Below are 281781 nucleotides of genomic sequence, written 5' to 3'. Positions count from 1 at the left end.
GCATGGGTTAACTTTTATACAGCACTACTCATCAAATACATTGTTGTCTAGCGATATTTAATATAAAGATCACTGCTTTAAAAATGGATAAATCCCAAATTGAGTCTACTAAGAATATTATTGTGGATATAGCATCCCTGGCATGCCTGGTACTTTACAGACAATAGGAATTACAGGTGCTTGCTCCAAAGATTTATTCCTTTATGTGCCATGTTGTCCCCTCTGTGCGAGCAACCCACATAGAGGGCAAGAAACTCTACAATTGGCATTCATAAGCATCTTTCAAATTCCTCAGCAGGGAAGAGGTTGGTAATGGTGCATTGCCCCCTAGTTGTGGAAAGAACAGGGGGAATCCGCCTCTAAAACCAGTGGATACCTTGGCACTATTGTCATCGGTAATGGGAGATTTGCTTGGGTAAGGAGTGCAGGATCTATCTCAAAAGCACAAAGTACTTATCTCTATGTGCACTGCTACAGTATTTGTCTAGTTTAACTCTTTGCAAAATTAGGCTCTGATCCTGCAGTTGATAGCATGTGTTTTGGAGACCCTTTGACTTCAGTGGGGCTCTGCAAACTATCACCATGTTGCACATGCTTTCAGGAGGGTCTTCCCATGTGGAGCCAGTCACAGAATTGGTGCCTCAAGGACAGAGCAGGCAGACCTACAAATCCAGGCCTACAAATAAAATTTCTAAAATTATTCATCTGCCCCATTTCCATCACAGGGCAAAATTAGATGATCAAACTGGTGAATAAGAAAGTAGAGGTGGTTGAAAGATTGTTGGTAGAACAGTTTTCCATTGAAAAACGCAGGTTTTTTTTAAATTAAAATGTTTCACAAGCATTTGCTGATTTCAGTGGTATTTTTTGATGGGAAATAGTTGGAACATCTCATTTTGATAGTATCAAAATGTTTTGTTTCAACTTTTATACTGTAGTAAAATATTAATTTAAATATACTATATAGTATATTTAATATGTAAAATATATACTATAATTGAAGATAATATAGATGTTGAAATGGAATGACACCAGTGAAAAGAAACATTGCTACACTATCAAAATAACACATTTTGATTGTCTCAAATCATTTTGTTTGTTTTCAGGAAACTTTGAAATTTTGGCTTTTCATTCTGATTCAGAATGAATTTTTTTGTGAAATGTTGAACTTTCTCATCAAATTTAAATTCCAGTTCCCCATTAGCTCTAAACGCCCCACCTATATTTTATGTAATTTTTATTAATTATAACAAGAATGACTTCATGGTATTCTCATTCATAACAATAAGATTGACTTCAAAGAACCCCTATTGTGGTATAACAGAAGTTGGGATTTACAATGGAAACTGAAGATAAGTAGTATTGAAATTTCTAAGCTAATAAATAACTATTTACAATGATATATAAACTATATTTAAAGACAAATAGAACAGACTGCAAAATCAGCTTGAATCATCTATGAATTTTATGTTGGACCTGCTGTTAAGATTTGCAGGCTATAAACTTCCATTTCTAGTGAGTTAGGGTCAGCTTCTCAAATGGCAGCATCTACATTTAGGGGCCGATTTGCAGGGTGCTGAGCACCCTGCAGCCTCCATTGTGTCCCTCATCTCAGCAGCCAGCGTGCTGCGCTCTTCTGAAAATGTGGCCCTAAATGTATCTTGTAACGATATCATTCTTGCATAAATATAGCTATGTGCTATGTTGTGTTTTATAGGAACCATGGTGATAACTTAGAGGAGGCAATTACACATGCAAGTATCACAACATAGGAACAGTTGCTATGTTTTCAGTCATACAGCAGCTGCTTGCACGGGAATAATCTAATCTGGGTTTTATAGAAACTAATCTTTTGAAATGAGTGCTTTGAAGAATCGCCAAGACTTTTTTTTGGGGGGGGGGGGCGCGGGAAGTCCTTCTGACCAATACATTCATTCCAAATCTATGTAAAAGCATTTAGTGTATGAGTGTTACCACAATAAAAAAATGCATTTATTTTACTTCTATGCATCTTCTAACTGAAAACATAACTATCATGTCTGTAAATCAAATTTTTTTGGTTGGGAAAGACATAGGAAGCCATTATGGAAATTGCCAGCACCACCTATTGGTAAGAATAGGTAACTGCAATTAATAAAGGTAATAATTGGAGATATACCAATCTCCTAGAACTGGAAGGGACCTCGAAAAGTTATTGAGTCCAGCCCCCTGCCTTCACTAGCAGGACCAATTTTTGCCCCAGATCCCTAAGTGGCCTCCTCAAGGATTGAACTCACAACCCTGGGTTTAGCAGGCCAGTGCTCAAACCACTGAGCTATCCCTCCCCCTATCAATTTTGCTAATTTGAATAATGTGAAAGTTGGTATGTAAGAAAAATTAACTAAATTTATACACTCAACTGTTTATATTTGAAACAGTCAATTCTGCAAGTGATCAACAAAAGCTATTTATATGATAGAGATGGGCTTTAAAATGCAAGCAAAATGTTACTGGAAACTTTGAGGGGTGGGGCATATGCTAATATGATTGCTCAAGAACTGTTTATTGTACATAGTATTAAGAGGAGGTCTCACTATTGTAGGAACAGTAACATCTTTCTGAAAATATAGGTAGTGTATCCACTGGTTCTCTACTACCACAATGGTTATTTCCTTTGAAAAACATTTTGAACATGATTTCCCTTTCACAAATCCACTCAGGACCTCTCATACCAGTTGTGGCTTTTTTTATTTGCTTATTAAGCCATCCCAATAATTAAATCTCCCCCTTCTTATAGTTCAGCCCAGACTCTGCAATGTGACCTGTGTAGGCAGACTCCCTTGTACATACAAAATCCCACTGAATCACTGGGCCTCTGTGCAGGGGTCTGACCAGCTAGATCAGATTGCAAGAATATGGCACTGGATATCTGATTTATAGGCCTATTTCTTTCAACCTTATTTTCATACCTTTCCTTTATAAAAAGTGGGACTGTTTTCCAACCGCTCTTTTCCCCAGTATTTCCACACTATGAAAGGACCCTGTGAAAATAACTTTCAACATTTCTACAATGTTATCCCTAATAGCATACACCACACATGGATTTAACCCATTATGACTTACTGCTTTTTCTATCCTCTTTCTGGACAAATAAAGGTGTCCCACTGTTACTCTCTGCTCACTCTCCTCAGTTTTTCTGTTCCTTAATAACCACGAACACATCCTCTGTCTCCAGGGATGTTTTAAATGAAATCCTCTTTATCAAATACCCATGCGACTAAACTAATTATTCCTTCATTTTCTTTTTGATAACCGGATATTTATTACTGATCACGAGACCCACTAGATCTCCCCAATTGTTCTTCTTCATACTTCTATTATATTTTAATAAACTGTGTGAGAATATCTTGCTTTTATATTGGCCTTTATTAGACTGAGTGCTGCTTAAATGTGTTTAACCATTAAATTAGTTACCATAACATGCAAAACATTGGAAAACACGTTTTGCAGGTAAGAGAAATGTAATCGATCTTCAATAGATAGTGAATCTGTATGCTGGCACTATATGCAAATATGAGAGATTTGGCATCAGTCTGAATTTATTCTTCTTTTTACATATTGTTTATTTTATACGGGGGAGCACAGGATATGGCACTGTCCAAACACTGAAGAAGGATGATCTCCTGACGTGAGGAGCTCACTATCTAAGGACAGATGTCAGGAGAAGGGGAATAACAATCAGGGGCAGCTCCAGACCCCAGCATGCCAAGCGCGTGCTTGGGGCGGCATGCCGCAGGGGGCGCTCTGCCGGTTGCCGGGAAGGCGGCAGATGGCTCCGGTGGACCTCCCACAGGTGTGGGACCAGTGACCGGCAGAGCGCCTCCCGTGGCATGCCGCCCTGCTTGGGGCGGCAAAATGCCTAGAGCCGCCCCTGATAACAATAGCCAATGTCTAGGTTTAACATAGAGTGAATTCACGCTGACACAAGACCTAACACTTTTGTCTGGAGCTGTGGATCTTGTGGCTCTGCAGGTTGTGCATTAAATAAGGTCTTCTCAGGGCCAGCCAACAATTGGAGAGAAGTGAGGAAGCTGGACTGGTGCAGAGACTCTCCAGGATCCAAAGGACACCTTTGTTCCCTCCACCCTATCCCAGCTGGGCCAAGTGCTCTGCTCCCATAGCTGTGGACCTGGGTCAAGATCTATTTGACTGCTTTGTACCTTTTTATTGTTAGGCATGTATCTGCTTTCATACAATTTATTATGATGGTAGCTGCTAGGCTGCTTTTAGTGTATTGCTCATATAAGTTGGGTTCTGTAGAGCACTGATGTAGATAAATTATCACATTAAGTTCACCCAGAACAACCTTTATATAACTATGGAAAGCAAATAATATATCATAGATAACATCTTAGACTATCACTGCTTTTTTCTTGGCAACATGTACATATGTAATGATATATCATGCTGTGTGCACCATTTAAACACTCAATGTTTGCCACTTTATAGTGGCTAATCAGTACTGAGTACAGAATGATATGATAGGATTACTGCAAGTATCTGAGATACTCTATGTTGAGTTTTTAATGGATTTCCCCTATAGGATAGGTATGTAGAAGCTGATCCGAAAGCTTCTGAATAAATTAGTGCTTTGCTTTAGTGTTCTGAGGATAGTATCATTCCTGGAAACTTTTTTGTAGAGTGTGTTATAGAGAGAGCATCAACTTGAAATGTAGTATTTTTTTTTTAATTAAGTAGTTTCCAATGTCAAACCTACCCCTGAATCGTCATGTCAATTTATTACATGTTTTTTTCTCTTTGTTGCTGTGTGAAAGAACCACAAAACCAAGAAAGGGAAACTGAGTGACTACAGGGGAAACAGTGAAAGAGACTATACATAAAGTGTGGCCAGATACAAAGTAAGCAAGCTGAAAAAGTGGAACAATATTTTTCTCTATTCTATCAATTATAGTAATTGCAAATGTTACTTGGAACGATAGAAGATTTTTAAGCTGATGATGTCCCTTTATTCTGCAACATGCTCTAGATCACCTGAAATAATGGCAGGAACCATAACGCTGTCTCCCTCCCTCCCTTGTGGTTTGATTTGGATATATGCTTATAACTTTCTGAGTTAAGGACAGTTTGGGTCATGAACATCTGCTATTCACTGTCCAAAAATTCACTCAAACACCTAGAGCAAGACGTTTTATTTTCTCATTGCGTTCTAAGGCTATGCATGAATACAGATACCCAATGCAAGTGGCACAGAGATGGGCTCTGGAATTCTGTTTCAGAATTCAAATGTTGCATGGGGTCTTTGGTGCAAAGATCTTCATTGTGCTACAAGTGGATGTGGGTGACGATGTGATATAGGGTGTGCCTACTCTTTGAGCTGGAAGATGTAATTTCCAGCCTGAGGAAACATACTCATACTAGCCCTGATCGAGCGATGCACTAAAATTAGAGTGTAGTGGTGGCAATGTGAGCAGTCGGAGGGGCTAGCTACCCTGAATATGATCCCATCTGAGATACTAGGTATGTTCTGGGGCCACCATCTCAGTACTTGCGTCACCGTGGCTACACTCTAGCATGTTAACTCCATCCATATGTCTTCTTAAGCTGGAAATTATACTCCAGAAGTACCCTAACTGACAGCCCCTGCTGGTCAGTAGTGGGTACACGTGATATGCAGGGACTGTGGACTGCCTGTCTGATGTGGGGGAGAGACCACTGCATTATCATAAGTGGTGGTTTAATGGTGGATCTGTGCTGGATAAAAAGGGCCTTGGCCACTCACATGGTGGATCTATGGAACCCCCAAAAGGGCAGCCAGTATTGAGTGACAAGGGCTGATCCTATTACCCTGCCCCTGTGCACCACTACCAAATTACAAGTCTTTTGGACTCTGGCACACAGAATGTTCTGGATCTAAAAGGTGCAGTAACCACACACAATCACCACTGTGTGCAAAGCTCCATGCACAATGCTGGTGCAGGGAGGAACTTAACTGGGAGATGCTGTGGTGGTGAAGGACCCTCACTAGGTAGAAGAGTATATATTTGTTTGGTGTCTCTGAGGCTTCAGGGGACTAATGTCTGCTTCTACTGGGTCCTTGGAGAGCTGTTGTGAACAGGGAAGGGTGTTTTTAGGGACAGGGTGAAAGGGATGGCCTACAAGTTGTTGGGGGCAGAGGAAGGAAGCATTGTGACTGAACTAGCTGTAGGAACTTGAGCAGAGCTGTGCTACTTTTCTGCCCAGTGTACTCTCTCACTGACTCATCACATCTGTGAGCTTTGACCATAGCCTTGATGTCGTGAATGGAAATTAGCGTTTTCCACACCGCAGTATTGGTGTGCAACCGGCATCACACTCCTCCATTTTACTCTATCCTTATTCCTTTAATTGTTTACACCACTTCTCAACTCCAAATGCATGTGCTCCAGCTATTCAATAGCAACAAAACACTGTCATGGCATCGCTTGAGCAGGACTGTGTATTTGTTAACCAAGGTAAAACCCCAGTTTCACAAGGAAAACTGCTTTTCATGTCCCTAAAGCTTTCGCCATCCCCATTGCTCGAACAACATAAGGGAGAAAGGAGATAAAGGATTTCTAAGGGGACCCCCAACATTTCTGGTTTTGGTTTTGCAACAAGAATGTCACTGAGCATAGATCAGCTCCATATCTTTTGAGTTTATGGACATGTAGTGCTCTCTATGGGCCAAAGCCTGAGGGGTTTATTCAATTTTACTCAGTCCTTATGCTCAGGCAAATTTCCACAGGTTTCAACAGAGGTTTGATTTAATATAAGGACCGAGCCAGAACCTTGGAGCATAAGAACGGCCATACTGGGTTAGACCAATGGTCCATCTAGCCCAGCATCATGTCTTCCAAAAGCAGCCAATGCCAGGTGCTTCAGAGGGAATGATCCATCCCCTCTTGTCCACTCCCAGCTTCTTGCTATCAGAGGCCTGCACATCCTAGCTATTAGCCATTGATGGACTTATCCTCCATGAATTTATCTAATTATTTTTTGAGCCTCATTATAGTCTTGGCCTTCATAACATCCCCTGGCAACAAGTTACTGGGTTCGCTATTTACTGTAGCCACTCAAAAATCCAGTCATCTGCCCATTCCCTGTCCATGTTTCCCATCCCCAGTGGTTCTCACTCCCAGTCTCCCACCCTGGGCTTCTCCTCCAGTGTGCGTCCTCTCCTCCTTGTTGCAATCTCTTTACTCCGCAACTCCCAGTTCTCACCCTGTGCCATGGATCCTTGCCAGCTCTGTCTGATGACCTCCATCTTCTTCTTCAATCCAAAATCATTCCCAGGACCAATCTCCTTGCTCTGCTAGTCCCTGACTCCACATCAGATCTCTCTTCTCCCCACCAGTGTCTCCTCCCTGTTTCCCTCTCCAGATCCAGTCTTTTTACCCAGATTATCCCAGTCTCCATTCTCCTGCCAGTGTCTAGTTCCAATCTCTGCCCACAGACTTTGTCCCAATCTACTCCCCCAGCCCTCCCCACAACACACTAGATCTGTCTCTTGTCTCTGCATTTGAATTAAATGGCTTCCTCCTGCATGCTGCCTGGGTGCCAGCAGGAGTAATTAAGAGCAAAGGCGAGAGACAGCCTTCTTGCTCTCAGTTCTAGTGGCCAGACACACCCTGGCCAGGAGCAGCTGGGATCAGAAATTGCAGGAGTGATGTTGCACTCTATATGGTTTTATAAATATATGCTAATGAGTGAATATAATGTAACTGGAATATGCTTCATGCAAAAGGTCTCTTGTAAGATATCATTACAAAGCTTATAATCTACTGAGTGTGGTCATCCTATTTGTATAAATGTAACACTCTTGTACCTGAAACTAGAAATATGAAATATAACTCTGAGGGCCTATTGTAATTATGCAAAGTGTGGGCCATTAATGGTGGTTTGGAATCTTGATGGCTTCCATCAACCAGGACAATTGCCTGGTAATAAAGGAGCCTGGATGGCTCCGTTTGCAGACAGCCTTCCTGTGAGTCAGGCTGGGAGGAATGAAGGCTTGAAGTCTTGCAGTGACATGTGATCATGTCACCTGAACTGGAATCCATCTTTAACCTGGTGTCTTTCCATTGAGAAGGAGGGGGTGGGAACCCAGAGAGGGACAAAAGATTCCCGCCTTGTGCAAAAGATATATAAAGGGGTGGAACAAAACAAAGGGAGGAGAGAAGCCATAATGAAGAATCCCCCAGCTACCACTGAGCAGGAACAAGAGCTGTACCAGGGGAAAGAATTGTGCCCAGGCCTGGAAGGTGTCCAGTCTGAGGAAAAAAACTTACTGAAGCATCTCTGAGGGTGAGATTATCTGTATTCAGTTTGATTAGACATAGATTTGCGTGTTTTATTTTATTTTGCTTGGTGACTTACTTTGTTCTGTCTGTTACTACTTGGAACCACTTAAATCCTACTTTCTGTATTTAATAAAATCACTTTTTACTTCTTAATTAGCCCAGAGTATGTGTTAATACCTGGGTGGGCAAACAGCTGTGCATATCTCTCTATCGGTGTTATAGAGAACAATTTATGAGTTTACCCTGCATAAGCTTTATACTAGGTAAAACAGATTTATTTGGGTTTAGACCCCATGAGGAGTTGGGCATTTGAGTGTTAAAGACAAGAACACCTCTGTTAGCTGCTTTCAGGTGAGCCTACAGCTGTTAGGGGACGTGATTCAGACCTGGGTCTGGGTTTGCAGCAGGCTAGTGAGTCTGACTCAAACCAGGCAGGGCACTGAAGTCCTAAGCTGGCAGGGCAGGAAGGTAGGGGCAGAGGTAGTCTTGGCACATCAGTTGGCAGCTCCCAAGGGGGGTTCTGTGATTCAACCCATCACAGCAGGGAAAGTCTGTTTTTGCTCCTGTAGCCCTGGGTTGAATGGTGCACACGTGATCACACTGTGGGGATGACTGTCCTGTCATATGTAGGAGCTGTGAAGTCATGGAATGTGCTCAGTTGGGATGGTGCATGCACAATCTGGTCAGTGTGAGAGCTGTGAGGGGGTGGAAAATGCTCAGCAAGGATAGAATCTTTGGAGATTTTAGCTATTAACTCTCGCAAGTCTCTACAGAGTGTATATGAACTGTGATTTTTTTATTCAAGTGCTTATAACTTGGCCAACTTTGTGCAGATTTATAGAGAGACAGCAAAAGACACATCCCTGGCATGTAGCTCCCCCTCCCCTCCACCAAATTTCAAGCCCCTGCTGTAAAGTATGGGAGAGTGCTAGAGCTTTCCAAAGAAAAGGTCACCAGAATTTTTTAACATTGCAAACCAACATATTTTTTCCTAGCCTTGTTCTAAGGAATGGCTGAAGGTTTCCAAAAGAATTCAGTTTGAGGCAGACACCCTACATAGGACACTTTAGCCCAAACAGTTAAAGTTTGGCAAAGTTTTATAAGCAACTGAAAACAGGGTCTTATAATGAGAAGTGTCAGCCAACCTTAATAGGTGTTGCTACTAGCCCTGCCTATAATGCACACATACACATTATCTCTCTCTGTGTGTCTATATAATGTACATACAGTAACATGGTATGTAGGTTTGTGCCTGTAGATAGTGTATTCCTCTAGTATTGTTTGTGCTTATATCTGTGCAAACACCTTCGCTACCACATTCTTGCTTCTACATCACACTACTTGATGTTTGCCACTATGCAAACTCTGCAGTTCACACCTGCTTAGACAATTTGCATTAATATGAAGTTTAGGATGGGGCCGTAGGTGGGATATATGAAGAAAGACCTATTCAGATTTTTTCTCTCTTAGCAGGTTTCCTCTCTGTTAAATTCTGCCATCTGGCACCCTGGTTAATGGAGCTTTGGCATTGTACCATGTGCATGAATTGTTGTAAACTGCAAAGTTTGTCCTCTAACTTCTTCTTTTTAATTTAATTATACAAATACCTAACTCCCAGGAGACACTGTGTCTACTACTTACCTAGTAAACAATTGTTTTTCCCAACCTGTATTTGGGGTGGAGAGAGAGATTCTAATCTGCTCAGGCTGCAACTCTGTGACAAGGCAGCTCAGTAACATAAAGGAAATATTTTGGTAGCTCACAGAAAAATGTCATGCCTTCCTGTGTTCCCATCACACCAAAAGGGTAAATCCGTGAAAGATAGTGCTATGTGAATAGATTATTTATTTATTTTGTCTCTGCTATGCACTAGCAAAATAGAATCTGCTGGTAATTGCCCATACATATGGTTATGGTGGGAGCCAACAGCAGCATGGCAGAGAGCTGTGGGGGTGGAGAGGTGCAAATATTTATTGATTCAAAGGGTTTGGCCCAGAGTTTCCAATGGGTCCTCAATCTCTGCATGGTCAACAAGTAACATCCTTGCCCTTTACACACTGCTGCCAGCCCCAGCTTCCAAATGGAAAACAAGGCACACCACTGGATACCTTAAAAAGCATAATGCTCTTCAAACAGTGCTTCTCTTACACGAATGTTCCTACCAACTGAGCTGATGTATAACTTGTATAACTATATCACCACTGAACTGAGCCCATGGGGATTGCCCCCGCTTCCTCAAGTCTGCATTTAGCCCAGGGATATGCCTTAATCACTATGGGCCAGATTCTCAAAAGAGCTCAGGACCAGATTTTCAAGCACAGTTGGGACCATGTCCTCATTAGGCACCTAATTAAGGGTGAGATTTTAAAAAGAGCTCAGGTGGAGCTCCCACAGGTGGAGTTCTTCTGCAAAGCTGGCTGTCCTTTTTGGTATCTAAATGGGAGCAGAACTCTTGTGAAAATCTGACCCCATGATGCACATAGTTTATCACCAATGCTTCATGCCTCTAATAAGTCTGAAAAGCCAAGGAGGCATTAGAAGCAGTTCATTCAATTTTGGTTTGTATATCTAGAGACGTTGGACCACGCATAGTTACTCTCTATGCAATTCTGGTAAAGCCACACCTACAATTTGGATTAAATTGTGGGGATAACATGACCATAAAAGTACTGACAAATTGTAGGGAGCTCAGACAGGAGCAACAAAAGCAATCGTGGGGAGTGGTCAAAAGGATTGAATCATATGGTAAAATTAACATAGCTAACTTTCCTACTTCTGGCTTTGCTAAGAGATGATTGATGGGGTGTTTGAAATATTTGAAGGGTATAAACACTAAAGAGAGAGAAATTAATTAAGATTGTGCAAGAGGAAATAACAAGAGTAACGGGGTGAAATTAAGAGAGGAAAATTTAAGATGTTAGGAAAAAGTCATTAGTGTAATATAATAGGCTGTTGAATGAGCACCCATGGAAAGTGGAGGAAGCCCTCTTTTGTAGTCATTTAGATTGGACAAAATGCTAGAAGGTGTATGGTAGGAAATTCTTGTATTAGCAAGAGGCTGGACTGGATGTCCTAATAACTCTATTCAATGTCTATAGCAGTGGTTCCCAGACTTGTTCCGCTGCTTGTGCAGGGAAAGCCCCTGGTGGGCCGGGCCGGTTTGTTTACCTGCCACGTCTGCAGATTTGGCAGATCGCAGCTCCCACTGGCCTTGGTTCACTGCTTCAGGCCAATGGGAGCTGCTGGAAGTGGTGCGGGCCGAGGGACATACTGGCCGCCACTTCCAGCAGCTCCCATTGGCCTGGAGCAGTGAAACGTGGCCACTGGGAGCCGTGATCGGCCAAAGCTGTGGATGCGGCAGGTACACAAACCGGCCCACCAGGGGTTTTCCCTGCACAAGCGGTGGAACAAGTTTGGGAACCCCTGGTCTATGGTTATGCAGGCAAAAGTGCCTAAGTGACCTAAGCACAAGTCCCACTGAAAGTCAATGAGACTTGTAGTCCTGCATTAAAAGGAACAAAACCAGAAATTGATAAGGCTGGAAAAGACAAGGTGACCCATTTAAGTCTCTCTCTTCTGTGGAGTTAGCAATCATACTTCACAATGCTTTTTGGTGTTTTGTACTTGTCCAACTCCTTTTTATAACTATTTACAATAATTTTTTCCTATTGCTGCCCTTTGTCTTTAATTCTATATACTCAGTACTCTCTGTCTGAAGAAATTCTGCCTAAATTCCTTCAGGGTCTGACCCTTCTTTAACTTTAGTTTATGCTCCTTTGTTCTTGTATTTGACATTATCTCAAATAGTCTTGTAGAATCTCACTTCTATTCCCTTCAGAATTTTGTATTTCTCAATGAGATTTCCTCCCTTAAAAAGTGTTTCTATTTTGGCAGCTGTTTTTGTAGAGTTAACTTTTCTAAGTCCCTAAATCATTCTGGGAGCTTTCTCCTATATTGCTTCTAAGAAAAGGATATTCTTTTACAATAGAGTAAGTATAAGTAAGTACAGAATTCCATGTTGCTTTCCTTAGATCTACTAACTTCTCTCCATATGTTTACTACCACTATTCAGCAAAGGGTTTTCCACATCTGCAAATGTTTTTAAAGATCTAGTCACACCCAAGTTCCCTCTCAGAAACCTATATCTTGAATAGTATTTTGTAGTATCTCACATTTGAAGATATATTCCCTCTTTCCATCTCATGTCCCTGAAATAAAGCATGTTGTTTTAAGCATTGGCTTTAATTAAATCAAAATGATCTTAACACAAAAAATCTTAATCACCTTGCAAGTGAAAATGTGAAATGGTCTTTTGTAAATATATTTTACGGTGTGTTCCTTTTTTGGCAAGAATTATATTTGAGATTCTATATTAGATTAGTGTTCCAAAATTATCTGGCTATATATAATGTATTACAAATTATGTCAAATTCAGACTTTTATCATAAACAGTGCTAAGTAGATGTATTGTGGAATTCAAACAATTTTATTGCTCTAGATCAGTGGTTCCCAAACTTGTTCTGCCGCTTGTGCAGGGAAAGCCCCTGGTGGGCCTGGCTGGTTTGTTTACCTGCCGCGTCCACAGGTTCGGCCAATCGCGGCTCCTAGTGGCTGCGGTTCACTGCTCCAGGCCAATGGGAGCTGCTGGAAGGGGCGGCCAGTACGTCCCTCTGCTCGCACCGCTTCCAGCAGCTCCCATTGACCTGAATCAGTGCTATCATGGTTTATCATCTGTGTTTTGCAAGTTTCACACTCATCTTTACAAGGATTTATCTCAAAAGAACTCTCAGGTCTGGCTTCTCTTTCACTTGTGTTCATTCTACCGCACACAGAGAGACAAAATGGAGTCTCCAAGCCAGACCTTTCTAGACTAGCTGATATTTAACTGCTGACTGTCCAATATTTGCTCTTGTCATGTGACATCCCCCCTCCCCCAAAAGCAAAGCCACAACATGCCACAAAATGTCAAATTTATAGCTATTTTACTTCAGAAGGAACTGGGGGGGGGAATTCAAAATCTGTGTTTTTGGGGTTGGCTTTTAGGCATTTCAGTAACTTAAAAGATGCTACATTTATGTACAAATCAATTAAAAACCGTGGATTCATTCCATCTTTACTTCTTCGCTTTGCATCTGCAGCAGAATAAAAGGAAGAAGCTCAGGAGTGGATTCAACATGAGCAAAAATGGATCAAAGCCGAGTTGGTAAGACTAATCGAACAATTGCCAAAGAGGCATTTACAGATATTTTGTAAAAGAGAGAGAGCCTGTTAAAATAAAAAATAAACTGTTAGAACCAAGAGACATTTTCTACAAATTAGTGCTATTTTCCACAATGTTTCTTAAAGGCAAAATCCTTACAATCTCTAGCAAAATCATTTTGTCGTTTTCTAGTAACATTGATTATAGCTTATTTAACTCCATAGTATATCTGTCTTATACACAGACAAGATCCAACGTGGAAATTAGTAGAGCTGTTGTGTTTTTTTTTAAAAGGCAAACAAAGCTCTCTGGTCTCCAGATAAGAGTTTATATAGCCAGACTCTATACCACAGAAAACAATTCTTCCCAAATATGAGTCTCTTTATGGAGATCAGTGTCGTGACTGCAGCATTTTCTACTTTTCTCATCTCACATCAGAAATTCAGCACCTAAACTCAAGTGCATATAAAGCTTCCAGTACCAATAGGGAATTATGATAGATATGAGAGAGAGCCCTTGTGTTTTGCTGTTTAAAAACCATCCAATACATTCATATTGCCTTCTGAACTGATCACTTTTAATCATTGTGAACACACATTACCAGCTTTAAGATTCACTTTCCCTCTGACATGGGGGCAAAGAAGGATACCTTTTTGCTCAAATACCACTTGAACTATTATTATATAAACACCAAACCGATAGGGCCAAATTCAGCCCTGGTCTAAGGAGCTGAAATTATACTATGCAGAAATGGCCTACAAATTGAGCCTTTTTAGGAAGGCATTAGTTACCAAAGTGCTGCAATTCCTTTCCCCCCTTTTGTCTGTCTGGCCCTTTTTTTAAAAATACTTTTAGTGAAACTCAAATGCAAATAATATTGTTGTTACGAGGCTCCATCTAAGTGTCATCTCTGCTCAGAGCCGGGGTGCAACAATCAATTCGAAAGTGCTCATCAGAGCAGGGAATCGTGTTTTCATACATATCTATACATCTCCTGGCATAATGGGGCCCTGATCTTGATTTGGATCTCTGGGTGTTACCATATTAGAAATAGTCAATAATGACAAAGACCATTTTTAAGTTCTAGCTGCTCTTTTTGGCTTGTGCCTTTGGAAGAGTTTTCCTGGCCTACAGATTCTGTGGCAGGAGCTGACTTTTTGTTTTAGACTTTCGGTTTCTCTGGTATTTTTTTTACAGCTCCATAGATGTGGTTGGCACTTTACAGAAAAATGAAAAAAAGTCACTGCCCGGAGGAGTTTATAATCAAAATTAGACAGAACACAGCAAGAGGTGACAGTAAACAAAGGTTAGAGGGAGGGAAGGGCTGAGGGTAAATTATGATCCTGTAGGGACAATTTAGTATCATCACAAGTTACTGAAAGACCTGGACCTGGGCTTACTATGAACTGTGTTCTCCTTCTCTCACCTAAAGCTCACATTCACGGTTTTGAAAAATAATGCTAATGTTAACCACTCTGAAAACATTTATCAGTTAGCAGTTGCTAGAGGTCTAAAGTTACATGTCAGTCCACTAATCACAGCACACTGCATCAGCCAAGCAGCCGTGGGATACTAAACACAAGGCAGCAGTGTTACATCAAACATACTGTTACCACATTGGTTCCATGTATAGTTTCAGCAGGAACTCTCATTTTAGGACTCAATGCCAAATCTTCCAGTTGACATGCTGTACATAATATTTGCCTCCTTGTCACTCTAGATTAAAACCCCATACTGAACAAAACAAGAACAGTGCAGTATGGTAAAAATGTGTTACTGTTTATTCTGCACAGAAACTACATTACTGTCTAAAAGCCATACAGATTATTTTTTTCCCTCTCCCTTGTAACCTCTGTGCACTAATTGTTATGAAAATGCACCCAGTAGTCCTTCATGGGCAGAATCCCAATTGCCAACCATAATTAATAGTGTTACAGTCTTCAAGGCCATAATGCTCATCAGTTATTAATTAGCAATTCATTTTGCAGAATAAATAATACTTATGATTGATGATGGAACTTGTAATTGGGCACTAGTAGTGTCCCTCAAGGGAATGGCTTTTCTGCAAGTATTAACTATGACACAGGAACGGTTAAGAAACCCAAGATCCTTTAAGAAAAATCTATTTTAAACAACTGTGACACAGCCAAGGTATTTCCATTCAGTATGGGACAAGTGGAGCTTAAACATCAGAGACTTGCCTATGGCAACCAAATGCTAATCGTTCTTGGCTATTCTGGTTATATTTTGCTTTGCCTTAAGTGCTGACTCCATTTTATAGCGAAAAGTCCTATACATTTATACCTTCAGACATTGCATTGTTCTTATGAGCTTTCATCTGCATTCTTCACAGATTCCACAGATATAAATAATAGAGAAATATTCTCTGAGACACAATAACTAATTTAAAAGAAATTACTCAGATTAAAACTATTTCAGATAAATAGATTGTGACAAATTGATCTCTCTCTCTCTCTCTCTCTCTCTCTCTCTCTTTTTCCCTCCATATTTACCATTAGTATTACATTTTGGCACAGACAAAATTGAGTGTATCTGCACACTCAGAATGGAAAGAGAGAAGCTGGTAAATAAAGCAAATAAACTGCTGGCTTTAACTGGGCAATCAACAAAGAAGACAAGTATAGCAGGTCAGCTGCTGACCAGATGCTGCCTTCAATTAATATTCCAACCCTAAAAGACATTTATCGCTCACTTTAGAAGGCAGAGCAGCTGAGTCATAAAAGTGACCCACAAAAGATTTTTTTTAAAGCAATTATAGTGGCTAAATTGCTTGAAATAAATTAACCCTGAAAATAAGCATGGTTTGTACAGCCTATGTAAAACAAATTTCTGTTCTCCATAAATTGCACGGACTATGTGGGAGCTTGTGTTTGACAAGAGTTTGCAATATGCTTCATTACCACATTCTTCCTTTGAAAAGGGTTAATAAACTATAAGATATCATTGCCAGCTAAATAGGTCCTGCACCCTTTTAGGGAAGTAAGAAGCTGCAAAAGAGCAAGTTAAAAAGAAACCAAGAGACTGTGTTGTAATGCTAACAGGCAATTAACAAACTCATGGGTGTTAATTATCTTCATACTGTATCATGTTCAATTAGCTCAGTCTCTGCAACAAAGGCAACCATGAACAATTGCTTTGATAGGCATACAGTACTTCATTTGTAGTTAATCGGTTTAAGCCTTGCAGTTGCTAGGCTACACCAGTCTCCAGAGGTAAAAAACTGCACAGATGCGCTATGTTTAAATGACTACAGAGAACTGTTTAAACTCAAACCATGTATAACTCTTTATTGATTTTTCACAGAAGATCTCAGCTCTGATGATAAGGTTTTGATATATTTTCCTGCTACTGCCAGTTCCTTGGAGTATTGCAGGAAAAAAAAATCTGTCAATATGCTTCTATTATGATCTCTTGATCTGTGGCTATAAAAACCTTTAGCTGCAGCCCTTATTATAATATAATGGAAGAAGCAATATTTGATTTTTTTCCCTCACTCTGTAATGCATGAAGATTTTTTTTTCCCATTGCCTCTGGAACCAAATTACAGAGTGTTCCTTCTGTATTTCTGCTTTAAAATAATACAGAAGAATTTCTAGCGCTAATTAATTTGATTGACTCTCAGCAGGAAGGGATCAGCTGTAGCATCATGAACTTTAACAATAACTACCAACTGATGGGCAGTTCACATCAATACGGCCATCACTAGCCTCTCTCACCTGTCACCAGGCGGGGAGTGAGCAATACCCACCCCCTGCAGATGCACTGCTTAGCACTTTCTGCCCGATTAACAATTTATAATGGTGATCAAGAAACCGTCAGTGGCAAATCAAGACAACTGTCTGGCTGCCTGTTTAATTGGCCTTGTTTGCTTTTTGATAAATGGCTCATGACTGCTATAGGCCCCCGTATTTTGACTTTTAATAGGCCACTGTGATTAGACTACCAACAGATACCAGGTCAAAACTGAGGGAAGGTGCAAAAAATGTTAATTAATATCAATAATAGGCAATTATTAGTTAGACAGACGGACCTACTAGCTGCGTGCTTTAATGACTCAGAGCTAACTTGAAGAGAAACGCTGCCAAATTAGCATAACTGTGTACGCAGACAGCATGGCAGATCCTAGCAAACATCTGTTATGTTAGTAATTCAAATAGAATTCCTGGTTTTCGAGGGATATTTGCAAAATCAGCAATTCATCTTGGTCATTTAAAGGCACTTACAATACCCTAGTGCCTGGTGCCCTTGAAATTAGGCTTCATATCAATTCAAGAGTTAAACTGCAAGTTTTAATATGGGCACTGCAGGTGAGGTGTTTAATAACTTGTGGAACTTTCATATTAGAAGAAATCACATTAGTAAGAGTTTTGAAAGAAAGTCATAATGAAATTATTGTACTTAGGGTGGTAACATGTGGATCAAACATATTATCCTAGAGAGAAACTGTTCTTTTTTTGTTCTTCGAACCGAGAGGACATTGATGTACTCACACATATATTACTGCAACTGTATTGTAGGTTGCCACATGCCAAAATGTGTGCGTTTGCCTGTTTGTATGTAGGAGGAAAACAAAGAAGGAGTTTCCTTAGTCCACTGATGGGTGTACATGTGTATGATTTGTTTTCTGGATGTTTAGAATGTTTTATTTAGTTGAAAATATACAATAAAGTGAAACTGTCCTGGAAAAGATCTGTGAAAACAGAACACAAGACAAAATGGATGCAGCATGTGTATGTACATTTGTTTTCATGCTTTTTACATAAAGCTTTAAGATCCCTAATTACATTGCTTTTCCACATTAAAAAGTTCTGACAAGTCGAATCCTTTGGTAGAGGTAAGATCAGGATGGTTAGAGTGCACTGTGTTGTAAATAGTTTATATCGTGTCAGCTAAAATGTTTTGAATTTTCTTTTTAAAACTAAGGCCTGTTAGTGTCATGTGGGTATATCGGTGTGGCATGTTATAACATGAGAAAAATGTGTCACATTTTTTTCTGCACAACAAATAAAATGATTTGATCCTTTTTTTGGTAGATTAGATACAGGGTTAGTAAGAGACAAATTCTGACTTTGAATTGCTCCTTTATTGTAAGTATTTCTAAGGCAACTGTCAGAGCACTCATTCAGTACCTGGGCCATGGGTATCAATGTGACATGAATGGGAACTTTAACGTGACTGAGGGTACATCAGCCTATTGTCATGAGGCGGCCTGGCTCCTAGCCGCCCCAGAGAGGGACGAGCCGCTCTGGATGCCAAAGTGGGCGGAGCCACTGGAGCCTGCGCCTGCCCCCCAGAGGTCAAGGCACAGGACAGGAAGTATAAAAGCCCAACCCCAGGGCGCAGAAGCTGCCTGGCTGCCAGAGAGGCTGGATGCTGGTGCCCTAACTCCTGCTGGGGAGACTCTTGCCACCTGTGACTGCCCCAAGGACTGGACCATACCCGTTGAGGCCAGACGCCGACCAGACGCCGGAGAAGCCAGTAAGCCTACTGGTGAGAAGTGACCCAGAGGAGCTGCCCAGCTTACTGCTCGCTGAATACCCTGAGGAGCCCATGGTCCTTGATGCCGCAGAAGACGCCAACCAGATGCAGGTACTGCTAGAGGGGGTGGTCGGAAGTAGCCCGGGGGCAGCTGACTTTAGTCTGGCTGTGGCACACTCAGAACTGATGTCCGTGTGTTGCAGCCAGGATCCCCACTGACGCAGCAGCAAGTCGCCTGCTGCTGTCAGGGCCTCAGGCGGGGACGCAGTGGAGTGGGCGGGCCTGCGACCCCCTGTCACCCCACTCACGGGTGGCCGTCTTCCCCTCACCCCGACGCTCAGGACCAGGAGCCTGGGTTTTGTTCTTGAACTGTTTGTTTGCTGCCTCACCCTGACCGAGGACCTGGGCTTGTTACTGAACTCTGTGCTCAGCCCCTGTCTGAGGGCCTGAGCTCCCGACCGGGCACTTGCAGCCTGCCCTTATCCAGGGCCAGACCAGTCACTGAACTATTAGCTCAGCCCCTGCCTGAGGGCCTGAGCCCTTGACTGTTTCCTGCCCCACCAGGCTAATTCCTAGACTCACCGGACTTGTGTAGGGAGGCGGCCTTGTTCCCAGCCGCCCCAGAGTGGGGCGACCCCAACAGCACACGCCTACACCTATGCAGACAGATGTAGAGCTTTATTGTGAAGCCCCAAAGTAGCATCTGTGAATCTGCTGGTCCATGGAAGTACTGCAGGTCTCTCTGACTGTGTATGTAGAGGCTGCTCCTGATTCAGATGGGGAAGATGTCCCTTGTTTAAGGCCACATAATGATATGTTTTATCTGTGACCTCTTATCCTTTCCCAGGTGTAGAGTCATTGGGCATCACCCATCCCAGTTTTACACAGCGTAACTCAATCAAATTCACTAAAGTTACTTTTCATTTACACTAATATAAGCAAGGTCACAACCAGGTCTATAAACTCTATGTAGCTTGATCAAGCCGCTTGGGCTCTTGGAATCTATATGCGATGCATATTCTGTCTAATATAGTCTAATGTATATTGAAACTGCTTGGGACAGAGACTATACCTTCAAAGTCTGTGCAGTGCTTACTTTTGGCATTCCCCAACTAGTTATTATATTTGACTGACAGGGATGTATTTGAAAGATATGGGGCCAAGCAGGCTCTCCTAGTCTAGCAGCACCCTTCTGAATATGAGATAAATGATTATGTGGCCTGAAGAATATCATCTCACACTTCTGCCTACTGAGAAAGAAAATATGTTCCTGGCAGGAGTCCAGACTTGCAGAGATCAGGCTTCTCATGACTGAAGACTGAAGGTGGGGGAGTCTCTCTTCACACAGATCATTGGTGAGTGGAGGAAAACAAAGTTCTGCCCAACCCAGGTATGTTTTACTATCAAAGTAGTTTTTGCTAGAAGCTGCTTCTCACCATCTGAGAGGGGGAAAGAGGGGAAGAGAGAGTGTTTGAGGGTCTGGGAAGGGTTAAGCCAGTCCTATGTCTGCAGTATCTCCTATGAGCTGTGTATCCCCAGTGTGGGCTGTAGGGACAGATAAAATATAAGCAGTGGAATATGGGTGGCAGGAGTATTTACATGATTTATCCTTTCACCCATCCCCATTGTTCCATAGCTCCACTCACAGGTTGCCCTGGAATCTGAAGCCTGGTCTACACTAGGCATTTAAATCGGTTTTAGGAGCGTAAAACCGATTTAACGCCACAACCGTCCACACTAGGAGGCACCTTATATCGATTTTAATGGCTCTTTAAACCGGTTTCTGTACTCCTCCCTAACGAGAGGAGTAGCGCTAGTATCGGTATTACCATATCGGATTAGGATTAGTGTGGCCGCTGATCGACGGTATTGGCCTCCGGGCGGTATCCCACAGTGCACCACTGACCGCTCTGGACAGCAATCTGAACTCGGATGCAGTGGCCAGGTAGACAGGAAAAGCCCCGCGAACTTTTGAATATTTCCTGTTTGCCCAGCATGGAGCTCCGATCAGCACGTGTGGCGATGCAGTTAAAAATCAAAATAAAGAAAGAGCTCCCGCATGGACCATGCGGACGTGATCGGTGTAAGGGCAGGCAAATCTGTTCTATCAGCGCTCCGTTACAGAAGACGAAATTCAAAATCATTTTTTTAAAATCTCCAGACAGAGCTCCAAATGCTTCTAGGGTCAAACACCGTGTCCGCGGTGGGTCAGGGCATAGCTCGGCAATTTTTGCCCCATCAGGCACTGGGATCTCAACCCGGAAGTTCCAAGGGGCGGGGGAGGCTGCAGGAACTATGGGATAGCTACGGAATAGCTACCCACAGTGCAACGCTCCAGAAATCGACACTAGCCTCGAACCGTGGACGCACACCACCGATTTAATGTGTTTAGTGTGGCCGCGCGCACTCGATTTTATAAAATCTGTTTTACAAAACCGGTTTATGCAAATTCGGAATAGTCCCGTAGTGTAGACGTACCCTGACCTTTCAGAGTTTCCACAGTTCAAAAGGCCATCAATGCATTGTACTATGCTCCTAATTTCTAACACAAGTGCAATAATTTAGCAAACAAGTGTTTCATGGGCACGCGCCCCTTGCCAAAAACTATGCTGAATAACAGACATTACAAAATGTACTTAACATGACTAGTGTACTATAATAGTAGCAGCAAAGGAGAGAGAAAACTTTGTCCAATACCTCTATTAGTTATGACTGGTTCTTTAATAATCCACTATTTATTATTATTTGATTTATTTGAATTACAGTAGTACATAAAGCCCCCAATGGAGATCAGGGTCTCATTGTACAGAGCACTATAGACAGATACAGTGATAATCCTTGTCCTGAAGAATTTACTATCTAAACAGACAAGACAGACAAAGGAGTTATTGTTTGTTACAAAAATGGGAAACCGAGGAAGAGCTAGATTAGGTCACACAGGAAGTCTTTGGCAGAGCAGGGTACTAAATCTAGATCTTCTGAGTCTGAATCTAGTGCCTTAACCACAACACTTTCCTCTCTTAAAAATAACTGATTTTCTACAGAATAAAATTTTTAAAGTCATACTTCAGTGACCAATAACCTAATGTAAATATATTTAATGGATATTTACTCTTATTTTATGGATAGACTCTTCTCCCAGTACTGTTGTAATACAATTATTTTCCGTTAAGTCAGAACTTCCATCTTTCATTTATATTCCGTTTGAGAACAAGAATGTCTGAAACTGGGATAGATCTTCAGTTTTAGACTGATGAACATGAACAATGTAAATTATAGGAAAACTTGTTGAATATTCCAGGCTGTAGTATCTATAGATTATACCTTAAGAAAAACTAAGCAAGATGTTTTACTGGTAGAACTGTTGACCTATTCATATTGAGCCCAAAGGGGAGTGGAGTACTTTCAGCTTCCATAGCCAGCATCTCTCAGGAGGTGCTTCTCATTTTAAAGTATCATGCCTAGGATTAGCTAAAATTTGATGAGCCAGAATTTTAAACTCAGTGGCGATACCTGAAACAGAATCTCTCATTTTCAGGCTTTACTGATGATGGAGCTAAGAGAGAGCCTCACAAGCCGAGGTCTTTCTGTTGAGCTCAATAAATATTGAGTAAAGAGTCAAAGATGCAGGGTCTACTTTACAGCACTTACATTCATCACGTTTCCACATTTGTGTTTCCTTTCAGATGTGACTGTCAGTTAGATGAATTATGACAAGTGTTGCCATTTAAATGCAAACTTTGCTGAATTTATTCAAGTTTGGCTGTTTGGTGCAATGCTCAGAGTAAAGAAGGAACTATTTGCATGGGATAAATGTTTTTCATTGCACTTGCATTATGACGTTTGCTTCAGTGGAATTCCTTTCTTTTTTAAAACAAGAAGGTAGATGATTGTCTATTTAAATTCAAGCTATAAACCTACTTTCTTCTTTAGATAAAGTTAGTGAATGTCTATCTGCTGAGAGGAGGAAAAATACTTTTTTCTAGTCTTACAGTTTCAAAAGTTCTATTTATGTAAACAAAACTTGTCTGATAAATTCATGTATTTTAAACAAGGTACTTTGTAAGTCTATAAGAGCTTCTATTTCCAGCTCAGTTGTTTGTTATTGGATGTTGTGGGAACTCTCTAAGCATTCTTGATATCTAGAGATTTAAACATGGTCTGGAGGAGAAAAAAAACAACCAACACAAAAACAAAAAAAGCTTCCTGTAGCTTAGGTGCCCTGACTGACCTTTCCAATTTCTCATTTATTTTGCATACATTATTTCACTAACCTCATAAGAGAACTTAGTGGTAGAAGTCTAAAATCTACTCAGGAAAGAAGGCATTTGTTCTGGAAAACAAACCGTGAAGCGGCATGTACCACTGTAGAATGGTCACATTCTAACAGAGACACTCCAGATTTATGTCAGAGTAACTGAGGGCAGAATTTGACCTAGTGTTCTACTCAAATTCCCTTGAAATTCTCAAAATATTCATTTAACTCCTGTTCCTTACCACAGTAGGACTGTATTTGTGCAGAGTCACCTTTATTCTTCCAGAATCAGTTGCCTAGCTAAATCAGGGCCGCCCAGAGGATTCCGGGGGCCCGGGGTCTTCGGCGGCGGGGGGCCCTTCCGTTCCGGGACCCGCCGCCAAAGTGCCCCGAAGACCCGCGGCGGGAGCCCCCCCGCCGCCGAATTACCGCCGAAGCGGGACCCGCCGCCAAAGCGCAGCCCGGTCTTCGGCGGTAATTCGGTGGCGGGGGGGGGTCCCCGCCACGGGTCCTCGGGGCACTTTGGCGGCGGGTCCCGGAACAGAAGGGGCCCCCCGCCGCCGAAGACCCCGGGCTGTGCTTCGGCGGCGGCGGTGGGTCCCGCTTCCCCCCCCCGCCTCAGCCTCAGCCTCTTACCCGAGCGCGTCTCCGGCGGGGCCTGAGCTCCATCCCGCTCAGAGCCGCGTGGGGAGGGGGCGGGGCTGGGAGCTCCACGCCGAGCGGAGGCAGCTGCCCCGCCCCCTCCCCACGCCGCTCTGAGCGGGGAGGGGCTCAGGCCCCGTTGGAGCTCCCAGTCCCGCCCCCTCACCACGCGGCTCTGAGGGGGCGGGGCTCAGGGGCTCAGCCGGAGACTCGGCGCTTGATGCGCCGAGGCTCCAGGAGAGGGGCGGAGGCGGGAGCTTCCGCTCTTCTCTTGGGGGCCCCTGCAGAGCCCGGGGCCCGGGGCAAATTGCCCCCTTTGCCCCCCCCTCTGGGCGGCCCTGAGCTAAATTGTTCAAATCTCTGTTCCAAGGTTGTCTTGTTTTTCTTCCAGATCAACTCTGGCAAAATGCCTTTGATACACCCTTTAATGGGAAATGCTTGAACAGAACTCTTCACCACATATGACCATAAGAAATTATTTTCAAATAGCAAATGGTCTAGAGCAGATACTTCAGGACCTTAAGTATCACTAAGGAAGATTTTTACCCTCATACAACCTTGAATAGCTTTATGCATTTATTTTGCCTATCAGCTCTGCAAAATTGGGTAGATATAGTAGGTAGGTAAGGTTTTGACTTTCCTCTGAAGTATAAAATATTAGCTACTGCAAGAGTCATGACAGTATATGAATCATAGAAATACTTTTTGGAGTTATTTGGGGTCATCATAAAATCTGTTCTAGGTGGGTCTACATTCAGAAAGATCAATGCAGTTAATACAAGCTAGAAAAAAAGTACACAATCCTAATTTAGTTTCAAATAGGTGGTTGAGGGATGTAGAAATGAGTAATTTAGGATCATGTAAAGCTTGTCTCAGGGAGAGATGTTTGCAAAAGGATGGCTCTGGGTACATCAGGCTTGTAAGAAGCCCATTTTGTATGATTCTGGAGTGTTTACGAAAAATTAGTTCTTATATAAAAATAACCAAAGGAGAAATTGGTGGGGGTGGGGGGGACATATGCCCTACCATATTTTTTAGATCCATTATATTCTTACTGTAGGAACTGGTCCAAAAATGCAAGAAAATCTTTGCTGTAGGTTATGGACTCCCATATCCCTTTCTTAAGCCTTTACACCATTATATCATTGATTGTTGGGTAAAGTTGGTGTTGGAAAAGTCTGTTCAGTTTGGTGGGACTGGGTCATGCAAAGCCTGTAGTGGATGGCTTGGGAAGGAAGGAAGGAAATCTTTATTGTGTGGCTTCCCCTCAATGAAAGTTTGTTTTGGTGGCTTCATTTATTGAAGAAACAATTTAAGAATGAAATGGCCATTCTGAGAAGCTTTTTGTTACGTATAAAGTAGGTTCCAAATCCAGCAGCTTCAGCTCACAGAAGGTCTACGCTTCAGATTGTTCTACATCTTATAAAGCCTATTCTGCATGGTTCCGAAGTAGGAAGGCCTGTTCTAGGTCCAGTAGACTTCCCCGTGCATGTGTTAGGTTTGCAAATGCCAAGTGCTTAAGCACTAGGTGTGAAACAATTAAACTTCTTAGAACCATAAGTTTGAATTCCAGCAACACCCACCTAAGTCCTTCATCCTTCCAAAGTAGACAGTCTTCCATGCCTTTACTATGTGAGCATTTTTTGAATGACACTTTAGTAGATGAGGTCCGAGCTGCTCCATGTGGACATTGTATATCACGTCAAGGATAAGATGATAAATAATAGTGTTTGTGTGAGTGCATTTATGTATGTATGTAACCAATATTTATAATTAAAATACATTTTAAATCAATAAAAATAATGCATTATTTAAACCGTCACATGGTGTTTTTCATAAGGTAGGGTGTGGTGTTGACCAAAAACGTCCCAACCTACGCTGTTCTGCTCTTTTCTGTTCTATTATGCTGTGGACTAGTTGGCTGCTATCTTATTCTCCAGACATAGCTGACTTTCATTCGTGCTGTATGTGCACAGAATCATAGAATATCAGGGTTGGAAGGGACCTCAGGAGGTCATCTAGTCCAACCCCCTGCTCAAAGCAGGACCAATTCCCAACTAAATCATCCCAGCCAGGGCTTTGTCAAGCCTGACCTTAAAAACCTCTAAGGAAGGAGATTCCACCACCTCCCTAGGTAACCCATTCCAGTGCTTCACCACTCTCTGAGTGAAAAAGTTTTTCCTAATATCCAACCTAAACCTCCCCCACTGCAACTTGAGACTATTACTCCTTGTTCCGTCATCGGGTACCACTGAGAACAGTCTAGATCCATCCTCTTTGGAACCCCCTTTCAGGTAGTTGAAAGCAGCTATCAAATCCCCCCTCATCCTTCTCTTCTGCAGACTAAAACCATAAGACTAGTCCAGTAATTGAATCTTAGCAGGTTGAAGTTAATTGTATTCTAGGCAGACACAATGGTTCACCTACACAAATTCAATTGCATGAAATAATAGGTGGTCTTTTAAGGTAATCTTTTGTCATAAATTATGTTAACCCTGTAGGAACTGGTCCAATAATAATAGGAGATATACCAGGCTCCTAGAACTAGAAGGGACCTTGAAAGGTCATTGAGTCCAGCCCGCTGCCTTCACTAGCAGGACCAAGTACTGACTTTTGCCCCCGATCCCTAAGTGGCCCCCTCAAGGATTGAAGTCACAACCCTGGGTTTAGCAGGCCAATGCTCAAACCATTGAGCTATCTCTCCCCTTGCTAAATCCCACCAAAACTTGCTGTATTATTGTATCATTATATTCTGTATACAGAAAGCAGGTCCTAGATCTTTCATGGTCGCAGAGTCTGTTGTGGGGATAATTCTAGCATTAGTGAAGTCATGGAAAGCTGATTCTAGGTAACTTCATACAGTGTTAGAGGTTGTGAAAAATATTCTTGTAAACATGGATATTGGTTTAGTTAGGTTTTTAATATGTCCCTAAAGTAACAAACCAAGAAAACAGTTCTAAGAAATGACAAATGAGATTATAAAAAGGTTAAAAAAAAAAGCATATCAGTGCAGAAATCCTCGGAAGTGTTTATAAAAGCTATATCTAGGCATATTAATAGATTCACTTTATCCAGCAGTTGATTTAATTGTCTGTTTAATGGCAGAGATATAGCTAGTAGAGCCATGCAGACTTTTAACTCCAGTACACACAGTTGTTCATGCATACTCCCTCCTATTTGCACATTTCACTGCTCCATATTAGATTTTAGTAACCAAGTAAGAGTTTTGAAAATTGTATAGTGAGTAAACTGTATTTAAAGATTTTGTATAATTTATATAGGCATATTGGAAGTTTGTTTACCATCTGCCAGCAAAACTTATATAAAAGATAGCCTTACTCAGGGTGTACAATGTATAAGAGTTCTCTGAAACAGCTTTTGTGTTGTAACATGTTTGAGAAACACTTTTGTTGTGTTCAAGATAGATGCTTGATTTGGTATCTCATTCTAAATCAGACATGCATACTGGTGGTGTGGGGGAAAAAACATTTTGTACATAATATAACCTAGCCTACTGGATATCTTTTGTGGCAATATATTTTAAGACAACTGAATTGTGTACATATGAAAGTTGGAGGGACTTTTTATGTTGCTTCTCAGGAAAGAGGACAACAAAAAGTAAAATATTTTCCATGTTAAATTTGTACTGTTAGGAATGAAATTGTATATGAAGAGTTGCTTTGGAAAAATACATGCTACTAATGAGACTTTATAACCTACTTCACACCACTGGAATCCCTATAAAAAATTGCAGCACCTTGATCCTATAGGTGACCCCAAACTTTGAGGAAGTAAAGAGCTGGATTTGAACTTTGCATATGGCTCCTTTCTTTGAACTGAACCAAAACTGTGTGCACACTCCCAGTCTTCAAGACATTTTGGATCTGGTTCCAGGCTTGGTGGTTTGTACATATCTCTATTTGAATGCAATTCCATATTCCAGATACTACTTAGTGTTACCTTTGATGTCAAAGCAAGCATAATACAATGGCAACACAATGGAGTTAGAACTAATAGAATACGCCAAGTCATTTAGAACCCAGTCTTGTAGCTCAGATGGTAGATGCAGGAACTGCTGCACTTGGGGGACAGGGAGGAAAATGGAGCCCAGGCTGGATCAATTCCCCCTCCCCCCCACCAACATTCCCTGTACCCTATCCAGAGCTGTGCCAAGTAGCCCCCTCCCACTTTGGGGGCATTAAAACCCAGGTGGTGCCTTTCCTCCCCTCCCAGTCCCTCCTCCCTCACAAACATGTGGCCTTTGGGGGAAAAAAAACACAGAGAGGAACCAGCCAGAGCATTCAGAGAGCTTTCTACAGTTTTGTCAGGACTTTTATCTGACTTGTGCTGATTGGCTGCTTGCTCTATTTCTGTTCCCTCCTTCCCCTTCCTCACAGCCTACACGTCAGCTCAACTCTGCATATGCTCTGTCCCACTCACCCCCTTCCCTTCAGTATCCCCTCTGCCTTCACTCTTCTTCCCATTTTGCTTATCTCCCCCATCCAAACGTGGAACTGACCTTGCCATCACATTGTTCACTCTGATGGTGTGTGCTTCTCCTTCCCCCAGTCTGTCTCTGTCTTGTCTAGGTAGATTGTCAGATCTCTGGGGCAGGGACTGCCTACTACTCTGTTTGTACAGGGCCCTTGGGCACTACCATCATATAATAAATAATAATCACAAGCAGGCAAAAATGTCAGTGAAGTCAAGGGGGAGGGGTTGGTATTTCAGGCATGGTGCCTCCAGCTGTTAGACACTGAATAAGCCTAAGCATGGCCCCTGTGACAGAAAATAGCTCATGGATGTGGATCTGCTGCTTCTTGTTGTTCATTATTTGTATTGCCCTAGCACTTGGGAGCCCTAGTCATGGACCAGGCACTGTACAAACACAGAACAAAAAGATGCTCTTTTCCCCATGGAGCTTACCATCTATGTTTAAGAGGAGACAATAAATGGCAGGACTAGAGATGGGCTGAACCAAAACCCCAGATCCAACGCACCTGAATTTTGGAAATTTGAATTCAGAACAGATATGCTCGCCTCTCTGCTAACTCTAGAATGGGCTCAACCAGGATGCGCCCAGCTCCAGCTCCACCTCCTTAAATTTGGAGAAGCTTGGATATGGAATCCTAAAATTAAAGCCTACATTAATGGACAACTTTCAAAGCAGATTAGATTTTAAGTTAAATTGAACAAAGACAGTACATCAAGTAATGGCAATAATTTAAAATGTACAACGAAGCCAGCAAATGGCGGTTGAGACTTGCAGATAATACAGTTTAGTCTAGGGGAAGTGGCTGTTTTGCTTACATTTGAGTAATCTATGCTTTTTTTTATTGCTATAAAGTAAAATTACCAAATATAGAAGTATTAAAAGGAGAATGCTCTGTGTTTCAAAGTTAGGGTGTAGTCTCACCTCGTTGTACTGGAATTTATGCTCATAAATTGATAAGAACACACCCCTTCAACTGCTGTTCGCAGAAGAAGCACAGACTAAAATGGAATAATGGGCAAGGAGAGATCGAAAGATAAAATGTTAAGTGGGAAAGAAGAACTACTGAACTAAATTGAACCATATGAAGGTAAATGACTTACTAGAGGATTTCTTCCCCCAGGAAACAAACACAACCACAGTATGTTTCACATCTGCAGGATGCTACCACCATCTTTATTTAAGGGACATGGATAATTGAAACAAAGCTGAAAGATACAACATTGACGTGCAGAGGAGTGATCCACTGCAGGATGAAATGTCCTAAATATAACACTTTTTGAAACATGTCATCTTCTTCATGAGCCAAACATTCATGCAAAGTTATCATCTATGTAAAACAGCGGTGAAGATACTTTCTAGAAGACTTACTGGTTAGGTATAAGTGCTTTATCCTACATCTTGTAGGAATTACCTTCCCACATCAGACTAGTGGTCTTTCTAGACCACTAACTATCTAGACCACTAGCATTGAGTCTCTGATCGTTGTGAGTCCCAGATATTTCAGAGGAAAGTGCAAGAAACTCATTGTCTGGGTACACGGCAAGAAGGACTGGAGACACTTGTTATGTATTGTAATCAGGACACAACTTTATTATATAGATGTCTGGGACTACCTGGCAGATAAAGTGTACAGTGCAGACAAATCCATACTTATTCAAATCAATTCTCTGGGGCTTCCACCAGCCTCCCTTTGTTTCCATCCAGGTCCCCCAGCCGACCCATGGCTTGGACCTTATCATCCATCACCCTGGTAAGAAGGTTAAGGTGGACTATGAGAACAGGGCAGGGTAGAGGGGTTTGGCTCCCTGCCGTAACAATCAGAGGAGTCCCCAACCCCCTCCCTCATTCTGTTCCTTTATCCAGTACCTCCTTTTAAGTCCTTTACCAGCTCTTTATCTGGTCACTGGCTGCCTTCCCTATGGAGTACCTGCACTGGACATTCGCCCAACCTTACAAAATAAGTTGTGACATATGGTCTACCACCTTTTCTTCTCACCAGAGAAGGTTCATCCTCACACCTGCTGTGGAGAAGGCGAAAAAACCTCACTCCACCGAAGCCAATTCTGGTGGTACGGGAAAAATTCCTTCCCAGCCCCCCTTTAAAAGGAGCGACTAGCGTAATGCCCACAGCAGGCCCTAACCCAGCCTGCCATTCACCTCCATGAGGGGAGGGAGGGTGGTTGCTGGCTTCCTCGCTGTGTGGAACAAGGAGACTTGCCCCACCCAGGTTTCATACCTTTATGCCCTTCAGACCTCACATTCCTGGGAGAGGAGGGGGGAGTCTGCTGCAAAGCTGACCACCGACCACCTCCTTCTCCTGCCCCCCACTCCCCCAAAGCAGAGCTGTCCTTCCTGGGTAAGCCCCAGACAAACTCTGCCCCACCTTAGTTGTGGTGCAGTTAGTATAGGTCAGCTATAGAGTAATCAATCTACAGGCAAAGTTTCTTCCTAATCCCCATCAGTAAGGGGTTAGTTTATAACCTAAAGTAAATTGGTTTATTCTCTTCTAAATTTTTTTTTTAAAAATCCTGTCCAGTGGCACGCTGACTGCTCTTATTATTCATATTGTGTAATCTGTGTTTTGAATATTGTTAAGCTCCTGACCTCAGTGATTTCTAGTGGCAACGAGTTCCATATATTTGTTATGAACTGTGGGAAAAAATTCCTTTAATCAGTTTAAATTTTTTTGCATTTTCATGTAATTGAATGCCTCCTTGTTCATGTATTATGAGAACAGTATAAATAGTAGTTTCTGTTTACCTTCCAGTTCCAGTGTTTTCATCTCACGTGGTACAAAGATAGCATGCACCAGAACATTGCGGCTAAATGCACTTGGCATACTTTTCATACACATCATAGATTTCCTTCCTGATTGCTTATTAACTCACATTTGTTGCCACTGTTTTGTTGCTTTTCTTGATCCATTTGTGATGGTCATTCTGAAAGTTAGTATGAAGATGAATATTTATGCAGGGTAGCCACTCTCAGGAATACAACTTTTCCAACTTAGTTTGAAAACATGTGCAACTTCACTGAGTTAAGAGCCAATAGGCATGGCTTGCCAATCTTAATGATGGCCAAAGTATTGCAGTGTTTAGAAAACGTTGTCACTTATAAGTCAGATAACAAAGATGGAAATTCCCTATTCTGCTATTTCCTTCTTCAACTTCTACATAAAGATGATGTTGATTTTCCAGAGTATGAATTGAGAAAGACTGACACTTGATGGTAACTGTGGAGTACATATTATAACTGAAGTGTGAGTAGCACCCAGAACAACCAGAAAGGATGCATTATGCAAATGAACTAAATCAGGTTCTGAGATGAGCAGAATTACCTCTGATATCACAGTCCCACTTTGCAACTCTAGTTTTTATAGTTTCACTCAGGCTGCTCTATACACCAGACTCAGAAGCAGTGGACAAATCTGGAGGTGGAGTAGCAATTTTAGTCCCATCTGGAGTCAAAACCAGGAGGTACTCACTCAAAACAAAATCCTTCAAGTATGTCCACATAATCTGAGACACCAGAGACCAGGCTAATTTGAATGTACTGCTAATCTATAGACCCCCATACACCTTGGTTTCCCTGAGGGGCTGATTGAGACACTGTCTGACATGGTGATGAAGTTCACAAAGTTCATTGTTTGGGAAGACTTCCGTGTCCAGGCACTGAAAACGGGTCTAACAGAAAAGCACAAAACTACCTTTAAATTTCTCCCGTTCAGTCTCTGGATGCACAGATGAAACAACAGGCCATACCTTGAGCCTTTATCTTTGGATGATATGTGGGCATAAGGAGTACAAAGACCTCCTCACTGGTTTGATGACTTTCTCCTTTCGGTGGAAATCACAACTCTCCTTGTCACGTGGCAAGAACTGTGGCTGACTTCCCCCAAAAAGCTCATATAAGCAGCCAAATCCCAAAACTTCCTTAAAGAAACCTCTCCCTAATCAGGAGGCCAGAGTGTAGAATCATTAGTGAAGCTCTGATCATGGAGATAGGTGTGGTCAGTGGAGTGCAAGGGGAGTGTTTTGGTGCTGGGTGTCTGGCTTCAAAATGCTCTGTCACCTGGCTGTCCACATGCATCTCCATGGTTCTTGGATTAACTGTGACAGAAACAGCATAAGGAAAAAAGATTCCGAGATGGTCAAACATTTAGATTACACAGAGAGACTCTGGCACAAGGAATTATTGAAAAACCTGTGCCACTTCGGTACAGGATGGAAATAGATTCTACCACTCCTTTACCGTAGACATAGAAAAGTCACACACTGCAGATCTCTTCCAGACTGTGAACTGAACTGAAGCTGTCTCCACTCAACTCTAGAAACCAGCACTTCAAGCTGCAAAGAACTCTCGCCTTATTTCACAAAGATGCCCTCTTGGGACAGAAACAGCAACCTGAAGAGAGAGCTAAGCACACAATACCCTCCCTCCAAGAATTTGACGCATTGACACCCAAATACTAGTTTTGGAAGCATTAATGGCAGTCAGAGTTAGCACCTGCTACTATAATCCCTGCCATTTCTGGCTAGTAAAAGAGTTAAAAATATTTGGGATCCCCAACAGAGAAGTAAACCACCTTTTTGGAAGAGGGAAAAATACCCCAATTCCAAAGCTTGCAACAAGGTTTAGTATTACACCCATACTAAAGAAGCCACCACTCAGTGTCTAACCCCAATTTTCTAAGCAAGCTGATTCAGAAGTAACCAATAAGAAATCATCAGCACCTCCTATCAATGGCCAGCATTCTGGACCCTCGTCAGGTGGCAGGCCAATGCGCAGGACACAGATAGCACTTGTTGAATGGATGGACAACTTCTTGTCCATGGACATGGGATATACATCGATACTCATCCAGCTGGTTCCCTCTGCAGTGTTGGCTGAGTGGTTGATCACCAAATACTTCTGTCTCACCTCCAAGAAGCTGCAGGGATTAACAGAAATTACTTGAAGTAGTGCAGGTGTTTTTCCTCTCAGATCAAATTTACAGGCTCATCAGTGAGTAACGACTTCACCACTTCTCAGAAGTTAGGTCAAGAATGTGGAACTCTTTACCACAAGAAGATAGAATGGCTATTGATTTAATCACTTTTAGAGCTAAATGCCATCATTTTATTTATTTATTTTAAAACCCTACAGTCAAAACAAACCAAGTAAGTCCTCCCAATTCATGGAGGAAAGGGAGAGTGAGTTAGTGAGAGAATCTTTTAAGATGCTCAGATACTACAGTGACAGAAGCAGAATAAAAACCTACCTAAGAGGTTGCTCATTCCCTGAGAGAGAGAGGGAAGAACCTCTCTTTTGCACTGAAGAGATGTTAGTTGGACTATGAGGTGTAATTATTATGCCATTGCTATTCAAAGCCAAGCAGGATACAGGGTGCTCCAGGTATGTAAAAGCATGACTAGCGACTATCTGGGAAAATATCTGTGTTTAGTGAGTTGTCAGGCTGAGTACATAAGAAATCCATATCCCCCCAAAAAGTAAGTCGTCTTTTCAGTTTATTGATACACCCCCTTGAATACACACTGTGCCCCATGGAGCAATTACCACCCACTGATAATACTGTGTGGAGGAGAACAGGGATAATTTAAAATGGGGCTGCTTTACTTTCTTCACTTCTTGTCCATCTCCTTGCATTTCTTTTGCAGGGGAGCATACTGAGAAGGAATCTTGGTCCTGACCATGTGTAGATAGTACAAAATGATAATTAAATAAATCACCTGGTGCGCATGAAGCTTGCATTGAAGAGCATGAAAATATTACAAAGCTGCATTTTGGCCCTGTAATACTGCAGGGAAAAAACCCTTGTTTACACCTAGGCTGTAACTTCCTATCACCTGGAATTCCAGCAAAGTATGTGTGGTAAATTTTCAGACATTTTTCTGATGACTTGGCTCATCAATTTATGTTAAACAGAGTGTCTTCCTGTTCCCAAACATATGGACATTTAAGCATTGTCTCACCTTCCAAAACCAGTCCGAGACGGTAAAACTCTATTTGAAGTGAACATGGGTGATTCACGTTTCTTTATTCTCACTGAAATGGGGTTACCATTTACTGTGCACCCCCTCAGAGTCAGAAGTGCCTCTGCCCTGCCCTACCTTTGCTCCCCCAATTTGGGACTCGCAAGGAACAACCCAGAGTGTTTCTCAGGATCACTAGCAGCCACTGCCTGGGGCTGACTTAGTAACTGAAAGCAGTTCAAAATTGTCCTTAATGCTCCATATGTAAAATCCATCATAGCAACACAATAGTTCATACTCCCCTCCAGCTCTTCTGCCATGTACAGAGCTCTTATTCTGCCCTAGACTGCTATTCAAGGAGCCACCAATCCCATTCTTCCCTGCAGAAGCTCAGTCTTCTGGCTTTGTCTTTCTGTCCTGAGGGAAAAGGCAGCATACGTACTGTGCTCCTTTGGAGCGCTTCCACCCCGAATTGGTTGTGAGAGAGGGGAACTCTAACCAACCCTACACTACTGAGCTCCTGGTCCTGGACCCTTCAGACCAGGATACTGTACCTTTCCCACCCCACTACTATTTCCTGGGATCACTTCCTGCTACAAGGCTGTTTCCAAGGCCTTTCTTTATTCCATTGTCCTTGGAACAGGGTCTTCTGGCCTCCCTTAGTCTTAAAGGGCCAGTATACCCCATTATACTCCCAAATGCAGCCAAATTTTTGGGGGAAGAATATGCAAGTTCTTATTTTTAGATATCAGGACTTTCAGACTGGAATGATACCATAAATGAGGGTTTTACCCTTTCCCTCCAAAAATCCACTAAATCCTCTCTTGACTAGAAACTACAAAGGTAAACTATTAACTAAATTTTAAGATATCTCATAACATCATAATTAATGCATCTAGACACAAATGATGTCCCAAATTACTGCCCTTTACTTTCAGTAATCAGCCTGTAGCTATGTTTCCACAAGCATTGTGCATAACATTAAAAATTACCACACAGTTAACTAATGTTCTGTTTAGCATTTTCTCAAAGAATAATTGACATGCATACACAATCAATGCTGTCCATACTAACTTAAACTTAGCTGCTTCAGCTCTCATTAATTCAACAATTGCATGAAAATGCTATATTCTTATGGTGAAAAATTTAATAAATGAAATATAATTCCATATTGAATCCTGTTGTAAGATTATGTAAAATAAACTAGGATTTGTGTGTGTGTTTGTTTATTTTTAAAATATGGTCCCAAAAGAGCCGAATATACTACAAAATCCTCAATGAACCTCATAGGATTTCTCTTTTAATCTGACTGTTTAACAGCAGTTTGTTGTGAAATTTGAATTATACTTTGATTTTAATGGTTAATCTGTTTAAAAAACTACCCAAGCTTAATTGTGACATACGAAAGCCCTTATTTAGGGTACATTCCTAATTTGATTGCTGTCTGCCCTGCTGTGTAAATAGTCTCTTGGGTAAGGATTTTTAAGAGTATGTGTTCTCCTTTACATTTCACTGTATAACAATTCCTCTTTACACAGTCCTGCCATCCTCTAAGCAAGCCAAGAGCAGACAATAGATACATACTAATGGAGCTGTGTATTTACCATCTGTAAGAGCAGCTGCTCTCCTGCATCTGTACAATATGTTGGAACTGAGAGCTTCACTAATCTGCATAATCAGGAGAAGGCTTATCCCACTCTAGCTAATAATCACAAGCAATCGATGCACTTCATTCCCTCTCTGTGGAACACAACAAAGTTTCAATATGTTTACCATATCCTCCAGATATACAGAGGTCAAGCAAAAGAGTGGACTGTTCGTTCTGCCTCAAGCTAAAAGTCACATTCCATATCCTCTAAGCTATTTCATAATACCACCAAAACCAGAGTTTTGTATTCTTTTTGTATGTAACTTAAACATAAAATAAGAAGTCCCAGGAAATAGATTAAATAGTGAATTTTTACAGTCAAGGATACTTTTGGGCTGTCTAAAAGGTTGAGTGTTTCATCACTGTAAAAAGTGTCCCCCCCCCGGAGTACAAATGTTAAAGTAAAATTTTAGTTGTTATTTTAAAATCAATTATAATGCAAATAGAAAGGTGATTCTGATTAATTTCTTGTAGTGTTAATTCATTACAGAAAAACACTTGTGGAACATTGAACAGATGTCCCATTTCTAGCTATCATGCATATATGTGGGGAATTTAATATACATAGCCATTTTTAAACTGGAGGTTTTTGTCAACAAGCATGATTCCTTTATAGGCAGAACTAACTCTAACAATATATTACACTGAGAAGCAGCAGAATGAGATAGAAAAATTGGCAGACGGTAGAGTGATGAGCAGCATTTATTTTCATTTCATTTATGATACCAGAATGATATGTATATCTGATTTCTACCAATATCTTGCAGGAAGCAATACTGGCAGTACCAAAAACAACAAGGACAATTATATATAACCCTTCCCCCCCCCCCCGTACATTTGAAGGCATAAAAAAATCTGTATTCTTTCTTCAAAAATAAAAGAAAAATAACACCCACTTAAAATAAAAGCTATTCACATAGATGCATAGATTTTAAGGCCAGAACAGACCTTTATGATCATCTAGTCTGACTTCCTGTGTAACACAGGCCATATATTCTTAGAGCAGATCTTTTAGAACAACATCCAATCTTGACTGAAAACTGGTCAGTGATGAAGAATCTACCACGACCTTTGATAAATTCCTCCAATGGTTAATTACTCTCATTGTAAAAAAATTGTGCCTTATTTGTAGTCTGAATTTGTCTAGCTTCAACTTCCGGCCATTGGGTCATCTTATATCTTTGTCTGCTACACTGAAGAGCCCATTATTAAATATGTTCCCTATGTACGTACCTATAAACTGTAATCAAGTCACCCCTTAACTTTCTCTTTTTAAGCTGAATAGGTTGAGCTCTTTGGGTCTATCACAGTAAGTAGGCTTGGAAGGATTAGATTTTGTTGGTAAATGTTGGTAGACATCAATTCTAACCCATACACAAACCAAGACAAATATTTCATTGATAATAATCAAAATGTACAGATAGGCAAAGTAAGAAAAATGCTGCTTGAGAACATTTTGAGACAAAATTCAGTGATGTAGACTATCGAATTAGGCTTGTTACAAATGAACTAGCAAATGAATAGTAAAAGCAGGTATGATTTCTTGATTTAAGGATATTTACTTTGTATACTTTGACATGATGTTGACCATGTGCATTTCAACAGTTGATAAAGCTTTCACTTTTTGACTCTCAATGTCTATATTAAATAATTGTCTGACTTGCCCCACCCATAATTTTCCGCAACTGTGAAAATATATGTTGATAAAAATCTAAAAAAATGCTTAAAACAAACATCAGTATTATCCATCAAAATTATAAAAAAAAATACAGTACTATACTGTACCAATAGTATAAATACAGTACCAAACTATAAAGTATGTTTTGTAATCCTTTAATTGTTCTTAGGGCTCTTCTCTGAACCTTCTCCAATTTATCAACATCCTTCTTGAATGGTGGGCACCAGGACTGTACACAATATTCCAGCAGCAGTCGCACCAGTGCCAAATATACAAGTGAAATAACTTCTTTACTACTTGAAGATACCCCTGTTTATGCATCCAAGAATTGCATTAGCCCTTTAGGCCACAGCATCACACTGACAGCTCATGTTCAGCTGATTATCTGCGTGACCCCCATTTTTTTTTCCAGAGTCACTGCTTCCCAGGATAGAAACCCTCATTGTGTAAGTAGGGCCTTCATTTTTTTGTTCCTATAGGTATACATTTACATATAGCCATACTAAAACACATACTGTTTGCTTGCATCCAGCTTACCAAGCAATCCAAATTGAGCTGTATCGGTGATCTGTTCTCTTCATTATTTACCACCTCCCTGATTTTTGTGTCATCAACAAACTTTATCACTGATGATTTTATGTTTTCTTCCAGGTGATAGATAAAGATGTTAAATAACATAGGGTCAAGAACGGATCCCTTCAGGATCCCACTAGCAACACACCAGCCTGACAATGATTCACTGTTTATAATTATGTTTTAAAACCCATTCATTTTAAACTTTTTAATCTGTTTAATGTGAGCCATGTTAATTTTATATCTTTTTTTTAGCTTTTAATCAAAATATCATGTAGTACCAAGTCAAATTCCTTACAGTAATTAAAGGAAATAGTGTTGCTGTAATATACTTAATCAACAAAACTTGTTGTCCTTAACTTTGTGAGTCATAGATTTCTCCTTGTCTCTCTGATTCCCTTATAAATTTTCTACTATTCCTATCTTCTGATTTATAATTCATTACTATCAACTTTGCCTTTCATCCATTTGTTATAAATTTTTATTTATTTTTTTATAGCAGTCTTCACTTCTTCTCTAAACCAGCTTGGGTTTTTTTAACCAATATGGCCTTCCTCGATTTGAGGGATTGTGGCTTTGGGACATCTAGTAAAGTGTTCTTAAGCAATTCCCAATTACCATTCACACTTTTCTAACTAAATTCTTCCTCAGAGCTGGTTTGGCTCATAATTGTTTTCAGCTTTGTGAAATTAGTCCTTTTAAAGGACAAAGTGTGTGTGTGTATATGTGTGTGTATATGTATGTGTATGGGTCTGGACTTTATTCTGGTTACACATTATAAATGTGATCAAGTCATGATCACTTGTTCCTAACTTACCATTAATTTTTAGTTCTGTTATCAGTTCCATTTTATCAGTCAAGACGAGGTCTAGTATAGAATTCCCCCATGATGGATGCAACACATTGAGCAAGGAAACTGTCATCTCTAATATTTAGAAATTCCAAGAATGTTTTAGTGCTGGCAGCATGAGACCTCCAACACAGGTCATTCAAATTGAAGTCCCCCAAGATCAAACAGCTTTTCCCCACCTACACATTGTAGGTAGATACACAAGGAGCTGGACATCCTGTTCCTGAGTGTGATTTGGTGGTCTGTAGCAGAGAACAACTAACCTAATCCTTTACTGTTAGAACATTGATCCATAAACATTTAAGATAATTTTCTTCCAAGTTATCAGTGACTTGGATACAAGTAATGCCATTTTTGACATAAAGTATCACTCCCCCTGCACTTTTGCCTTCTTGATCCTTCCTAAATAGCTTATAACCATTGAGTTGATTCCTTCTGAATCAGTTGCAGTTATACATGTTTTCTAATATTAATGAGAATTTAGTCTAGACTACATATAATGGAAATACTATTTTAAAGCAAAATTGAATCAGATTATATTTATAATGTTGAACTATATATGCAGTCACTATAAACATAGTTAATATGTATCTCATTTCTAATGACAACACTATTTTCATAATGCAGCGCTAATCAATGAAATGCAGGGAAATGGGTCATCATTAATGCATGAAAACGGGGATCAAGTACTGTAGAAAGAATTGTTTCCAAAAGTATCTTGCTCAGCAATAGTTCCTACTTTTAATCATTTTGCCAACTTAAAACCTCATCTTCTAATGTGGGATGAAAGAAACTTTATTAAGAGGAATTCCTTGCTGCTAAAATCAATATTTTGGAACAGCTACAGCAGCGCAAGGAGTACGATCCTGACAACTCTGGGAAATTACATGTCAGTGTTTCAGAAAAGTCTTATGCTGTGTCAAGGAAAACCAAAATAGCTCACTTGTTCCCACCCATCTTGCCGACCTGCCCCCCACTGCAATGCAATTAAATAGAGAGCAGTGCACCAGATGAGATTACTGGACCATTTCCACTTTGCCGTCTTTAAAACTGTATGCTTTTGCATGTCAAAAACTACACATTCTATTTAAAATAATTACTAGAGAGCTGTTGGAACTGAAACACCTCAAAGGAGAGTACTCCTGGAGTATCCTAAAAAACACAGGGAAATGTCCAGCACCTATAGAAATTGACCTCCAGTTTCTGCATGGATTCTCATCAAACATGATCTCTCATTATAGAAAACTTCCACAGGAGAAAGAAGAGAGGAAATCCATACATATAAGGAACAGAGCCAAAAAGAGTGATGACACTTACCCGTCCTCCTTCCATCCTAGTATTCATTACACTCACATTGTTGCATCTTGTCTTAAATTAGATCAGTGATTCTCAACCTTTTCCATACTGGGACCCTTGCAGTCCCACTCCCTTTCTGGCCAGGATCTAGCACGTTTGCTCCCATTTAGCAAAATGGGAAGGACAGGTTGGTCGTGACACGTTGAAACCTGTTCGTGACCGCTAGGAGGTTACAGGTCCTGGGCCGAGTTGGCGCTCGGCAACAGGGAGTGTGTTTGTACAGTGTCTGGAACAATGGGATCAAGGCCTGTGGGTGCTACTGATGAGAAGAAAAACCTGCTTCTGAACTGTGCAGTGAACTTTCTCTCACATGCTTTCAGGTTTTCAGCTTAGTCTAAACAAAATGAGTGGCACACGTTTTGTTCCGCAAATGAGGTAACTGGATATAATTAACAGGGCTCCTCTATTCGTAACAGTACAAGGCATGGCCAAGTAATGAGAAAGAGGGTAGGGCATGCTTAAAGAAGGTACTAGAAACAAGGTAGGGCATATTTAAAACAGTACTAAGCGGGTTGGTTAAAGAAATGCCTGAATGTAAACACATCTATCTTCCTATGTCAAAAAAAATTCTGTGCAAAGCCCACATCTGAGGACCCTCACACAAAGGCCTCTTTGGAGTGGCATTCTGCCACAGCAAACCTCCTAGGAAGGTGATACTCCAGGTGAACTACTTGTTCTTGCATCCTCCCAGCTGGCCTGATGTCCAACTTGGGCCCTCCACTCACAACGCAGTTCTTTCAAGCACCGTGCATCAAATTTATTTCTGGAGTGATGAGGCCAGTAGAATTACATCAGGATGAATGTCCAGAAGAACTGGAAGATTCCTCTACTCCCAATAGTGTTTTTGTTTGGAAAAACTACAAGCTACTAACCCACCACACTGAGAGTCATGTGAAAGCTGGGACAATGCAATTAATTCACCTGGTCTGAGAAAAGCATAGGAAAGTTGTTTTCATGCATCCATTTGTTCTTTCATTACATGTTGCATTTTTCCCAGCATGGCACTTGTTTCAGATAGTGAATAAGTGGCAGAAGACAGCTCCATGAGCTCATTGCTGACTTTCCAAGTAACTAGTTCACATTAGTTTAGGGTGTTTAGTATTTGGCAAGTGATTTCAATGGGTCATGGTGAGACTAATCTCTCCCTTTGGGTTCAGCCCTCCTCCTTGGCGTCTGTGGGTCTCAGTTGTGAGAGCACCTGTCCATTATGTGAGCTTGTCTCTTTATGAGCTTGTCTCTTTATGAGCTCCTGTAACTGAGCCATGATGGCCTTTTTATCAGACCCAGGTGCTTGTTGCTCAATTAACTACCCTGGATGGGCTCCTTAAATTAGCTGGTCACAGTTAGCTTGAACCCAGATTCCCCTAAAAGGGGCCAGCATGGTGACATGGTTCAATCAATGTAGAAAGCAGGGTATGTATGGTTACCGACGATTTTGTCATCAGCGCCCCTGCAGCTGGCACTGAACAGAGACCCAGCAGTCACTGCATCCCCTCCTGGCCAAACCTGAGACAGCAGCTTGGGGCAGACCTACGGCCAGGAGCTTGCCTCCTGCACAGGAAATAATGAGCTGGAGTGCGTGCATCCCTGCCTAGTGGGGGAGCCTCTGCTGGAGCCCCAGTGCTGTAGATTGAAGGGGAAGCCCTGGTACTTCCCTAAGCCCCAGGTCTCAGGCAGGGCAGCAGCAGGGATGGGGGTGGGTGTTGCCACCCAGATGCCAAGACTTTCCATGAGAAGCAAGTGTTGGGAACTAGGGCCTGCAGCAGAGCCAGTCCCTGGGCCACTTAACGAGATCAGCTGGCCTGTAGTAGGCTGCCTGATTGGCCACACAGCCTGACTGGTGAAAAGAGGCAGCAGACCAGCTCTTAAGCCCAGCAGCAGCTGTAGTTGAGTGGCTGCTCAAAGCATTCACCCACAGCTGTGAGAGCTCCTATGCCTGCTTGTTCCCAGTTCCTGCCCCAGACCCAGCTCTGCCCCTGCCTTGTCCCACTCCAAGTAACCTAGTGCTGACCCTTGGCTCCGATCCCTGACTCCAGCTCTGGTTCTTGGGTCTGGCCTTTGGCTCTGGCTCTGATCCTAGGCTCCTATTCCTGGCTATTCCTCCTATACCCGCCCCTGTGTTCTCTGGGCTGCACCTGCCCTGGCACTGAGAGCATGGGCTCAGCATGTCCCAGTGCTTCCTTCCCTCCCTGCAGCCACCCAAACCTGCCAAGGGCCGGCTTTGCTCTCTGTGAGCCATATGCCAAGCTGGGCTGTACCCGCGAGGCATCCCACACACCACCAGTTTCTCTGCTTCATGACTGGGGTTCCTTCCTTAGCAAAATTCTGGTTGCACCCCTGCTTGGGAGTAAGCTACACTACAAACTGCTGCTGAAACCCCACAGTAGATTGACTGCAGAGTTAACAACAAACAAAAATCAAACCACCATTTAACATTTTATGTTGTAGCGGCAGAGTTAGCAAACTGAACAATTGTCCAGGTGGTTTAATAACATGTAGACTAAAAATTTCAAAAGTGCTTAAGTGACGTAGGGGCCTCAGTTCCATTTGACTTTCACTTGGGAAAGTCACTTGGATAGTTTTGAAAATTCGTCTGATCACTGGTCCACATATCTCTGCTGTGAGCATGGCATAGAATAATGGGACGGGAAGGGACCTCGAGTCCCCTGAACTCATGGCAGGACTAAGTCTTATCTAGACCATTCCTGACAGGTGTTTGTCTAACCTGCTCCTAAAAATCTCCAATGATGGAGATTCCACAACTTCCCAAGGCAATTTATTCCAGTGCTTTCTCCTAATGTCCAACCTAAACCTCTCTTGCTGCAATTTAAGCCCATTGCTTCTTGTCCTAACCTTGGAGGTTAAGAAGAACAATTCTTCTCCCTTCTCATTGTAACAACCTTTTATGTACTTGAAAACTGTTATCATGGCCCCTCTCACTCTTTTCTTTTCCAAACTAAACAAACCCAGTTTTTAAAATCTTCCTTCATAGGTCATGTTTTGTAGACCTTTAATCATTTTTGTCGCTCTTCTCTGGTCTTTCTCCAATTTGTCCACATCTTTCCTGAAACATGACACCCACAACTGGACACAATACTCTAGTTGAGGCCTAATCAGCGAGGAGTGAGCAGAAGAATTACTTCTTGTGTCTTGCTTACAACACTCCTGCTAATACATCCCAGAATGATGTTCACTTTTTTTGCAACAGTGTTACACTGTTGACTCATATTTAGCTTGTGGTCCACTATGACCCCCAGATCTTTTTCCGCAGTATTCTTCCTAGGCAGTCATTTCCCATTTTGTATGTGTGCAACTGATCGTTCCTTCCTAAGTGGAGTACTTCATATTTGTCCTTATTGAATTTCATCCTATTGACTTCAGACCATTTCTCCAGATCATTTTGAATTATAATTCTATCCTCCAAAGCACTTGCAACCCCTTCCAGCTTGCTTTACTTCATGCATTGCTCTTCACTGCACCGTTTCATAAAGTTGCCAGATAATCATTGCTTAGGAAAATGTGTGAGGAGGATCATGATAAAGGGATAGGACATTTGCCATTTTTTCTTATGACTAGTAAATTACAAGGCCCAAATCACCATATGATCTAGACACTAACGTAGGAAATAAAGGGCATTTAAATAAAAGTCCAGAATGAAACTTCAGAGGAGAAACTACTTGACAGTCGTTTCCCCACTTGCTGGGATGGCCAGAGGCAGGAGGCCTGGCACTAAGCTGTGGAAGAGACACCTCTGAGGACAGAACTCAAGACCAGCAGAGTAAGTGTTGTCTTGTTGTTTTCAATTTTGATTTGCTGTATTAGGAAAATGAAAAAGGAATAAAAGCCTGGACAGAAGGACCTGGAGACTGGACAGAAGGGCCTCTGAGATGGTTTGGTGTTAATGTAATGGGAGAGTTCTGAGGAGGGGAGAAATTGTTAGCAGGGAACCACAGAGGCACACGGGGGTGTAGGGGAGGCAGCTGACCCTACTATATGAATTTCACAACTTGGTTCCATCAAGGATGGAAGTGGAAACTGACGGGATACCATTGCAAGAGGGATAGAGGACATTGTCCACTTATTCTCAGAACTGCAACCATTGAGTCAGGCCCTACTCCTATAACTTTTGCAAAGGCAACAGAAGTAGCAGAGAGATACAGTTTGCCAGCCAGCAGCAGTGGCAGGGGTCTCAATGCCAACAAAAGGAGCAGTTTCTGCAGTAACTAGAGACTTTTACAGGACTAATACAGGGCAGGGGAGGTCTGGCCTGGGCAAAATGGGGGCCCTGAGGATGACATTGATGCTTTTTGTCTGCGTCTTTGAGCAGGTCTCCCATGCTGTGGGTCAGGAAGACTCCACTTGGGCAGCCAGAGCGGTGCCACTTTTCACTGGCGAGGCTCAAGCTGCTTATGGAGCTTTGAGTGACTTGCAGGCAAACTCAGAGTCGTACCCCAAATTGAAAGCAGCCATTTTAGACAGATTAGGACTGATGCCAGAAGCATACCAGCATAAATTCTGCATCGAGCCATTTCCGCAGGGTGCATGATCCCATGTAGCAGCCCAGAGGTTGTGGAATCTGGCTGAACGGGGTCTGAGTCCAGAGATGAAAACTCTGGGGAAAGTCATGGACTTCATTGTTCTAGAACAATTCTTGTAAGTCCTGCCTGTGGGAGCTCAATCCCAGTTAGAGTGGTTTTGGCTGGGGAAGGCAGAGGCCTGCTTGGAAGCAGAGGGAGCTGAGCCGTTGGAGCAATGGGCCAGATCAGGGCCACCCAATTTGGGGGGAAGGCCAGTAGCAGGGACACCCCAACCAGGAGAAGCCTACAGAGGGAAGAAGTTAAGACTAGCCCAGGACATGGGTCCTCAGAAAAATGATCAACAGCTTAACTATCCTGGCCAATTGGTAAAAACACACTACTCCAGTAGTGTGTTTTTGTTGTGGGAAAGCAGAACGCATTCAGAGGAACCACCTGTCATGGAATGTGACTTTGCAGAGTATTATTTCAGCCACATGGATAGCCTGGGGTCATCTTCTAAGAATCTATCCCCTTTGAGGAGGCAGAAGAGCCCCTACAAGGTATGTTTCTCATGTGATGCTGACAGATCATGTGCCAGCTCATGCCAAGGCCCTTAGGCCTCACTGGACACTGACAAATGCATATCTGGAAACCAGTCTGGCTCACCTTTGTGGCAGTATTGTTAAAATAGGTATTAGATTTATACACATGTTTAGCATTTAGACTTTGTGAAATGCTTGTAAGTTGCTGCATGCATTAATCTCAGTTATATCTTCTGTACTCCATGTTATAAGGTTATATTGCGTGTTTGCATTGTAAACCTCTGTAACTGTGTAAGTCATCAAACAGGAAAGGAGCATTAATTAATGTAAAATGCTGACTTCTTACAGAAAGTATTAGGTCCTGCTCACCAAGAAGGCCCATTAAAACCAAATGAGCCATTTTGGAACATCAGAGGACAAAAGACTTTGTTGATTACTCCTCCCTACACCCACAAAGAGGAGATGTGTAGGTGGACTCGTCCCATCAGCTTGAATTCTGGGGGAAGGGAATAAAAATCCCTGACAAGAAAGAACTGGTTCTCTGTGCTGCTTGGACTTTGGGATGGCTAAGCATAAGCATAAGCAAAGGATACCCAGTGCTTGGCCTGGGTTAGCCCTAAAGGACTTATGGAGCTTGCTTATTATAGAAGCTTTTACCACCTTCTGGAACCTAACACTGTAACTCATTTGTGTGTGTACGTTTACCTGCTTTAACTTTGTAAATAAGTCTAATTTCTTTTTCTTAGTTAATAAATCTTTAGATAATTTATAGGATTCACTACAAGTGTTGTCTTTGGTGTCGGACCTAGAGTGCAATTGATCTGCAGTAAGTGGCCAGTCCTTTGAGACTGAGAGTAACCTGAATATTCTACTCTGAGTGTCTCAACTTCTTTCCCTGGGTGATCTGTCCCACTTCCCTGTGGCTCCAGTCTTCAAAAGAGCAAAAACTCCACTTATGACCTTCCATCCCAATGTCAAGCTGTCTGGCTCATGAGCCTGGGTACCAACTTCAGGACAGGCTGTTACAAACCAGGGCACAAACCCCAAATGGGTTGTGAGTTCTATACTTAGATTTCACCAACCATGTATCAAGTGTGAACTCTAGCACTATAACAGCCTTAACATGGAGTCACAGACAGTCCCCTTGGGCACTCCAGTCTATCTTACCACCCAGGCAAGACTGCCTTTGTGATATATTGTCCCTTACACCAAAAATCACAGAGTAGAAGTTTTAGTGTTAGGTCCCAGACAGAGAGGAGTTCTGGGAAGCAAGTGCCGGACCAGAGACAGTGGAACCCAAACTGTGCTCCAGGGGTTGCTGTTGGGACCCAGACAAAGTCCTATGGGGAGGTTGTGGGCACCTAAAAGGTAGGTCCTGAGGAAACACGGGAAGTGTGGATAGCTCAAGCTCCTTCTCAGGGAACATGGGAGCAGTTAGTTGAGGAACATCAGGCAAGCCTACAGGAAAGGAGCTGGAGTCTCTGAAAGCCCCATTCTTGCATTCATATGGCCAGTGACACTGGTAAATTGTGTATAGGTGGGTGGGAAGTATCTCCTCAAGTAGAACTTGCCCTGGGGTGGGTGATGTTTTAGGGGAGGAGTGTAAGGAGGGCTTACTTGTAAGGGCTGGAAGGCCTAGGGCTAGCCAGCCCTGATTATGAAAGAGCCACAGCTGGTTCCACTATGAGAGCAGCAGGAAGCTGCTAGTCAGGGGGGTCGTGAGAGTTGCTGAGGCTGCCAGAGGCAGGAGGCCTGGCAGTAAGCTGTGGACCAGCAGAGTAACCGTTCTGTTGTTGTCAGTTTTGGTTTGTTGTATTAGGGAAATGAGAGAGTCTCCAGAAGGACTTGGAGGCTGTTTGTTTGGTGAGTATGTAATGGGAGAGTCCTGAAGAGGGGAGGAATTGTTAGGAAGGCACTGCAGAGGCAGCCCTCGCCATGAGGGGACCCTGCTACACCCATCTAGGAAAGGGCGTGGAGTGGCACTATATTTCACATTTAGAGAAGCTGGGAAACTTATACCGACCTAACTACTGGACATAATGAAATATTTGTAAATGGCAGGAGGAGCGGGGGAAGTCTGGTTATCTTGATGCCTGCTGGAGAGGGATAATTTGTAAGTATATTCCTAGTAATGGAACTCTAATTATTCCCTCATCTAGGCTGAAATCCTGACCCCACTAACATCAGTGAGAATTCTGCCAATGTTTTGAATGGGGCTGGGATTTCACATCGAGAGAATAATATTTTTAACGATCATCACCCAAATGTTTCATAATGAGAGTATTTTATAGGTCTGGACTTAAGAAATCTATGCAAAATTAGAGCAACCTCACTGCATTCAAATATAACTTAATTGACTGAGAGACTTTAAAGATATTATATCTGATGCTTTTAAAGGAATATAGTGAACTTCATCACCAAACACAAATTAGGGAACAGGGCGGTAAACAAGTCAGACTAGTTAATTTAAAGCCAGGGAGTACTCGCATGTCACTTCTGTCTGCTGAAAGGCTGTAGGAAGCACAATTTTATTTATAAGATCTTTAGGAAGCAGGCATCTGGTCTCCATATTTGTTTGCAAAGCATCTAGCATGTTTGGTACATTGAAATAAATAATACCATCCATGAATGAAATGAATGATTGACTGATTTTTGTGTACTTGGATATCCTCAGGGGACAACTCAAATCTTTGAGGCCTTTCTCCAAATCATGCAATCTTCTTGACCTCTTTCCTCTGACAAGTTAGCATTCTCTCCATTTTAGCAAAGGTTTGTCACTTTAGTGCACTGCCACAGAATTGTAGTCTAACATAATGAGATGGACTATATCACTTCATGTTCAGCAACATGAAAGGGGCTGTGGCTGCTGCTTTAGCTAGTTTCATTGGGTATAATCCTTCAAATATATACCTCCTGAAAAACAATGTGTCTGTGCCCTGCCACTCTGAGAAAACGAGTGGGTGCTATTGTACGGAAACAAAGGCCAACTGTATCCTTCCCTCCCTCCTCCACACTTAGACAAACTAAGCAGATCTTGTTGAACAGGAGCCAAACAGTAAATGATTACCAAGTGCTATATGTGGAGCCATTGGCTGTGACAATAACTGTGTCTCTCTAAATTTATTTCTAGACATGGAGGAGGACAAAGAATCTGGTTGTGTCTTAGACTGAGGAGTCAGTCACTGAGTCAGAGAGAAGGGGGCAATAATTTTGACTGAAACTCCTAATATTCACAGTGTTTCTTCTAAGGAGGAAGAGGGCCTAGGATGGCACAAAACATACCAGTAAGGAAAGCAAAAGGGTGTATACTTCAGGCCAGAGAGTTTCAACCTACATTATTTTCAGGTTTCAGACAATGTCTGTCTCACTGAGCATCCATTAGTGCACCAGGTGCAACAGCAGAGAATCAGCAGAAAGGTAAAGTGGGCTGTGGTGTTATGGGTTTTTTTTGTTTGTTTTTTTTTTGTTTGGTTTTTGTTTGTTTTTACATTGATAGTGCAGCAATCCCCAGCAGATAGTTTCAGTATCTACTGCACATTGGTCAATTGATGAAAGCAGGATGGACACCTGGGGATGTCACTGCTTAAATGACATTTAGAAAGGAAACACCAGCACCAATGGGACAAGTCCACAAAAACAAAGAGCCTGTGTGGCTCTAGTGAAGAAGAGTAATAGGCATATTTGACACTATTTTTAAATCCTCCTGGATTATCTGAGTCCCCCCCCAAGTTTCTGTACTTTGTAGAACTTCTCAGAATGAAAACATTGTGATCTCTGTGTTTGTGTGTGTGTGTGTGTGTAAATCAAAACTCTAGTTCCCTTGCAACACAAATAGCTATTTGATGACAAGCAACACTATGTTACATGGTATTACAGCACGGGTTCTCAAACTGGGGATCGGGACCCCTCAAGGGGTTATTACATGTCAGCCTCCACCCCAAAGCTCACTTTGCCTCCAGCATTTATAATGGTGTTAAATATATTAAAAAGTGTTTTAATTTATAAGGGGGGGGTCGCACTCAGAGGCTTGCTATGTGAAAGGGGTCACCAGTAAAAAGTTTGAGAACCACTGTATTACAGCAAACTAAAGTATCTACACAGAGCACTGCAAACTCTCCAATATGAATTAATAATGTAATTTAACATGTTCCCTAGAAAACTATTTTCACAAGTACTGACTCACTCTCAAACCCCAGCAGGAATGGGTGAGGAAACACTCCAAAGCCATTCCTGTTCTTCAGATCCAGGGAGTTGGAATGTGCAACTGGTCCTCCTCTTCAAAACTTCTCGTTTTTGTCGCCCATAGATCTATAATATCTTCTCTCACCAACACACACTTTCTCACTATTAATAAATTGAAGAGTGAAACACTCAAAAGTTAGGGAATACCAGAATTAAGGTTGCCTATGCCAGTGTAATCTTAATTTGGCACCTTTGTGTGTTTACATTATGATACAGTCTTTAATTACATGGTCACACATTATTTTTTCCACAGGGACCTCTACCCCAGTCAGTGCATAGGATGGATAGTGTTCACTTACTGAGAAGCTATTCAATATTTTGTTTTCTCTTCATTGTTTAATGTATGGATCTAAGCCTGATGTACTGCATGCTATTCCAAAAAAAAAAAAAGTGTGGAGGGGGCTCCAGAACTTTTTGACAGGAGCAAAACAATGTATTATTTTGCTAGCTTCGTTCTCACAAAATATCAGCTAAACAGTTCAAGTTTGTCAAGATTATAAGCAGCTGAAAACATGGTCTTATAATGAGACCTGTCAGGCAACCTTAATAATAGGTGGTTCCCACCTCTGGGAACCTCCCCTGGCTGCAGGAAGCTCTGCACCACCCCTCCCCCTGTTTCTTGTCCCCATTGCTTCCCAGCCACAGTGGGAGCGGTCACTGGATGGGGAGCTGCCTTCCCTCCCCCCATCTGCCCAACCTCCATGCATCTGGACTCAAAGAAAGGGTGCTAAAAGTTCATCCAGGCTGTGATTTTCCCCTAAGTCTGGCCCTTCCTCCAGATGTACCATAGGACCCATGAGACCGCACTAGGGTGCAGAATCTAAAGGAGCCTCAACAAATAAAATAATTTGAATAAAAAGAAAGAAAGAAAGAACTAAGCTCCTAACTAAGAACAACTACAAGTAGCTATATCACTACTGATTGAAGAAGTGGATCTAGGCTGGATCCAGACAGGTTCCAGTCTGTCTGCAACCATAGTTAGAAAGAACTGAGGCAGCCAAAACACCACACCCCCTTTTATAGGGCAGGAGGGGGGCATGTGAGATTACTCCAACAAAACTGCTGTGAAGTGTTCCACTGTCAGAGTTGCATCACTGACACTTCAAGCATGGGAATCTGTAGGGATGCTCAAAGAACAATAGCAGGAGAAATTGATTTTATCATCTCTGGCTAGCCAAGAAGCTGCATCAATTCCTATCAGAGGGCAATCGGGCAACTATGATGCAGGCCTTTCTCAGCTGGTTGAAGTATAGTGACTTACTCTATCTGAGGTTGATGGAAGGGGCCTGGCTGTGCTACACTTGCATGAATACATTGCTAAAGTGCACCCCATGAACCTCATAGGCTCCTTATTTGATTCCAGATACAGTTCAAGGCCCTGGCATGACTAAACTGATTGTGGCCAGGGCATCGCATAGACTGCCTCTGCAAACACATCCCATCAAGAAAGCTATATTCATCAGGGACAATGGAACTGTCAAGACCCAGGATGAAGCTGTCAGAATATGGAGGCCGAGAGCCCTTTGCAGAGGTCCCTAGACTATAGAGTATTCTGCCTTGAAGAAATCATGCTGAGGCCAAGTCTCACAGTATTCAGAGCTGGCTTTCTCATTGTGATGAGACAGAAGAGAATCATCACTTCTCACAAGAGGAGAAAAACTGCACGTATAACCACACAGTTTTCACTTTTTCTAACTCACGACTCCCCTGCACTGCACTGTATCTTCTCTCTCTCTCTCCAGCTTCCTCTTCATTATAGCGGCCTGCCACTCTTATGGTAGATCCAGCCCACATGTGGCTCCTTCTTAATCAGGGCTGGCTAGCCATAGGCCCTTCACCCCTTAAGGGCAAGCCACTCTGTTACAATGAGCTTTGTGATTCATAGGTTTTTTTAAGGCCAGAAGGGACCATTAGATCACCTAGCATTGGCCTGTATAACACAGGCCATAGAATTTCACTCAGTTACCCCCTACTGAGCCCAATGATTAAGTTTTACTAAAGCACATCTTCCAGAAAGGCCTCAAGTCTTGGTTTGAAGACATCAAGAGATGGGGAATCCACTACTTCCTTGTTCCAGTGGTTAATCACCGTCACCATTAAAAATTGGTGCCTTGTTTCTAATTTGAATTTGTCTGGCCCCAGCTTCTAGTCTTTGCCTAGTTCTTAATAGAAATGGGTACAATAAACATATATAGTTGCATATATAGTCTTTATTTTAACACATTTCAAAACATAGCTCTGTAATTTGTAGTAATTTAGCCCATTTAGAAGCCAATAGTTCTTTAAAAAAATTGGCACATACATTTTGGGGGGCTGTGAGCTGGCATTATTTTGAGGTCTTTGGGCAAAATCCTGGCCCTGTTGAAGTCAAAGGAAGTTTTGCATTGACTTCTACGGGGCCAAAATTTTACCTCTGGCTTTTGTTTATAGGCAGTGCTGATCTGTCTTTTGTGGGCTATTTGTGATTCTTTTTTTCTGACTGCTATCTTTGACTCTCAAATTCCTCTTTTGGGGCTGGATTTGTGAAGGTATTATATTTTGTGTTGCATTTAATAAAGAGTTTATCATTAGCACTGCAGCTTAAATGGAGAGGAAATGCCTGTGACAGTAGGGTCAGACACTGGTAAATCTGATGGCCTGGCATGAGGACATCACTGAAGAAAGACTTGGAGTGATTTTAATAGAGAAGGTGATTGCTGAAGGATGGATGCATAGATGGCTCAAACCTCAGCATGCTTTTGGTATGGATTTTTTCCCTTGAGTTCAGTGTAGATTAGGATCAATAGCTAGAGACGTTCTACATTAAATGGAGTGTTCTCCTTTTGCAGTTCTTTGCTTTCAAGACTGGCTAAAATTATGGTATATATTCTACATGACACAAGGTTCTTTGACTTACTCCACCTCTTATCCAATCCAACAGGTCTATTCCATGCTGTATAAAGAGAATAGCCCTTCACGGTTGATGTATTTCATTTAATTTAACACTGCACATTTTTTCTTTTAGTCACCTTCTCCTGAGAGTGATTTCTTTGTTGTTGCAGTATTTGCTTTGTATGTACTTTATTTCCATTTAATATATTGCCATTGTTTTTCTGAAAGGTATGATTGAAATCATGAAAATTAATCTAAAACCTTATTGGTGTGGCACTTTATATGCATTTTACTCAGAAAAATATGTAATAGTTTGTAAGGCTGAAAGAGCTCAGGGTTTGAAGACAGGAAGTTCTGAGTTTTAATCCTGACTCTGCCACTAATTCATTGTGGATATTTCCACACTGCACATTAAGCCCAGGTTTGAACCCAAGCACCCCTTACATCCATATATCAGTCTGACTCAGCTCAGCAGTCACTTAGGACCTTGGACCCAGGACCTGCTGGAGGAGAGGGGGTCAGAGCCCAACTCTCACTGTGGCTTAAGTCCTAGCCCTGTCATTTTGCAGTGTGAACGCAGTTCAAGCCACAGACCCAAGTTAGAAGGTCTGCATAGTGCAATATGGATGCATTAGCACAGCTCTGAGACCCAGGTCCAGCAATTGTAAATCCAGGTTTACAATCCAGTTGGAAGCTCCAGCACAGGCTTGGAAACACCACAACCACACCCACAGACCCAGGCTTAGTGTGCAGTGTAGACATCTGCCTGGTCTACACGACAAACGTATCAGTACAACTACGTCACTCAGGGGTGTGGAAAATCTCCCGTTGACATAGCTACTACCTCTGGAGGAGGTGGAGTACCTATGCCGATGGGAGATGCTCTCCCGTTGGTGTAGGTACATCTTCACTAAGTGCTATTGGGGCCCAGCTGTGCTGCTGCAGCGCTGTAAGTCATACCCCGTGTGACCTGGGGAAGTTCATTTTGCCATTCTGTCTCAGTTTTCCCCATCTGTCAGATAACGCTGACCCTACCCGGATTACTTAATATATGTATGGTGCTTTTAACATATACAGTGCTATAATACGCCAAGTGTAAGTAGCAGTTTGTACTCATAAAACACATGCTTCTGTTATCATGGCAACCTTTGTCCTTTTATGCAAATGGCAGATTACCTTTAAGCACCCAACTATAGATCAGTGGTGGGCAACCTGCAGCCTGCAATCAGATTACGCATGTGGGAAGCGGCGCCTGCAGGCAAAGGGGCTGCAGGGACTTGCTGGCTGCCGCTTCCCACAGCTCTCATTGGCCGGGAACAGAGAACCACAGCCACTGGGAGCAGCAGGGAGTGGTGCCTGCAGACAGTCAATGTCAGCAAAATGTCCCGCAGCCCACAATCAGATTACCCTGATGGACCGCAGGTTGCCCAGCACTGCTATGGATCATACTGGTAAAAGACAAGGCACTGGTCTAATAAGTAAAATACAAGCGTTCATTAAAAAAAGCTAAATTTGTTTGGAAGTAGATTTAATTCCTATAATAATTATTCACATTTTACTTAGATGTTTATATTGTTTTTCAATAAAAATAAGTTATGGCAACTGCTGTAACTGACTATACGCATGCTACCCCTGAAATACAGTACAAAGCATCTTTTGAAAGAGATACAGGGCTCAGTGTTCAAACCTGGACGTCTTTAACAAAACATCCGGATCCACAATGGACAGTCAATAGTGCTGAGTTGTGCTCCATGATAGTATGACAGTGGAGTTCTGAGGTGGGCCAGAGAAGGGGCAGTGCATTTGCAGGGTTAGAAACCTCAGAGACTTTTATAGATCCTGGGCAATAGCAGTGGCTGAACAACAGCTCCAGATGTGCTCCACGGATGGACAAGAAGGATTTCTTTCCCTAGCCTTAGCAGACATCTCCTGTACACAGCCCCTTGGCTTGGGCTTTGCTTAAGAAGAAAGGATTTGATCTTTCAATATTCTTTTTTTTAAAAAGTAATAGTGCAAACAAGTGCAACTGCATCCCCATTAAGTGTGCCATCATCAGTTTTAGGCATAATGCGCTGGCGAATCTCTTTGAGTATTTAACCCAGTCTAACTGGAAAAGAGTAGCTTTAAAATATAGCAATTTCCATTAAGCTTAAAAGTTATTTAATTTTTTGTTTACTGTGTAGTATGGGGGCTTGTTTCTGTTTGGAAAATATGCAACAGGTGAACATATTTTTAGCTTCACGACAAGCAGTGTGTGCTTATCCTCAGGAGTCCTTGGCTTGAGTGTAAGGTATTGGATTGGTGCCAGCAGGAGCTGTACTTAATAGACAAGGTAGAATTCTTGGTTTAAGAAATGTAAAACCAGCACAGAAAATGACCGATCTCTTTACCTTTAACATAGAAAAAAGCACTTTCTCCCTAAATCTGCAAAAGTGGGGAAAGCTTTAAAGCATTAAATGATGCAAATCTAACAGATAGATTTAGATTAGATTTGGAACTGTGTTACCTCCACTGCCTATAAACATAATGGGCCAAATTCTGCTCTCGTTCACATTGCAACAACCCCCCTGAAATAAATGAGGTTTCCATTCTGGTATAACTGGGAGCAGTATTGTCAGAGTTGCCTCAGTTTAATTTAGAGCAGATTTAATAAACCTATTAAAATACTTTGTTCTCTTTGTCCCCCTGTATGCTGATAAAAGGTGTTGTCATACAGCAGGTTATTATACTGAGGTGAACTGTAATTAGCTCATATCAAAAAGAGAGACTTTGATCATGAGCTCTATAATTAGTGAATTACATTCTCTCTGGGAGTATCTATCAGAAAGTAGTTAGCAGCCACGAGCCACCAGTATCCTTGGTGGTAGTTTCTGTCAGTACACTGTTCGTGACTCTAGGAAGTGCTTACACTTTTAAACCAATAGGAATTTAGTGAACAATTTCCCATTGCCACTACAGCAGTGAGGCCAGAATCCATAAACTTTTCTGTCACGCAGGAACAAAGTGACGACTTGAACAGAGAGGCTGGGACTAGGAATGGGGTATTGAGAGAGGCTCATTAATAGTCCTGTTGAGCTGTTGTGGTCATAGTTTACCTTCACAGGATTAAGAAAATGGGTGGTCTTTGTGCTTCTTTATTATTGGAGGGTTTTAATTTTGCATAGCATATATTTATGAATAAAAAATAGTATAGCTTTTAGCCTTTAAAAGCTATGCTGAAAGTATTTCATTGTGCTTTTCAAAGTAGCTATAAAACATAGGAAGGGCTTAGGGGGAGAAGACTCTGCTCCCACAGTAAATCAAAAGTGAACAGACAAAGGTCAAAATACCAAAAGCCACAAGAACATTAACACTTAGGATATAAAGATTTCCTAAGAAACTAATGCTTGTTCTTGCTTTAGATAAAGCAGACACCTTATCTTTGTGAGTTTACAAAATGGAGCCAAACTATACAAGTAACCACTTTAACTAAACCAAGGCCTGGATCTTTTAGCAGTCTGCAGTCATTAAAGCTCTCAGAAAGTCTCCCAGGAGCCAATATGCTTGCTTAAGTATATGCTGTAAAAGGTCCCTGAGATTTACAAGGAACTGCTCCATGCTAAACTAGGCACCATCTGATAAACAAGCAATTTTAGCTGCAGGCTAAATGATGCTCTTTGAGGCTTTGATTTACAATGGTGCAGATGATATATTCGTAGTTCTAGGATAAGTTGTGTTGTGGACCTGCTGTGATTACTCATCCATGAACCAAAGTTAGGGGCTCAGATCTTCAACTAGGAGGTCAGAAAATTGCCAGTGGAGCAAGAAATGTTTGATAAGGCTTATTTAGATGCAAAACATATAAAAAGCTTAAATTAAGCAAACAGTTGTGAATACGTGCACTTTCTAGGGACCAAGGTATTTGTCAGCTTGATTTTAGATGTATTTTAAGTCCAAAATATATGAAAATAACTCCCAAATTGACTCTGTTGGGTAATTTTAGTTTCATTAGATTATATTTTGAAAAGCTGCATATACTTAGTTTATTATTATTGACATCTAAAAATAGGAAATACTCGCTTGGAACTTATGGAACGCTTTAATACTGTTCCCAAAAATCTAACAATCAGCTTGGAAGTAAATAAAGCAAACTATATCACATATGTTTAAGAGTCTTAGACCAGAAACTCTGAAAGCTGTGGAAAAAAATGTGAAAACAGAATCCAGCTCTTTGGGATTGCTTTGCTTTCATAATTCTTTCAGGCAGGTAAAGACATGTGGGTCCCATCCTGCAAACAGCGAAGTACATCCAGCAAAGTGGTGAGTGCTCTTAAACTGTTCCTAAAGTCCAGGATTTTTTAGATATGCTAGCGACTTCCTTATCAGGAGCACATGATTAATGGATTAGAGAATACGTGATTAAAACTTGCCACTACAAATCCTTAGATTTATCCAAAAATACTATCACACAGATTATGCCTTGTCTATTTGACCAGCAAAAATCTATAGCACTCCCTTTCTGCTTTTCAAATACAGCCCTTGTTGCTTTATTTCACTTCTGAAATGCAAACCAGTCAACTAAGCTGACTTACTCATCACTAGAGCTGTTTGGGAAATGTACTTTATTTTCCATGACAAATGGAGACAAAAACAGTTCATATTCACCTAGTTTTTTCACAGAATTTTTCAGAAACACTGAAAACTTGATGTTTTTCAGTTTTCAAAATATGATTTTTATTTTTATGGTTGTTGAAAGAATTTATGGGGTTTCAACAAGGACCCAAACACTTTCTGCATAAATTGAAGTTTTCATACCAAAATTTCAGTTGTGTTGGAGAACTTTTTGACCAGTTTTACTTGCCCTTTTTGGGCGATTTAGCTTATTAAGGACTCAATTTTGTGAAGTGCTTCATGTCCTTAACTCCCATGGGTTTCTTTGAGGATGCGTGGGTGAAACTGAGTTCAGATTTTAGTTTATGAATCCAGCACATCTGCTTTCATGGGAGGCAGTGTGATCTAGAGCAGGGGTCTCAAACTCAAATGACCACGAGGGCCACATGAGGACTAGTACATTGGCCTGAGGGCCACATTACTGACACACAACCCTGCTGCCCTTGGCCCCGCCCCCACCCCCACCCCACCCCTTCCATGAAGCCCCGCCCCTGCCCCCATTCCAACCCCTTCCCCGAGATCCCCACCCCAACTCCACCCCCTCCCTGCCCCGAAGGGGTGCAGGAGAGGTGCAGGAAGGGTGCGGCAGGGGGTCAGGGCAGTGGGTTGGGTGCAGGAGGGGTGCAGAGTGCAGCAGGGGGCTCAGGGCAGGAGGTCAGGGTGCAGGGTACGGCAGGGGGTCGGGGTGCAGCAGGGGGCTCAGGGCAGTGGGTTGGGGTGCAGGAAGGGTGTGGCAGGGGGTTTGACTGCAGAAGGGGTTTGGGGGGGCAGGCTCCGGCCCAACACGCACCGGGGGCAGGCCAGGCTCCCTGCCTGCCAGCCCTGTCCCCGTGCCGCTCCAGGAAGTGGACGGAACCTGGGGGACGAGAGGCACAGGGGTGTGTGTTGACATTGCTTCAGGCACCGCCCCTGCATCTCCCATTGGCCGGGAATGGGGAGCCGTAGCCAATGGGAGCTGCTGGGGGTGGTGCCTGAAGCAATGTCAACACACACCCCTGTGCCTCTCGTCCCCCAGGTTCTATCTGCTTCCCAGAGCGGCAAAGGGGCAGGGCAGGCAGGGAGGGAGCCTGCCCTGCCCCTGGTGCGCGTGGGGCTGGAGCTGCTCTAGGTAAATGCTGGGAGGAGCTCGTGAGCCGTATAAAATAACCTGGCAGGCCACATGTGGGCCGCGTGTTTGAGACCCCTGATCTAGAGGAACAAGCATATGACTGAAGGAAGGAAGTCCTGAGTTCTAATTCAAGCTCTTACAAAGACTTGCAATGTGACCTTGAGCAAGTCATTTAACCATCTGTAAAATGGCAGTAAGAAATACTTAACTCCCTGGAGTGTTGAAAATATAAATGAATGACATTTTAAGTGAGCAGACAATGGGGCAAATCTTCAGTTGGTATAAATTGACTTCAATGGAACTATGTTAATTTACACCAGCTTGGGATCTGGCCCATAGTTTGTAAAATGCTGTGGTGTAGCAGTCATGCTGATAGCAAATTGCTGTAGTTAAGGTTGGAAAACACTAACATTAACCTCCTTTTCATATCTTTGTGTAACTCATATCCCACAGGATCAAATTAATATAATTACACTTTCCTTGGAATGCTGCTAACTCCTAGCACCTGAAAACTAACTGATCTGCATAAATGTCAGGTTCTGGACAGGCCAGCCACACTTAGAGGAAGCAATATATTGGGGCAGAGTTTATCTTATACATATTAAATTGCAATGCAGATATATACAATTAAGTCCTTTCACCACACTCTTTAATGGAAGTTAAAGAAGTTTAATGGAAGTTCATATTCTATGAAGCTCACTATTAATGTTCTAACAGCTACAGTATAATGATTTTTAATAGAATCAAACCAGGCATTGTGTATTGGCACCAATTCTGAGGCACTTCTAGTGTCAAGGTCCCCAGGGGCCTATTCTTCTCTTGATGCACTTGTATAATTCCCAGTAATGTGAAGGAGATTTACAAATGCTCTGCAAGAGGAGGGTATATATACATGCTGGCTATGGTAACAGGCTTTAATTAGCAATGTGTTGCATCAGTTAAAAGGAACTTGCTCTTTGAAAAACCTTTGAACTTGCCCTTTGAAAAAGTGCATAAGAGCAACATAGACACCTAGGAGGGTTATTCACTTGGGGCTCTTGTTTCTGTCTCAAACCATGACATGAAATAATATAATTTGTTTAAATGACAAAGGTGTCAGGCCTGAATGTCTCAAAAGTTGATAAGATATACAATATATTTATATTTTTGGGGGAACTTTTTGAATGGTGTTTTTGCTAAAAGTCCTGATTTTGGCAGTTGGGGTCTGTATAAAGTGTCTGTCCAAGTACTATTTTTAACAGTACATCTCATTTGCATGTCCTTATAACAAAAATCTATTTATTAGAGCTCAGTGTGGAGAACCTTCTAAAAGTGAGTATTTTTCACATGCTGCTAACTCAGAAATACTTTTTCTTTTTTTAAGGTACCCCATTAGTTTCAAACTGGTAAATTATTTCTGTTTGCTACATACAACTTTGTGGAGCCAATGTAACTTTTTACGGAAATTGTTTATGCAACACAGTGAGATTCTGTGCTGGGACAAGTTTGCTAAAGGATAGTTACTCAGGCTTGACCTTCCGCTTTAGACAGGAGAAAATTTTCAAAAATCTTAAATGCATGTGCTCCAACTCTGAGAGAGAATGCCAAGAAGAGTGGGGCTCGGACCTTTGTTAAGGAGCTGGCTGCCCAAATGGGATTTTCAAAAGTGCTTAGAGGCCCCCTACACTCAGCTGGGTACTTCATGACTTTGTCACAGTGCCATAACGAGGGTGAGGTGAGCGAGGCACTTGCCTCGGGCGCACAAAGCCGAGGGGCGCAGAAAGCGGCAGAGAAAAAAAAAAGCCGCTGACATGGAAACAGCAGGGGAGGAGGTGCACGCAGCACTCTCCCCCCGGCACCCACCATGGGGGAGGCAAGGGAGATTCCTGGACCTGAAAGGGGCCCTAGGAGCACATGCAGTGTCAGTGGTGGAGGTGAGTGTGCTGCTGGGGGGGCGGGGGGGAGGAGGGCTCCTCCCCCAGAGCTTGCTGCTGCCAGCAGGGAAAGGGCTGGGGGAAGTCCTCCTCTCTGGCCCCTGTCCCAGAGCAGCCTAACTGCACCCCAAACTCATCCCCGGCCCTGCCCCACCCCAGAGCCCACACCCCCAGTCAGAGCTCTTACCCCCCTACCACACCCTCAACCCTCTGCCCGAGCCCCTCCAGCACCCCAAACACCCTATCCCCAGTCCCAGCCAGAGCCCTCATCCCCCCACACCCTGACCCTCTGCCCGAGCCCCTCCAGCACCCCAAACACCCTATCCCCAGTCCCAGCCAGAGCCCTCATCCCCCCACACCCTGACCCTCTGCCCGAGCCCCTCCAGCACCCCAAACACCACTGCTAACCATCGTCATCCAACCACCACTTCCGCTGCAACTCTGCTCTCCTGCTCGTGTCTCGATAGCAAATTTCTTCATGTTGTCTGTCACGGGCTCCCGGGAACATGTGTTCTTCCTTGGGAAATGTGCGGGGTGCTAACCATCATCCTTCACCGCTTCCGCTGCAACTCTGCTCTCCTGGTGCCATGAATCCACCTCACAGGTCCTCTTGTCGTTCGGCATCCGCCGTCATCTACTGCTTCTGCTGCAACTCTGCTCTCCTGCAGACACCATACCATGGCAAGCATGGAGCCCACTCAGCACACCGCTGCTGTTGTGAGCATTGTAAACACCTTGTGCAGTATGTGCAGGCGAGGAGGCGACGACAGTGCGATCACAATAGTGATGAGGACATGGACACAGACTTCTCTCAAAGCATGGACCTCATGGTGGTAATGGGCAGGTTCATGCCATGGAACGCCGATTCTGGGCCCGGTAAACAAGCACAGACTGATGGAACCGCATAATGTTCCAGGTCTGGGATGATTCCCAGTGGCTGCAAAACTTTCGCATGCGTAAGGGCACTTTCATGGAACTTTGTGACTTGCTTTCCCCTGCCCTGAAGTGCAAGAATACCAAGATGAGAGCAGCCCTCACAGTTAAGTAGTGAGTGGCGATAACCCTCTGGAAGCTTGCAACGCCAGACAGCTACCAGTCAGTCGGGAATCAATTTGGAGTGGGTAAATTTACTGTGGGGGCTGCTGTGATCCAAGTAGCCAATGCAATCACTGAGCTGCTGCTATCGAGGGTAGTGACTCTGGGAAATGTGCAGGTCATAGTCGATGGGTTTGCTGCAATGAGATTCCCTAACTGAGGGATATGCGTTCCGTCTATCGCCCCACCAATCTTGGGACCGGACCACCTTGGCAGCCAGTACGTAAACTGAAAGGGTACTTTTCAATGGTGCTGCAAGCACTGGTGGATCACAAGGGATGTTTCACTGACATCAACGTGGGATGGTTGGGAAAGGTACATGATGCTTGCACCTTCAGGAACTCTGGTCTGTTTCAAAAGCTGCAGGAAGGGACTTACTTCCCAGACCAGAAAATAACTGTTGGGGATGTTGAAATGCCTATAGTTATCCTTGGGGACCCAGCCTACCTTTTAACGCCATGGATCATGAAGCCATACACAGGCACCTTGGACAGGGGTAAAGAGCTGTTCAACTATAGGCTGAGCAAGTGCAGAATAGTGGTAGAATTTACATTTGGACGTTTAAAAGTGCGCTGGCGCAGTTCACTGACTCAGGTAGACCTCAGTGAAACCAATATTCCAATTGTTATTGCTGCTTGCTGTGTGCTCCACAATATCTGTGAGAGTAAGGGGGAGACGTTTATGGTGGAGTGGGAGGTTGAGGCAAATTGCCTGGCCACTGATTACACGCAGCCAGACACCAGGGCGATTAGAAGAACACAGCAGAGCGCACTGCGCATCAGAGAAGCTTTGAAAACAAGTTTCATGACTGGCCAGGCTACGGTGTGACAGTTCTGTTTGTTCCTCCTTGATGAAAACCCGCCCCCTTGTTTCACTCTACTTCCCTGTAAGCCAACCACCCTCTCGCCTTCAATCACTGCTTGCAAAGGCAATAAAGTCATTATTGTTTCAAATTCATGCATTCTTTATTAATTCATCACACAAATAGGGGGATAACTGCCAAGGTAGCCCGGAGGGGTCGGGGAGGAGGGAAGCACCGGGCAGGGTGGTGGATGAGGGGAGGAGAGAAGGACAAAGCCACACTGCACTTCTAAATGTATTGAATGCCAGCCTTCTGTTGCTTGGGTAGTCCTCTGGGGAGAAGTGGTTGGGTGCCTGGAGCCGTGCTCCCCTCCCCCTGCGTTCTTGGGAGTCTGGGTGAAGAGTCTATGGAACTTGGGGAGGAGGGTGGGCGGTTACACAGGGGCAGCAGCGGAGGTCTGTGCTCCTGCTGCCTTTCCTGCAGCTCCACCAGATGCCAGAGCATATCAGTTTGATCCCCCAGTAGCCTCACCATTGCATCCTGCCTCCACTCATCACGCTGCCACCATCTCTCTTCTTGTTCCCGCCACCTCTCATCTTGTTCGTCCTTCCTGTCCTGGTGTTCATTTTCTGCTTTCCTGGATTCTGACATTGTTTGCCTTCATGCATTCTGCTGAGCTCTTTCAGTGCGGAAGGACTGCATGAGCTCAGAGAACATTTCATCGCGAGTGGGTTTTTTTCTGCCTTCTTATCTGCGCTAGCCTCTGGGATGGAGATGATAGGGGTAGTGTTGAAATATTTGCAGCTGCGGGAGGAAAAAAAGGGAGAGTAGTATTTTAAAAAGACACATTTTAGAGAACAATGGGTAAACTCTTTCATGGTGAACCAAGCTGTTAACATTACATAGCTCATGTGCTTTCGGTACAAGGTCACATTTTGCTTCTTATATTGAGGGCCTGCCAGTTTGGTGTGAGAGATCACACATGCAGGGCCGGGCAACAGAATTCAGCTTGCAAGCAGCCATGGTAAGCCACAGGCTTTCAGCTTATTCAACTTTCATAACATGTGGGAATGGTTTCAAACAGCAGTGCCCTCCTTTCCCATACCAAGCACCCGTTGGGTTGGCCATTTAAAAGGAGGGGCTGTACTGGCTGCGAATGCATCCCAAGACTTCAGGGTAAATTAATCATTAAACATGCTTGCTTTTAAACCATGCATTATATTTACAAAGGTATACTCACCAGAGGTCCCTTCTCGAGCTTCATGGTCCGTGAGCCCACCTTGGGATGGTTGGGAGGGTATTGGCTCTAGGGTAATAAACAGTTCCTGGCTGTCATAGAGAATGGTTTCTCCGCTTGCGTGCTGTGTGCTATCCTCATCCTCCTCCACCTCCTCATCCCCAAAATCCTCATCCCTGTTGCATGAGACTCCCCCCTTGCAGGTGTGCACGGACAGGGGTGGGGTAGTGGTAGGGGCCCACCTAGAATTGCATGCAGCTCATCATAGAAGCGGCATGTCGGGGGCTCTGACCTGGAGTGGCCATTTGCCAATTTGGTAGGCTTGTCTGAGCTCCTTAATTTTCATGCGGCACTGCTGTGGGTTCCTGTTGTAGCCTCTGTCCATCATGCCCTTGGAGATTTTGGCAAATATTTTGGCATTTTGTCTTTTGGAACGGAGTTCTGATAGCACAGAAAATCAGATCCAGTACCTCCCGTTCGGTCCATGCTGGAGCTCTTTTGCGATTCTGGCACTGCATGGTCACCTGTGCTGATGAGCTCTGCATGGTCACCTGTGCTGATCAGCACGCTACACTGGTCAAACAGGAAATAAAATTCAAAAGTTTGCGGGGCTTTTCCTGTCTACCTGGCCATTGCATCTGAGTTGAGAGTGCTGTCCAGAGCAGTCATAACGGAGCACTCTGGGATAGCTCCTGGAGGCCAATACCGTCGAATTGTGTCCACACTACCCCAAATTTGACTCGGCGATGTTGATTTCAGCGCTAATCCTCTCATCGGGGAGGAGTACAGAAATCAATTTTAAGAGCCCTTTAAGTCAACAAAAATGTTTTTGTCGTGTGGACGGGTGCAGGGTTAAATTGATCTAATGCTGCTAAATTCGACCTAAACTCATAGTGTAGACCAGGGCTAAGTTGCTGTTTACAATTGTGTCTAGGTTTTCCTGGATCCTACTGACTTCTGTATTCTAAGCAAATGATTCCTGCCTGCGCTGAGCAACAGTGCAGCCATTGCACTGGGTTTCATCCTTGACAAACAAAGATGAATGTAAAATATGCGTCTCCACTGCACAGATGTCAGCAGTGAAGGGGTTAAGCTGTAACCTGTATCAGTTCTTGCCTCAGACTGTACTCAGAGCCCTTCAAAAATCCCCAGATGCCAGTTTATTACATCAGTTATCCCTTCTAATGAATTCATATATTGGGTACTTTGTAGTAATGTCTCATCCATTCAATCCCAGATGTACTGACTGGTCCTTGCCCTGCATTATTTGCCTATAGCCGATTATTTGCCTATAGCAGATAGTGTGAAGGAAGCACATTTCACTCCTGCTCTGATGCAACTATTTCTGAGGCTCTTGTGCCCTGTGGAGCCTGGATTCTAAGGATATTGGGTTATCTTACCCTTGGGACCCAGGTGACTGGTGAATCTGACTCCTCATTAAAATGATTATGCCCCAAATCTGAATTTTGCCAGATTCTGAATGGTGGGACCTTTTCACACCCTTTGCAAGGCCTTTCATCTTGCAAAATAAAATAAATTAGTAAATCTCCATTCCAATTGCAGAAGATAGAATCCAGGCAGCTCGCAAAAATGTGGAAATATGCAAAGTAAACAGATTGTTTCTGACAGTAACAACATTGCAATTGCAAAAAGCATCATCAAATTGCAAAATACCCGTATTAAGCTTTGAGAACAGCAAAATTCACAGTGACATAGTCTCAGCTCTTGAATTCATTATTACACATAGTCAGGCTGGAGATTTGCAGTGCAATGTCTGATCCCAAAGGTGGCCCCAAAAGATGTGCTCTGCTACCAGGACAATTTCATTTAGACTCAATTTCCCCAAGATCTGCAAAGAACTACATTGAATAAAGCTGATCTATATATTTCCCCTTATGACTTACTAGACTGTAAACTTCATCAGCCGGAAGTACCTATTGCTATATGTTCCAAATAACTTTGTTCTAAAAAGCACATGTGGTGGACAAGTGACAACAGCTACTTAGCTATCTCCTCTTGTACAATACTTAAAACCAAGCATATGAGTAGTTAAAGATATAATAATTCTTACCCTCATAACAAACACACACACAGTTCTTACCAAGTACAAATAAATGCATATTTCATCACAACACAACAACGTTAACGGGGGGAGGAGAGGATGTTTCTTAATCTAAATATTTTATTTTAATGGATACTATTCTACTGTGTGCAAGAAACATCCTTTACCTTGGTCACTGAAAATATTTCTCAGTGATGAGGACCTCCCATAATACATTATGTCAGCTTTTTTTCTCTTCTCTGTCAACTTAATGGATGGAGATCAGTGTATAGTTTTCAAATAATGGCAATTTAAATATTATTTTATCATTCCTGGACCAAAAAGTGAAAGTTGCACAACCAAATATAAAAATCTAGTTTCAAATATGCTCTGTAATGAGGTTTTGTTGGTTAGCTATAGGAACACTTTTAAAAAGGAGGCATTTAAAAGCCTTCTAATGAGAGAAAGTACATACTCATTTTATTCAGAACACCTGGGGTGAAATTCTCACCTCTACCATGGTCCCTTCACCCTGGCTAAAGGGGCCGGCACGGTGTAATGGGGCTCTAAAAGCCCCAGGATCAGCTGTGGAGAATTCCCTTGGTGCAAGCACTGCAGATACAACCATTAAGGATGTTCTGTTCTAATTATGGTCTCAGGACAATATTATGAAAGAGAAAAGCATCCAATTGCCCTTCATGGTACAGTCTAGCAATGTTTCTCACACTCTCTGTGCTGGTAACCCCATTTAGACTTAAAAAATCATGACCCCCCCACTAAAGAAAATGGCAACCCCCTACCTTCAGGGCCTCAGAGGTCAGAGCTTCAACCCCACCCAGGGCAGGGAGCTTCAGCCCCGCTGGGCATGGGACTCTGGGTTTCAGCCCCGCTGGGGCTCCTGGCTGTGGCTTTCCGCAAGGCACAGTTTGAGAACTGCTGGTCTGTAGTGGCTCAGCAACGGGACAGCAGCCACTGGAACAGTTATTGAGAGTCCAGATGGAAGGGGAGGAACTGGGAGGCCCAAGAATACTCCGAAATTTGAGGAGATTAAAAATGGTAGATACCCACTAACCCCAGGGTTGGATTATTTGCAATACTGATTTCCAAGACTGGCAAACTCCTCCCTCTGTTAAGTAAAGAAAAGCAGAAAACAAGTTGGGCTTTTGCAGGAAATAAATTGCTAAAATGGTAATTATGACTGACAGCATAATAGTCTGGACCAGTGGGTTTCTCTCTCATACTCTCTTTTTTTTTTTGTATTGTCACTATAAATAAAACAGTTGTTAGCAGAGTGAGATTAAAACACAGTTTCCCTAAACAGACAGCAGCTGTTACACCTAACCCTGCTACTCGAATATAGTTTTTTCCTGTATACATAAGCCAAATAGCCCCATTTTCAGTACTAAGAACCAGCATGGATACTTCTACTCAGGCTTCACCAAACTCAGGCCAGAAGAATGTGTTTATATCAAGTTGTTAAAATGCCAGGTGTTCTGTATTTGATCCCTCTGCCCCTGCTGGGTGGATTAGTAATAAGGCAAATAAGTTCAGAGCTCTTCTCCACCCCCAACACTTCCAGTTTTCACCCAGCACAAGCCAAACAATTTTTTTTTCTGTTGAGACTTCAAATAGTTTAGTTGATGTCTTTAAGAAGTTCAATACTCATGAGCCTCTGTACTTCCTGGTTGTAGCCAGGAGTGGGAGTGCTAAAATATTGCAAGAAAACATGAAGTTTCCAACCGAGGAACCCTATTCTGTGAGGCATTGAGCATCTGTCTTCACTGGGATCTGAAGACACTCAGCCCCTTCTAGGAGCTAGGCGTTCAGCTAGGGCCGGCTCCAGGCACCAGCGTAGGAAGCAGGTGCTTGGGGCAGACAATACAAAGGGGCAGCACTCCGTCCGCTATTGGGGCGGCTCGTCGGGGTCTTTGGTGGCGGGTCCCTCAGTCCCTCTCTTCCTCTTTGAGCTGCCGCCGAAGAGGAAGTGAAGGACCCACCGCTCAACTGCTGCCGAAGAATAGAGCAGCACGATTGAGCTCCCGCTGAAGTGCCGCCAATCACCTTTTTTTTTTTGCCACTTGGGGCAGTAGAAAACCTGATGCTGGCCATATAGGACCAAGTTGGATGAGAAGGAATTTGGACTGGGGTCTCCCAGCTCTGAGGTGAGCTCCCTAACCACTAAACTAATTCTTTATCCCTATTAATATGGAACGTGGAACAGCTTTAACAAAGGAGCTTGAGGAAGCCACATCAGACTAGACTGGTAGTTAGGGCACTCACATGAGGAGTGGGGAACCCCTGTTCACATACCTTCTCCTCTGGGGCAGGGGGTGCTGACTGAACTGATATCTCCCACGTCCCAGATGAGTAACCCAACTCCTGGGCAAAAGTTTATGTGGAGTTAGTCAGGCATGCTATAGCATTAGGCCCCATGGGCATTCCTCTGCCTATCTTGCCTATCTTCTGCTTTCTGGCTTGAGGATTGCTCTGGGACTTAGGCAGGAAATAGGCACCTGGAGGCTTGCCTGAGGCAACAGTGTCAGAGCAGAAATAACAAGGAGTCCAGTAGCACCTTAAAGACTAACAGATTTATTTGGGCATAAGCTTTTGTGGGTAAAAAACCCACTTTTTCAGATGCAATGGTGCTCTTCAGAGCAGAAATGTAGGTGCATAGGGAAATTTTACAGAGAAATATAGGCACCCAGTGAGTTTAGGCACCTACAGGGTTAGGAGGCAGCTGAGCAGGGGTTTTGTGGATCACAGTGGTGCCTACATCCTTTGTGGATCTGGCCCTAAATCACCAGCAATAGTCAGAAGCACAACTGCTTTCCTCCTGTGCTAGCTTTATTGGGATGAGGAAGTCAGCTGTGCTTCTGAAGCCATTTGGAGCAGGTGGGACTCATTACCCTAATCAGGGGATAGAAAAGGCTGGGCTCCTCTCACAAGATTAGTGTGGATGTTTCCAGAAAGGAGTATTTACTTGTCGTCTTCCCCACCCAGTTGGTTGTTTGTTCTTCCATATCAGATCCCTGTCTTCACAGAGACTGCTCCTAAAGTCTTTATTCCAGTCAAACTCATTTGAAATAGAGACTTCAGGATGGGCACTATGTACAGAGTCCCACTATAACTGGAGAGGGGCTTTCTGGTAAGAGGTTCTGTCTCTCCTTTTCATCCTGGAAGTGGTGACAAAGCATCTCTTCACATCCCTGAGAGGTCCCCTGCAATTGTAGGCTTTGGTCTCCAGTTTTTGGAGTAGCTGGAGTGAAAGTAGGAACCAAGGCTTTCTCCTTAGTACTGCTCCCCCTTCCTCTTCTGTCCTGAGCAGAGGAGGAAGCGGAAGTGATTATTACCTTGTAATGCAGCTTTTAACACTGTGGGGAAGGTGATAAATCCTACATTCTAAGTGGACTAGCACAGTGAAACCTAAATACAATAGTGTAGCCAAGCTTTGCTGCAAGAAGAATTAAAATGCATTAAAGCAATTGGGAACTTTGCTATAGATGGAGGCTTATTGAAAGTGGCTTCCTCTGTGTTACCTTATGCTGTACTGATGAGACTGGTTCCAAAGTATAGGTATGCAAAATACTTTGACTCTTGCACAGTATATTTTGTACAAGACTTCCTTAAAATCAATAAACAACCTTAGATTGTACATATAAAATTAGTGTCTAAATGGAAAAGTGCATCATATTTAAGTGCTGGTAATTGTAAAAGAAGTACAATTCCATGTGTGTCCTGCTGAATAGAGGAGCTTGATTTTTTCCTTTCATTTACACCTGTTTTCCATCATCAAACATCTCTGGATTTACTCCTGACTGAGATCTGAATCTGTCTCTGTGGTCTTGTCTAGGTTGTACCCCAGTCTCTGATGTAACAGAATCATTGCCAACCCAGTCTAGATAAGGAAAGCAGTAACTTGCACTGATAGAGCTTAATGTGATTTCAAGCAGGAATTGAGTGAGCCTCACTCCTACAAACTGCTGCTTTCTTTATCCTCACATGGGGTTTGCTGTTATGCAGTTATGTCAGTAAGTGGCTGCTAATTGTTGGTATAGAGAGAAATTCCCAATGTATATGAGGCCTACATTTTGTAACATTTTGTGTAGTAATGTGTCTTAGAAGAGGAAATTTCAAATGTCCTTTATGCAGACAAAAAGCCTTGTTGGTTCTTTACTTTTGATCCCAACTGGTTTGGGTATTTTGAATATTCAGTCATCTGATTTTTGCTGGTTTCTTATTACTAGTTGACAAAGATGTGGTGAAGGACTTGCTGAGCAGTATGAAACTCCCATCTCTGAGTATCTGCGGTTAACTTCTAAGGTAAGTAATATCCTCTGAATTCTTACATGTTTTGGTGTATTTACATAGTTTCTATGCTGCAGAAAGAACAAGACGACTAATTTGGAGCCATTTTGTAGTTGACAGGTCATGAATGTGTAACCCACATACCTTCTGGGTGAGGAGGAGGGGAGAGAGAGAGAATGTGTGTGTTTTTAAATGAGTCTACTCTACAGCCTTAGCTAGGAAGCAGTTGGCTTTTAGCTCATGCAATAGAGGCTCAGGCTCGATCCCGCACGCCAACAGATGTTACAAATGCACTCAGAATCTTCTTATATTCACTGTTCAGTGATTAAAACATCGGAGTTTTATGGTTGGTGTCTATGTACAAAAAACCAAGACCGAACTAAAAAGCACAACCTTGCAAAATAAAACTGGTTGCTTTTGTGTTTTCAGTTAAGAACAAGTTGTTCCCATGATCTTTTCAGTTGGGAAAAATATCAAGGAGTGGGAGAAAGTTAGAGAGGAGGGAGAGAAATGGGAAGTGAAGAGGAGAGAACTGGACTGAAGTTAGAAATGACCTAGCTGAAAGAGTGGGGGTGAGGAATCAGCAGGAAAGAGATGCTGTTTCTCATTATAAACAGAAAAAGGAATTGATAAATATGCTATGTTTGCCAACGTTTTGATTTCTCCAGGACTGAGCCTAAGATCCAGGTCCTGGAAGGATGGATCTGTGGTTTCTTTTTGCTGTCAGTGAAATGATTTGAAGTTTTGCAATGGAATGGAATGGCCACAAGATTGGGTTCCTGAACCTTTTCTGAGAATTCTCACTCACTACTGGGACCAGAGAATGTCCCCAGGTGTGTGTGTGAGAGTGAGTGAGGGCTTCTAATGAGATCAGGTCAAAATGTGTCCTTTCCGATATAAGCTTGCTACAATGGGAGAAAAAAACCTAGGGCCATAATGGTGAATGACCTGGTGTAAGTGGGTGAATTTCCATTAAAGCCATGGTTTTGCACAGGGGCCCAACACTATGTGTTGGCCTTTGTCGTTACATTATCACAGTTTTTCTGTTTTTATTTTGAAGGGGGGGAGAGTTATTTTGATTTTTTGATGTATCAAAAATAGGTCAGTAAATGGCTATCTATAAATAGTTAAAAGGTTTCTAACTCAAAATGTAAATTTTTCTGTATAATATTAATCAAAAGCATTATTTAAAAACATCCCTCTGCCTTTTGTGAAGGATTCTGTAAAAGTGGATCATCTTATTGTTTTAGATAATTTTCAGGTTAGTCTTTTCAAGTCTCTGATTATCCTGCTCTTTGCTAGAAGTAGGAAAAGAAGGTATACTACCCTTTGAATACTACATGCAGTTCTGGTTGCCTCATCTCATAAAAGATATACTGAAATTGGAAAAGGCACACAGTGGGACAACAAAAATGATTAGGGAATGGAACAGCTTCCGTATGAGAAGAGTTTAAAAAAACAGGGGCTGTTCAGCTTAGAAAAAAGATGACTAAGGGGAATACGATAGCGGTCTATAAAATCAGGAATGGTACAGAGAAAGTGAATAGGAAAGTGTTATGTGAAGGGGTAAATGACACAAGAACTAGGGGTTATCCAATGAAATTAATAGGCATCAAGCAAACAGAAGGAAGTACTGCTTCACATAACGCACAGTTAACCTATGGAACTTGTTGCCATGGGATGTCGTGAAGACCAAAAGTATGATTGGATTAAAAAAAAAAGAATTAGATAAGTTCATGGAGGATAGGTCCATCAATGGCTATTAGCCAAGATACTCAGGGATGCAACCCCATGCTCCAGGTGAACCATCTGGCAAGTTATGAATCACTCAAAATTGCCCAGTTCTGTTCATTTCCTGTGCCAGAAGACAGGACACTGGGATAGATGGACCATTAATTTTTATTTTCATAAGTAGTATTTGTTGGAGATGTGAGGAATATTTAATACTACTAATAAAGGCCCTAAAGGGTACAATAATAGGGCAACGCCTGATTTATAGATCATCCGATCTAGTAAGAGAGAGGATTATGCAGGTGATAATTTCTGATCAGCTCTGCTCTTTGGCCATTGGGACAAGTGGGTAAAGAAAGAAAAATGTTTAAGGAGTCTTCAAAGCCTCATAGCTTATTTAGGAGTTAGAAGTACAGGATCAAGCCCTTAATCTGAATTTGAAAGTGTGCTGAAAAGCTTCTGATCTGCTAAGACTTTCAGTTCAGAGTGCTTTGCTTTTTCTGCCACAGTTGAGGAGAAAGGAAAGATTTCCTTGCAAACTTTACACTTCTTTTCTGCCAGCTTCTACTACTGCAATCGAAGTCAGTGAGAGTTTTGCAATTGACTTCAGAACTGCATGATTGGACCCTTAGCGCTTTAGTTTCTTGTTAACTATTTGTATTACTGTGTGTATGCACAGTGCCTAGCACAATGTTGCCTCTAAGTTCTAAAGTAAGAGACATCCTTGCTCTGAAGAATTTGCAGCCTCAATAGATGAGGCAATAAGCCTGGAGAAAGGAAGTATTATCTACATTTCATAGATGAGAAACTGATTTACAGTGATATTAAGTGAAATGCCCAGAGTCCCACAGGAAGTCTGTGGCAGAGTCAGGAATTAAACCTGGATCTCCTGATTTCCAGTCCAGCCCTATAACCACAAGAGTTTGTGTTTTCATCAGCTATGATAAAGCAAAGACAATACAGTGCCTTAAATTCAGGACTTAGCCAATAATTCAGTGCTAAATCCTGCAGCCCTCACTCACATAAGTAGTATCATAATCTATCACTTGTATAATGCTAAGTCTGCAAGGTGCCTTTACAGACAGATATGAAGTTGAGTCCCAGGCCACCAAATGTTACAATTTCAAATGAATGAGACTACTCAATCTTAGGTCCTAATGAGATCAGAAGGAACTGATTTTTCAGATATTTGGTCTGAAAATATATTTGACTGTTTCAATTTACTGCTCAAGAAACAATAAAGTAAAAATTATATTAAAGGCTAATAGATTATTCAGAAATAAACAATAATCAAGACTTAACATGATGAAGAAAACTGTCTGCTTACGTGTGAAAACATATTTCATTTTGTGAACCAAGATGCATTTTAGCTTTTAGAAAACTGCTGGCCAATTATGTTTGTTGCTATTCAACATTTCTGTTATTGTGTGTCTGTTTTATATTACTCTCATACATCTGGTTAATGATTTGATTATTTACATTTTTTACATTTTAAAATATAAAACTTACACACTTTATACCTTGATCAATTTTAAAAATAGGAATGTGCGGTAATGAATCAAGATATCCTCATGTATTAGCTGTTTTAGTAGAGTAATGATGTGTAGGTTTTGCAGTTACAACAGGATGACTACAAACAGTTTCTGACATGTAAATTCAATGCCATTCTGCATGCTTCCATCGAGTTTTGCAAAAGAGAATTGGTCTATTTGGCTTATCCCACTTTGATTTTCCCAAGAAAATCAATATAATAAAGTAATTCTTTCCTGCCAGACTCCTCCGTGCTAAGCTCTTCTGAGAACAGTTAGATTTTTTTTTCCTTCAATTATTTCAGGCTTTGTTTGCATTAAATCTTTTCAAAGGGACCCATGTAAATGTGCTACTTTAATAATGATGTCTTCCTATGAAATCAGCTAAATAAAATTTTACATTTAGAGTGAGTAAGAACCAGTTATGGAGAAAATTGTTCAATATCTGTTTCTTCCTCATTTCTCTTTCCATACAAAACCTGCTGCAGCTATATATTGGGGTAAGAGTTTGCTGGTATTGTATGCATAATTCATGCTTTTGGCCTGCTATCTGCCCGTCTGTTTCTGGAATCCTACATATTTAGATTAGGAAATTATTCTTTACTGCGCTCAGTACAATTCGTTTGCAAGGAATGTAATGCAACACGCAGCGTTCCATACTTAGAGCACAATTCTATTTTCAACTCTGAATGACAGATCTTGACTCTAATATACTCCCAAAGTTCTGCACATGTAAGGCGACCACAATAATAGAGCTGAGATCTGCTCTGTGGAGCTTGGAGCAGAATTTCTCCCTACTATTGTAATGATGCTTAAACAAATTGGATAGATGGATGCTTAGAAGATTTTTAATGTAGCTATGGCGGGTATTTTGTCAATTGGTAGGATTTAATTTAAAGTGGAATTAGCTGTTACTGATTACCACTTGGTTATATGGATCATACATTATTTTCCAAACCAACAGTCATTTTTCACTGCCCCTGATGTGCATGCTCCTTGCTCATAGTGATGTGTGGACCTTGAGTTTTAGGAATTAGATTGTGATTGCTGTCCTCTGATGTGTTCTAAGGCAGGAAAAAAAGAATTTCACACCTTTCTGAGTGCTGCAGCTTGAGACAGCCAATTAGAGCCTGTCTTTGTAAAGTAGATATTTTGCTTCTATGCAACCTACTTGTCCGATTTGGGAAGTTTGCTGTTATATGAATATGGGTGTATTCTAGTGATGATTTGATTCAACTATAAAGATGAGGATTGTAAAGGAGTTAACTATGATATACTGTTAATTCTGTAAAACAATTTAGTTCAGTGACAGCAACAAAATTCCAGTTGATTTGACTTCACAATGTATTGAGCAGTCTCACCACTGCTGGTGTGTCAGTACTAGGGGCCTGACACAAAGTTCATTGAGGTCAGTGGGAGTCTGTTAACTTCATTGGGGTATGTATCAGGGCCTTGGAGCTAGCAGCTTAGAGTTATTGAAGAAATTTTGCAACTGCATTTTTTGTGACCTCTCATATTTGAATCACTATTCCTCCCCCGAGGACACTAATGGAAGAACATGCCTTTGCTAGATAATTGGGAGTAGAGCTGGTCAAATAGGATTTGCAGAATATACAGGTTGGTAAATTTGGCTTTGTGAAGCATTCATGAACCAGCTGCATTATCTTTCAAGCCCATTCAGTATTCTAAGGTCACAAGTAAATAGAGTAGTTTATGGATTATTCATGAAGTATCTGATGTTGGTATCCAAGCTTTAAAATGGTTACCCAAGACACCAGTGGATCAACATATGTGTTCAGTGTCAGATTTGACTGAATATATATTTGATGTTGAACATTTCTGTTGACCAAATTGCGTAGACCAGTTTCAAAGCTGTGTAAAAAGCTTGAATACTCAAAGGTTCTGAGACAGCAGAATTGAGCAGAAGCCCTAGTATGGTATTGCTAACCCCTAGAGTTTAAACTTCGAGTCAGGCCTTCAAAAACATTAGACTGTCTTAAAATGATGAGATTTTTAAAGAAGATATATTTTGGGGTTCCTTTTCTTTGCTTTTTGGCATGCATCTTAGGTTGCACTTGGGTCACATTTTCAAGTTTTCCTCCACAACCAGGAGGACTAGAAACTTATCATAATTATAATTAATAATAAACTAAAGTTCTCAAAAACCATAAAATTCCAGGGCCTGAGACTTTTAAGAAAAACACCAAAAGTCGTAATATTCATGACAAATATACAAGAATTGGGAATACAGGTAGTATTCAAGGAATATGTCTGATTCTCCCTCTTACCACCCCTAATCCCCCAAGAACTAACGTGGTGATGCTATGTTGCTTGTCATTTTATCTCATAATATCAGTGACTGGCTAAGAATTTGGGGCTAAACTTTGTGCTTGGGAATGTGTGAATCTGTGGGCATGCATGTGAATTCAAGAGCAGACACTGGCCAATTGATTACCTATAATTACACCTTTTCCTGTATATCTTCACATTTTAATACTATTAGCAGTGGTATAGGGAGGAAATGAAATTCAAGACCGATTAATAAATGTAGGTAAGATTGATTCTACAAACATTTGCAAGACAGAACTATGTGCATCCAGGAGACAGATACCCAGATATAGGAGGGCTGATTAACGGCAATCTGCTGCAGCTACTGTGACCTGATGCTGCGGAAGTGGCTGTGGAGAAGCTCCATATTCTTGGGGCAAGAGAGGGTGAGAATTAATTAATTAATTCTTCATCCCTACAAGAATCTCGTGTGCAACACATCTAGAAAAGTATACTATTTGACTCTTGATATTTAGAGTATCACGGACAATGCATCATAAGCCAATCCCTCTCTGCTAAACACCTGTTATTTAATGGTACTACTACAAAAAGAGAGTTTCCTTTTGTTTCATCACTTTGCCACTTCAGACAAGGTCCAAGATTTATGAATAGTTTATAATGGTTGATGAATGGTTTATTCAAATCTGTAACAGTATTTTGTCATTTTGTTCATTGTTACGGCACTGTACTTTCAGTGACAATCAAGTTACTTACTGCACACCACTAGAATTGCATCACATATTTTGAGGTGCAGTATGTTGGAAGAGTTTGTTTTGGCCCTCCGGTTCTAATGCCTGGATAATTACCCCTGTATGCAGCCATTCTCCCATGGGCTTGATCCCCTGCTTCCTTATGACAAAACAGAAAATGATTGAAGCTGTGCCACGTGGCAAACATCTTGCAATAATAATGACCTTTGCACAGGCCTCTCTGAGACAGTGTCCTTACGAGTCTATAGAATGTTTTATTCCAGACAATATCATTGTTGCCAGGCAAAGTTTTGTGACCACAGAGTTGTCAAGCTCCCCAGTATTTTCTAGTTATCTGTTTTATGCTCAGGATTCCATGAGTTGAACACCAGCATTCCCATTAAACTGTAGCAGATAACTCAAACCAAATCTCTGTGGTAAATCTGCTTTCAAGCACCTGGTGCATTTCCTCTAATGAAGCCTTTTTCTCTCCATGATATGAATCCATTAGACACTGAGAAGCTTGAGTATGTAAAATATTTTGTTTATCTGGATCTCCTCAAAGGTACTGTCTGTCATCATAGATGTCTGTAGTAAATATAGCAACAGTATTGCTGAAAGAGGGGATAATGTAATAGGCAATTAGATTTATGGAAAGCATAAACTGTAAAGCTTCTAATAAGCATAAGTCCTAACTTCAGTCATAATATCAGTATTAAAGTCTAGTTCTCCCAAGTATTTTGTGTTTCTAAAAATATCTTAATTATAATCTGTGTTTTGCCTCCATTACAGTACCTCTAATTTGAAAGCAAAAGGAGCCAGTCAAGTGGAGACAAATATATATGTGGGGGGAGGGGAGGAGGAGAGATGAATTGCTGGCTTTGTGTGTTGTGCAATTAAAGTGGACAAATAGGGAGTCAAAAATAATTCTGTGAGACCAAGAGGAAGTTTATATGAGAAGTCAGATCAGTACTGGGATGGGGGTAGAGCATGCAAGTGCACAGAGAGAGCTAATGTTGAAAAATTTGAAATGTCACCACTATATTTTAAACATAATTTGAAACCCTATTAGAAAAGCAGCAATTTACAGCTAAAATGGGAGGGTGGTAGCAGGACTCTCTTATTAAAAGTAATTACATTTATAAAATAGGGCTTCTAAAGAGTTTGTTTAAATACATAGCTCTCCTTCACTCCAGAGCAGTTCATTGCTGTTTGTTAACAGCATAGACCCAAAGCTCAGAACTGCCTTTAGTGATTGGTGGGTATCTCATGTTGGATCTTGACACAGATTTAATTGTTTATCAGACTGAGTAATTCTATGCTTAGTTTTAAGGTACATGGCATCAACTCTGTCACATGTGATAATTTTTACATCCTTTTGGTACTGCAGCGAAGAAACTGCTGTTACGATTTCATTTCTTTTTGTTCTCCCTGTAAGTGCACCAAATTCTGTAGGCAGCAGATTGGCCATGCCTACAGACTTTCCAACTCAAACGAATATAAAGCAGTTAGTAGTCAGTTAGAAAAGCAGGTTCCCTTTGAGGAACTGCAGACAATTAGTTTTACTGTATGTGGTTGATAGTACTGTCATTTTAATTAAATAATCAGTAGAATCTGTTTTATAGAATTTTTGAAGTGTTGCCACAAAAACAAGCCCTGCATTGGAATAAAAATTTCCAGGCCCCAAGCATTGCACCCTTACAGGAGACTGAAAAAAGTGAATGTGCCATTTATAAGTTGAAATGCGCCTTTGCAAAGATACTACATTGCGGTAGAAGCTGGTGAATTTCAAAGTGTAAGGGATGATTAGACGAGGTCAGGTGAGCATCCCAAAATTTGAATGCTTATCTGAACCTTCTCTTCTCCCTGCCCCCACTCTCTGCACAGAGATTCTTTCTCTTCCCTGGTCATAAATCTGTCTCCTCCGGCTAGTACATCATCTCTTCCCTACAATTTGTGACAGGCACTGAATCGCTCTCTGCACCTAACCTCCAGAGTTGAAGTCATTTTTTCCCCCACACTTTCACATCCCTCTGACCACCCTGCATGCACCACGAGCAAGCTATGACTTTATTACCTTTGATGTTCCCATCATAGGGCTCAGTCCATCTCAGGTTTCTGTTGTGCCTGCTGTTAGCTTTGTGCCAGAGTAAATCGCTATTTTCTCACAGGAAAGCACCAGAATTAGCAAGAGATTAAACTGGCCAGGGTTAACCGATAGTATATACCTCTAAAGCAAAGACTAGAGAGATGCTGGACTCCACGGTGAGATCATTGAATGTACTAGCTCAGCGGTTCTCAAACTGTGGGTTGGGACCCCAAAGTGGGTCGCAACCCAGGGCTGGCATTAGACTTGCTGGGGCTCGGGGCTGAATTCAGAGTCTGAGCCGCACCACTCAGTGCTGAAGCCCTCAAGCTTTGGCAGGGCTTGGTTTTGGCTCCCCTCCCCCTGGGGGTTCGGGCTTAAGTCCCCCTTCCCAGGGTCATGTAGTAATTTTTGTTCTCAGAAGGGGGTCACGGTGAAATGACGTTTGAGAAACCCTGTCTAGCTACAGTGGTGGGTCAGATTCTGTGGCCTGCAATGTGCAGGAGGTCAGACTAGATGATCATGATGGTCCCTTCTGACCTTAAAGTCCATGAGTCTATGAGCTCCGAGACTGGTTTGCAAGTGCCTGAGGGGAAGGGTTTGTTGGAGTTCTCAAGGAGGGAGTTTATATGTGCTGGGTCTCAAGAGGGAATGTTTTTACAGGAGCACAGTATAGAAGGGTGGTGGTGGTGGGGTGTTCAACTGAACTGCTCCAAACCTTAAACCAGTTTTGAGGGAAAGGGTTTGGTTTAGACAAAGAGGAAGGATTAAGATTGAAGAGATTTATATTCCTCACTCTGCTACAGAGCTTCCTGTGAGGTTTTGGGCACATCCCTTAAGCTCTCTTTGCTTTGATTCCCTCTTCCCTAAAATGGGGGTTAATATTTATCTACCACAGAGTTGCTGTGAGGCTTTCTGAGATCTTCAGTTGCAAGATAATATATAAATACAAATTACTATTTCTGAACCAGGTCACCAATTGTAATCTTCAATTATTCTTTCACAAAATAACTTTACTTTATTAAATGTCACTTACCCTTGATAGAATAAAAATATTAAGGGAAGATGTTCCTAAATATTCAGATAGATATCTATTGCATTGCTGTGCCTTATGCCAGAAGCTCTTTCTTTGAAGGATGCTGCAGGATATTGGCTGTGGGATAGACAAGATGACTTTTAATAGATCTTCTGTATGTCTGGTTCAGATGATTTTGATTAATAGATTCAGGACAGATGGGACCATTCTGATCATCTAGTCTGAACCCCTTTATAACATAGGGTATTGAATTTCACCTACTAATTCCTGCCTTCGGCTCAATATTTTGATTGAACTAAAGCATATTTTAAAGAAAGATTTCCAATCCTGATTTAACAACTTCAAGTGATGGAGCATCTACCACATCCTTTGGTCAGCTGTTCCAATGGTTAATTACTCTTATTGTTTGCTTGATTTTTTTTAAAGCATTGTTTCCAGTTTGAACTCTTTTTAGCTTCAACTTTCAGCTATTGGATCTTGTTATGCCTTTGACAGATTAAAGAGCTGTCTCCTAACAGATATATATTTAGACCATTTTCAAATCTCATGTTAGCCTTCCCTTTGATAAGCTAAATAGACTAAGCTCCTTAAATCTCTCATTGTAAGATATTTTCCAGAACTTGAATCATTCTCACAACTTTCTCTGTGTCCTCTTTAATTTTGAAACATGTGGACCCTAGAACGAGGCACAGTATTCCTGTAGAGGTCTCAACAATGCCATATTTTGAGGTAATATCACCTCTCAACCCTGGCACAGTGTTTCCCTGTTTATACATCTGTAATGGGATCCCCAGGGTACAACCTGGAACTGGGGTGCCCTGTACCCCCTTAACTCTCCAGCGCTTTGCTAGTGAAAAGCAACAAACCCCTCTAGGCAGTGTTATAACTCAGTACAACAGCATGTGGAGCCTCACATCCAGTTACATTGCGTGAATGCTCCCCGAGCCACTCTCAAATCACACAGAGAAAGGCACTCCCAGATCTCCCAAGCCCCTAGCCTTGCACCCCAGAACTGTACCATCTTGTCCTGGTCAGAAGCCTGGTAAGTTCATTACCCAGTCCACTCCTCCCTCAATGTGGAGAGGACACACATGAGCCTTTGTAAACTGATCTGAGATTTCCCAAACATTCCAACCAGACAATACTGTTTTAGGTAAGATATAAAACAGATTTATTAACTACAGAAAGATAGATTTAAAGCTATTATAAGTGGTAGGCACAAAAGGTCAGAGATAGTCACCAAAGAAAATAAAAGGTAAGCATGCAGTCTAATTCTTAAACCTTATTAGACTAGGTTGTATTTGGATCAAGCAATTTTTCTTACCTCACTGGATTTTGTAGATAGGTTACATTCTTAATACACAGGCTTCCTCTTTAAGCCTGGGACCAGTCTCCTCAGTTCAAGTCTTTGTCCTCGCAGCATTCTTGTTTCTTCCAGCATAGGTGGGGGAGAAGAAAGGCAAAAGCATGATGCCACTGTCCCCTATTTTATATCCTCAGTCCATGCATCTGGAAAACACTAGCCCAGACATGTCCTGCTTAGTTTTGCTGATTAACCGAGTTGAGCAATCCCACACTGTGTGGTTCTTTACTTATAGAATTGTAAATCCCTTGTTTACAACTCCCCTGCTGATTAATGATCACTTAACATCCTACTGGGGTGGATCACCACCCTTGTTGTCAGTGGGGAACTAGCAATAGAAACTCTCAAATTTGGAAAATATTTCAGTAACACCCATACTGCAAAATTTCATAACTTCATACACACTAATGGATACATGTATTTGAACAGATCAGTGGGTTTCAGTAGATCACAACTTTTCATGTGATCTCTTACATGACATGCTTTGTATGAAATATATCATAATTATATGCCGGGGTGAATATGGGGGTTCCAGGGTGCTGCTTTGAGGTACAGAGTGCCACAACATCCAAGGATTGTGTTAGCCCTTTTCATCACAGCACTGCACTGGGAGCTCAAGTTCAGCTAGTTATCTACCATGACCCATAGACTGACAGACACAGCTTTTCAGGATAAAGTGCACGATCCTGTACATATGGACTATATTTTTTTTGTTCCTAGACATGCTTATATTTGGTTGTATTAAAACTCAACCATCTTACCAAATGATCCAGATAAGTGGTACAAAAGATCTGTCCTCCTCATTATTTATCATCCCATTAATCACTGTGTCATCTGCAAACTTTCAGCAATAATTATTTTTTCCAGTAATATTATTGAATAACATTGGACCCGCAACATCTCCCCTTGATGAATCCCCATTAGCCAGTATGTGATAAGATCTATTAGTTAGCCAGTTTAATCAATGTATTATGTGCCATATTGAATTTGCATAGTGCTAACGTTTTAATTAGTACTAAGTCAAACAGCATACAGAAGCCTAAATATATTATCAACCAATTCTGTAATCTCATCAGAGAATTTTGTGTGTCTGATGACCTATTTTCCATGAAATCATGTTGATTGACATTAATTATAATGCCACTATTTATTGGTCGAATCTCCTATCAGTCGTTCCATTATTTTGTCAGGCTAGGTAGCCTATAATTACCCAGGTTATCCCATCTAACCTTTTCAAATATTATCACAACATTGACTTTTCTCTTGTCCCTTGGATCTTTCCCAGGTTTCCAAGATCACGTGGGTTGCATGTTAATTCTGGACTAATTCTTCAAGGTACTTAGGCCCAGATCCTCAAGGGTATTATTTAGGCACCTAACTCCCATTGATTTCAATGGGAGTTGAGGACCCTTACCTCTTGGCTAGATAGGTCTATGATTGTGTAGTCAGGCTTTCAAAGATTTTTAGTCTCTCTCTATGTATTTAATTTTGCATTTTGTCAGTTAAACTACACATCTCTTACATGGAAATCATTAGTATATAATTTATGCCGTGCTCACTGGAGTTAGTACTTTGTAAAGGAAATAATCTCTAATATGAATAAAAATTTCAGCACTACATGCAGTAATAGAAATGCTTTCGATGTTTGTGATACACTGGAAAGCTTAACCTTTAAAAATGTTCTTTTCAGTTTGTATGCCTTCAAATGGCTTCTGAATAAGTTTTTTCTTCAACTGATTGCTTCTACGAATTTTGCTGTAACATCCAAATGACATTTTATATCACATATTTGTAATTTTAAGGTATGAAAGGTATGGCAGGAGAAAAGGCAATTGAACTCTATATGAAATCTATAGCCCTTAGGAGAAAATGAACAAGGAATAACAAATTCTTTCAGAGGGTACGTCTACACTACGGGATTATTCCGAATTTACATAAACCGGTTTAGCAAAACAGATTGTATAAAATCGAGTGTGCGCGGCCACACTAAACACATTAAATCGGTGGTGTGCGTCCACGGTCCGAGGCTAGCGTCGATTTCTGGAGCATTGCACTGTGGGTAGCTATGCCGTAGCTATCCCATAGTTCCCGCAGCCTCCCCCGCCCCTTGGAATTTCCGGGTTGAGATCCCAGTGCCTGATGGGGCAAAAATCATTGTCGCGGGTGGTTCTGGGTAAATGTCGTCAGTCACTCCTTCCGCTGGGAAAGCAACGGCAGACAAGCATTTCATGCCTTTTTTCCCTGGATTGCCCTGGCAGATGCCATAGCATGGCAATCATGGAGCCTGTTTAGCCTTTTGTGACTGTCACCGTATGTGTACTAGATGCCGCTCACAGAGGCGATTCAGCAGCGCTACACAGCAGCATGCTTTTGCTTTTGCATGATAGCAGAGATGGTTACCAGCCATATTGCACCATTTACCATACCATAAATTGGTAATAAGATGATCGTGGCTACCAGTCCTTTTGCACTGCACCATTTGCTGCTGTCATAAGTGCCCCTGGCTGAGATCAGCCAGGTACGCAAAAGCCAAAATTGGGAATGACTCCCTGAGTCAATCCCTCCTTTTTGGTATCTAAAAATAGAATCAGTCCTGCCTAGAATATGGGCAAGTGTACTAGAGAACCACTGTATCATAGAACCAGAGAGCACAGCTGCTCTGTGTCAGATCCTGCAGAAATTATGAGCTGTATGCTATTCACAGGGGGTGCTCCTGCAACAACCCCACCTGTTGATTCCGTTCTTTCCCCAGCCTTCCTGGGCTACCATAGCATTGTCCCCCCACTTGTGTGATGAAGTAATAAAGAATGCAGGAATAAGACACAGTGACTTGTTAGTGAGATATGAGTGGAAGGCAGCCTCCAGCTGCTATGATAGTCCAGACAGGACAGTAAGGAGTGTGGAGGAGAGGAGCCCAGCATCCCTCTGCTAGTCCAGGGGCAATTGAATCTTTTCTTTACACATGAAGGGTGGGGGCTGATGGAGCTCAGCCCCCTGTTGCTATGATGACGATGGTTATCAGCCATACTGTACCATCTACCAGGAAAAATTAGGACCAGGCGCCCTTGATTGACCTTACCGATGCTAGTCGGCATGGTTACCAGTCCTTTTGCACTGCCCCATGTGCCAATAGGCTGATGATGAGGACGGATACCAGTCATATTGTACCATCAGCCATCCATGGCGTGGGGGGAGCAAGGATGTTGGTGTTGAGTGCTGCAGCATCGCGTCTATCTGCAGCATTCAGTAAAGATAGGGTGACATGTAAAAGAGTCAAGAGAGGATTGTTTTCCCTTTCACTTCTGGGGGTAGGTGGGGGGGTGCGTAAATTGCCTAGCTATGCCCTGACCCACCGCGGACACTGTTTTTGACCCTAGAAGCATTTGGAGCTCAGCCAAGAATGCAAATGCTTTTCAGAGACTGCAGGAACTGTGGGATAGATTGAGTCCTCCAGTCCATGAGCGTCCATTTGATTCTTTGGCTTTCCGTTACACTTGTCACGCAGCAGTGCGCTGAGTCCCTGCTATGGCATCTGTCTGGAGATTTTTTTAAAATGATTCTGAATTTCGTCTTCTGTAACGGAGCGCTGATAGAACAGATTTCCCTGCCCTTACAGCGATCACATCCGCATGGTCCATGCGGGAGCTCTTTCTTTATTTTGATTTTTAACTGCATCGCCACACGTGCTGATCGGAGCTCCACGCTGGGCAAACAGGAAATATTCAAAAGTTCGCGGGGCTTTTCCTGTCTACCTGGCCACTGCATCCGAGTTCAGATTGCTGTCCAGAGCGGTCAGTGGTGCACTGTGGGATACTGCCCGGAGGCCAATACTGTCGATCTGCGGCCACACTAACCCTAATCCGATATGGTAATACCGATATTAGCGCTACTCCTCTCGTTAGGGAGGAGTACAGAAACCGGTTTAAAGTGCCCTTTATACCGATATAAAGGGCCTCTCAGTGTGGACGGGTGTGGCATTAAATCGGTTTAATGCTCCTAAAACCGGTTTAAACGCCTAGTGTAGACCAGGCCAGAGTCTGCATTGGTACTGCACCTCTACCCTGATATAACGCTGTCCTCGGGAGTCAAAAAATCTTACCGCGTTATAGGTGAAACCGTGTTATATTGAACTTGCTTTGATCCACTGGAGCGCCCAGCCCCACCCCCTGGAGCACTGCTTTACCGCGTTATAGCCGAATTCATGTTATATTGTATATTGAGGTGTATCAGTGATTACCTAGCACGTGGAAAACAGTATAAATATTTTGCCATCATTCCATGTGGGGAACACTCTTTGACATCAGTGGGGAGTGTTACGTAAAAATCAGTGACTGAATTTGACTTGGGGCCAAATCCATTCCAGGTGTTAATGATAAGAATGGAATTACACCACTGATAAAATTGGCCCATAATAACTAGTTCTCCAGGGTTAAAATCTGCCACCCTTATTTATGCAAAATTCCCTTTGGCCAGGTGTACACTAGAAATTTGTGCTAGGATAGCAATGTTTTGTGCAGGGGAGAGGGAGCTGGTGACACATTTATACAATCAAAAGCCCTAGTATAGACACAGTTATACGGACATTAAAGTGCTTCTTTTTGTTGTTTTTTGTATAGCTTATTCTGCTTGCAGAATGAATACAAGCTATATTGGCAAAAGCACACTTTTGCTGTCGTACGCTGCGCCTACACTAGGAGGGTTTCGCTTGTATAGCTATATTGGCAAAACCCTTACGTGTAGACGATGCCATCAGTGTCATTCGGTGAGAGTCTTATTGGATTATGGACTGCAAGGGGTATCAGCTTTCTCCTATGGGGTATTGCCTCCTGATCTTGCCTGCCTGGTCAGTTACTGTTTTCTACACCTGCAGCCTGTATGCAAAGGTTTGAAAATAACCCAGCCTGCCTTAAGAGGGCTACTACTCATTCATCCTTTCCCTTCAATAATAAAAGGTAAAAAGGTAATAATTGGAGATATACCAATCTCCTAGAATTGGAAGGGACCTTGAAAGGTCATCGAGTCCAGCCCCCTGCCTTCACTAGCAGGACCAATTTTTGCCCCAGATCCCTAAGTGGCCCCCTCAAGGATTGAACTCACAACCCTGGGTTTAGCAGGCCAATGCTCAAACCACTGAGCTATCCCTCCCCCCCAATGCAGCCACAGACTCTGTTAGAATGTGCCAGGGGCTCCTGCAGCGGCAAAGAGAACAAAATCCATCTTCGATTGTGTGATTGCTTTCCTTGAGGGCTGATTGGACTCTTTGCATCCATGATTATTAATTACTGTCAGGCCAATGTTTTCAATGATTAATTGACCTCATCTAGTTAAAACAATAAAGGCCATTTAATAAGCACAACACAAATGAAAAGGAGTATACTCTTGTCTATATTTCTGAATGATCCTCAGTGATATGACCTACCTAAACCTAGTGGGAAAGCACTGAAGCGCACTAGCAATTTTGGCAGCTATAAAACCAAACAGCTCGTGTTCCTTGTTGCTGAGCACGCTGTATAGGCCAATTAATTACTTACTTTAAAGAGGTCCCCCTCTTCAGTCACGGCAGGCTCCTTGATTTTGCTCCTAATTAAACCCTGATTCTCCCTGAATCTTCTATGTAAAGGGCCAGATTCTCTTGTGCTGGTGCAGGGAGGTATACATGTCACTTCTCTGTGACAACCGGGTTTCCTTCACTAGGGGAAGGAGAGTGGGATTCAGCCCAAGAGACAGGTTGCTGCCATTTCCCTTCCTCTAAATTTCTACCAAGGGATTTGGCTCAGATTTACTTTAAGGTCTGGGGAAGATGCACTGAATTGGTGCATCCTCCAACCCTGCTCTCCAGCCCCAAATCCTTGACAGTGCCAGTGACCTTTTAGACATGGTTGGCCTGCTTTCCCCTGTGTGAGGGAGGCTGTGACTATGTTCCAATGCCGCAACCTCCTTCCCTTGTGTCTACCTGCCTTCTCTCTCCATTCCTCCTCCAAAGGAGGAGTCAACTGTTCAAGCATTGCTTTACTAGCTAAAGAGATGTTTGTGTTTCCCCTGTGGTGTATGACCTCCCTCACTGCTGCCACACGTTCATGCCCTACATGCCTGCCACATGTACAGCACTTATTTTTCATTGGACCCTCTTTCTGAGACTCTGCTCTGTTTTTTCACAGCCCATGTATTTATTTTTTACCTTTCTCCTCCCTATCCCTTTCTGTTTTCTTTACACCTGACTTTTCTGTTTCCTGATTTATTTATTTTTTACAGCCTCTCTGAACTGTAATGCTCAAGTCTAGCTTCAAAACCCATGATGCTTAAGGAAGGTTGAAATTGGAAAAGCTAGTTCTCTTATTCCTGGTTCAAATATGGTCCCTCCTTCTTGTGGTAATGTCACTGCCATTAAAGTGTTGGAGTTCTTGATTACTGTAGCATGTACCTGCCTCAGCCGTTTGGTTCAGCCTGTGTGTTACCGCTTTCCTTCCGTGTGTAAACTACATTTTATTTTAATCTCCAAAACGTACAGCTAAAAATGAAAAGCTTCTGCAGTATTTTATTATTTCTAAGTACTATACTGTTCCCTCTGTATACTTGTATAAGTTGATCCCTCCCTTACAATATAAAAGAGTAAATAAATGGAGTGACCTATATATAAGCTGACTCACATTTTCCCACCAATGCTCTCTGCCAGAATGGGTGAATTACTATTGTTTGTTTGCTGTGTTATCGGAGCCCCTAGGAACTCCAGTCACAGTCAAAGACCCTATCCTGCTAGATGCTGTACATACATAGAACAAAATGTCCCGATTGTCTTTTACAAATAGGATTACAAATTGAATTCAAACTTCATAGCTGTGGCCTGCCTCTGTCAAAGGTCTAAAATGGGAACCCAAATCTGAGCTCTTCTAAACTGTGGTTGTGAAATCCTGATTACATTAAAGTGAAAATTTTACTATTGACTTAAATGGGACCAGAATTTCACCCTGGGTCTCTAATTATGACCCAATGAACACATCTAAATATGTCTGACTATCCTTCTTTGAAGAAGAAAATTCTGATGTCCACAATTCTCCGTCTACCACAGCCACATTGATTTGAACTTAGGTGGGGTTTTTTGTTTTTGGAAAAAAGAGCCTGTTGGGGTAACTGAGAACAAGCTCTAGCTCAGGGTTAGGCAACCTATGGCACGGGTGCCGAAGGCAGCACACGAGCTGATTTTCAGTGGCACTCATACTGCCTGGCTCCTGGCCACCAGTCTGGGGGACTCTGCATTTTAATTTAATTTTAAATGAAGCTTCTTAAACATTTTTAAAACCTTATTTACTTTACATACAACAATAGTTTAGTTAATTATTATAGACTTATAGAAAGAGACCTTCTAAAAATATTAAAATGTATTACTGGCACGCGAATCCTTAATTTAGAGTGAATAAAAGAAGACTCGGCACATCACTTCTGAAAGGTTGCCGACCCCTGTTTTAGCTTAATAAAGGCCAGTCCAAGGTTTCAGTGGCTTCAGTGGGAGAAGCACTAGAATTTAGGTTTGACTACAATGTCTGAAAAGAAATCCCAATATCCCGTTTCCTCCCTCCTCCTCTTCAGAAGATCAGTAAACATTTGTGGCTCACTGAAATCAACTGCTGAATTACATGATCTTATTTCATACTTTAACCGGAATTGTAATTGGCATCATTTAATATCTGACAGCGAAAATAACCTGGAGACAATAACACAGGAAAGAGCCCTTATAAAGTATTGTACAGCAGCAAGTTTTTTAGCTCAACATAAACTTTTGGGGCAATTGTAATGCACTGTAGATGACACGGCATGTCAATAAAATTGACTTAAGCATGTTGACTCAAACCCACAATTAGACCAGAATTGGCGTCACTAATATATGTTAACGATAGGATGGAAACCTAATTTTGCAAAACAATAATGATTTGTAATAGTTTACAAATGAAGGTTTTTAAGTCTTTTAATTGGCCTGTTAATGTACTCTATCTAATGCCTAAAGCAAGCCAACTTGATCCTTTCCTAAGCAACAGAAACAAAGTTCTGACCATTTTAAATCAAGAGGTTCATAGGAATACATGTTTGGCTGAAGTAGGGTTTTTGAAAAGAACTCTCGGGAGGGAAACACGCAGGCCAATGCCAGAGGAAGCAAGATAACCTAAGGAGAAAGGCTGTCTGTTTGGGAAGAGAGATCCTGGATCCTGCAGACAATGCCGGCTCTAGCCCAAAGAATGGTGAAGAAACCAAGGCAGAAAAATGAATGTAGAGTTTATTATTTTTGTACAGAGCTGTATATTTCTGGTATGATTAACACATTATTGCTCTTTATTTAGAATTCTCTACCAAGTGTTTGTGCGTTATATGTTACACCTACCATGTGACTCTTTGAAGAGGGAGTCTAGAAGGCTCAGACCTTTGGGCAGGGTTCTGGGAAGAGTGTGTAAGCTATGGGGGTAACCTGAGGTTTAGTGCTGGTCTTGGGTCCTAAGGCAGGTGGCTTTCAGTGCTCCATTTCTGTGGAGTGGCAGTGCCCAGGATCTGTGCCAGAGAGGCCTATGGAGCAAACAGTACTGCCCTTTGTTGAGATCCAGGGGATCTTAAAGTACATGTGGGATCCAGTGGCTGGGTCCCCTTGCAGCAGTCTGGTGGGCTGCTAGCCGTGACATCTTGAACTGAGCTGTGACAGAGGATTCACTGAATTAAACACAGAATTAATACTCCAACTAGTGGGGTCTAATCAGTTTTCAGCTAGATTTTCAGTTTTCAATGAGCAGCAAAAATGAATGTTTGGAAAACTCATAACTGCACTGTGGAATGTGTGGGGAGGCTGGAGATGTTAGCAGCTGGAAAGGTTCCACCTGGAGCTCTTGGCACATGGGAGGTGTGGAGAGGGGATTAGGGTCATGATAAGTAGTTTAGCTGGATGTTTCTTTTTAAATGATCAGCAGCGAAATGGCTAAGAATTTATAGTATTCTTAGAGCTGGCAGCTAGCAGGTCTTTGCTTCAAAGACAATCACAGACCTGATTAAAGCAGGTGGGCATCATAAGCATCCTAGTTTCAGGTTCCATGGAAGAAACAATTAAGCCCTGTAACCAGAACTGAGCTGAATTGTTTTGTCTGAGGGATTCTTTGATTGCAAATGCTGGGGCTTGGAGTTTGGTTTCGGTAAGCTGTGTCTCTTTGGATTTGTCTACAATGAAAATGCTACAGTGGCACAGCTGCAGTGCAGACTCTACCTATACTGGTTCTCCCGTTGGTGTAGGGAATCTATCTCCCCCAGAGGCAGCAGCTGGGTTGATGGAAGAATTCTACAACTGGGAGTGGGTGGGGGTTAGGTCAGCATAGCTATGTGTGAATTTTTCACACCCCTGAAAGACATAGCAATGGTGATATAAGTTGCTAGAGAAGCTGTTGTGAGCATGACCCTAAGAGGAAGCAGAGAGACAGCACTTCTTGGGCGTAGAGCTTACTGGAGATTTCTCAGCAAGGCAACTCCTGTGGCTGTTTGTTTCTGCTGTGTTTCTGGAAACAGAATGTTGTGTACATTCTTTGTAAATAAACAGGATTGCCCCAAAAGTTATGTCATCCGTTTCTCCTGCAAACTGAAACACTTCTGCAAGGTCTTGAAGGTTGGCTAATTGCTCATAGAGTCATAGACTTTAAGATCTGAAGGCACAATTATGATCCTTTAGTCTGACCTCCTGCAGGCCAAAGGAACAACAATACCATGGTTAGGTTTCAAAGTTCACATGCCATTCGGATAAAGGGGAATTTCACACCTCTGTTGTTTGACTTTATACAGATTCCAGCAGGTATCTCTAAATCTGTTTCCACTCAATTTTCATTTGAAAGACTTTCTTTAAAAACATAAAGGCTAGGCAATTTATTTTAAAAAATTAAGTCTTAAAATTTGATGCACAATTCTATGGCAAATTCCATGGCTGTGAAGGACACCAAGCCCTGGTTCTAGCTATACAATATATGTACCTGTGTGTTCCCTATCAGTTAGGGAAGGTGGGAAACTAGAACGCTTCTGGAACATGAAAATCAGTTCTTTGATTTTTATTGTGGTCATCCTCAGTAAACATTTGTGGCTCACTGAAATCAACTGCTGAATTACATGATCTTATTTAATACTTTAACCGGAATTGTAATTGGCATCATTTAATATCTGACAGCGAAAATAACCTAGAGACAATAACACAGGAAAGAGCCCTTATAAAGTATTGTACAGCAGCAAGTTTTTTAGCTCAACATAAACTTTTGGGGCAATTGTAATGCACTGTAGATGACACGGCCAACCATGATGACATGACCACACCAACAGGAGTGTGACATGGATAAATGCCAGCCTTGATAGTGTGGGAGTTATGTTTATGCTTGGAACCAAACACTTTCTCAGGTTCAACACTTGATGAAATAGTTCTATGTTTCAGATATTTGGCAGTGATAGTGCTCCCAGGCGACATGCTTGTCACGTACTTTTGTCACACAGAATCCTCAGAGTAGCATTCAGTAAAATTGAGAGTGGGGTGTGAGTCAGCTTTACATTTAAGCTTTTCATATAGCCTAGGAAAATGGGAATTGCCTACTGGAAACGACCAGTCGTCCATCGGCTCTGATATTCTGTTGGGGCCAATGCCTGGTGTGAAACCCAACTGTTAATCCTCAAATTCAGCTGAATGTGTTGTGGGGTGTGGTTTGTTTCCTGAGCCCAGCTAGGGTACTGACTTTTTTTTGCAGATGGGTATAACTTTCATCTTCTGGGTGGCTGTAGATCCCTACACTTTTCTCGTATGACAATAATACTAGTACTTTGCACTGATGCTGCATTTTCCATTGAAGGATGTCAAACTGTAATGAGATAATGCCACCTCTCTGGATTTCTGCATCTTATCACAAGCAAACTAAGTATTGGTCTGCATGGTGAACCTCCCATGTGAGAAGAACTATGATTACATTGAAATTAGATGGTGCTTCAATTTTACAATTTAAATTGCCCCCCTTTCTCCCCCCCCCCACGTACTTGGCTTGGCAAAAATCCTATATGCTCACCACTAAGGCAGCAGTAGCAGAGGAGAAAATGTTGAGAAATAGCATTAACTTCTGCTAAACAGGCTGTAAAAAGTGAAACGGTTTTAGCAGAAAGGAAATGGAAAAGCTCATCCAGAGAGCATGAAATACTTGTGTTAGTAGGAATCACGTCATTGAGAAGGAGGGCAGATAATTGATTAGCCTGGAGCCTCTGAAGGACTCCACTGGAAGCAACTAACGAGAAAAATGAGAACTCAAGTAGAAAGAAGAGTGCTTTCAAGACATGCTTAAAGTCCAGCTGCCACCCCATGGAATACTTTGAAATGAGATTCTGCCTAATGACAATTCCAGTTATGCATTGTACATTTTCTGTATTTCTGTTTCCTGGTTTTTATTTTTACAGACAACCAGGATCTTTGCTTTTAAGAACTTAAATTCTTATCCAGTCCTCTAGTCACAATTCTTTGTGACATCAGAGTTAGTGGTTTTGGAGTAGATAATATTGTAAACTGGGGATTACAGCACCAGTATCAACATGGGAACATAGACATTGCCAAGTGGATCAGACCTGTGGTGTATGTAGTCCAGTATCCTGTCTCTGAGAGCAGTCAGCACCAGCTGCTTCAGAGAGAGGGAGGTGCAAGAAACCCCCCAGATGTAAACAATAAAAGCCATAAAAGCTGCCTCCTAACAGCTAGGCTTAAACCTGAAGTAAGAGGTTCCCTTCCCAGCATGGGGTGGGCTCCCTGGAGCTGCAGACATTGGGAACTGGAGCTGCTGAGGAGCTGTGTGTTTGGGAGCTGGCATTTCCAGCTCCCTGTGAGCCTATCAGGTGAGCTGCTGAAGAGTGAGGCAGGCTAGCTGGTAGGAAACCAGTCTGGTTTCCATCAGAATTTTATCAACATTGATCCATCTCCATGAAATATTTAAATTTCACCAGTGGCAGGGTGACTAATGGAAATGAGGGTATAGAAATTACCACATCTGAGGTGGAAGTCAAATTCAAACATCTTAATGGGATCAAATGAGAGGAGCGGGGGCAGCGGATGATCTCCAGCCTTGGAAATTAAAGGAACCGGTATATGAAATTACAAGCCCAATAGCAAGGATTTTTAATGAATCCATTAACTTGGGGAGGTCATATCTTCTGATTGGAGAACTGCAAATATAGTTAAGAAAGGGAGGTGAGGGGTGGAAGCTATTCTGTTAGTTTGACCTCAATTGTATGTAAGGTCTTGGAACAAATTTTGAAAGAGAGAGTAGTTTAAGACATAGAGGTAAATTGTAATTGGGATAAAATACAACATGATTTTACAAAAGACCAACCTGACCTTTCTTTGGGAAAATAAATAGTTTTCTATACAATGGAAATGCAGTAAATCTAATCTACCTGGACTTCAGTAAGGCATTTCATACAGTTGTACGTGGGAAATTATTAGTTAAATTGGAGAAGATGAGTATTAATACAAGAACTGAAAGGGGAGACTACAGTAGGTCATACTGAAAGATAAACTATCAGACTGGAGGAAAGTTACTAGTGGAGTTCCTCAAGGATCAGTTTGGGGATCAATCTTATACAACATTTTCATTAATAACCTTGGTACAAAAAGTGGGAATATGCTGATAAAATCTGTAGATGACACAAAGTTGGGAGGTATTGCCAATATGGAGGAGGACTGGAATATCATACAAGAAGATTTGGACAAACTTGAAAATTGGAGTAATAGAAATGAGATGAAATTTAATAGTACAAAGTGGAAGGTCTTGTACTTGGGCACTAACAATATTTTTTACTATGAGATGTGGACTTATCAGTTGGAACTGGCAGAGGAAGAGAGAGACCTAGCTGTATTGGTTCATCACAGGATGAATATGAGCTGTCAATGTGATGCAGCCATTAAAAATGCTAATGCAATCCTAGTATGCACTCAGGTGAGGTATTTCCAGTAGACAGGAAAGTCTTATTACCATTATACAAGGCACTGGTGAGACCTCATCTGGAACAATGTGTGCATATCTGGTCTCCCATGTTTAAGAAGGATGAATATGAACTGGAACAGTTGCAGAGGAGGGCTACTAGGATAATCTGAGGAATGGAAAACCTACCTTATGAGAGGAGACTCAAAGAACTTTGTTTAGCTAATTAAAAGAAGGCTGAGGCAAGATATGATTGCTCTCTATAAATACATTAGAGGGATAAACTCAAGGGAGGGAGAGCAGTTATTTAAGTTAAGCCCCCATGTTGGCAGAAGAACAAATGGATATAAACTGGCCATCAACAAATTTAGGCCTGAAATTAGATGGCGGTTTCTAATCATCAGAGAAAAGAAGTTCTGGAACAGCCTTCCAAGGGGAGCAGTGGGATAAAAAAGCTAACCTGTTTCAAGAGTGAGCTTGATAAATCTGTTAGGATTTTTTGTCCCACTGCTCCCCTTGGAAGGCTGTTCCAGAACTATGGAGAGGGTGTTATGATGAGGTTGCCTACAGTGGCATATGCCCATCCACAACTGCTATTAGCAAATAACTCCAGTGGTCAGAGATGGGACACTAGTTGGGGAGGGCTCTGCGTTACTACAGAAAATTCTTTCTCTGAGTTACTACAGAGAATTCTGGCTGATCGGTTTTGCTGACTGAAACGTTATCTGATTAAAATATGACTGTGCAAATAATTGTTGCTACCACTGTTATATAATTGCAGCAAATCTTATATAAAGTATGACACATGGCCAGAAAAAGTTGAGCATTCTGCAGGCTAAATGACAGGTCAACCTGTAGAGACATGTTAAAAAAGTATGTGAATGGTAATTAGGGCCATTCCATGGTAGATAAGGTAGAACTTTGACATGCAAACCTGTATTGTTAGAAATTAGAGGTGATACTAATTGCATGTGTTTACTCATATCTTGTTAAATGTTAGCCATGTAAACAGACAGTTCCTGTCTGTCACTATAGATGTTGATTCAAAGATATTAAGATTTAGATGAATCTTGGGTGAAATAATGTCATTGTCCATAAGTCTCTTTAAAGTTTGTGATAGACTGCCTAATGGATAAATCACCTTATGTTAATTTGTGTAACTAATTACCGGTGATACTTAGGAACTAGACCTACTTCAAAGTCTTCATGATTGCCTGTTGTTTGCCTATGGACTCCAACCTGTCAAAGAAGGCCCCTGGGTCCTGATCCTTTTTATCTCAGATCTGCTTGATGCTTCATGCAGGGGAATCTTAAGACAAAAGGCTGAGATCTCCAGTCCTAACCTGGATACACCATGAATATGAACATTGGATTATAACCTATGAATTAATTCTGAAAGAACTCTTTGTAACTACAAAGCTCACCATCTGTAGTATGAATCTGATCTCAAAAACTGTACTCATGGCTGTACGTATACTGATTTTTAAAGATCAGTTAAAAGCTTTTTTTCTTTTTAAATAAATTTTAGTTTCGTTAATAAGTATTGGCTGTAGATTATCATGGTGGTCCTTTCTGGCCTAAAAATCTATGAGTTTATAAATTCCAACAAAGTTCTGTCTCAATTTTTTCTGACCAGCTTTAATTCAAACTTATGAGATTCTTAGTGCAGCCAACTGAGATTTCTCAGCAACTGGTCCACAACTGTGGAACTGCCCCCAGCACAAATCAGTGTAAGCAGGAACCTTGCTGCCTTCAGGAAAAAAACCCAAAGCCCTCATTTATTTACCTTAACTTTTCCATTGTAGTGGTCAAATATATCGACTATGAAGGTCTTTTAGGGTAGCAAAAAGATGTCACCGCTAAACCTTCCCCATCAGCAGTAGCACTCTCACTCACTTCTAGTAACACAACACACCTTTTCTTTAGGTAACAATTCACACAGTATGCGAAGATGCAGACGTAACACTGTGGAGGTGTGAGCTTCCATTCCAACAAAACAGCAGCTGTGCTGTAAAATTGGGACTTGCCTCTGAAACATATTCGCTGGGGGGGAGGGGGAGAAACAAACAGGAATTGAGCAGAGAGGTGACAAGAAACCTGCACCAACTTTCTATGGAAGATCTCCTAGGAATAAAAAGGAACAGCTAGGGAGGTGGTGGCATAGGGACTGCACATGCTCCAGCAGGCTGAGAGAAGCCTGAGCATGTAGCCCCAGACGTGCGGTGCTGGTACAGAGAATTAGCCCCAGCCCAAAGGGAATGAGGGCTGTGATCTATGACTGAGGGAGAATGGGGTGGTGTGAGGTTGATGTGAAGTGCCCATGGTGTCCCACGTGGTTGGGTGGCATGGAACTGTACATTCTTGCGGCTACTATAGAGAGCAAGGGGATCAGGACTGACTAAACCCACAGCTGAGGAGCTGACTTGGGGACTTGGCACGGGGATGGGGAGAGCTGAGACCTAGCATGGAAGTCTGGGTCAAACAGAGACCCAAAATCAGCACTCTGAGCTTGTAATGTAGGAGACTGGGGTGGTTGGGACTCAGAATCAGTATGATCCTGAATGAGGTGATTGATACTGATAGAACTGTGTGTGTGGACTGATAATGGTGGTGGTGTGATTCCTGGGTAAATTCCTGCCTCCCCAAATGCAGTCAGTGGTGTCTCAACCTCAAGGTGAGGACTGGGAGTCTGGACCCCACTACTAGCAAGCGGAGCCCCCCCTCTTGACAACACGATGCACATGGGGAATATAATTATTATTTGTATTGTGGTAATACCGTACAGACCCAACTGGGAGCAAAGCACCATTGTGCCAGATGCTATACAAACATTAGGAAGATGTACCCCAAAGAGTTTGTCTAATTTGAGACAAGATGGGCAAATCTTGGGAGGAAGAAACACAATGTTCATGGAGGTACATGTTACATGTTAATTTCACTGGCTTTATCTGCTACGTTCTTTTGTTGTGTTCTACTTTTTAAAATAAAATTGGGTTGGGGAATACAAAGGGAAGGTGGGAAGGGATGAGTTAGCAGTACAACACTTGCAAAGGCACCGGTTACTCTTCAACTGACCAATGCCATTTCATGCAGAGAAGATGCTGGGCAAAATAGGGATCAGACTGCGAAGAAAAGGAATGGAGTCTATCTGAAATGTTATCTTAGGTGCATGAAATACATCTACAATCTAAGTTATGCATAGATTTATGCACAATAAAACAACATGCAGGCTGAGGTGCTGAAAGAAAATGGCTAAAAGTTGGTGGGAGGACTGTGTAAAGTAGATACAGTATTTTGGAAACAGAGGTGAGCCACAGAAAAAGAGAACCATAGAAAATTAAAGGAAACAAGAAAATGAATATAGCAGTGTCCCTAGTGATATAGCATCTGCCTGAGGTGCATTCTAGGGGCTAATATTTACTAAAATACCTGGACTACTCATGTGGGGTTCATATTGCAAAGCATATTTTCACCCTGAGTAATGAGGAGCAGCTGGGTGTTTTGGACTGATGTGAGGGATTGCTGCTGATACATAATTCTAATGAAGCTATATGTTTCCATATGGAGAGAGAAGGTATGCACAAGCTGTTGAAGTTACACCTTGGTGCCAAGGGAGAGATTAAGATTGTTTAGAGTTAAACATCATGTTGCTTAAGTTCTGAGCATGACAAAGGACTAATACAGAGCTTAGAGGCTACACCCTTTTATGCTAACCCATTTCTGCAGTGTAAGATGAACTCTGGTCAGCCATGGATGTCACAGTAATTCCATGGGGAGCAAAAAAGAGCCAGGGAAATAGATGATGGAGTACTTTGAACAGATGGCATTTGCTGCTCCTATAAGAGAGATGCTCAGTCCTAGAAGTCTATTGATATCATTAGCACAGAAAACCAAGAATAAACTCTGGGCATAGTTAGTGTCAGATTCATCAACATGTGTTGATGATAGTTGTATGTGTAAAGGATTCATAGATGGATAATATTGTACAGTCTGTCACAGTTGCAGGCAACTGCATTTTCCCTTCTGTGGTCCCTCCAGGGCACTCTAGGCTTCAGGCTCCTTAGCTGTCTCCTCTCTTGGGTAGACACCCACATCTCTCTCCCTTCTGACCAGGGCTTTTCTAGGCTGCACAGTTCCCAGTTTACAATATCACCAGCAAGCCAAACTGCCTAAACAGGAAAGCATCGGTGCTGTGCTTTCTCTTTGAAGGCTTTGAACAGCTGTAATTGCAGCAATCCCAAGTTACCATACAGCTTTTCTAAGCAAGCATATTTATTCTTAATGTGGAAGCTTTACAGAGAAAATAATAATTTAAAAAAAAAGTTCCTGTACACATGTTAAAAGCTTAGCAGAGGTCACCCATCAGCCGTGGTCTCAATAGGCCAAAGGTCCTTCCAACCTTTCCCAGTAAGAATTGGGGCCCTCAGGACAGAAGGTCCTGTCCACTTGCTGGATCAGAAAGAAGGCCCTGAGTTAGTTTAAACTCAAGCTATTTATCCCAAAGTCCTTTCTTTGTCTATTGGTCTCTGGAGAATCCAGTTTGAACCAGTATATACGAGCCTCTCCAGATGGTGGGATCTCTCTAGAGGTATTATAACCTGAGCGAATTTGCCTAATCTCCCTTCAGTGTTCTTAGTTCCTGGAGGAGCTGTGGTCAATGTCCCCCATGGAATTACACATAATCCCCGACCCACAGTGATACATGAACTGAATACAGTAAAATCTCCCAAAGATGTTGCAGGAAATTGCCATCTCTGTCACTCAGTCATTCCTCTGAGCAATGTAATGGAGAAGGATGAGTTAAAATGTATCTGTTTTAGGTAACTTGTTAATCTGAACCAAAAAAGTTGGGGAAAGTAAGAAAGCAAATAATTGCATCAAGGATTATGTTAAAAGGCCTTGAAAGCCATTATGGAAGAAAAAGGATGTACAAACCTTCATGTTGAGCTATATTTAGTGAAGGGAGGGTGACCAGCTAGAATGACTATGGAAGGATTGATGATGTGCAGTAGTTTGAATGCAGTCACTTTAAAAGACAAAGATAATATTGCCTGTTTATATGCATTCTATATGTTGGATGAATTCTGAGCAGCAATGATGCTTACAAAGGCAAGTCAGGTCAAAAAAAGACCATGACAATTTTGTTGTTTGTGGTGTAGCAGTGCTAATCTGGGCTGGAAAAATTGTTGATGGAAGAAATATGATCAAAGAGCTCCTAAAAGAACAGGACACTGGAAATGACAGACTGTGAATTTACTTTCATCTCTTTCAGGATGATATCTCCTACCTGTTTCTGTTGGAGAAAAAATGTTAAAGGGCTAGTTAAGAAAGACATATTAAAATATAGAATCATCTTTCAGCATGTCCTCCTGTTGTGTGTCCACATCAGAGTCTGTATCTAGAAATGACTCAGAGCAATAGTTTGCACCAGAGTCATCACAAGCTTTCCTGCAGTGCCTCTCTCTTCGGTTTGCTACAGCTTTTTATGGCGACCGTTATCTTCTCCTTTTTACATACATAGCCAATACAAGTGTATGCGATAGAGCAGCCTGAGGTAAACCTAAGGGACAAATTCTGCCCTCTGATGCCTGCTAAATACCCAGTCAATGGGAGCCTTGAGTATTTTGTTTCAAAATACATGTTTCCTTTATAAATCAGTGTGCTACTCTTGGAGTGAAAACAAGCAAACAAAAAAAGGGAAGCATTTCCCAACACCACCACATTTCTCTATTAGGTGCTTATCCACTGTAACGGGTTGGGTTAAGCCAGTTTGAGGGCATTGGAAAAGTGGTGAAGGTAAGGTTCAGCATATCGGTGCAGCCTGCTCTCTTGACTGCGATGTGAAGTGCACAGCTGTACATTGCCCTCTCTAACGGGAAAAATTAAATATCTTTTTCTAACTCGCCTAGCACCAAGTTACTTGCACACTTAACATTCCAATTAAAGTTAATCAAGCTATGATTCCCAGGGAAATGTGTGCCAGGGGCTCAGTCTTGCTCCCATTGTTGTTAGTGGAAGCTTTGCTTTTGATTTCAATGCAAATAGGACAGGATTTTAAGGAAGCAGCAACTGTTATGCAGCCAATGACAATCTTCTTAAGGCTGGTATTCTTAACACCATGACTAATTATTGTATGCCCGTACAATGTTTAGGATTTAAACAGCACCAGGAAAAGAATAATGAGATGGGCCTTGTGTACAGAAATACTGTGTGTACTATGTCTGCAAGTCCTGCATGTCCATTCCTCCATGCCACCCAGAAGATGGATATGGCACCTTTTATTTGAGATGCTAATGATTCTGTTGTGAAGGGTAAAATCTGTGAGGTGACACAGGACAGGTACTTCCTAGAGATGGACAAATACTACAACATTACTTCCCATGAATATTCATTTGCATGTTAAAATAAACTCACTTTTGACTGTTTCACACCTGTTTCTGTTGGCACTATAGTCAAATGGTCACAGAAACAATGATATTTTACAAAAATAATAGAAAATATTTGTGGAGAGAAAATTTTGAATTCTTAAATGCAAGTATATATTCTAGAAATATAATTTTAAGAGTTACGCTCAACCATCAAGAAACCAAATACTGTAATCTAGCCTTGGTTTCTGTAAAGACCTGATCTAAAGTACAAAGCATGTAGCAGTTTATCAGTGTTGGTTGGGGGGAGAGGGGAGGATCTTTTTTCTCTTTTTACCAATATAGTCATTCCAGTACAAGCCCTAGAGTGGACACAGTTATACCAATATAAGGGTACTCTATAGCAGTATAGCTTATTTTGCTTCCTAAACTGTAATAAGCTATTACTGGTATAAGCACCCTTGCATTGGTGTATCTGTTTCCACATTCTGGGGTGAAGATGGAGGTGGGGTTTATGCTACTTTCATTATACTGGTATAGTTAAAGCAGCCAAACTTTCCAGTGCAAACAAGCCATAAGAGTGAAATGGACAAAAATAAGAAATTACCAAGCACCATAACCTAGCATTATTAGTAACTATTAATGTCTAAAATTTTAGGTCCTTTTCAGGTTAATAGTCTCTCCAGAGGATAAATTCTTATGCTTTTAAAGATCCCAGCAGGTTTATCTCTTTGCTATAGTTGGTCTATCTGGTATTGTATTGTTTGCAAAACATTTGTTTTCTCCAGTTTTGTAACAACCTCTCTTTTATCTTAGTCCATCCTTTTTCATGCATTGTAGTTTTTCTTCTCTCTCTATCTTTTGATCTGTTTTCTGTGAACTCTTCATTCACAGCTCTATTTTGATAGTGGTATATGTTTTTATGTGTCTACCTCTTTGTCTCCTCTTGTTTACATCCCATTTCCTTCTGATTTCTGATGGGTCTGCACAGTATGAATGCACAGGAGTGCATCAGTCCTGGATTGTGCTCTCCGGTCCAGATTTCTTTCTGAATTTGCCAGCAGCATGTAGTTACATGTAGTTGCTTTGTTTATTCCTTCATGCAGCTGATGGCTGTTGCTGCTTTGGTTTAGAGCCATAGGAGTAAATGAGGCTTTGGGTGAAATAACTGCATGTCACCCTGAATAAAGCAGCCCTCATATACCTCATCTGCAAAAAATTCAAAATAATGGAAATACTCTTTGCATAATTGCATACGCAGAGCATCTGAGCTAGTTCAAGGTTTTGGCACCAAAAGGCAAAGAATAAAGCACCCTCTTCATTTAGCACTCATTGACAAATGATGATTTTTCTCATAGTCTCTTCCCTAGTAATTTTCAAAATGTAGTTGCCCCATAAAGCATACAGATAAAATGCTATATACATAAAACATCACCTTAATCAATAAGTTCTAGTAAAATAATTCTGGGAGAAATAAGCATGTTAAGTAACTTCAGCACAAGCAAACCAAGCTTTTTCAGAAGTAAAAATCTGCCTTATAATGGCACTAGTAGCACTTTTGTCACACATTTGTTTGATTCTCTGTAAGACTGGATTAAATATCACCTCAGAAATAATTCAGATGAGACAATGAGATGAAGTACAAAATTGCACTGTCATTTTTTGTCTCCCAAACACAGGCTTTATTCTTTCTTACACATATTCTTTCAGTGTATTTACTTTGTGATCAGCAAAAATGAGCCCCCAAAAACATAAATGCAGACGTCCCAAACCAGACAGGAGCCAGCAGAATACATGTTAAGTGCTCTATCAGCAGTGGTGAACCCATGGAATAGCATGAGATACCTGCCTCCAAACAACCAGTGTATGCTAAAGTTCTTGATGTCGCCACTTTGGAACTCCTGTAAACTGCTGCTTCTACTTTCTCTGCTGCTTGTGTGTGCTCTTCAAGTGATCGGTTATTTGGGGAGAGACTCTCAATCTTCTTGTGCTAACATGAAGAGAATCTATTTTAATGTTCAAATGCTGGAATTATATATTCAATGACTCAGCACTGTTCCCTAGATTGTCAAAGAAACTCACAAGGTTTTAGTGATAAGACTCCCATTAAAGTCAAGGAGACACGTTCCGCTAAAATGCCATGCAACTCCTTTAAAAATTGACCCCAATCATTTCTTTTATGGCATCAAACCCCTAAAGGGAATATTTCAAAAAAGAAAATAGGTTCGCAGCAAGAACCTGTACAGTAGCACTATCCTGAGGGATACAGTACCATGCACAAAGTGAAACTCGCATATATATATACACTCTGAGAGTGGATTTTTTTTCTTTTCATGGTCTTTTGCAGTAAGTTGCAAAATGTTGCCAATTGATCAATGCTATTGGCATTGGAGTAAGGGAGAAGGATTTTTACTCTGAGATTCTCTGAGAAGGATAAAAGACTGAACACAACATATGTGGGCCTTGATTATTGGATACAGTGCAGTAAATTGACAAATTATTCATGATATTTTTTTCATTTTTGACTAAGAGTTACACAGCTACTGTGTATCAGAAACTTACCTTAAATGGAATGCTCACATGGAGTGACTGCATTATCAGGCCCATAATTTTTTCCAGAATAAAATGTTAGGGTTGTGTAAACTGGACCATATGTATATATGATTTCCTCTCTTTAACAACATTGAGCACTATATGCCTGCTTGTCTTTCTGCAGGGTTATTAAACCACAATGAGAGCTGAATGCTACCCAGAGAATTACACTGTAGTTCTCAGGACAACATTAGTGCTCTCAGATTCCTCAGAGTGTCCTGATTTAAGGGGGGGAAAGCCACTTAAGTCAATGATATAACATCTCTAAATATTATTCAACTAAAAATGTAGATCAGACATTTTTAGCACAGCAAATACGAATATCATCACAAGTTGCAACTTGCGCTTCAGAATCAGTGTAGCTATGTATTCAGTGGGGAATTACCGGAGCTGCCATTGAAAAAAACAAAACAGCTTTTGTTAATCAATAACACGTAGCTACTGCAGTTTCCTTTATAAGTAAAGAGGGGAAACAGTGATGTCTCCATATATTATGGTGTGGTGACTGGTGGCTGAAATTGTCATCTTAATTTCAGCACTGAACAGAGAAAGCCAAGACACCTGGCCTCATCCAAGTCATAAGAGAATGGGTGTGTATTGTTCTGATAAAGATTAGAGATGATTTCAGGAGGCAGAAGTTGAATTTTCAGGTTCTGAGCACTCCTTAAATCTGTGAACATTCAGACCTATGGATTTGGTTCTGGCCCATCTGTGGAAAAGAGATGTGAATTTAATCTAAGGCTGGTGTTATCCTGGAGTTTGGGCATTAGGCTGCTCCTTGTCTGATGGCTCCAGTCAAATTCTTATGCAATAAACCATTTGTCTGCAGGATTTTGTGGAAAGGGGTTTCCAACATTTATTACATATAACTGTTACAGCCTGGTAGTTAGGGTAATCACCTGGAATGTGGGGGAGATGGTTCAAGTCCCTGGTCTGCTTGATTAGAGCAGGAATTTGAACTTGGGGCACCCAAATAGTGCCCTAACCTCTGGTCTATTGGCTATTTTGAGGTGGGTGTCGATCTCTCTCTCTCTCTCTCTTTTTTTCCTCTCCCCCATTCTCCTCCAATCCTTCCCCACAACATTTTTTTTAAAGGTCTCAGTGTCATCCTGCTGTGGATTGGAAACAAGTGTCAGGACCTCAAAACTGTTTGTGAAATGGACATGTTTGACCACCAGCCCTGTCACTAGGACTGTTTCTTACTTAGCTGCCTAAATAACTTATGGAGAAAGTGTTTGTATCTGTATCTGATCTGGCATTACAAGGGATAAACTGTGCTAAGTTGCTGCCCTGCTCCTCCAATTTGTGTTCATTGGGTGTATTTGATCATGTGAAGATTTGCTTATGTGTTGACTTGGTTGGGTTACTCTGCTGCTAGATGTCTTTGCTCTCTTTTTTGTTTTTGCTGCTGCTAATTTAATTTAGCATTAGAATTCTTTTCCACTGTGAATTCTTTCTTTTTCTGGTAAAGCACAAGTGTATTGATAGTCGCTTGCTTCATACATGTCTGTCAGATTATTAGAATAGGAATGGAAAAGAACTGTGAATAGGATTGAGAGGTTATTTTGTCTTGCTTTTAGTTATTTATTTTCTTCCAAGTTTGGATTGGTAGCATCCGATGAACTGCCTGTGCTTAATTGGAATCATTTATTGCCTGTTGGTAGGGCTGGTGGTTGGTGGAAATCAGATTTGTCACCTGTGCTTCAATCTGCCCTTTGGAAAAGTTCCCAGGATTTCTTAGGCCAAAATCTTTTTTGTTACACTTGTGTAAAAATAATGAAGGCAACAGGAGTTTTATAGAATCATAGAAATGTCAGACTGGAAGGGAACTTGAGAGTCATCTAGTCTAGCCCCCTGTGCTGAGGCAGGACCTAGAATACCCAGACCATTCCTGACAGACGTTTGTCCAACCTGCTCTTAAAAACCTCTAATGATTCCACAGCCTCTCTTGGTAACCCATTCTAGAGCTTACCGATCCTTATCATTAGAAAGTTTTCCACACTTTCAACCTGTTAAAGCTGCTACATTCATCATACAACCTAAAATTATGGGCCAAATTCTATGATCAAATCCACCCCCTTTGTGCTGCCTACACAAAACAAAGTAATCAGAAGTCCTCATAAATCCTCTGATGCCCCATAATGCAGGATTCCCCAGTGGGCTTACAGCCAGTGTAATCATCATCTATGTTTCCCTCCCTGCAGCCCTGATTCAGAAAGCTTTTTGGGGAGAGGCATACAGTAGTCCTAGCATGATGCATTGTCTTTCCCCAGCTGGTGGACAATCCCTTTCAGATCGTTGCCAGCTGGTACAAGTTAGAGAAACCATGAGATTGTTGCTCAAATTTGTGCCAGGGCTGGGGCAGAGAATCTGAAAGCTCCAGCCAGCTCCCTGACAGCCTCCCACTCACTCTGTCTGGCCCTATGATTTCATTTTCCATACTCTTTGAAGATAAATTTTTGACTGCATATGGCAGTGACATGGTTGGGACACAGCTAAAAGAATCTCTTGTCATAGACAGAACAATGAACTATAATGCAGTCCTTGCAATCGCTACTTTATTGTAATTGAGGATTTTTTTACTTAATGAGAAAAAATCTATACAGCAGCTGCACTGAGATCAGGTTAGGAACATAGGAGTTGCCACCTTAATAACAGATCGATGGCCCATTTAGTCGGGTAGAATCCCTGCCAAAATGTACCTGGCTAATTCTGCAATACTGTATCACAAGGGAAACATTTCTCTCTGACCCTTCTTATTGACTAATTTATGCCTAAAAGCCCTCATTTTTGTTCTAGGAAAACTGCAAATATTCTTCTTCAGATACTGTGAACTGGATATAAAATAATGTAACCTTCAAAGATGCCCTTGAATGACTCCAGCGCACTCTGTACTTAGGGGTAACTAGGATATCCATACAAATCTCTATTTTTAATCATTCCTACCACACTTGTTTAGCACTTTCCTCGTACTAAATCTCATAGGTGGGGTGCTATTCCCATGTTTATAGATTGGGAAATTGAAGCACAGAGCAATTATGTGGCTAGTCCGTGATCCCACATTTCAGAATGGCAAAGCTGAGAATAGAATTGTCCTTATAATGGATATCTGGTAGTAATAATTTCAGCGTTAAGTGGGAAAATATTTTCTGCATTTGAATCACTTGCTTAGTTTTATTCCATGTGCTTTGCTAGTGTGATTCCATTTTCTTTCCTGATGGAGTAGATCAGATCTCAGACTCTGTGCCTTGCGGGGGGTACCCTTGCAAGCCTCGCTATGTATCATCACAGTTCATATCTCGGTATAGTTTAGCCTGCTTTTAAATTACATTAGGGATTCTGATCACTTTTAGCCACCAGTGCAGAGTTTATTATTAAGAAAACAATCTAAGTTTACATCATACAGCAAACTGGCTGCCCAAGTCATACATATACTGATCACGTTAGATGTGCCCAAAATGCTTATAGTGCAAATTCAGCTCTGATTAATGCTGGAATCACTGAGCATACTTCAGTAGCAGGAGATGTATACCTTGTGAATTTGAATAGTACTCAGACATCCGTTTTTGAAATTGTAGACAAAAGTTACATGCAGACAGTAGATTCAGATTTGGTTTGGAGCCTTGTCCCTCCCCTTTCTTCAAGTGGATTAGTAGCTACACCGTATTGAAAAGTAGTAAATAAATACTGTTTCCTTTCTATACGTAAGCCTTTCTGAAATCTGTTATCTAATGGATATGTCTGGGTAGTAAACACAAACTACTCAGCTAGAAGAAAAATGAAGTATTTCTCAAGGAAAGCAAAAACCATGAAAGGCTGACCTCACCAAAATCAGTGGGTGCTCAGCACCTTGCAGATTCTAGCCCCAAATACTTCCATGTTTTATTCCAGAGCAGTTATTCAGAGGACATATCCTCCAGATTTTCCTCTTGATTTGTTGGTGGAGGATGTGATATTCCTACTTGGGAATAGGGAAGACGCACACAGGTCTGACCGTGTGGACTAAGGTAAATAACATACCTTATTTAGGAAACAGTAATGCAAACTGCAGGAAAATATAGAGGAAGCAATGGAAAAGTGTACATAAAGATGATGAACCAAAACCTGGAATGGGCAAAGAATTTCCTTGAGTTCCCCTACTAGAGCTAGCATGCCAGGACCTTCACTTATTCTATTCTCAACATTGAAACAATCCTGTTAAATTAAAGAATAACAACATTATGATGTACTCATGCTAATCTTCATGTGGTTTATTTTTCTGCAATTCCTAAATCAACCATATTTGTTAATTTTATCTTCCTGCACTGCGCAGAGAGAGCCTGCTTTGCCCAGTGGGAAATAGAAGAGATGATCCAACAGGTCTTTTCCATCTAATTTATAAAAGTCTATGAATTTCTGAATGTATCTATAGCATATACAGAGAAAGGGACCCTGTATGGTACAGTAAATAGCTTTACAGCTGGACAGCTTAAAGCATCTAAAAATAAACCAATAGTAGTTGTTGCCATTTGCTTTACATCTGTCATGGACAGCATGTATCCCATTCTTGGTCCCATCAGTTCCTGCAGAATTTAAGCTGTATATACCTAGCCTTATCATTGCAGATTTAACTATTCAACTGTGAACCAATGCAATGAAGGCTTCTAGGACAGCCTGAGAAGTGTGAACTACCCCATTTCAGCTCAGTGGGGTGACTAACATTCATTATGTCCACATTGATGATTATTTTGCTTATTTTATTGTATTTTATTTCATCTAATGTGCTCATCCAGTGTGGTTGGGTAACAGAAATTTTAGCTAGAAAAGATCTCTTAAATTTCCCCCCATCTTCACATACGTCTATGGTGAAGTGGAGTACAGGTGACTGGGAGGAGACGAGAGCACTTCTCTGTGTGCTAGATCAGTTGGGCATATCTGGGAATAACGGTTATCACACCAGGTTGGAGAGCTCTGTGGAAGGCTCACAGTAGCTAATTCTGCAAGGCTTATCATTCTCTTCAAGGCTTTTCTGTCATCTCAACAGAACCCTAATCAAGTTGAAATTGCCATATAGGAGCTGGATTTTAAATTGGTTCAGTGATAATGAAAACCTCAAGCCACATCGTCACTGATGGGATTTTGTGAAACAGTGCTTGCAATTCAAACATTGTACTGACCAGCTCAGAGGGTTTACAGATTTGAGTCTGAGACAAATGATTATCCAAGGAAAAGTAAGACATTTAATCTGATGGCATCACACAGCAGCTCCACTAATGCAGGGAAAAACCTCTGCTTTGCTCTGGCATCAAATCTTCTGATTAATCATTGATAGCACAAACACTTAGTGGAAGTTATGAAGAGCTCATGAGTCTGGCATTAGCGGAAAGCTAAGCAAAGGCTCCAACTTTCTTAAGAACCTGCTGGAATATGTGGAATCGCATTCTTTGCTGACATCAAACGAGATATTGCTTCTTCCATGGTTGGAGTGAAAAAATGGCATTTTGCTTTTCTTCTGCTTTGTTTGTAAATTAGAAGCTTCCATATTAAAGCTCAATTTTTTTAATTGTCTGCTTCAGAAGCATGATTTTTTCCACATTGACACATTCTCACAAAACGAGTGGCAATTGTTCTTATGCTGAACTGATTAAGAATCTTTGAAATTTACTTGAACAATTCATCTGTACATTGTTCCGTTTTCCAAGCTGTGTGTGGCTGGAATGAATGAAATTAATGGCAACGTTGAGCTAGAATTGATTCTGATGATGGTTCTATCTTCTCCAATCCAAATTTGTGAAGAAAACGTACTACATTTCTATAAATGCTTGCTGAGTTATGTACAGCCAGGGGCAGCTCTAGGAATCCGGCCGCCCCAAGCAGGGCGGCACGCCGCAGGGGGCGCGCTGCCGGTCGCCGGTCCCGCGGCTCCGGGGGACCTCCTGCAGATGTGCCTGCGGAAGGTCCGCCGGAGCCGCCTGCCGCCCTGCCAGCAAAATGCCGCCCCACGCACACGCTTGGCGCGCTGGGGTCTGGAGCCGGCCCTGCGTACAGCCCTAGTTATAAAGCTTTTTTGCACAAGCTTTGTTAGAAGAACTTATATTTGTGAATAGACCTTTCTATTTATGATTGTGAATAAATCACCACCACCACAATCGAGTAAATGATTCAAGCCTACATCCCAAAATGTATGTGGCTACTACAAAGTCCTTATCTATTCCTGAGAATTTTGGCACATTAATGACTGTGTGGACCATCTAGCACACCAGTAATACCCAATGTATCTCACACAGCTGATGCCAACATGGGCAATCACACTGCCTTGTAGACTGCATTTGCTCTGAACAAAGGTAACTAACCCACACATGTCCATGACTGTCAGTCACTGGTTCAACTGGTCGTCTTAGTGCAATCTATGTCTCAAACAGGAAACCTGCCAGTATGTGTCAAAAGCCACTGGAATGGTAACAAGTGACTTGTATGTGGAAGACCTGTGTTTTGTGGCATGTCCTACCACAACTGACAGTTTATGAATTTTAACTATAACACCTGTTTTTAGGATTTCTTCTCTCTGTGTGAACCAAATCATTTTTCCATTTGGTAAAAGGGTGTAAAGGAAGAAGGCTGCTTGGGGACTGGAGGATTTAGGGAGTGGGACCCTTCCCAGACTGGTGGATCATCAGGGGAAGGGATAGCCCTGAATAAACTGCTCCCAAATTCAATTGGTGCTGCCCTTATCTCCGTACAACCCCCTTACCCCGAGGGCTCCACCACTGCTGCCCTCCTGGCCCAGAAGGCCCTCAGCTATTCTTTGGCTGCTCTGTGCCTCTTTGTTCCCTGTCCTTCAGCCACCCTGCTCTCTCTCAGGGGGCAGAGAGGCCTGTGAGGTAAGGGGCAAAGCAAAACTGGAACAGAAGGGAGTGGGAAGGAGCAGGTTGAGCTGCTACTTGTTCCCACAAGAAGAGGGTGGAAATGCAGGGCGCAGAAGGAGCTGTTCTGTGAAGGCATGAAAGCAACTGAGGTACTAGTCAGCTGCTCCCAGTGCTGCAAGCCCCCTGGCACTGCACCCTCTCTTTGGCCCCTACATGTGTGCAACAAGACCTTTCTGTCACCTTTGCTTTTCCTGTCCCCCTCCTCTTCCACCGCATTTTGTGCTATATATAGCTTGACTAACCTGCAGAACCTGGCACACTTTCCTATGGGATTTCATATTTATATGTATCTAGTTTTATGCACACTATATGAATTAAGACTTTTTTGAACTACACAAAAAATGCCATGATGCTTTTCTAAATGTTGTTCAATATTTTGTGCTGGACCACATACCATGTGACTTCAATCATAAGTTCTAGTTCCCTGACTGGTTGAGCCATAGCTGGTGAGCTTAGAAAGCATTTTCACACTGGTTTTCAGAGCAGGAGTGCTTTTTGCAAGCTATTGGAAGCTACTGCAAAAAGCTATTATTTCTTTATTTACAAGTAGTAAAAATGGAAGTGTTCCTATTCCCCTGTGGCCTAACCTGTCACCCAGGCCTGGGGCTTCCTGAGCCCTGACATTTCAGTTGTATTAGTGTATTTATTAAAGACATTTCAGTTCACCGTATATAGTACTGCTACTGTAGTGAACCTTTGTGCTAGTATAAGGGGAGAAGTCCCCCTGGATGCGCTCAATCCTGACATTTCTTCTGTACTAGTGGTACTAGAGTACTTTAGTCTGATTTCCTTATGGCTATATAGTGGGGAAATGATAATCCTATTAAGTGTTTGAAAAGTATCTGTGCAAAGTACACAATTTTTTCAGTCTTTCACTGTTAGGTTTTAAAAATAAAAATGAAGAGGGCAAGTAGCAGCAACAGTGGAGAAAGAAGTGCTAAAGGAATGGGGTATTACTAAAAAAGTATCAGGAGGTAGTTGTGTTAGTCTGTATCCACAAAAACAACCAGGAGTCCAGTGGCACCTTAAAGACTTTTATTGGGGCATAAGCTTTCGTGGGTAAAAAAACCTCACTTCTTCAGATGCATGGAGTGAAAATTACAGATGCAGGCGTAAATATACTGCCACATGAAGAGAAGGGAGTTACCTCACAAGTGGAGAATCAGTGTTGACAGGGTCAATTCGATCAGGGTGGATGTAGTCCATTCCCAATAATAGATGAGGAGGTGTCAATTCCAGGAGAGGCAAAGCTGCTTTTGTAATGAGCCAGCCACTCCCAGTCCCTATTCAAGCCCAAATTAATGGTGTTAAATTTGAAAATGAATTTTAGTTCTGCTGTTTCTCTTTGAAGTCTGTTTCTGAAGTTTTTTTGTTCAAGTATAGCTACTTTTAAATCTGTTATAGAATGTCCAGGAAGATTGAAGTGCTCTCCTATTGGCTTTTGTATGTTACCATTCCTGATGTCCGATTTGTGTCCATTTATTCTTTTACGTAGGGACTGTCTGGTTTGGCCAATGTACATGGCAGAGGGGCATTGCTGGCACATGATGGCATATATAACATTAGTAGACGTGCAGGTGAATGAGCCCTTGATGGTGTGGCTGATGTGGTTGGGTCCTCTGATGGTGTCTCTAGAGTAGATATGGGGACAGAGTAGGCAACAAGGTTTGCTACAGGGATTGGTTCCTGGGTTGGTGTTTCTGTGGTGTGGTGTGTAGTTGCTGGTGAGTATTTGCTTCAGGTTGGGGGGCTGTCTGTAAGCGAGGACTGGCCCGCCTCCCAAGGTCTGTGAGTGAGGGATCGTTTTCCAGGATAGGTTGTAGATAGTTGATATTGCGCTGGAGAGGTTTTAGCTGGGGGCTGTACGTGATGGCCAGTGGTGTTCTGTTGTTTTCCTTGTTGGACCTGTCCGGTAGTAGGTGATTTCTGAGTACCTGTCTCGCTCTGTCAATCTGTTTCCTCACTTCCCCCGGTAGGTATTGTAGTTTTAAGAATGCTTGATAAAGATCTTGTAGGTGTTTGTCTCTGTCTGAGGGATTGGAGAAAACTCAGTTGTATCTTAACCGAAACAGACTTCAAACAGAAACAGCAGAACTAAAATTCATTTTCAAATTTAACACCATTAATTTGGGCTTGAATAGGGACTGGGAGTGGCTGGCTCATTACAAAAGCAGCTTTGCCTCTCCTGGAATTGACACCTCCTCATCTATTATTGGGAGTGGACTACATCCACCCTGATCGAATTGGCCCTGTCAACACTGGTTCTTCACTTGTGAGGTAACTCCCTTCTCTTCATGTGGCAGTATATTTATGCCTGCATCTGTAATTTTCACTCCATGCATCTGAAGAAGTGAGGTTTTTTACCCATGAAAGCTTATGCCCAAATAAATGTGTTAGTCTTTAAGGTGCCACCAGACTCCTGGTTGTTTTTACTAAAAAAGTAGGCAGCAGCTGGGAAATGAGGGTCAGTGGCTTGGTCTTGCACCATGCAACTTCAGAAATGTTTTTTGTCTTAGCTGTATAATGCGGCTGGGTGAAATAGTGAACAAACAGAGATAGGGTCACTTCTGAGAGCCAGACTGTGGCCATGGTGATCCTAGGAAAGGAACTGTCGCTAGTAAAAAATGGAGAGAACAATTTCCTCTGTTGCTGTAAATAATGATGAATGGCAGATGAGACTGTAAACACACTTTTATCTTCTCCTTCTTCACTTCCCAGCCCTACAAAACAGAGGAAATAAGGTACAAATATTTAACATTTGTGTTAATTTACCATAACAACAACTTACCAAGGAGTGTGGTAAATTCACCATCACCTGAAAATGTTAAATCAAGATTGAATATCTAAAAATATGCTCTAGTTTAATCAATAGGAATGGTCTTGATGCAGGAATTGCTGGGTGGAATTCCATGGCCTGGGTTATACAGGAGGTCAGACTAGATTATCATAATGGTCCCTTCTGACCTTAAAATGTAAGAATAATATTTCTAAGACAGCACTATGTTACATTTGCTTCAGTCCAAAATGGATTTCATTTTGTGATGGAACACATTTTGTTTCATGTCAGAATTATTTTATTCAGATTTTCCATTCCTCATTCTTAACTTTGGCAATATTAGGTAGAGCTGGAAATGGGCAACAAAAAAGGATGAAAATATTCTGTAATTTATTTATAAAATGAAATTTATTCTTTTGTTTACCTAACCTAATAAATGTCATGCACACTCTTTAGGTAGAAATCTTCATCAAAAATATGCTCTGAAGTGTTCCTGGAAGGGTAAAACAGTAGCTCAGCTCAGATCTTCCTCCTTGTTCTCATATCCCATTTCAGTTGAACAATTCTGGTACCAGGTATTTTTTTCATTGTGACCCTAGTCCCTCCTGTCTTCACACCCTAGACACTACTGCAGTTGTATGTGTATACAATATGCCTTGTGAAGTATCATATGAAAGCTAATAACATGCTGGTTATTAACATATTGTAAAATGCATGTGTTACCATTAATGAAAATATGTTAAGACCAGACAGCCTAGCCTAGGTAAAGGTGAGAAACAGATCTGTCCTAAACAAAGGAATGAGGGGTTACCTCAGTTCACGTATTAGCAGTAAACAAAGCCATGGAACTAAACTATCTGGGGTTATCTTGATCCTGAACTCAAGGGTCAGAAAATTCACATAGCTCAAGCACCCCAGAGAGAGACAGGAAACTGACTCCCCAGGGGAGCTTCATGACTTGTAAGACAAAGACATCCCTTTGGGGATATAAGGAACAGAGAGATTCCATCTTTATCTTTTACCTTAGGAGACAAAGGGAGATGGGTCCTGGCCACACTGGAAAAGAGAAATTGGTGAGAGAAACCATCTTAAAGGTAGACTGTATCTTGCTGGATTAAATGTGTCTTTTAGATGCGGGTTTTCACCTTTATTTGCTTGTAACCATCTCTACCTTTATTTCTTATACATGGTATCACTTAACCCATGCTCTTTTCTTAATGAGCACGTTTTGCTTTCATTATAAATCATCAGTGCTGTATAAATTCAGTAAGGTGTGTTCTTCTAGAAAGCTGACAGGTCACCGTAAAGGCAGCTAATCTAACAGTTTCTCACAGGGTCCAGTGAGACACACTGGTCCCTGTAGTGGGATGATTTTGGGGCAAATTCAGGGCTGGAGGGACACTAAGGTCAGCTTGCAAGGAGTAGCCAGGGTGAGGCTTGTGGGCTGCTGGGGTCAGAGCTCTGGACCGAGTAGCCAGGGTGAGGCTTGTGGGCTGCTGGGGTCAGAGCTCTGGACCAAAGCTGCACAGCTGCAAGACACCCAGGGTTACAAGCCAAATGATGCTCAAACCCCTCACTGGCCCGGGTAAACCCCAAACCATCATTAAGTCATGTTGTTCTACCTATTGGATCAGAACAGAAAGAGGGATATATGCATTCTCTTGACCTCTTTTGTACAAACACTATTGTAGCCCAGGACATCTCACTAAACGCTCAGAATCCTGAACCAGTACCTGATGTGTTATACCTATAATCTTTTTTTTCCCTATATTAACTAAATATTTTTTGTATTTCTATTTACTGCTCATTTAATAGAACTCATCCAAGTTATGTTTCATTTCATATATTCTATTAATGGAGTTTATAGAAATGTGTATGTTTTATAGATTTTCTTAGAATTTCTTTGTTTGTTTGTTTGCCTGTATGTTACTTGTATGCAGATCATTAATACCTTGGGACATTAAGATTGAAGGTCAAAATCAAGTCATTACAAATCTAACCTTTTAAACTTGAGTGCCGGTTAGTATGGTTTTCAATTCCTGATAGTCAAGGAGATTTTCTGATCAGCCATTCATACATTGTTCAGGGAGCCCACACTTCATATGGGATGATCAAGCACATCCGGTTTTTAAATTAAAGGTAAATAATTTATCCAGCTATTGTATTACATACATTATTAATTCAAGTCAAAATCTAACCCATCTCCAGTGTGCGCATAATCTGTGAGAATACATATGACAGTTATGCTTTGATAAGAGGGCCTAAAATGTTTATCTGAAGGTGAGGTAGTGCCCCAATAGGTCTTTTCATTTTCTAACTTTCCCATCCTACAATATACTATGTTTGCATTGTAAAAGTGGGGAACCATTAAAGGTTAAAGAATATCTTATACTGATATGTACTTTCTATTACCCAAAATTGGGCCAGCTAGTAAGTTTAGGAAGGACTAATGACCCACCAGAGTTGTGCAGAAAACAGCACATTTATTATATTGATAGCTAAGCTCAAAAGAATGGTGGGGGGGGGAGGAGGAGTGTTATACTCACGCTCCCAGGACAGGCACAGCACTGGAGATGTCAGGATTCTTCAGGGTAAGTGTCCCACAGCACAGTGATGGACGGTGCGACCCACTTCTCAAGTATTCAAAGCGGGAGAGGAGACAAAAGGAGGGGGAATGTGTAACAGACCTTTTGAGCATACAGGTTATACATAGCATAGTAATACAGAGCATACGGATCAGTGCTGCTCCTACCACACTTTCATCTAGGATGCTGGACATTTTAGAACAAATTCTGAAGGAAAGAATAATTAAATTCATGTAGGTAAATGGAAAAGGGGGATGTAATGCAACTGTGGTTTGCCAATGGTAGATCATGCTAGACTATAACCTGACTTTCTTCTTTGATAAGATAACTGATTTTTTTAGCTCAGGGAAATGCAGTAGATCTAGTATACTAGGACTTTAATAAGACATCTAACAATGTACCACTTGTGAAATTAGTAATTAAATTAGAGAAGATGGGGATTAGTACAAGAGTTGTAAGGTGGGTAAGGAACTGACTAAAGGGAGAAGCCAACTGGTTGTGCTGAAGAGTGAACTACTAGATTGGGAGGAGGTTATTTGTGGAGTTCCTCAAGGATTGGTCTTGGAACCAATTTTATTCAGTATTTTCATTAATGATCTTGGCACAAAAAGTAGGAGTGTGCTAATGCAATTTGCTGGTGATACAAAGTTGGGTGGGATCATCAGTAAAGAGGAGGATTGTAATATTACACAGGATGATCTGGATGACCTTGAATGCTAGAGTAACAAATGGGATGACATTTAATTGTATAAAGTGTCAAGTATAATAATATTTATAACATACTAATAGAATAGTATACTAATATATAAATTATAATACAATTATATTTAGGGTATAATAATTTCTTCTATAAGATGGGGACTCATCAGTTGGAAGCCCCAGATGAAGCGAGAGACCTGGGTGTTGGTTGACCACAGGAGGACTATGAGCCACCAGTGTGATGTGGCTATGGAAAATGTGATCCTATGATGCATCAAGCAGGTAATTTCTAACAGAGAAAGAGACGTATTAATGCCATTGTACAAGGCACTGCTAAGACCTCACTGTGTACAATTTTGGTCACCTATGTTCAAGGAAGATGAATTCAAACGGGAGAAGAGCTTCTAGGATGGCCAGGGAAATGGAAGGTCTGTCTTATGAGGGGAGACTGGAAGAGCTTGACTTGTTTAGCTTAGCAAAAGTAAATCAGAGAGGGGATAAGATTGCTGTGTATAAATACATGAGGACAGTAAATGCCAAGGATGGTGAAGAGCTATTTAAGCTAATGGATAATGTTTGCACAAGAACAAATGGATATAAACTGGCCATGCACAAATTCATGGTGGAAATTAGAAGAGTTTCTAATCATCTGAAGAGTGAGGTTCTGGAACAGCATATCAATAGAATTTGTGGGGGCAAACAACTTAATTAGTTTTAAGAGAGAGCTGGACAAATTGATGGGTGGGATTGTAAAATGGGGTTGCTTGTAATGGTAGGGGCATGGCTCTGCGGCCCTGGTGGTCCCATCTGGTTTATATTTTATGTTCCTAAAATCTCATGTTTCAGCCAGTCACCAATAGAGATCAGGAAGGGTCCTCTCCACCCTCATGAATTCTGGGTGTGGCTTGTGGGAGGTTTTTCCTACTTCTTCTGAAGCAAGGATGGCCACAGCTGGGAATGAGACATTGGGCAGGGCTCTGAGATGGCACCGAGAATTCTCTGTCTCAATTGCTTGGCTGGCTGGTTCTTGCTCACATGCTCAGGTCTATCTGATCACTGTTGGGATGGGAAGGAATTTTCCCCACGTCAGATTGGCAGTGACCTTGGGGTTTTTTCTCCTGTGGGTTTGGGTCACTTGCAGGGATAATTTTGGTGTATCTCAATTAATTTCATGCTATTGCAAGGGCCTCGGGCATTGGTGCACCTCAGCCCATATTGTTCTCTGTCTGTAGCACATAATAGTTTAGTCTCCTGTGGGCTGTAGTAGTTCGGTCTAATTTTTGTTGTTGGGTTTAGTATGTGGGTGCTGGGTGATGTAGGTGGCCTGTGATATACAGGAGATCAGGCTAGATGAATATGGTGATCCCTTCTGGCTTTAAAATCTATGATTCCCAAGATAGGTTGTGTAGTGTCCATCAATAGCACAGACCCAGTAACTGAACAGGGAGCTGATACCTCTCTTGATGGTGACTAAGCAAACATTTTCCAACTCTCTTGATTCCATGGCCTGTATGGGGGTGGATGAGTGGGAAATGAGCACTTATCTAAATAATTGATTTATCATGTTAAACAAAACAGGGTTATATTCTATAGAGTGTTCGCTAAGATTGTGATCTGGACTCTGATTATGTACCCTGAGATCAAAGACCCTGAATATGGGTCTAGGGACGGGCATGTGTCCTTCCATGTTCCTATGTGGGATATCTGTGCATGTGTGGCGAGACCTCTCCAATTAATATTTGTGATGTCATTGTGCTGTACCTGTGTTCTTGTGTTGTTTTTTCATGGTACTAGAAACTTAAAATAATGGTATTTGCAATTCCATGGCCCGGAGGGGAGGGGGAGAGAGACATGGAGAATAGCTTTTCCTAGGAATAAGATATGAATAGGGTTTCTGATTTCAGGTTTTAACCAATAAACACTGATTAAAATAACCAAGATACAAAAAATGAAACCTGTTTTATTTGGAAAAACACCCAAAATCGTTACTTATATCTAAGGACTTGTCTACAGGGAGCAGTAATGCGGACTACAGGAGTGTGATTTCTCTAGCGAATTAATGTGTTTCCCATTAATTTGTCGTCTGGTGCACACAAAAAGTTCCCCGGTGCTCTTTAACATAGGACTGTTTGAAACAATACTACATTAAAGTATACTTGGGAACATTCCAAAGAGATTACTCATTACAGCATATACTACTGTATATAAAATACATTACTCAGTACAGCATACACAAAGAAAAAGTCCCAACTCCACGCAAACCCGACATTTGGGAATTTACATAGAACTCAAAAATCATTAATTTCATTTGTCAAGATTTATTTTTAATAACCCCCCCCCCCCAAAAAAAACAGAAGCCAGAGATCTGATGTACCAGGGTATTTATATGGTCATGAAATAAAGACTCCCTTGGTTTGAACCTGAAGACTAATTGTAAGGTTTGCCCATGTATGGCATGCAGGAGAACTCTGTCTGTTTGCACATGCACAATTTCTGTTTAAATACCCCTGTGTGCTCCATGATTTCAGTGATCTATCCGAGAACAGATCTGTCAAATCATATAAAAATCTTACACTAAAACAATTTGTATGCAACTATTAAAAAAAATTGGGTCTTAGAATTCAAGCACTTTCTTGAGATCTTCTGCTCAAATACACCACCAATCTTAACTCTACAATTTGGGACCTCTGAAAAGATCAATTAGAAAAGATACCTTTACAACAGAAAAATGTACTATTTTCACATTACTCTTAACAATGATTCAAGGTAAGAAAGCTATGAAAATAGCTTAGTGACTTGACTGCCACCTACTGTTAATCATGCCACACGTATTTTAGTTTCTGTAGCAATAAGGATGATGCTTTGGTCAAATGTTAAAGAAAAAGTCTTTTACCACATATGCATTATTGAACTAGTGACTACAGCTGAATTTCCAAATATTAGATGTCTCTAGCATTTTACAGTCTATATATTTCTACCATAGCAGATACCGGAGAATTCAGTAAGGCGTACAGCACTTCATTCAGGGCTGGTGAAGTCTGAGAAGCTTCATCCTTCAATTACAAAAAAAAAATAGTCTGTACATTAAAAGAAAATTGATTGATTCCGAAGATTTTTGAACTTTAAAATTGCAATTATGAATCCTCATAATAGTATTGTTGTTTTGTTGCTGTCACTTTCAATAAGTTCTTATGTCATCTGAGCACTAACTCAGTTAAGAGAGAAAATATGGAATCTGGCCGCAAAATGTCTCTAGTCATTTTGCTCAATAAAGGCCCAATCCTGCAAAGTGGTTAGTGCAGGGGTCGGCAACCTTTCAGAAGTGGTGTGCCGAGACTTCATTTATTCACTCTAATTTAAGGTTTCGCGTGCCGGTAATACATTTTAATGTTTTTAGAAGGTCTCTTTCTCTAAGTCTATAATCTATAACTAACCTATTGTTGTAGTAAAGTAAATAAGGTTTTTAAAATGTTTAAGAAGCTTTATTTAAAATTAAATTAAAATAAAATGCAGAGCCCCCTGGACCGGTGGCCAGGACCCGGGCAGTGTGAGTGCCACTGAAAATCAGCTCATGTGCCGCCTTTGGCACACGTGCCATAAGTTGCCTACCCCTGGCTTAGTGTGTTTTGCTCCTACTAGCCCGAGTGACAATCAGCACTATGCAGAGTATAGCTCTTGTGCAGTATCAGGATGACTTTGGATCTTGAGAAGCAACAGAAAATATTTTTCATGACAATATTTAATAAGACATTTTTAATCATCATAAACCAGCCCACAGTCTAAAAGGTAAAGTACCATACAGAGTAGCTGTTGACACTTTGTCTTGAGCCTTCTGAGGCTGATATTAGATGTGATTTCCATATTGTCTCATGCCTTATTACTTACTTATAGAGAGACACTGTACAGTGTAAAACACTGTAAACGATTATAAAAGTGACATGCAAAAAATGAGAAGCAAGCTGCTTGTGTAATTTTGTATTAATATAGAAAATAGTTAGTTACTATTCAGACCAAAGGAGAACTCCATGTAAAGGAAAATATTAATGCTTCCCTGGAAGTGTAGCCTGATATTTGAAATTGATGAATCACCCTATAACTCTATACACTGAAGTCCTTTTTTGGGTAAATCGGTCATGGCAGGACTGAGAGATTAAGTTAAGTTTGCATCCTTTTGCACATTTTCACAAGAGGTGGGAGAAATTAATGAAAATTAAGTCTACCAATTTACTGTGCTATGTTTGTGAAAGTTCATATACATACATTAACATAGGATGAATACGTTTTTATTTGTTGGAAAGTTGGCAGGAAGCAAAAAGTATTATGCTGCTATTCACAAGAGTTTGCATCGGAAGCGTTAGACAATTTTGCAAAATTTTTACTCAATGCATTCCTTGAATAAGTACTATTAGCACATAATCTGTGAACAGAAAAGAGACTCCTGTTTATAAATCTCAGATCATCCAGCTGGGTAAAAAACCCACCCATAAAACTTAGGTGACTGATCAGATGGTGCAAATAGTTTCTAACAAAAATTCATAGTGAACTGTATATAAATAATTCATAGGCCAACGTGTTTATACAAACTATTCACCGAAAAATGTCAAATAGCCAAAGCTCATGACCTGGTTGTGGATTAGTTAGGAACAGAAAAATGGGCTAAATTGAACAGATTGGTGTCTGTGAGTAAGTCAACCAGCTGTACTTAACTTTAAGAAAAATTCATCTTTTGGGTTGAAATTTTCCATATTTGGAGTCTCTCTGAAAGTAAATGCTTCTTTTTAAAGCTCGAACAAAATCCCCTTCTTTTGTTCGAGTTATGAGAGGCACTGTTTTTCCTGCTTTAAAAAATTCTGACCATTCCCCCACCCTTCTTGAGGATAACAAGAAAAATAACTGAACTTTGAAATTTCAACATGGGAAAATAAATAGACCTCAGTGAGGACTGCTTGACTTACTAAATTTGCAAAGAACAGGTATAAAATAACAACAAGCACTGGAAAATACTTTGTTGTTAGCTGTACTCTTAAAAAACAGATGAAGTGTGCACATAAGTGTGCAGTTCATTGGTTAATGGAATTTACCCTATATTCTTGTAAGATGTGAAGGCCCAACATGACTCAAGTGAAAACAGTTGAACAAATGTCAATGATTATTTTACAGCACTTAAAGGTGTGATAGGCACCTCACAATACATATAAATGGAAACGCGTAGTCCCTGCTGCAGAAAGCTCCCAATCTCATTTTACACGACACAATGAAAAGACAACAAAAAAATGTGGTGGAGATGGGAGGAAGGGAAGGTAGGGGTCATAGTAATAGGATTATGTTACTCAGCAAAGGCATTGGCACAGCATGGCTGAACAATCTGGGGCAAGGTCAGGATATCTTATAAAAGGAAATGCCTTCATTGAGTCACTTCCTGAGGTGTCTCACAAGCGGTGGTTTTTATGGAGGGATTTAAATGAAGAGTGGTTTGTGGCCTGGCACTAGGTTCAGGAAGGGCAGTTTATGCTTAGGATCGGGCCCATATATATTCTACAAGTCCATAATAGCACGTGGCACTATGAAGTTTTCGTGGTACAATTTAGGTCTGTCTGCTTTCCCCAGGAATGCCAGTCATGAGTGAGTTACACATTTTGTTCCAAACCAGTGCCAATGAAGCCTTTGATTTTGAATCACCTAATGACACAGCTGACACATGCATCATAGCTGTACAGTGATCCTTATTTATATTGACTGACAGGCAGACCATTATATAAAGAGATTAATAATATGTTAATTAAACATTAAGCAAACCAAACATTAAAATTATAGGCTGCTGCTTCCATTCCAGTAATACATGACTTACTCAAATCTAAACAAAGAAGATTTTACGTAAAGTACTGGTAAACTAGCTGATAGAATAAAATTAAGATGACCTTTTGATAGATGTCTGTTTATTGATTTAAATTCACCTTTTTGTGAGCAGTGTTGAAGAGGTCTGTTAGAATACAAGCATGTATAATAACATGAGCTAAACAATTTTCTTTGTGTGTCATTATGGAAAGATTGAAGCAAGCTTCACCTAAGTGTAGTGATGCAAAAAAAAATAATAGTATCCAGTCTGGATGTGCAACAGCAGAGGAAAACAGGAGCTTCATATTAAAGTGCCTTCTAGGTAGCTGACATGATGCATCTAGTCAGACGTAAATAATGACAGACGGAAACTATCATGAGGTCTGTGAAGCATCAACATGCTGCCATCATTTTCTTTCTAACCTTGCCTTGCTAGCAGCTCTCAGACTTACAGGCTGAGAGATCATTTAAAAAGCAAATCCTAATGATGCTGCCCACTGTAACAACAGCCAGTGAGATTGGCATCTATTTAGCTCAGTTTAGAAACTCAGAATAGCAGCCATTGTTGACTCATGACACCCTAAAGTCATTGTTCTCCCCCCCAATCCCTCCAGCTATTTATGCATTTCACAGAAAATTATTTACCTGTATGGAGGCAGGGGAGTGAATAGTCAATCTCTGTTATTCACCTGCGTCTCGCAGTATAAGCACTTTGATAATTTTTTTTTTACTGGACTGGCTTATGTGGATACAAAATGCCTGGAAGATGTTTTATTTTTCTCTGTATACATTTTTTGTACATCACGTATGCATAGGATAACAGTGAGTAAATAACATTCCACTGTCCCCATAGCTTAAGACTAACATTGTTATGGTTCAGATAAGCACATTACATGGATGCCATAATCAATGTGGAATGGCAGAGCAGTTTTGCAGATGCAACTCAGAGAGAAAAAACAGTTAGTTGTGTTGTCCAGATTCAATAGAATCTATTCACCAACACAACCTACAACAAAACAGTAACACATTTTATTTGTTAAGCCAGTCACTTCATTGCAAGCCACTGGGAGCTGGAGCGCATGTGCAATAACATAATGGCATTCTCACTTTGCAAAGCAGAATGTAGCTTTGGTTGGGTGCTAGCAGGGCACAAGGGCTCAGACAGACAGATGACAACATGGGAAAAAAACAAGTAGATCAGACTGCTTGTTTTTGATTGTAAACATAATTTTCATATACAACAATGAATTTCATCCTGATAGGTAAACCTGACCCAAGGCTATATACTGTGTTTTCATTGTTTGTATAGGAGGTGTGTGGGGGGGGGGGAGATGGCAGGTATGCTTGGCAGATCTTTCCAACACTTTTTAATCAAAGACTAAGCATCTTATCTCAGGTTTAAGAAGATGCTAATTATTCTTAAAAGTAGCATTTTAAAAGACTTTCTGTTTCACAGTGTTGTTAATACTAATGCAGAATTCGTGACTCTCAAAGAAAATAGATGGCCTTGATTCTGTTGATATCAGGTACTGTATAGGTTGATTTCCCCAGGCAGATGTGAAAAATGTACTATTTGGTCTTAAATTTAGACTTAATAAATAGCTAATTTAGGCTCTTGTTCTATATGCAAGGATATAATCACAAGGCATTCATTTTTAAAAGGTTTCATTTATTCTTGTGAGCTTAATTATTGCAAGGAAACTCTGAGCAATTTGTTTTTTTTACCAGTGTCTGATTTCTGAGAATGGTTATTAAATATTAAATGGATGCATAATTCAGGCAATTAAGAAAGTAATCACACAAAGTAATGTAATGGAAGTTAATTATTACTGCATAAGCAAATAGTTCATTAATGCTAGTAGTTGCTATGGCTGCATTCTTAATACATGCAGAACTCAAGCATGAATCCTCTGTGTATTCAAAGATGTACTAGGAAGTATGGTACTGCGGAAAGAGTGTTCCTACTGAAAGGCATAGGCAAATAAGGTCTCTTTTGACCCAACTTCTCTAAATAAGGTGGGATCATTGTTACTTAAGAGTGTGTTATTGAAACCATTGCTGCTTTAGATGCTTATAATCTTTTCTGTTTGTAGTACAAACCATGGCTTAAATCAAGGAAGAACTTAGGGAATTCAGCTTGTTAAAACAAAAATCACCAATTCTACTTCCCCTGTTAAAATCCTACCCAGTGGTGTTCCACTTGTTAAAAAGCTATAAAATCATTATATGTAACTTAAAAGGATTGTACAATTTTTCAATACAAAAGCACAGTAGCTGGCAACCACCCTTGTTAGATTCTGTTCCTCAACGACTCGTGTAAAATTTGACATTTCTTTGCTAACACTGTCTCCCTAAAGCATAACATTTCATAAAGACTATTTTAAGTTAAGTCTAGACACACACGCAAGCGCCGCTATGTTCTTCTCAATACTTTGTGATGCAATAATATTAATCTTAGAGCCATATGGTTCAGTAAGAGATGGGAGTAGCTGTGGCCTAGGGATGAATAACACAAAGATAATGAGTCTTTCCCCAGCATCGAATGGCATGGAGACCAGACAGGCAGTCCCATTCATTTTGTGGCTTTTAGGAACATGTTGCATATCCATATACTGCCTTACTCTTATTCTTTGGGGCATTGCAGGAGAAGACTGGTCTGTACCCATCACCTAAGCAACAATTATCATATTGGACAACTGATAGCTGGTGTCTGCTGACCATTATTATGAACAGCAGCACATATCTAGGGGTTCTTGCTTATTGCTGCATGGCTTCCACAGATGAATGGGTAGGATTTGGAACTTGGTTCTGTTGCTAGCTTTGCCACTTGGCACAGCTGAAAAGTGGGCATTATGTTACCTTTGGCATAGATTAGTTAGACTGAGGGCTTCTCTAAATTGCCCTGGCTGCCTGTTGCCCTCAAGGGGCCATCTGCCAGCTGGGGGCAATCAGAGCATAGTGCCCATCAGCCACACCACCTCCCCATCTCAGAGGCTGCAGGGAAAGGAGGAAGAGGTAGGAGCATGAGCTGACTATGATGGCTTAATGTCCACTGGTTCCCCAAAGTGGTGATCTGGAGGTTTTCTGATCCCTTTGTACTGCAGGAGTTGAACTGTCCATACAGTCTGAAAATAGAATCATGGCAGTTCAGTGCATGTGCATGAGAGAGGGCACGGTGCACCTGGGAAATGTAATCTGGCCATGTAGCTGGGCCCATAGGGGAGAATGGGGACACAAGGGACACGGAACTACAGCTCCCAAGAGGCACCATCATGGTTTAGGTGGAAGCAGAGATTAGCGTTAACCCAAAATAGAACATTTCAATCGAAAAGGTCAAAATGAAATATTTTTGACATTTCTGAATATACATTTTTAGGAATTGTTCATTCTGTGAAAATGTTCTGATTTTGTCCTCCAAAAATGCAGAAATATTGGAAATTCCTGTGGGAAGGAAAATTTGGGTTTTGATCAGCTCTAACAATGATGAAAAACCCATCAGCACTAACAATCAGGCAGGAACGTAGCCACCTACAAGAAAGCTCCTTTCACTGTGACGCTTCCTGGGATACCCAGCATTGTAAGGCACCTTGCTGCCACCTGTCCTTAGCATGATGAAGACTTATCTGTGCCTGCTGTGGCTCAGCTCCCTGACTCCCCCAGCCTCTGACAGCAGAAGCCCTGCCTTCCCAGCTTCCCAGGCCTTGCTCTGATAGGCACCCACCACCCTGAGTCCTCCAAGTGCCCAGCCCATGTCTACTGAATGCTCACAGAACTCTGATTCCCTACTCCCAAAGGAACAAGACACACCAGCTTACTAGATTCAACTCAGGATCACCACTCTGCTTAACGCTTAATAGCACTTATATTGATAGTGAAAGCAAGAATAAGTTTATCTATCATCAAAGAACACAGATTCAAATGATAGTAAGTAAGGATACTGGGGGAAATAGTTGCATATAAGATAAAATGATGATGTGCTTGAACTTAACTCTCAAGACCTTTCTTGGGCTCCTTTACAGGATTGCTTACCCCAAGTCCTTCTCCCAGTGTTTTAACCAGGGTGGCTGATATCTTCTTTTCATAAGATTAAGCCCACTGGCAGCTTGCCTTCGCAGATTGACGGAACCTGGGTGTAACTCCATTCCCTCAGTTCCACCCCAAACACGCATTGTCTTTACTCAAACACAGGATAACCCTTGCTGTTTTTGATTTCTTTCTGCAGCACTCACGATCTACTTAGTAGCATTTAACTCAATAAACAAATAAACTTCCACTGTAAATACACAACGGTCAACCAGAAAATAAGTGTGCCCACCTCCTGTCTGGAGAAGTCTATCTCAATGCCTGCTACTAGTGACCTGCCTTTAACTTCAAGGCCTTAAGAACATAATTTTCAGTATAAAGATATAACTCCTTACACACATCTGAACATTTCACAATGATTATAATGACCAGTATGACACATGCTTTCAGTAGACCTTACATAGCCCCTTTTGGTGAACCCAGGGGATCCCTGTAGCCCTATCCCCTCTGCCAGTGGGCATCGAGATCTTTGAGTCACATTCAGTCCTTCATTTCAGAAGCACACTTTTCAACCCTTTTTGAAAACCCTATCAAACAGATGCCTTTTGCAGTATGCCCGGAATGGCACAAAATTCATCCTAGTTCATACCCAGGTGTTGGGAAGCAAGTTCCAGAGTTTTGGAGCCCTCACAGAGAATCCCCCCAGGGCTGTTAGCTGGATAAGGGATGTAGCTCAAATGTCTCTGACTGACCACAACAGTGGTAGTCTAGCACAGGAAAAGAGATGAGCCCTCAGCTAGGCAGGTAACAGACCATTTAGGGCTTTATAGATCATATCCAACACCTTAAACTCTACCTAGACCCAATGGGCAACCAGTACAGATCCCAGAGCACTGGTGTCATGTGCTCCCAGCAAGATGTCCTGCTCAATAAGCAACCCCTGCATTCTGCACCAACATCAGTCTCCAGATGGCTTAAAGGTGTAGCCCCATGTACAGTACATTATAATAACCAGGCCTTTGTTACCTCAAAAGTAGACTAACAGTGACAAGGTCCTCATTCAAAAGGAAGATCACATCCTCCTACTTAGACACAGATGGTAAAAGCTGACTGGGTTACTGCTATTGCATGATCATTGAACAGCAGGTGGAGGTCTGAAATCATCCCTACTTTATGAACCCTATCAACTAATGGTGGACATACTACCATAATCAAAGGATCCTCCTTAATTGTCTGCATCTGCTTCCTCCATCATCACCTTAGTGTTGTCTTCAGCCAGCCCCATCCATGCCCCCGTTTTAGCTAGGCATTGGCTGAGGATCTGAACCATATTGTTTGACTAGGATGAGATAGAGACATACAAATGAGTGTCATCAGCATAATGAATACATCTCATCTCCTTACTAACTCTGTTGGTGACCCCATATGCACATTGAACAGACTGGTATCCTGCAGGATCCCATACTCGATAGCTCTTCAGGAAGAGGAAAAAATGCCCATAATTAGCTGTTGGTCAGACACGTCCATGCCTACCAAGGGTTGCAGGCAAGTTGTCAGCATCTCATGATCAATGGTCCTAAAGGCAACTTACAGATCTAATAATACCACTGTGGACTCCTAGTCTTCATCCATCACCAGAAGGAGAGACTCAACCAACATGACCAATGCAATCTCTGTTTCAAAGTTAGGTCTATACCCAAACTGACAAGGTCCAAGGATATCAAAGCCATTGAGATACTGTGAAGACTGTCTCACCATACCTTTCTCCACAATCTTACCCAAAGTGGAAAGATGTGATACTGATGGATAATTGGCTACATTGTCAGCATCAACTAGTGATTTCTTGAACACTTCTCCAATGCTATTTGTAAATCTTTATTTGGACTGTGATTGATCAGCTTAGTCATATGACATTATTTCTGCTTCCTAAGTGGATTACTTCAAAGCTCACAAACCTTTCAGAATGTTCACAGAAAAACTTCTGGCAAGAATATTGGCAACACATTCTGGCAAACACCAATTTAGTGAACAGTAATTCACTCATGTCTGAAAATGAATAAAGTGGTCACAAATATTGTGTAAGTGAATTTGCAGGTTTAATTTGAATGAAAATGTGCATGTATAAATATGGACCTGACCCCACAAACCTTACCCACAAGAATATTCCTATTTATTTCAATGAAACCACTCAAGCAAGTAAAGGTTTCCAGGATTGAGCCCAAGAGCAGTAATCATTTGATGAAAAAATATTATGCTCTGAAAAATATTAAATAATCAGTATAGTGAATATGCAGTATATCTTTAGTCACTGTTATGTTCTGAATTCAAAACGTATTGATGTGTTTTTCTTAGCAGTTTGGTATGATATACTGCATATCTCCTACTGACAAACTGTTTAGAAAAATAGAGTACAATTTTATTTTAGATAAACTTTTTTTCCACATTCAGAAACTTTTGCTTTTTCAAGATTCACTTCCCTATATTGTGAATTGCAGAGATGTTTCCAATTTCTCATTTGTCTCCAAAAAAGAATATTGAAACTTTCATCTCTTATGTAATGATTTGGCCTTTTTCAAGATAAAATAACTTGATCTACAATAATAGATAGATTGGTTTAAATTTAAACCATTTTGGCAATTATTAAAGTTCTGGTTTAATGTGCAGCATGACTAGTAGACCTTTTTCTTTCATTAACCGTGAATATTTGTTTTGAAAGAAAATCCCAAATCCAGAAGAAATAATTTACATTAACTCATACAATGAAAAAGATCCAGCATTGAGCACCTTGTATTAAGGGTGGAGAACTTCCATTCTTCACTGGGCTCCATGCCCACATTGCTTCTCTTCAATTAATTAGCTAGACCACTTATAACCTGCCTGACAACAGGTTATTTAAATTCCCGAGTGAGTCGTTCCACTGTATACAGCGCATGTAGAGTGGTGGGCAGAGGTCTACCATTAAGTATGCCAATCCAACAAATCCACAGACTGGAGTAAACATGGCAATAAAAGCCAGCTGTCACTGTAACAGTGCATGAGCTTTGGCCCTGGGGGGCTATATGTCTTTGGCAATATACTAATGGGCTCTAAAGATGCATGATGATTACCATCTATTGGTGGCTACCAATTTCTATGTTGTCTGTGTCAACCAAATAGCAGAAACTGAGACCTATTTGAAGGTGTACACAGGACATGGTATAAATTCTCCTTTTTTTTTTCTTTTAAAGGCCACTGAACTAGTAGGCCTTCTGACCATTTAATTGTAACTATTACCAAAATAATCAAAGCAAAAGTTTAGAAATAATTGAGGTAAGTCTGTTTACCTTACTGCAGAATTCTCCAACTAAAGTGAAGAAAAATCTTACCGTACCTAATAAAAATTCCCTGGAAAGATGGAAAAATCAATTGAAGTAAATGAGAACAGTTTCATTCTTAGTGGAGTTGTAATGAGGTAGTTTGCTGGTGAATTTCTCTGATTAAGAGTGTGCATATTTAGCACCACCACAGCTTTCTTCTCTGTGGAGATGAGACACCTAATACAATTAAATATTGTGGGAAATGTAGCTATGTAGTGTCATATCCTTGCTAAAATTACGAGACTGCATACTAGCTATAATAGTGGCATAAAAATCAACACCTTGCTGGGGCTAGAAAAGAGAGAGCTGCTTTGACTATTCTATTTTTAAAATGTTTGCCCTAAAATGATTCACTAACATCTAGGGTTGGCCATGTAAAACATATTTTTATCAGTCTTTCTAAGAGCCACATTTGGTGTTCCATTAGCAGCATGCAGTAGGCCCATGTGTCCTCTGCATTACACTAATTGTTTAAGCATGACAGGTTATTACTTCAGTCAGAGGGGTAATGAAGATTGGAAAAAAGTAGGGCACAAACAATTTTCTAGTTCTCAAGAAGCAATTATAAATAGATGAGAAGCCATAAAAATATTACACATGGGAAATGATCTTCAGTGCAACTGAAATGGATGCTATGGCAGTAGACTGAAGAGCAAGATAGGTTTTGAGCTGACAAACTGCAGCTGGTGAGTAAACGTAGCCAAGGTATTCTGCAGGAAAGTGGAATGATACAGATTGGAATCAGAATTCTTAAAACACTTTCATCAGGAAAACTACTTTCACATCAAACCCCAAAATTCTAGAGAACTTTTAGACTGATCAGAGGAGAGTCTGAAAGGATCTAGTTAAGGTGTTTTTACAATAATGAGGTAATGCTTATGAAATGTGCCAGACTGAACAGGTGATAGCATGAATCATAGAAGATTGGGGTTGGAAGAGAACTCAGGAGGTCATCTAGTCCAAGCCGCTGCTCAAAGTAGGACCAATGCCAACTAAATCATCCCAGCCAGGGCTTTGTCAAGCCGGGCCTTAAAAATCTCTAAGGATGGAGATTCCACCACCTCTCTAGGTTAACCCATTCCAGTGCTTCACCACCATCCTAGTGAAATAGTGTTTCCTAATATCCAACCTCGACCTCCCCCACTGCAACTTGAGACCATTGCTTCTTGTTCTGTCATCTGCCACCACTGAGAACAGCCGAGCTCCATCCTCTTTGGAACCCCCTTCAGGTAGTTGAAGGCTGCTATCAAATCCCCCCTCACTCTTCTCTTCTGCAGACTAAACAAGCCCAGTTTCCTCAGCCTCTTCTCGTAAGTCATATGCCCCAGCCCCCTGATCATTTTCATTGCCCTCCGCTGGACTTTCTCCGATTTGTCCACATCCCTTCTGTAGTGGGGGGACTAAACTGGATGCAATACTCCAGATGTGGCCTCACCAGTGCCGAATAGAGGAGAATAATCACTTACCTCGATCTGCTATCAGTACTCCTACTAATACAATATGCCATTGGTCTCCTTGGCAACAAGGGCATGCTGCGGACTCATAGCCAGCTTCTCATCCACTGTAATCCCCAGGTCCTTTTCTGCAGATCTGCTGCTTAGCCAGTCCCCAGCCTGTAGCAGTGCTTGGGATTCTTCTGTCCTAAGTGCAGGACTCTGCACTGGTCCTTGTTGAACCTCATCAGATTTCTTTTAGCCCAATCCTCCAATTTGTCTAGGTCACTCTGGACCCAATCCCTACCTGCCAGCATATCTACCTCTCCCAGCAGTTTAGTGTCATCTGTGAACTTGCTGAGGCTGCAACCCGTCCCATCATCCAGATCATTAATAAAGATGTTGAGCAAAACCAGCCCCAGGACCAACCCCTGGGGCACTCCTCTTGATACCAGCTGCCAACTAGACAGAGCTATTGGTCACTACCCACTGAGCCTGACAATCTAGCCAGCTTTTTATCCCCCTTATAGTCCATACATCCAATCCATACATGCTGGCAAGAATACTGTGGGAGACCATATCAAAAGCTTTGCTAAAGTCAAGATATATCACATCCACTTTCCCCGTATCCACAGAGCCGGTTATCTCCTCATAGAAGGCAATCAGATTGGTCAGGCATGACTTGCCCTTGGTGAATCCATGTTGACTGTTCCTGATCACCTTCCTCTCCTCCAAGTGCTTCAAAATGGTTTCCTTGAAGATCTGCTTCATGATTTTTCCAGGGACTAAGGTGAGGCTGACCTGTCTGTAGTTCCCAGGATTTTCCTTCTCCTCTTTTTTAAAGATGGGCACTATATTTGCCTTTTTCCAATCATCCGGGACCTCCCCGGCTTGCCACGAGTTTTCAAAGATAATGGCCAATGGCTCTGCAATCACATCAGCCAATTCCCTCGGGACCCTCAGATGCATTAGATCTGGACCCATGGACTTGTGCATGTCCAGCTTTTCTAAATAGTCCTTAACCTATTCTTTCACCACCGATGGCTCACCTCCTCCCCATACTGTGTTGCCCAGGATGGCAGTGTGGGAGCTGACCTTAGTATCTGAAGACCGAGACAAAAAAAAGCATGGAGTACTTCAGCTTTTTCCACATCATCTGTCACTAGGTTGCCTCCCCCATTCATTAAGGGTCCCACACTTTCTCTGACCTTTTTCTTATTGCTAACATACCTATAGAAACCCTTCTTGTTACCCTTCACATCCCTTGCTAGCTGCAACTCTAGTTCTGTTTTGGCTTTCCTGATGATGAAATCATCAGTTTATCCACAAAACTAGTGCAGCAAGTGTGAAAGTTCCTCCACACAATCTAGCAAATTTACATCAGCTTCAGAGACTATTTATGGAGATGAAAGTTTAGGTAAGGTTACATGTCCATCCACTCCTTAGTCTTGGCTGAGACTACATCAAGTATACCAGCTGGTACAAACTTGGGTGGTGATTTGTGATGGAGCCTCTGGTGACTGGGAACTGAAATTAGACACAGTGATTTTACATGAACCACCAAGGAAATATCCAGTCACAGCGATATGAAAACTCTACATTCACACACAATGCCCATGTATTGCCAGACTCTAGGCTGAGTTTTAGCTATTTGCAGGGTATTGTGCTGCTGAAGGCACAGGTGGCTTTTGAATAGCCCTGCCTATTCTTAGGTGCTTTCTTATTTTTGCCTATTGAGCACTCCCAATCTCTATTAAGACCACAGCAGCTCTGCAACCATTGATTTTGTCTCCTTCATCTGGGGTGCTAGAACTCAGGGTGCACCCCCTGGCTTGAAGTGGTTTCCATCACATACAGGGTTTACAGTTTTGTCCATTGACTCTCAGCATCCCCTCTATACAAATTGTTCCAGTGCTAGTCCCTCATCTTTGTGATTGGGAACGGATACACTCCGCTTCTGCCCTGCCTACCCCTTCCTTTTAAGATGGAAACTAAGTCTTAATCACCTTCCATGGGTTGGGGAGGAGGGAAATGGAGACTCTGCTTCTTTCCAGCTCTCTTCTCTTCTGGGATTGTGGGTGGGGAAAAGGAGGAAGATTCGGCCTTTGACTCAGGGCCGCCCGGGGTGTGGGGGGGTGGGAGTGGGGCAATTTGCCCCAGGCCCCACAGGGGCCCCCACAAGAATATAGTATTCTATAGTATTGCAACTTTTTTTTATGGAAGGGGCTCCCAAAATTGCTTTGCCCCAGGCCCCCTGAATCCTCTGGGCAGCCCTGCTTTGACTGGTTCCCGCTTCTGGTGTGGGGGCAGGGGAGAGGAATCACTGGGTCTTGCTTTCCGTAGGAGGAAGGAAAGGTTGGAAAGAATGGCTTGGTAGTAAAGGAGGGTGAGAAGAAGGGCTTTTGGGTAGAGCCTGAGGAACAGACAGAAAGTGAGTGAAGAGGGAACTGAGGACAGAAACGAAGTGCTTAGTGGGAGATTCTAGGGAGATGTAGTAAGCCCACTGAAATGCTGCTGTGAAGAGAATGATACCAAAGTATCAACAGGATAAATAAGTATATATTGAGGAAACGGGACATGGGGTGCCCATGATTCAGTGGCTGAGGGAAATTGGTTTCAGGCTAGAGAGTGTCAGAGAGTGGGCGTGGCACAACGACACTGTCAGATAGTAACAATAGAACTGGTGCCCTACAGGTAAATGGTTCATTAATCTGTTACCAGACCCCTCCCAGCCTGACAGGGTTTAAAGAAAATATATTTTTCTTTTTGGAATAAACCTAAGTTTAAAAATAAAATCTTTCCTTACTTTGGGGATCTTGATCCCCATGATAATCATGAACAGGTGTCGGGGAGTTGCAACCACCTTCTCATATGATTATGGTCCTTGCTATGGGAGAGGGGTTCTGGGTTTTGTTGGGAGGGTGTTGGAATGTGGGGTACAATGTCAGTTACAGGGCTAGCTGCACTTCTGTGTTCTCTGAGTGCACATTGAGGTGTCAGGCCTCGTACCATTAGCTGTCCTGCGGTGGAGTCCCAAAGTTCTCCTGCCTTTAGACCGGGCCCTGTGCATCAACTGTGCTTACCCAGCAGGTCTGACTGGGATCAGAGTTCTTCCCTTCAGGAGTCTGTGATCACTGGTGAACACAGTGACTAGAGATGGCAGGAGACGTGAATTCACAAGTTCTGAAATTCCAAATAAAACACAGTAGAAAAAGGAATTTGACACGTCCCCTGGAATGGGAATTCTGGCATTTTGTTTAGAATAAAGAAAAATAAGTGCATTTTGAATCTTCTGAAATGTTGCAAAAGCTCCTTAAACTGCCCAGAACCCTGGCAGCCCACCAGGTGGAAGCCCAGGATCTCTAGCAGCCTGCCAGTTGGGCTGTTGAGGAGCTGACACAAAACCAGGCAGAGTTCTCTTGGAATTTCAACTCAATCAACATATTCCTGCAAAACATTTAGATTGTGACAAATCAGCATTTTCCGATGGAAACATGTTTTGTCAGAAGAGTTCTAATAATGACTAAACAGCCTTCTGAAACCCAAAGTATTGATTAATTTCAACAGTGGGCACAAATCATTTAGAGAAAAGGATTTTGAAACAGTCTACATGCATATCTTTCTTATCTATAGGCTTATCAACCCCTAATGGTAGTCTAGGCAAGCCCAACTTCTTCAGGAAAGCCAAGAAGGTGCCTATGTCTACCTGAACAATTCCCTAACAGCCGCCTCCCCCTAGGGTGAAAGAGTGTCCATTTTTATCCAGCTATAGTTCTCTTGATTTTCTGATTCCCAGCCTTGTTTTGCCACACAGAGCCAAGTTTTGTAACTTGTCTGAAGCCCAGAGGGAGAATCTTCACAGCTAATAGCTCAGGCATTGTGTCTTAACCACCCTGTAGTGTTTACCATGGAATAGCTTATCTTGAGCCATTGCTTTTCTTTTCTGTTTGTTTTCCAACATCCCTGTTGATTTAACCCAGTAGAGCCATACAAGAAACATCCCAATATAGCTATATGGTAAATCCCAGGTCAACGTACAGTATTAATAAATTATTACAGAGGAGCTCCCCATCCATCACACACAACACAGAAAATGTTAAGAACCACTGCCTTACTTTATTTTTAATTTTCCTTCAGCATATACACCTATTTTCCCTTGTCAGACCACAGGGTTATTCCTAGGAGCTGCAATGCTATCACTAAATGCAGAGGAAAAAAGTGTATATATAGTGCGTGTGTATAAATATAAAAATTCCTGAACTTTGCTAACAGAATGGGGGAAAGTCAGCTGAATCTTCAAATACTCCTTTTAGTTCAGGGTTGTGAAATTGCATCCTTTTGCCCTTCCACCTTTATTTTCAGAGTTTTCAATAAGTCTAGAAATTGAAATTGTCCAGCCTGGAAGAGGACAGAACAAAGCACTTTGTGTGATATGTTTACCATGGCATTGCTTTGTTTTCAATTGTTAGTTGTATTTACTATTATTCAGTATTTATTTATATTGTGAGGCTCCTTATTGTCCCTCTACAAATACATAAGCCACAATCCTTGCCCTGGAGAGCTCACAATTTAATTTAAAAAGTAACTGTCTTAATAAGTGAGTGTAACAAACACTAGGAGGGAAGAGGGATGAGTGACAAATTTGCACAGTTACAAAGGCCGAACAAACTACATAATGTAATAGTTCTGAATCAGCTAAATGTCCATCTTTACAATTATCATTCTGTTCCTGATCAGATCATAACCCCCATGTTCCCTCAACGTTCACCTCACTCCTGCCCCCTCCTGGGAAAAAACAACACTGGTCTTGCTTCCTGTTCAGTAGATGGATTGATTGATTGACTCCTTTGATATACACTGTCCCCAGTTGCCCCTACCTAAGGTTATATTTCCTAAAAAGGAACTAATCTTCTTAACTACCCCAGACAATGGGCTGTCGTCTTCTACCAAAGCCCCAACCCCCTGGGCTCCATAGAATTCCCCACTATTTGGAGGGATCCCCGCAGGTGTCAGGTGAAAGGAAGCAGAAAGCCCATAGAGAGCGTAGTGTGATGTTACAGCACACAGGTTATGAAGGTGCTGCTCCCATTCAGCTACTCACTTTACTGTGCTCCCCCAACAGCCAATCTCCCAACCCCACAGAACAACTCAGGGTCCAGAACTGTCAACTACACCAGGGTGAGGTTAGAAACGTGCCATCCCCTAATGCTGCTTGGAGCAAGTGCAGAGGAATGGACCTGTAGTGCTTCACTAGGCCTGGTTTCTTGGGAAGTAGGAGGCAAGGCAGGCTCAGCTAGCTCCCAGTCCCTTTCCCTTTCCCCTGGTGCGGCTGGCAGCTGTTACTGTGCAATAAAGTTCCCAATGAATTAGAAGGTGGTGCAGCTGCATGAGTCGTGAACAGCTTGCTGTCTCAGTTTAGACATTGATTATCTCTGCCTTAAGCATCGAGTGTCATTCTAGTCAATGGCATTACAGCAGGGAGTTCAAGAGAGCACAGAAATAAAAGAGCACACAAAAGCACAAACAATGCTAAACAGAGAAAATGCTAAAGATAAAGGTAGAGTGAAGTTGCTGGGGGAATTTGAGTTGGGTATCTGCAGATCTCTGGTGGTGGTGATAGCGGTGTGTGTAAATTTTTGGAGTGTGTGATTGCAGGGGAGAGAGGGGGGTAGAATTTGGTATATTTTTCCACCTAGCCTGGTAGATCATTACTATCCTGCTTGTAGTCTTTCCCACTCCAGAAGTGATGCATCCCCAAAATGTCTGCAACTGATACAGTGTTTTGTGGGTGGATATGGAATGACTAAAACAACTCAGAAGGAATTATTTTTATTTATTGTTTCTGCCAACTGTATGCTTAGCATCATACTGTACACAAAAACAAAAGCCAGCCCCCATGCTGAAGAGTTTATAGCCAAAAAGATGAACACCTAAAAGACAAGACACTGATTGAAATTGGAGGGTCAAGATAATCCAAATGCCAGAGCTATCCCCCAGTTATGGAGAGAATATGGTGATATTACATATTTATGGGAAATATTTTCAAAGTTCTTTTTGTGCCTTTCTGTGGCATGTCAATGAAATGTTAATTGGATGGCAGATACTTCACAAATGAAAAAGTAACAAACATATTTAGTGCATTGTGTCTATATAGACTAAAAGTGAAAAGGCTTTTCCTAAGAGAACTTTTCTGAGCCCTCAGTCTTGTTAGTGAACCCTTAACATTGCTTCCCACAGCTTGTACTTGACTACCTGATGTTGTTCAGTTAAGTTTTCTGAGCTACTTCTGAAGATCCTGAAGTCTGAGTGGACCATGAGTCCAGTCAATTTATGAACCAAGTTCTGCCCTTCTATTGCTTCAATAGAAGCCATCTCTGTGCATTTAAGGGCAGAACTGGCTACTAAGAATGAAACAGCACAGGATTTCTGATTTTTACTTTGCAGTCCCAAACAATAGAAGATTTCCCTTTTTTTAAAAAAAGTGAAGCAGTCACAGCTGTGGTCCCCAAGAGTCCTGGAGTAATTTAGGATTAGCTCATAAACAGGAGAAATTTGGCCAGACTGGCTGTTACCTAATATCTTTCATTAATTCAATACAAAACAGTATAGTGGTAGAGGCTTTTAGTAACAGTGCACCCAAGTTATTTGTGACTCCCTTCCAAACAGTGCAAAAGTCTGTGTGTGTCACTTTCTAAAATCAAGTTAAAAAGTCGTATTTTTAAGTAGGAAACTATTTTGCCTGAAACAAGAACCAATCCAAATGTTTCTCCTCAACTCAAGCAAAGCCTTTTCTGCAATTTCCGCCCCCATCCCCATATTTTTAATTTATGTATTGCCATTCTTCAGCAGCACTCTGGTTCAGTCTTGTGGTTCTAGTGCCAAAATACAGGCAGACTCCTTCCAGATCAGTGATGCAGACCCAATATATGTGGATAAGCTTTAGTTAAGGGTTACATATTTACATCGTAATCTGAACCTCTGAACATTGTTCCCTCCTGTCTTCTGTGTGTGTCTACTTGCTAGACTTTTGGCAGCTGGAGCGGTCTTCAGATTGGTGCACTGTATAGCACCAAGCACATTGTCAGTATTTAACAGTTAATATAAATAGACTTACGTATGCACACACAAATATATCATGTGTGCGTGTCTGTGTGTGTATTTAGAGTAGACAAGTAACTTAAAATATTGCCTCAACTAATATAGCAATTCATAGTGCTGAAAGTTTGCTTTCTTATCCTAAAACTTGAGTGAGGAAGACAAATTAGGCTGGAGACAGGAATGTTCCTGGTTTAGCTACAAGTTTTATTTTAAGCAATTTTGGAGCCAAGGACATTTTGAGGATCATTTCCAAGCTAGCACTGAGATAGACCAGTGTGTATGTAATATGTAAAACATGAAAAATGGTCTGGCTGCTTATAAGTGTTCCAAGTGTTCTGGGTGTCTGGGGTTACCCAGAAATCATTTACTATGCCACAACAGTCATAATAATATTAAGCAAAAGCATACTTTAGTTTGTCCCACCAATTAACAGTTTATATCAGTTTCTTAGATCCAAATATGTATATATGGGAGTGTGGCGAGCTTTGTACCTCATTGACCCCTTATTGGGGGGCGGGAGGTAACCCCACCTCTCTACGCCTACATCCATTTTCTACCCCCTATCCCCCAGGAGTCAGCACAGTGTGGCCCAATGGTCAGGATCCATCTACTGCCTCTTCCCGAGTGGGGTAATGCAGCCTAGCAGCCAGAGTCCATTCAATGTGTTCCTAGGGCAGTGGAGCCCAATGGCCAGCGTTCGCCTAATGCTCCTCCTCTAGTGGGATAGCACAGCCTAACGGCCAGAGTCAATACAGCTACCTTTGGATGCAAAACAAGGAGCCTAGTAGCTGATGCCAGAAGGGAGGTCCAGGCCCACCCGACTCCACCAGGCCCCGCCAGCGGTGGAGCGGTCGGCCAGAGTGTCAGCAGGGAATCTTACTGAAACATTCTGACCTCATAAGGATGGGAGGTACCACTCCCTCACTGTCCCTGGGTCACTTCCTACTGGCTCTCCTGCAGCAGTGGTCCATATGGTATCAGAGTCTCCAGGCACTTCAGCACCAGACGCTCCCTGGGGTTCTGATAGTGGCAGGCCTCTGGTCCAGGTTTCTGGCTCTTCAGCTTTTGTAGGTAAGGGTTGTAACAGCTCCTGGGCTGGAGCCCCTGCCGAGTGTCTTTCCTCCTCAGCAGTCAACCCTGACTGAGCAGCTCTGCAGGCTTTTATAGATTCATAGATTCATAGACTCTAGGACTGGAAGGGACCTCGAGAGGTCATAGAGTCCAGTCCCCTGCCCTCACGGCAGGACCAAATACTGTCTAGACCATCCTGGATAGACATTTATCTAACCTACTCTTAAATATCTCCAGAGATGGAGATTCCACAACCTCCCTAGGCAGTTTATTCCAATGTTTAACCACCCTAACAGTTAGGAACATTTTCCTAATGTCCAACCTAAACCTCCCTTGTTGCAGTTTAAGCCCATTGCTTCTTGTTCTATCCTTAGAGGCTAAGATGAACAAGCTTTCTCCCACCTCCTTATGACACCCTTTTAGATACCTGAAAACTGTTATCATGTTCCCTCTCAGTCTTCTCTTTTCCAAACTAAACAAACCCAGTTCTTTCAGCCTTCCTTCGTAGGTCATGTTCTCTAGACCTTTAATCATTCTTGTTGCTCTTCTCTGGACCCTCTCCAATTTCTCCACATCTTTCTTGAAATGTGGTGCCCAGAACTGGACGCAATACTCCAGCTGAGGCCTGACCAGCGCAGAGTAGAGTGGAAGAATGACTTCTCGTGTCTTGCTCACAACACACCTGTTAATGCATCCCAGAATCACGTTTGCTTTTTTTTGCAACAGCATCACACTGTTGACTCATATTTAGCTTGTGGTCCACTATAACCCCTAGATCCCTTTCTGCCATACTCCTTCCTAGACAGTGTCTTCCTATTCTGTATGTGTGAAACTGATTGTTCCTTCCTAAGCGGAGCACTTTGCATTTATAAAACTTCATCCTGTTTACCTCAGACCATTTCTCCAATTTGTCCAGATCATTTTGAATTTTGACCCTATCCTCCAAAGCAGTTGAAATCCCTCCCAGTTTGGTATCATCTGCAAATTTAATAAGCATACTTTCTATGCCAATATCTATGTCGTTGATGAAAATATTGAACAGAGCCGGTCCCAAAACAGACCCCTGCGGAACCCCACTCATTATACCTTTCCAGCATGATTGGGAACCATTAATAACTACTCTCTGAGTACCGTTATCCAGCCAGTTATGCACCCACCCTATAGTAGCCCCATCTAAATTGTATTTGCCTAGTTTATCGATAAGAATATCATGTGAGACTGTATCAAATGCCTTACTAAAGTCTAGGTATACGACATCCACCACTTATCCACAAGACTCGTTATCCTATCAAAGAAAGCTATCAGATTAGTTTGACATGATTTGTTCTTTACAAATCCATGCTGGCTATTCCCTATCACCTTACCACCTTCCAAGTGTTTGCAGATGATTTCCTTAATTATTTGCTCCATTATCTTCCCTGGCACAGAAGTTAAACTAACTGGTCTGTAGTTTCCTGGGTTGTTTTTATTTCCCTTTTTGTAGATGGACACTATGTTTGCCCTTTTCCAGTCTTCTGGAATCTCTCCTGTCTCCCATGATTTTCCAAAGATAATAGCTAGAGGCTCAGATACCTCCTCTCTTAGCTCCTTGAGTATTCTAGGATGCATTTCATCAGGCCCTGGTGACTTGCAGGCATCTAACTTTTCTAAGAGATTTTTAACTTGTTCTTTTTTTATTTTCTCTTCTAAACCTACCCCCTTCCCATTAGCATTCACTATGTTAGGCATTCCTTCAGACTTCTCGGTGAAGACCGAAACAAAGAAGTCATTAAGCAACTTTGCCATTTCCAAGTTTCCTGTTACTGTTTCTCCCTCCTCACTGAGCAGTGGGCCTACCCTGTCTTTGGTCTTCCTCTTGCTTCTAATGTATTGATAAAAAGTCTTCTTGTTTCCCTTTATTCCCATAGCTAGTTTGAGCTCATTTTGTGCCTTTGCCTTTCTAATCTTGCCTCTGCATTCTTGTGCTGTTTGCCTATATTCATCCTTTGTAATTTGTCCTAGTTTCCATTTTTTATATGACTCCTTTTTATTTTTTAGATCATGCAAGATCTTGTGGTTAAGCCAAGGTGGTCTTTTGCCACATTTTCTATCTTTCCTACCCAGAGGAATAGTTTGCTTTTGGGCCCTTAATAGTGTCCCTTTGAAAAACTTCCAACTCTCCTCAGTCATTTTTCCCCTCAGTCTTGATTCACATGGGACCTTACCTATCAGCTCTCTGAGCTTACCAAAATCTGCCTTCCTGAAATCCATTGTCTCTATTTTGCTGTACTCCCTTCTACCCTTCCTTAGAATTGCGAATTCTATGATTTCATGATCACTTTCACCCAAGCTACCTTCCACTTTCAAATTCTCAATGAGTTCCTCCCTATTTGTTAAAATCAAATCTAGAACAGCTTCCCCCCTAGTAGCTTTTTCAACCTTCTGAAATAAAAAGTTGTCTGCAATGCAGTCCAAGAACTTATTGGATAGTCTGTGCCCTGCTGTGTTATTTTCCCAAGATATATCTGGATAGTTGAAGTCCCCCATCACCACCAGATCTTGGGCTTTGGATGATTTTGTTAGTTGTTTAAAAAAAGCCTCATCCACCTCTTCCACCTGGTTAGGTGGCCTGTAGTAGACCCCTAGCATGACATCACCCTTGCTTTTTATCCCTTTTAGCCTAACCCAGAGACTCTCAACACTTCGGTCTCCTATGTCCAACTCCACCTCAGTCCAAGTGTGTACATTTTTAATATACAAAGAAACACCTCCTCCCTTTTTCCCCTGTCTATCCTTCCTGAGCAAGCTGTACCCATCCACACCAACATTCCAATCATGTGTATTATCCCACCAAGTTTCGGTGATGCCAACAATGTCATAGTTGTACTTATTTATTAGCACTTCCAGTTCTTCCTGCTTATTACCCATACTTCTCGCATTTGTATATAGGCATCTAAAATACAGGAGGAGCATGCCCAGCAGAGCCTCAGAGGTGGGGCTTCCCCTGCTAGGAAGGATTAACCCCCGCCGTACCAGTGTGGGGCCAATCCGTCCCATCACAGGGAGAAAAACTGTCATCTTGGCTCCAGCTTGCGTAGCTCAGATAAAGTAGTAATAAGATAATATGCCCATGTGCATTAGCACAGAAGTGCAATTCTCAGGCATTCTAGCTTCCCCAAAATGTTAGTTGCAAAGATAATTGACTGACTGGTATATGGATCTATACTGAGATTGTGATTTCATCCATGTACATGTGATCAGTCCTTGGAGGGGCTTAAAAAAAGGTGCTGACATTTTAATGATATTTTTGCCTTAAAATATAGCCTTTACACCAGTGTTGCTTAGGAGTTGCCTACAGAACTACAGTGCTTTCCACCAGAGATCTTCACAGAATTTTAATATTAGTCATGAATTTAACCTCACACACAGTGTGGGGGAGGAGAGGTAATGCTAGGCAATTTTTTGGTTAAAATTTTGTTTCAATGGAAATTCTCTGATGATCTGTACAGGTAGGACTATATTAGAAATGAGGAAATCGAGTCTTGGAGAGGTTAAGAGACTTGCCCAAAGTCCCACAGGAAGTGTCTAGAAGAGCTGCAATAAACAAACTCACTCCCCATTCTATGGCTTGGCAACAAGACCACACTCCTTTACCAGTTTGGTGGTCATTATTTATATTTCCAAAGTACCCACAATGTGCTAAGTGCTGTCCAAACCTATAGGGGGACATAGTCCCTGTGATGAAAAGCTAGAAGTTTAAAAAGACAAAAAAGAGCTACACTTTGTGTATAACCCAAGGTGCTCCAAGTTAAATTAGACACTTATCTTTTTAGTGTCCCCTGCCCTTTTTCAAGGGGGGGGGTTGTTGGGGTTTTCTGGGGGTCATTCTGGGGTGTTCTGTGGGCGGAGTGAAATAGAGGAAAGAAAGAGAAGAGAGGAAAGTGAATAATAAATGAGAAACTATATAAGAAGAAGGTGGAATTATGAAAGGGCAGAGAGAGGAGAACATTCCATTAAGCAGGGAGTCAGGCAAGGGAGCTGGGTGTTTGCAGTGGTAGGAGAAGGCAAGTCAACAAAGAAAATAGAGAATCTATATCCAGAGTCCAACGTTCAGAGCTGAGTGCTGATGCTGAATCAGGGCAAGGTCCTAACGATTCACTGTTTGGCCCCTAGCACCACTTGGGAGAGGGCACAAAGGTATCCAATAGCTACCTTTGAAGTTCTGCTTCTTGGGGTGATTGTCTGGTCCCAAATGAGCAAATCAGAGCAGCTAAGTTGCATTGGCTGTGATGATCCCCCAGGGGGCCTTTCAAGTAGACAGGGATTACTGGAGAGCATTAGCAATCCAGCCACATCCCATTTTCCTTGGTCCTGTCCCCTTTGCCAGAGTGGAGGCAGGATGGGGTCAGTTAGGGTGTGTCTACACTGCAGTTAAACACCCGCAGCTGACCCATGTCTGCTGATTCAGGCTCGCAGGACTCAGGCTACAGGGTTGTTGAACTGCAGTGTAGATGTTCATGCTTTGGCTGGAGCCCAGACTCTGGGACCCTACAAGGAGGGAGGGGCCTAGAGCCCGGGCTCCAACCCAAGCGCAAATCTCTACACCACAGCTAAACAGCCCTGTGGCCAGATCCACGCCAGACTGAGTCGCCTGACACAGGCCAGGTGCAGGCGTTTCAATGCAGTGGAGAAATACTCACAGGCGCAGATACACCGCTTCCATTCATTGCCAGGAAAATCCCCAGGTAGCTGACTAAAGTAGGTTTAGCAGGGTCATGAATCTAGCTCAGTGTTTCTCAAATGTGGCCACTAGGGCCTTTCCTTGCAGCCACAGCCATCTGGGCTGTGATCGGGGGCAGGCGCAAAGCAGTGGCCCCTCTCCCAGGGCGACTAACAGCAGTTGGGCCCTGCCCTCCTCCAGAGAGAGAAACTTTGGAGGTGCAGGCAGCTGGTGAATTCCCCACTTTCCCAAGGGTAGAGGAGGCAGGTTTTGGCTACGGGGCTTTGGGATCCATTCACACAGTGGCAGGCTCTGGTTCCAGGCTATGGCCCCCACGCTCACCACCTCCACCATCGTCCCTGTGTCCTGTTGCCTCCTTACCCAACTTCCCGTTCAGGACTTAAATTTGTCCCAGGGCTTGCCGGGGCTGAATGAGTCTGCTGTGACAAGTGGCATTAACACTTTACAAATATCACTAATAGAAATATCACTTTTCACAGCAGAAAACTTACCAGCTAGCAAGTCTTAGAAAAAAAAGCGCAACCAAAAAAGCAAAAGAAACAACAACAACAAAACAAGAAAATGCAAAGCACCTTATTTGTGTTTCTATTCTATTTAGGTCCAGTAAAGAATACGGACAACTGTACGTTATTTTGATTATTCAGTCTGTAAAAAAACACCCTACATAAATAAGTTACAATTATTTGGATATGTATATGTGCATATTTATTTGTTTTTCCTAAAGTTAATTAAGTATTTTAGGAAAAATTGTCAGTGCAGCCACCAGCAAGAGTTGGTGGCCACACTCTGAGGCCACCAAAAAATTTGTTGTGAGAACCCCTGCCTCATGCCATCCTATTTGAACTCTAGGCCCAGATTCTCAAAGGTATATAGGTGCCTAGCTGGCTGCCACTGAAATCTGGGCCTCGGTTATGTGGACTGCAGGGCAGGAGCAACAAATGACATACTGTTGATTATTATGTATTATTTGTATTATGATAGCACCTAAAGCTCCTAAATCAGATTGGGGCTCCATTGTGGTAGGGACTGTACAAATACAGACTTTCAGGCTGACCATGACCCACAGAGACACAGGAAGATTCAGTGACTTGCTCAAGGTCACACAGTAAGTCCGTGGGAATGGTTGCTGAGCTACTTTGATATGCTGTCCTGCAGAGTCCTTGGTCTGCAAGAGCTCACCATCTCCTCTGTTAGACAGCCACTTATCTTAGCTTCTCATTCACCCATGTGTAATCCCAATGGACACTAATGCAGTAGCTCCGCCAGGGTGGCCTGCGCTGTGAGGGGAGAGGGGCATGAGAATGGGAAGCTTAGTTTGTACCTCCCAGAATCCAGTACTTTTGTTAGGAAAGTTTCAGAGAGGAGGGAGGATGGCTCTGCTGCCACTGACTCCCAATTGTTCTGGTTCCATTAGTGATGGAGATGTTGCTTGACCATCTCTCACTATATTCCTGGCTTTCAGTGAGTAAGGATGAACCTCATCTTCAGGCTAAGGTGTTTTAAGAAGGTGCTGTCTTCCCCCCATGTCACTCCTTGATGACCACACTGACACATTTGATATTGTGTGAGTGTGTGGAATTTGACACTACCTCAAAGATAGGTGCTGCATCAGAGCTTAATGGAGCAGCTCGCTGGTCACTGCTAATTCAAATCAAATTTCAGCAGATGAAAATTATACTTTTTTAAAAAAATACATAACCCATGTGAATTTAGTTAGATGCTGCCATGACTTAGCAATAATTATAAATCCTTCCAAAGAGAATGGGTGAAAGTCACTGCAAATGCTGTCTGGAACATTCCTGAGCAGAAGAGAGAGCTGGCGCCATTTTTATAGTTATGCCTGTAAAGATTTAATAGACGGAAAGTTTCATTAGTGAACTGTGTTGCAATTAACTTCAAGTAGGTTCCAGCCTACTGTATGAAGTACTTACTGTCAGAAAATTGTTTACATTTCCTTTTGGAAATACACCTCTACGCCGCTATAACGCGACCCGATATAACATGGGTTTGCGTATAGCGTGGTAGCAGCAGGGCTTCAGCGGCGCTTTAAAGGGTCCAGGGCTCTTTAAATCATCGCTGGAGCCCTGCCGCCGCTACCCCGGGGCTGCGGCAGTGGGGCTCGCCGGTGAACTAAAGGTCCCAGGGCTCCGGCTAATGCGGGGAGCCCTGGGCCCTTTAAATCACCGCTGGAGCCCTGCCACCCTACCCTGGGGCTGTGGCAGCGGGGCTCCACAGGTGATTTAAAGGGCCTGGGGCTCCCCACAGTGGCTGGAGCCCGGAGCTCTTTAAATCACCGCCAGAGCCCTGCCGCCCCTACCCTGATATAACGGGGTTTCCGCTATAACACGCTAGGGATTTTTGGCTCCCCATGACCGCATTATAGCAGGGTAGAGGTGTAATTTATTAGATTTTCAGCACCTGAATATTAATGAATAGTAAGGGCCACAATTCAGTGAAAAACAAACCCATACGATGTTATGTGCTTTTTTTTATTTACTCTACATATTAAAGGTCAAGCTATAGATCCTTTTTATTTCTCAATGAACACACCAATTGATGACAAGCCAGGGCTGAGTTGGCTTTAGGGGTGGTTTTACAAAATTCTTCACATTATCCACAGTATTGGTTCAAGATTCTCCACTGTAACATCAGAATTAAGAATCAGTGGGGTAGTGACCTTTTATTCCTCTAAGTACAGATCTACCCTGCGGCCAAGCCCTGCTTGTCTTACTCTCCAGATAAAAGTCTGATGTTTGAGTAAGATGAGTGGGATTTAGGCACTAATCCCTCTGAAGATCATTTAAACAGGTGCCCAGTGTGAGAGAGGCTGGGCACCCTTACCTCCCGCTGACTCTACTGGATGTTAAGGGTGCACCTCTCAGGAGTGAAATATTTTATACTAATGTTGAGCTAGAATGTAGGAAAATTCGACTTCCTCGTCTCGCTTTTTAAAATTGAAGCAGAATCATAAAAATATAGGACTGGAAGGGACCTTAAGAAATCCTATAGTCCAGCCCCTCACTCTGAGGCAAGACCAAGTATACCCAGACTTACAGTTAAAAGTTTTTCCTAATATCTAACTTAAATCTTCCATGCTGTACATTAAGCCAATTACGTCTTGTCCTACCTACACTGGATATGGAGAGTAACTGGTCACCACCCAAAGATACAGTAGAGTGAGGTTGACATATGTCCATGCATTCTGTCTGCAGAACTTGGGAACCTGTGAGTCAATTTAAAGAGAGAGTGGGACTAGCCTTTCTGGCCCATATATGGGTGCTGAAAAACAGGTGAGGCTTCTAATGTGCATCAGTCAGCACTACATAGGGTGACCAGATGTCCCAATTTTATAGGGACAGTCTCAATTTTTGGGTCTTTTTCTTATATAGGCTCCTATTACTCCCCAAACCCCTGTCCCGATTTTTCACATTTGCTGTCTGGTCACCCTAGCACTACAGCAAGCCCTCCCTTTCATCAGGGTCAGAAAAATCCTGCCCACAGAGATGACTGCAAAATTCTCATTATAGTCAGTGTACATGTGTTTCTGAGGGCAGATTTAGCCTCATATTTACAGCTAAAACATACACTACAGTTATTCCTTGTGTTTGTCTACTATGCTGGGAAGAGTACCTCCACATGTCTGACCAGAACTTGGGAACAATTTTAGAAGAGGCTGGTCCCAGATATTCTGTCTCAGGTTTTATATTGAGCCCACTGCATATTAGAGCAGGACTTTAGGTGTTTAGTCAATGCAGTATGAATATTCATGCAGCGCAGACATGATCACTAGAGCTTATAGTTATGTACCTCATTATCAAGTCACACTGTCTTGATTTAAGGTGCTCCCAGTAACCTGGGATGAAACACTAATACAGTGGGAATACCAGCCTTTTTTTTTTTTTTTTAAAAGGCGGCACAGAAGAGTTTCCAAAGTGGAGGGGCATTCCAGCTTTCATTGCACAAACATCTCTTCTTTGGGGGAATATAATGAGGAGCTGGCAAGTTATTAACAAGAACTAAGAGTTTTGCTATATTATGAATTGCAGCCCATGGTGTTCTCCAGCAGATTTAAGCATTTCTTACTTACCGTTAGGCATGGCAGAATCATTTTTGATCTTTTCAATGGACAATATCTATATTTTTAAGCACATTTTAAATTGTATTGTTTAAATTGTCAGTTGCCCAAAGTTATGAGTTTGAAGCATTTTATTCTATTTTGATCTATTTAAATTTTCACTGTTGTGTGAGATTATGGGGGGTGGAGGGTCAGACAATAGTTATATAATGACAATAAACATTGAGATTCAAAAGGTTAAAGCTTTATAATTGTTAAAACACAAATTGTCTTTGTCATATGTCAAAATAAACAGAGTAAATATTCTTAAACTCTAGCAATTTATCAAGCAGCATTTTTCTTACTTTGTAAATTTTGATTAATTTTAATGGAAACATTTTTTCGTTGGTTTGTATGTGTACGATGAAATAGACATTTATCAACATTTATCAATTAAAAATCTAATCCTTCGAAGCCTACTTTCAGTTCATGGGGATTCTATGTACAGTAACTAGTGCATGATGTGTAACTTGTTCTTGATTTGGTCCCATAATTTCTAAATGAATGAACAGAAATAAGGAAGGTATTATACTGTTTTATGCTAAATTAACCTCACTGTAGAGTACTAAATATTTATCTCTGGAGACATATCATAAAAATTAAGTATTTTCCCTACTACAACCATTTAAAAAGTATTTAATATTATACTGCCAGGGTGTAAAAATTACTAATTAAGATGAAGAAAAGACTAGAAGAATGAGAACCACTCAAACAAGTTTCATTTCTTACTGAAACCACACTTACTGGCCCAATTCCCTTTTTGTTTGGTCAAATATTTTTGAGGGGAACACTTTAAGACTGAGAGAACACCACAAGTGATCATTAGTGGTTAGGTAACTTTAAAAGGCAAGTTATCAAATTAACTTAAATAGAGCTACTCATCTACATAAGAACTATTCCCATGAATAAGACATGCAGTATCATACCCAATCTTTGGATGTTCAAGTTTAGAAAAACAGACAAAAGTTAAGATGTGTTCAGATCTTCAGATGCAAGACAATATTCTTCTTTAACAGAGTTACTGGCCTGGATCGGGGGAAGCTGGCCTGGATCGGGGGAAGCTGTGGACATAATATCTTGATTTTTAGTAAAGCCTTTTACACAATCCCACATGACATTCACATATGCAAAGTAGAGAATTGTGGCCTAAATTAAATTACTATAAAATAGGTGCAAAACTGTCAAGGTTAAGTCTGAAGCGGTAGGCTCTTAGACATCTGTTGTTGCTGCTGTTTTTGTTTTCAGTAAGCTTAGAAATGGAAACCAGAGCATCAAAATATTAGATGCAGAACTTGAGCATGCAAAAACTGAGGTGTGGAAAATAGTGGTCCTTTGAAAAATGTTTCCTGTAAGCAGGTAGTGCTCCCAGGCTGCCCTGAACAACATATGTACACGCACTGTAAAATGTCCCAACTTACTTCTTCTATGAATTTGAACTTTATTGGTAATTCAAATAATAACAGAACATAATCCTCAGCCTAAGCTTTCTCCCTAACGCTGACTGTTCCAACGGCTTCCCTGCAGGACCTTTCAGTCTGTGCCTTTAGTTCTCTCTAGAGCAGAGAGATTCTCCACCCTACCTCCTAGAGTGAAAACACCTGCTCTAACTTCAGAGTGACCTAATAAAAATACACGTCCATCTCTCTATATCAAGATGACCCCCAACAGAAGATCCCTGAAGGGACTCCCCATGCACAGCCCTAGATCTGTCACCTTAACAAAGTGTCTTTCTCAGACCGATGTTCTAGGTTCATAAGTTCAGCAAAGCTAAACAACATATATAAAAATTACGTTGGGGTAGGTTTTCCTACTCTTAACATGCTTTAATTAAAAGAGCATTAAGGGCCAGAATCTGTCATGCTGTTGCAGTACTTTACTCCGTGAATAATCTCATTGTTCTCAACAGTACTACTGTACTATTCTGTGTGTCAGTGTATTCAGCAGAATCTGGCCGTAAGCAAATATGATGAAGCATTGTGATTAGGAAAGTATGAGACTCCTGCTCTGAAGCTTCCCCTCACACCTACACTAATGTATTTTCAACAACTAGGATCACCAGCTGTTATTTAGACCTGGAACTTCTCTGAGCAGAGACTAACAATTGTCAAATTGTACTGTGGTTTTTTGATGTAGACAAAAATCACTCCACAGGGAGTAGGTTGAGATCATCAAACTCATTTCATTTATGGCCTAAGCATTGTTGGAAAATGACTGTTCAAGGTGAATGCTAATACTAATGCACTAGCTCATAGCACTGGAGAGCCTTCCAACATTTCTTGCCCCCCCCAACAAAATTAATCATTTTATTTGAGTAAGTGTAATTCTAAAAACAATACTTCCAAATGGCCTGAAAGGAATGTCATGCAACATTTATTAGTAAGTCACTACAGCAGTGACTACTCCAACTTGCTTTGATTTAGTGACATAACTTGTGGTTAAAAGCTTCAGGCAAGGCCACACACATACAAACAGTGACTGGTGATTTGGATAATTAGTAGGAATGGCAGGGCCCTGTCTCTTTACAAGGAGGTTAGCAATGACATGCAATTAAAAATGAGCTACAAAGGTACAATCATGGAGATATAAGGAACACAATAGACCAGGTTGATTAAAACAAAATAATAGCTACCACAATGAGAACATAGAAAAGATAGTATAGTATTTCTTTATATTTTGTTAAAGAAATTATTTCTAAAGGTGGAATGGGAAAATCCACACGCTAATACTTCTCTGTTATTATATTGGTGTAAATCTGAACTAACTCCACAGAGCAGTGGCCCCTCATGTCTTAGAAACTTATATTTACTTGATGTTAAGTTACTTAAACACAGAGACTTTGATAAGGGAAAATACTAAAGAATCAGAGTTAAACAGACAAGGACAAAGAACAGATTAATATTTACTCTTTTTTCAGAATTTTTCTTTTTTTTTAACTTGCCAGGATGCCCAGTTCTACAAACTAATCTCCCTTCACTTCAGTGGAATCATGTGCCTACAGCACATCTGAATAAGGACTGCAGGGTGTTTTAAAAAATCAGTGCTTCACCCTCTCACTGCTATCTGCTCTTCCTTATTTGATCTGACAGTGAATTCGTAGAGCTGAATTTGTGACATCATTCTATTTTCCTGACAACAGCATGTGAGTTGAAATTACAGGAGCACAAGACTCACTTCTTTGTAGGATGATTCGGAAGGAGATCCTTGGATAAAAACTTTTGTTAAATCACAAAATTAGATGGCGGCAAAGGAATACAAATCTATTGGCCAAGTAGATTAACCATAAAAATCTAGGGTAGAAATGATACCTTATCAATGCCAAAGTAATGGTCTTACACTGTTGACTTTTTTTGTTTTAATATATCATGTCCATAACTAAGTTCAACTTCCTCTGTGCTATTTGTTACTATGGTTTCTCGCCTATTGGGGTATTTCATCAGCAACTATATATGAGGCTACTGTAATACCTTTCATCATTAGAGTTGTTTGAATAGCTTTTTAAAAAAAATATTTTCACAAATAAAAGCGCAATATTCCAATTAGTATGATTTATGGTATCATTTCTTATTTGTAAGTATTTTCAGAACAGCTGGGTATTCATGACATTTCACAGATTCTATCTGAAGGGGTTATTTTGTTCTTACAAGAAGTTCATGCTATTTGTTACACACTTCTTATTTTTCTGGATTTTTAAATCACATCATCCAGTCTGGACACACACATCAGACCATATGACTTACATAACTAACCATGCCCCATAAACAATGAAGAGCGAAAGATAACATAAACTGTTTACAAACAACGTAGATTCTGAAAATTATTCTTCCAAACCATGCAGTAAACCCAAACCATAACTACAGTCTTTGAAAATCAGGATCAGTTTGCTGGTGGTTCACTAACTGAAAGAGGGGCTTAAGTCCTTTAAAAAAACACACTGCTGACTGGACTGTGTGCCCAGGTTGGGATAAAAAGAGGAATACATCCCTCCCTTGGACCTCTTCATGGGCTATCCAGACCTTGGGTCTGGGCATGCAGGGGTAAAGGGCGCTGCATGCCCAGTTATTCCTCCAACCCTAAAGCAGATGGGGGGAGGAATGAGGAGGAAGGGGCAGAGAACAGACAGAGTCTTGGTTCCATTCCCTTAGTGCACCAACCACAAAGATGAGCTGGTGCCAGGGTGAGATTATAATTGGCTGGTAAATCCAGCAGCAAATTAGCACCTCCTGGTACAAGGGAGAAGCAGAGAAGGTGATGTGGATCTCTGAATCACAGTTCCTTCCCTGGGATGCTCCTGGGGTAGCACAGCCCTTACTATGAGTTGTGTCCACTGGGACACAATCTAGCCCATTACTTGCTATGAATAGTTGCGCTAATTCTGTTAATTATCATGAAATTAGTGCTGCTAACTGATAAGAAATGGAGGGAAATGTTCTGGAGGACAGTGGGGGTGAGGAAGGGAATCATCAGCCCTAAATCTTTTAAAATGTTCCAGCTTGTAGCTGATTTCTTCAAGGTTTTGGGGATTGGCAGATTTGGCTTGCTATTCCACAACATGGTGGGTTTGGTGAATATGCTAACCATTCCTCGCCAATCTTCAACTTCTCCAGCTCCACTTGGCAGTGCAGAAAGCCACCAGAAATACTGCATTTGCAGTGCAAAGGTAGTTTCCCACTGCCTGGACCTCCCTGCGTGCTGAAAATAATATATTGCAGTTTCCATAGCATAGAGTTCTTGTGCGGGAGCAGAAGCTTTATTAGGGTATGACTAAAAGAATTTGAGATAGACGGGGGGTGGGGGGAAGAAAACAAAATCAACCTCATAGATCAGCCAGGCCATCTCTTGCTTATGCAGACTTGACTTTGTTTACCACTGTGCTGTATCATTGGCTACTTTGCATAGCTCAGGTTAAAGTGATCAGATTTTTTTTTTTTGTGGAACTCAAAATATGGTTCCCAAGGATATGATTAGGAAGTGGATGCAGTTTATTAAGATTCTATCATTATTGTTGACCAGATGCCTTGCCCTGCTTTAATAATCAATAAGTATTGGTACTGCTGCCCAAACAGATGGGGACTGCCCTGAAAACAGACCATCTTTTATGACTAACAGAGAAAACCCACTTGACAAACCCTCTTTTTGGATTAGTTACTAGTAATAATAGTTCATAGTCAAGAGTTTCTTCTTAGTAGGAATCTCACCAACTGGTAGACCATGGGAAAGGATTCTTGACGGCAAGTATTGATCAGGGCCGCCCAGAGGATTCAGGGGGCCTGGGGCAAAGCAATTTCAGGGGCCCCTTCCATAAAAAAAAAGTTGCAATACTATAGAATACTATATTCTCGTGGGGGGGCCTGCGGGGTCTGGGGCCTGGGGCAAATTGCCCCACTTGCCCCGCCCCTGGGCGGCCCTGGTATTGATCTATCTTAGGGTTTTATACTGCAATCCATCACCACAGTATCTGAGTGCATTCCATGTTAACCCAATAGCCATGAAGTCTTTTGTGGATTTCATGGAGTATCTGGTTCACCTCCATTTTGGGGTCATCCTTTACTCAGAGCTTTTCTGTCAGTGGACTTTTCTTTTTTGAGGGCCAGGGTGTTTAGGAAAATGGAGGTGTCAGTGTTTTACTTGCTATGATGCAAAGTTTTTTTTCAAAGAAGTGTGCCAAAGTCTTAGGAAATTATTTAGTACCTTAGTGAGAAACGTATCCACCGTCGCTTCAATGACTTTGAAAAAATATATTAGCTTTGTTCAATGCAGAACAACAAGAGAAAAAGCTGTCAGTTATATTCAGTGTTAGAGGAAACATGAAGATACTTATCGGACATTTCTAATAAATCAAAATGACTTCATGGTATTTTGAGTACTGCATATTTATATTACAGCTTTAAATCTTTAGAATGAGGGAGCACCATCTAATCTGTGTTTCCAATGATATAATACAGAAGTCTTGACCACCTGAAGTTATTAAAGATCCCTTGACATTCATCACAAAAGGAGTTTTTAACCCTAGTTTCCTGGACAAATGGATGATAGATATTCCTGGAGTAATTATATTCTGCCTACCTATATGTTTTTTGAAGATTCAGTTTCCTATAGTGTTCTAACTCATTTCCATCAACTGTTGTATAGTATTGATTGTGTGTTGTCAAATGGCTATTGCGCTACACAATGCAGGTAACTGCATTTCAATCATGGGTGAATGACTCATTTGTAAATATGTATGATATTTAATAATAGTTCATAATAGTGTTTTTAGAATGTAAACGACATGCAAGTACATAGTCATGCCTGCTTAACTGAGTGTTTAGGCTTGTAAATCATTAGCATTATACCGTATTCTTTCTGAATCTGCCATTCATGCACCAACTAGTCTAAGATCATATTAGGACAAAAATCCTGACCCGTTTCCCCTTGCTATTATATATCACCAACAGATGATATCATGACACCTTCTGCTTACTGAAAAGAAATGCAACTGCAATGAATCATTGTCTTTCATATACATGTTTGTGTGGTCCTTTTCTTCCCTCAGTGAAAATATCCTTTAAGGCACACATTGGAAGGATGTATGCCAGAGGAATGGCAACATTCAACTATTTTGTGAAGGAAGAGGGACCGTTTTACTTCTAGAAAGCGACCCTATTAACTCAGTGTTGAGTTTATATGAGAGGTTGCTCTCCAAGTTGTAACAAACCTCTCTTAGGCTTCAGAATTGGAGAGGTCAGTCTTAAAGTGCATTAACATAAAAAAATCTATTTGCCTAGCTCTGAACTAGCTCTTAGCTGCCAAACTTTTCTTTTCTAAAATCTACAAAAGTCTCTCTTTATATTGTAATAAGTTTGTAGCCTTGTAGAAATGTGCGAGAACAGGAGGGGCCTAATTCCACTCTCATTTAAACCAGCATTACTATGGAGAAATTCATTTGAAGTTAATGGAGTTATGCCAGCGTACTGAGGCCCAACATATCGGAAGAGATCTGATTCACATGAATGTATTATAGTGTATCTGAAAAGATCTCTAATAATGGAATGCTATCAAGTGAAGTATGGATTGCTAATGTGTGCATGCACAAGCAATACGTGGTCTTGAAAACCCATGAAGACTGGTACCGCAGATCAAAAATCCACTGGCTAGTGGCCTGAGATATGGCAGGGGATCTGTTGTTAACAACTCTTGATAATACTGCCTGGCCTGGACCTGTATTGGCTGGGTCTGTGGCTGTGCGGAACAGTTTAATGGGAAGGTGAGGGGAAAGGATGAGGGGATACTGAGGACAGCTTTGTTGCTGTGGGTCTTCTTTTAAATTAGATTATTCCTATGAAAGTGGGGAGTAACTGGGAATATAGTAATGATGATAGAAATACAAAAGAAATGGGGGTTCTGTTTTGGATAAGCATCCAGAAATCCTGACGCTCATCTGAGTTTATCCAAATAATCAAAAACTCTTGTATCTACAAAAGTGGTGAGGAAATCACAAAAGATTTCTAAAATTATTGGCTTCCGTATGGGCTAAGAATACTGCAAGAATGGTCTGTGTGTTCTTGTTTTTGTTTTGTGGTATTTCAGCACTGACTCTCCAATTCTTGACAGAAACAGATGAAATAGATGAACATCAGAAATGCTGTATAATAAACTAACCAGACAATTTTGAACTTCTAGAAAAGGTTTGGTTCACGTGTGGACAGAATCTTGGGATCTGATTTCCTCTGACTCAGTTAACTACTCTCTCTGGAATATACATATCTGGGAGGGGAGAATGGAAGAAGAGCAAATATAAGTCAGGGGAGAACTTGCTGCTTTGTGATATGGCTGTTCAATTTTATGCTGTAGCAAAAGAAGATGACAGCATCAAGTCTACATTAGGCTAGCTCTAAGGAGTGTTTGTACAGCACCTGTCTCAATGGGATCTTGATGGTTCCATGACTTGATCCTGGGCTCTTGTGCACTATCACAATACAAATTGTTGTTAATAATAATAAATGTACTTTAGGTTTATGAGCCTGGAGCATTTGCTAAACCCATGTATTTTCCAGCATTTACAACTTGACCAAAACCATCTGGCCTTCTGTTTGGATCAATTTCATTGATATTTTTAGTGAATGCATAGGTAATTTTATAGCTGAGAACTGATATAGCAAAAGAATCTAACCTAGCTGGACTTGACACTGGGATTTTCCTTTCTTTCTCTGTCTATTTTTCTATTCGTTTCCCTAAAAAGAATGTATTTTGTGACCTACGAAAAAGAAGCGGGGAATGTTTTAGGGTTGTAATTATTGGCTGATTTGCATTTTTAGCTTAAAGGAACTCCAAGCCAACCAGTAGATTCCACAACACTTGTTTCAATTTAAATGAGCAGTTCTAAAAAGCCTTCTATGCATCCCTGTTTGTTTAACTTGGCTTTGTCTCTTTGATCTCATGTTAACATACCTTAATGGCAGGTAATGATTGATAATGGTGTATTGTAAAGTTCAGGCAATAAATACTGCTTTACTCATAATAATGCTGAATAATGTACTTTTTATGACCGAGTTTGATGGAAAATTTCCTTGTCAGCTCTGCCTAATTGTCCAAACAAAACCACCCATTACTTGAAGAAATACATGTCTAACCTAGACACATTAATTAGGGTCATGACTGAACTGCACAAAGGAATATCGTAACACTTCAGTTATCTTTAAGTATGATCTTTGGACAGCAGTCCTAATGTTAAACTAAAGTTTAATAGGAAACTGTTGTTTATGCTATCCTTTTGTAGCTCACAGATGTATGTTGGAATTTCTCCATAGTGGCTGTGCAATGGCAAAAACAGTATCTCCCTTAAGGTCTTTAAAGGTCATAAACAGTATTAGTTTGAACATCAGAAGTCACAAAATCAAGTAACCCTGGATTGAAAAAGAAGAAAAGAAGAATTTTTTTTTTAGCCAGACAGAAACTGAAGTTAGTAAATATTACATTGTATTGAGATAAGAGTTAAAAAGGGCCTTAGTTTCTAGCTGTTGACATGCTGGAATACTGTACATCAAAGTACCCAGGCAAGCTCTACATGAGTGCTGGCACTTTCATGCTATTTAACCTTCTTTGAAGTTAGAGATTTTACAGAGAATTGAACAAGGATCAAGAACATAACTAGACAGGCTTTTAGAAAAAAGACCTAATTTTAAAAAAAAAACCAAAAACACCTTTCATTTTCAAATTGGCTGTGCTCAAAACCTTTTCCAAGCAAGTATTTTTTATTGTAGCAATCATTCAACACATCTTTGTAAGTGCAGGGGCAGGTTAGGCTTATTCATTGTTTAGTATAAGGAAAATACATACATCATACCAAGGATTCAGAAGCAATTGCCATCTCATTTGGGTATATATCATATTTAAAAATAAATGTTCAAGAAAACCCATGCTAGATAAAATTTTCAGTCCCACTCTACTCTAATAATTTCATTTTCTGTCATGACTAATCTGTATAGATGACTTATTCCTTGAGCAGTTATAGCCTTTATCACTTTCACTGAAAGTAAGCACTCGGATATGCTTATTATATTGAATAACACTCTGCTTTGATTTCTATATGAAAAAGCAGCAAAAAATTCAGAGAGATTTCGCCATAAAAATATCTTCTTTTGTTTTAAAACAATACCTGCTCTTAATAGTCTGGGGTCCAATCATACTTCTATTTAAGTCACTGGTAAAATCCTAGTGAAGGAATCAAGGAAGTATGATAGGCTCCTTAGTGGTTAACTAAGCATTAGGCACTGGCGACTGTCAGAAGACCGAATACTGAGCTAGATGGACCATTGGTCGTACCCAGTATGGCCATTCTTATGTTCTTAACTGTCTTTGCTCGTTTGTCTTCAGGCTTACGGGAAAAAAGTAGAAGCTGCATTCTTTGATCATTTAATATAATCAGATTATGAAGAGCATCTTTGTGTGACTGCTTTGCTTTTTCATTTGGATTTTTAATATGTACATTACATAAATCCTTTTGGATTTTTACATAATAAAATCCAAAAGGAAAAAGCAAGTCAGTTACACACAGATACAAAGCTCTTTATAATAATATATGATACTATGTTTATATATAAAAAATAACAGAAGTGCAGGGATATATTCTGGGCAATTTATAGAACAGATTCTAGGATGGTATGTTCTTTAATAACAATATCAACAAAGCAATAGTTACTAATGCACTGCCTGCACTTTAAATAAAATTAAACAATTGCATTGTCTTGTCTGACAGAAGAATGAGATTGATCCTGCTCTCAGTGAAGTCAAGGAGTTTTGCCATGGACTTCAATGGTTGAAGTTGAACTAGAACCATGGTTGATTACGTGGGATCACAGATGGCATCTACAGGCCAAAGTAGTAATTTGATAGGCATATTTAGGGCATGCTCTTTTACCAGTGTACAGGGATACCTTTTCCAGCACTTACAGTGGGTTTCAGGCCAGCCCCCTGAATGGTACCATTCTCTCTTCCCATATTCAGGGTCTGAATCCATGCCTGGTCTTGGGGGGTGGATGTAGACTATTCACCAAACCTACCGGGAATCCATACAAAAGGTAATATAGTCCAGGCTGTGTCCAAAGGAGCCATGCTGACTGCGAGCCAGAGAGAGATGGGCCTGCAGGCAGCACTGAGGCACAGAGCCTCTACGCATACGGCCCTCTGCCTCCAGGACATAGATAGATTAACAGAATTTAGGATCTGGAACACTTCCCTTCCCCACAGCACCCATAGCTTCTTTGTGGGGAGGCAAACGCCAACTTCCCTAACAAAAATGGAAGAATGTGTAGGAAATTCCCCCCAGGGATACCTGGCTATCTCCTTGCCTAGGAACATAGGAATTGCCAGATCATCCTATGTGGTCCATCTTGTCCAGTATCCTGCCTCTAACAGTGGCCAGTGACAGATGCTTCAGAGGAAGGTCAGAAACCTTGTAGTGCATTGTAAGAACTAACTCGCCCATAAAAGAGAAGTTTCCTCCTACCCCTATCAGTTAGTGGTTGGCTTACGTCTTAAAGCATGAGGGCTTATATCCCATCAAAAAAAATTATCCCATTGAATGTAATGGTCTATGCTCTCATTATCCATATAAATATTGAATCCTTTCTAAAATCCTGCTAAGCTCTTGGACTTGATATCTTGCTGCAATGAGTTCCAGAGATTAATTGTGTAGTGCAAAAATATTGTATTTCCTTTTGTCACTTTTAAACTTTTTGCCCATCAGTTTCATAGACTGTCCCCTTCTTTTCATATTGTGTAAGGATAAGCATGAATGCCCAATTTATCTTCTCTATACCATTCACTATGTGTCATGTTGCCTCTTACTTATTTATTTTTATTTCCTCTCAGCTAAACATCCCAGGTTTTTTGTTTGTTTTGCAGTCTCTCCTCATGCAGAAGTCTCTCCATGCCTCCAATCATCATTGCCACCATCTCTAGTAGAAAATAAAACCCTTTTTTGGGGGGTGGGGTATTTATGTTATTTTAAAAGAATTAAGTCAAAACTTCATATTTCCTTTTAATTCTAAAAATAAAGAGGTTTCCTCTGCCTCCTTTAAATTCCTTCTTAATACTCTCTTTCATGAAACCTTCCTATGTTGAATTCTAATTAACAATACCTCCATGTCTCATTCAAACAGTTGTTCTGAGTATAGAGTTTATCTGGGCTAGACTGCAATATCTTCATCATAGAGATCCTACATTCTATTGGTTTTGTAAAACTCACTGTATATCACTGGCACCCTATAAATAACAACAATAATATGTGAAATCAGAGACAATTGGATTACAAACCAGTACAGATCATTATTTTCTAGGTAAGCAGTGCAGAAATTCTGTATCCCAATAGAAGCATGATTCACAACAAAGCATGTGCTTAACAATCATAACATTATATATACTGTGTATTGCGCAAAATTATAATGAACAATAAAATTGTAATTCTTTAAAATGATGAGCTTCTAAATGGAAACTGTCCTACAGGACTGAACAGTTTTTAAATAAAGAGCCCCCTTGATGCTGAATTCAAGACCATTGTAAAAATAAATAGATAAATAAAAAGGCATGTTTCCACATGTCATACAAGTGAGCATGTGACACTGCTGATTGAAGAGAATTTGTATTCTCCCCTGCAAATCCCATACAAGAAAGCATTGCCTGCCTGAAACAAAAGTATAAGGTTCAGTTTAAGACTGAGTGTGGCTTGGAATAAAATGAAAGAGCACCCCCAAAATCAGTCACTATATGTCCCTTTCCTATCTCTGTTGTTTTCGTTCAGTATTAAGACTATATGCGATGTCTTGCCAAAAGGGATTTGTCCTTTTTATCTAGTCAGAAGAATGCTTTTGCTATTTACATTTCTGAATTGCTTAGCTGCCCAAGCATGCTTTATGTGTGCTGCTTGAAATGTGTCATTGAATCATGTGACTGCTGTTCTCTAGCTGATGTTGGTCTTTTGCCAACAAATATGGATTATGTTAAAGTCGGTTCTGAATTGACGAGAATATGTTAATAACTCCCAGATGGGCATCTTTGTGTTCTCCAGCAGGGAAATGCAAGCAGTGTATGGCAGGAGCTAGTGTTTGGCAGGTCCATCATTCCGTCATTAAAGGCCACATTATTACTTACAACTATGCTTGCATGAAAATTGCTTGCATAAACCCAGTCTCCCAATAATGAACACACACAATTTGCTTTTAAATATATTTTTCTATTTCAAGGAACTTATTTCTGCCAGCCAGTACTCTTTTTTAATGTAAGATCAGGAGGTTTTATGAAAAAATAATGAATGAAAGTATTAATTCCACAGTGTTCAGTGCCAGCCCTGGTGTCCTGGCTAGTTTGTATAATTTACATTAGGCCTACCTAAACTCCACCTGTAGTTACAATTGGACGCAGTATTTTTCACTTCCTGGCCTAAAGTGTTGTGTAGTGTTCCTGTACACAGTTATACATATGTCGCCTTCCATCCTAGAGTCAGAGAGCTGCATTTCAGGGGTGGGTGAAGTGGTGTGTATATGTATGAACACGCAAACACCACACATGATATGAATGTATTTATGGCTTATGCAACTTTCATCACCTCATTTGTCCTCTATCCATTAGTCCATCTTCTCAGAACATTCCAACCCCTTCTGCAGATTCAAACAGCCACCTTTAAAAAAAAAATCAACCGAGAAATGTTTCCTCTTTTACCCCTCAAATGTGGATTCCTTTCCCTCACCCCTGCAAAAAAACCCTACTCCTGTGGGAGCCTGAAGGTAGGAGGACGATGGCTAGAGACAGATTTTCTAAACATAACAATGTCACTGTTTGACAACATGCATCCCTTCAGGGCTAGAAATGGGAGCTTTGGGCCTTGAGAATGGGAGACTTCCAGAACCCAGCTGGTGCCCAACATTCTTAATCTTGAAACAGCCCAACTATCCTGGGCTTAGAGGTGTGACATCTGTACGTATATAAAAGCTATATTGAGATACTTTTTATGGCACCTTCTGAACCCTGTTAAGTTGGGTAAATGGTATCTACCTTCAAAGGCACTTGGCCTTACAGCTGGGAGAATATGAAAAATTGTCCAAAATATATATTGCAAATAGAGAAAGTGTGGTATATAGGCTTTATTAGTGCACTTTTTTTGGATGATCTGCATAACTCCATCTCAAAGACATGCTGATAAAATTTTATTCCACAACTTTGTGTATTCTACAGGTATGCATATGTACATCCCAAATTCCACTGTTAGATTCAGATCTGAACTTTGCCGGGCATAGTGGTGATAATTATTTTCACTTTATTAGCAGTGGAGGATGATATGTTCTGAAATAATGTCATTGCATTGGTCAATTTGAATTTACATTGCTGCAACATTATTCTGGAGAATACCACTTCCGGGGCAGTATTTTCTGGTGATGACATCTCAAAATAGCAATACCACCTATGGTTTGGAACTGACCCAAGCAGCAAAAACATCAGCAGGATTCCACATATCTTGGTGCCTGTTTCGTCTGTTTCTACATACTGTGATATTATCCTTCTCTAAACTGGCACTCCATTTTCTTGGCTCTTAAAAGGAGCTTTGTAAGAGTAGTTGAATTTTAATATTGTGACTCTTAATGCTACATAAAACCTTTGTTTCCTACAGGTTTATTGAGCTGGTGTATTAGATTTCCTGCTGCATGAGCAGGAAGATTATGGTGGCTTACGTCTAAGTATACTTTTGGGAGACATTTTGTATTTTCTCTATAAATAGTCGTTCTAAAACACAATTGTGAAACTATTAATGTTTATATTACATTGTACATCTCTCCAAGTTTACTGTACTGAGTGTACACTGTGGTAGCAAAAGGAAATCTTTCTGTCTAGGAAATGTTTTGAGAATTGTCATCATTAAACTGCTACTAAAAGATAAGTCTGTTACATTTATCCTTTTATCTGTATGATATTTTTGGCTTATTATACCAAGGAGCCATGCCAGTTTTCAACAGTGGTAAAATATATCTCTCAGATATTTAAGCATTTCAATAGAGCTTGCAAATAGTGACCTTACAACAGAAACATTGAGGGTCTAGTTATTCCTAATATGTCAGAAAAATGTGAAATCTGTCAATTTCTATGATGAACTCTTTACAGGAAAAAAATGAATTGATGTGATCCTGCACATCCAGCAAAGATTATATTGCATAAACATTGTTGCCTTAAACAAAAGAAAATATTAATTTTCATATTCTTTTAAAATATAGACAAGATCCTCTGTTCTAGACAAAGGGAAAAAGCAGGGTGACAGGAGAGACAAACTGGGAAGACTGGTTTGGGCTTTATACATAGGTTACATTAGACTGGCAACTGAAATGTATTTTGTTGAGGGTAATTTTAATGAGCAATTTCTTCACATTTATAAGAAAATGCCACAGGCCTAACTCTACCAGGCTCCCTAGAGCCACTTATTCATCCACACACGAATAGCCAGTTTCATTATTTTTAAAATGTAACATGAGCGAAACAAATGGTTAGTGTTGTTACATCCAATGAAATGAAAGATTATCATCTCCAAACAGCAGAAATTAGATATATTGGGTCTACCTCTGAATCAGTCTTAGGTTCAGATGTAACATGACGTATGGGTAAGCTGCAATTTGCTTGGGGCATTGTTAGCATGCTTTGCCTCCAGGGTAGGATTTTATCCAGGCCTGAAGCAGATGTGTGCTCAGCTATACAGGCACATTAAGTATACAGAACACCCCTGCTATTACCCTGGTGGAACTGGTGCCAAAGCCCCTGGTGACACAGAGGAGGTATTAGGTCAGATGAGTTACATTAAGTGGCAAGTGATAAATTCAAGATGACAATTGAAAACAGCAGTGTTTCTTCTAGTAATTAATTCCAGTGGCGCCTGAGGCAGTGCTTAGTTACTACGACTAGTGTGGCCAATGCTGAGCAGCTAATGAGAAAACATTATAGCGAGGATTAGGGGCCTGTACATTCTGGCAGGATGAGGTCGCTATGATTAGAAAATATTAACACAGACTTAATGTAATAAACTAAGTATACCAAAGAGATTTTATTTTTTATTTTACTCATGTCAAAATGGTTTAAAATGCAAAAATCTTATTGTGGTTTTTCCCATAGATGGTATGTACATGGTCTAGTCTGGTGTCACTGAGTGCTGCTTTGCTGATGGTGTCATAGTTATGTAATAATGATGAGGGATTGTGGTGGGAGGGGGTTATGCTTTTTTTGGGTGTAACAATGAGCACTGAGGATGAGAAGGGACTTCTTAAGCTGTTATCCAATAGGTAGACAAAGTAGAAAATAATACTCCTTCAACAAACTAACCTGAATGACTTCAAACTATATCCTAACTAAAGACTGGCCCATCCAAAAACTCATCCAAACTCCCCCATTCTTTGGGAGAGTCCATGTCAGAATTGAGTATTACAGATGCAGCCGAGCTTATTAGTGAATGATGGGAGGCAACTCTATAGCTACTTTTTGATAGGTGCATTCTTGAAGAGGGATACACGCATAGTGGCGCTTAAAAAAAATCTCCCAGCAAGCTTTTCCCACAGTCCTTTCCTATCTCCTGTGGTTGCAGGATTTTTGTTATGAATAACTATTGATGTTATATGGTGTGTTAACAGAGATGTGTGGCTTGTAATATGCTTATTGGCCACTTTTAACAATAGCACTGAAAAATGATCTGTTCCTTATGAGTCGAACTCACTTCCTAACTGCTTTCAATAAACTGGGGTCTAGTATCCGATACACTTTTTTTGCTTATAATTAACTTGGATATGAATGAGAGTCAAGATGGATTAGATATTGGGCCACTTGCATTACCTTGCTATCTAAATTGCCTAAATTTTACCGGAAGCTCTTTGCATTTTTCCTTTGATTGTTTGTCTTGTTGCTATATTAGGTGACAATCACCTCTGAATAGAGAGGGAAAGAAAATTGTAAATACATTGATTTTTGGCTTACAGACTTGTATAGAACAGATAATAGTAGTTTTTCATTAGAACAGTGAGACGTCAGCCAGTCCCAGGTGTAAAATAATGTAGCTAATATGGCAATACTTGTGGCCAAATCCTCACGTTATCCAAAGAGAAGCAGGAAGTACCTGAAATATCATGAGTGTGCCTGCTAAATTTCTGACATTAATGGAGGTACCTTTATAAATTAAATAAAAAACACCTTTTAAGATGTTTCCTACTCCATTGTGACAATTGCATTTTCCTTTTTCTGACATACACATTTTAAAAGCTCAAAAATGTTTAGGGAAACAGTTATAAAACTAACCAACTTCTCTTCTCATGTCATTCTTTCTACACCCTGTTGCGCTAGTATATTGAAAATATATGGCCTCCAGTACAAAACTGGGAACCAAGGTCTATGAACTCCAGTTCAAATGAGAGATGAAAAAATGAAATACTGAATGTTATATTAAATACACTGAATCTTTCAATAAACCAGCAATTTTAAATGACACTAATATTATCCCTCCAATGACTAATAAAAGTGTCAGCATGGTAATATGCACTAATCTTAGCTGTAACTTGATAAGTGGAACTTGTTTCCTGGGTATTAAAATCTCTTTGGACTTATACTTTGTTCTGCTTGTAAAACAAGCTTGTCACTTTTCTTCTGGCTTTATTATTTTCTTTCTCTAGTTAGACAATGGATGATTACTGTGTCTTTGTCATGCAAGCTCAATATCTAATAAACTTCAAAATGAATGGAAAGTCATAGTTCAAATATATTAAATGCAATATATTTTCTTAATCACATATATCATTAATTTTAATGTGAGTATTTAGGCCCTGATTCAGCAAAGCGCTTATGTGCTTAACTTTAAGCATCACTATTTAAGGGCACAGGTCCTTTTCAAATGTTAGGTATTGCATTTTATTAAATTTCCATCACACTGATGACTTCTTGACAAATTTTAACACACCACCTAAATTTTAAAAGGGAATATTCATTTTCACAGCAGGCAGGGTTTCTGCTTTCATTTAGAGTAGGAATCATCTGACTGGAATGATTGTTTGACTGTTGGAGTTTTTTCCCCTCTCAGAAGTTGGCATGGAAGCAGCCAGTCATGTGTGTCTATCTCTGTTCAGACTAGTAAATCTCTGGTCATTAGACCACAAGACAAGATATAGGTATTATTATTATTTATTAATAATTTGACCCATATCAGCCCCCACAATTTATTTGCTCATTAGAGTTTTCTGAGCAGATGGAAGGGTGATGAGACATGCAAAACGTTCACTTTAGGTATTACTAAAGCTGTAAGTTTAATGTGATTCCAGACTTCCACCATTTTTAAAAGAGGCATTTTGACTTTCTTTTCCATTCAACAATAGTTACTGTGTGATTTGATGTCTGGCAGCACAGGAAGAGGATTATTGTGCATAAGTGACATAACTGAACAGTTACAGGAAATGAGCACCTATACTTTAGAAGCCTAGTCTTCTGTTGGTGTACGTGGGTAATCTACAGTCACGCTAATGGGAGAGATGCACGCCACTGATGTCCTAGTGGACAAAGAGATTTACCGCTGCAGATAGTCTCTTTAAATCTCATATTTCTTCTTCTAAGACCTGATCATTAATAATAAATAATTAATAATGAGGATAATTTAAAAAGAAGATAAAACTTATCTACTTTAGAAGGGTGTTGTGGAAAATGATTTGCTAACATTGGGGCAGCAGTTTTAAGATGTAAAGCACTAAGTTCTAAGTAGGTTATGAAGTTGCATTTGTTCACATCTTAAATTGTACAAAGGATGTTCTATGTTATCTTGGAATATCTGGGACATGTACATTCATTGAAAGTTATCTAAAAGAGGAAACTTTAGGGGCTGTGACTAAAAACTAATTCCAAAATGTCTCTTGAATGTAGAGGTAGTCATATCAAATTGTGTCTCTGTAAAACGTCCTGTTCAAAATATGAGCTCGGAGCTTAGGCATTAAATATAAAAATGTTAATATAGTAAAATCATAGAATATCAGGGTTGGAAGGGACCTCAGGAGGTCATCTAGTCCAACCCCCTCCTCAAAGCAGGACCAATCCCCAGACAGATTTTTACCCCAGTTCCCTAAATGGCCCCCTCAAGGATTGAGCTTACAAGCCTGGGTTTAGCAAGCCAATGCTCAAAGCACTGAGCTACCCCTCCCTGAAGTTGTTCAGTACCCTCCTTGAAGTTCTTGGGGGATATTACAGAGGGAAATGATCCCTTCTGCACCTGACCAGGGACTTGAACCCTCAGATTAAAAGTCTGATATTCTACCAACTGAGCTAGCCAAGCTCACATCTGTTAGTTAGATGCTTACCATAGACAGGGAACATGCTTTTGTACTAGACAAGGAGCCTAGATTTCAGTTTTGCAAAATGATGCCCAAGTTTGGTTTGAATGTGTGAGTTCCCTTTCATTTAGCCACTAAAGTTCAGGGGATCAGGAGAAAGAGTTTCCCATTTATTCCATCTGTAGACTCAAACCAGGGTAAGTTTGATTTTGAAAAAAAATTGGTCAGGTTTTGGTTATGCAAAAACAAAACCATGGATAGTTTCTATCCAGATCCCATTTGATCCAAAGTAAAGTTAGGATGATGGGGGCAGGAAGAGAAATTGGATGCCAGGGTCCTATTTTTTTCCCATCTGTGATTTATACTGACTAGTGCATATTGTTCTTATCTTGTTTAGTACCTGGAAATACTGTGTGCACTCAATGTACAGCCTGGTGAACATATAAGCATTGAGGGATGACAGGTTTTTGCTGCAGTTGAAAACTAGGGAATATATAATTACATCATTTTCTCTCATTCTGTTCCCACATGTAACTTGCTTAAATGTCATTTCAAACTGCAGGCTCTCACTCTCTCTTTCCTTGTAAACCTTATTCAACTTGTGCTCCAATATCATGATAGCAGTGCCTTAGCCCAGATTGCAGAGGCACCACAAGGGAATTCATATTCAGGCATCACCGATCGTTGACCTGGCTATTGTTGTTTGTGATACTTACTGGTAAACTTTCACAATCAATACAACATCAGCCCGCATAGCTCCTGGGAATGGAAATCTGAAACAGTGCACTTAATCTTGAAGCCAGCTTGTGCTCCCTGCTCTATTGCTAAACTGGGTAGTTGGCCTACTTGATGCGGCATTATTGCTGCAGAGGTCAGATGTGAGCTGGCTTGGCAAGTGCTGATGAATGGCTGTTTGTGATGAAGCACCTCTTCCATCCAACAAGAGACATTTAATAATGATGGACCATAACTGCACACACACAAAAACCCTTGTAGCTTGTTTGTGAGCTTTTATAGTGGAAGCTGGAGAAGGCAACATGTTATTATGGAATAAGTCTTAGAAATATAACAAAGAACAAAACATAAATATTGTGTTAAGAAATATGAAGAGTTAAAAAAACTTTTTGGGTCATTATAATAATGCACCAGCAGACAAGTTCCTTTTCCTTTACTAGAATTTTTTTTAATAAAAAAAGGAGGGATATTCCCAAGGAATATTTATTTTGAAGAGTGATTTCTGATCTATGCACAGAGATGCAAAATGATTTAAAGGACTTGTATTTTTTTTAAAAGGAAGTAAATATAAAATATCTATCGCAGGAATTTAGCTGCACAATTCACTCATATTAGTGTGAGTTGTACAACTACACAAATCCTGTACACACCACTGCAAAATTTCCTCTACTCTTTCAAGTAGACAATGTGGCCCTAAAACTGAGACTTCAATAATCTCTTGCAGAAATTAGAGGCTCAGTGTTCCCCTCCAATTCCTCTGGTGGAGGAGGCAGAAGCCTACATGATGAGGGTGGCTCTTACAGAAGAGCTCACCTTGAGCATGGAGAGGACTTTCTGCTGGGGATGCATCTCACCTAATCCTCCAGTTGCATCCATGCACAAGGACACCTACATCCGCAGGGAGCCCCATTGAAGTCATGGGCATGGGTGTCATTGCAGGATGAGAGCCTAATTTTGGAGTGGGTGGGCTAATGGAGGGGAGCAGCCACACTCTAGGCTTGTCTAGGCTGGGAAAATGAGCAGAGCTTTCAAACATGTTGGCTAATATAATTCATACATTTTTAAACACCACTTAGCACCTGTTATAGACAAAGACATGTGACCTGGTCATATTTAACTCCTAGGAGGACTTCTAGAGCAGCCTTCTGTGTTGTTTCTCGGCTCTGTGCTTACTGCTGTCTCAAAGCTTTGTGCAGTCATGGACTAGGATGTTAGAGCCTTGAAGGGGGGCATAGAAGCACTATGGCCGGAGACCCTAGAATCAGTGAGATTTTTCCTGAAGGTGTTCCCAGATCAGTGGGGTTTAAAGGCTTTGCCTTTTGCCTCCTCCATGCAGCCTCAACCCATTCCTTCTTCTCACTGAGGGCACATCTTAGTTGTGTTTTAAGACCTGTCCTTGTGAAATAACATAATTGTAAATTCTAGTGTGGACAGAGGATAGGTCTGGGGCCAGTTCTGTTCAATATCTTCATCAATGATTTAGGTAATGGTATTGAAAGTACACTTATAAAGTTTGTGGACAATACCAATCTGGGAGATATGGCAAGTGCTTTGGAGGAAAGCATTAAAACTCAAAATTATCTGGACAAACTGGAGAAATGGCCTGAAGTCAATAGGATGATATTCAATAAGGACAAATGCAAAATACTCCACTTAGGAAGGAATAATCAGTTGCACACATTCAATAGGGGAAATGACTGCCTAGGAAGGAGTACTGCAGAAAGGGATCATAGTGAATTACAAGTTATACATGAATCAATAGTGTCACACTTGCAGAAAAAGCGAACATCATTCTGGGATGTATTTGCAGAAGTGTTGTAAGCAAGTCACAAGAAGTAATTCTTCACTCTGCTCTTGGCTGATTAGGCCTCAGCTGGACTATTGTGACCAGTTCTGGACATCACATTTCAGGAAAGATGTGAAAAAACTGGAGAAAGTCCAGAGGAGAGCAACAAAAATAATGAAAAGTCTAGAAACATGACCTATGAGGAAAGACTGAAAAAATTTGGGTTTGTTTAGTCTGGAGAAGAGAAGACTGAGAGGGGACATACCTTTTCCAGTACATAAAAGGTTGTTACAAGGGGGAGAGTGAAAAATTGTTCTCATTAACCTCTGAGGATAAGACAAGAAGCAATGGGCTTAAACCCCTCCATTGGTCAGATGGCTCTGAGTCAAATTCTGTTTTGGTAAATTGGTGCTGGTGTGAGTATGAATTAGTGCAATTTACATCATATGGCGGAAGGGATTGCAGGAGGAAAAGTAACCAAAAGGAAGATATAAGGTAATATGGCAGTGGGAGCTGCTTTCTGTTATACCTTTCAGACCTTCCTGTTGATTTATCTTCCTACTACATCCTGGCCTTTCCACCTCCTTAGCATACAGCAGCATTTTGCAAATATTTTCAGAAAGGACTCTCACAGAAACTTCCCCCTTACTCTATGCTAAAAGTCAAGTCACCAGGGAGCAGGTGCTTGCAAAGAGGAATGGTGAGTGACTAAACAATCCTTTTCCCACCGCCCCTGAAATGCATAACCATAACTGAGGAAGAAGGCAATACCATTGGGCTAACACACACCTGTTAAGAACCCTAACGGCTCTTAGTAGTCGTATTTAGACTCTGGTGCTGAAAATATAGTACAGCATTTAGCTTGTGAAATTTGAAGTAAGGAGCGGAGGTGAAGGCTTTGTTGTGTGTTTGAGTGATATCGGCTGCTTTCCAAAATTCTGTTCATCTGTAGCAAAAATCAAGCCTGGAAAACAGTTACTGGACACTTTCCTTCCTAATACACTTGTAAAGTGCAGTTCATTATTTGACATTGACTGCAGCTATTATATAGAGACATTACCTCTGGAAAGCTCTAAATTGCAATCTAAGACTCCAAATACTTAAGCAAAAAAGTAACTTCACTCATGTGAGTTGTCCCACTGAAAATAAAGGCCTGATTCTTCTCCCATTGCAATCAGAAGGAAGACTCTGACTTCAGTTCAGTACTGGGCCCAAAGTGCCTGTATCCTCTTCTAATTCCCTTGACATCTTTACAAAATATATAGATTTTTACTGAGGCGGCTGTCAGCTGGCGAAAGAAAACCCACGCACTAACATCGAATTCTTTGCTTCCAGTACCTGAGCAAGCACTGTTCACTGTGGGAACTGACACACAGAATATGGTGAACAGGGAGTTCTGTATGGCACCATAAGTCTATACAGTGCTTTATAGACCTAGAAAAGGATACATTCCGTGCCCTAAACAGCAAACAATCTGAATAAGACCAGCAAACACAGGACAGCAGTTCAGGTGAGGCAGGGTGTGTTGAACTTGTAAAAGAACTGGAAGGATGGAAATACTAAGGAGGCAGAAACAGAGGAAATGTTTAGGATGGCTCAAGAAGAAGTAATTAGGAGTAAAGGGATGAAATGAGATACCAGGGAAATTTACCTAGCATTGAGATCTATTAGGCCGGAGTACAGTTGCTCAAGAGAAATCGTGGAGCCGCATCACTTGAGACATTTAAAACACACAAGTCAAATCAATGGAAAATTATACTGTAGAGAATATGATATTTTGACTAGAGGATGGGCATGGTGACCTAGACTGATAAAACTTTTCCATCATTAATGCCTATGATTCTGCTAAACTATATATGCTTAATGTTACATAGTTATGGCTATAGAGCAAATCTGTAATAAAAACCTTACAGTGGATGCAAAACTATAATGCCTCATTTCATATTGAATGAGCTTACTTGTCTAAAAAATGAATGACTTTCAATACTGATGGGGCGGTGGGAGAGGTCATCAATGATACTTTTAAGCCATTGCAAGTCCTGGATTCAATTACATCCCTACAGAGTAGAGATGAAAAAGCGCAATTAGATCATTCTCCTAACACTATGGAATTATTACCCACAGTATATTCTCCAATGCTTTGTCCAGTCTGGCTTTAAATAGACCTATGAAAAGTTTCCTGGTATTTGCTCATTTTCATCCCAGTACACTTAGTTATGGCCCTTGAATCACTCCATACATTTTCTTTGCCTCTTTCTCACTTGGCTTCAACCTTGCCTTGTGCTCTGTTGTTTTGTGTGTGTGCAAGGATGCTAGAGGAACATAACAGGCAAGACAAGTTACTTCCTGGTGAACGGGTGCACGATCAGGTAACTGCAGCCAATGTGCCAACTCAAGCACTGCATCTTTCTTCAGACGTCCAAGCCTTCTGCCCTGTAAATCATTTTTGTTTCTTTTCTCTAAGTTCCCTCCAATCATGTTATGGTTTTACTTTGGCTTGCGTGTGGATAAGGGTACAGAAACTTCATATTAATGTTCCACTCTGCCTCTCTCATATACACACACTTGCTCAACTTAGCAGTTATCTTTACAGTTGGCTTGCAGAACTAGTTTTATTTTTGCTGATTAAACAAACTCGCTCTCTCTGTGGTATTATGGCCTTGAGATTTATAACCTATCTTGAGTTTTCTATAAGGAAATGTATTGTTAACTATTAACCCGGTAAAGCCAGTTCTGGATTTATACTAAAAATTACCCCAGTTCTTACAACTACCTCTTTTACTACATTTTTAATTTAAATGTCTTCCATCTGGCCCATCATATCAATGCACAAGATGAATACTCCTGTGGACAGTCATTAAACTCAGCACTAAAAAGAATACCTGATTATGACAGGAAAAGAGAGAAATTCAAGCAGGGTCGATTTCAGTTGGTTAGGAGATGTATTTATTCATCACATTTATTTTATAGTAATTAAAATGGAAAATGATTTGCAGCCCCTTGTTTTACAAAACAAGACTGTGGTACCTACTAATGGGTTAAAAATAAACAGAAGCCCTCTTATTAAAAAAACAAAAACAAAAAAAGGCAGAAACGGTAATGACAGTTTTGAAGTATCCAGTACCTGTTGTGACAGGAATAACAAATTAATTGGGACTATAACGGATTCTTTGTAAAGGTGAAGTAAACACACTTGACTGTATATTTTTCACCATCAGTTAAGTCTCAATTGATTCTAAAAATAAACAGAAGACATTGAACAGTTTTAATGGATTTTGACACCTAGGTATTATGCTGTCACTCCAGTATAAATGAATCATAACTTTGGACTGCACCAAGGAATTACTACACATTTGGAGAAAATTTATGGTGCACCAAGCTTTGAATCATGATGTGATATCAAAACCTAAGTCATGAGAAAGGAAGGGAAAAAAGCTTGGCATAAATTATTTATCCAATCCATACATACCCACAAGTGCAACAGGTAAGGATTACAGGAGCTGAAACACTACTGTAATCAATAGGTCTCAAGGCCAGGAGTTCTTCCTCAGTTGTTACTTAGGCAAAATTCCTGTTGGATCAAAGCCTGAGAGGTGCTGAGCACTTTCACCTGCAAAATCAATAGGAGGAAGAAGTGCTCAGCGCTAAGCTTGGGCCAATAACTGATTTTTCAGTTTGTTGGTGAATGAAAAACTGGGGTGGGGGAATTCAACCCTGAATGAAAAGCTTCTTTTTGATTTTGAGCTTTTTCTAAAGTGTTTTTTAAAAATAAATAAATGAAACTGAAGGAAATTTCAGAACAAAATACTTCTGAGTTTAAAAAATCAAAATGTTTTGGTCAACTAACCTCCCCCCTCCCAATAATTCCCCCAAAATTGAAAATAATTGATGAATTTGGTAATTGTTTCAGTGGGCCCAAATCTGCATTTATGCCTTAAAAAAAAGAAATTTTGGTTTAAAAATTTTGCCTTGCTCTGCTCAGCACTTTTCATGACACAATCCAGCTGAGACTTGCACCAGAGTGGTGACTGAATGAAACTGAGGGAGGTTTCAACATTTGACCCTGTTATTATAAAGGGGATGAGTTTATAGTTCTGCAGATAACTTAGAGTACATTTAATATGTGTGGGCAATATTAGATTAGGCTTTGGCATCTCTTCGAAATTTACTTTAAACTATGATAGTTTGTGAATCAGTGGCTTAGACTTTGTAATAAGAAATTCCACATTACACCTTTTATTACTTTTGGAGGTAAAGGGGGATTGATGAGGGTGGTTTAATTAAATATTGTCCACATTAACCTTATAAAATGTCCTCATTAGGCCAAATTATGCTAAATACTGTCAAGCTAGTGCATCTGTAGGTTACCAACACTAATGACTTGCAGTATCTTCAAGAGTGTTGTGTCATTAGGACTCTAGAATCATTATGAGAAGTGTACTGGCTTGAGGAGAAATTCAGTGCTTTTGAAAATGGCATAATTCAGAATGATGGTAATGATTGGTTTGGACGTAGGTTCCAACTTACGGTACTTCCAAGCCTCCAATCATACTTGTCTGTGATACTAAGAGGTTCCTAAGTGGGTTCCTTATGCAGCAATTCATTTTAAAAATTGGGCCACTCTCTCAGAGACAATAACAAAATATTAGACTTCTGAAATAATGCTCCCCCCACACTTGGTCCCTCTCAGATTTTTGAAGACACTTCAGATTCTTAAACCTTGAGTTCAGTGCTGTAGCTATTTCTAGAAATCTCACATTGGTACCTTCTTTGCATTTTGTCAAATCTGCAGCAAAAGTGTTCTTAAAATGGACAGCATGTGCTGGGTCATCATCCGAGACTGCTATAACATGAAATATATGGCAGAATGTGCATAAAACAGAACAGGAGACATACAATTCTCCCCCAAGGAGTTCAGTCACAAATTAAATCAACACATTCATTTTTTAACAGGCATCATCAGGATGGAAGCATGTCCTCGGGAATGGTGGCCAAAGTATGAAGGGACATATGAATGTTTAGCATATCTGGCACATAAATACCTTGCAACACTGGCTACAAAAGTGCCATACAGAAGCCTGTTTTCACTTTCAGATGACATTGTCAATAAGAAGCAGGCAGCAGAATCTCCCCTAAATGTAAACAAACTTGTTTGTCTTAGAGATTGTCTGAACAAGAAGTAGGACTGAGTGGACTTGTAGGCGCTAAAGTTTTACATTGATTTGTCTTGGAGTGCAGTTACGTAACAAAAGAAATCTACATTTGAAAGTTACACTGTCATGATAAAGAGATTACACTACAATACTTGTATGCGGTGAATTGAAAAATACTATTTTTGTATCATTTTTACAGTGCAAATATTGGTAATAAAAACAATATAAAGCAAGCACTGTACACTTTGTATTCTGTGTTGTAATAGAAATCAATACATTTGAAAATGTAGAAAAACATGCAAAAATATATAATAAAATTTAATTAGTATTTTATTGTTCAGCAGTATGATTAATCGTGATTAATTTTTTTAATCGCAATTAATTTTTTTGAGTTAATCGCATGAGTTAACTGCATGGTTGATTGACAGCCCTGCAAAATATTGATGAGCAGCAGCCTAATTTTTAAAACCTCTCCCAAGAAAAAAGGCAGAAATCCAAAGAGGACTCTAAGCAGTCAGAAAAAAATTCATTTTATCCAGGATCCCACAGGATGTTGGTTTAAAAAGCAATGCTGTGTTCTGGCCACTATATACCTTAAACATTATAAACATTGTTTGGTTATTTTTGACCCTTTGGAATTTTATTCTTGTAATGACTCTGGTACTCTTTCCTGTAAGTACTAGAACAGTGTTAAATTGGGTCAAGATGTTCTGGTGACTGTGGGCTAGATCCTTAGATGGTGTAAATCCTTATATATCCATTGGAGCTATTCCAGTTTATACCACCTGAGTATCTGGTCCTCTGTATTAAGTGCATGGCAGTTTTATGTTCCATTCTGAGTCCTGGTTTACATGGGGTGTTGGGGGGCTCGATCTAAGTTACGCAACTTCAGCTACGTGAATAATGTAGCTGAAGCTGACGTACTTAGCTCGACTTACCGTGGTGTCTTCATTTAGCTTGGAAAAAGCCTTAGCACAGATTTTGAGGGGAAATGGCTTATTATTAGGATAATGCTTATTCTCCTACTACAGTGCCAGTTACTTTTCTTTAGCATCTCTAAGCATCATCATCTTCCTCCAAAGGTAAACCTGGCCAAGAATCTTCCTTAGAAGAACCCTTCGATTTTAGATAAACCCTCTGTTTCCTATACCTGTGAATGGTCAAGAGCTCACCTACTCTATTCCTGCTTTTCACAGGAAAACTGTAAATTATACTGATATTTCAGTACAGCTACTCACTGTGGTATGTGTGTCCAGAAATGCCAAACTGTGAGGACTGGACTATGCTGCTGGTGCCCAAGTGTGGATTGTCTCCTAGAATATGTATAGTGCTTAAAAATGTTTTTATGGGAGCTACTTCCATTTCTGTTACAATTACCTCACTTATTCACGGTGTGCACTCATCACCACTACAGGCAATTATGAGTGGCACATTGCTTAATGTTTACATAGCAGGGGAACACTTACTCCCCAAATCTCCTATGCATGTAGGCAACTGCAGATATTTTACTACCACTGCTAGGACTGCGAACATTATATTATTAGTGACTGGAAGTGAATTTGTTGAATAATAATAGAAAATGGAGACCAGTATATTGAGTAAGTGCATTGGGAAAATGTATGAAATATCGTGTTGAGATGAGCATGGATCATGGTTAAGACAGCAATTTCTTACTACCCCAGGCCTGGCAACTGGTCACACAGGTGCATAAGGAGAGGTGACGGTGCTACAGCACTCAACCCAAGGTTTAAGAATCTGAAGTGCCTTCCAAAATCTGAGGGGGACGAGATGTGTAGCATGTTTTCAGAAGTCTTAAAAGAGCAGCACTCTGATGCAAAAACTACAGAACCCAAATCACCAAAAAAGAAAATCAACCTTCTGCTGGTGGCATCTGACTCAGATAATGAAAATGAACATGTGTCGGTCTGCACTGATTTGGATTGTTATCGAGCAGAACAGGTCATCAGCATGGACGCATGTCCTTTGGAATGGTGGTTGAAACATGAAGGGCCGTATGAATCTTTAGCACATCTGTCATGTAAATATCTCGCAACGCTGGCTACAACAGTGCCATGAGAATGCTTGTTCTCACTTTCAGGTGACGTTGTAAACAAGAAGCAGGCAGCATTATCTCCTGCAAATGTAAACAAGCTTGTTTGTCTGAGCGATTGACTGTATAAGAAGTAGGACTGAGTGGACTTGCAGGCTCTAAAATTTTACATTGTTTTATTTTTGAATGCAGGGTTTTTTGTATACTTCTACATTTGTAAGTGCAACTTTCATGATAGAGATTGCACTACAGTACTTGTATTAGGTGAATTGAAAAATAGTATTTTTGTTTTTTACAGTGCAAATACTTGTAATAAAAATAAATATAAAGTGAGTATTGTACATTTTGCCCTCTGTGTTGTAATTGAAATCAATATATTTGAAAATGTAGGAAACATCCAAAAATATTTAAATAAATGGTATTCTATTATTGTTTCACGGTACGATTAATCACGATTAAATTTTTTTAATCCCTTTACAGCAGTAGATTCTAGTAATGGAAATCTTTTGAAAAAAACAAACAAAAGCTATCTACCATTTTAAAGCTCTGACTTTGATAACTGATCTTTAAGAGATTTTTAAAAATATTACTCGGGTGTCCTACAAACTTCAAGATATTTTGTTTTCATAAATTATAAAAGGAAAATGTCACAAGCTATCATTGTTTTTGTGCTCTGCCTTTGCTGACAGCTGTATGATGCTCATTCAGTGCAGCAGATTGGGAGCTGAAAGTTTCATCAATAAATATGACTCTGATGGCTTCATGTCATCGGTCAAGGCAATGGCCTTTTATTATCCTGGAAACACACACTTCCACAAAGCAGATGGATATTTTTTCTTGAACTCTTTTGATGCAGCTTAATTGCTTCCCCCGCCCCCATGCACACACAATTTTTGCTTTTGTCCTTTGCAAATGACTTAAGACTATTAGAAAAATAAACAAATGTGCAATTATTAATTTAATTTTGCATTGGTATCCTGGAGAGTAAAAAGTTAACTGAGACATAATGCTGAATTGTATTATTTTGAACTCTGACTAATTAACACATGGTGACCAAAGAAACCTTTCCCTCTGTATTCTCAAAGCTAACAAAGAGCAGGAAGTCATAACTGCTTTATCTACAGAAGTAGAAAATACAGTACAGAGAGGTATGTAATATCACAAATCACCTGGACCAGTTTTCTTCAGAACTGCTTGCACAAAAAGCATTGTTCGGTTTAATTAAAAATCATACCCTGGGGAATTTTCCAGTCCACTCTTCCACTGAAATATTATTCTAACCCATATAGATGCTACTGGGATTTACATGCATGATTTGGGAAGAGACTATAGCATAGCACAGTCATCTGTATATTAAACTATTATATATTTTGCATTTATTTTCTGCTTCTGTTTTATTTTTGTTTCATTCCACTTGAAAATTAGACACTAAAATATTCATTAATATTTAAAGTGTTTTTGCAAATTGTAACTTTTCTTTTGTGCTTTTAAAGATGGAGATGAATATGGATATTTTATTTTTTAGAATTATTAGCTCTTTATTACAATTCATTTCCTCGTTCTATTTAGATGAATGCCAAAAAATCCTATTTAAACTGAAACACAGAATAAAAGTTCCCACTACCATAAAAACACTTTGTTCAATGGTTGTACTGCAGTTCTATAATTTTCCCAAAAATTCTAACATGTACTCATAAGGTTTTCAAATATCCACTTATCATGTGCACTTGGTCTGAAACACATAGTTCCTTAATTTGCACATGAAATTCTTAAAATTCTCCACAAAATATAGAAAGCCAGTACAGTAAAACTCAGCAAATCGCCATATCTGGAAAGTCGAACAGATGTAAGTAGGTTAACATGTTAGTGAAATTACTGGAAAATACAAGTTTTGACCCATGTTAAGAACAAGGCCTTTACATTTAAGCAATAAGATTTGATTTTGGGATGAGTGTTTTGTTTTTTCAACGTGGAAGATATTTTTACACTGGTTATAGCAGAACAAAAATAAAAGTAAAACTAGAAGAAATATTAGCAAAGGCATTTTTAAGGACACAATTTATGTGTTCAAATATATATAAAGGCAGGCTAACTTTTAAAATGCATTTTACTTCTATTCAGTAGAGCAGTATTCCGTTTATCTGGAGTATCGATTTTGCATTCAGAATTTCTTCGCTTTTCTTAAGTAACATACTTTTCTTACTCAAGCTTTGATGAGGAAATACGAAATCTAGTGTATAGACATATTTCTAATATTCATGTTGAAGACTTGGGAATTAATTTCTTCCTGTTAAATTGAAGACAGAGCGTTGTTTGTGCAGTCTGACAAAGATTTACATGCTTAACAAAACTTTGGAAATGAATATAAATCTCCCTTAAGTGAAAACATTTTGTTCTGCATATTATCCTATAATTTCCACCTTGATTCTTCCCGTTTAGAAAATACTTGAAATGCTACCTATAAACTACATTATGGGTCAGATGCTGCTCACCTTACTTACTGGCACAGCTTCATTAGAACTATTCAAGTGAGTAAGGCTCACAAGATTTGACCCTACATGGCCCTGATCCTACAATAGCAAAACTCTCATTGATTCCAATGGTGCAGAATCAAGTTCTGTATTCTTCAGATAGTTTTGGAATCTAGGGTTTAAAATTCCAATGCTTGCACACAAGATGACTTTAAAAAAGTAAAGATATGAAGCAGATAAAGCAACATTTTACTGAAAGTTCATTCATCAAAAAGCTGCATATTTTGAAAAGGGTAAAAAGTACTACTAAACCCATCAGGGATAAGTAAAGGCTATATACTATAGATTATTTTAATCCCCCTGCTAGATATAAAAGGGATAATTACATATTTGTGGTTGAAGCCATGTGGTGGAAAAATCAATACAACTTTTTTGTATGACACTTCATTAGTGTGAAAAATTTTAAAAGCTGAGAAGAACTGCCTTGCAATTAAATGCCTCTGCTACTTCAGATTCAGTAATGGGTTTGTATTATTATCTAGTTTATTTGAAATAGTGGTTGCACTATAGCAGTAATTGGAAAACATTGATTATGCACTTGTATATAGAAAACCTGGCAAATCATTACAGGGCACAGCAACAGTTAGTTAGCCTTACTAATGAAGCACTAATTGCTGTAAGTAGGTTAACGTGTTAGTGAAACTACAGGGAGATACAGTTTTGAGAATTTTTATCTGTTCATTGATATTTTATTTTAAAAATCTAGCTAAAGAAATTTCACTCTACAAACACAAACCACAAGACTTTCTTGATGCTATATTTGGAATAATTACAAACAGAATTGTTTTTCTCCGTGATAGTTATGTCTGGTACATTTACATCATGTACACTATTCCAATTAACATGAGTGCTTTTAGCACACGTAAATGATTAATTGAAATGAAAACCCATATTAGCTTGACTGACTTCATCAGTTTATTAATGTAATCATATCATCCATACCATGTCCTATGATTGTTTAATAATATTTTTTTCATTGAGTACCATACATAGAAATACATTTTTAAATGTAGTGGCTACATCATTTAAGATACAGTTTTCCTTTTAAAAAAATCTCAATAATAATGGGAGTTTGAGACCCAAGCCCTTTTCCCTAACAAAATGTGTAAGGATGAAAAAGAATAATAAAGTATTCTTTGCTCTATCCTGGCTATTAACTAGGGATCACGTGCTGAAGATTCTTTAATTAGTTACAAGATTTTAGCAATTCTTTCAAGAGTTTGGATCAGAACCAGTTTCAGAAACTTCAGTGCTACAATTCAAACATTTTAAGAAATTAGAATCCTCATACAATATTTTGCAGAGATAATAAAAATGTTACTTTTGGAGGGGTATTTGTGATTAAATTTTCAAGTAGAAAATTTTCCTCTCTTTTTCTATGTAAGGTCAGCTTTAAAAAAAATCAGCGTGTTGCACCTTATGATGAGAAATATATGTGCTTAAAAAGTTGTGCCTTGAAAAAAATTGGTTTCTTCCTCCTGTACACAAACCTTAGCATTAAGGGCATATTTTCAAAACTTGCCTCTAAAATCATAGATATATCACTCATGCCCATATTTTGCTGCTACAAAATTTGGATTTGTGCAAGCAAAATGTATTTGTGTATGTTAATGTCAAGTTAAACAACTTGTTTTTGAAATTTAAGGTTATGGAAAATTTTGCCAGCGATTCTAGCTACTAGGTGGAGGATTTCTGATATTATTCCCTAAAAGTAGAAAATTGGATTAAAATATTAATACCATAACTCTTTAGAATATGGTATTTATGCATCTAAACTATGGGCTATAACAGAGCTGGAAATATTTAACAAATACAGCACGTATGCAATTAATGCTTAATTGCCAAATTTTCAGCTGACCTCTGATTTGTGCTTTTGTGAAATATGAGCACATGAACTGATACTTGGATGCATGAGTCAGGTAACAGCCTAAATACTCAGTTTTCAAGGAAAAAGGCCAGTCTATTGCTCACATATAAATAGAAAAGAAGATAGCTACAATTTCAGCCTTAAAAGTTGAAAGCCCTTCATGATAAAAATTTTCAAAACCTGTTTGGGACATATTCATATATGCCTTCCAGTTGCAAGGAGCGGGTTTGTCTATGATAACAAGTGCATCTGCTAAATAGAGAGTTGACTTCATTTGTGGTCAGATGCCATAGGTTTAGGGTGAAATTCATATTCCTTCTGCAAAAGTCAAGTAAAAGGGCTTTGGCCGGAGGTCAATGTGGGAGGCTGGACAAATGGAATCTTGCCCTAAACCCAGGTCAGGGTTCTGTCCATCCACACAGCCACTCCATGGCTGCTATGGCCTTTTATGCCTTGTAGTAATGGCTGTAATCCACAAAACCCTTCCTGTGTAGAGATTGTGCCCTCTAGATCTGTGAAATGTGAAGAACTACTGGCTGTGGGTGCATGCACGCACACACACACCCTCACACCTCTACATACACACCCATACACATACCTGTAGGGAAAGTTAATACAGAATTTAGTTCCATAACATGTGGCAGGTTACCGAGTCCTCTGTGCAGCTGCTCCACTTCCTGTCCACATCCCAGCATATGGAGTAACTATAGCAGTTCCATTGCATTTTGACCTCATTTAGCAAAAGCAAGGAAGAGATCTGGCCCCCTAAGAAGTTGCAGAAAAATGACGTAATCTTACAGAACACCTTGGGACCATTCAGAAACTGAAAAGTAAATTAATCACAACACACAGGTGTTACCAACCAGGTGTTAGGAAACGAGAGTTTTGTGTTTCTTACCACAATCCAAATTTTGTGTGTGTGTGTGTGTGTGTGTGTGAAAAAGATTTTGCAGAGGAGGGGGGGAGTTTTAAAGGGAACACTGCTTCCAGCTGAGAGCAAACCAGGACTAGTTCTGCTTTGACTCAGCTTTCCAAAGAACTTAACAGTATTATACCCTCTGTTCATAATAATGAGCTGTTTTGTGCAAGGAGCTCATTATTATGAATGGAGGGGTATGTTTCAACTAGTAAAGCAAATCATAAAAATTGCTGCCCGTGTCACGTTTTTCCTTCGTCAATAAAAGATTTTCCTCGGGGTCAGAAACAATTATTGACCAGAGAAAAATCTCAAGCCCTATTTGCAAATCTCACCCAATGATTCTGAAAGTAGGGGAGTGAAGTTATGAAACTAAAAGTATGTGTTGTGAACATTATCTGCAAGGTCTTTTATGTTAGGGAAATCATGACATCTGCCAATCTTTCAAATTCCAAAGGGTAAAGAATGAGGTCTGTTAGGCTGTCATTGAACATGACAGGCTTAATGTCAGGTTTATAACAGAAAAAGGGCAATCTTATTGTGGTTTATTCAGTTTTATGTTGCTTGTTCAGTAGAAAAGCTCATTTTTTATCTAATTTATAGCATTTGAAATACCAAACAGATTCTTTACATATCTCCTGAGCTCACAGCTCCTCTTGACTACCCCTTAGTCGTTCCTTTAGGGAGCAGTCTTAAATCCTTCCAATTTAGCATCTATGTGAGACCAGACAATTGTTTTACTTGAGCATTTCCTTCAGTTGTTATAGAGCTGTTTCTAACTCCAAAATTTTACTTTAATTACTGCTTAGAATATTTTCTATATTTTTATCTAAGTTGCCTCTCACTTGAGCCCATTGGGCTGAAGAAGGAATTACTCCCCATGCTGTTCTTTAGCCCTTCTTGTTCAGATCTGTAATTGGCCCTGTGTTTTTGACTTTTTGCTAATAAGCAGCTTACTTTCTCTCCCACTAGACTCAACCCACCACTTTTGTTTCATGAATTTTACAAAGGATTTTAATAGATGCTTTAGGCTATGCAAAATGTTATATGAAGGAAAGCATTAATGCTCCAGTCTTGACACAAAGGACGTGTGAATGGCTGCTTATCATTACCGTCAGGTCTGAAAATTTTCATTAGGAGTTCTGGAGGACAAAAGGGGAAAAAAGTGTAGCTCTATGAAAGAATATTAACCTATACAGTGTAACCAACTATAATTGCTTAGCATTTTACATTAACTCTCTTCAGACACTGGCTCTCATTATTTTTACACATACATAATAACTGCTTATTATAGCGGTACAGTTCACACCGATATATTCTAGATAAGGTTGTGTCAGCACTTCCATTATAAACACCATTTTCAGGGGGTTTAAAAGGCAGCTGTAAAAATTCACTCCAGACTGAAGATTGGTTTTCTAGGTTTCTGCCTTGGGCAATTTTTTAAACCAATTAAAAGCAATTGGTTTGACTGTTTTTTGGGTGTTTTTTTAAAACTACAGAAGTAAACAAAACAAATTAAAAGGTCTAAAGCACTTTTTGCACTTCTGTAACTCCTATGCCTTTATTAAAAACAAATAAACAATTTTGGTAGTGATTGGTTGATACATTATATTTGCTGTTGGTATTTTGCAGAGAAAGAAATATTTCCCAGTTACTGTGTTGAGGGCTATAAACTGAGATATCAAAGTTTAAAATTGATAGTTGTATAGTACCTGCTTTTCAACAAAACCATTTTTTTGTAACATTGGAATATGAACCCTGAGCCTGCAAGCACTAGGTATGTGCTTAGTTTTACTCAAGTGAGTAGTCCCGTTTAAACTAATGGCTCAATTCACATGCTTAAAGTTAGGCTCTATCTTAAGAGCATTGCTGAATCGGAGTCTAATTGTGCAGGCATAAGTGTAGTAGCAATGGCTCCAAACATTGTGATATCTCAGGTCTATCCCTTAATCATTCCAAGCCTATAGTTAAGAATGTGATACCTAATGGGTCAGGAGACTGGTGAAAAAATGCGAAATTTAGCGTGTCACTTCTAGGTTGCCCAGACCTATAATGACTGAACATTGTTACCCACCCATGACTGTTCAGGGGACTTTCTAAAATGAATTGTTTCCTGTGCTAATTATCCTGTCAGCCATACAGGTAGCCCCTTGTAGTTAAGCTGACACACATGGGTGGATCAGTGTGGAGAGGCTTATAATGTCACTCTATAGGCCAGTGAATTCTGACTTCAGTCTGTTGATGGCTGTCAATATGGCACTCTTCACCAGCACTGAAATTCCTGTGTACACACAAAAATTTTAAAAGGTAGCCAAATATTCACTGCAAGTGTCTGAGCAAATGTGTGGGATGCTCTAAGCAAGTTAATTTTGAAGATTGTGGTCAGTAGGTGAGATACAATACTACCTGTCCTATCTTAAAGAGTAAGCTGTTGCTATCATATGCAGAATTCTTCCATAGACAGCATTAATTCCATGAAGAATATCAGGTGTCATGCTCAGCCAGTTGACTAGCACTGTAGAATTGTGTTCTGTAACTGTACCTGGAAATTATATGAAAAGATGACAACACATCCATTGTTATGAAGGCTACTTAAGAGGTACCCAAATTAGGTAGCTTAATATTCCATCATTTTAGCCTATCTGTTCAAACATGGATTCACCTGCTACTGTGGATTGCTCTTTGGTATCTCCTTGGGGGAAATCGTGCATTAATTTCTGATAATGGGCTTAAATGTGAAATTGCTGAGAGTTGTTCTGTTGATTTTGATTAATGATGCATGTTTCATAACCCTGATTTCACATTCAAATATCATAGTATAATCTTAAAGATTACTTTAATTAAGCCTCTAGATTTAAGATATATGAGGGTAAATTAAAATAAATTAGGTTCCTGTCGCACATGGGCAAAAGTAAGAAACCCACACAAGTATATCTGATATCTTATCATTAATTTATGTATACTTGTTTCCTCTCTTCCCTGCCCAACAATGTGATTTCAAGAGGGTGTCAACTTAAATGGACTGACGCACGTCTAAATTAATCAGATAATCAAAAGGCCAAGTCCTGAAGTCCTTATTAAGTATTTACTCAGCCCTCACTAAGGCAAACTCTCATGGTGATGACTGACTAAGGACCTCAGGATTTGCCATGTTGAAAGAAGAGGTGTTAATTTAAAAGTATAAAGCCACTTGTAATAACATCAGGTCATGTTAGTACTTTAATATCCATAATATATTTTGAGGTAACAGTTCAGACAAATCAGGAAAGTGGGTATGACAAAGAGAATAAAAGCCTGTTAAACGTATGTTTAACCTTTGTGGTGTAACACAAAAATAAGAGTTCTGAATTTAAACAATTTCTTAATAAAGGTCTTGACACTATTGGCATCTGCTCATCATGTTCAAGCAAACAGAATGCAAAGTCTTACATTAAAATTGAACTTGGTAGTTAGTACCGTACCAGTATACAGTGCCACACTCATCCAAAAGATGATCGTCATCAGATACCATAAATTTCTCCACGCTGGTATTGCAATAGCTACAGAAGGTGGTTTTGTATTGTGACTTTTGGAGGAGCTGGATCTTTGAATGACTCAGATGCTACTTACAGGCAGCAAGCCTCTTCTGCCTACTGATAGGAAGCTAGCAAGGTTAGATGCAGTGTGGAGTATCCATAATCACACCTGTCTCCCTTGCGAGGCAACAGCTATGCAAGCATGAAATGTAATAAGGGAGAAATACAGAAAAGAAATGGGAACATGTAGCAAAGTTCATGTGTGTGAATGTAGTTCCTACATAACTAAAGAAAAATCCAAACTTAGTCTTAATTTCAACACATGCTCAGCTATGGAGAAGCTAACAACACCTCCCTAATGCTTCAAAAGCTTTGTTACCTACTTGCCTAAATCTGCATTTTATAAAAATATGAAAGTACTTGTGCTTGCAAGACTATAGAAGATGTGCAATGAAAAATTGAGACAAAGGGTGAGGCAGGTTTTGCTTGAACATCTCTGTTCCCGTTCCCAGTCATCTTGATCATATCAAAGATTTTTTGCTATACAGATATTCTATTTCTTAGGCAATTTTATTGAAAATCCCCTTGAAATATGTCTATTCAGCATTTAATGGAGAGTTAGAATGCAAAGATATTCACTGAGCTGCATGAAATATGTGGGGCTATGCAGGTAATCATGGACAGAGCATCAGTTATTGCAATCCACTGGACCACAGACTGGGCAACTGGGCAACATAGTCTGTGTCAACCCCACAGCATTCCCTTACAAATCTTGATTGCTCGGTCTTCCCATTACACTCTTAATGAACAACCATGAATAACCAGTTAAGCCCTTGTATCACAAACTTGCCATTGCATGTAAGATTATAACAAGACATACACACTAGATACTTCATGCAAATTTGCAAAGGAGCATATTTACTAAGGACCAGATTCTGCCACTTTTACGTTGAGTAGTAACAGTATTCAATGTGAATAAAGATGACAGAAACAAGCCTTACAATTCTAACCCTGCTCTATTTTTTGTTTTGGAATGTATTAGGTCAAATTCTTAGGGAGACAATGAAAACAAAAAATGCCATCATAAAATGTAACAATTTTCGTATTAATTTGAACCATGTTACTGAACTAATCAAGAAACAACTGTTCTGAAAAAGTTGCAATCATTTCTCTAAATAAAGATACGAAGCACCATTTAAAATATCTACTGTGCATATGTTTAATCAAGAAGTGCCAATTTCTGCCACCCTTACACTGAATAGTATCTTACTTCGCAGGGACTATTTCAGAGAGAAGTGCTACTCACTGGCTATGTCTTCATTGCAAAAATACATGTTTTGTTTTGTTTTTTGTTTTTTACATCGAGAGCTCTCTTGCTGTAAAATCCTAGCAGAGACAAGGCACCTGTAGTTTTAACCTCAGTGTAGCTAGTTGAAGTCAATCCAAAATTATGGGGAGTGAGAGGAGGTGTAAGGTTTATGTGGACTTATTTGCCCTGAGATAAAAATTACAGTATCTTGTCTGCACTAGGATTTTACAGTGAGATAAATAATTCAAGTTAGGTATCAGTGTAACAACACTTTTTTCTTTTCTTTTTTGTGCAGTGAAGACACAGCCAATGTGAACAAGTGTAGCAATATCTGGTCCTAAATAATCCTATTTAATTAGAAAAAAACATATAAAATAAGAAATACAAGCACAGTTGTATAAAATGCTATCATACCACACACTCATTTCAATAAATGTTAACTGTACATGGTATCACATAGCCTACAGCCTCTTGAGTGTGTATGGGAGAGACAGAGGAAGTAATGAATGAATGAGGTGGTAAGGTTACTTTTAAAACCTGTGGAGGGAAATAAAAGTGTAAAAAATCAGACTGAATAAAGAATCCAACAAGCCCAACATCCTCAAATATCCCAGAATCATTAACAGTAAAGAAATAATTTCATTAGTTTGGGGACATTAGGAAATTTATTATTTTTTCCTCATAAATTTTACTGAAAAATGATAAATTTGCACACAAAAAAAATTAAATGAGTGATTTAAAAAAAACAATTGAAAAAGGAATGAAGAGCGTGAGCAAAACTTTTCCAGATACCTCCAAAATTTATCATTTAATTCCGACAGCTGGATCCACCTTAAGAAAGGTCCAAGGAGCTAGATGGAAACCAAATACAGTAAAAGGAAGTTGGGAATGTGGGTGTCAGGTTGTCAGTAATCTGACAGCTATGGTAACTACCCTCTAATCCAGCAGGCTCCAGCCACGCTCTCAGCTGACACCACAAGGACTGACTGACAGCTGAAGAGCGGGCACTTTTTACAGGCAAAAGTGACATCCAGTCTATTAAGGCTGACAAGCACAAAGCAGAGATTTGCCCTGAATGGTTTGGTACTGAAGCCTAGTAAAGGGGTTATTTGAAAGGTCTTAGAGAAAGTGTCAGACTCAAGCTCAGATGATAACAATATTGTAATGATAGCACTGGACAATGAAGTGCTATGATTGCCTATACAGGCTGGGAAGATTGCATGTGGATATTGAGCACCAAAAGCCAGTTTATAGTAGTAGATTCTCAAAGGCAAACATGCAACAGTTCTCAGACTATCCTCTGTCTGTATGTTAGAGAGAGATTTTTCAATTTAGATATAATGCATCTGTGTATCTGCTGCACTTTCTAGGGCATGTTGTAAACAAGTATTTAGCAGTGGAAGTCATTATTGTGGTTCTCCACAGTATATACAAATGAGGGGAGAATTTTTTTATGTTTGTTTACATCTGAGGCTTATAGCAATTAGGTTAAAAGCAAGACATTATATATATAATATATATATTATTAAAAGCAAAACTATCATAGTAATTGAAAGCCTACTGTTTCAGCCACATACTCAGTCCAAAGGAAATTGGTGAATATGGGCTGATCCGACAACTCACTCACGTGAGTAATCCGTAGTCACATGATTAGTCGCAGTAAGTTCGACTGACTAATCATGTGAGAAAATATTTTAAGATTTAGCCCTATGTTAATAGACAGTCATTTAATCTAAATTATAGGAAACCAGAAGGATCACAGACATAAGCAAATTAGATAAATTAAATCTGGCCAAATTCTGTTCTCACTGTGGAGTGCCCCCTAACTGGTGAGGGGAACATGGCTGTACCAAACACATGTACATTACAGCCATGGTTCGTGGTAGAGGGGAAATGCATGGTGGGGCACTCACTGCTTTAAAATGAGCAGTGTCCACCGCATGAAGTGCCTGCTTACACCATAATATTGGCAGTATGTTGGCTTGGAGTCTGACTGACAGAAGCTGTGGGGCACCAGCAAGCACATTTAGCTATGATCCCCTCCTAGCATGCCCTTGAGCATTAAAGTAGGAATCCTGCCTTGCCACTGCCTGAATGTGCTATAGGAAGGGGTAGGGTGACCATATAGCATGTGTGAAAAATCGGGCTGTGGGTGGGAGGTAATAGGCACCTATGTGAGACAAAGCCCCAAAAATCGGGACTGTCCCTATAAAATCGGGACTGTCCCTATAAAATCAGAACATCTGGTCACCCTAGAGGCTTATCTTTCCATTTAAACATACAATACAGGGCAGGATGTAACCTTTATCATTCTAATGTGGAGAGCATGCTAGAAAGACCACATGGATTCAGTGTTTGTTTGAAATGACCAACAAGGGGCCAGACCTTTATAACATCATTACAAAAAGATTGTTAGAAGAGCATTAGGGTTGAGAAGTCAAGCACACCAAAGTTAGGAAATGCCAGAATTAATGCTGCCCGTGCAACCTTAATTCAGCCCTTGTGTGCATGCATTGCAGTCTTTAATTACATGATCACATACTGTTTATTTCCACAGGACCCCAGATCTCCTTGCCGAGCAAGTCTTAGACTCTCCCTCCACAGTTTTCCTCCCCAGTGCCAGTCCCCATGCTCTGAGACAGTGCGAAAAGTATGTATTCATCCATATACTTCGCCCATTTTGGTTACCCAAAATTTTCCCTAGTGATATTGTGTATAACGTTGGTCAGTGAGACTTTCTGATAGAGGATTATAAATGTGACACAACACCAGAGTTCAGGGTGCTATGGCAGCCTTACTTCAAAACTCCTTTTCTTGTGTGGGTTTATGTTAATGCTGTTTTACTGTTTTGTTTCTGGGTTGGTGTTTATTTTCTTTGTTGTTTTAATGCTCAGTGTCAGACTTTGCTCTCTTATTTTGAGATCAGGAAATGTGTCCATAGGCTTGCATGGAAGTGATTTTGCCATCTTAATTATAGCACTGATCTTTTCATCGGCACCCTTGGCCTCTTGCTTCCCTCCCCCTTTTCCCCCCTGTCTATAACCTTCAGCTAGTGTCATGTTGTGCTCAAAACCAATAAAATAATACTTGGAACAATGTCTTCATAGAGTTACACAGAAACTATTTTACTATTGAAGATGAACCTTTTATAATAGCATCATTGTTTCAACTGGATAGGATGGCCTAATGATCAAGGAATTAGATCTGAAATTGTTAGAATCCCACATTTTACACAGACAGATCTCTGCATGGTCAATTCAAGATGGTTTTGACTAAGTCCTTCATGCCTCAGAAGCAGGTAAATTGAGTTCCATGAGGTTTATAGCTGACTGAATAATTTGCAACAAATATCTTTTATTCAAAAAATGTAGCCTCTTGGTCTATTCATGAATTGTCTGAACCTCTTGTGATTTTTCTCAATTTTGTTATTCTTAGTTATATTAGCTGTGCTGGTTTGTTTTCACTGGACACATTGCTCACATGATATGTTTCTATTCCCCAGTTGGATGAGAACAACAATTATGGTGAGGTTGCAGTTAGACAGTCATTCTATGTGAATATTCTCCAATATTAAAATTCATTATTTCAAAAGGCATTCCAACCAGTTAATAGAAAAGTGAATTTGCCTAACAATTCAAAAAAAGGTGGACTCCCCTCCCCCATCAAATATTACTCAGCAGTGTTAAAGCCAAGAATCTCTGCTCTGTTTGGAGATTAAAGACATCAAGGCACTATTTGCAGTTTTCGATTCCTCACACCATTTTGCAGTGTCAGAAAATAGAGAGACTGTGCCCACTGAGAAATTGGGTTTCTTGTATCTCTTTAATATTTTCTTTAAATCCAAATGGCACTATTTTTCATTAAGGAAGACTAAATGCACTGCAGTTTTTGTATTTCTGAAAGCAAGAGATGAATATATAACTTTTGGCTAAGAACTTGGTGACAAGAATTATCGGAAACTTAGTGCCCAAGGTATTCATTCATTTATTTATTTATTTATTTACTAAACTTAAAAAAAACAAACAAAAAAACCTGCTTAATGTATATAAACCATCTTTAACTTATGAAATGACAAATTAAATTTAAAATGGCCTGGAAACAAAATGTTAAATCAGAGTTTTAGAAACACTTACTAACCCTCACTCGAGCAGGGTTAACTACTACACTATTACAGGCAGTGTGGTCCAACAGAGAGGGCATGTGATTGGGTTCAAGGGCTTTGGCTTCAATTTCTGCTATAACCTTGTGCAAGTTACTTCACTGTTCTATGACCCAGTTTTCCCTTCTATAGAGTGGGGAATACTGACACTTACCCATTTTTGTCAAGAGCTGCAAAGTTTATACAGAAGTGCTAAGTATTGTTGTTCTGTGAGTATATAATAATTATTTAGATTTCAGGAGTCCCTAAAGGCCCAACCAAGATGAAGGCCCCATTGTGCTAGGCACTGTATAAATGCATAGTAGAAGATTGTAAATACCTTAAGGGCAGGGATTATCTAAATTGAGAAGGGAAAAGGAGGCATAGAGATGTGAAATTATTTGCTTGAGGTCACTGGCAAACCACAGATTAGAACCCAGGTCTCCTGAGTCCCATTCCAGTGCCCATCTACTGGACTATGCAGCCTCAAAAAATTCTATTGCACTATTTTGTTGCTTCTTACCAGGATTTCTGGACTTCAAGACTGTCCATCATGTGGGTTCTTCATGCATGCACAAATCATAAATGATTCAGCAGATTAAGCGCTGAGTCCAAATCATTAATGCACTCTCCCATTTCTGTCAATTCAGTGCCCTTGAATAAGCAATCCAATATGGTGTTGATATGTCGTCTGAGAAATAAAATTTTAGTTTCTATAGGTAAAAATACAAATGTTGGCTGATAAAAAGCAGAAGCCAATTACAATGCTGTACAGTATATCCTGAGTCCGTTTCAGATTACAAGAGCTGGTGGTGGCACTGGAAACTGTTGTATACACACACGAGCAAATGTAAAATTTCATTAGCATCCCTCCGTGGTTATAGTTTAGCATTTTCTGTTATGGTCAGTTTATTAAACATAGGGAAGGAACCTATGTACTGCACAGTAGTTACAAGAAGTGTTGCAAGCCATGGGAGATAAAGAGAGACTGTTCTCTGCAGACCTTGAATGTTTATTGCCTAGTTCTTCTTTTCATTCAGTCCAAGGTATTTGATAAATCAGACCCCTTTTATTCTGATACACAATGGTTTAACAGCCAGTTTAAATTGGGACCAGCATCCTGATTCTCGACAACATGGCTTTTATTGGAAGTCTCTGCCACTTTTAAACATCTTTAATACATTTTAAAAATAGAACTGTAAAAAGCAGTCACCAGACTTCAAAGAGAAGACATGTTGTGCCAGAATTACAAAGCTGGTGCTGATTTTCACTGGTTGTAAAGTTTTGAGAAACTCTTCCAATCCTTAAACCAGTGACAAACAACAGAAATACATATGGACTAAAAAAGGCTGAAGTGCGGGTGGCACCTAATCAGAACAGGTGTGTCAGAGCTCATGGCTACAGAAATGGCTGACCCAACCATGGCAGGACCAGTGAGATCCTATACATGGCATATAACATATTGGGCCAAATTAATCCTTGGTATAATCTCACTGAACTCCGAATTATTCATGGCGTAACTCCAATGGAGTTAGGGCAGAGGAGAAGTGGGCTGTTACGGTAAGGCTGGCCCTGTACTGGCTGAAATGTTCACATCTGGAATGCCCCCAGAGAGCCCACCAGGATGACACAGAGTAAATAAATGGATTTGAAATCCTGAATAGAGGAGAACCAGTATACAAATGGCAAATTACCCTCTTTAACATTTTTCAGTTGGTTTCCTTCTAAGGCACTATAGTTCACAATGGTCAGCAACCATATCTTTGCTTAAGGAAAGCAGAGGGCCCTCCCCCACCCCCCTGTTTTACTTAATTCTGCCAGGCTTCTAGCATTGGAGTGCCCCAAGGGTCAGTGCTGGGGCCGGTTTTATTCAATATCTTCATTAACGATCTGGAGGATGGTGTGGACTGCACCCTTAGCAAGTTTGCAGATGACACTAAACTGGGAGGAGTGGTTGATACGCTGGAGGGTAGGGATAGGATACAGAGGGACCTAGACAAATTAGAGGATTGGGCCAAAAGAAATATGATGAGGTTCAACAAGGACAAGTGCAGAGTCCTGCACTTAGGACGGAAGAATCCCATGCACTGCTACAGACTAGGGACCGAATGGCTGGGCAGCAGTTCTGCAGAAAAGGACCTAGGGGTTACAGTGGACGAAAAGCTGAATATGAGTCAACAGTGTGCCCTTGTTGCCAAGAAGGCTAATGGCATTTTGGGTTGTATAAGTAGGGGCATTTCCAGCAGATCGAGGGATGTGATCATTCCCCTCTACTCAGCACTGGTGAGGCCTCATTTGGAATACTGTGTCCAGTTTTGGGCCCCACACTACAAGAAGAATGTGGATAAATTGGAGAAAGTCCAGCGGAGGGCAACAAAAATGATTAGGGGGCTGGAGCACATGACTTATGAGGAGAGGCTGAGGGAACTGGGATTGTTTAGTCTGCAGAAGAGAAGAATGAGGGGGGATTTGATAGCTGCTTTCAACTACCTGAAAGGGGGTTCCAAAGAGGATGGATCTAGACTGTTCTCAGTGGTAGAAGATGACAGAACAAGGAGTAATGGTCTCAAGTTGCAGAAGGGGAGGTTTAGGTTGGATATTAGGAAAAACTTTTTCACTAGTAGGGTGGTGAAGAACTGGAATGGGTTACCTAGGGAGGTGGTGGAATCTCCTTCCTTAGAGGTTTTTAAGGTCAGGCTTGACAAAGCCCTGGCTGGGATGATTTAGTTGGGTTTGGTCCTGCTTTGAGCAGGGGGTTGGACTAGATGACCTCCCGAGGTCCCTTCCAACCCTGAGATTCTATGATTGTGTCTTGTACAAGCAAATACAATGTAACGACTCACTGTATTTGCTGCACCAGATAACACCCCTCATTACAGAGCAAGCTTATTCTGGAGCAACTTCTACAACAGAAATAGAGTCATACAAAAACAACCTATAGATTGTTCTATGTTTAAAGGAACACAACTGTTAGGTACATAACAGTACCAAGAAAAATAGCCAAGGAGCAAAACAACTTGCCTTTTTGCATGTTTCTACCTAGTCAATGCTGTTCTTTGTGGGTCTTGCTGTGGTAACACGGGGGGCAGAGTCTCTTATAGTATATTTGTCCTGGCTCCATTGAGGTCACGGTGCTATGACAGCCTGACTTGAATTCTGCCACGGCAGCCCTGAAAGGAATGGAGCTATGACAATTACACCAGTGGAGCATCTGCCTCAGTATGGCTCACTACCATGGTACTTGCAGGAAAGAACCTCATACGAGCCTTTCAGATGCAAATGCTCGATGCCCCCTGAGTTGCTGAGTTCCCTTAGTTCTCATTGATTTCACAGGAACTAAGTGTGCTAAGCATTTTCCAGGAGGTGCTTGCAGGAAGGGACTAATCCTCCAAACATCCTTTCAAGCTAGTTATTTCCCCCTTTCCTTTGGTTACCTCATTTCTCCAACTGGGCTATTGACAGATTCTGTTTCCATACCTTACCACTGCTTTGCTTGTATGCTATCTCCCTTGCAAGAGAGAGAGAGTGATAGTGCAAGTTACTATGAGGAGGGACCTTTCTCATATGTATGTTAGCCCCACTACCATTATCATGTAAGAAGGTAGCACTGAGAAATATCACTAAAAATTAGTTAGAAATAAGATAGAATATGACAACTGGTTTATTACCTTTAAGTAGGCAAAAGTGTGACAGGGATCTCGCCAATGGGATATCCACAAGGAATGTTCACTTGGGAATAAGCTAATTGAACACTTGATGCTACTATGAATCCACCTGCATGTAACCAGAAAAGGCAGATATCTGGCAGCTACACTGGATTTTTAAAGAAATTTGAAAATTCAATGATTATACAGCCAAATCAGATTCAGAACCTGAGATGAATCAACTCAACATAAGATTGTTTAGTAAAAGATAGGCTCAGTATCCAGAGTTCAGCGTTTCAAAGTTGTGGCTCATTCAGATCCAGAGGTTTGGTTTGGTCCATTTTAAAGCCATGGGCTGCTGGCAAAACTTGAATGTAGATCCAGGTTCAGTTTTGGGGTGTTTGGATATAGGTTTTTTATTGGGTCCATATCTGATTTTATTATTAAAATTCCATAATGTTTGTTAACCTACTTAAATTTTAATTTCAAACTATAGTTTTTTGTTAGCAAGTTGCACAAAAATATATTCGTTTGCACAAGTTGTCCTAGAATAGCTGTGTTATGCAGTATCTGTGTATCCATCTAAGTGTTTACATTGTGCACATCACCAAGGTTGCTGGGTAACTTACAACATTTTAAAAAATCTGTGTGAATGATCTGCAGAGAGACCTGATTTTTCACTTCTGTCCCATTAGCTTGGGACAGCCGGGATTGATTAGAACTGAATTTCTTTATATCTTTTTATTTCCTAGCTATGCTATATTTTTCCAAGATTTCTCAGTTACAACTTTTTGCTTTATTATTTATCAGAATGACCCTACAAATACAGTGATCACTCTACCTTTCAAGATGGCTTCATTTTTGAATACTTACTCAGGACTAATCTTCACACACTTAGAATCCAGTTAACTATAATGCTACAACAATGATTCTGGATATCAGATCTCCTGATAGCAGCTGGGGCCAATAGAGCTCTTTCCTCCAGTTTCTCTCTGTAGCAGTCTTAGTGCTGGAGAAGAGAGCAGGACCAGGTCTTGTACACACAAAGGGAATTCTTTATTGGTGCTGCTGATCAGACACAGACCCTGTAACTTCTGGGTTGTCTAGATTGCAGATTGAGGGACACCATTTGTGCTGCATAGCATCACCACATGCAGTCTAGCTAAACCTTGGTCCACGTTAAGCAATCTTGGGATGGACTGCTGACAACACACTTGGCAAGGAGGTTGTAACCTTTCTTTCAGGGGGTAGGTCCCAGACTTACCCAGGCCTTTCTTCCTTTCACCTTGGATTACTGCAATGTACTCTAGATGGGACTACTCCTGAAAACCACTTTGAAACTTCAGCTGGTGCAGAATGTGGCATCCTGCTTAATAGGCAGAGTCCCATTCCCGGAGCAACTTTAGCTCCATGCAACTACCAAGCTGAATATCCGACAGGCTCAGAAGTGAGAATGTGCTTAACTTGCCCCTAAACTTGCGCACTTACTGGGATCAGGGTCTCATTGTGTAAGGCACTGCAAAAACGCACTGCAAAACACAGTCCCTATCTCTGAAAAACTGGCAGTTTAATCTGAGACAAGGAACGATGAGTAAGTATAAAAAGCAGTAAGAGGGAATGGGAGAAGGGAAATGAGATAAGAAGATCACATAGTTACACAGGTAGCTGTCACACAATTTGATAGTTCCATGTTATCTGGAAGTTTTTTTTTTTTAATATATATAACAAAATCCGCTTTCCCCAAATGCTGTACAACCTAGCCCTTACTAGCTAGCTGACTTCTTGTGGGTGCCACAGCTATAATGGGGCTTCAGGAGGAATCTGAAGGAAGGACAGGGTAAATGGCTTTGCAAATTAATTTAGGGAGGGGCTGAGGGACTTCCATGGGCTTAAGAGCAAGAGCATGCAGCAGAGGTGCTATTTTTCTTTTCTATGCCCCTAGCCAGGTTGTGTAGCTTCCATGCCATTCACATTAGTGAAAGGAGATAATAGACTTTAATTCTTAGGGTGGCCTACCTAGCTGTGGATACAGGAATCAAGAGTGGGTAGCAAATTGGTTACAAGAAAAATGTAAAGAGCAGCAGGTCACAATCATGAGAAAGTACTGCTGGGATGCTTTTAGGGTCAGTGCTCTTCACTGGCATTTATTAATGAGCTGATGCTCAACCTCCTAATTTGAAGAGACCAGTAGAGGATTTTACTGCTGTATATGAGTACCAAAGAGGACTTGATCCATTAAGCATTGGCAACAAATTACAGGGGCACTCCTCACAATGTTTAAAACAAAAACTAATGACGTGCATCTTAAATACACAAAAGGGCATTTATTGTTGTTGGGTTTTTTTACTTAGTGAGTAAACAAGGTTTTCCCTTCCCTACCCCAGAGGTTTGCAAGAATCCACCTTGGGAAACAATGTTATCTCACACAGGATTCAATAGAGTGCCACGCTGGGGGACTGGAAGGAAATTTTTCCCAGGACTGATGATGACCTTGCTATTTCCCCCCAGCTTACTTCGAGAACCTTATTTTATAAGGAAAACAGATCAGGGAACATCTGTTAGGCTCAGGTGAGCATATTCCATCTGGTCAAATTCTTGTCTGTCAGCATGAGACGGGGTGTGTTGGACATCGGTCCATACAATCTTTTCTATGATTATTTCTGTGGTACGATGTACCATAAACAGGCCTAAATTCCTGAGATGTTACAAAAGTCTTTTGACTTCCTCATTAACAGATGTGGGGTGCTTAGCTTGCACTGTGATGAGTACCACATAAATGCCTATCAATAAATAAAATAAAATTTGTGTCTGTAGCATATATTAGCCTCTCATGGTGACCCATTCTATAACATTTTATAAGGACATTATCTGCTGAGTGATTTTGAAACTCATCTTTGTGACCCACGTATTGGAATGGTTTACCATCGTAGAACATTATGAAAACAATGACTTTGTGTAAGATATAAATGCTTGAACAGTTTTACAACTACTTATTTGATAAGTTTGTGGAAAACAGTAAATAATGCTTATGGTTTGCATTCTGAATGCTACAAACATTTATTATTCACTAAGATTAAATTACAGTATAGTGAAATAAAATGTGTGTAGATGGTCATTTCTTCGTGGACTCCTGATGGCAATTAAAAATGTGGAAGTATAACTAATTGTAAAACAAAAACTGTCATCTATTTAATGGATTCCTAAAACTGTGTAAAATTGTTTAATAAAGTGGATGTACATATGTTCATTTTTATTTGCTTGATGCAACTTGATTTTTTGCTGCTGTTTCCAACAAGATATTTCCAAAGAGAAGATATTGTAATTTACAATAAGCAAATACTTGTGTTCATGCATTAGTTTTAGAGAATTAAATAATAAATGACGGCAATTGACAGTAGGCCTTCTGATCTTAGCAGAGAATCTTAGAGATTGATATGCTTTTAGCTACAGAAATGTTTCCTATATAAATTCGTCATAGGGAATCACCAAACAGTTATGCTCCCTCTATAGCCAGGTTTATGAATAACTAAGAATAACCTACCTCATTGGACTAGCTTGTTTTGATGTGAATTACATCCTACTATCTAATGCTTTCTCAGTTCCAACTATGCATCCTGGAGTTCTGCCCAGCACTATTTGTATTACAAACTAATGGAAAACAAAAGAAAAAAAATTTTATCCAAATAATTAAGCAGAGAGTGATTCTTTCCCTTCTAGTGATTTATACCTTTAAGGTGCTACCTCTTTACCCCTCATATATTGCACAATCTACTGTGATTGGCTACAAACTAAACTAATAGCTCCTTTCACTTGGCAGAAATTAACTGGAAGCTATGAGCAGGTCATTCCCATTCTCATTCCCACAACAAAGTCTGGGAGGGAAACATCTAACCTAGAAACTCTGTGGGACAGTTCCTGCCCCAATAGCTTACTGTCTAAATAGACAAGGCAGACAAAGTGGGATACTCCATTAAAAAAGCCCTGACATGTATGCGAGTTCCATGTGTGGAACAATGACAGTATATGGTCCTTATTGTTTAGAGTGGTCTGAGTGGTGGAGGTAGTTGGTAGGAAAAATAGAATGAAACAGAATAAAGGAAAAAATTGCTAATACAATATGACATAGGACCCCACACTCTACTATGCCAATGATTAGAGGCTGCTGATCATTTGGATTCCAAGGGTCTTCTTCTCTGGCCCAACCTGCTTCCCCTGGTGAATTTAAAATTACATGGGCCATTCTGCTCTATTCTGCCATGACCCTTGTGAAAATCTCATGATTTTGCAGTTGCTTTGGAAACCTAATTATTAAAATCAGCAAAGTTTGTGCAGGATGCTAATCTCAGATAATCAGTTTTGGAATTAGGGCAAATTAGGGGCCATTTCTTCCTAGCTCTTCTTTTTATTAAAAAACAAACAAACAATGCAGCAAGAAGATCAAGGCCTGTTCTAAAAAAGAACCTGATAATTGGGGGTGGGGGGGAGGGGGTTGAGAACAAGGAGTGATCATAATAAAATTTTTGAGAACACCTTTAAATCTAGGGTTGAGAGTCTTGAAATGAATGAGAGAAGTCTGATGTGTGTTTGATGTGGCAACCATCCATCTTGAAAGACAATGGTGTAAGCACCAAAGCAGCAATTCAGTTACTGTTTGTCATGCTGTGGTATCACGAGTGGCTACAAAGTCCAATTCTCAAGGGACAGTACAAACAGTACTGGCACAAGGCACAGGGACAGAGGATAAAGCCAGCCACTACTAGTGTTTGAGGCCTGCTGCACTTTCCTCTTTGCCCTCTTCACTTTCAGCTTCCTTGGCTCCATGATGCAGTGCTGCCCTCCACTGTGGCCCATTACTAGCTGCACCTTCCCAGCTCGCTGTGTCAATGTTAAAAGTATGCAGATCCCTCTTGCAAAGGTCCTTGAACTTGAGCATAGGTGGCCCAGTGGCCTTTGAGCATTGGCAAGTTCTCCATACAGGAGATCCTTTGGAATACACTCATCATCCCCCTAGTGCAGATGTCCAAGCCAGTGGAGATGTGTGTGTTTAAGAATAGTGATTAGATTTGGCAATTTTGCTTTCTTGAGTACTTCGCTGTCAGAAACCTTGGTTTCCCACTTGATATCTAGAATATGGTGAAGACAGCAGTTATAGAAGGTGTTTAGTCTTCTCTTATTCCTACTGTAGTTGGTCCAGGTCTCGCCGCTGTACCAACATGCTCAAAGCACTCATCAGGTAGACCCATATCTTGGTTTTCAATGTTAGTTTCCTGTTATTCCACACACATTTGGTTAGTTGGCCAAATCGGTAGCTGCCTTTCTGATGCAAGAATTAAACTCACCAGAGAAAAGTTATCTTATACAGTTGATCCTAGGTAGCAGAACTTGTGCTCAACTGTGCATGCTGTTAGCTATTGAAACTTGTGGTGCAGTCAATACACCTTGTGCTATAATCGTTGTCTTCTTTGAATGATAGCCTGTGATGAATTTGGACTTACTAGCACGAAGCTAGTGCAAAGTTGCTGAAGCGCCTTTTCACTGTGTGTGATGAGTGCTGCATCATGGGCACAAAGAAGTTCTCTTATCTGCAAGTGCTTGATTTTTTATGTTTGCTTTAAACATGAAAAGTTGAATAGTTTTCCATCTGATTGTATATGGAGATGTACACTCTTAGTGCTAGATGAAAAAACATGAAGAAGAAGCAGAGAGAAAAATATACTGAAGAGTGCAGATGGCAAAACACCTCCCTGTTTGACATCACTGCAGATTAGCATCATATTGGAAGCCACCTTCATGCCACTGTGGAAGGATTGGATCAGACTGCAGAGGATTAACAGGCACCCAATTCTCTCTAACAATTGAAAAAAGGCCTTTTCTGAAGACTAAGTCAAAAGCCTTTGGAAGATCTACCTAGGCTTGATGTAGTGCATAGCAAAACTTCAATAGGCTGAGTTTCATTTCAGTTCAGACATGCACCCAAAGGTTTGTATGCTCATCTGAACCACCTACACATTTGAGTGTGCAGAATTAAGCAGGAAATCTCAAGAGTACAGATTTTATTGTACAGCATTTCTCATTGCCAGGCAGGTCAGAAAAAGCATGAAAAGAGTTGCCATTTTGGCCCCTTCCACTTTTGATCTTGCAGAGGTGTGTAAAAAGGAGAGTGATTAGTCTTTGCTGGTTTGGCCTTTCTAGAGCTGATGCTTCCTGTCAGCAAAAGTTAGGTGCAAATGTAGGTGTTGGAATCGGGAGTGAGGGAGATCAGACACAATGGAGGTGGCCTGCACCCCCAAACTCTGGCTTTGATGTCCCTGTTTTTTACAAAGCAGAGCTTACTTTCAGCACAGTGCTGCAGATGGTGCTGTCACTGACCAAGGACCTCTACTACTACAGAAGTAAGCAGCTAAAGTGTAACCAGTGTAGGCCAAATTCTGAAGGCTTTCCTTGGGGCCAAGTTAAAAGGAGATTTGCCTGAGTAAAGTCTTCCAAGATTTGATTATTTATGAAATCCTTGTATCTTTCCCTAGTAAATGCAATATACAGCAGTACTTTTCAGGGTAAGGCAACCATGTGCACTGTGTGAGAGAGCTGGTTTTATAAAGGTAAAAATTTTCAGAAGTAGGATCTAATTTTGAGTGCTTCAGTGTGTGAGTGTCTGGGGCACCTCTGGCTCTGTTTACAGAAGTACTGAGCCCCTCACTCTCATTGACTTTGGATGAAGTTTTGAGTTTCAGCATCTCTGAGAATGCTAAACATATCTCAAGTTGGGCTCCAAAAACAGAGGGACCCAAAGCTAGAGGCCTCTTTTGAAAACGTAGGCCAGAGCGATTAAACCAGGAAGAGTTGCCATGTTTTGACAGCAAACTCAGAACTAGCTCCTTTAGAATTCATTCTATTTGGGAATGAAACTACATCATCAGCCAGTTGTATAACATCACTGGGAAGGCAGTACTCCTGTGGCTGATGGTTAATAACACTGCAGTGCTCACCTAGTGCAGGCATAGCAGATAGACCTGGTTGGGAACTTTTTTTTACAAAACATTTTTCCATTGGAAAGTACCCATTTGTTAAAACCGAAAATTTTTATGGAAGTGTACAGGCTTCACATCAGGAAGTTTTCTCAAGCCCAGGATGGACTGTCTGCTTAAACAAGAGAGAAAAAGACCATTTGTAAGGGCACTTACCTGGGATGTGGGAGGCCCATGTTCGAGTCCTTGCTCTGAAGTAGGAAGAACAGAGCCTTGAACCTGAGTCTTTCACATCCTAGGGATACCTATTTACCAGGTTATTGGCTATTCTGGGATCATTCTCACATACATGCTTACTTTTCAGGGGAGGGGGGGAATCAACAGTTCTTAGTTTTATTCTGCATCAGAATGGAAACAGATGTTGAAACCCCTAAAGTTTTGTGAAACAGAATTATTGTTTTGCAGCCCACCCTACTAGCAGGAACATGTGTGAACAGTGGTGGATCTTGTCTGTGCTTTGTTCAGCTGTTGTGTGTGTGTGTCTGCATGGAGGGTCTGTTTTAAGGCATTCCAGCTGACATTGGTCTCAAGTTTTTGCTCTCCTCAGCAGTGACCAATTTGAGGTTCCCACTGCTACACCCTACAAAACCTCTTTCTCTCTCTCATGGATCATGTAATTGCTTTATTTAATTAATATTATGGCAGAAAATGTAGCTTGCTGGGGTTCTTGTCATTGTAGAACCCTCTTGTAGCTCCATTATATCCCTTCCCACAATAACTTTAAAAGGATATAGAGTGAAGAATGTATGTGTGTAGAAAATAATAAATGACTACTTAGTAGGGTAAACAGATACAGCAGTATTAAATGCACCTGTGCTGTAGTTAGTAGAGTCCCTGTTTAATATTAAAAAAATGTGGTGTGTGTGCTGAATTTCCCTCACATCTTTCTGTTTTCTTCTGTTTGATACTTGCATATTATTGGATCAAACATCCACAGATATTTCATTTGCAGTCCCTTAGTTTCCTGATAACAATCATGTCTTGGTAGCCTGCTGGTGACCCTGGCATAAGCACCTTTGTTGGCTAATTATTTCAGGGAGCAAACGTGACCAAATCATTTGTGAGTGATTACTGGGTCTGGTAGTGCTAGGAGGCAGATAGCTTTGAACAAGCACATACAGAGAAGTGGATAATGTGTGTTTCAGGTCCAGTTTATTGCCTATTAAAACATTTGATATCACTGCGTTGATAATAATGTGGCTCATATTTTCAAAAACAACCTCTAAAGCTGCACCCACAATGTTATGTCAGGAATTTTGTGAGTGTAATTACTTGCAGGTGCAAATAACTGCACTCACAAAGTCACAGCACATAATTGTGGGTGTAATTTTAGAAGCTGGGATGAGGCTCATTTAAAAATATAGGCCCCCATCTTGAATCACCAGAGGGATATCACTGTGGTATGGTAATTGGCTCGTGACATATATTTGATGCTACTCTGGGCATTACTGAATTAGTGATCTCCCATTAATTGTTCATAAATAATATTGTACCTGAATTCTATCAACATTATCTCATATTTAGGTATATAGTAACAATGTATTTGTTAACATATAGTCATGTTATCTTTGACACTTTTTAATTGCACTGTGGCTAACGTAACAACCTTTCTGCTGTGTTAATAAACATTGTTTCATTCCATAGAACATGGATCACTTTAGGTGTGAATTCTTGAACATGCAAGCTTAAACGTTAGTTTCCATCAGTATGTCTGTAAGTAAAATATGTAATAGAAAGTAAACAGTTGTACATGTATATAGGCATTTTTATACCAAGTCGTCATTGGTGGTTGCCATTATAAATGTTACAATCTCTGTTTGCGAGAGATTAGCCTTATACTAATGTTACAATGATTTGTGCATGTGCTGAAGCAAATGCATAAGTCTGTGCAGGATTGAGGCCTAAGTATAGAGTATACAGCAAATACCATGATAAATGAACTATGTAGAAAAGGAACGTTGTTAGGCTTTTCATGATAACCATTGTAGTTAGATGTACAAGTACCAGATTTGCAAGCATGTATTTCCATTTACATGTGCAAAACATGTTTTGCATGGGAAACAGAGACTGGCTGAATTTGTGACCCATCTCTGACTTTTAATATTAATGAAGGTACCTTTTTTCCTGTTTCTCTTAGGCTGTTGGTTTCCATTTAGGTGATTGGTGGCAATTTCCCACCTGTTTGAATGGGAGCTATCGCGATAAGATTTATTAGGCAGTAACAAGGAATGTCACTTTGCTACTGTAGTGAATTAAAAAGAGCAATACAAAAATAACTGCAGTGCATGTTCAAGAGCTATGGTTTGTATTGTTAGTGTTGCAAAAATATTGATATTTCTTTATTATAAAGCTTCCAAAGGAGTTTGGAGAAAACACGTGGTCTAAGATACAACACAGGGGTGAGAGTCAGGATTACACTCACTGACTTGTTGTGCAACCTCTTTCGTTCAGCTTGTGTGTGCCTCAGTTTCCTCATCTGTTTAAAAAAACATGAATAATGCATATCCGTCGTTGTAAAATAGTTTGTGATCTTTGGCCAAATCATGCTATATACATGCAATTGTGAGGTTGTCATCACAAATAATAAAGTAAAAGGAAACCTATTCTCTATACTTACTAGCTGGAAAGGAGGGAGAGGCAGCAAGCTGAGGCTAGCTGCCAGGTGGCCATGATAGGGCTGCAGCTGATTGTCTATACTCATCATAAAGAGTCAGAAAAGCTTGCTGGGAAAAGTTCCTATGAACATGTGGGTACCCTGTGGCATATAAACAATGATTAAAGCGAAGATTTTGTCATGGTTATTTTTAGCAAAAGTCATGGACAGGTCATGGGCAATAAACAAAAATTCACAGAAGCTGTGACCTGTCTGTGACTTTTGCTGCTGTGGCTCCATGGTTTCCCCCACCAACGTGGTGGCTGGGAGTTATGAGGTTCCTCTCTGCCCATGGCGGCTGGGAGCTGCAGGTTGACCATATTCCCCAAAGAGCAAATGGGACACCCCAGCCGCTCACCCGAGGTGTGTCCCTTCCCCTCCACCCTCCACCCCCCACGAGGCTGTTGCCCATTGCTGGAACCCTGAGGAGGGCCCCTCAGGAGTCGTCACCTGTCGCTGGAACTTTGCAGGGGGGGCCCCTGTCGCTTGTTGCTCCTGTTGCTGGAACCCTGCCAAGGTCCCACTGGCTGTCAGCTCCAGAGTCCTGAAGTCCCTGGGGCTGAAGCAGAGAATGTCATGGAGGTTTCTGGAAGTGACGGATTCCGTGACTTCCATGACCTCCGTGACATAAACGTAGCCTTAGCAGTGATCAGGTGGTTGTAAAGAAACTTGTTTGTAGGGAAGTGCCTGGTTTTCTGCCATTTTGAGGATAAGAATTTGGTTGGAAGTGGTCTCCAGCTTTTCCAGGTGTGAGCCAGGTGTTTGAAATAGCGATGGTTTTTTTTAATTAATATTATGCGCCAAATTCTTTTTCTGGTCTAAACTAGGCAGCTCCTTTGAATTCAATAGAAATACGTCACTTTATATCTACAGAGAATTTGCTCCTGCATTTCTACAGTAAACATGAAGATGTTTATCTGTCAGAAAATAGTTTCTTTGAAACCAAAATTTTCACAGGAAAGGGTTGGATTTCACTTGAAATTTTTTTGAAAAAAAATCAAAATTGTCAAATCATTTCATTTTAACATTTTCAAAATGAAAAGGTCCAGTTTTCAGCTCAAAATGATGTTACATTTTGACATTTAAGCTAATTATAGTAAAATAAATAAAGTTTTAAAAAGTGGTCAAAAATGAAACAAAATATTTTGATAGACCTGAATTAGTTTTTATTTTTGGCTCATGGAAATTTTCAGGAGTTTTACTTTTCCTCCTGATTTTGGGATGGAAAAAATTCTCAGAATCTTGAAAACTTTCACAGGATGGGAAAACCATTTCCCACATGCCTCTAGCAATGAGTGCTTCATCCCACGTTATAGTAAGTAGGGAATTGAAAGTGCTCAAATATCAGACCCCATGGACCAATCCTTCAAGGTGTTGAGCACTTCCTGTGAGCTGGTTAGCAGCTTCAAGTCCCATTGACTCAGAAGGGTGTTAAGAGACCTGAGCAACATGCAGGAGGTGTTCTCGACAACTTACAAGATAGGAGTCAATGTGTTTATTGTTGCCCCTGAGGGTAATATAATATTCCAGTGAGGATTTGGTAAGGAAAGTATACCAAAGCAGTGACATTTGAATGTATTTAATCTTGTACATACACCCTGAGGTTAGGTTATGCTATGCCATTTTAAAATAATATGACTCGTTTTAAAATGAACTTAAACTTTATTGAGCCCCAGCATGAAGATGCAATATTTAGACTGGTTTATTAGCCACCCAAATTCTCTGATGAAGAGCTATTAGCAAATACAGAATAAGATTTCTTTCTAGTAGCACTCATGTTCTTAATAGGAGCTACCACTGGCACTATTTTTGGTGTCCGTGCAAAATATAAAACAAAACAAAATTTAACAAGCCATATTTTTAAAAAAATCAAAGTTTTCAGTTGTCACCTTACAGGCAGCTAATCAGACAGAAAGTAACATAATGGAACTTTTTGTTGAACCAAGTGTGCTTACTCCAATAGGCCAGGACTCCAAAAGAGGCACACATCAAGTGAAGGTAACATACTGGGTGAATTATGTGTCCCATCGCTTCAATGACTGCAGAGCTATAAAACCACCCTGACTGTTCTAGTTACAATCAATTACATCATGCTTTAATCACATTTTAATGATGTATTAGCCAAGATTTCAACAGCAATTAGTTTAATAGGTGTTTGCTTTTTTAAACTATTTTAATTATGTCCATATCCAGTAAAAAAACATAAAATAAAAAAGCATTGATTGTGACCTCTTTCTTCTCTGGTGGTTCTGTGCTTCAGGGACATAGGTAGCAGTTTTCTCAATAATCAAGCACTCATGGGTCCAAGCAAGAATGAATTTGTTTTTTCTCATATAGAGAGATGCTCTGAGGTTTTCTTATGTAGACATGTTCTGTGAAATATCATTAAAATGTAATATTGGAAGTAGCCATGGCTTAACCCATCCTCTAGGTTAGAAAATATTGTGCTGGCTACTGGACTTCTTGGGGAAAGAATGAACAGGAGAAATGCAGGGAGTAAAATGATGGACCAGAATTATGTTAATAGAATGGTTTAGAACAGTTATGTGGCTTCATATTGTATTGGTTCATACCTATTTTATTTATAAAAAGCTGGACAAGTTTCCATGAAAATCCAGTTTCCTTTAAAACACTCCTTAACATAAAAACAGATTTTAAAAAGATATTTCAAAGCATAATGCACATAAAAAGCCATATTAGGAATGATACCAAACTTAAAGAATGTTGTAAAATGAGAATGGAAAAATGTACAAAATGAATTCATGCCCATTTACATGCTTTCAGTCAGGCTACCAGATAACAAAGCCTCTGTCTTTGTGTTAACACTGCAGATTAGGTCAAGTTTTTACCCCTCTGAGCTCTTTTCCTGTAAATGACGGGTTTTGATGTGAAACAAGCAACACGTCAAAGCAAGTTGAAAGATGTAGGCATTTTATGCCATGTCACAATGACAGGCCGGTGAATATTTGGGCCATTAGGGGCTTATTAGTGAATAAATGACCAGATGGTTCAGTGATGCACAGAGATGGACAGAACTGGATGCTACTAATCAGCACTGTCTGTACTTGATGTCAAATCACATGACACAGTAACCCATGGATACCGAATAAAAGTTACCATTAGCAAGTCAATTTGATATCTGTGTGGTGTAAACAGACTTATAGCTGCACTTCAGTGCTGTCTGTTGTTAAGAAAAAACAACAGTAGAGTATTTAAATAAACACACTCTACTCTTATCAAGTTATGATAAATTTAAATAGCATTTCAATTCCTAATACCTCCTTTTTATTCTGGAGAGCGAATGGAGGATTATTTACATATTAGACTATCTTCAAAGATAAAAAGGCTGGACTGAAAATGCAGTAAAAGAGAAACAGGAAGAGGCACATAAAATAATTGGGTTTTTAGATCAGTTAGAGAGAGAAAGCAATGCTTTATTAGTGCATTTGACAGAAAGTACAAACTTTGAGACTAGGACTATATATTTTAGGAGACACTGCTAACCTTTTTAATAGTAAATATACAGTTTTAGTCTTTGATTCCACTAATAATGTTGATAGCACTAAATGTCTGGTAGCTGCCACCTTAGGTTATTCCCTTGGGTCTTTGAAGCGCTCATGCTATGAATCTCAGTTAGCATTTCTTTTCTCATTTTCAGTATTTTCCAAATGACCATGAATCTCCCTCCAGAAGCCTTACAATTTATTTAGGATTTGGTTCTGAACCATTAACATAAATAGAAGTTTTACCTTTGATTTTGGTGGAAGCAAGTTTAGAGCCTTTAGTGGTTTAGGGGTGTATGCAATCTCAATGGAGAGAGTGAAGCTGGCACTAGTACACATCAGGCTATAATGTAATACCTGTATCTAAGGCACAGTCTTACTCAGGTTCTCTTTTAAGAATCTTTACTGTGAATGAGCACAAATTATGGCTTTCAGTGGTGTAGCCATGTTGGTCCTAGGATATTAGAGAGACAAGGTGGGTAAGGTAGTATCTTTATTGGACCAACAGAAGAGGTTTGTGTAGCTTGAAAGCTTGTCTCTCTCACCAACAGAAGTTGGTGAGAGATATTTAATTGCTGTAATTTACATACAGTGATCATTGACTGATGATGTGCTGATGTAATTTACAAAGTGTGTAGGAATTCTCAAGAAAATTTGCTTGTATTTCTTGAATCTGAGGCGTCAAATTTAAATGTCCTCCTGCCTTTGCTTTGAAGAATGATATTGCTATATGTGTTTTACATAATTGATGAATAGTGCAAAAATGTTCTCCCAATATGTTCTGATCATATTTAAATAGGAATTCCACTCTGCCACGATTGTGCTCCTCTTGTGTCTGCTTCCTGGAAGCATTAATGGCCTGAGTTTTACTAGCATGAATACTTGTGGATAGTGAATTTGCAGTTTATATGCTCACCCGAGGAAACTGATAAGAATTATACTCATCCAATGAGGGGCAGAAACAACATTGTGTGACTTATGTGACTAATCGCAACTAAGCAGCAGAGCTGAAATTTTCATTATCAAGTAATACATCAAAGTGTATTAGATTTGTGAAAAATGCCAAATAGTTCAAAACAACAAATGTGTTTAAGGAAATAATCTGCTCATGGACATTCTGTAAACAGAAGAAAGTGCAGAGTCTTTGGATGAGATTCTCAGCTGGTGTAATTCTAAACTCAACTTCAACCAGTGGAGGTACAGGAGAACCTCAGAGTTATGAACATCTCGGGAATGGAGGTTGCTCATAACTCTGAAACGTTCATAACTCTGAACATAACATTATGGTTGTTCTTTCAAAAGTTTACAACTGAACATTATCTTAATACAGCTTTGAAGCTTTATTATGCAGAAGAAAAATGCAGCTTTTAACCATCTTAATTTAAATGAAACAAGCACAGGAAGAGTTTACTTTGTCAAATCTTTTTTTTTTTATTTCTCTTTTTTTTAGTAGTTTACATTTAACACAGTACTGTACTGTATTTTTTTTCTTTGTTTGTTCTCTGTAGCTGCCTGATTGTGTACTTCCAGTTCCAAATGGGTGTGTGGTTGACTGGTCAGTTTGTAACTCTGTTGTTCATAACTCTGAGGTTCTACTGTGTGTTGATTTACATCAGCAGAGAATCTGGCCTCTTTATCCTGCAATTAAACCTGTGAAACTTGTCTTCTTCCAGGTATCTTTACAAACCTAAAACTTGACACAGTTTACCTAAAAGTTTCTCCTAGATTTATATATCTTTCTGAAAACTTTGGCTTTGTTTCAAATAAGACTGGGCTATATTTTGAATGAATTGGGAACAGTTCTTCTGTTTGGGGTAGAAGCCAATAAATCCAGTTAAACTTGGTAGTTTTACTTGAGGTTAAAAGTAAATGTATAGGCTCATTTGAATCAAAAACTCAGAGCAAAACTCAGGAGTTTGAGTCCACACCGAAGAGAAACCAAAGAAAAGGGTCACGTGAACGCCTGGTCTTGCAAAGCTTCTCTCATCACCTGATAACTCTAAATATGCAAGTAACTCATCATTTTAGTAAATAAAGTTTCACCTTGTACTTAAGGACTGAACATATACCACTGAAGTCAATGGGCATTTTGCCACAGGGAGCTAGATCAAACACCTAATAACTACAATTTACCATGCTATTGAATGTATTTCTTATATTTATAGTTATATGGTCCTGTTTTCTCTGGACATTTTAACATTTTATCTCAAATTTCATTCATTTCAAGTCAATCTGAACCTGACATAGAATGATAAGTTCACAACAGTTGCATACTGCAACTATTTTCTCATTCTCAGTATAGTGAACCAATTACCATTGGAATTAAGATTTTTATCTGTTTTTGTACATTCCACTGATGATATACTGATGGCCTCATCCAATTCCTTGCAGATGTCAAGAGGCCCACAAGGTATATTTCTTCCAAAAATGAGGATCTGATCATATTTGCTGATGATGATCTCACATTTTGGCATTGTATGCAAGCAGTTGTTGTTATACTATTATAACATTATGCTAGAAAACCATTTTCTCCCATTTTGAAAAGAAGGAGAAATGTGAGTAAATTCAAGATGAAAGCTCTGCATGTTGAGATATATAACTTTGTATAGCAGTATTAGATATTTAACGAAGTTGATGTAAACTACAGTCACCAGCACTATTTTTGCCTTGATTGAGGGAGCACACAGGCAAGAAATGAACAAGATAAAGTACTCAGTGGTGGAGCCAAGTTTTGCAACCAAGGGGACGATGGGCCATGGTGGGCTGGAGAATGAGTGTGCCCCAAACTCACCTGGAAGTGGCCATTCCTTTCCTGAAGGGCTGGATCTAGCTCCCCATTCTGGGCCTTGTGACCTGGCACACAGGGACACAGCACCATTCAGGTTTGGACTGGCCACCCCTCAGTCTTGTGTCAGACAATTTTGGGTGAGCGGCATTGTGACCCGGAGCATGGAGTCACAGCACCGGACCCAGCCCCCTAAAACAAAAGCCACCACTGCTGGGTGAGTGTGGTTCAGGCTTGCTCTCCAGACCCATGTAAAAATTCGTGTTGTACACCTTCTTTTGTCAATGGCATAATATGCTTGAAAAGGTGCCACATATACATCTAAAGGCCATCTGGGGATGGTTGTTCCTCTGTCCCCCATTAGCTCTGCCACTGAATGTAATGTGTGGGAATGTATGGTCTACCCAAAAGAAACAGGGAACTTACAATAGGAAGTTATATAAGAAATCATAGGGATGGAAGGACACCAGGCAGTCTGCACTGACTTTTGCACAAAGGACCCTCTGTTCCAGCATGGCAGTTCCCATGGAAGAGCACTGCAAGAGTTTATAGCAGGCATAAAAGACCCTGATAGTAGAACAGCTGCATGAGAGTTCCAGCAGTTCTCCCTGATCTATGGGTTGTGGGGAGGGGGGACCCAGACTGTTGCACAGGACAGTCTCACCATTAACTACTGCTATATGTCCTGGGAAAAACCATGAGAGGTAAAGCACATAACATGTTCCTAAATTCCTAGAGGCTCTCTTAGGCCTGGTCTACACTAGGAGTTTATGTCGAATTTAGCAGCGTTAATTTGATTTAACCGTGCAACCGTCCACACCAGGAAGCTAATTAGTTCGACCTAGAGGGCTCTTTAGTTCGAATTCGGTACTCCACCCCGACGAGGGGAGTAGCGCTAAATTCGACATGGCTATGTCGAGTTAGCCTATGTGTGGACGGAAATCGACCTTAGTAGCTCCGGGAGCTATCCCACAGTGCACCACTGTGTTGACGCTCTGGACAGCAGTCTGAGCTCAGATGTTCTGATCAGCCATACAGGAAAAGCCCCGAGAAAATTTGAATTCCTTTTCCTGTCTGGCCATTTTGAATCTCAGTTCCTGGTTGGACATCGGGGCGAGCTCAGCAGCACCGGCAACGATGCAGAGCTCTCCAGCAGAGGGGTCCATGCAATCTCAGAGTAGAAAGAGGGCCCCAGCATGGACTGACCGGGAAGTCTTGGATCTGATCGCTGTATGGGGCGATGAGTCTGTGCTTTCGGAGCTGCGCTCCAAAAAACGGAATGCAAAGACCTACGAGAAGGTCTCCAAAGCCATGGCACTCAGAGGATACAGCCGGGATGCAACGCAGTGCCGTGTGAAAATCAAGGACCTGAGACAAGGCTACCAAAAAATCAAAGCGGCAAACGGACGCTCCGGAGCCCAGCCCCAGACATGCCGCTTCTACGAGGCACTGCATGCCATTCTCGGTGGGTCTGCCACCACTGCCCCACCAGTGACCGTGGACTCTGAGGATGGGATAGTGTCGACGGGCAGTTTCTCGGCGATGTTCGCCGATGGGGAAGATGAGGAAGGGTTTGTGGAGGACGAGGCAGGCGAAAGCGCTTACAATACTGCTTTCCCCGACAGCCAGGATCTCTTCATCACCCTCACAGAGATCCCCTACCAACCCTCCCCGGCCGTTAACCCGGACTCTGAATCAGGGGAAGGATCAGTCGGTAAGTGCTATAAACATGTAAACATTTATTTTTTAAAAAACAGAAATAAAAACTATATGAAAAGAAGGTCAATACATATAGGGATAGAACAGAAATCCTCTTGGGAGAGTTCCACGAAGCTCTCGTAGAGGTACTCGAAAAGCCTCCGCAGGAGGTTCCTGGGGAGAGGTGCCTTATTGGGTGCTCTGTGGAAGCACACTCTTCCACGCCAGGCCATCCTCAGGTACAGTGGGAGCATTGCCTCGACGAGCATGGCAGCATAGGGCCCTGGTCTGTGCAGGGATTCACGCAGCATGCGCTCTCTGTCTCTCCTAGTGACCCGCCTCAGGGTGATCTCGCTCGGCGACTGCTGCATCTAATTAGGGGAATTACTGTAATGTTACTATTGTGAATGCTTGACTTTTCCTTTGCATAACAATGACCATCGTTTAACAGCCACGTGGTGGAGGCTGCAGAGGGAAAGCATACAGGGTCAGACTTTATGCTTTCCAGATTGCCTGCAGCAGGAGGGCCCTGCTATCCATTAACTGTTAAGCAGCCTAAAGTTTACGTCTTACCAGGCCTGGCCACTACACGGATTCTGCTGTCCTGCCCCGCTTGTCTGATCTCCAGTGCAAGACCCCAGGCAATGAAAGCGAATGCCGAAAATTCGAACTTGTCCTGAGAGCACATGAGATTAGGTGCCCTGTATGGTCTTGTTCACAGAAACAGACTAGACTGTGTTCAGTGTTCGCAAACATGTATCTTTGGAAGGAAATCACTTCCTTTTTCCCATCACACAGCTGCGGCTCTTTCCCGAACTGCCCCGGCATCCCCCTCACAGAGGCTGGCGCAGATTAGGCGGCGAAAGAAAAAGACTCGGGACGAGATGTTCGCTGAACTGATGGCCTGCTCCAGAGCCGAGGCGGCCCAGCAGAGCCAGTGGAGGGAGACCCTCTCTCAGCAGCAGCGCTCACACAGCGAACGGGAGGACAGGTGGCGGCAGGAAGACCAGCAGGCAACTCAAACGCTGCTTGGACTAATGAGGGAGCAAACGGACACGCTCCGGCGCCTTGTGGATGTTCTGCAGGACCGCAGGCAGGAGCAGAGAGCCCCCCTGAACTGTATCTGCAACTGCCCTCCCCCGCCACAAAGTCCTGTCCCCCCCTCACCCAAAATCACAAGAAGGAGGGGCGCTAGGGGCCATGAAAACTGTCACTCCACCCCAGCAGAGCGCTCATGTACCAAACAGCTCTCATTCCCTAAAGTATGAGAATTGCTTCCCTTCCTGGCTCACCCAATCCAAAATCCCAGTTTCATCCCCCAACTGTGTAGTTGAGTATTAAAAATAGTTTGCTGTTCATTACTGTTTCCATCATGTTTCTTTGCAGAAGATTTTTTGTGAAGGGGAGATAGGGGTTTGTTAATTGCATAGGACAGCCACCATTACCAGGGTGCAGACATGGGGGCAGGATCAACAGCAGGTCACACACAGAGTGCAGTCACTAGGCACCCGGGTCACTCTGGGAGGTGTCTGCTGCCCCAGGTCAGTCTGGGAGGTGTATGCTGCCCCAGGGTCCGAGCGCCTGGCATCCACAAATGGCAAGGCAGGCTGCCCTTACCATGCCCTTCCACCCTAGCCATGAACCTCTCCGATGCCCTGAGCCCCAGCCAGAGCCATCATCCCCCTACACCTACTCACCCTTCCCACACACCCCTCACCCCTTCCTGCAAACCCACCCCTTCCTGCACACCCTCCTGTAACCGTCCTCCCCCCAGAGACCGCTGTAGGAGCAGGAGCCTGTCAGTCCTCGAGTGTAGAAGCGGTCTGTACATCACTGCACACCGTACCCACCACAGTCTGCGTCCCTGTTTGAACCCTTTAACACGAATTCGTTAGTAAAGAAAGCTTTGTTAATTAAAAATGTTCCAATAACTTTATTTTTAAACGTCTGTTGGAAGGGGGGAAACCTGGTGAACGGGGTATGTAACCGCTAAAAAAGTCAATAGTAACTGAAACAGGGGCAGGTTCAGCTTCTCTGTAAAGAGACTGGACAGTCATAGGTTACCCTGCTCTCTGAGGAACCTAGCTTTCAAAGCCTCCCGATTGCACAGCGCTTTCCGCTGGGCTCTTCTAATCGCACGGGTGTCTGGCTGAGCGTAATCAGTAGCCAGGCGATTTGCCTCAACCTCCCATCCCACCATAAAGGTCCCCCCCTTGCTCTCACAGAGATTGTGGAGCACACAGCAAGCTGCAATAACAATGGGGATATTGGTTTAGCTGAGATCCGAGCGAGTGAGTAAGCTCCTCCATCTCCCCTTGAGACGTCCGAAAGCACACTCCACCACCATTCTGCACTTGCTCAGCCGGTAGTTGAAGAGCTCCTTGTCACTGTCCAAGGCGCCTGTATAGGGCTTCATGAGCCAGGGCATTAGCGGGTAGGCTGGGTCCCCGAGGATCACTGTAGGCATCTCCACATCCCCAACACTTATTTTGTGGTCCGGGAAGAAACTACCTTCCTGCAGGCATCTAAACAGACAAGAGTTCCTGAAAACACGCGCGTCATGAACCTTGCCCGGCCACCCGACGTAGATGTTGGTAAAACGTCCCCTATGGTCCACCAGTGCTTGCAGCACCATTGAAAAGTAGCCCTTTCGGTTAATATACTGGCTGGCCTGGTGGGCCGGTCCCAGGATAGGGATGTGAGTCCCATCTATAGCCCCACCGCAGTTTGGGAATCCCATCGCGGCGAAGCCATCTATGATGACCTGAACGTTTCCCAGGGTCACTACCTTTGAGAGCAGTAGGTCAACGATTGCGTGGGCTACTTGCATCACAGCAACCCCCACGGTAGATTTGCCCACGCCAAAGTGGTTCGCTACTGACCGGTAGCTATCTGGCGTTGCAAGTTTCCACAGGGCTATGGCCACTCGCTTCTGCACAGTCAGGGCTGCTCGCATCCGGGTGTCCTGGCGCTTCAGGGCAGGGGCCAGCAAGTCACAGAGTTCAAGGAAAGTGCCCTTACGCATCCTGAAGTTTCGCAGCCACTGTGATTCATACCAGACCTGCAGCACTATGCGGTCCCACCAGTCCGTGCTTGTTTCCCGGGCCCAGAATCGCCGTCCCATAGCATGAACGTGACCCATTGCCACCATGATCTCCGCGGCACGGGATCCCGTGCTTTGGGAGAGGTCTGTGCCACTCTGACACTTCATGTCCTTACCGCGCTGCCGGAGCCTCCTCGCCCGATTTCTCAGCAGCTGACTGTGGAAGAGGTGGATGATAAGGTGCGAGGAGTTGACAACGGCCATAAGTGCAGCGATGATCGCAGCGGGCTCCATGCTCGCAGTGCTGTGGCGTCCGCGCTGTCACTGACCAGAAAAGTGCGGTAACAGATTTCCCGCCGGCGCTTTCAGGGACGGAGGGCGGGAGTGACGGTTGAATGACGACAGTTACCCAAAACCACCTTCGACACATTTTTCCCCCAGCAGGCATTGGAGGCTCTACCCAGCATTCCAATGGGAAGCGGGGGCTGCGGGAACTGTGGGATAGCTACCCAGAATGCACCGCTTCCAATGTCGATGCATGCCCCGTTAGTGTGGACTCACAAAGTCGAATTAGTGTCCTTAGTGTGGATACACAAATTCGAATTCATAAGGTCGAATCCACAAATTCGACCTAAGTTAAATCGAACTACTCTTGTAGTGTAGACATACCCTTAGAGAGACAAGGTGGGTGAGGTATCTTTTATTAGACAAACTTCTGCTGGTGAAAGAGACAAGCTTTTGAACCACACAGGGTTCTTCTTCAGGTCCAATAAAAAATATTAACTCATCTACTTTGTCTGTCTAATATCCTGTGACTGACATGGCTATAACTACACTGCATACAACAATAGAGGTTCTCGTCATTCATGTTTATGGATTTTCACACACCCACACATCCACACACACACAGCTTACACATGCAGAGTATGATGGAAGTGTCTCTCATAAATATTGTATTAATAATTTATTAAATCTCAAGTTTAGTTACATTTCACTTTTTTTCCTAGAATCTGAAAAATATAATCCCAATAGCTCCAGAAAAAAACTGTTCACAAAAACTGACATTCACAACATGTGTGGAGATTTATTATAAATTTATAAAAAGTATTTAATCTTTATTAGATGTCTTAATAGCATTTCAAAATACATTAACGCATGTAATTATTTCCCACCCTCAACTATTCCAGATCCAAAGGTTAGACAAGTGTATGTATGTGTGTGTGTGTATATAATAAAATATAAAATAAAATCAGGCAGTGTCATGGGTTTTAAAGAGATTACAAAGAATTTTATAGGAACTAAAAAGGAAAATTTGATTCCTATTTAAGAACAATTTCTGTCCCTATTAAAGTCAATAGGAGTTTTGACATTATCTCTAGCAGGAGCAGGATTGGCACTTTAGTTTGTTTCATTAAATAATTGCAGCATACCTACAGGGTGACAATGAATAGAATTATTTCTTTGACCCTGAAGCCTCAAGTGGGTTTATTATAAATTTATTGAAGATACAGTAACATCAAATAGTCTGCTTCTTATATACTAATTAATTTACGTGTGTATGTATGAGTAACATTTTTTACTATGGTTTTCTAGCAATTCATTTCTGATATGCATCCTTTGTTTTCCGTGACAGGATATGTGGGTGACTGGGTATGCATGACCATAAACATGGTGCCCTGAATAGCTTCCCTGTCACCAAATGTTGAGATGATTTTCATGATTACCTGTTGTTTTAGCAAATTAATTTGTTGAAGTCTTCCGGTTGTCTGTATCTTCAGAGGTTTGGGAATTAGGTGATGCTTCTATCGGAGAAACAAAGCAGTTTATCGCTATGTCTGTGCTGTATCTCATTTCATTTTTATGGTACTTATAAAGTGGAAGTCTCACCACTTTCAGAAGTATGTCATCTTCAGTCTTCCTTGACAAAGTGAGTGTCTGCTGGCATATGTAATCCTTACTCATCCAAGCTACAGAGACTGTCTGCTTTTAACCATTTGGTGGTATTTTAAATAAAATTATTTCAATATCATGTTATAGAGCAGCCAATGCCTTTTAGTCATTTTGAAAAGCATTCTCTTCAGAAACAATCCTGTTAATCTAGAAGATTCATTCAGCGGTCAGATTGAAAAAAGTCATTTTCTTAAGAGTTCATTTGCCTTTTCTGCTTATTCTCTGCCAGACGTCATAGGGCCAGATCCTGAGGTGCTGTAAATCAGCTTCACTACACTCATTTTGATGGTGCCCTGCTGGTGGCGTCATAACTGATTGATGAGGAAATCATTATGAGGGTCCAAATCCTGGTTTGTCTTCCGTATCAGAGTGCTCCCTGGCTAAATCATTGGGAGTCTGAGCAAGGTGAGCAGGAATTGGCTTCATTCAGTGATTAAAATAGATCAGCATAGGAAGGGGAGCTCACATGTTCCCAAGCTGGCGCATAGCCAGCCAAGCAAACTCTGTGTGTGCATGTGTGGATCCAGTAGCGGACTTATCGTAATGCTCCCCATCCTTATTCTGACAAATGCAATTATTAAAATTTGACCAGAAAACAGACTCTGAATTGGGATAAGGACTATGCATCAAAATGGTGTGTCCAGGGCTATCCTCTGGGGAAAAAAATTGAAAATATCCAATGCAATTTCCTACATTTTAGAAGATTTAAGGTAGTTCATCTCCCATCCATATCCAGATGTTTGATGATTTCTCCCAAATAATCATGTCCGTAACATCTAAATCAAACACTAACATGTATTTTACTGCAATATGTTGGCATCTAATTTTCTATACGGAGAGTTTTTTAAATTGTTGGTCTCTCAAGTTTCCTGTTCTTACTTTTTCTAATTCACCTCTGCTTTCCCTAGCCCTTTGGTCTGTCTAATGTAAGAATTTATATGATCCCATTTCTGAAGTATCTGCCTATATCTGGCTGTCTTTTTTTCCCATAGTCTTTTCATTTTCTCCACCATTAATTTCCTCCTCATCCCCCATTCTCTATTCTTTCCACCTTCATCGTCCTCATTTCCCCGCCTCTTCCATTCTCATCTTCTGCTTCCCATGTCATCTAGGATGCACACGCAACCAAATCTTTATTTGCTACTTTGGACCCAGGAATAGAGCTGTTCGGGGAAAAAAAACCAAAAATTCCAATGGAAATTTCCAAGCAGAAAATGAGAAAATGTCAATTTTAACAAAACATTTCAATTTTCCTGACAGAAAACCAAATCAAAACATTTCAGTTTGTCAAACTGAGGTGAAATGTTTTGTTTTGGGTCAGTTCAACATTAATCTGTGTCCACCTGAGCTGCAGCAATGCCTCATGGGAGTTGTAGTTCGGGTGCTGCGTTTCCCTATTCTTCCCTATGGGTTGGGGTCCCTGACTGGACTACATCTTTTGTGCTTCCCCATGGCCTGATTAAACTGCCATGGTGCATCATAGGAGTCCCATGACCCCAGTGTATCATGGGAGGCTGTGAGACTGGAAGAGGAGAAGAATGAGAAGGAAAAAAGACAGATTCTGAGCAGGCAAATGGAAGGAGGTGAGAATAGAAGAACATCACTTCCCCAAGCCTAGTTGAAGAGAGATGACTCTCCCTCTGCTTTTAGCAGAGGAGGTGGAGGTGCCATGCCCACATTCCTCCTTAATTGAATGTGGCCCCACATGCTGTGTGTTAGGATTTCAGGTGGAGAATAAGACACAGGATCAGATGAAAGGCTAAACAGCTTTTCTTGCCAATGTTCTTTGAAAAACAAATGAAAAAAGAGGAGAAATTTTCAGAAAATATGATCTGCGTAGAATTGCTTCTAATTAGTAGCATAGGCTCATATAGTAGCATAGGCTCTTGAAACCTGGACTGAGACAGAAATAAATTACCTCTCTGATTCTCTGCTGTCACTCTCCTTTCTTTTACTTGCCATGAGTATATCATTATTCCTATGTCAGACTACTTTACTATTTGTTAATATCCTTCTTTCATGGTCTTTATTAAGAAAAAAGACCTGTTCAAATATCTCTTTAAAATATCCAGTTTGTGGAACAGAAGCACCAAGCAGCCTTAATAAAAGGTTAGCAAAAAGCTGTGGCTTTCTCAGAGTTTTGTCCAAGTGGATGTACTTTTGATGTCTTTCATAGCTCCTAATTTAAGATGTCACATTTTCTGCAACCTGTTTGAGAACATATCATAATCATAAGTGCCAACCTCACACAGTTGGATAAAATTAAAGACTTAGCTTAAGACAGGCATCCTTTACTCTAAAATTATAACCATAAAAAACTACTATTCTCATGAGTTTGGTCTCATGTGATTATGATACTGTTTCCAATGGCTATGAAGCAGGCTTTCATGATCTGGTTACTAGATAGTTTCATAGCCAAAGAAAATATTTTAAAATTCCCATTGACAGCAAACAAGACATCTGGTCCTTAGTATGGAGGTAAGTAACCAATTAAGTAACCTTAATTGATGAACCTATCAAGAAATACAATAGCTCTAGAAAAAATATTCATATTCCAGTGGTGACTCATTCTAAATATGCAAACATCCACAGAGGTTTCAGCTTCTAAATATAAAATTTGTTAACCAGAAAGGATGTTTTCTTTGACCTGATGATGAGGGACACACTTTTATTAGTTCTTCAACAGCTGGAGAGGTTGCATAAAAGAATCTACTCTTCATTCTTCATATCTAAATTTTTTATTACATTCTGAATACATTAGAAAACAATATGCATCGGAGCTGGGTGTGAGAAAATTGCTTTCATCAGGGAAGGAGTAAGAGACAGAAATGAGATGCAGGTAGGTGAGAAGAATGATTGCCTCCTATGGTCAAATGTTAATTGTAGGGACTGATGCAACCTATCCTGTAGTGATCAGTCCCATTTTACCCTGTGGTCAGTTTTTAGGCCCGAGTGGCATCATTACAGCTTTCTTCTTCTTTGAGCAGTGATTATAGGTGCTATTAAAACCGTCCTTTAATAATGAGCAAGCATGTTGTGTTCTGCACAATAAGCACTCACTCACTGCTGGACATTGAAGCCAAAGAACAGTAAAGGGGAAAGAAAAGAAAAATCTACTATCTGAGAATTTTCTTTTAATATGGAATTGTTTAAAATTCTGAGGGATTTTGAGCCTGAGCTTTAAAATCCTAGGGTATATGTCTGAAATAATCTTCTACCTAAAAGCTATGGACTGGTAATTGACCTCCAACCCTTGCTACTCCTCCGATACTTTCTAGTGTTTAGCATTGTTTGATTCATGTGCACTTATTTCTGTGTTCATTTTTTAAATAATCACTCCATTCCAGGTAAATGTATTCCGTGGCTTTGAGTACTCCATCAATCATACTATGGAGGGTTGGGTAGCTGAATGCAGCAATGCTCCAAATAATGATGGTCTCTAATATTTGTTTGAAAATGTGTGTAATTTGTTATCATAGACTAATTATGCATAATTATGGCTACTTTCTGACTCTTCTAGGCCAAAGTGGGCTGGAAGGAGCATGGAGGGACCTCACTGCAGCTGGTGCCCTGGGAGGAATTTGGCTGGTTTGTTCACAATTCCTGCCAGAGCTCCCAGGAAATGCATCTGCAGCTATCCCTACAATGGGTGCTGCATGTAACCCCCCTTCTCTTCTTTGTGCCTGGTGTAAATGAAGGCAGAGTTGATTGTTACCAGCATTTTCTTCCCTACTAGTGGCCACAGTTCATTCCTTCCTCCCTGCCCCTCGCTAATACCACTCACAAAATATTTCCTCCTCTGAGCCAGCTCAGCTGCACTGGCTATACATTTGGGGTAGGAGGAGAGGCACAGTCAATGCTCGGCCCATTCTCTTTCCCTCTCTGCCCCACTTATACATGCAGTAGCCCTCTAGAGCTTCTCAGCTCTGTGCGCAGATTGGTGATGCAGGAAGACCACACCAGGGGGAGAGGGGGAAGGGATGGTTTCTCCTCTTTTCTGCCCGGGTGGCCACCTGGACAAATGGTAATCTTGTCCTAAATGAATAAAGCAAAAAAATGGAGCTGAGGAACAAACTAATTGCTGCTCTAGCCGCTTAACATATTTGGTCATCAAAATGTCACATAACATGCAAGGCCTTTTGCTCACAATGGATTGCAAAGCCAGTGGCTGGCTAACCTGGTGGCTGCCCCCTACCCTCTTGTTGTCTGTTTGATGTAAGCAGTCCTGGCCAAAGGCCAAACCCCTGGCTTGAATGTGCATTGACCAAGCTGTTACGTGTTTGCTAGTGGGAAACACAAAGAGGAATGTGCCAGTGTGTCCAGTGGTCTCTGCCTGCCCTGGAATATTCAAACTAACTGAGTGTAAGAGGAACTTCCTAAAGGAAGTGATATGCCTAACACAAGAAATATCACCAGGAATAAGACAATGCTACCTGGCCCAGCACCAGCCCTTTTCTGTATACTTAATCCCTTCTTCGGGATTTCTCACCATAGTCTCCACTGGCCATCTCAGCCAGAAAAAAAAAAAAAAGCTGAGTAAAGCATTCTGAGTACAATATTTGTTTTGTTTATTTCCTGGTAATTTATTCTAGGCCAGATCTGCCTCCTTTAAAATCGATGGCAAAGTTCCCACTGACTTCAGTGGGAGCAGGATTGGGCACTCTGTTTGTTTATTATTACCCATGCATGAAATAGTTCAGTGTTCTGCCTGAATTCCGCCTTTAATCCTAGTTTTCTAATTTTTACATCCCTCCGTTTTTGAACATTTTGCCACTGTGAAAAATGTAGCTCTATCCGTGTGTTCAATCCCTTTCCATAATTTTGAAAACTTCTATTAGGTCACTTCAGTGTCGGCTATTTTCCAGTGAGAATAAGCCCAGCTCCCTTAACCTTTCCTCATAACTTAGATTTTAGAGACCTGATATTATCTCTGTTGCCCTATAGTGCATCCTCTGCAAGGCAATAATATCTTTCCTGTATTACAGTGACCAGCCCCACCGAAAGGTCTAGATATGCTCCAGATGAGGTATAGCTAATAACGATCTTATACAGTAACTGTATCACCTTTTGTTTAGTATTCTATCCCCCTGCTAATACCACTTGATATCTTGTTTGCGTCTCTTACTGCTGCTGTGCATGGGATTGATGGTTTCAGTGATTTTTCTACAATAACTCCCCATCGCAGGCAGCAGCAGTAGGATTCACCACTTGGGAAGGGACATGGCCATTTCAGCACCTGGGAATTTGTGTCCTGGGGAAATAAAGTAATCAATTTAGTCAAAATACTTGGAGACAATATTACCATTGATAAAAGCAATCATAATGATGTATAAAGAACGAGGAGTACTTGTGGCACCTTAGAGACTAACAAATTTATTTGAGCATAAGCTTTCATGAGCTAAAACCCACTTCATCAGATACATGCAGTGGAAGAGACAGTAGGAAAATATATATACATAGAGAACATGACAAAGTAATATGTCTTCTAAAACAGTAAGTTTACAGGGGATAAAAACCTCATCAATTCAGTGATTCATTAGGGCAGCAAAGAAACTTTAGGGATCTCTTGCCATTTTTGTTGTCTTTGTGCAGCAGTTCATTGGTTCTGCTATGAAGTAACTGCAGTTGAGGTCCAGCAGGGAGCATGACTTCCTTCCTGAAGCTTCAGGATGGAGGTGCTTAGTTTCAAGGTTCATATGAGGTGAACAGCTAAGCTATCAGAGAGTGGTCTTTGGGTCAGTTAAATTGCAGACTTGTTCAGGCAATTAATGGGCAGTCAGCAGACTCAGTGCCAGCGATTAAATTACTGAGAGTTTAGGCATAACTGTTTGCTCCTTAATTATCTTTCAAGTCCAGACATAAGCTTGGGAGTTGTAACCAGATCACCGATTTCTTTCCCTTGCTTTCAGCAGTTTGCAGTAGATGACAAAAAGCAGCTTTGTCCAATCCCAGCATCTTTCTGGACTCTGGATTGTAAATATCTCAGAGCAGTTACATTTTCTTCATATCACTGGAATTTAAAGAGAATTTTCAGCTGTTAGGCACAGGTTTCCTGGGGTGTCTGTTCCAGTATTATGCTCTGTGAACCCTGCCATGCTAGGAAACCAATCCATTAGTAGATCCTTCCCCTCCATACACACACACCTCAATTGGTGGTGAAAATGGTTTAATTATAGGTGTATATGGGACAAATCAGAATCATTACAGAAAGTGTCCAAGGCAATTTTTAAAGACGGATGTGGAAAGAAGCAGAAATGGGGAAGAACCCAAGTATAAGGACAGTCGTTTACATTATCCTACTCGGATGATGTGTTCTGTCCTCAAACTGGAAATATTTACCTGGGATATAGACTCATAGACTCATAGACTTTAAGGTCAGAAGGGACCATTATGATAATCTAGTCTGACCTCCTGCACAATGCAGGCCATACAATCTCACCCATCCACTTCTGAAACAAACCTCTAACCTATGTCTGAGTTATTGAAGTCCTCAAATTGTGGTTTGAAGACCTCAAGCTGCAGAGAATCCTCCAGCAAGTGACCCATGCCCCATGCTGCAGAGGAAGGCGAAAAACCTCCAGGGCCTCTGCCAATCTGCCCTGGAGGAAAATTCCTTCCCAACCCCAAATATGGCGATCAGTTAAACCCTGAGCATGTGGGCAAGACTCACCAGCCAGCACCCAGGAAAGAATATGAGCAATTCTCTTGAGTTTGGGTTTCTTACCACAGTTTTAGACACAAACGTGGTGGTTGGAACCTTGCTGAGAAGGGAAAGTAATGTTAATCACTGCTTTACCAAGTAAAGGAGATTTTTCCTCAGTGGAGTAAAGAGTGGAGGGAGAGCTAGAGAGGAGAAATCACTTGAGTACAGGAGAAAGGGTCCCTTTCAATGAACACCAATGTGTGATTATGTCACATGCTGGTCAGAGTCCTGGCACTCATCAGATGGTCTGAATGTACATTGCAGCTTGTCGTGTATAAGCTAGTACATTGGGGAACTCTCACTTGGCTTGGGATATGCACACTAGAAAGGTCAGCAAAAGAGGTGACCCAGGAGGCAATTAATTCATTTTCACCAAATTCTTCAATCAGTTGTTTCACCCATTTTCCACTTTACTGAATTTCACCTGCCCACATTTTGTGTATCTCTGAATTTGAAATATGTACAAACTATACGTCTTCAGTATGAAAATAAGTTATACAGCCAGGTGAGCACAAATACTTTTCAATTTGCTTATCCAAATCTAAAACTGACACATTTATCTGAAATTCTGCTCTGCTATAATCAGGTAGTCTTATTTTAAAGCATTCCATAGAATGATTGTCTTTTTGGTCTTTTACCTTTCTACTATATTGAAAAAGCTGTAGACTTTGTGTACTTGAAACTGGGGGAAAAGCGAGGATCTGGGAACATTTTCAATTACATAAAAGGTAAAGGAGGAGGAAGGTAAATTGTTCTCCTTAACCTCAGAGGATAGGACAAGAAGCAATCGACTTAAATTGCAGCAAGGGTGGTTTAGGTTGGACATTAGGAAAAACTTCCTAAGTGTCAGGATGGTTAAGCACTGGAATAAATTGCCTAGGGAGGTTGTGGAATCTCCATCATGAGATTTTTAAGAGCAGGTTAGACAAACACCTGTCAGGGATGGTCTAGATCAGTGGTTCTCAACTTTTCCAGACTACTGTACCCCCTTTCAGGAGTCTGATTGTCTCACATACCTCCCAAGTTTCACCTTACTTAAAAACTACTTGCTTACAAAATCAGACATAAAAATACAAAAGTGTCACAGCACACTATTAACTGAAAAATTGCTTACTTTCTCATTTTGTATGTATTAAATTTTAGTTTGTACTGACTTTGCTAGTGCTTTTTATGTAGCCTGTTGTAAAACTAGGCAAATATCTAGATGAGTTGATGTACCCTGGAAGACCTCTGCATACCCCCAGGGGTAGACATACCCTGGTTGAGAACCACTGGTCTAGATAAGACTGTACTGCCATGCGTGCGGGGGACAGGACTAGATAACCTCTTGAGGTCCCTTCCAGTCCTTTGATTTTATGTCTGAGTGAATGACAAATTTGAAGTACTGTACTGATAAACACATTAAAGAGACAATGAGAACAAGCAATAAGAGAAGCCAGAGCCTTAATATTGAGCTCTTGACCCTAAGAAGCCTCTGTGAATTTTGCTGTATGTTCCACTATAGCTATGCATTATGCCTTTTATGCTTGCACAGAATATGGTGATGCTTCTTAGATCAGACACAAAAATACCTGGGGTTGATTCTTTTGAAAATGATTATTCCAAGCTAGTGTGGTGTTACCCAGCAAGGCATTATTATTGGTCATTTGTATTACAGTAGCACCTACAGGCTGAAATCAGGGACCCAAGACTCTCCATCATGCTAGTCTTTGCACTGACATGTTAAAAAGACAGCCCCTGCCCCAAATAATAAGATGGGTGAACTAGAGTGCCTTGTGATAAAGGAGGATATTGATATAATAGGCATCACAGAAACCTGGTGGAGTGAGGACAATCAATTGGACACAATCTTTCCAGGGTACAAAATATATTGGAAGGACAGAACAGGTCGTGCGGGGAGGGGGCAGTGGCACTATATGTGAATGAAAATGTAGAATCAAATGAAGTAAAAATCTTAAGTGAATCCACATGTTCCATAGAATCTCTATGGATAGTAATTTCATGCTCTAATAAGAATATAACATGAGGGATCTATTATCGACCACCTGATCAGGACAGTGATAGTGACGATGAAATGCTGAGGGAGATTTGAGAGGCTATCAAAATAAAGAACTCAATAATAGTGGGGGATTTCAATTATCCCGATATTGACTGGGAACGTGTCACCTCAGGATGAAATGCAGAGTCAAAATTTCTCGATACTTTAAATGATTGCTTCTTGGAGCAGCTGGTACAGGAACCCACAAGGGGAGAGGCAAATCTCAATTTAGTCCTGACTGGAGCGCAGGATCTGGTCCAAGGGGTAACTATAACAGAACCACTTGGAAATAGTGACCATAATATAATAACTTTTAACATTCTTGTGGTGGGAAGAACACCTCAACAGCCCAACACTGTGACATTTAACTTCAGAAAGGAGAACTATGCAAAAATGAGGAGGTTAGTTAAACAGAAATTAAAAAGTACAGTGACTAAAGTGAAATCCCTGCAATCTGCATGGACACTTTTCAAAGACACCATAATAGAGGCCCAACTTAAGTGTATACCCCGAATTAAAAAACACTGTAAAAGAACTGAAAAAGAGCCACCGTGGCTTAACAACCATGTAAAAGAAGCAGTGGGAGATAAAAAGATATCTTTTAAAAAGTGGAAGTCAAATCCTAGTGAGGTAAATTAAGTGTAAAAATGTAATAAGAAAAGCCAAAAAGGAGTTTGAAGAACAGCTAGCCAAAAACTCAAAAGGTAATAACAAAAAGTTTTTTAAATAGATCAGAAGCAGGAAGCCTGCTAAACCACCAGTGGGGCCCCTGGACAATCGAGATACGAAAGGAGCACTTAAAGATGATAAATCATTGCGGAGAAACTAAATTAATTCTTTGCTTCAGTCTTCACAGCTGAGGATGTTAGGGAGATTCCCAAACCTGAGCCATCTTCTGTAGGTGACAAATCTGAGAAATTGTCACAGATTGAGGTCTCATTAGAGGAGGTTTTGGAATTAATTGATAAACTTAACAGTAACAAGTCACTGGGACCAGATGGCATTCACCGAGGAGTTCTGAAAGAACTCAAATGTGAAGTTGCGGAACTACTAACTATGGTTTGTAACCTGTCCTTTAAATCGGCTTTTGTACCCAATGACTGGAAGATAGCTAATGCAACGCCAATATTTTTAAAAGGGCTCTAGAGGTGATCCCGGCAATTACAGACCAGTAAGTCTTATGTCAGTACTGGGCAAATTAGTTGAAACAATCGTAAAGAATAAAATTGTCAGACACATAGAAGAACATAAATAGTTGGGCAAAAGTCAGCATGGTTTCTGTAAAGGGAAATCGTGTCTTACTAATTTATTAGAGTTCTTTGAAGGGGTCAACAAACATGTGGACAAAGGGGATCCAGTGGACATAGTGTACTTAGATTTCCAGAAAGCCTTTGAGAAGGTCCCTCACCAAAGGCTCTTATGTAAATTAAGTTGTCCTGGGATAAGAGGGAAGATCCCTTCATGGATTGAGAACTGGTTAAAAGATAGGGAACAAAGGATAGGAATAAATGGTAAATTTTCAGAATGGAGAGGGGTAACTAGTGGTGTTCCCCAAGGGTCAGTCCTAGGACCAATCCTATTCAACTTATTCATAAATGATCTGGAGAAAGGGGTAAAAAGTGAGGTGGCAAAGGTTGCAGATGAAACTAAACTGCTCAATATAATTAAGACCAAAGCAGACTGTGAAGATCTTCAAAAAGATCTCACAAAACTAAGTGATTGGGCAACAAAATGGCAAATGAAATTTAATGTGGATAATGTAAAGTAATGCACATTGGAAAAAATAACCCCAATTATACATACAATATGATGGGGGATAATTTAGCTACAACTAATCAGGAAAAAGATCTTGGAGTCATCATGGATAGTTCTCTGAAGACGTCCACGCAGTGTGCAGCAGCAGTCAAAAAAGCAAACAGGATGTTAGGAATCATTAAAAACGGGATAGAGAATAAGACGGAGAATATCTTATTGCCCTTATATAAATCCATGGTACAACCACATCTTGAATACTGCGTACAGATGTGGTCTCCTTATCTCAAAAAAGATATACTGGCATTAGAAAAGGTTCAGATAAGGGCAACTAAAATGATTAGGGGTTTGGAATGGGTCCCATATGAGGAGAGATTAAAGATGCTAGGACTTTTCAGCTTGGAAAAGAGGAGACTAAGGGGGATATGATAGAGGTATATAAAATCATGAGTGATGTGGAGAAAGTGGATAAGGAAAAGTTATTTACTTGTTCCCATAATATAAGAACTAAGGGCCACCAAATGAAATTAATGGGCAGCAGGTTTAAAACAAAAGGAAGTTGTTCTTCACACAGCGCACAGTCAGTTTGTGGAACCCCTTGCCTGAGGAGGTTGTGAAGGCAAGGACTATAACAAGGTTTAAAAGAGAAATTGATAAGTTCATGGAGGTTAAGTCCATTAATGGCTATTAGCCAGGATGGGTAAGGAATGGTGTCCATAGCCTCTGTTTGTCAGAGGGTGGTGATGGACAGCAGGAGACAGCAATAGGTCCCTTTCTATTTGGTGGGAATATCTGTAAGGGATTCTAAAGATTAGACTAGACATAACCAAAAGTGAAATGACCAATGGATGGTTCTGCTGTTGGGACTCCCAGATAAAAAGACATACCTATTGTATAACTCAAGATTGCTCTCCTCCCTTCCAAGAGCATCAGTTTGCGCTATGGCAGAGGAGGGATTCCTCCCTCCACCCACCCCGCATAATATCTCATGGCTCAGCAGAGTGCAGGACAGCCTTGTTGTTATGGAGAAGCTCCTGGATGGACTAAAACAAGGGGCACAGTGGTTTCCTACAGATCTGGCTACGATTTCTAGCATATGAAAAAAGGTAAGACAAGCGCTTAGCTGCAAATCTTGAGAGTCCTATTTCTGGTCAAGTGCTGTTACCTTCTCCATCTGCTTTACCCTTTTTAATACAAAGCCACAGAGAAAATAACTGCTAGTCAAGATAACCTAAATTAAAAGAAAACTAAAGTGAATTGCAAACATAATAAAATAAGGAAAGTAACATTATGGTTGTAATGTTAATATAAATGTTTGTGGGCAAACAATTTGTATTTACTTCTACTAATTTATTTATTTATTTGGTATTTTCCAGGCAGCCATGGTGCAGGGGGAGGGGAGGAAACACACCACACACAGCAAGGATGCTATAATACAACATCTTTTTAAATGAATTTCATTGCCCTCAAATAAAGAGCATGTTTGCTTTTGTTTCCTCTGTTTATATTCTGCTTCCTCCTTGTGAATCTGTTAATATGGTGCTTTGAAATTGCCTTCAAACTCTTAAAACTTAGTTCATTACAAGATAGGCCAATTTAAACTTTACAATACTGGAATATATGGGAGGTTGTTTATGGTAACCAGCAAACCTAAGAAATCCCACAGCAGATGTGTGTTACTAAAATGAGCTGACAGATAACTATAGGAGTTAATAGTGGTATATATATTAACACTAGTTACACTTACAAAATAACTAGCAAAAGAACAATTCTAGTGACAATATAAGTGAAAATTTAGGGTTAAATTTTGTTCTCGGTTACATGCATGCAACTACCACTGAACACTTCAGAATCTGACATTAGGAAGTATGAAACAATTAAAACAGTTGTGTAATATTAGTATCACTGGTTCTGGCATTCAAGAACTAACTAACTAGCTCACATATAAAAACATAGTTTTCCTAAAATGTTCTAAGACAGGGGTGGGCAAATTTTTTGGCCCGATGGCCACACAGGGAATGCAAAACTGTATGGAGGGCCGGGTAGGGAAGTCTGTGCCCCCCAAACAGCCTGGCCCCTGCCCCCTATCCAACCCCTTCCACTTCCTGCCCCCTGACTGCCCCTCTCAGAACCCCCGACCCATCCAACCCACTCCTGCTCCTTGTCCCATAACCGCCCGCTTCTGGGACCCCCTGCCTCTAACTGCCCCAGGGACCGCACTGCCTATCTAGCCCCGCCTGCTCCCAGCCCCCTGACTGCTCTGACCCCTATCCACACCCCTGCCCCTTGACAGGCCCCCTGGGACCCCACGCCTATCCAACCCCCCCATCCCCGACCCCTGTCCACGCCCCCACCCCCTGACAGGCCCCCCCGGGATTCCCACACTTATCCCGCCCCCGTCCTCTGACCACCCCCCCAGAACCTCCACCCCATCCAACCGCCCCCTGCTGTCTCGCCAGAAGCGCGCAATCCCACCTCCCAGAGCGCTGGCGGCATGGCTGCGGGGGAGGGAGGGACAGCGGGGGAGGGGCCAGGGGGAGCTCAAGGGCCGGGCAGGATGGTCTCGTGGGCCGTCTGTTCTAGGAAGTTGTTTCTGTGTAGTATTGTATAACTCGGTAATATGCTCAGGAAAGAGGCAGGGTGGTCCATTGAAAAGGGAAACAACCTGGGAGTCAGGAAGCAAGATTCTATTTCTGGCTCTACAATAACATTTGGCAAGTCATTTAACCTCTCTGTGCTCCGACTTCCCCCTTTCTAAAAAGGGAGATAACAATGCTTACCTGCCATTGGAAAGTGCTTTAATATCTATGGATCAAAAGCATTTCTTAAGTTCTAAATATTATTGTGATTTGAATGTTATAGTCCAGTGGTAGTCAGTTGGACCGCGGGCACAATCTGAACCTCTAGACCAGAGGTGGGCAAACTATGGCCCACAGGCCACATCCGGCCTATGAGACCATCCTGCCTGGCCCTTGAGCTCCCGGCTAGGGAGGCCAGCCACGCCCCCGCAGCCGCACCACCACTCTGGATGGCGGGGTTGTGTGCTCCTGTCGAGCAGCACATTTGGCTCCAGCTGGGCAGCTGTTAATTAAAGCTGTTAATTTAAGCTGGGATTTGGTGTGCTTTCATTCAGGGCATCCCTTTTTAGCCCCCTGACCACATCATATTCAAAATGGACACCACAAAAAAGGGGAAACACGTAAGCAGTTATCATGACATTTTTACTAGTTACTCACTGGTTGTTGTAAGTTGGGTTGGGGCGCTCAATCAATACCCCATCTAACGCAGCACACCTTGTAAATCGGCCATGCCCTGAGTGTTCTGGACCTCTGTAAACTGAGTCCCATAAAACCTGCCTGTTATGAGTGCAAGCAAAACTGGAATGTGTATTTGGTCCATTGCTGGTTTTAATATAGGGGTCCACGTTACAGTGGAGATGGCTGTCTGGCTGCTTTAGGAGTCCCCAGGGCAGTCAATCAGGTCTGTGCATTGATGTAGGGTGCTTGTAAGGAGGTGTACTGCGTCTCTGTGCTAAACCAGCATCCTGTTGGTTTTACACCGAATTTTCACCCATTGCCAGCAGGCAATGAAAGTGAACTTCTCACGGAATAGGTATTCCAGACACTTGGCTACACTCTGGGGCAAGATTAGAGTCACAAGCCCCCTCCAGTCCAAGATGTGCTGGTCAGTTGCTAGACACCTAAATATCTCCTTAGCGTATATGGATGGCTGTCCTCCACTGGCCTGGAACAGAAGTTCATGCTTCGACTCAGGGACCTCCTGCATATCAATGTTCTCCAGAGCTTGCCCTGCCTGACAGGATTAAAAAAGCATAGCTAGAAGCTAGACCACTCATAAGTTTCTCCACCACCACACTAGAAAAAATGAAGAGGATAAAGAAATAATTTCAATTTAATTTTGTATTTTTTCTTGCCATAATGTGTGATGGCTTTCAGTGCTGCTCCAAAGGATGTCTGAAGTGGCCTGTGTTTTTTGTGGGATTGAAATACAGGCCATTGATAAAAATTTAATCTTTTGACCTTGAATTAAAGTGGCCCTTTTCACAGAGTGGGGAAATGTAATTTATTATCACAATCAGACAATGTGCTCACTCTTTCTTCTATCAAGGCCCTTCTACCACCACGGTGCATCCACACAGTACCAGGAGCTTGGGAGTGCAGACCAACCTACTGCAAGCAAAGAGAAAGGGTCCTAGATGAGCTGATGGGAGAGGTGCTAGCTAAAATGAATCAGCAGATAGAGTTCCAGAAGGACCACGTGGAGTATCTAAATGATAAGGATGCAAGAAGGGTGGAAAGAGAGAGACAGGCTGCACAGCATGCAGAGAAATTGGTGGACAGATTCATGGAGTGTGACCAAGGTTAAGGGCAGAAAGGAGGTTGCAGCAGAAGAAGCTGTTCGAGCACTTGTGCTCATGGCTACCACCCTGCTGGCTCCAGTGCCACCTTCAGCTCCTGCACCATGTTCCAAGTCCCCTCTGCACTGTCATCTCTGCAAACTATGCATCCTTTGGACAATTAAAGAGGGAAGGAAGGTTAGACCATGGCATAGACAATGAACATTAGCACATGGAATGGACAAACATACCCTGTGCATTCATCCACTCCAGTCCAGTCACTGTGCACGTGTGCAAAATGCACCAGAAAGGCCAAGGAGAACAGAGGGACAGGGGACACCCAGGAATGGTTGCATATGTCATTTGAATGTTTTAGCACTGAGTCTGTTTGTTACGCTGTATGCTTTGATGGCAGCTTGTCTGTCTTTCTGGTTCTTACATTGGTATGTAAATACCTGTGTAAAATGGTGTTGAATTTGCACACAAGGCTATAATAGCAAGTTTTATTATACCTAATGTTAAAAATGGCACAAACTTTACTGAGAATGGGCATGTGAGGACATTCATTAACTTTCACAATAAAAAAATTACAAACTGTTATCACAGTAATCCATAAACTGTGAGTTGCAATACATGGCCAGTATTGATAACATGCGTAACACCAGATCTCCATTCATTTCATAAAAGTGTTTACAAAATTCACAATATCTAATAGCAACACATTTACAAAAATTTTCCCACAGCTGCCCCATATCCAGGGGCGGCTCTAGAAATCAGGCTGCCCCAAGCAGCGCGGTGCGCTGCGCCGCCCTTCCCCGGTCCTGCGGCGGGTGCCCTCTTCCCGCGGCTCCGGTTAAGCTCCCGCAGGCATGACTGCGGGAGCTCAACCGGAGCCGCGGGAAGATGGGACCGCTCGTCCCGGGCTCCGGTGGACCTGCCGCAGTCATGCCTGCGGGAGGTCCAGCCGAGCCGCGGGACGAGCGCCCCCTCCGCAGTCATGCCTGCGGCAGGTCCGCTCGTCCCGGGGCTCCGGTGGACCTCCCGCAGGCATGACTGCGGCAGGTCCGCCAGCCCAGCCTCCCGCCCTCCCCGGCGGCAGGGGACGCCCCCTACATTTTGCCGCCCTAGGCACCAGCTTGTTTTGCTGGTGCCTAGAGCCGCCCCTGCCCATATCCATACAGAGCACAACCTCAAATACCATTTCATTTCCCCTCATACATGTAACCATGCAAACCCATTATGTGAGTGCACAAAGCTTCCCTGGTTTCCATTGCACATGTGGATCCAGCACCAGTCATGACAGATGAACTGTCTGGCTGTGTAAATATGTTTAAAAATCTAGCAGTGTTCTGAGTCCACTCCTGACAAAACGGTTCCCCCTTGTCCTCACAGACACTATGCAGAACACAGCAGACCGCTACAATGTGGGCTGCATTGGATGATACTGGCATCCAAATGGTTTTGAAGGCAGATCCAACAGGATTTCAATCTGTCAAATACACTTTCCACCACCATCCTATGCTTACTGAGTGTGTGGTTGAACCTTTTGTCAGATCCTCTGAAATCAAGGTACGGTTTCATAAGCCATGGCAACAGGGTAGGTGGGATCCCCTAGAATAACAGTGGGAACAGTGACTCCATTTCTAACAATGTAATTTGATGGGAATAAATGTCCTAGCTTGTCCATGAAGGTGAAGTCCCAATATCTGGAACACCCACGCATCATGTACCCTGCTAGTGCATCCCACATTAGCGTCCATGAATGTGCCTCTGTATCAACCTGGGCCTGCATAACAATGCAGACATATCTTATGTACTCATGTGCTCCGTGCACAGGCCAAACTACAGGCACATGATTCCCATCAGAGGCTGCAGCACAGTTTGTAAAGCCCATTCTCTTGAAGCCAGCAATAGTTTCAGGAATATTTGTAATGCACACACCCTTGGGTATATCACGGTCCTGAGCGCCTCACAAACCTCTGCCACAACCACTCCTACAGTTGATTTGCCAACTCCATACTAGTTACCCATGGCCCGATAGCAATGTGGGGTAGCCAGCTTCCAGATGGTTATAGCAACCTGCTTTTCGACTGGCATGGCCTTCCTCTGTAGGTGTCCTGATGCTGAAGGATTGGGGCAAGCTGCTCACAAACCTCCAGAAATGTCTGCTTTTCAAGCGAAAGTCCTGGACCCACTGTTGGTCATACCAGGTCCTCATGACAATATGATCCCACCCATCTTCGCCTGTGGCCCTGCTCCAGAAGCACTGGTCTACACAGGGGGAATCTCTGGCTAAGGCAATAGGCTTTAACAGCATCAGCTAAGTTGCGGCTGGATGTTGGTGTCCCCCCTCTGAGGGTACGTTTATACTTACCGCGCGGGTCGACACGGCGAGTTCGACTTCTCGGAGTTCGAACTATCACGTCTGATCTAGACGCGATAGTTCGAACTCCGGAAGCGCCGCGGTCGACTCCGGTACTCCACCGCGGCAGGAGGAGTTGGCGGAGTCGACCTTGGAGCCGCGGAGTTCGCTTCCGCGGCGTCTGGACGGGTAAGTCATTCGAACTAGGGTAGTTCGAATTCAGCTACGTTATTCACGTAGCTGAATTCGCGTACCCTAGTTCGACCCCGGGGCTGTGTGTAGACCAGGGCTGAGAGTTGCCTTCGGCAGTTGAAAAACTTCTGCAAAGATGTCCACCAGTGTTTCCCAGATGATCCACCTTGTTCCCTAAAATATGACTGACAGCATGAGGTGGAGAGGTTCTTCCATGGGGTTGGGATCCATATTGATGGCTCCAACTGCCGGAAGCCTGTGAACACAATGGGGCTCTACTGGATGTGTTGGTGGGCTAAAAACCACTCAAAAAGCTTCCAGTCAACTCTCATGGGATGGACAGACAAGTTCTCCCTCAACCCACTATGAAACAAACACTTGAGTGGCTTCCACCGGTGAGGGTACTGTGGGATATGATAGTATACACCCACAGAAGCTGAGGGTGTGACTGGGTCTGTGAAGTGCAGTATGGGTGCATCAGTACACTTGTGAGGCCCAGACTTCAGTGCAACTGACGTGCAGGCTTGGAACTACCAAGTCTACAGCATGGGTCATACAGGCCTGACCTTAATGTGGTGTGTAGACATACCGTATGGTGCCCAGGGTCACAGGGATCTGCATATATATAGCCAGTTACAGGCCAAGGGCCATGGTTTTGCTTGTGTATATAACAAATGGCAAAGCGATTTATCTAGAATAGCAACAGCATCAATAAAAATTTTAAAACACCCTGTGATGTTGTTATCCAATTTCATCCAGGAGAAAATTTATATCGAACTCTGGATGTTGGGGTTCACAGTGGAAACTTCAATTTAACCCTAAGCACTGTATAGCTCTGCAAATGTGACACTATAATAACTAGCGTGCAGCTAGTGAAGCGTTGTCACAATATGTTTTAAATATGAAGGCATTAATTTCTTAAATGTGTTTCACCTTTCTTCATGTATCAGGTTTTTTAACTGGGATAATTTGACAGCAGCCTTTGGTCTGTCTGAAAGATTTTGCTGGTGCTAGCTGCACACCTGCGTCTGTCCATGCATTAAACCTTGACTGTAGGACTCTCGTCACAAATGAACTGTCAGATCATTACTACGTTTGATGCAGTATAATCTGTCTTGAAATTAGAATTGGTCCATCCAGGCTCGAATTTCACTTGCTACTGAGGCTAATACCTAGTTTGAATATGCATTCATGGAGATTCACATCCATTTGGAATCCAGAGGGAGTACAAGTTAAGAGCAGATTTTCTGAATTAGCATGTCGAGAGGGAAGGGTCCTTCATTTCGACTGCTGCAGATGCCTCTCCCTCTTGTTCATTACAATTGCATTTCATCAGCTTTATGATGTCCACATGTCAATTGAGTGTGAGGATTTTGCACACAAAAGAGCCATAGGGAAAACTACTTCACTAGCTAATCAGCTGATTATCATACCTCAAATGGGCTGCAGTATGCTGCTCCCAATGCTGCATCAGTGAGAGCGGAATTGAAAATTAAGACAGCAAAGAAAGAAGATGCTACAACCCCGTTTTAAAAAATCAAATAGGAATTTGTCAGGGATAGAAAGGAACAAATACAGCCAGAACAAATGCCTCTGAAATATACTGGGACTGATGAAGTAGAATGACTAATGCTCTTTCATCAAAAGGTGTGGGGGGTGAAAGGTTAATTAACTGTATTATCTGCCTGTTTATGCCCAGCTGTGTAAAGCTCAATAACACACTGTATCCAAGAATCCAGACCAGTTGCAAGAACAGCTTCTTCTAATAATTGAATTAGCTTCTGAACAAACTGCATGTTCGGGTAGCAAAACACACTCTTCTCCATCTAACTCCCCTTTGGACCCACTTTTTGGATGGAGCTCTGAAATGTACAGTTTTTTTATAAACCAATTTACAGTAAATGATCAAAACAATAATAAAAATAGACATTACTTGAGACCCTTAAGAAATAGTTCGCGGTAGCTAACATGTATGGATTTCTTTAGCCTGTGTTTATAGATCTATAAGAACTAACATTTAATGGTTAGAATGGGCTTTTTCTTTTTCGTCTGAAATTTACCAAAGTTTTATCCCAGCTCCCTGGAGTCTTCCTCAAGTCTATCTAAAATGCAGTTAGAGCAGAGGCTGTCTTTTGCTTCACAGAGCGTCTGCCTTATGCTTTCATCAGAGTAGTCTAACTCTCACAGATGCACTATTTAACAATGCCATCCCCTGCTTTCATCAGAAGGGGGAAGGTTGCAGAGCTGAGCCCTGAAGAATAAGGGGGGCAGGTCCCCTGTGATCGGCGAAAGCTGAACATCGGTGCCAGTTTCCATCTGTCATGATAGCCTATCTCCGAACCTTCAATCTGTCAAAAGCTTGCTGCCTAGCTGAAGGCTCCAGGAGATTTGGTGCACTAAACACATTTGACAACAGCATTATCACTGCAAGGAGCCCAGCAAAATGCCATCAATGTGTTAATTGTAGCTGGCTATGTAAAGTGTCACTTCCCATATCATTTTACACCAGCTTTGCCTATTTTACAGCGCCAAATTTTCTACACTTTACAAACATATGGATTGTTCCTGTAAAAACGTGGTCCTCTTTCATATCACCTATGTTCTTTTGCCAGAGGTTTAATTTTGATTGAATACATTGCCCCAACAAAACAATGCCATCTACAAATAAATAAATAAATAAAATAAAGGGCTTGTAGAAAGCAATCGAATTCAGATTGCTGCTGTTCTAATTTGATATCTCATTGGAGATTTTTTTCCCTGGGTTTGCACATTCTTTAATGTCTAAATGATTCACTTTGCTGCAGTTGCTCCAAACTCCTTTTGTCAGTATCTTTGTAACCCTGAGTTTTTCTTCCATCATGATGTGAGAACAGTTTTGTAATGATAAACAGGAGAGCACAGCATAAATAAATGAAAAATCCCACTTGAAGGTATGAAAGTAGCTTTTTGCACCCAAGTAGCTAATATTCAGTTTCTGGTACATGGTGCCAGGTGTTAAATTTCTCTAGTTACAGTCACTAATGCAAATTAGATTCTTTTTCTGCTCATAAAAAATCAAATCCACATTAGAAAATAGCTATAAAATGTAATGACTTAAATGCTATAGTGTTTTACAAATCTCCCTGCATTTCTGTGGCAGATAATGCAATAAAACTAGGAAAGGATAATAAAATACAGTAGAAAGTTGAGTTATTTAAAGGTCTTTTGTGATTGCTTACTTAGGGATTTGATGTACTTTTTTGCTTTCTTTCATTGTTAGAGAAATAAGCATGCTTATTATTCCATTTCTTTACCGGATTGAATGTAAACAACGTCTGTTTTTAAATTGTTACCATAGCTGTAAAGGTGGTTTGCGCTATTGGAAAATATCATATGGTGAAGTTTATAAATATATCTGCAACTTTTAATCATGAGAATTCTAAATATGTGTGGCAGCTTTTAAGAATGTTGCAATGACCTAGACAGAGATTCTAATACTGAGACATAAGTGGATCTTTAAGTATCGTCTCCAAATTGACTAAGGTATTTATAGCTATTTTCAAGTGTGCATGAAAGCTTTCAAAAGCAAACAGGAAAATAAATCTAAACTATTGGGGTAAGCAAAACCCAATTTGCTTACATACGGCACACAGCAATACAGAATGCAACAAGGGGAAGCCGCAAAAGCCACGCATTTATCAACATTTAAATTCAAGCAGTGTTCCATTTACTCAGCTGCAAACTGCATAGTTCTTTCGGCTCCTGCCAAGTACCCAATATAAGGTATTAAATTAAAATCCTAATGAAACTTTAAGCCCTAGATGAATAGGATATTTTGTGCAGCGTAAAGGAAGTTATGATTAAAATTAACATTTCTGAACTCATTTGTAGACTGTACTCTGCCGTTTACTTACTGCATCTTTTCTAAAGGAAGCATAAAAGAAATTTCATGGAATGACTTTACAATAATTGCCTATGAAACAGGAGCCATGGTGAAGAGGCTACCCCTTTCTTGCAAACCTTTGCTTACTATACTCTCCTCTTCTTTCCCCCATAAGAAAGTGCTCAGAGTTTTAAATAGGATTTTAGTAGATTCTATACAGAATGTGATACTTTCAGAGCATCTTTGGGACAGAAGCAATAGCCCACTTGTATACCAGGGTGACAAGTGTGGAAGAACAGCCTGATCCAAACCAAGCTGAAGTCAGTGGAAAGACTGACTGGATCAGACCCTAAATGCCTACAGACACAAATAGATTATCCAAAACTAAGCCATGGATCTTTCAGAAATTTCTTTCAAGTGGAAGGTTACTATAGTTAGAATTCTCAAATCCCAGTGACTACAGGGTTATGGTTAGCTATTCTTAACTGTAATCTGAACATCCTAATGAGTGGGAGGAGGGGGTAGTTAACTTTTAATAGCTTCTTGGGAAAATAATTGTTTTTCTACAAATTAATTGGAGACTATGATTATTTAGAAGATTATTTGCTATCATTTGAATATATAGGTAATATTTCATTAGGGTATGTGAACTATATACTATCCTGCTCAGTTTGGCCAAGCTTTTCAAGTGACTAATGGCTGGCTACCTCAATTTTTGGGTACCCAATTTGAGATTCCTCAGAGGTCTGATTTTTTAGAAAGCTCTGAGGACCTGGCCTCTGAAAATCAGGCCTCTCTAAGGAGTATCAGATAGGGCACCCAAAATCACTAGTCACTTTGAAAATGTTGTCCTAAAAATTTATCAGCAGTTCATTCAATGCAAAGAATAGCATTTTAGGTGTATTTCTTGGGTAACTTGTTTGATGTATTCTACAAAATGCCTCTTCAAGCTCAAGTGGCCTGGGATTTAAAAACAAAATCCACTCTAAATATAAACAGTTATTTAGGCTCAGAGTAAGGGAGTATTGGTGTGGTGGGGAGAGCATCCTCCATGGGGCTACTCTGCCCCCTATCCCACATGTGGCCAGGAGTGGGTGGGAAGGCTGAGTATAGCTAGGGCCTGGCCTCTGTTCCACCCACCTCTCGCTAGCCAATGTAGCTGTGATAGCATGCCAGGGGCTACACCAGGTACAGTGTTGTCACAGGGTACATTCCACACACACACACACCCTGCGGGGTTACCAGGAGAGAGACTGTAAGTCTGACTCCAGTCTGCTTCCCAGTCTCCTCCTGGGGCAACCCAACAATGTGCTACCCATACACATGCTAAAGGCACAACAGAGCCAATTCAATAGCTATTCCATGTGAAAACTCCCATTTTAGCCAATGGGAGTACGACATTTGATGCAGCTGCAGGGTCAGGTCTTAATGTAAAAAACATAATCCAAGAGACTATTTTTTTTAAATTTGAAACTTGTATGTAGGATTATAGACAGCCATTCAGTGTCAGATTTTCTAAAGTAGCCTCTAAGTTTGCCCATCCAAGGCCCCAGGCATGCAAGCAACTTTGAGTGTCCACCATATAGCTTGCTGGAGTCAGGTCCAGGTGTCAAATTGTTGCATGCAAATAGCACTTATGCACCCAAATCAGGAAGTCAACCATATGACTATCCAATCTGAATGCTTGAATGCAATCATGGAACACAAATCTGATATTGGAGGCATTACAGTACTCGAGGGCCCAAAATCACATGCCACATACCATTTTTCAGGGTTTTGTGTTTTAAACAAAACCAGCCACTATTCATTTCCCAGCTGAAGCCGGCATCTAAAATTAGTCTCTTTGCTGCCTACTCAACTTGAAAAAAGTACATGATATGAGAGACGCTAAGTTTCCAGCAGAAGAGACTGAGGAGTCCTTGGATTTTCATTCACCGCTTTATTCTGACCTGACAGTTTTCAATTACATATTTAATCCCTCTTCATCTTTAAAATCTACTCCCATGCTGCTGGCAACTCACAGTGAGAAGGAAAAAAAAAACCTCTTTCCTCATCATTACCTTACTGTGGGCCTGCTTCTTTACTTAGGGTACCTTGTATGATGGTACTAACACTTCCCTGTCTGTACTGCAAATACCTCGCCTGATACATCCTAGGATTGCATTAGTCTTTTTCATGGCGGCATCACATTGACGGCTCATAGTCATCGTGTGATCAACCAATACACCCAAGTCTTTCTCCTTCTGTGTCGTTTCCAACTGATAAGTGCCCAGTTTAAAGCAAAAATTCTTGTTAGTCCCTAAATGTATGACTCTGCACTATTAAATTGCATCCCATTTCTATCACTCCAGTTTACAAGGTCATCCAGATCTTCTTGTATGATATTCCAGTCCTCCTCGGTAGAGTCAATATCTCCCAGTTTTGTCACCCACAAATTTTATTAGGGCACTCCCACTTCTTGTGCGAAGGTCAGTAATAAAAATGTTAAATAAGATTGGTCCCAAGACTGATCCCCGAGCAACTCCACTAGTAACCTCCCTCCACCCTGATAGTTCACCTTTCATCATGACCCACTGTAGTCTCCCCTTTAACCAGTTCCTTACCCACTTTTCAAGTTTCATATTACTCCCCATCATCTCCAATTTAACTAATAATTTCCCATGTAGAACTCATATCAAATGCCTTACTGAATTCCAGGTAGAATAGATCTACAGCTAATATTTGCAGTATTACTTCCTCAAAAACTAGAGAATCAGGGCTTGTTTACACAGCACTGTTACACAGCACATTAGACGGGTGTGATTTGTAACATGCTAATGTGAAATGTTTCATGTAGACTCTGCTGGCATGAACTAAAGGGTACCTAGTTTGTGTTACCACTTAATGCCCTTTACTCTGCTATGTAGAGGCCCGAGTCACAATGTTTTCAGTTGATAACTTCAAATAACAGATAAATTTGCAAAAAATCACAATCTCTCAGCAGACAAGCAAGGAACAAATTGACAAACAAGAAAAAAGGCAAAAATATGGGAATATTTTATTTGCCATTATTTATTTGTTCAGCTCTGTATTCATCACCAAGAAAATAAATTATCCATATTTTCCCCTTATGTATAATTCAGATTTTCTGGTCAGTAATTCAGTACATTGCTTACATTATTTCTATATAGAAGGTAACAGCAATAATTAAAATATGCAAGATGAACACAATATCACAAGTCTATGCTTTCTTTCCTCCCCTCTGCCTTTTTTAAAGTAATAAACATAAATGTGCCTGAATTACCAAATCCTGATCTATAATGGATTCTGAATAAAAAATAGTACAAGGACATTTAGATTCAGTGTTCTGAGTTCAGCCCACTATAAAGTGAGCCCTGAGTTGGAAAATTAGGATGGGGTGAACTCTCAGTTCCAGTGAAGTCAATATGAGTTTTGCCACTTTAATGAGGCCAGGATTTCACCTTGAATCTTAATCTGTATCTGAACGTCCCAAAATCCAGGGGAAGAGCAGTGACATCTGTTGTTCCAATCTGGAACCATCCTGCCCAATGAAGAAAGATAAACAGAAAAATCAAAGATGGTTGCTATAACTTTTTATTTGTCATTAAGAACCTCTATGCATGCAAAGCAAATCTTACTTATACACTTACATATAGTTTCCCTCAACAATCATCAAACAAAAATATGTCTCCCTTATTAGTACCTCTCCAGACAATCTGGGATACATGTCACTTCCCTTTCAACCTTTGTGTGTGGTTCCTTTCATGTCAGCAAGAACTCCAAAGCCCTTTGTACTTCCTGTGTTGGCCGACACACAGTCAGTAATATGGTCTGGAGTGCTTGGTGGGATGGAAAGAGTATCCTCTTTCATCAGAAAAATAAAGATGGAGGTAATCCAGAATAACAGCAAATAGCTTTGTGAGTCTCGTAATTAAGACGAGTGACATTCAAATGCAGCTTTGACAGAATGTGGCAAATTACGGTATTCTTTGTGGAAAAGGCTCCTCTTACTATGCTTTGTCTGCCCCCTTGGGAACTCATCACATTCACTAAAAGTCAAAATGGGATTTTGTACCCTCTTTTCCTTCACCTTTTCCTAATATGTGGACATGTTTGTCAAAACGTGCTAATTTATGGCATTGTGGGGGGAAATGAAACCTCTGCTTTCAACCCTTATTCTTGTAGGCAGCTTTAGAAGATGCTAACATTTAGAAATCTCTCCCCCCTCCCACTCTCTTTGTTATTTGCTAAACAGGACATGTTGTTTTTCCAGCAACATGTAAAGCAGGCAAATGGCTGCTCATTGTCCTTTTTTTCAAATATGTTGTACATACAATTCTCTCCCAGATAATAGCTCCTTCTATCATCCATGATTTATCATTGTCAAGCCTCTTTACATTTTATTTCCTCTTTATCTATTTTGCTGGAAATCTATCCATTTTAAACAGAGGGCCTGGATTTCATTAGCATACACAGCATATTCCTGAACAGACTAAGCCATGTATTCTTTTGAAAGCATAGGGTACTGCTTGTATTGGTGTGTTTTTCCTCTCTCTCTCTCTCTCTCTCTCTTACCCTTCTAAACCATTATAAAGTAAGTACCAAAGGTATCCTAGGTAATTAGCCATTACAATACTGTCAAAGAGGGTTCCGCAGTCAATACAGAGATAATTTGGGCAATGGTGAATGACATGTTGTCCAGACTTTTGGGATAATCAAGGACACATCCAGCTGTACCAGACATCTGTCAGACCCATGAATCATTTCAAGTAGCTTTGCAATGGCCAGGCAACTGCAGCAAAGATAAACATTCCAACAGCACACAATCACTGAGATAAATACGGCTTCCACTATAAAACATTTACCTGCTCGATACTGCAAGCGTGTAATACAAGACAGAAGGGGCAGCACAAACATTTTCCAACAGTAAAGGGATATAAATATATAAAGTAATTTCACATAAGTAATGAGAAGAGTGGAAAATACTAAGTGATTGGAATTATTTGGGATGGGAGAGGTAAATGAGAAACCTCAGACTAAATTTAGCTCAGTCTAAGCAGTGCAACCTCCTTTTTATCAGTGGGCTTGTATTGTTAATGCCAGTTTGAATATATCCCCCTAGTCTCTAGTATATGGATTTTGCTTATACGTGGTGAGACTCTAAATTATTCTACTTCCCCATGAATGGGAATAAGACAACATAAACAACATAAACCACTCCCTGACTTCCTTAAGTGGTGACCCGTATTGCAGGTAGAGGCATAGGGGGGTGGAGAGAGAAGCCAGTGCGGCACCACTCCTCTACTCTACTATAGATTGTAGACTGGGTACTGGATTAGGACTCATGAGGATATGAGTCTGATTTCCAGCTCTGCCACTAAGTTGCTGGGTGAACTTGGTCAAGTCACTTCCCCTCTAAGTGCCTCTGTTCTCCATCTGTAAAATGGGGATAATGACACTGACCTGCTTTGTAAAGCACTTTGAGACCTTCTGAGCAAAAGTGCTAGATAAGAACTTGACATTATTACTCCCCCTGCTCTGCAGGTAGACAGGGAGTAGACGAGCAAGGCTGAGATGTGGGTGGAGCCTTGGATCTACCCACTAGTGCACCGGCTACAAGGCTGTACAGATTATTTCTACCTCCAGGGGCAATGAGGGAACCACGAAGTAGACTGTGATTCGGAGTCACAGTCTGGTTCTTGGTCTGCTCTGGGGTCAGCACAACTATCGCTCCTACTTATGGCAAAGCTACAGTTGGGCCCACAGTGAACTGTTTGAAATAATTTCATAAAATGCCATTACTGTGGTGTAAGTGATATTTCTAAACAGGTGCAAGACAGCTGCCAGAGGAGATTCTTGCTGTTAGTGTCACACCCCAATGGCCCTCTCCCTCAAGGGGTTCCCCTGGGGGAGGCAGATCAGCATTGTATATTGCTAATGCTGTGCAAGCATCACAAGGCATTCTGGGAAGGGTCAAAGGTGTGAGTGTGGAATGGAAGATCCCTTTGCAGGTTGCAAGAGGCCAAAGGTGGAAGGAGGAAGAGAGCAGAGAACGGATTAACTCAACACTGTAGCTAGCTAGCTCAGTCTGATGATAAGACGCTATGCTGGCCCCAGTCCAAGGTTACAGAACTAGACGAGAAATCTGCAGCTGCGTTTATCTCTCAGTCAGCCACAGACAGACATGAGAAAAGAAAAAGTACACTGAACCAGGGCTGCAGAGATGGAAAACAAAGGTGAGACAACGAAGAGGGGAAGCAGAGCTGCGCGTTCCTGGAGCTGGTGTGTTTTGGGAAAGTTGAGGAGACCACAGAAAGCCGGTTTGGACTGATACAAAGAACACCAGGAACAGAGGTCATGGAACAAAACACCCTCAAAGGAACCTTAAACTTAAAAACCCTCCTGAGAGCTGGAGCAATTTGGAGATCACAGAGGACCCTGGACAATCTGGGCTCAGGACAAGAACTCCCATCCACCCCTCCCCCTCTTCTTCTTACATTACACCCAGGCTTGGCCAGCCTCAGATCATGTGTGTGTGAGTATGAAAGTGGGTTAGGGCTTGGGGTACTAATGCTTTCTTTCCTCCTCTGAGTGATGTGGGAACACCCTGCACTCTTCGCTGTTATTTTATTATTTTATTAATAAAGCTTTAAAATTTAGACACTTGGTGTGCTCCTTCATCCCCTCCCGCAACGATCCTGTGACCTCAGCCTGATCACCTGATGCCTCAGGCAGATTGGTAACAGAAATCTATCACATTAGCAATCTTCAGTTTAAAGGTTAAATTCTTCAGATCGCTTATTCCTCAATTGGCTTCTAACATTTAATTTGTTCCTTGTGTCTTTTGGAGCAGAGCAATGTGGGGGTAGTTTCACAGTGGAGTACTGCCATGGTGACTGTGAAAAGCCTTCTGAAGCTCTGTTGGAGAGCCTCTGAGCAGAGATCAGCAAAGAACTTGTGAATGCTGTCACCACAGTTTCAGGGAGTGGCATGGAGCAGTTCAGCTGGGAGATACAGATGGTGGAAAGTTAAGTGCAAGGACTGATGTTGCATGCTGGTGGTGTGAAAATTAGTGACGACCTTTAGAGAGACAAGTTGGACCTTTTATTGTACCAACTTCTGTTGGTGAGAGAGACAAGCTTTCGAGCTTATACAGAGCTCTTCTTCAGAGAAAGAATTGCCTGTGAGACATCAGAGGTTGTGACTGGCATGCTGGTTGCTTTTTGTTGACAAACCAAGAGCAGTTAAAGTATCTGGGCAGAAAGAGAGTGGGTGCCACAGAGAAAATGCCATTGATTGACGTGGTTACGTAGTTTCCCATGATAAAGAAATGGGTCTTGAGAAGTTTGCAAATGCGCAAAGATATTGGGACGTCCTCTAAAAACAAGTGTAGTCCTTTGGCTTGCTCTCCTGCTCAGGACTTTACATACCCTAGGCCTTTACGTGGCCTCTAAACATCATTGCCCAGGTTCATCAAACTCTTGAAACGTAAGTAATGAGGTCACCAAAACCTGCAGCTTCTTCCTAGGCAATGAAGTCTTCCTCTCAACTCCATACCTAGGGATGATGGAAATTCTATGTCTGCTTTGTTTGTGATATTCAGGGATTAAAAATTGGATAATACATGGCATGAATGATTTTGTCAGGAGTTAGCAATCCTGGTTTTTACAAAACCCAGCTCAGGGGCACCATATACCCTTTTAGGACAAGGATCTTGCTCAGACTGTGTACTGCCCTTTCAGTGAGACTTTGGAATGTTCAAGGCATCAAGCCTATCCTTGAAGGATCTATAGTGACCTGAGTATATAACTCTCATCCATGCCCCTACCCCTTCCTCCTATTGTCTTTTTGTAACAATCGCATTGACTATTACGTGTGATTTTGTAGCAGTGACTAAATACTTGTACTACATTTCCTAGAACATCAGGTGCAATTTTCTCTTTGTAGGCCTGGTGCTTTCACTGTAGCCTAAACTGCTCTTGGGTTTGCAATTGTGTGTGTCTTTTGAGCGTGAGTTATCTGTGTTCATGACATCCAGTCTCACATGACTCCTAATGGCCTCTTACTGGCACTGTTTGCATTGAATTGCAGCTTTTGTAATGTCTACCCTCTCTAATTCAAGCACTGATAAAAGATAGTCGTTAATGATTGGGACAAGTGACATTTTTTTCCTTCTTTATTTCTTTTCTTTCAGTTTCCAGAGTTCCTAGTTACAGGGACATCTTTGACTCTGAGCTTTCATTCAAGGGTCATGTGTATGAGATTGTGAAATTCTTATCAACTCAGCATAGGAGTTTCTCTTGGTTGTCACCCACAATGTCATGTCAAGATGCTGAACCTCTATACTGATACTTTTTCTATTAATACACTATTACTATATTAATACTCTATTATAATATTAGTATTATTCAGGCCTTTCTTGCTTTAAACCAGCTTTGGCTGGTTGATTGTAATTCATGTAGTATAGGTCTTCCTGTGACATTCTTCAAGCATCTGCAGCTTGGGAGCAGAACTCCAGAACCAGAATTCTCCCTGCAGCCAAGAGCTCTGAGCACATTCATTATTCCTGTGCTGAGAGAGCTTCACTAATTCCCCATGCTGCTGCAGAAAACCTTTACGTTTTTAGCTTTTGTACATGGCTTTGCATGACTGTGCTGATTCATACATGTGAAAGCTTGCTACTCTTACTTCCAAAGAGGAATGCGTAAGTCTAGCTTAATAGTGCTCTTAGCCATTGCAACTATTAAAATTATCATTTAGGTTTACATCTTTTATGTACGTTGACCCACCTCTTTGGAACACACAGCCATCACCGAGAGACACTCCAGGCCTGATTCTGATCTCTCTTACACAGGTTAAACATCACTGATGTCATTGGGCCAGATTCTGTCACCAGGCTAAGCTCTGTTCAGTGCAAAACCCAGAGATGGCAAAGGAATCTTCAGGCAAGTTTTGTGCCTCCAGAGTCCTGGACAGCTCATCTCCAGGCCAAGTTCCCCACTGCAGCTCTAATAATCATGAAGGCTGCTTTAACCTATGCCAGCTTCCAACAAACTGAAGTGGCCATTACAGCACTTGGGGCACCACAGCTCTGGAGAACTGCTATGCTGGCTCTAAATGACTAGAGGATTTCCGTACACAAGAAGAATCCTCCACTGGTGGTATGGCAATTTTTCTCCAGGAAACTGGTGTAAAGCTGCTCTAGGAAACAATGGAATCTGGTTATGTGGAGTTAAACTAGTGTAAAACTCATGTGAATGGGAGGAGAATCAGGCCCTGCATCTTTACCCCAGCTTAAATCATCTAAAGACTTAACTGTCTATTATTGCCTTTTCATAATCTGCTTTAATTGCTATTGATCTGTATGTTTGGAAAGTGCCCTGAGCAGATCAAGGCATGCAGTCTGTGTTTGCTGCTGACCATTTACTCCACAGTCCCCAGTCTGCTCTGATCAGCATCTTGGAAATGATCCTGAACTCTTTTCTCAGGCAAAATTCTGGAGCCATCAAAGGGAGTTTTGTCTGAGTAAAGAATGCAGAAAGCAGGTCCCTTATTTATCTCTCTTCAGCACTCCTGCACCTGTCTTCCACCCAGCAAGGTCACCCACCTTTCTAAAAAGTATTAACCGATGAACCAGCCAGCAGTGCTTTAATCAGTTATGCGGGTTCAGATTTATTTTGGAAAACTATCTGGATAATTACATCACAGTGAAAATTACATTCAACAAAAAGGAATGAAAACTCACTGCTACTCAACACAAAACAATGTTTCAGCGTATGAACTCTGTAAAGGAGACTACTCCAATGGAGATTACAGTGCAGTCCAACCATTTAACGCATTCAAATACACTTCACATTTTGCAAATTTCAAAATCTTGAAATTCTCCCTTGAATTTAGTTCATCTGCACAACATGTGGATAATTAAACATTTGGTACATAAGGAAGTTAATGAGATATAAATATCATTGAACGCTGGTGGTTAACTTACCAATATTATGAGCCCATTAATAAATAAAGTCTTTGTTCAGTTGACTCTTTTTTTTCCCTTTGGTGCTAGGTAACTCAGCCTGGTCCTTTTAGGCAAATCAGAGAGGGAGAAAATAAGACAGAGAAAATTTCCTCATTCCCGCCTGCCCCTTATATAGGTGGGCAAGCAGGACCACAGTGACAGCACCACTATGATTAACCCTTACTGTTAAAACAGGCATGCAAGTCAGTTTGATTGGATGGGAGGTCTCCATGGAGGTTTGGGGTGGGCCTGAGGGATAGGGGACAGGACAGCAAGTGTTGCTACTCCTAAACATTGGGCGCCATGGAGACCAGGCATAAATCCCAGGCTGAGGGGCTGCCCAGATGTCAAGGCAGACATAAGAGCGGGGTCATTTCTCAGTGCACAAAATGGGTAAAGGCCAAGTTGCTCAGCAGCCCTTGTAGCAGTAGTTGATGCTGAAGAGGAGGAGGGGTATCAAGTGAAGTCAGACTATAAGGTGCTCAGTGCAACACAGAAGGACTGGGAGTAGGATCAATCCCATTGCAAGACTAAGTCTCCAAGGAAAACCTCCCTTCACATATATCTGTGGTTGATAGTTTGGCAGTGATAAATAGAACTAGCCAAGCTAGGCAAATATCTGAAATAATTGTATGTGTATGTTTTCCTTCTTTATAAGCTTGCCACGCCGCTGGTAGTGAGACTATAAGGGAAGAGGGTTCCATATAGAAATGAAAGATAAGGGTAGGGATATTTGACCAACCTTTTTCACTATATGAGTGCTGACCTCATGCGTAGATGTCTGTCCTCATATAGACAATAATACAGTAGGGTGAGTGTGGTAATACTAATTACACTTTTCTGCATTTACACAATAGCATTATGTGTTGGCAACAGAAAGAACTATCAGATATAGACCTAGATCACCACTTGCAGTGGAGACACCTGCAGGTGGTAGGAGATCAAAGGGAGGAAAACTTGATGTGATCATTCCTAGGCTTCTGCCATTCTCTCCATTAGGACAAGGAGGAAACCTTGCTGCAGAACAAACAAGGCATTCTATCTCCCAAACCACTTCAACCCCTCCCCTCCCTGCCCCCAATCTTCCCCTTCCTGAACCTCCCAAAAGTGCTACAGAGGTTGCTGACATTCCCCTTGGAGCCACTTGCCTTCCTTTTTATTGGTGCTTAGTATTTTCTATTTATCTTTCAGTGCACCCTGCATCCAGATACAATGTACTTGGCACATATTAATAGATCAATAAAAAAGAAAGAACAATAGTGGAAAGAAGGCTCATAGCTAGAACGAGCCAAGAGATGGGAAGAAAATTTCACAAAAATGTTCTGTAGTTTGTCATAAGAAACCAATAAATATTTTCCTCCCATCTCTAATTACAGCCCAATGGACCTCAAAGGATCCAGTCCAATTCCTCTAGAAAAATTTATTTTTAGAAGTCAGAAGAAACTTTCTATAAACATTTCATTAAAAAGAAAATTAATCCTTTAGACCCAATGTGACCCTGTTGTAAACAAATGCAACATTGTTGACTTGAACTAAGTTGCATCTGCTTACATCAGGACTAAAATGGGACTTAGATATGTATCACACTCAACAACACTTACAACATCTAACAGAATTATCATAAATACAAGATGTTAAATATAATTGCATTATGTAGGTTCCCCAGATTTCATCAGCTTTCCAGGATGAATATTGCTTACAAAGGAAAAAGACTAGATAATAAAGCAGTTTGGGTGCAGTGTCAAATCATGCCAATATCACCTGACCCTACTCCACTGAGAACAGTTGAAAGTAACTACTTCTCTGTTGCTCCAGCTCTCAGAAAAAAATGTGCATAGATTCTCAACTCCTTAAACTCAACTCCCCTTAGATCCTGTAGCACATTGTGTGGGTGAAGTAGCAGGTTTCCATGTAGCCAGGAAAATAGATAATTCACTGCAGATACTCTCTTTGAAGAAACTTCTAATCAATTACAGAACAGATATAGTGTTTATTTAATTAGGGACACAATGGGAGCTGCATGAGCACATCCAAGGGCAGGATTTGGCTCTTAATTTGTATTTGTCAGTAAGTAATGCATAAACAATACAGCACAAACATTTGCACTGAAGATGGACTCACTGAATTCATATCCTCCTTTGAAATGCATTTTTGTAAGCGTTTGTTCCCAATATGCATCCTTATATGTGTAAATTACCAGTAACACCAGACAAGAGATTGTGTTTCTTTGAAATATAATTGTTTTTGAATTCCCAAACATTTATAGCATGCACCACTATCTAAATCAGTTTTCCCTGAAATGATCAACATTCCAAGGTTCTAAAATAGTAGACACACCACAGAGTAGTAATAACCCTTCTTTGGTCTGACAAAGCCTGGCTCTGTTAGCTTTCCCGGTATGCCTCCAGTTGGAATATTGAATACTTGTTGCAAACTATTTGCAAAAAAACAACTCAGAATTATTCCTGCAAATTATTGCATGAGTCATTTCTAATAATGAATATATCCTTCCTTATTTATAAAGGGCTCAAAATAGCATCCTCTGTACAGTGTGACTTCACATGCATCAAATGTGCAAGGTCACACCTTGTGCCTCTCGCAGAAGAGGCTCTGGGGTTGTGTTTCAGCAAGCACTGGCACAAATTAAGCTCTGGAATACATTCAAGAAAACAGTTTTCTGTTCATAGACAACTCATAAACTGAAAAGGAAGTGAAATTGAGCTAATACATCTTTTGTTAAGAATTAATTACTGTTTTACAAAATTTGGGATTACTGTGGAATAGTAGTGTGTTGAAATTACTTTAATTTCTAGCACAACTTATGAACATTTTAAAGAGAAAAAGTATTAAGTCTAAATTCTCTGCTGGCCATGTGTTATTGCAGGTTTGCTGATGTACTTTCATTGTAATGGTGTAGCTATAGGGGTGTGTCTACACAACAAGCGCTACAGTGGCACAGGAGGTTTTCTGCCACAGAAGTAAATCCACCCCTTCAAGTGACTGTAACTAGGTCGTCAGAAGAATTCTCACCCTAGTGGTTGGGAGGGAGGTCATTAGAAGATTCTGTGGGAAAGAAAGCTCACATCTTCAGAGTCGCACCTCTCAGAATGAAGACCTCACCCTTCCTCTCCCACCTCCTGCTAAGAATGTTTCTAGGTTGCCCTATCAAATCCTTGGGGTAAATTAGAAGTTTGGGTCATGCTTCAATACAGATAATCTATTGATCTGCTATTTAAAAGTGTGTCTATCCTGCTGTTTGTGTATGCACTTACCTGATTTGTGTGCGCAATAACAGAAGCAAGTGCATTTTTGTACACACAATCACACAAACACATTTGTGAAAATCAGACTCTATATGTTTAGCCTAGTGCTATGAACATTTTAAAGCAGTATATAATTAATCTGCCATGAAAATTAGTTGTTTTATTTATTATGTAACTCTGGCTTTTATTAAAATTACTTTGTGAAACACTAATTGCACTACAGTACTATAGCATAACAGTCCCTCACATAAATACATGATTATTATGTACAGTCACTTATCTGTGAATGAGTTCTGCTACTATTTTCCTTAATTAAGGATACAAAGGGCTCCTTCATCTTTGCATATTCCCTTGCCAGGACATTGATACTCATTATTTCCTAAGTCCAAACACTGAAACTGTGTCAAGAATGCATCTATCACTAGACGGGTACTTATAGTCAGCAGAATTTTTGACTGTGTCAGCAAATTTGGCAATTTGCAATTTCTGTGTGTCTGACGTGCTTTTATTGGTGAAGATCACTTTCAAATACCAAGATCATGAGAATGATTCCTTGGTTAGTCTCCTCAGCAGGCTAATGTAATGACAGTAATTAACAGCTTGTGATTAGCAGCCATTCCAGAAAGTGTTTGAATGTTAATTTGCTTCAACTAATATGCAGCACTTCTGTGTAATGAGATCTATGCTATAGGTTCACAGTGAAAGCAAATTATTTTCCAGCATTTAATCATACAAACGATTCTTAGTTAATCACTTGAATGGTAAACCTCAATGTTCTAATAAGTGACATTTGTTTTTCTGTCATTTGATTTATTGTAGGATAGGGATATTAAGTATTATTTTTCTTTAAAGCGGGCCATATACTCTAACCAGGATTATTGCATTTCAGCTTTTGATAAACACAGTATCATTCCTTTCCCTCACATTCTCTCTCCTCTTTGGGGTTGTTCTAGTTATATTTCAGCCTGGTACCCTTCACACCGCCTTTATGATGTTTCCTTTTAGAGAACAGCTGACATCCCCCCACCCCCCAGGCATTTTCAGGTAACCCCAAACTGATATCAGTTCAAGTTCTTTTCCAATTACATCTGTGGTGATTTCTAATTTGGACTGAGCAGATGTAGGAAGAATCATCAGTACCAGTGGGAAAGAGACCCCGTGAGAGTATCACAGCAACAGAGGGGAGCATCCACATTAACAGCTGAAGCCCTAGTTGTGTGCAAGTTAATAGCATTTTGCATCAGACAGGTACTAAGAGCTGACTTGATACTCTTTGCTGTTGAAAAGTGACATAACCATTCTGCATCTGGATGATAACAGCTATTCCCCTGCTGGAGCCCACCGTGTCTGCTCTATTAGTATCAATTTCAGGCAAAAATTCTTTCTCTATGGTTCCAACTCTTTGGGCAGACGTGTCATGGACAGTCACGGATAAAGTTGTTTTCTTCTAACACTGAATGGGGAACTTTATTAGAATAAGAGTTAGTGTACTCAGCGAGTTACTGATCAGCAAGCCAAGATGGGAATCTACAGTGCACCACCTGGCCACACAGTAACATCCAGTGTAGATACTGCTACAGAGTAGTGAATGTCCTGGAGGGTGGCTTGATGTACTATGCTTTCAAGCAACGGTCCACCAAGCCACACACACGGCCTTTCACTGCACTGTCCACACTGGACATTACTGTACAGCAGGTTGGTGTGCTGTAGAATTGCACCCTGACTTGCTGTGCAGTAACTTGCTGTGTAGCTAAGCCCTAAGTAATGCCACTCTCTCTCTGCTTTACTACAGACCTTCTACCTAGACTATTCCCCAGCCATTTGGATTCTGGTTCGGCTCAGATTTGGGACAAAGGTTAAGTTTTTGTTTGGTTCGGTTTTGGTTGTTGTTTTTTTAAAATCTAAACTGAAACCAGTTTGCCCCTCCCCATTGTAATTCTGGGTACCTCCTCTTCCTGTCTGCTTTTTTACAGCGTGGTAACTTGATTCAGTGTTCATCAATCCAGTTTTCTTCTCACTCAGATTTTTTGGGTTGAGATGAATACTACACAATTTTCTTGAACAATCTGGGTAAAATTCAGCCCTGCGGTAAGTGGGTACAATATCCACTACCTTCAGTGGGAGATGTGTCTTCTTATACAAGGTATGAATTTTGGCCCTTAACATTTGAACAAAGTATTTCTGCTTTTTCTAATTTGGCCACACAGCTAAACTTTTTCTTGAAAACCAGGGTCAGAAAACCATATGGTAACAATTCTCCATTGAAGTGACAGTTCTTTTGGTTACCACGACCATACCTGATGTGCAGAAAAACATGTTTAGACATTATGCATTGTATTTGTTTCCTTGTTCTGGATGCTGACTGGCAAGATGAACACTCAGGTTGCATTCAGCAAACTGAAGCCTGCCAGCTGGGGGAAGGATTTTGTATCTTTTTTAGTGTCATTCACGCGGCCCAAGAAGGTAAGACTTATTAAAGTCAGCGGACAGCTAAAATGAAAGAGAATTGATTCTAATCTAGTTGCAAATGGTTTATTTTTACAAGTTCCTAGTCAATGAATCCCTTAATTTCTCCAGTTGTGGCATTTTTCATCACACTGACTTCTACTTTGTGCCCTCTATCTAAAAAAAAAAAGTTCCATCCAACTCCCTAAATCTGTCTGCCTTTCCAGAGGAATGAGTACAGAGCTGGGAGTCAGAGGTCCTGAGTTCTAATCTTGGTTCTGCCACCCACTTGCTCTGTTGCCAGGGGAAAGTCCATTGCCCACCTAAAGAGTGGGAATGATAATACTGTTACACCTTCGTCACAAGGGTGCAGTGAGGGTTAATTAGTTAATATCTGTACAATACTTTGAACCCATTATGATTGCATCAATGTGATTATTTTTTGTCTCTCCCTCCTTATCCAAGTAGTTATTTATATCATGCCTATCACTATTGTGTTAATAATTAGGGAACAAGAGAGACACTCTGTAAGAATTAGAAGCCATGTCATATTTCTAGTCACTGCCCTGTTTTCTTCAATTTGCTATCACTCATCCACAGATCCAAAACCTCATTGACTTTGTTCTGCTCAAAGAGTGCTCTTTTGCTATCCTGTCCAGTCCTGGATCTCCGACATTTCTCTTTTTTTGCCCCAATACTTGTATACAACATTTTGGCCTTTTATGGAAAATGACAAATGGTACCATATGCTAATTAATCCCTTCATTAAATCCAGTTCTAAAATAAATCTTCGGGGTTGTAATTTGTATATGATTATTTCCAACTCTTTTTAGAAATAAATGTTTTTAAAATACAGTTAAGCTACTGAGGGTCTTTTCATTCAGTTCATAATCTTTTTATTACAAGCATGCAGCACCATCCACTTGTAGCAGCAGTCCTGCGATGCTACCATGAGATTCACTAGTGATGTTCTGTAAATGCCAGCCAAAAATCTATCTGCAAGAACATCTGCTCAACAGTGCAAAACTGATGTAATTACCAACCATCATCTTTTATCCTCCTGCTGGGGCAACTGCTCCGGAGCATGACTTTTTGCCCTGAGCTAACAAGATCCAAAAACTAGCTCTTATGTACAAAACCTGCCACAGAAAACCAACATAGCTTCAGCATAAATTATAACCGTCTCTCTCAACTACAAGAGGTAACAAATATCCAATTGGCACGGGTCTTGTGGAATTATTTTAAATGTTCTGTATTACTATTTGCTTCCTTTTGGTTCTTTGTTCCTCTAAAACCCATATAAATTGTTCATAGACAGAATGTAATTTTTAAAAAAAACTTTAGTGCTGCTATAAAATAATTCTGTTTAAAGGTGTACTTGTTTAAAAATATTTTAATTAAATCATTGAAAGACTGTTCCCGGGTGCTCAAAATTGACTATTATTAAATTAAAAGATTTTCCTCTAAAGATGTACGCCCATATACTGCACAGGTTTATGCATTTTACAGGCCAATTCTGCCTTGCGAGTCACACACAGGTATTCCTCATTGGAGTAAATGAACTCCATGTGTTAAGATAAGCAAGATTTCTGGGGGGGATGTATACGCACGTGACATCTTGAGATCTAGAGGTGTGATCATACACGTATTATCATACTCACCCATCAACCAAATCCTGTTCATAGAAGCAACATACACACAAAAGCATACAACAAAGTTGCCAGTACTCATGAGCTGATTGTGAGTCTGACATCTGCAGTGGAAGTCAGACATTTGCTCCTGCTGTCACTCTGAAATGACCCTCATAAGCCGAGCTGCTGGCAGCCAGGATTCCCCTTCTCAGCTTTCATATTTAAAAAATAAACCAAGGTTCTAGCCTTCAGGGTTGCAGAGCAAAGCTTGAAAATGTGACTGACTTGAGTGTAACCTAACAACCAGATAGCAAATCTAAAGAACACAGCATCTACTAGTATTTAGAATCTCATAATTGAAGGGTGTGGTGGCCATGTTTTTTGAATGGTTGGGGTTGGCAATACTTGCGTCAGCTATTCCTCCTGGCTACTGGAGGTTACTCTGAAATCCTAAAGCTCCTGAACAGGCAGCCAATGCTTCCTCCTCTCTCCCCTTCTAACTGGTCCCTCATCTCCTCTGTAACTATTAGGCCATGTCTACACTACCACTTACGTTGGCAAAACTTATGTCACTCAGGGGTGTGAAAAAACATACCCCTGAGCGACATAAATTTCACCAGCATAAGTGATAGTGTGCACAGGGCTGTGTCGGTGGGAGTCTCCCACCAACATAGTTACCACTGCTCGTTGGGGTAGTTTAATTATGTTGAGAGGAGAGCTCTCTCCCATCGGCATAGAGCAGCTACACGCGAGATCTTATAGCAGTGCAGCTGCATCGGTACAGCTGTGCCACCGTAAGGTCTCTAGTGTAGATATGGCCTTAGTGGAATACAGTGGAGCAAGACATAGGGGGGAATTAAACATTGTTATTTTCTTGCCCTGAGCATCAGCATCAGCATGCCCCACCCCTCGGAAGGAGCTATGACATAAGGGAGGCAGCACCAACGAGGTTACAAAGAAGTCTAGGGAGAGAAAGGAAGGGGAGGGGGGAAGATTGACCCATTGCAGGAAGATGGCAGTGGAAAGTGGTGATGGGTCCAGAGAGGTGTTTGTGGCCAGAAAAGGAGAGAATGGTGAAGACAACAGGAGCTAGGAGAGAGAAATGGACTGCAGGAGAGGGAAGTGTAGAAAACATGGCAGGCACACATAGGGAAAGGATGGATTGTGGCTAAGGCACAGGATTCCTGGGTTTCACACCCAGTTCTTCCACAGATGCACTGTATAACCTTGAGAAAGTCATGTCACCTCCTTGCGCCTCAGTTAACTGCCCTGCACAGTCATTCAGGTTTCACATCAGGATGATGTAGGGACCCAGAATCTGCTCTCAGTTTACATACAGCAACAGAGAAACATTGCCAGTCAAAATCAGATCAGACTAGAATTTAATTATATTTAAAAGGTCATTCATGTTTAACAAACAGTTGGAATATGACTCTGATTGAGGTTGCTGATATGTTTTTATGTAAACTGGATGAAAGTGTTTGCAATTTATGAGCCAAAATCCTGGCCATGCACTGCTCATTGTTGTCTGCCAGAAAATTCATGCCCATCAGGCTGAATATGGGGACCCTGGGGCCACCATTCAGCAGTCCATCCCTTTGCAGCAAAGAGCTTAAGCATATGCTCCATTGAGCCAGAATTTGGCCCAGTCTGTACACTGAATGACATGCTTATGAAGAGTTCTTTTTTGGCACCTATTAACGTCTTCACACTATTACCCTATCCTTTTTGTTAAACCAGTGGATATTCTTATTTCTTTGGACAGCCTCTTCCATCTCTGCTTACATATGCTTTATCACCTGAGGAAAGATGCAGTTGCAATGACAGAAATCAGACTTGTTATGTTCTGACTAATACTGCATACAGTGCAGTACTTCCGGAAGGAAGTCTCCAGATATTGGTGCTTTGTATACGTGATAAACAAGGGGAAGTTGCTTAGCATTTGAGATAACTTACTGTATATTCTTCATTTGGAACTACTGCTGGGCTGTTCTGTGCTGCCAGGATTCACTACATATAACAGGTTGGCTAACATCTTTGAGACCTCTTACAAGACTTCTTAAAGAGCTTAAAAGAGCAGTATATGGGTTAGGCATATTTTCAGTAAGCTCTTTGGAACATTTGTGTTTGAATTTGAATGAAGAAACAGCAGGAAAATAGAGTGCTTAAACATTTGTCCTTTCCTATCTCACTTATTGGGTAATGAATCTGCCACTAATCATCAATGAGAGTATATTTTGATGAGTCTTTCTGACTGTTGCTTAAATTGGGATTAGAATGACCTTGGTAGGTCATTTACACAGGCCTAATGTGAATGCCAAATGGGCAGAAAACTCTACCAATCAAAGTGATGGGATTTTACATTCACTTAGCACTCATTCTGTACTGGGGTTAATGACAACACAAGGTGTAAGGTTAGGGAGAATCAGTATATAGGTACCAGTATGTACTTCAGACAGTGTGCAACCCAATCATGAAACAATGGGCTGAGTTCTCAGTGGTAAATCAGCATGCCTGACTTACCCCAGTTGCAGATGGCCCAATGGGTAACATTTTCAAATAGTCTAAGTGACTCAGGAGCCCAAAACCTATTATAGATCACTTGGGCACTTCTGAAACTACTACCCCACATCTTTGGCAAATTTTGTTCATTGCCTTTTCTCATTTCTTCAGTATTTCTTGGATTTACAGTTTTATTGCCATACAAGTATTTTTCTGTAATTGTAGAATTACTCTATCTTGATCATGTTACATACCTCTGTGCAGATGATAAGGGCTTTATGCTATCTATTTGTGCTGTTGCTCTCATGAATGAATAACTTCTGTCACATTTTCTCAATCCCCTAGCAAGCCACTTGATACTTCCCTTTCAGTTCATTCATTCAGTTCAGCTTCATGAATAATGCTAAAAAATAACCCGTATAGAAGAGTACATTAGAAAAGGAGCTCTGAGCCTTCTCCGGTCACGTTTGCTTGCCAGAACAGTGACATCAGTATCACTATTCTGTGCTGTATTCTTTTCCTGGAGTGTGGGTTGCAGTTGGGTGACTTGGTTCATATTTAATTATTAAGACCAAAACTATGGGAAATTTGTCACTTGAGATGACCAACAAGATTGTATTGAAGAGAGAGGGTCTGCTTCATCTCCACCTTACATCACTTCAACACTGGCTTATTTCCACTTGCTTCCCTGGAGTTACTCCTGATTTGCACCAACGTAGGTGAGATCAGAATCAGGTCACTACCTCTAATGGTTTGTGCTTTTCTCCCCCCTCATTGCCAGCCATTTGGATACCAGTCCTCTTATCTTTGTCTGATTTCATAGATTTTATGACAGACTTGAATATTTGACATGTTCCTTGCAGTCCTGGTGGTTGGGAGGTTTCTCGACACACCCTTTTCTTTCAGGGCACTTTATTTACCTAGTCGTAGACCCAGTTCCATCAGAAGGGTCAATAGACTTTGGGCCCGATTCTGATCTTAATTATGCAAATCTAGCATAACACTAATGAAGCTCATCATATTATAGGGATTTACACCCACGTAACTGAGAACAGAATTTGGTCCCCCTGTGTCTATTCCTATTTTTTTTTAAATTGATAGTTTTTTATGGCCTCAACACATTTTCTTCATAAGGAGCAGAATCATGATAGTTTCATGTGCTCTTCCTCCCAGGTTGCCATGCATCCAGTTAGGGGCTAGAACTCCTTAAGTCGATAGACGATATGTAGTTCATAGGCATAGGCTTACTTTGTGCTGTCAGGTTACAGCACCAATGGCTAAGTGAAGGATGAAATAATAAACCCACATGGATTCATTCTGCAAGAATGTGAATCCGTGGATAATCTCCTACAAATGTATACATCAGTGCTCCATTGCCCATGGTTTTCAAACTCTAAACACATGTTTTCTACTATTGCACTGAGATGTGAAGCTGTGTCTGTTTCACTAAACTTACTGCTATTATTGGCTATATTATCAGTGATGATAAAACTCAGGGATAAACCTTGGGAGGAAGGCTACACTTCCACTCAGTTAAATGCCTTTCTGTGACTTTAGTTAAACCCACTGTTACAAACTATTTCTTCAGTGTGCCCCCAGGGATGCATCTTTCCCCAGATAGGCAGGAATGCGACAGGAGGGCATAGGGCTTTACCCTCCCAATCCCCACCACTTAGGATTGATAGAGCAGGCCTTGCCCACTACAGGGAGCAGACTGCACCATCTTGAAGGGTGGTGGGATCTGCACAGTCCCCCTGTCCATTCAGGGCCTGATCTAAAGAACAATGAAAAGACTCCCATTGACTTAGTAGGCTTTGGTTCAGGCCCTGAGAACTCAGACAGAGATTGTGGCTTCTTGAGAAAAATATCCTCAGTGCTCTGCACTACGTCCCGGGCAGAGCTGTGTGTGCAGTTTGCACAACCTAATACAGGGCATGGTGGAATCTCTCCTGTAGATTTCCTGGCAGTCACTATATCTTCATCAAATGCTGGAGCTGTGGCTCTCACTAGCTTCTTGGGGTTTATTTGGTTTTGGAACTAGAGGTGCTTGGTATTTTTTCAGTGCGCCCAACTGGTTACTCCATACACTCCTAATACAGAGTACTGCATTTATATTTTATTTAAAATACAGAGCTGGTTTCAACATTCTAACGGACGCATACAATTTTTATGGCGCTCTCTCTTCCTGAGATGTCTCAGGAATAAAACCAAACTGTTTTCACGAAAGAAAAAAAAAGGCATATAACTGTCCTGCTTTGCTTTAATTTTACGCTCACAAACTTCTCTTGCCATGTATGAGTGATGTCAGTATGCATGGAAAATAAACCTCCAAGAACAAAACTTTAGAGTATTTTAAAGAGACGTTTTATTCTCATGCTGTGCTCACGCTGCCTGTTCTGTCAGATACAGGTCGTAGATAGAAAGATATAGAGCGCCAAAGAGGCTCCATGAACAACTCTGCCTGCATGGGCAAAGACAGGGAAAATGGCTGAGAAAGGCTCAGGAGAGCAGCTCAGCAAAGTTCCATGCCATTGCCTCAGAAAGGTGCAGCTTGTGCTTCCCCTCTCCTATCTGCTTCTGGACACTAGTGCAGGGGAAAATGGAGCCTTAGATAGGTCCTTGGGGCTGCTGAATGCTATTGGGCCCCTCCCTAGCTTTTCTGTCTGGCTGTTGAATGTGTGCAATCAGGGTAAAAAAGACCTGTGTCCCCTTACACACTTAATGCCCCCATGCAGGTCACGCCAGAAGTTCACCCTACCTATAAAATTTCTACAAACCATGGTTTTTTTGTTTGTTTGTTTTAATTGCTAAGTGTTGTAGAGGAGGGAATGCCCCTTGCCCTTCATTGTTTACTTTGGTGATCTCTCCATGCTCCATTTTTGCCCTCTCTTGATTTTCCCCTTTCGGTTTCCCATCCTACACTCAGACACAAACAACCAATTCAAAACCACCCGCAAAATGAGTTTGTAATATAGGTCCAAAACCAAACCCACTTTAGAGTGCGCTAGAGTATAACATAGCAGAAATTCCAATGGCGCTGGAGAGTCAAGCAATGGAGATTCCACCTGACAGAACTCTGCAAAGGGGTGAGAGGGAAGTATGTTGTTAAGGATGTAGGGACACTGTCAAAACTGTTCCCACATCACACAAATCCACCACAGCAAAAATCAGTGGATGAGGGAAGCAACAGGCCAAGTTTTCTATGCCCCCTCTTATCCAGAAATAGCTGGTGGCTGCTGTGGAGCACATGTTGGAGTTGCGGATTCCTTCTCATTGCCCCTCTTGTTAGCATGTTTTATTGGAGCAAAGCCCTTTTACTGAGGCTTTTATCAATATAACATGACTGAGCCCACTGTAAACTTGTGCTAGATGATATATTTGGAATAAATAACTCAATTGGTATATGAAGTAATTTAAATGCTCCACCATTTTATATTATCTTCAGTGTTGTTGTTTTTCTTTCATACATAAACTCCTCATGGCAAACCTGCCAGGCAAATGGTTTAGGCTCACCACAAAGAGTGTGTAATAGGCAAACATCAGAAACCTAGAAGGTTTGCCTAGGGTCAGTTGAAATCAAATAAAGCCAAGCTGAACCTTTGTTCAAAACGAATTTAATGGAAGCTGATTTATTATTGAGTTTCAAAAGCGTTTGGTTAACTATTTTGTTGATATATTAAAATGTTTCAGGTACCTCTTTAGTTCTTAGTTAATAATTAGTAGATGGTTTTTAATGTGCTTTGATAATATATGGTGCTAAAGATGCTTATTATTGTAATTGCTATTTATTAGTAGTTTAAACATCTGGAAGAAGAAATATCATGGGAAACCTGCTTATTGCACATTTCCACATGACTGAATTCAGGAATTACTAGAAATCTTGCAACAAAGTCTGTTCTTATGAGATTTCCAGACCAAAGATGTTTGGATACATTAAGTTCCAACCTCTAGAGTCTTATCCAAACAAAATCAGAACTGCTGTAGTTTCTGAGGTTTGCTCATCAGTAATTTGGGAAAAATCTTTGCTGCTCAAAATCACACCATCAAAATCCATAGAGAGATTAGATATATAGAGTACAATTCAATCATGTTTTACAATGCAGTAAAGGCACTTGCCAAGTCTCTTGAAAAACCATACATTTTGGTTTTAATAATGAAAATGTTTAATTAATAAGATCCAATTATGAACTGGATTATTTAATACAGCACAAACTCTTTTCCATGGACCTATATATTTTCTCTTTATTTTTATCAGCCTTCTGAATTATTAACATTCATGGGATAAGAAGGAAGGTCCTCTGATGAATCAGTAACTAGTCAAAGATAGGAAATGCAGGGTAGGAATAAATGGTCAGTTTTCACAATGGAGAGAGATAAATAGCAGGTTCCCCCAAGGATCTGTACTGGGACCTGAGCCATTCAGCATATTCATAAATGATCTGGAAAAGGGAGAGACCAGTGAGGAGGCAAAACTTTGCAGATGACACAAAATTACTGAAGATAGTTAAGTCCAAAGCTGATTACAAAGAGTTACAAGGGGATCTCACTAAACTGGGTACAAGGGGATCTCACTAAACTGGGTGACAAAATTGCAGATGAAATTCAACGTTGATAAATGCAAAGTAATACATATTGGAAAAAATAATCCAACCATACAGACAAACGGATGGGGTGTAAATTAGCTGTTGCCACTCAGGAAAGAGATCTTGGAGTCACTGTGGATAGTTCTCTGAAATCATCCACTCAATGTGCAGTGGCACTCCAAAAAGCTAACAGAATGTTATGAGCCATTAGGAAAGGGATAGATAATAAACCAGAAAATATCACAATGCCACTATATAAATCCTTGATATGCCCACACCTTGAATACTATGTGCAGGTCTGATCATCCCCGTCTCAACAAAGATCTATTAGAATTGGAAAAGGTGCAGAGAAGGGCAATGAAAATGCTCAGGGGTATGGAACAGCTTCCGTATGAGAAGAGATTAAAAAGTCTGGGACTGTTCATCTTAGAAAAGAAGCGACCAAGGGGGGATAGGATAGAAGTCTATAAAACTATGAAAGGTGCGCAGACAGTGAATAGGGGAGTATTATTTCCCTTCACATAACACAAGAACTAGGGGTCACCCGATGAAATTAATAGGCAGCAGGTTTAAAACAAACAAAACAAAATAATTCTTCACACAGCGCACAGTTAACCTGTGGAACCGATTGCCATGGGATGTTGTCAAAGCCAAAAAGTATAAGAGGGTTAAAAAAAAATAGATAAGTTCGTGAAGGATAGGTCCATAAATGGCTATTAGCCAAGATGGTCAGGGACACAACCCATGCTCTGGGTGTCCCTTAACCTCTGAAAGCCAGAAGCTGGGACAGGATGACAGTGGATGGACCATGCAAAATTGCTCTGTTCTGTTCACTTCTGCTGAAGCATCTGGTACCAACCACTGTCAGAGGACAGGCTACCGGGCTAGATTAACCATTTGTCTGACCCAGTTTGGCCATTCTTATGTTCTTATTACATACTTTCTTTCACCATTGTAAGAGCTGTACATGTCCAGTTGTTTCACCCTGGATTTCAGAAAGGGCAACTTAATAGCTTGGCAACTTTTACTTATTTTTGTTGGTGTGAGTTGGGGGGATTTTTTGTTTGTCAGGATTGTGCTTTTGTTAGTTTGCTTTTCATGCAGAAACTAAACATAAAAACGATCCTTTTCTTCTCCTAATTGAAAAAGGATCCTGTGGTCTGTTTGCTTGAAAGCTGCTATCTTGGGTGTTATCCTGTTCCTGGTTGTTGAGAGGCAGAGCCAAACTCAGACCTGAGATAAACAGGTGTAAAGTAACTTTGTTGATTATTTAAATGGCATTTCTCCTACTTACACCAGGTATAGATTTGACCTTTCCACTTGACAGGTACTGATGGTACACATGATTTAGGAATAATTTATTTTCTATAGCTAAAAGGATGTTTTTCCCATCTGAGGTGTCACAGGACACAGCTGCTGCATAACCGTTTAACACTGAGATCATGCAGTATATGCCTAAAGCCCAGATTGAAATAAAAGAGAAAACAGTTCTTCTCCTTTGTGACAGTCACTTCACCCTTAGAAAACACATACCCACTCCCAATGTCAGTCCTACCACCTCCAGTCTCTAAAAAATACCATAGTAATTTGGTATTTGTCAGGCATCCAGTGTATCTATGTAACTTACGTGTATTTTGCAAGAGGAAATGTTACAATGTGGACAAAAGAAATGTGACTTTTGGTGTATTTGAAAATTAACATGCTGGCTTGAGTGAACAATCAATGTGCTACTGACCACCCAGTAAAGCAGTGCTTGGGTTTGTTTCTCATGTAGCTGAGGCCCTTTGACATCACTCTGGCAGTATAAGAGCCATGTGGAGAGACCCTCAAGTAAATGAAAATCAGGCCATATAATATTTTTAGTGACCAGCTTTTGTACTGTGCTCTGCAGGCAAGTTAAAAATTGTGTTCCCTAGCACCTGTGCCACTGTGCTACACCGCAGCAAAAAGGACAACTGGAAAGGTAGTTTTCTATTTTATTAATAGATTTGAAGGTCAGAGTATCAAAATTGTAACTTCAATCAGGGCCAGTCTAGTGGCTCAACAGACTAATGGAGCTGTAGGTTGTATATCTTAATGCACTCAAGAGACTGCGATCTAATTCTAAGTACTGCTGGTTGGGTCAGATTGGTTGAGTCAAATCTCAGGGCGCCAGCCCATCGGGTCGCTCCTGAGAGATTGCCTCCTGCATAGGAGGCAGAAAATAGAATACAAACCCAAAAAAAAAAAAAGAATTTGAGACCTTGCATTGCTGAACAAGCACAAAACAGTGCAGTCAGGGTTAGCACTGTCAAGACTTTGTGGAAGATATCTGCTACTGTGCTTTAATGTAATTTCATCAGACATACTAAATTCACTGCTGAAGCCATTGCAGGTACCATCAAGTACCAGGCAAAGGTGTTCCCTGAAAAGGGATGGGAGTATACAGCAGAGATCAAAAAGAGAAGTACAGATTGTAATTTCTCATTGTCATCTGATTTATTCTCTCAAAGACAAACATTACAATGCAAATTGCAGTAAAAGCCACCTATGGATGCAAAGCCTTTCCCAGGAACAATCTGTGCAATCCAAAATAGTTTTTTTTTTAAAGAAAGAGAGAAAGGCTAGTAATTACTTAATTTTACTTATGTTAATGTGCCAAATTAAGAATTTCTGTTGACATTATAAATATATGTATTCCTTAATTATTAAAGGCTTTATAAGCACTTTAAGAGCCTATAATATGCTCAAATCAGTTACTGAAGCTTTATTAATATTGGGCCAGAACAAACAATCCTTACTCAGAGATGAATGTTGCTCTCCATTATGCTGGTATAAATTTGAACTAACTCTATTACAATCATTGGATGTACTCTCGATTTACCAGTGTAAATGAGACAAGAACTGAAAGCAATAGGTTACTCCAGGGCAGCGGACAGAAGAATTTGTCCTTCTGTTTTTACTCAGGCAAAACTACCATGGAAGTCCATGGAAGATTTGCTAAAGACAATGTAAAAATTGAGCAAGGAATAGAAGATGTGGCCAAATGACAGCCCTGATCATCTCCATCTCCCAGGATAAAACCTAGGGGATAAAATTAAATTGGAGAATATGTCTGCAAGGTTCTCCTGTTGGAAATTTATCCCTAATCATTCCATGCAGCAGATTTGGGGGCAGGAGGGGATAGACATGCCGCCCTTCAGAACAGGCATCAGGCTCACCACAAACCCTGTATATTGCCCAGAATCTGTACAGAATCCAGCCGCCTAGCAGGAGGCCATCTGTGTAGAGACACTCATCTTCTGAGCCAGTTCTGAGGCTCCCTTAGATTTATTCCTGCTCTGATGGAGTCTGTTGTCCAGATTCCAGCAGTCTGTGGGTCTCCAGTACAGAAAGATAATAGAGCCTGGAGCTGCATTACCTTTCCATGCTTATTTCATTGGGATGAGTACATCCCTTCATCCTGTCTCCACCTTCAGTGTACCCATTCCTCCCATTATCTCTTCCCTCCTTCTCCATGCACTCCACAGGGAGGGAGGATTCTGCTGCAGAAGCAACTGAACATTTGTTCTATGCAGGCAAGGTGTGATCTATGTGCAGATGGTCCCCTCCATGAGAGCCAGATGAAGGCATGGACACTACAGGCTGTTGCCCTGGAGTTGTGTGATAACACCACAATCTCAACTTCAACTTAAAACCAAAAGCAAGTTTCTAGCCCCCTTTTGGTTGCAAAGAAAATGTTGAAAAGGTGACCGGAGTGTTCCTGGCAGCAATGATGTCTGCCTGAGTCTGCAAACAGCCTGTAACAGTAGGTCTAAGAGCTGCTAACTGTCACATGCCTCTCTATAGGATGTTAACTCCAGGATCCACTGCTTAGGGTGCCCTACCAACCACACCCCAACAGGGGACTCTACATGTGGCAGGAAGAGAAGGGAGCAACAGGCCTGGCTCTTCCACCGAAGCAATTACCCCCTGGCTGCTGGGGTACGTACTGGGGAGTCTCCCCTGCTGTCACTCCTGCTTCTCTGGGCAGGGACTCCAGCCGCTTCGCTCCAGCTCCGTTGGGGTGGAGCCAGGGAGACTCCGTCATGGTATGCCTAGAACCCTGGATTGCTCTGATATAATTCTGCCCATCATGCACAGATCAGGGCAGATCATAATACAGTAGCAGCAAACGACAGTCTTTTGTAATTATACAGCACCCACGAATATAGAGCACCTCCGTGAGGCTATGGGTATAGGTATCAGGAAAAAACAAATAGTTGAGGCTTCAGTCTAGCAAAAGCCTTAATGTGTCTCTCATAAGCAGTAACACTGAAGTCAATGGGGCTAAGTTATGCCTGGGACAAGTATGTCACTGGATGGGGTTACTTTATGTAAAAAAGGAGAGGTGCTTCAGCTAAGCAAAGAGAAATTAAAGGAAGACACTAGAGAGAAATATGTAGATGAAATGTGAGCGAAAGATGCCGAAAGGCATGGAACCTTCACAAATGCAGAGATAACACTGCTCCCTCCCAGTGCGAACTTGCAGCACATGAGGCCGGTAGAATGGCCTCTGCCATTTTGGTCATACTGTGCATAAATAGTAAATAGGGGTAACAAACATGTACCCCTCAGAATAGGTAGATACAAACAACTGGGGGAAGGTCTGGCAGACAGGAAGTGGTGGGGGAGGGAGAACACAAGTAAAATGATTAGTGCCTTTCTTTTATTTACTTTTGTCCCCTGGCAGGGTGTTTCTCTGTAAACATTACCACCAAACGCTCTTATTCCTGTTCAAGTCAGTGTTTTATTGAAGGAATTTAAAGAGATGCTAAAACTAGTCTCTGGAAAACACGTTAGAAACCCCATATGGGCTTCACGTTTTCTTCAAAGTAGACTGAGCACCCCAGGAACTCCTGCACTGTCACCAAAACAAATCCAAACAGCATCTTTTAAAATTCATATAATTGAAAGGAGCAATGAAGATTGATGCTTAAAAGAGTCAAAGGGAGTCTTTACAAAACGGTGACGAGGATGAAATACCGAATTAAGCTTGTAGTTCTGGCACGAACCAGCAATATCAGGGCAATGGAACACACCACATATTGCAAAATATACCATTCTGTTTGTCAGACTAATTAGAGAGGCAGCCAGTAGCACCGCTAGGGTTCTGTCAGCATTTCCACAATAAAACCCTCTTTTCAGGGGTTTATAATGTGGCTGTAAAAATTAGCTTCAGGCTGAAACTTGGCATGCAGTGGTTCACCCCAGCAGCAAGGGGTCTGTGCATGTGTATTTGTGTGTGTGGTTTGTTGAATTGTTTTTTAAATACAAAATTTCATTACAATCAGTGTTGTCAGTTCTTAGAAGACAGTAATAAAATTCATCCATTTTTAATCTTACTTTCTTACAAAAATGGTTAATCGTTAAATGCACATATATAAAGAAATAGATATGCAGCTGTCAGGCTGGTGATACATTTTTTATTTTAAATTAAACTGTCTGAATTATTGATGCTTGGAAAGCAAGGAACTGCACATGCATGTTGACATTCTTTCTCAGGGCCTGATCCTGATTCTGTTAAGTGGGAAAACTCCCACGGACTTCAGTGGGAATATCATTGGACCCATAATGGACTGCGCTGAATACGGGGGTTGGCTTGCAGCCACAGAGCCCTTTCAGGGGCTTGGGGTGATTGTGTGTAATATATATAATGCCTCCCTGTACTCCTGGAGAGTGCATCCAACAATGCACTAAGCATGTAAGAGGAGAAAGTGCCTTGGGTCCTCTCCAGCTTTGCATATAACAGTATTAATGTCAACCCTTGTTAGGCCTCTATTATGGATCAAACCAAAGGCAGTCTAACAATGTTCTATGGTACAGATCTGCTTATTAATACTTCCATATTATGGATGGACACAATGTATCATGTCAAAAATCTGCTTATTATATCTGCATAGGTTGAAGCCAGTTGAATAGCAGCAGGACTTTTATTAATACTTGCAAATGCTTCTGTTTCAGTGTCTGCCATGATCCAGGCAGGGTGCTCTGAGACTCATCAGAAGGGATGGTAGTAAAATTGATGTAGTTTCCTTCACCTCTTTTTACTCAGTAGGGCTTTCATCATTCTACCATTTTTTAGCTTTGTTGATTGATTTTTTTCCCCCTCGTTTTTCCTTCTAGTTTAGCATTTTAAAATAAATTTAATTTTTTCACAAATTGATTATTAAACATATGCAGATCAAAAAATCAATCCCAGAAACCCAATACAGCTGTCCCCAATAGCAGCCACTTAAGAGAAGTACTTCAAAGACACATAGGGAGAGGAACAGACTATCAATAGACTCTAACACATTCCCAAAATCATTCTTGTCATGAAGAAAACGAACAATCCACTTTCAGTATTCGTCAATCAATGAACAGTTGAGGATTAAAATTAATAGTATAGAATAGAATAACCAATTATCAGCCTGGAAAAAAAATCCCCATGTCTATTCTTCCACGGGTTGGTTGAGGTTTGAGAAGGGGAGAGCAGCACTGAGCTATCACGAGGCTTCCTGAGCACGGTGCTTCGTTACTTCACTTTTTGTACCTTGACTAAGCCAAGGGCTGATGTGCAGGCAAGAACGTTGTACCCAGCACACTTCCTGGAGCCCTTCGGAGCTGGCTGTGAGCTTTGTTGTTTGCTCAGAACCCTTGGAAGCTATTCTCCATCAGTGTCTGGCTGGACTTTGGACCCACGAAGCCTGGCTCCCCTTCATCCCTTCAGACACCTGGGATCTAGTTCCAGTGTTTATTTTCTTTAAAAGTAAGTTTCTAGCTCTTTTTCTTGCCAAGATTTCCTCAAGACTATGAGCAACCAGTGCAAGTAAAGCAACCAAGTAAACCAATGCACACTGATCAGTAGGCTTTGAAAATCACTGATGATTTTTCTCTTAAGGTTATGCTGGTTGGCACCATCTTCCTAGCTGCCTCTTCAATCAGTTTCTTCTAAATTCAGTCAGCCTATTGCCAAGTAGGATGCAAGGCTATGAGGGCAGTAAAAGGAATTGAAAACCCTAAGGATCTCTATCCTAGCAGTTCTCAAATTGTGGGTCAGGATCCCAGAGTGGTTCGTGACCCCATTTTAATGGGATCACCAGAGCTGGCATTAGAATTGCTGGGGTCCAGGGCTGCAGCCCGAGCCCCACCACCTGGGGACGAAGCCCAAGCCTCACGGCCCGGGGCCAAAGCCTGAGAGCTTCAGCCCTGGGGGATGGGGCTCAGGTTACAGGCCCCCCACCTGGGGCTGAAGCCCTTGGGTTTTGGCTTTGGCCCCCCTGCCCAGGGCAGCGGGGCTCGGGCAGGCTCAGGCTTCATTCCCCCCTCCTGGGGTCATGTCGTAATTTTTGTTGTTAGAAAGGGGTCGTGGTGCAATGACGTTTGAGAAGCCCTGCTATCCACATTATTTGTATTCACTGCCCTGGCCATGTCTGACTGCTGGCCATCCTCACACCCACTTCCCCCGACACACCAGAGCTTACTTCAGCATGGGACTAGAATATTTTCTCCCATTGATGAATACTGTACACATTACTCCATACTACCAGTCAGATCTTGTGAGGTGGTGAACACCTCCAGTCAAGTTTTCGTAGATGAGGCCCTCTGCCTTACTTTAAACGATGCTCAGCAGCCTGCAGGATCAAGTCCTGCATTCTAAGATCTCAGGACTAAACTAGATGCTGTCACCAAGGAAGAAAAGTGACTTGATTCTTTACCAGTTTGTAAAATCTGTAAGTCGATCATGGAAACTGGAGAAGTGATTGTCCCATTTGACTTGAAAATGGCCAAGATTTAAAAAAAATGAACTATTCCTTTGTTATACTTCAGGAATACCATTTGTGAATGTTTTCCTGCGAGTTATTGTGGTTTGCACTACCTCAGGATACAGCCGTGTCTTATAGTCCCCAAACACAACATCATTGTGTTCTGAGAGGTACCCCACTTTCCATAGTCTCTGAGCACCTGACAATATACTGATCCTCAAAATACCTGTGAGGGAAGGCAGTGCTACTGGCCCCATTTTATACAGGCAAAACTGAGCTCCAGAGAAACTCTATAACTTGCCCAAGGTCACAAAGGAAACCTGCGGTGGAGCAGAGATTGAACTCGGCACTGCTGAGTCCCAGGCTCAGACCTGAAACACGGAACCAGCCCACCTCCCTAAGGACCAAACCTTGATCCAGAAGAAAAGTAAAAGTTGTAAGAAAAGTAATTTTGTGCAGTTCTTCAGCCTTTGGGAAAGAACCCCATTTTCACCATTGGGAAGGGGTCAGGTTAGATTAGGCGTATTAAATAGCTGGAGAAATTCATCATGACGCAATAAGAAATCATTTAATACTAGAGGAATGGACTCCATTATTAATACTTACCTGAGATAAATCCTAAACAGCTGTAAGAGTAATTTATCAACAGTATCCCCAGGTCTCTTAAGCAGAAAGATAAAGAAGAATGCATTCAAATGTTAGCTTTCCATGTTTTCCACTCTCCATCTTAATGATACACTAGCCTGATCAATGACCTGAACAATGGGTTTGGGGAAAACAAAGAAAAAAGAAAGCAGATTTATTTGAAATCTCACTTTCCTCTTTCTGCAAAGTAGTGGTGACTTCCTAAAACTGAAACTCTGCTTCTCTGCTCTCTTGTGAGTGCACTGATTACAGCCAGCTTCGAGTGTTAAAATAGTGTAAGCATCTGACTAAAGCCAACAATAGTCAAGGAGATGCAGGTTTTTTACAGTAAGGACATATCACCACAGCCCTGCACTGGGGGCAATGCAGAGGTTCAGTCCTCCGAACGAGCTCTGAGGGGGTTAGGCCTGAAGGCCCGTGGGGTGTTGGGGAGTGTGGGAGAACAATGCTATTGCACCCACTCCCCTATGTCCCCAGTTAACTCTGCTGGCCAGTGCAGTGTGATGAAGCTGTTGGCCCCACCCACTTTTAGATGCTAGTGCCTTTTATTGCAGATGTCAGTAACTTTCACTTCCTCCTACACCTTCTTACACCCTCTTCCAGGGGTGCCAAATAGCTATAGGGGTGGTAGGTGTTCGTGAGCTTGAGAGAAGTAGCTAAGAGCATCACTTGGCTTTCTTAAGATATTAGCAGCTGCACAGAAGCTTGCGATATTGGTTAATCCCAGACAATCAGTGGGAATAGCTGAGCAGGGGAGCGGAAGGCTTTTCAGAATTGCTGTTAAACCTCTACAATGGGCCTCCATGCAGTGGTGGCAGGGATTAAGGAATACAGTGTGTAAGAACTATAAGAGAAGGGGATGACAGAGCACTTCCGAAAGACACCAAAGATAAGGTGGGGTCTGTACGCTGTTGATGTGTAGGGTGACCAGATGTCCCAAATTTATAGGGTCAGTCCCAATATTTGGGGCTTTTTCTTATATAGATATCTATTACCCCCCACCCCCTGTCCTGATTTTTCACCCTTGCTATCTGGTCATCCTATTGATGTTCAACATGGGATTTTTCTGATTATTATTGAGAATATTTGGATTTGTAACTCGGGGCTGATAGTTTGCTATAGAAGACATTTCTCATCCAGTTGGCATATCTCTATTTCTGCACTGCTTCATTTGGTAGACACTGATTCCTTTCCCTCTCCCCTAACCTTATGCTATATTTTAAATAGCTCAAGCCCCAGCATAGCTGCCTGCCCTTTACTTCTGTGATTGCACAGCAGTATCCTCAGTGATTTCAGCAAGAACTCACACATCTTGGCTGAGAATGGGCCAAATTCTGCCTAGAGTGACTTCACTGGGGTTACACAGGTGTGAAGAAGGCAAAATTTAGGCCACAATGATCATTGTTTACTCAAGAACAGCAGAGATAGATCACACATTAGGCCAGAGTCAGAGGTTACATAAGATACAAATCAGTGCAAGTGACTACTGCAAATTGATGTAAATTACATGCTGAGAAGGGCAGGGTCGTAACATAACCAACAGTAAGTTTTCTCTGCTCATACCCCAGATTCAAACCATTATTGAGTTTGTGCAAATCAGACCATCATAGTCTTCATGCTGCCCCAACCTAACCCGACTACGTTGACTTATTCCAGCCTTCAATCATGTAACTTCCTATAAATGTCAATGCTATATTTGGGCTCTGTCTTTTGGGTGTGTCACATGAGTATGGGTGGCTTTAAAAAACCGGGAAGACCGAGTGGCTGATTTAAAAAACAAATTGTGTTGCTATTGCTCACTAGAGTCTAACAATTTTAAACTGGCCATATTTAGGGTGTGTATATATATATATTATATTCATACTCCTAATATTAATAATAATGTTGAATTGCTGTCTTTGCCACTTGGAATGTTACTCTGTTATAACACTTCTAGGGCACTTCTTAAAATAAAACATAGATTGGTGGCATGGAATCTCCTCAGAGCCTGGAGGAAATACCATAACAAGCAGCATCACAGGAATCAGCATATCTGGTTGCCTTTGTTGAAATTTTCCATTATTGTACCATGCCATATTACATTGCCCAGAAAGATTGAACATACCCAACTCACCACTGGTGTAAGAAGGAGCAACTCCCCTGAAGTCAGGGGAAAGTCACCTCCTTAGGCCAGCAGCGAAATTGGCCCATTGTTTTTGAACAAATATATATATATAAACTAGATACACTGACTCATAAAACTCTCCTTTTTTTGATTCACTCCTCTGGTGATGAGCACAAGCTAAATTATACAAAGTAATATAAATCTGATGCTACTTATGGTTAAGCTAATTGTAAGACACCCTCCCGTGAATGTTAACACTTTTTGTCTCACTATACATGTAGTTACACGTATATAAATATAGGTAGATAATTTTAATCAAATGCATATTATAATGGTTGCCTTGTGCCAACCAGAAAGTATTTAAATATTTGGAATTGCCTCTTCCTGTTACCCCCTCCCCTGGTCTACAGGCCAACTTTAAGCTAATCCTAACCTTACCTTTCATTGTCAACCTTGCCCTGCTTTTCATGCACTTCGTATGAAGGAAAGGCAAGTAGAATGAAATGAGAATGAAAGACAGAATCACATAAATACCTGGAAACGTCTGAGATGAGGCACACCATAGAGAGGACAGCAACTGCCCAGTGAGCATTCAGCTATTTCGTTTGCCTGTTTTATGGAAAGTTACATGAAAGCTCCACTCTTCATTGTCTGTGCTTTGTACTAGGCATCCTTTGCTTTTAAAGGTATGCGTCATCATTGAGAAATATCATATGAGACATTCATTAAACTAACAATAAATAATAATTTAAAAAGCTTTCCTGTGTGTCATATGGGCCACTGGTAGATAGGAAAATGCTGTCCTGAAAAAAACCTGTACATAGACACCAGCATATTTTGTATAAATATTTCAAATACACTCCCCACCCCTCATACCTACATGAAAACAGAAATTTTATAATTGCTCGTTAATAAATAGATGGACAGGCAGCAAAGGGGAGGGACAAGCAGCGCTATAGACGAGAGATCTGTATAGATTGTTGTTAGAATGCCAGATCTTATTACAGAACAGTGGGAGGCCTTGTACACTATGTACTGACTCTATGGGGACCACCACATTTAAAACAAGATGAAAAAATGTGATTTGAAAAACCCCTCATGGGCAGTCTTCAAAGGCACAGACAGGTTCTGACTGGATTAACATTTATTGACTGTTTAAGCCGGCTTTTTTGCTTCAGGACAGAGATACATGAGTTTAATTGCAGAGGCTGTTCTGCCAACTGATCACCAGAGTGGCAACCAAAGCTTTACTAATCGGCCCTTCATTAAAGAAAAGTCTCTATTACAAAGCAAATTAAGCATGCTCTGATCCTAACCTACAGGTCCAATGGTATTACAGCAAAGTTTAAGCTGTTAGAGCACTGAAAAACTTATTAAGCTTTAGCGCTGAGATAGCACTTTTGTATTGATTTTACAATACACAGGTATTATGATTTATGGAGTGCTAGTGTCACTCTAACAAGCTGAAGGACACACAATATCATCTCCAACATCATTAAAATTCAGAAGCCTCTAGAACTAACTCATCAACCACTGTACATTGTCACACACTCTAGAGCTATATTCTAGTTTTGAAATGCACTAAGCTTTTGGGGTAGTTGTCTCCTTGGATAGTTTAAACAAAACAAAACAAAAAAAAACAGAGATCAAACTTCCTATATGTGTTAAATATTAACTAGCTAATTACATATGCCTAACTCATTTAACAAAAGAGCACTGAACACCATTATTTAATACTGACCACAATAATCAAAATGGCATTTTCACTCTTCCTGTGTTACCTGTGTGTATAGATGAATAATAGTACATTAGTTCAGATTGATCCTGCTGGAAAATAAAACCTCTTATTTCAATTGAAAAGAGCTAAACAAGAACATCATGTTATTTTATCTCACTCTATATCAGACAGATGAAATAACAGGTTCATAAGTCTCCATCCTGTCACAGTCTGAAAATACCATCACCTGCCATCCCCTCCCAAGTGAACTTCTCACATCCTTTTCCCAGGAAAAAGTCTACATGTCAATATAGTACCTTAAAAATGAGAGAGAGGGGATAGGAAATGAGAGAAAACAGCCTGATACAAACAAAATACACAAAGGGTGTGAGGATGCTTTAGACTTATTCACACAGTATGTGTTAAGTCAAAAGCTAATCTTGCAACAGACTCTGCTTTGCTTCACCTTGTGAGAGTTGTGATGCAATCTTCTAACTCCTGCAAATAACTTCAGTCTGGGGACTGCACCCACTGTAGATACCCTATCTCCTTCCCTTGCTCTCACTATCTCTCCTTTGCACTCTCCCTCTCTGGCCACATACTGTATACTGTAAATAATCATGAGTAAATTGTATAAATAGTTCTGTGATACACTGGAGACCCCTATTGGTCAGACAGTGAAAACAGCAGTATGAGTACTTAAATGATTAAACTGTATCTACTGATGCTTTGCATTTTGTGTACTGTAGGACTGAAAGCAGCATTACTTTGCTATTTTGGTGTGTAATATATATCCAGTTTTGCACAATATGTAATTGTTGATTTAGCAAACTCTTTGACTGAAACAAGTATTGTCCAGTATACATGGTAAAAAAATAGCTACATCAAAATGTGGTGTTCCAAAACTTCACTGCAGTCAGGAGATGGCAAGAGCTATATTAAACACAGCTAAATGCAGCACTGTCATTATACCGTTACTTTAACCAGGATTACTATGGTATTAACCAGGATTAACCAGGTATTACTATGACATCCCAACACGCTGCAGCCATATGAGTAAGGGCTGCAGGACTGAGCTCTGTCCTTCTCTGTCATAGCTTTGACACTGATATTTATTGAGGAACTGTATAAGTCTGTGACTTGTGTTACTTCAAAATAAATAGACATTAAACATCAGTATGAACTGTGGATTACACTTCAGCAAAACTTTAAGATACAATTGGAATCTAAATATTCACCAATGCTGTGTTCTGCCATCCTGTCTCACAATGAGGAGTTCTTTACTGTGCGAGGAGTTCCTTTGACATCCACGGCAATACGAAAAGGCTAAGGTATAAGTCAGTGTGAGTAAGGGCATCAGAATTGGGATGCAAGTGATTTTGCATGTGATGATTTTTCATCACATAATCTTAAATGAGAGGACGTGGCAGGAGGTGTGGGGAAGAAGAGACAGAAACTTAAACCATAGAGGGAATTCTCTAAAAAGTTTCCTCCCTCTTTTTAGGTGCTTGCCACTCTATTGATCAGAGTAATACTAGTTTAATAGGTTGGGGCCTGATTCTATTTTTATTTAAGTTAATGGGAGTTTTGCCATTGACCTCAAGGGAGCAGAAGCAGGCTCTTGATGACTTAGTGTAATCATCCCATTTTAATGGGTGAAGCTTTGAATGCACACACTTCCTGATCATGAAAAATTTGCCATATATTCATGCACAGACAAAAAAATAACAACCCCTCGTCAAGGTCGAAATATACTCCTGAATGTGGACCATATCAGAATACACACACTACACAATTTTAGTTTTGGTTGCTTCTTTAAGAGACGCAAACCCTGAAATACCAACTAAAAATAGTTTTGTATTTTTCAAACTTAAGTCAAAAATGTCTATATTTATAGTACTACAGCTTCTACTGCCTTACCTCCCTTCTGGACTAGCAAAGCAAAGTTCATGCTCTTCCAGCTGATGGGGTGGATATTTTAGTAGAGATGCAACTTCTGCATTCTCTTACTGGTATCTAAACACAGAAAACCATTCTTCCTTTTTATATCCTAGATGCTGTAATTTTCTAAACAATGCTGCTATGAGTTTACAAAGTGGAAGAATATTTATAGCTATTTAAACTGAAGTAACTTTTGACTGGATGAAATAATTTACCTTTGTTTTGTTAAGGTACCTTACAGCACTAAGGCGTCAATAGCTACAGATAAAATCCCTGACCCTGGACTCTGTGTAGTCACTTACACCAGTGCTACCACATCAGCCACCCAGCCTTCTTGTACTGGTTGGATTGATTGTATAAGGCAGCATCGGATAGTTGAGAATTGGGCCCATTCTTTTTAATAAATGCAGTGAACGATACAAAGTACTATTTAAGAATAATATGTCTTTCTTTTTACATACATTTATCACTGGTTACTGTATTTCTTACCATTGTTGTTTTTACAAAATGTTGTCTGTTTACAAGATGTGCACTTCAATCCTAGTCAAAATATAATAATCTAGTTGTACTGCAACTTCTGGCTGTTATGCATGCATAGCTTCCATTGTAGGCCACGGAATATCTCCTGTGAAAAGACTGCACGATCAAGCTAAGCGGATGGCTATGCTTATTGTTAAGAGTTCTTTACTATTGTACTGAATGAATGTCAAGATGTTCTATGTTAATAGTACCCTTTTATACAGTGTATACTCCTGTTGATGCATACCTCTGGCATACATTTTTTGCCAAAAATCTATCTTACCTGAACATTTCTTTTAGCTTTCAATACATTTGAAAATTCTAATACCAAGTATTTCCTAGATCTTTTTTTCTAAACAAACTAAGAAATTGTATTATATGTCAGCATTAAGACGGTTTTGATAGCAAATCCACTGCAATACATTTTGCTCTAGACCATGTTTCTAGACCAAAGCAATTTGCCAACTAGCTAACCACCTCAGCATAAACACTGGAGTGCTCCTGCTGGGTCCTGGAAATCCTGCTTGTCTGCAAGTGCACAATATACAAGGAAAATCTCCATAAACCTCAGTGCCACAGTTGAATACAAACACTCCTCAGGTCCTGCTGTGACTTGGCATACCCCATTGGACAGCTGGAAAATGAGAAGAAAGGAGCTGCTGCCAATAACATGTTACAAGGGATTTTCAATACAAAGTTTCCTGGAAACAGGCAGCAACTGACATTATTATTTTCTAGAGGCTATGGATAATGATATATGGGATATCTACAATGATACAGTGTTGTAGCTGATATATACTGGACATGATATATAGTAAAGCATCATGTCAGTCAATGCTTACCTGACACCATTTGTATGCTCAAACAATGAATTAGGCAGTGAAAAATATGAATACAATTCACCCGAGCCTTGTGTTTTGCCTAATATAATTCTGGAAATCAGTATTGCCCTAAATGACATTTTATTATGTGTATCAATAAGATTTAGCATACTAGGGTCTAACACCTTTGCAGCTGCAGTGTACTGTGGATAGATTGCACACAGTAACTCTTTTCTTTTTTTCTTGGAGCCATTTGCAGTGAAATGCTACCAGCGATCATTAAAAAAAGATTGCTCACTTTATGTAGCTTGAATATATAAAATGGTACTTATCTGCATTCCACTGTAAAGAATGCTTGAAAGACAATTCAAAGATATAAATGAAACTGAGCTAAATCAGAGATCCATACACTCCATAAAAATTAGTCTACTGTAATATAATTTTTAATGCAAAGAAGCTACATTTTCTAATTCTAGCTAAAAGCCCTGCATGCTGTATGTGTTATAATAAATTCATGCAATAAAAACAGGTACACTTTATCCCATAAAGAAGCTTATTAACCAGACTGCTAGTGCTGCAAAATCCAGCATACAGTAAACAATACTTTTTTCTGTTAGAATAATGATGCATAGTTTATTCTTTTATACTGTGCAGCACTTGGGGACCACATCCATTTACCAAAATAATACCAAATTAGTACTGTAAATATTGAAATCAGACCTTTCAGACTAACCAGTGGCCTAATTTTCTCTTCAATCTGCTCTTAATCTCAATTCATCAATAACGCTGCCTTATTATAGGACTTTGACAGCAAGCTAGGGCTTTTGATAAATTATACATCTCAAGCCAGATTTAAAATTTGAAGCTCAAGTGCTAATTATCTGTACAGGCCTAGTTAATAACGAGATTTCTTGTTAAGTATCTGATCACAGCATGGGCATCATTTGTCAAGAACCTCAAGTCTACCTTGGAGACTAGCTCTTCGAATTCTCCCTTGCCTACCATATGTAAAATTGGGATCTTTGTTTCTATAATAACCTTTTATTAGGAAGCTGACATAATGATTAAGTTCGTTGTAGACACATACAATGAATTAGACAATTACCCTTGCTGCTTTAAACTACTCAGGCTCCTAGCAAGACAAAATAATTAATATTGAATTTTAATTTGATGTGTTCCACATTTAAACCCCAATTTGCAAAGTACACCTGGAAAGCTGCCGCTGTTTTCTTGCAGTTTGTGCTGATGAAATAAAGGCTCCTGCAGTTTGAATGTAAAAGCACAGAAGGCATGATGCACCACAATCACTTCTCAGTGGAGCAAAGAATTTTCTAGCATTAATGGGAAAGGTAATTACCTAGGTCTAACTTTATAGCCTTTTCTCTAATGAAACTATAATCTCCCAGGCCTACATAGTTTAAGCATTTACATGATTTTAACGATTTCACTGCCATAACGGTTGTCACGCAGTCCTTTAAAAACTCAGTGCCTTAAAGATGCTAATTATATTTCTATATTTTTATTATTGAAATAAAAATGGATTGAGTGAAGTGAGAGAATTATAATAAAAACAGCCAGGTGCTGAGTTTCTTATGTGGGCAAAAGAAAACAAAAAAAACCCAATGATGCTTGCTTGTAGGGGAAAAAAGGGCCCAAGAGCTTTCATGACTGTACCTGTTAACTATGGTAAGTGGTTTAATTCCTTTGAGCTTTACTACAGTGGCTAAACACAATGCACTCTGAGGGCCCCACTCCAAATTCAGGCAAAGCTCCCATTGGGCCAAATCAGGCAGTCCTTCCCTTATTAAAAAACAAACTGACTGTTTTCTAGAATAATCACCTACAATATGGCTATTGTAAGGTGCAGTGATGGACCAGTGCTGTCAAATATTGTGGTACTTATTATAATGGTTGCTCTGTCCTTGCAGGCAAAATTTCCACTGATGTCAGCAAGAGTTTTTCCTGTGTAAGGATGAAGTAAGCTCTGTAGGATCTGATGAAGTGGGACAGTTGCCTGAGGAAGGACTTCAGGATTGAATGGGCCATTAAGTCACAGGGTGTATTCTCATATCCTGTAATGTGAATGCAACATTTGCAGCTATGCAATTAAAGACAGCATAAGGGTCTCCAGACTTCAGAATCTCGGCTCATTGTCTGTAGGGACTGGGAAGGGATTTCCACTTATCTTACATCATCAACCATTCTTGGCCCATTGCAGGACTAATGTTGCTTCTGCACCTCTCCACTGGCTTCTCTCTTTATCATGACGAAAGATTTGGCTGGAATCTCAGTGTCACTTCAGATGAACATGCAGGCTGGCGAGGGAATGATATTATTAGCAAAGTTTGCCTTTTCAGCAAACTCACTGCCCGGATTGGACCCGCCAGCACCTGCCATCCCCTCTGGCTTTCTCTGAGGTTTTTACTCTGATTGGTTGTTACTGTAGTTTCTCTAGCCTTCAGGTGAGAGTGCGGCATGTAACAGTTCATGGAGGTCAAACCAATTTAATCTTAGCCTTTTATCTGTATTTGAGATCCTCGGGATGTTTGGGGCTCTAAATGAACAAAGTAGACACTATTCCAAACTCTACAGGTTAAACTAATGTGATATTTATCATCGTGGCATGGCATTAGTCTCTTAATCATTCAGATACTAGCTAAAGATGGGACTCAGGTGCAAAGTTTGGCTCCATTTCAAGATATGAGTTTCCCCAAAGTACAGATCTCTTCAGGCCCATCTGTAATGCAAACAATCTTGTGGCTTTTACCAGTGTAAAACCATCTTAAAATGACAAATATAAATGAAGAAACCAAATGCAACTATACCAGCGACTATACCTGTGCTAATGCAAATGTGAGTCTGAGGGCTATTTATTACTGAATTTTTCTAACATATCACAGGGCCAGAAATGCAATGGGACGCAGTATAAAGAAGGTTGAGACATTGGTTTAAGACCTTTTGCATTATTTGCTTTTTTACACATTCTGAAGGGTAGATCAGGGCTCTGTTCCTTACTGTAACGGTGTATGTACTGCCCTTTACAAGGGCTACAAGGCAAGTATGGCCCTGGTCTCATTTCATCGGCATTCTGGGGGATGTAGACTGATGGGAGATGTAGTCCATGAGCTGCAGGCTGAGAGTACATAAGGCAAGATTCTTGTCAAGGCAAGACCTTGGGGAGGGCTTTTAATCAAGTGAGCTAGAGAAGCCTGGGAGTAGAGGTTGTGGTGTGAGTGAAGGAAGAGGTTGTGGATGAAGCAGCATAGAGGGCTTGGAAGAGCTCTAGCTTCCTGCTTTGGGGCTCACTCACACCACCAACCTCTTCCTGGTTGGTGCTACTAGAGAGGATGAGAGAATGTCCCCATCATAACTTCTGTATTAACAAGAGGAAGACTACATAGGACCCCTGGAAAAATAATAATTAAACTAGTGAGCTGCTGCTATTGATGAGTCCTGCATCCAAAGAGGTGAAAGAAGGACCTGTCCAGCCTGGAAACGCTCAAGGACATAGTTCTGCTTTTTCTTTGGACTCAGGTTGAACCCTGGATGGGGAGAACTTTTCGCTTTAGCAGGAGGGCCAAAGCACTAAAACCACAACAACTACCCAACATAAGAAGGCTGCTGCGGACCGGGGGCAAATGAGGCATAACTACATCTGATGATGGGGAGGTAATATTTTATATTTACCAATCTCTCTTTCTCCTCTTCTATTTAATTCTAGCACATTTCCTTTCACATGGAAGGGATGTTTGTGCTACATGTAGGCCAACTGGGGAGTGCTACATGTAGGCCAACATGGGGAGTAAAGAGGGCTTTCTGGGGGAAATAGAAATACAAGGTTAGCTTTCAAAATGGGTCTCTCCCCTTACCTTCACTGACATATTGCAGGGACAACACATACGCCACACTAGCGGATAACCTTTATAGTCACAATTTCATCTATTCCCAGTGCAGTGATTCCAGAGCTCCCTGATGCATCAGTTAGGTGTGTCACAGGCTGTATTACCTCTTCTGACTGACTACCTTGAGATAGATAGGACACACAGGGGGATGATGATCGATATCCTCCTAGGTGCATCCCTAGCTGATGTGCAACTACCTGCCCCCAGCCCTATGGTGTGTCCTCCAGAAAGTCCTGGGAAGAGAGGGATAGTGGTGTGGGTTTGCCTGAACTCCTTTGTCTGCAGTAGGAGAGAGATCTATGTAGGAAGGGTAACAATCTGGCCCTATATAAATGGATGGTAAGCCTTCCTAGAGGGTTAAGCCATTTGTTTTTCTCATTCTCTTCTGTCATGTCATGCCAGCCACAGAACTCCCTGACTGGAAGGGCTGAGAGTGCCACATTACCCTGGTTACTTGGATCATTCTACAC

The 281781-nt window shown here is 41.0% G+C and overlaps 1 long non-coding RNA gene across 2 annotated transcripts; it reads left to right on the top strand.

Moving 5' to 3' along the window:
• The first annotated feature begins 68478 nt into the window (after nucleotides 1-68478).
• Nucleotides 68479-281053, top strand: LOC123343340. 2 transcript variants are annotated; one of them, XR_006572207.1, is made up of 4 exons: nucleotides 68479-68649; nucleotides 69749-69824; nucleotides 113187-113232; nucleotides 114100-114292. It is a non-coding gene; the product is annotated as an uncharacterized LOC123343340 (long non-coding RNA). The 2 variants fall into 2 exon arrangements; XR_006572208.1 differs by lacking the exons at nucleotides 113187-113232; nucleotides 114100-114292 and adding an exon at nucleotides 280944-281053.
• The last annotated feature ends 728 nt before the right edge of the window (nucleotides 281054-281781 follow it).

The sequence above is a fragment of the Mauremys mutica genome, chromosome 10 (genome assembly GCF_020497125.1).
Source record: "Mauremys mutica isolate MM-2020 ecotype Southern chromosome 10, ASM2049712v1, whole genome shotgun sequence".
NCBI classification, from domain to species: domain Eukaryota; kingdom Metazoa; phylum Chordata; order Testudines; family Geoemydidae; genus Mauremys; species Mauremys mutica.
The sequence above is the reverse complement of the archived record's forward strand: the minus strand, read 5'-3'. Positions and strand labels throughout refer to the sequence as shown.